The following is a 288,358-nucleotide window of genomic DNA, read 5'->3' as shown; positions in this document are numbered from 1 at the left end:
AGTATGGCTAGGCCACAGCTACAGCTTTACATGGCCAAAATGAGTTCCGAAGGGACAGACCTTTCCCCCAGATATAGGAGTAATTGGTGTCCACACAATCATACCAAAGGGCATATGAAGAGAAAACGAGTAGAGTCAAGAGGTATTTGGAGGAAATGTGCATTTGACAAGCACAGGGAAGCCACACAGGTGCCCTGGCATTTCACCTCACCCCCTCTGAAGGATGTGATAGCAATTTCCCCTCTGCCCTCACCCCTGTCTCCCAATTTAGACTGAAACAATGAAGAGATGGAAAGATCAAACAAACAGATCTTTGTGGAACAACAAAGAGAGGCAGTGGCCTCCCAGGTAGGAGGAGGAGCGGAGCTGGCCTCTGGCTCCTGTGCCTCGCTCAGCGGGTGGAAGTTGCAGGAGACCAGATGCTCAGCTCCCGGGTGCTGGGGAGGGCTGCCCACATCCCCCTCTCCATCCCCTAATTCCAGCCCGAGGTGATGAGCTGCTCTTTGAATACAAGAGGGTTCCCCTTGAAGAATCTTCTGCTGATATTGCAGTTGGTGGTGGTGACACTTTGGGATGGAGGGAACAGTAGGGCAATGAGTAACAGGAAGAAGATCTTGTTAGTTATTTTAAATATTTGGGGTGAGAGAGAGATGCAAATACAGAAATGCTCCCATAACCATGGAGAAGATACCTCTCTAAACAAGAGACAAGAGCCCAGCTATATTTGAGTCATTCATGCCAAACCTTGTCCCATGAAAAGTCACATTCAAAGTGATTAGGAACAAACACTCTGCTACCAGACTGCCCAGTACAAATCCTGCACCCCCCACAACCACTACCTGCCAGCTATGCAATCCCAGGAAAGTTTCTTAACCTCCCTGTGCCTCAGTTTCCTTGTCTTTAAAATGAGGGTGAGGGCTGGCCCATGGCTCACTTGGGAGAGTGTGGTGCTGATAACACCAAGGCCATGGGTTCGGTTCCCATATAGGGATGGCCGGTTAGCTCACTTGGGAGAGCGTGGTACTGACAACACCAAGTCAAGGGTTAAAATGAGGGTGAAATCACACCAATCTCCCAGGGTTGCTTTGAGGAGCTTATGAGTTAAGATAAATATAAAGCACTCAAAAGATGAGGTCTCAATAAGTGTTAGCTATTATTGGGTAAAGCAGGTTACTTAAAGATTCTGTGCCAATCTGTAAAACTGACTATATAGTCCTTAGAAAAATCAGCAGGTTATATTATAAAAAAGCTTAGAAAATATGAGTACCATGTCAACTTGGGAGGTATATTTAGAAAGACTTCATAGTCACCAAAGCATTTAACAAATGAAGAAAAACCCTGTCCACACTTAATCACACTTCTTTCAAACACACCCCTCTAAAGAGATCATTAATGCTGACTGCTCTACACATGAGCAGGCTGAGAAAAAACAGCCATCTGATTTGAGACAATGAAAATGGAGTTTCCACACCAACCTTCCAAGATCCCATGAAAACTAAGTCTGGAAGAGAGGCTGTTTATTTATGTTGTTTTGGGCATATTGCCTGAAAGTTTTAAAAGTTAATAATTAGCTAGAATGTAAGTACATACTATGTGCCAAATAATGTGTTAGATACCTTATGTGCCTACTGAAAGGAACTTATTAGTAAGAACTATTATTATCTCATTTTATAGAAGAGAAGATTAAGGTATACAAAGGTGGAGTCTGACTCCAGGCTCAGCCACTGTATTATGCTGCCTCTTTTGATCTTAAATATATTGAGTAATGTTATTTTTTACCATATACTTGCAACATTTGATATTACTAATTTTGAAGTATTTTTCAGTTGTCAAATCCATATTCTAAGAAATATTACCAGATTTACTAAATGTCTTTTCCTGGAACACCTGTCATTGTGAGATGACATTTTTCCTATTTTGAGGGACTAAAATGCGCTTCTGGAAAATAAAATAATGGTGTTGCTAGATGGTAAATTTTCCTTCTTCTTAAAGAGCAAAACAAAACAAAACAAAAGACAATTTCGTATGGATGTTGCAAATTTTTCTTTAGTTGACGGACTATGAAATTCAAACATCTGAGAACACTGAATCATATTTTGCCCAATCTCAAACTATTGAGGCTGAAGACCCCATGTCTCTCTCATTGCTCTTCTTTCTGGAATCACAGGAACTTGGTCAGCCTTCTTGTTAAAATGTATGCTCATAATTTGGTTTGAACAAACAAAATGAAAAAAGTAATTTTTAAGGCAACTAAAGAAATTAATTATGGGGTGACTCTAATGTGATACCAAGGAATTATTGGTAATTCATTAGATAATGATATTGTTGTTATTTTTTAAAGTTCATATTTTTAATAGGTCAGATAAAGGGCATAAAGAAGTATCACAATATACCACAATTTCTAAGAATGAATATGTTAATGTAAAGAAAAAAATTTAATTAGAAAAGTCCATATATTTAGTATAATTTTTTTTTTTTTTTTTGGTGGCTGTCTGGTGTGGAGATCTGAACCCATGACCTCAGTGTTATAAGGTTGTGCTCTAACAACTTAGCTAACTGGTAAGCCAAAAGTCATGCTCTTAAAAGTTCATATTTTTTAAAGATGGATGCTAACAAGCATAAGCAACATGTCTAGCATTTGCTTTAAAATACTTCAGCAAATTTTAAAAAGTAAAAGAAAAAAGAGAGAGATAAAGCAAATATGTCAATCAATTTTTTAATCTGGGTAATGGAGAGAGATGGATATACTACATTTGAAATTACTTGAAATTTTTCATAATGAAGGTACATATAATCATATGTGATGTTTAAATCCTATCATCAAGTGCTGATATGTTTTTCTCATTATTAACTATTAAGGTTTTATAATAAGTATATTTCATTAATTAATATATTTATGCAACTATAATACAGCTTATATAGCCCTGGCAAAAGCCTATATCACAATTATGTTGCTTAAGTTTCTTCTTAACTTAATACAATCTTATGGAAATCTTTTGAAATTATGAGTGATGCTGAAAGTTCAGCAATTTTTTGGAGCCGAAAAAACTAGGTCTCTATTAGTGTGAATAATTATCAATAATTTTAGTGAAAAGGTATATTTACTCTTTTTTATTAGTATGATATGTTAAGGTTCTTAATAAAATAACAAAGAATTATGTCTAAATTAGAGAAAGAATCCTTGAAGACTTCAGTGAGTCACAGCTGCAAGGGACACTTTAAGAAGAATATGGATCCAGAAGGCATTTTCTTCCCTAGCTTATCTCTCAGATCATTCTATTATTGCTTATTGAGTACAAATGTGGCACTAAAGAAGGTACTCGTTTTCGAAAGTTCTACAAAAGAGCAAATGTGTTTACTATGTTTTGCCACATGAATATTTTAAAACTTCAATTAAGAACTAACATCATTTTCACTAGCATGATCATGTGTCCAGACCCTTTTAAAAGGCAGTAGAACAATTTAATAAGTTAAATCCTGTCAAAAGGAACCCTTGCTTTGAAGCTTTTAAAAAAATTGCATTTCACTGTGAAAAATCGTCTGTCTTTAGAATTTGTTTCATGTTTCTTCAAGCGTTTCATGTCAACCTTTCCCCAGAGTAAAATATGAGATGAAGTTGTGTAATTTATTGCCATGCTTTAAACGTCCTATATCTATTCTTCCCTTTGATAGCTTTTTTCCTTTTAAGTGCTTGGAAATGGTGAGATCCCTACAAATTGAGTCTTTCTGTGGATGCTGGAAAAGGTAGCAGGATGTGCAGAAAGTGAGAAGGGAACAGGAATACAAGGGAGGAGACAGAGAATGGGGAAAGAGGAAGGCGATGTTGTAGCATAAAAGTTATGGTAGTTTTAGAGCTGCAATCTAAAGGATTTGAGCTGGCTGGTTGGCTCAGTTGGATAGAGCATGGTCTTATAACACCAGGGTCAAGGGTTCAGATCCCATACTGGCCAGCTGCAAAAAAACAAAAAACAAATAAAGAAAGAATTTGTATTCTGGGCCTAAAAATAGAAGATCAACCCACAGATATAAACATTACAGATATCAATAGGGATGTGGTGCTTGTGTCTAGTGTAACCACCACATCAAACCAAGTCCAACAGTCTGTTTCATACAAGGGAAGGGAGAAGTCCTATGGATTTGGTATCTCTTTGGTGCCGTGAACTGTGGTGGCTAGGCTCCTTACAGATTTATCTTATGTCATCCTCATGACAACTCCATGAAGTAGATGCCCTTTTCCAATATACAGATCAGGAAACTAAATCTCGAAGAAATGATAAAATAGATCTTAAGAGACCTTCGTGGCAGGAGTTGAGCTCCAGTCTGTTAATTCTAAAGCTTATAATTCTTCCACAACAGAAGTCACGTTGCTTTAATAAAAAAGTTCTGTTTTCTCTATGGCCTACATTTTTCTCATTATTATACCAAATCAAGCAACAGCATGTAAAGGAAATTGATATAAGAACATCCTGTCAATTGAAGTCTTTTAAGACACAAAGTAAAGAAAATCAATGAGGAAATGCATCCAAATGGGACAGGGACAAAAATCATTAACTTTGGTAAGGTGGTTTAAATGGCTCATTGATCATCTGAATTCATGGCTCTTTACCTTTGTTTGGATCGTGGGACCCTTTGACATTCTGATGACAGCTATGAAGCTACACATTCACACAACCTTTCAGAGGGCAGAAGGACAACCACTTAAGTTTATGTGGGTTAATAAACCCTACTGTATATTATTCAAAGTGTAAAATATATTTAAATATGAAAATATGCATGTACATAAATAGAAGACTTTTTTGATACCGTTATGTAGACTGTGAATATCAATCACCTGAAGCTCAACCATTGTGGTGGAATAACTTTTGAACAGGCTAATCCACGTCAAGGGTTACCTGGGACCTTGGATCATAAATCCAGTCATTTTAAGAAAAGCACATTAGAAGGGAGCCATATGAGAAGGATGTTGATGGCATGCAAAACCACTAGCAGTATCCCACCCTTAAAGTTCGAACAGGATAGAACCTAATGAAGCATTTTAACCAGCTTGACAGGCCTTATACATATTATTTGGTTAGAAAAACTGCAAAAAAAAAAAAATTGACACAAAAACGCAACACTTTAAGAAAGTGAAATTGTTGATAAAGTAGTTTACTTTTGCCCATTGATATTACTTAGCTTTCCACATTTTAATGCCAAGTGTTTATTAGTTCATGTTACAGACCCAGCAAGGGGTTTCTGCCCTTGGCTCTGCCGTTAATTTGCTCTGAAAACTCAAGAACTTCTCTCTGGGACATGGTTCACACATAAGGGACCTAACAAGACTCTTCCAGTTTTTCTAATGTTCTAAGAGTCTGTAATGCACTGCTGGTGCATATAGAAATTTGTCTGGTGATATAATAAAAACAGGAAATAGGAAACTTCTGCACCAATTAAGGTGAGGATTATTCTCTGCCCCTTCCTGCCTGAACTAAGAGGATAAGTAGGTTTGTCTGCCTGGGGGGAAAAAATTGGATGTTTGAATTGATAATTTTTTTTCCCCTTCTAAACAAAAAGTTAAAGCCTCTAGACATAGCCAGATATACACAAATTACCAAAGTAGGTAATTTATTCCTGGAACTGCCCTAACTCTCTTTCTGCTCTCCCATCCCAACTTTGGAGTCTCACATGATGTGTCAGTTTCTCCAATCTTCTCTGCCCCCCACGACAGCATGGCTACTCCATTGCAGGCTCAGCATTTCTATTCCTTTGAACTGCTTCACATCTCAAAATTCTTCCATAATCCCAGCAAACTTGGTATCCTTTATTTCTTTTAGGTACTTTAAGAAAAACCATTGTATTGAGTCCATTTACAAGATATGAATGACTAATAAGCCTTGAACATCCCAAGGACATTTGCATTTTTTAATCCTGCAAAGAGAGAGAGAGCCTTTTAATTGGTAGGATGTTGGGGAAAGCTAAATGAAATTTAAAAGAATAAAAAAGCCTTTCGTTTGGGAGATATCTGAGAGCATGGGCAGACCAAATCTGCAGAAGTCAGATTTCTATACCTGTTTTGCAGTTTCTTTCCTTACTTCTTTCCAGAATCCAGAGAAACTCTGCATATTCTTTCCTGAACCCCTCCCCGCCAGCATGACAGCTTTTATGGGAATAGCTGAGGCTCCAGCAGCTGAGATAAGGGATAAACATTTGTAATTGTTTGTTACTTATAAGCCAGGAACTGTTTATATTGATAAGACTTCTAAGATTCTACTACTAAAAATTGTGACAAATAACTCTTTTCTCACATATCAAGTATGTTTAAAAATCAAATCAAGAAATGGAAAGCATTCTTCTTTGAACCATTTTGCTCTTAAGCTGTTTCTGCTCTTCTGAAAGAGTCAAAGGCGGAGGGAAAGAAACACAAAAAGTAAGAGACTCTTAATATTCGCTTACTGAAGAGTGGACCAGCACATGATTTGGGAGATCACCCACATTGCTATGTTTCTATGTCCCTTTGAGCTTTTTAAAGTGTAATTTGGAAGTAATGAAAACAAGGTCTGCAATTTTCTAAAAATTGCTCAATATTGGAAAATTTTATATATACATACATATATGTACACATGCCCATGCATACACACAGATATGGAAGCATATGTGTGTTAATGTATGAAGGTACATGTACATGTGTATACATGTGTATGCATATATACACATACATATGTATATACCTGTACTTATATACATTTGCACACATACATACATAGTTGAATTTTGTTCTAAATCCTTATACTTTATCATCCACTTATCCACTCATATTAATTAAGATCATTTTGTAATCCTTTGCATTAGAATGCTAACATTTTTATACTTCTGGTCACAGGAGATCAAAAACAGCTAATATGGTTACCACTGGGTAAAACTGAATGTTGCAACCTTCATCCTGTACCACACAATTCTATCAACACCAAATCTCTTAAACCGTTAGGGAAATAACTGTCAAAAGAAATAAAACAGGCAGTTGCTATTTTTCATGACCTGATTTGTGATCTGATTCAATCTGTAGTTGAACAGAAGTTATTCCTATTATATCCCATAGTAACAATAACCAAAATACTAATCACATAGTCTTCCAAATATCTAGAATCATTGTAAACTGAACTGTTACAAGGTCCTTCTCTACTAAGACAGCAAAAGGTTAAGTTACTAGACAGGAAACTATTTAGGTGGTAGAGACCTCAGTGAAAACTTGAGAGAAGTTGTATAGTCTTTTCCTGATCTTTTATTTTTTTTTCCTCATTCTCAGTGATGAAAACAACATTAAGGAGTTTTAGGAAATTACTAATAGTAGGCAAAAATGTACAAAAGGGAGAAGGAAAATAGAAAACACTCCAGTGCTTCCCTTCTTCTAGGAAAAGCTGCACTGCTCAAGTGTTGTGACCTTCCCCCTGGCATGGGGCCAGATCACCATCAAGTGAACATACTATCTTCTCTCCAGCAGAACCACATGCTCTGAAACTCACTCTGTCAGCACCTGGAAGACATCTGTTTTCTCTCTGCAATTCAACCAGAGGTTGAATCAAGGGAGGAAGAGTTGGGTAGTGGAAAGAGTCAGGAATCACATAAGCTGAATTCCAATCCCACTTCTGCCACTGATTGGCTGCGTGACCAAGGGCACCTTTCTGAGCCTCAGTTTTCTCATCCGTTTAATGGGAATAATAGAGCCTATCTCATAGGCTGTTGGTGTCTTATTTATGTGATGCACCTAGTATATAGCAGTAAGAGTGGCTGAAGATCTTATTAGAATGGCCATGATATAATGATACAAGAGCTCCAATCTACCCTAGTCCACTCTTTATAATCTGTGAGAATTTTATGGCTTTTGTGCATTAAGACTGTCCTTCTGGGTAAAGTATCATATGATGGAATAACCGAGGTATCCTTTATAAGCTTTTCAGGCAAGTAGTGATCTGAATAGGAATGAGGTAATGTAATATGGAGTTTGAACTTTAACATTTTTAAATGTTAGCAAAATTATTTGGTGAAAGGAGGATGGAATTTGTTTTCTCTTGATTGTCTCCCTTTAGAAGACCTAGCTTTAAGTCCAGTTCCTCCAGTTATTAGCTAGGTGACCTTGAACAAGTTCATTTACATCTTGAAACTTCAGTTTTCTCATATGTAAAAATACCTTACTCATCTTTCAGGGCTGTTATGAGCATTAAAATAAAATAATGTATATAAAAGAGCTGTGTAAAGCATACAGTTCTAGACAAATATGATTGTATTTTGTTACAAAAGTTAAGTAGTCATTCAGCAATGATGTTCAAACCTTGCTATAAAATTACTCCCTAATCACAGAATTTAATACAAGGCAGATCTTTGCTACAGTTCATCAAAGATAATTTATGTAATAACATATCTCATTGACCTTTGCTATGGTTTTGTTTCAATGTCACCTCCAATTCCATGTTGAAATTCAATTGCCATTGTGATGGTATTAGGAGGTGGGAGCTTTAAGAGAGATTAGGCCATGAGGGCCAGCCTCATGAATGGATTGATGCCTTTATCGTGGGAGCGAGTCATCAAGAGTTTGGTCCCTTTGTCTCTCTCTGTCTCACAATGAGATGCCTTCCGCCATGTTAAGACGTGACAAGAAGGCCCTCACAAATGCAGCCTCTTGATTTTGGACTTCCCAGCCTCCAGAACCATGAGCCAAATAAATCTTTCTTCATAAATTACCTAGTTTGTGGTATAGCAACAGAAAATGGACTAAGACAACCTTATTTTTAAGGGGATGTGGAATATGGATAAGGTCCATTATGTACAGAGGCTCCCAGCTTTCGTGTTTACCATGACAAGTGACAGAGGTCTTTTTCATATTTGTATTTTAAAAGTAATTAATACAAGTCCAATAATTTAACCTACTGAATATGATTGTTAGTTAAAATGATTGCTTTTTTAAAAATGCTTTTTATCTTATTTCAAAACATGTGTGCTAGGGGGATGTATGTGAATCTCACTAGTCAGAGGTAACCATTATTAATATTTTAGGCTATGACTTTCCTATATTTCTAAAATATATCAATATTTAGAAAGAAAGATATCAGCTATAGAGTTTATAAAAATGTTATCTGAATTCTGTTTCATTGTAGGGAAAATATAGAAAAATGGTCAGGGCTCCTCAGATGTTCAGAATCGTGCCAAGCATTTGCTGTAAAAGGCCACGTGCACCCAGGTGTTCCTTGGTTACTATTAATGTAATTGCGTATGGGCACCCAGGTGTCCTGGGTTATGGACCTAAGTATAAAGGACTAACGGCTCTGATACACAGCACTTCTTGGGATGCTCCAGGAGGCCTCTAGGGTGGCTGCTCCTAGCTCTGAATAAAGCCTATTAATTTTTTACCCACGGCTCCCAGGATCTTTTCCTATTACATAGCTCATGGACCTGCATGTGAAGTGTTTGTGACCCAGTCTGTATAAAGGGTTTAAGGGGTCTGTGAGCCCTAGCCCTAGTTTGACACTCGTAATGTCTTTTTCATTCAATAATACTCCCAAATATTTCCATGTCTTCACAATAAATTAATGGCTTTGTAATATTCCATTGAGGACTCGTCCCACTATGTATTCAACCTAGTCTTTACTGTGAGATGTTTTGTCTCTATTTCCTTCTGTTTTGAACAGCAATGTCAAGAATGTTCTTGCAGCTACGTCTTTCTACATATCACTAAGTATTTCTTTAGAATGAATTGCTAGAAAGGGAATTACTCAATCAAAAGGTATGTGAAATAATAAGGTTTCTGATAAGCACTGCTTAATTTTGCTTCAGATAATATACCAATTGATGCTTATAACTAGTATTTTATTAGAGAGACTATTTCCTTCTATTATGTTTTTACTGTTACAGTATTATGTAATTTTCTTATTACACATTCATTGAAGAATGATTAACAAGCATAAGCTAACAGAAAAAAATAAATTCCCATAATCTCACTACATGATCAAACATTATTAACACTTTGTTGTATACCTTTACAGTATTTACAAATATTTATGTTTTAATGTGTATATTGTTTTTAGAAATTCTTTGGTGTATTATCTTTCTTCTTAATTTACAAAAGCCCTTTTACAAAATACATGCTGTAAATTTTTCCTTGTTTTTATCCTCTAAATTTTATTCATAGTGTATTTTGATATATACTTAGTTTTTACTTTCATTTCTCAAATCTATCCTTTTTAGACTTTTACCTTTTGTGTCATGCTTGAAAAGGCCTTCTATGTCTGATAAAATTTTCTGTTTTGCTATTTTATTTTTACATTCAGCTCTTTAATCCACCTGCAATCAATTTGGTATCTAGTGTGAGGCTGAGATCCTTTTTTTTTCTTTTTTCTCTTAAATAGCTAATCAATTGTCATAGTACGTTGATTTTTTTAAATTACCCTTTCATGCTCAATGGGAAGGTCTTCATTTTCCTTGGACTTCTATGCAGTCTTAATCTGTTTAGTTTAGCTCTCTGGGTAATAATGTACCAGTACCACACTGATGAAATTATTTTTGCTTTATCAGAACACAGCAAATTTTGCCTTGATATTCCTCCTTGGGAATTTATCTTGGCTTTGCTAGAATGCTTATATTACTAAAACAATGATTTCCTTTAGAGATATTTTGACAGCATGTTTAGACCCTTTTCAGGTTATGCTAAAAGAGAAGGTCTTTTCTATAATTAGAAATAGGTGTGCAATTGCTCCTTTCCCTGTCCTCTCCCAGGTCTTGTGTGTCACCCTATCAAGCACATAAGGCTTTGTTTACAGAAGGTTCTTGGTGCCTGTGTCTCTACCAGACTGACCCTCTTGGGGGCAGAGATTTTGTTCTGTTTCTTGTCATGATTTTCCCACCACCTGGCACTTCTCTCATTGTAGGCACACAAAAAAATGTTTTAAAACTTGTCAAATAAATAAATTAATGTCTAATTATAATACATCACTTTAAATATTTAATGACTCCCTAAGAGATCTAACTTTTTATTGTAAGCTCTGCTTCTATTTTTTTCCTTCTAAAGAATAGCTGTAAACACACACACACTCTCTCTCTCTCTCCCCCACCGCCACAGGATTATACACAAATGTAGAATTGGGAGCTGAAGTGAGCTGGGCACGGGCCACTCCACCTTCCAAAGTGGAAAAAGGTGAGATTCAGAAGCAGAGAGAACTTCCAAAACTACATGGGAAATCAACTGTGTGTGAACAATGAGACGAGTTTCGATTTTTTTGTGTGATAATTTACATTGCTCATTTTCATGAAGATAGAAATAAAAACAAGGGAAAACCCTGGTTCCTTTGCTGTAACCCAGCTGCTGATGACATTTTAATTGCATCAGCTCTGTCCAGCAGGTATTCTACCAACCCAAAGAAACACACTCATTGATTCATGTTGGCACATACAGGGCTTGGCACTATTTGGCTCACATATTTCTTACTCTTCTTCAGTTCTTTTTCTTTCTTTTTTTTTTTTTTTCTAAAGATGACTGGTAAGGGGATCTCAACCCTTGGCTTGGTGTTGTCAGCACCACGCTCAGTCAGTGAACCAACCGGCCATCCCTATATAGGATCCGAACCCATGGCCTTGGTGTTATCAGCACCGCACTCTCCCGAGTGAGCCACGGGCTGGCCCCACTCTTCTTCAGTTCTTATGATTGCTGGTAACTAACTTTCGAAATTATTTTAAAACCATTCTAATCATTTTTCACAAAATAATTTCAAATATTTTTTCTCTACCCCACCCATGGCACATCAAGTGGAGTCCCAAGTAGTAGTAGCACAGAATAATCTAGCATTTCATTTCCTTCTATGACTAATCATTGTACATCTACTATCAAAATAAATTAAAGAATTATGCAATTTATGCATGGATCCTATCCATGGTTTGAAATGCATTAAAATAAGTGACGGATAATATCAAATCAAAATTATCTTTGAAGTATAAAAGGGTTTCAGCAACTCAAAAAGTTTTTAAAAGCTTTGGTATTTAGATTTTTATGTTTGAAATACAAATAATAAATAAAGCCAGCACTTATATAGTATTTACCACATACCAAAAACTGTTATAGGAGTTTTTCTCATTTTATCCTCAAGATCAATGCTGAGAATAAATCCTAAGATTCATGTATTATTATTATTCTCCATCCTATAAATAAGAAAATTGAAGCACAGAGAGGTTAAATGTACTCCTTACACACAGGAGTAAGCGGAGAGCTGGGGTTCAAACGTAGGCAGCCTTGGTCCAGCATCCACACACTTAATCATTACTCTGTCTACTGATCCCAGCCTTAAGAAATGGAAAAATTCTGAGATGATGGAAGCAGTAAATTTTGTTTGAAATTACTGTCATGTTGGCCTGAACATCAGTTGGTGATGAAACATGACTGATATATTTGGAAATTAGAGAACTCGAAGCTTAGAGCCAAAAATATTTTATATTTTAAAATAGTGTTTTACCGTATGTCTTTGTCTGTTTTGTGCTGCTATAAAAAATGCCCGAGACTGGGTAAGTTATGAAGAACAGAAATTTATTTTCTCACAGTTCTGGAGGATGGGAAGTCCAAGATCAAGGTACAGGCCAGCTGCATTGTCTGGCAGGGGCTGCTCTCTGCTTCCAAGACGGCACCTTGTTGCTGCATCTTCTGGAGGGGAGGGACGCCGTGTCCTCACATGGCAGAAGGTGGAGGACAGAAGGGCAAACAAGTCAAACACTGCAAGAAGCTTCTCGTACGGGCCTTAATTAAACCCATTCACGAAAGGAACTCTCATAACTTAATCACCTCTAAAAGTCCCCACCTCTTAATACCATTACATTGGCCATTAAGTTTTAACACCTGAATTTTGGAGGAGACACATTCAAAGCATAGCATTGCAAATAAAAGTTATAGGTTAGAGATTTGAAAATAATCAAGAAAGTGAAAAATATACACATTAAAATGTATAAATTTTGAAATAAAATAATTTGGATAATAAAGATAGAAATGTTGCAGGGCATTGTCAATGAACTCAATGTTTCCAAACTTATTTAAGGAAATGTGATAAGACAATGATAGAGAGATGGAAGAACAGCTGTCAATCTATGTAATACACACTCAGAAAATATTGCAAGCCACATTCGATAAAGCACAGCCATTAGGTGTGACCAGCTTACAGGGTTTTAACTCTTCTACAGCAAATCAGACTTGACTTCGATTATAACATGGCCAGCCTAATGAAGGCAATGCAGGAGAGATTATTTTAAGAGTTAACTACAAGAAGAAAGAGCCAAGAATTTCAAATGAACATTGTCAAGTACATACTTTGGAACTAATGATGACAAGGATTTGTGAGAATATTTTAAAACCTGAAAATACTTTCAATATTACTAATTCTATGTATAATAATATTCACCCATCTGCAAAGAAATTACCAAGTTTCTAATTATATTATATTTCTAATTATATAGATATTCCACATAGAATTAGAAACTTGGTAATATATATACACTTTATATATATAGGTAATATATATATATATATATAGCTATAAAATATACTTTATAAAACCATATTGGACACTACCCATTATGTTTTATTAGCTATGACTGAGAAGTTTCTGGAGATTATTAAAACATTGAGAATTGTATCAGGCAGTTCTTCACACACATGTGCAGTGAATCCAGCAGTTGTCTGATAAGTGCCTTCCAGGTTTGGATTTATTTTTTGTTTCCAAATTTTTATTATGTGCTAAATGTTATAGAAATTTTTTCTAAAGACCTTCAGAGTAAACCTTAAGACATTTTTCTTCGTCTTCTAGACATAAAGCGGTATTTTGATGTTTACCATCTGAGAGAAATCATGATTTTTTTTTTCTAAAACCATTTGGAACAGAACAGATGAATAATGATGCCAAAACAATCTTGAAAAGTTTCAAAGGAAAAAAATCATTTCTTTCAAAAGGAAAAAAAATTCCAAGTAAAATAGATCATGGCTATTTGTGTAAAATATTTTTCCTACTTCCTAAGAAGAATGGAATAAAATTAGTAGTCATAACTAAGAACAGAGTATTATAACATAAAATTTAAATACTTTTAGAAAACAATTATAACAATATGAAATAAGTTATTGGTTTACTATTTAAATGAAATAAGCTGTTAAATATAGTAATAAACAAACGTGTAAAAATTTTATAACCATAAGATAAACATGATCTTAGAACTTCAGTTTGAATGCAGCTACCAAAAGCTCAATTTCATCTCCTACAATATCAACCTAAGCAACCTGGTTATTTGTTGAACATGATCTTTCTACTTGTGCTTTTGTGCCTACTCAGAGCTATTACATATTGTTTTGATCGGGCCAATCATTAAAGCAAGTGCAGGCTGTTTTGTATGCTCTTCTCCCTAAAAGCCTACTTAAAAGCACCACAGTACAGTCAAGGAACTAGAAGCAGTTCAATAAGGCTAGAAGTAGAGGTGGATAGGGGTAGGAAAGTCAATGGCAAGACATAAGGCTGGAAAAGTTCATAGCTGCAGGCCAGAAAGGTTTGGAAAGCTGTCTTCAGGAGTTTTCATTTCATCATGAGACTACTGTAGGGTAGTGATATGGTCAGACTGGCATTTTAGAAAAAACTCTCTGGCAGCTGTCTAAAGAACGTATCAGGAGGGTGAATCCACATCCAACTGGCTGAGCCACCGTGCCTGTGTCTATGGCCTGAGAAACAGCCCAGCAGCCCCACCCTAGTAAGCCAGTAGGGTGACCCATCACATGTACCCATGTGCCTTGGCCTGAGAACCAGCCCAGCAAACCCACCCTAACAAAGACAGGCCACTGCTACCACACACTTCCATAGCCTAGGCCACTGAGGCACTTGCAGACATAGCTAATGTGGATTACAGCTGAAGAAATTGCCTGAGACTATACTACTACGTCCACCCAGAACCAAAGCCAACACACCCTACCTAATTGACACCCTAGGACCTACCTACAGAATTAAGTCTTTCCCTATGAAAGCTACTCCATAAAATTAGAACAGGTGACTGTTCTACTAGATGCACAGATAGCAATGTGAGAGCACAAGAAACATGAGAAAGCAAGAAAAATATAACACCTCTGTATTATTCTGCTTCTGTTGCTTATAATGAAATATCTGTAACTGGGTAATTCATAAGAAAATGATATTTATTCCTTACAGTTTCTGAGGCTGGGAAGTCCAAAGTCTTGGGAACACATCTGTTGAAAGTCTTCTTTGGTGGTGGCTTTACAGCAACACAAGAGTCTCACATGACAGAAAATGGTGGAGCAGAGAGAGAGATAGTTCCTCATGCACTCTACTTTTAAAGCCCTCAGAACCATGCCTCTGACCACCATTATTAATCTATTCACTACAGCGTTGTCCTACAATCTAATCACCTCTTCAAGGCCCCACCTTTCAATTACCATAATAGAATTTCCTACCCTCTTTACATTGTCACAGTGGGGATCAAGTTTAGAGGGGACACTCAATCTAAGGCAACCTCCAAAGGAACACAATAATTCTCCAGCAGCAGACCCCAAAGAAAAGAAAATTTATGAATTGCCATAAAAGGAAATCAAAATAATGATATTAAGGAAACTCAGTGAGATACAAAAGAATACAGATGGACAATTCAGCTATATCAGGAAAACAGTTCACAATCTGAATGAAAATTCAACAAAGAGACAGATATAAAAAAGAACCAAACAAACAGAAATGTTTGAGCTGAAGAATTCAATGAATGAAATAATAATAATAATAATAATAATAATAATAATTTAAAAGAATGAAGAAAGCTTACAGGGTGTAAATACTTGTATTATGGGAGTTCTAAAAGGAGAAGAAGCAGAAGAAGATGTAGAAAACCTAATTTATGGACTAATCATTGAAAAATGTTCAGGTCTTGAGAGAGATATGGACATCCAGATCTAGAAAGCTTGAAGGTCTCCAAAAAGATCTAGCCAAAAAAGGTCCTCCATGAGGCATATTATAGTCAAGCTATCAAAAGTCAAAGACAAAGAGAATTTTACAAACAGCAGGATAAAGTGTTAAGTCACACATAAGGAAATTTCCATTAGACTAGCAGCATATTTCTCAGCAGAAACCTTACCATCCTGGAGAGAATGAGATGACATAATCAAAGTGCTAAAAAAAAAAACCAACCAAGAATATTTTACTCAGCAAAGCTGTCCTTCAGAAATGAAGAAGAAATAAAGTCTTTCCAGACAAGCAAAAACTGAGGGAATATATTGCCACTAGACTGGCCTACCAAAAAGTGCTTAAGAGAATCCAACATCTGGAAGTGAAAGAACAATAACCACCATCATGAAAATACATGAAAGTATAAAACACTGGTAGAGTATATACACAAATGAAATAGAGACAAGAATCAAACTTTATCACTACAGAAAACCACCAAACCATAACACTGAGCAATAAGATAGGAAAAAAGGAACAAAGGATATACAAAACAACTAGAAAACAATTAACAAAATCACAGGAATAAGAGTTCATCTATCAGTAATAACCTTGAATGTAAATGGATTAAATCTCCCAATTAAAATATATAGACTGGCTGAATGGATAAAAAACCAAGACCCAGGTATATGCTTCCTAAAAGAAATTCACTTCACCTGTAAAGACATAGACTTAAAGTGAATGGGTGGAAAATATATTCCCCACAAACAGAGGTCAAAAGTGAGCAGGAGTAGTTCTTCTTATTTCAGATAAAATATACTTTAAGCCAAAAACTGTGAAGAAAGACCAAGAAGATAATTATTTAAGGATAAAGGGATAGATTCAGCAAGAGTATATAGCAATTGTAAATATATATGCACCCAACACCAGAGCACTCAGATATATAAAACAAATACTATCAGATAAAAAGGGAAATATAGATGCCAATACAATAATAGTTCCGGACTTCAACACCCCATTCTCAACATTGGACATATTACCTAGAGAGAAAATCAACAGAGAACATTGTATTTAATGTTTGCACTATAAACATTGGATTGCACTATAGACCTGTATTAGTCTGTTTCTGTTGCTTATAACAAAATACCTCAAACTGGGTAATTTACAAGAAAACTAAATTTATTGCTTACAGTTTAAGAGGCTAGGAAGCCGAAAGTCCAGGGAACACAGCTGGTGAAGCCTTTCTATGGTGATGCCTTCAGTGATGGCAGGGTATCACATTGCTAAAATGGCAGAGCAGAGAGAGCAAGAGAGACAGACTCTCTTCTCTCTTCTTTTAAAGCCCTCTGAACTATTCCCCTGGCCACCATTTTTAACCCATTCACTACAGCATGGTCCTGCAATCCGATCACTTCTTCATAGCTCCACCTTTCAATTACCATAATAGGATTTCCCACCCTCTAAACAGTCACATTAGGGGCCAAGTTTCTAATACATAAAATTTTGGGGACAAAATTCAAGCTTCAGTGAGTTTTGAGGGGACATAATTCAATCCACTATATTCCACCCCTGACCCCCAAAACTCATGTTCTTTTTACATGCAAATACATTCATTTCATCCCCAAAGTCTTAAGTTGTTTCAACTCAAAAGTCCAAGGTTCAAAGTCAAGACCAAATGAGCCAAACATTTACAGAACATTTCATCCAACAGCTGCCAGACACACATTCTTTTCATCAGCATGAAACAGTCTTCAGGATTGACCATATGTTAGGCCACAAAACAAGTCTCAACAAATTTTTAAAAATTGAAATTATACCAACTATCTTTTCTGGCCACAATGGAATAAAGCTAAAAATTGCTAACAAGAATTCCTTTGCAAACTGTACACATACATGGAAATTAAACAACATGCTCCTGAGTGACCAATGGGTCAATAAAAAAATTAAAGAAAATTTAAAAATTTCTTGGAACAAATGAAAATATAAATACAACATACCAAAAATTATGGGATACAGCAAAAGCAGTGTAAGAGGGAAGTTTATAGCAATAAACATCTACATCAAAAAAGTAGAAAGATTTCAAATAAACAACCTAATGATGCACATAAAGGAATTAGAAAAGGAAGAACAAATCAAACCCAAAATAAGTAAAAGTAAAGAAATAATACAAATCAGAAGAGAAATAAACAAAATTAAGACAAAAATAAAAGCAATATGAAAGATCAATACAAGAGAAATTTGGTTTTTGGAAAAGATAAACAAAATGGACCAACCATTAGCTAGATTAATCAAGAATAAAAGAGAAAAAACAGAAATAAATTAAATCAGAAACAAAAAAGGAAACATTACAACTGATGTCACAGAAATACAAATGATCGTTAGAGACTATTATAACCAACTATATGCCAACAAACTGGAAAACCTAGAGGAAGTGGATAAATTCCAGGACACATACAATCTACCAAGAATGAACCAATAAGAAATAGAAAACTTGAACAGATCAATAATAAGTAACAAGATTGAATCAGTAATAAGTCTCCCAACAAAGACGCTCAGGACCAGATGGTTTCATGGCTGAATTCTACCAAACTTTTAACAAAGACGTAATACCAATTCTTCTCAAACTATTCCAAACAATTAAATTGGAGGGAGTTCTTCCAAACTCATTCTGTAAGGCCTGCATTACCTTGATACCAAAACCAGACAAGGACACACACACACAAAAGAAAACTACAGACCAATATCTCTGATGAACATAGATGTAAAAATTCTCCACAAGATACTGGTAAACTGAATCCAATAGCATGTCAAAAAGATTATGCACCATGATCAATTGGGATTTATTCCAGGGATGCAGGGATATATTCCAAAGATGGCTCAACATACACAAATCACCAAACACGATACCTTATATCAATGAAATAAAAAACAAAAGCCATTTGATAATCTCAATGACATGGAAAAAGCATTTGATAAAATTCAACATCCCTTCATGATAAGAACTCTCAACAAATTATATACAGAATGAACATATCTCAACACAATAAAGGCCATACGTGACAGATCCACAGCTAACATTATACTGAAGTGGAACAAGACAAGTTATTCAAAATAGTACTGGGAGTCATAGCCAGAGCAATGAAGCAAGAGAAAGAAATAAAGGACATCCAAATTGGAAAGGAGAAAGTCAAATTTTCCCTGTTTTTAGGTAACATGATGTTATATATAGAAAAAACTAAAGCCTCCACCAAAAATTCTTAGAACTGACAAATTTAATAAAGTTGCAGGATACAAAATCAATGTAGAAAAATCAGTAGCATTTCTATATACCAAGAGCAAACTAGCTGAAAAAGAAATCAAGAAAGCAATTTCATTTACAATAGCTACAAAAAAAACCCCAAAAACAAATGAAAAAAAAAAAAAAAACAAAAAACAAAAAAAACCTTAAGAATAAGTTTAACCAAGGAGGTAAAAAAGCTCTACAATAAAAATTATAAACTCTGAGGAAGGAAATTGAAGAGAACACAAAAAATGGAAGGGCATCCATCCCACGTTCTGGATTAGAGGAATTAATATTGTGAAAATGACTATATTACCCAAAGCGATCTACAGATTTAATGCAATCTCTATCAAAATACCAATGACGTTCTTCACAGAAATGGAAAAAAACAATCCTAAAATTTGTGTGGATACACAAAAGACCCCAAATAGTAAATGCAATCCTGAGCAAAAAGAACGAAGGTGGAGGCATTACACTACCTAACTTCAAAATATACTACCAAGCTGGAGTATATGAAGCAACATGGTACTGGCATAAAAACAGACAAATAGACCAGTGGAACAGAAGAGAGAACCCAGAAATAAATCCATGTACTTAAAGCCAACTTATTTTTGACAAAAGTGCCAACAACATACATTGAGGAAAATTACAGTCTCTTCAATAAATGATACTGGGAAAATTAGATATCCATATACAGAAAAATAAAATGAGATGTCTGTCTTTCAATGTATACAAAAATCAACTCAAAATGGATTAAAAACTGAAATATAAGACCCCAAACCATGAAACTACTAGAAGAAAACAGGGAAAATGCTTCAAGACAATGGTTTGGGCAAAGATTTTAAAGATAAGACCTCAAATGCACAGGCAGCAATAGCAAAAATAGACAAATAGGATTATATCAAACTAAAAAGCTGCTGCACAGTAAAGGAAACATCAACAGAGCAAAAAAACAACCTATGGAATGAGGGAAAAATATTTGCTAATTCTTCATCCAACAAGAGATTAATATCCAGAATACACAAGGAATTCCAACAACTCAACAATTACAACAACAACAAAATTCAATTTAAAATGGGCAAATGATCTCAACAGACATTTCTCAAAAGAAGAGATACAAATAGCAAACAAGTGTATGAAGAAATGCTCAACATCACTAATCGTCGGGGAAATGCAAGTTAAAACTGTAGAGAGATACATCTTGCTTCAGTTAGAACGGCTATTATCAAAAACAGAAAAAATAACAAATGCTGGCGAGGATGCAGAAAAGAGAACTCTTATACACTGTTGGTAGGAATATACATTAGTACAGCCATTATGGAAAATAGTAGGGAGGTTCCTCAAAAAACTACAAGTAGAACTACCCCATGATCCAGAAATCCCACTACAGGGTATGCTCATAATATCCAAGGAAAGGAAATCAGTATGTCAAAGAGATATCTGCACGCCAATGTTTCACATATTAGCTAAGATGGAATCAATGTAAGCATCCATCAACAAATGAACGGATAAAGAAAATGTAGTATATGTACACAATGGAATACTATTCTGCCATAAAAAAAAAAAAATAAGGAAATCCTGTCATTATCAGCAACATGGATTAGGCTAGAGGACATTATATTAAGTAAAATAAGCCAGACACAGAAAGATAAATATCACATGTTCTCACTCATATATGGAAGCTAAAAGAGTTGATCTCATGAAGTAGAGAGCAGAATAGTGGTCACTAGAGACTGGGAAGTATTGGTGGCGGGAGGCAATAAGAAGAGGTTGGTTAACAGATAGGAAATCACAGCTAGATAGGAGGATTAAGTTCCAGTGTTTTACAGCACTGTAGGGTGACTATAGTTAACAATTATTGTATAATTTCAAATAGCTAGAAAAGAGGATTTTGAGTCTTTCCAACATAAAGAAATGATAAATGTTTGAGGTGATGCATATGCTAATTACCCTGCTTTGATCATCACACATTGTATACATGTATTAATATATCACGGCACCCCACGAATATGTAAATTGTGTGTCAATTTAAAAAAATAATAAAATTAATTTTTTTAAATGAATATATTGGGGGAATATAAAGCTGAAGGCAAAGAGACGAATGAGAATTTCAAAATGAACTAAGAAATATGGTGAGGGAGTGGGACGAGAATGCTGAGAGTGGTGTGGCTGTTGAGATCTATTCCCCACTGATTGCAGATAGAGCTGAAGCAGAGACGATTTCTTAGTTTTCAACATGTATTATTGTAAGGAAAAGTGCAAAAAAATTATTGGGTTTTGTGTACCCCAGAACTTTACTTAGATGAATGGCCTTCAGTCAGGAGGTTTCAAAAAACAGCTCCCGTTTTGATTGTTTCTTCGGAATTAGTAAACCTGCAAAGGAGAGTGCAGCCCACCACTCATCAGAAAGAAGGGATGATTTGTGAATCCCACATTCAGAAAGAATTAGTGGGAACGAAATCCTAAGAGCTCAGTATCCATCTCTGAAGGCGTCTCAAAGTCAACATGCCTAAATCCAAACTTATGGTCATTCTTCCCAAACTTGATCTTCTCTAGCTCAGTGATTGGGATCATCCACCAAGAAAGAAACCCAGCAGTCACACTTGATACTTCCCTTGAAAGCTGCTGTTCCCAATATCCTGTCCATCACCAACACCCGCAATCTTACTTCCTATCTCTTGAATCCGTCCAATTCTCTCCACTCCCAGCACCCAAGGGATGCACAATACAACTCCAGGGATCGCCATTCTCGTAAGGGATTGTAGAGTGAATAGAAGAGCCTCCTGGCACTGGGCAAGGTTGTGGTCTTGTCACCATCACCCTCCTAGTGACAAAGTTATTGTCTCTGGCCTGACTACTTCAATGGTCTCCTGACACTTTCCCTGTTTCTCTTCTGGCCTCATTGAATCTTCACATTTCAGATGAATTTTAACCCAAATCTAAGTATGCATCCTTCTGATTGAGTCCTTTGTGTGGGGTCCTCTGGCTCTTAGAAGAAACACTGATGTCTTTAACGTGTTCTACCTGGCTCTGCATAGTACTGTCCCTACCTTCTCAGACCTGCTCACATCATTTCCTGGCTGTTTATGAATCATCCATACAGGTCTTCTTTCAGAAGGTCTTCTTTCAGAAGGTCTTCTTTCAGAAGGTCTTCTTTCAGTCCCAGAAACCTGCCATGCTCTCTCCTCACACAGGATTTGCACATGCAGACCTCTGTCTGTAAAACTCTTTGCCTAGTTAATCCCTGCTCATCTGTATCAGTTAGCTGTTAGCTAATAACGGTTACAAAATTCAGTCTCTGCAAACAACAGACACTGATTATAGCTCACATATCTACAGATCAGCTTGATGGTTCAGCTGCTCTGGACCAGGGTTGGCTGATCTCAGCTGGGCTTGATCATGGCTCTGTGCTCACTTAGTAGGTCAACTATAGCCTGGCTGGTCTTGGATGGCCTCACTCACATGTCTAGCAATTAGGTGGCTGCTAGTTAAGGTGTCAGGAGCAACCAGACCAGCGTTTCATCATTCAGCAGCCTACTTGAGCTTATTTACATGGCAGCATCAGGATTTTCAGGGAGTGAATGGTCATGTACAAAGCCTCTTAATGTCTGCATTCAAAATTGACTCATTGTACTGGCTAAAGTAGAAATCAGCCCAGATATAAAGGGCTATGAAATAGATTCTCCTGATGGGAGGAGTTGCAAAGTCACCTTGTAAAGGGACAGAAATAATTGGGCCAATTTTTTGCAATCTACCACATTATCTTTTAGATATTGGCTCCAGATAATATCCCCAGGGATGCCTCTCACAAGCTTCCTGCCTGGATTAAATCACACTGTTACGGACTCATTTCTATGAACCACTTCTTCATAGCACTTGTCACAGTTGGAATTTCACATGTGTTTGTGTGATTATTTGTTTAAGGTCTGTTTTTTCCCCTCCATACAGCTCTTCCCCCAATACTTAGATGTCAATAAAAATTCAATGTCCATTTGCTCACCAGGGTATTCCTAGCACCCAGCACAGGGTAGATACTCAATAAATATTTGTCTAATGAATGATTTCACTTCCCATAGTGTTATTTTCAGAAAATACCACCTACCTCCTAATAAAATGATTTTTTTAAAAAGTGACCTTTTGCTTCTTTGGTGAAGGTAACCAGAGGATATTGAATCTTGTCCACAGCAGAACCCCGAAGGGATAAAGTGATTATTATTACCTCTTTGGGACCTATGGCAACAAAAAGACTGCAAGAGGCACCACTGGGGGATGAAAACTGGCTTTAGAACTTAAAATATAAAGACTCATGTTGGGCCTTCTCATAAACTGAGATCAAGAAACACACACACACACACACACACACACACACAGAGGAACAGAAGCAGGGTACTGAAAAAAGATAATGGATTTCATTCTACCATAAAATTGTGGAATGTTTGTTGGGTTTGAGGTGCCCAGAGAACATCCATGAATTTAACACTTGGGAGAGAGCTCAAAATTAGAGATGTAGATTCCTAGATTTGGGAGTTAACAGTGTATATACACTGGTACAATTTCAACCGTAGAAATAGATGAGAGTGGGCAGGGTAACAAGGATGGAAAACAAAGGACAATAATATTTAAGAGGCAAGAGGAACAAATGAGGTGAGGAACAGTGAGGAATGTTCAGAGAAATTAAAGCAGAAGTAAGGAAGAGCTAGTCTCAGAAGTTAAGGAGGAAAGAGCTTCCAAAAGGAAAAAGCGGCCCATAGCACCAAAGGCAGCTGAGAGGTCGAGAAAGTAAGGCAAAAGAAAGACTTATTTCAAAACAACATGTGCTACTGATGCTATGAATTATTTTTCCTCAAAGAATTTTTTCCAATGATGTTTATATTCTTAGATTGGTAAACTTAATATTGCACAAGTTGCAAGAAGACAATTTACAAGCACTGCAATCCACATATTGTTCATTTTGGAGATGAACTGCTTTGAATGATTAGGTAAGCCCTGTTCAAATTTGTGTTCCCTTCCCACTGTGCTATTTGGCCTGTTATTTATACATATATGTGAAATTGGTTATTTTGGTAATTTTTCCTGCTACTCATATCAGTAAAAAATACCAGTATAGCTTAACTTTAATTTATTCCCATATTCCACTTAACCTCAATTAAATGTCATTGTGTCAAAATACCTCTAAGAACAAATAAAAACAATTTTTTAAGAGGCTAGAGTATCTAATAAAGCAAACATGATATGTTAGATCCCTATCACCAAGTGAGAATGCACAAATTCATTCATTTGGTAAATAAATGTTGACTATTGAGCTGATCAACTGAGACATCTATAGAATTTTCTCTGGGTTCTGTCTTTTCTGAGAATTATTGTACATAAACACTATCAAAAAGGGAAGAAAAATTACGCAAGAAATACTAAACATACCAAGTGTAAAGGATGCCCGTCTTCCTTTATATCAGTTTTCTCATGTAGAACTAATCATAAGCACAATTGTTTGGCAGTTGTTGCTTTCAAGTCTTCTTAAAAATTATTTTATTAAAAGGCTTTCAGATCCATCATTTTATTTTATATTTTTGAATAAACTTGAGGTATAATAATACAGGATATATAGCAAAAGGGAAATAGTCTGATTTCTGCCTGTAACCAGCTAGCTGCATAGGTAACTTTTCCAATAATTTCAAATAATAGAGAGTCTAGCTAAAGATTTGATATTTCTATTCCTATATATACCTGTTTGGGGCCATAAATGTGTTCCTGAAAAAAGAATCCATGATTTTACTGCTGACATGAAACTTCGAGATTTTTTTCTACTGGCCATATTTCATATTGTACAAATGAAAAAACTGAGCCTTCAAGAGATTAAATTATTTGCCCAAGATTACAGAGAATTAGAGGCAAAGCTAAGACTAGACCCCAAGTGTTTCACCCCATGGTCTCCCTACTATACCACATATGTATTTACAGTAATATGTAAATGAAATTTAACAAATTGAATGTAATCTAACAGTATAATTTATTACATAAGAAGAATCAGTTTCTAAACAAAGAAAGCTTTTATGATGTGAACACTTTTTGTATGTCATTTTGAGGTTGTTATTGTGCTGCTTATTTCTTTTAACAAGGTACTCCCATAAAAGATTATATAGTATTTGTATTTCAGAGAGGCACATTAGAAGACAATTCAGTATTTGTACTCAGAGATTCTGATAACATAATTTAACAACAAAAATGTTACTGAAAGTTTGGTGTTACATTGTGGTAAATAATACTCCATACAACGTAATGTTAGTCTTTTAGGGAATAAATAGATTGTAAAAGTTGTCACAAATGTGTCCCCTCCCAGCATCCACATCCTTGTGAAGTGATTTTGCAACTTCTCCTATTGGAAAGTGGGGTCTATTTCTCCACTCCCAATTTGGGCTTAGCCATGTGACTTGCTTTGTAAAATTAGTAAACATGACACAAATAGACACTTGAAAGGCACTTGTACATTACAACCTGCTCTCCTGCAGCTCCTGGAGACTTCCACCACCATATGGAAAAGCCTAGGATATTCTACTGTAAAATGAGAGGCTAGATGATGTGGTCCCAGCCAAAAGATGAGCTATCCCAGCAGAGCCCCCCATACCAACTAGCTCCCAGTGTAACTGGAAGCTGACCACAGATCCCTGAGTGATCCCAGCCAAGATCAGCAGAACTGCCCAGATTGGCTTAGTCCAAATTGCTGACCCACAGACTTGTGAGCTAAAGAAATGATTGCTTTTTGAAGCCATGAAGTTGTTACACAGTGGTTTATTACAGGGGTGGTTTGTTATACACCAAAAGCTAACTGATGTAGAGAGAGAACAAAAAACTTTCAGGTGTATTAATGTTTGGTAAACAAGGCTAAATTGAAAAGGAAAGAGCATTATCTTCCTTATATGAAATATGAAACTGAAACACATGAAGTTCCACAAATTTCTCAAGGATCACATTTTTAATATAATAAAGATTTGAGGCACACACACACAAAAACCCTAAATATCTTAAGTACCAGCTGTGTCCTAATTACTCCTCTGTAACCGTTCCAAATGACCCAGAATCTGTTCTATCAGAATATCAAAAGCTGATTTTGGTATGCTGACTGCTATTGTAACTGAAAATTCTAGATTATCTAGGCTAAAGTCAATTGGGTTGTGAAGTAGTCAAAGAAAATGTTTCCTTGGTTGAAAGAGGATATATTACTACTTCTAGAGTGGCTAAACTTTGGTGTTCATTGTCCTAAAATTAAAATAGGGATATAAAGGTTTTCTTTATTGCTTTGAGTATTCCAGAATCTCTATACATTCCATTTATTTTTTTATGGGGCTTCCTTTTGAAAGTCTAAATATCACTGATTTTAATTCTTTTAAATAGGGTGAACATTATCAAGGTAGTGAAAAATGTAAATCAGCAAGAATTTAATTGTAGCGTATCTATCTGGAACAATCACACCTTCTATTTGGAATAATTTTGCATATTGAACTCTCAACATCTATTTACACAGAGGGCCATATGTCTGTAAAGTAACAATGCAAAGTTCCTGGCTATTTCTGTAATTTAGTTGAGACATTGTCTAGTTCTTATCCAAAATCGTTACTTAACTGGACAAGCAAGTTTCCCAGTATTTCACCCTCCAAGTTGAGGAAAATTCCACATTTGTAATAAAATGTTTAGAGTGTGGCACTCTTGCCCAGTTTCCTAAAATATTCAATATAGCAATAAAATTTATAGGGATAGGCAAATAGCACTGGATGAATATAAACTTTGAGGCTGGATTAATTTTTTTCTATAGGGTCCTATATTAACAAACAAGGTTCAATGGTTCAATACAGTGGCCACTGGATGAGAAGTCAGATCTTTCAATGTGAGAAGTCACAATGTATTAGTATTCAGCCATAAAAAATAATGAAAAACTGTCATTTGTGGATGGACTTGGAGGCCATTATGTTAAGCTGAAATAAACCAGGCACAGAAAAACATACCACATGACCTCACTCATATGTGGAATCTAAGGGGGAAAAATAGTTGATATTATAGAAGCAGAGAATAGAACAGTGGTTACCAGAGACTGGGGAGGGAAAACAGGAAGAGGTTGGTCAAAGGGTACAAAATTACATTTAGATAGGAGGAATAAGTTCTGATGTTCTATTGCACAGTAGGGTTACTATGGTTAACAGTTAAGTTTTGTGTATTACATAATAGCAAAAGGAGAAGCTTTTGAAAGTTTTCGCCACAAAGAAATGATAAATGCATGAGATGATTGATACATTAACTATCCTGACCCAATCATTATACAACATTCATATGTATAAAAATATAAGATTGTATCCTGAAAGTATGTACAATTACAATGTGTAAGTTAAAATTTAAAAACATTTTTTAAAAAGAAGACATACTGTATTAGATGGGAGTGGTTGCTCTTCTGTAAGCTTGGAGGAAATGAACACAAAGAGCAAATGGATGGGAGTCCTGAAATGACCGGATGGGTAATTAACTGGGGAATTGTGTTAGGAATAGTCCTCACAAATGAGCTCCTCTCTTGTCCTCTTGTTTTGTTTAGCAACAGGCAACGTTGTCTTTAAACTCAGGTTAGAGCAGAGAATGTGTGCATCTGGCCTGGGAAAAAAAGCAGCACCCAAGATAAATGGTAATACTCACAAGGCGCAGCAAAATCCCATGCCCTGTGCGAGCTCCTGGCACACTTCACTCAGCACCATACTGTCCATTCCCACGATCACCAGAGACAGGCTCCTATAATCAGAACTGGCATCTCCAGGTGAACATGAATTATCAATTACAGAGGGAGGGAGCTGGGGAAATCCATGCTCCAACTCCAACTTCATCTCTTCCCTTCTCTGATCTCCAGCTAAGGTTCCTTACTTGCCAAACCCAATCAAAAGTTAGACAGCAAGGGAGCCCACTGATGAAATTCATATAGACCATCCTCTCAGGGAAGAGTAAAATGGATATGGGTGAAGAAAGAATGTAGACAGAGTAAATGGAAGATGTCTGGATCAAATATTTAGGTAACATTTCTAATTATAGCACTATAGAAACAAATAATTTCCAGAGCACTTCAACAACAACAAAAAATAAAACAAAGCACATGCTCGATCAATCCAACATTATGGCAGATTGCCTGTGATGATGGTTTAATAGTTCCTCACATCCCTGTATACACAACCCCTTACAAAGATACTTTGCCATTCCTCTCATTAAATGGTGGTATTTTCTTCTCCACCTTCCAAATCTAGGCTGGCCTTGTGACTTGCTTTGACCAGCAGAATGATGCAGAAGTAATGTCATGGGCCCCTCTTGGAATGTTTCTGTAGGTGAAGAGGCCCAGGCTAGCCTCCTGAGAATGAAAGATCATATGTAGAGAGAGAATCTGAAAGTCAGCACCAATAGCCAGATGCAAGAGTGAGTCCCAGCTGAGCTGCCAGGGGACTGCACTTACATGAATGGTCCCTGGCAGGACCAGCAGAAGAAACTCCCAGCTGAGCCCAGCCCAAAGTGCTGACCCACTGAAATATTAAGCAATAAAATGATGGTTGTTTTAAGCCACTTAGGTTTGGAATTGTTTCTTACACAGCAACATATAACTATAAAACTAAAAAAGTACATTTGAATGGCAAAAACCAAAAAACAAATCAAGCATTTCTGTTTGCAAAAGTTACAGAAAACAAAATGACACAGATAGTTTGAAAAGAAATGGACAAGAAACAACATGCTAACCAGAAAGCTAAGTTAACAGAAAAAATAGAAAATAGAAAAACATTTTAAAAATAAAGGATATTTTATATTAATAAAATGTTTTATCAGAAATTTTACAAGAAGTATACAAAAGTCATGAACCTTTATACAACCAATGATGTAACTTCAAAATATGTAAAAACTGTTTTAATATTAAATTTGATAAAACACCTTAGAAGTAAATAAGTTTTAAAATAAATAAAAATATAGGGGATGAAATATAATTACTAAACTTAATTAAAGAGTTATGTTTTAAGAAAATCTATACCAAACACATGCAAAAATACATGAACTATTCTTATTTATTTTCATTTTTATGGATTATTTCCAACATAAAAAGTACAGAGAATAATATAACAGCACGTACTTGCCACTGAGATTTTTTTAAAGGTTAACATTTTTTGCATATTTGTGTAAATTTTTTTGTTTTTAAGGAATGAAACACTACAGATACAGTAACCCTTTCTTATCCCACGTACTTCTGTCTCTCTCTGGAGGGCACACTATCCTAACTAAAATGGTAAATGTCCCACCTTGTTTTGATAGTTTTATTACATATGTATGTTTCCATAAGTAACATATAGGCTTGTTTTACATATTTTTAAGATTTTCATTATAGGGGAGGAAAAAAACCTTTTCTTCTATCTTTGTAGGTTCTGCATCTAGGCCCCAGGGAATTAAACTGAGAAAAGACAGATTGGCAAAAGGAAAACTAAATTATTAACATGTGCAGCATATATACCCAGGAGAAACTCAGAGATGAGTAACTCAAAGGAACTGTTAGAACTTGAGGTTTATATCTTGTCAACTGAAATCAAGACTGTTGAGAGAGAACTTTTTTTTTTTTTGGTGGCTCTGAATCCTTGACCTTGATTTTATAACACCATGCTGCAAACAACTGAGCTAAGCAGGCAGCCTAGAAATCATTTTGTAAAGTTTATTGGGAGCCAAATGTGAGGATTGACCTGGGAACACCACCCAACAGAGTCAGAGAAGTGGCCCAAAATTTATTACAAATAACAAAGTCTTTATAGACAGAAAAGGCTGAAGAAAGCAGAAACAAAGAACAAAAAGCAGACTGATCATTTCAAAGTTACTTTCCTCCTAAGGTGGCCACAGAACAATAGAAAAATAAGTGATGGGTTAACATCAGGTTACTTCAGGCTATTTCTTTTGCATAAGGATTACAACAGAGGAACTTCATTATCACTGCCTATTGAAGATTTAAACTGGCCTGTTCAGGGAAATTGGCTGTTATCTTTCTTCTGACTTCTTGGAAGGTCAGACCACAGCCTAAGTGACATGGGACTTATCCAGGGTGACTCCATTTTGATTTTTAGTCTGGTCTTTTGGGTCTAGTGCAGGAACTTAGTAGAAAACAATGGCCTCTGTTCATTTGTTTTCAACAATAGCATCTTTTTTATTTTATTTTATTTTATTTTTTTTTAATTTTATTTTGTCGATATACAATGTGGTTGATTATTGTGGCCCATTACCGAAACCTTCCTCCCTCCTCCCTCTCCCCCCTCCCACCCAACAATGTCCTTTCTGTTTGCTTGTTGTATCAACTTCAAGGAATTGTAGTTGTTATGTCTTCTTCCCCCCCCCCTGGTTTTTTTGTGTGTGTGTGAATTTATTTATTTATTTTTAGCTCCCACCAATAAGTGAGAACATGTAGTATTTCTCTTTCTGTGCCTGACTTGTTTCACTTAATATAGTTCTCTCAAGGTCCATCCATGTTGTTGCAAATGGCAGTATTTCATTCGTTTTTAAAGCTGAGTAGTATTCCATTGTGTAGATGTACCACATTTTCCGTATCCACTCATCCAATGATGGACATTTGGGCTGTTTCCAACTCTTGGCTGTTGTAAAGAGTGCTGCAATGAACATTGGGGAACAGGTATACCTTCGACTTGATGGTTTCCATTTCTCTGGGTATATTCCCAGCAGTGGGATAGCTGGGTCATATGGCAGATCTATCTGCAATTGTTTGAGGAACCTCCATACCATTTTTCATGGAGGCTGCACCATTTTGCAGTCCCACCAACAATGTATGAGAGTTCCTTTTTCTCTGCAACCTCGCCAGCATTTATCGTTCAGAGTCTTTTGGATTTTATTCATCCTAACTGGGGTGAGATGGTATCTCAGTGTAGTTTTGATTTGCATTTCCCAGATGCTGAGTGATGTTGACCATTTTTTCATATGTCTGTTGGCCATTTGTATATCTTCCTTAGAGAAATGCCTACTTAGCTCTTTTGCCCATTTTTTAATTGGGTTGCTTGTTTTCTTCTTGTAAAGTTGTTTGAGTTCCTTGTATATTCTGGATATTAATCCTTTGTCAGATGTATATTTTGCAAATATTTTCTCCCACTCTGTTGGTTGTCTTTTAACTCTGTTAATTGATTCTTTTGCTGTGCAGAAGCTCTTTAGTTTGATATAATCCCTCAACAATAGCATCTTAACAAAGAACAATAAATGTGTGGAAAAGTAAAAAGACAAAGGAAAAGGGGTTTAGGTTCTTAGGACTGGCAAGGTAAATATATGGGGAACCAAATGGAAGGTAGGGGTTGCTGCATAAGGTTTGCCATGCAGGTTCCTCTTTGTGCTGATAAGAGTCTAGAGTCATCTCGGATCCTGGTGATTAAGAATTGTTCTCAGACTGGCTGGTTAGCTCAGTTCGTTAGCTCAGTTCGTTAGAGTGTAGTGCTATAATGCCAAGGTCAAGGGTTCTGATCCCTGTACCCTCCTCCTGCCACCCAAAAAGAGAATTCTCCTCTTCTTGGTATAGGAGTGGGAGTGGGAGACACCTTAACAAAAGGAAAATTATGTCCTGCTTCTAGCCAGATAGAGAGAGGGCAGAGAGCTCTTTTTTCTATATCTGCTGTCTCTTAATTGCCCTCAGCTCAAAATAATCCTATGCCAAAGTGGCATATTTTGGGTTGGCATATTCTGATTGCTACAACATAAAATTTTAAATTCACATAACTATGTAAATTTCTGCACTATTTTTAAAATTCACAATGAAGGAGCCAAGCTGTATCCATTTAAATACATAAGATCAAGTTCATTCATTTTAGCTGCTGTGAAGTATTCGATTCAGTGATCCATTCTCTTAAGGATGACTATTTAGGTTGCTTCTAATTTTTTACCATTATGATAATTCTGCATTGTGCACCTTTGTATATACTTTTGTGAATGTATGTAAAAGCATTTCCCAGGGAGTGAGATTGCCGGGTCATAGGTAATGCAATTCTAAAGCTTTGCTAGATATTGCCAAACTGTGCTAAAAAGTTGCACCAGCAGTGGCTAAGAGTTCTCATTTCTCCACATCATGACCACCACTTTGTATTGTTAGACTTTATAAATCTGTACCTATCTGGTGGGAGTAATATGGTACAGTTTAGTTCAAAATAGAATTCTAGGTTGATAGTGACTTTCCCATTGTCCTCTGGTATCTAATCTTGCAAATGCGAAACAGTCTATCAGTTTAACTGTCATTCTTTTTTGGTGACTTATTTCTCTGTTTTTAATATATTGTTCTTTGTCTTTGACATCGTGAAGTTTACTACAACATGGTTAGGTATTGATTTTTTTAATTCATTTTTTAAAAAATTTATCAGTATACAATGTAGTTGATTTTCATGTCCCTTTACCAATTCCTCCTTTCCCCCTCCCTCTCTACCTTCCCCAATTTTTTAGTTCATTCTGTTCAAGACTAGGTATCCTTCTTAAATTAGGGCCTTTATACTTTTCTGGAAAATTCTTAATCATCATCTTTTAGAATACTGTCTCCTGACTTCTGTTTCTAGCAATTTGGTAGATTTGGTGTACCCATCCAAGTTCAGAACCATTTTAAAATGATGAATAAAAATGGAATAAAATACACTTCTCTGGAAAGTAAAGGAAAACACTCAGAGGCTGATTTCATAAGCACTCAAGTCAGCATTCAACCTGAGGGCATCTGCAGTTCTTGATGGCCGAGACTCTGAAGGCCAAGTAGAGTAAAGGGTCAGAGAGAGCACTAAGGATGACATCATAATTGAGTGAACTAGAAAAGATACACACTGGAAAAGACTATTTGCCTGTTTTGGCTTTGCTCTGGGTAAACAGAGAAGAGCAAAAAGTCTCATTGTAGTCACAAGTATGCACTCATCCAGTTTGGGAAGCCCAAATCATAATATTTGTGTGGCACCAAGAGGCTCGAGCTGAGAATTCTCTGTAGAAGAGCATTCTTTAATCATAGGCCTCAAAGAATTCCAAAATATAAGGTTCCAAGGAACATATTCTCACAATCAAAAATCCCTAGATGCATGATGAAATAAACCATGATGAATAAGAGAAAATATGAAATATAGAATCAGACCCATGAGGAGTACAGGAATTATAGTACACAGGAAAACCCTAAAGAGAAGATAACATCTGGGCAAAGATTTGAAGGAGATGAAGGAGTGAGCCATGCAGGTATCTGGGGAGGGGTGACCTTGGCTGAGAAATCACAGTTCAAAGGGTCTGAGGCAGGAACATGACCCAAATGTTTCAGAAACAGCAAGAAGAACACTGGGGCCAGAGCAGAGAGAGGTTAGAAAAATAATGGGGGCCAGTTCATATAGAGATGTGTATACCATTGTAATGAGTTTGGCTTTAATCTAAGAAAAATGGGAAGCCTTGAAGGGTTTTGAGTAAAAGGTGACAAATATGATCTACATCTCAAAAAAGATCTTTCTGGATACTATGTTAAGAATAAGGTACAGAGGTGGACTACAGGGGTAAAAGCAGATAAATCAGATAGATGATTGCAGTCAATTTAGGTGAGATGTGATGATAAATCAGACTAAGGATGTAGGTGGTGAAACTGAGAAATCACCAGTTTCTTGAGGGTAGAGTTAGCAGGATTTGATGATGGATTGAATGTACTTGAGAGAGAGGAGTCAGGGATCACTCCAAGGTTTTTCACCTAAGATGAGAAAGATGAAAGATGAAGCATGTTTGTTGGGAAAGAGTAGGAGTTTAGTACTGATCAGGTTGGGTTGAGATTACCAAATCAAGAAGTTAAGTAGGCAGCTGGATATATGCACATGGACTTCAGAAGAGAGGTCTTATCTAGAAACACCATTTTGGAATTGACACAAAGATGAAGCTGATACAAAAAAATATATCCTTACATTCGAGAAGACCAATGCATCTCCAGGGGAATTAAAAATAGAAACTAGGACTTCAAGTTTCAACTCCAGAATATAAATAAATTGGAACTCATCACTCCCATCCTCACAATAAGAAAAAAGCTGAAGAAACTGAAGATCAAGGGCTTTTCTTAGACCCATCAAAGAGTTGATGTCCCAAGGCAAATGGTCACCCTGAAATCTGGAGAGAGAGGCAAATATAAAAGAGTCACAGCCAAGATCAGCTTGTTGGTGTTTTGAAAAGGTAAATAAAATTTACCAATCTTTAGCTAGACTGAGAGAAAAAGAAAGAGGACTCAAATAAATAAAATTATAAATGAAAGAGAATACATTACAACTAACACCACAGAAATACAAAGGATCACAAGAGACAACAGTAAACAGTGATACACCAAAAACTTGGATAACCTACAAAAAATGGGTAAATTCCTAGAAACATACAACTTATCAATTATGGAGACATAGAAAATCTCAACCGACCAATGTGACATAAGGAGATGGAATCAGTAATTAAAAACCTTCCAAGAAAGAAAAGCCCAGGACCCAATGACTTCACTGGTGAATTCTACAAGTATTTAAAGGATTAATGCCAATCCTTCTCAAACTCTTCCAAAAATTGAAGAGGAGGGAACACCTTCAAACTCATTTTACAAGGCCAGAATTACCCTGATAACAAAGCCAGATGAGGACACTACAAGAAAAGAAATGTTACAGGCCTACATCCCTGATGAACAGAGATACAAAAATACTCAACAAAATACTAGCAAACCAAATTCAATAGCACATTAAAAGGAATGTACACCATGAACAAGTGGAATTTTTCCTGGGATGAAAGGATGGTTCAACATACAGAAATCAATAAATGTGATATACCATATTAATGGAATGAAGAAAAAAATCTTATGATCATCTCAATAGATGCAGAAAAAGCATTTGATAATATTCAACATCCTTTCATGATTGAAAAAAGAAAACACTCTCAACAAATTAGGTAAAGAAGGAATGTACCTCAACACAATAAAGACCATAGATCACAAACCCATAGCTAACACCATTCTCAATGATGAAAAGCTGAAAGCTTTTGCTCTAAGATCAGGAATGAGGCAATGATGGCCACTCTTGCCACTTCTATTCAACAGAATACAGAGCCCAGAAACAAATCCATGTATTTAATGGTCAATTGGTTTTTGACAAAGATGCCAAGAACATGCAATGGGAAAGTCTTAGCCAGAGCAATGAGGCAAGAAAAAGAAATTAAAAGCATCCAAATAGGAAAGGAAGAAGTATAATTGCCTCTCTTTGTAGATGACATAATCTTATATATAGGAAACCCTAAAGAGTCCACCAAGAAACTGTTGTTAATTAAAATAAATGAATTAATAAATTCAGCAAAGTTGAAGGATAAAAAAAATCAACATATAAAAATCAATTGTGTTTCTATACATTAACAACAAAGTATCCAAAAAAGAAGTTAAGAAATAGTCCCATCTACAATAGCATCAAAAAGAATAAAATACCTGGGAAAAAATTTAACCACAGGGGTGAAAGGTTTGTACATTGAAAACTGTAAAACATTGATAAAAGAAACTGAAGAAGCCACTAATAAATGGAAAGATATCCTGTGTTCACAGATTTGAAGAATTAATATTGTTAAAATGTCCATACACAAAGTCATCTACAGAGTCAATGTAATCACTATCAAAATTCCAATGACATTTTTCACAAATAGGAAAAACATTCTTAAAATTTGTCTGGAATCACAAAAGACCCTAAATAGCCAAGCCAATCTTTAGCAGAAAGAACAAGCTGGAGGCATCTCAACACCTGATTTCAAAATATACTACAAAGCTATAATAACCAAAACAAGATGGTAGTGGTATACAAACAGACATACAGACCAATGGAACAGAATTGCGTGCCCAGAATTAAATCCACTTATTTATGGTCAATTGATTTTCAACAAAGATGCCAAGAAAAGCCAATGGGGAAAGAACAGTCTCTTCAATAAATGCTCCTGTGAAAGCAGGATATCCACATACAGAAGAATGAAATTAAACCCTTGTCTCACACCATTTACAAAAATCAACTCAAAATGGATTAAAGACTTAAATATAAGACCTGAAACTATGAAATTACTAGAAGAAAACTTAATGGGAAAACTGCATGACATTTGTCTAGGTAATGTTTTGGGGGGACATGACCCCAAACACTCAGGCAACAAAAACAAAAATAAATAGGATAGTGTCAAGATAAAAGCTTATGTATAACAAAGGAAACAATCAAGAGTGTAAAGAGACAACTTACAGAATGGAAGGACATATTTGCAAACCATACATCTTATAATATCCAGAATACATAGGAAACTCAAACAACTCAATAGTAAGAAAACAAATAACCTGAGTTTAAAATGGGCAAAAGACCTGAGTAGACATTTCTCAACAGAAGACACACAAATGACCAACAGGTATATAAACAAATGTTCAACATCACTAACCATCATGGAAATGCAAGTTAAAACCTCAATGTGATACTTGTTAGAATGGCTATTATCAAAAAGACAAAAGATAACAAGTGCTGGCAAGGTTGCAGTGAAGAAGGAACCCTTGTACCTGCTGGTGAGAATGTATATTTGTTCAGCTATTATGGAAAGTAATATGGAGGTTCCTCAAAACAATAAAAATAGAACTACCATATAATCTAGAAATTACAGTTTTGGGTGTATATCCAAAGGAAATGAAATCAACATCTCAAAAAGATGTTTGTACACCCAGTTTCACTGCAGCATTATTCGTAATGCCCAACGTATGGAATCAACCTAAATGTCCATTGATGGATAAATGAATAAAGACAATATTTTACACACACACACACACACACACACACACAATGGAATATTGTTTAGCCTTAAAAAAAATTAAATTCTGTCATTAGCAACAACATGTATAAAACTAGATGACATTATGCTAAAAAGCCAGGCATAGAAAGACAAATACTGCACAATCTCTCTGATATTTGGAATCTAAAAAAGTCAAACTCATAGAAGCAGAAAGTAGAATGGTGTTAGTCAAGGGCTGGGAAAGGGGGAGGAGAAGTTGTGGTGAAATGGGGTGATGTTGGTCAGAGGGTACAATGTTGCAGTTATGCTGGATGATCTAATGTACAGCACAGTGACCATAGTTAATAATACTGTATTATGTACCTGAAATTTGTTGAGAGTAGTTCATAAATGTTTTCACTACACACACAAAAATAATAGGTGATTATATATGGTCATAAATATGTTAATTAGTTTGATCATGGTAACCATTTCATAATGTATACATATATAGAGATATCACATATTCCTTAAATTGGCATAAATTTTACTTATCAATTGTATCTTAATAAAACTGGAATAAATAAATAAGTGAAATTAAAAAAATAAAAGACAAAGATTGTCAGAGTGGACAAAAATTAATACCCAAGTATATGCTATCTACATGAAACACAGTTTAAATATAAAGACATAGATATATTAAAAGTAAAGCAATGGGAAAATATATACCATGCTAACATTAAGCAAAAGAAAGCTGGACTATCTATGTTAATTTCAGATGAAACAGATTATAGAACAAGGAAGATTATCAGATAAATAAATTCATATAATTTGGATAGGCCTATATCTATTAAAGAAATTGAATCAATAATTAACAACCTTCCTTAAAGAAAGGCACCAGACTAGATGGTTTCATTTGTGAATTCTACCCAACATTTAAGGAAGAAATGATACTAATTCCCTACAAGTTTTTCAGATAATAGAAACAAGAGCATACTGTACTTCTTAGCTCATTCTATGAGGCCAGCGTTACCCTAACATCAAAATCACATGAAGACACTACAAGTAAGAAAATTTACAGACTAATACCTCTCATCAATATAGTTCCAAAATTCTCAAAAAAATTAGAAAATCAAATCCAATAATGTATAAAAAGAATCATACACCATGACCCAATGAGAGTTATTCTAGATAAGCAATACTCATTCAACATTCAAAAATGAATTAACATAATCCACCGTATTGACACGCTAAAGAAAAAAACCATATGATTAAATCAATTGATATAGAAATTTTATCTGACAAAATCCACACCTTTTCATGGTTAAAAAAAAAAAAAAAAAAAAAAAAAAACCTCTCAGCAAACTAGGAACAGAGGGGAACTTCTTCAATTTGATAGAGAACATTTACCAAAAAACATATAGCTGACATTATCAAAGATTTTCTTTCTTATAACTCCTATTCAACATGGTACTGGAAATCCTGGCTGGTGCAATTTAAAAAAAAGAAGAAGAATGAAAGAAAAGGAAATAAGAGGCATACAGACTAGGAAGGAAGAATGTACAACTGTCTTTGTTCACAGGTGGGATTTGTCTAGATAGAGATTCTTAAATACAGAACACTGTAAATAGGTATAACAGATATTAATTTACAGGAGAATACAAGGTAGAAATTCATATCAATGAAATATAAAATCTAAATGGTTAATTTTCTAGCAACATATATTTTTAAAATTGCCTTAAAAAGACAGAAAACTGAAGAGATAACTACCCCAGGATCCCTGAAATGTAAACTATGTCAAAAGAGATATGATTGGGTTCAGCTATACCTTTAATTAAACATGACTCATGTTTTATTTATCTGTTTCTGCAGAGAGAAAAAACATGGTTTCCAAACTTATCTGTGACCAAAACTATGTGTGATTTATTATAAGAATGTCATTGTAAAACAATCTCCTTTATGAACATAGATACAATAAAATGCTAGCAATGAAATCCGACAGATTGTTAAATGCGTAATATATCATATTATAGAGAAAAAAAAGATTCCCTTGACAAAAGGTGGGGTGGTGGGACACAAAACCCTTAGTACTAATCCTCACAAGAAATGTGTAAGGCCTATGTGAAGGAAATTATAAAGTTATGCTGAAGATCATGAAAGAAAACTTCTTTAAAAAAACAGACAACCACATCCTATTCTTAGATAAAAAGTCTCAATGTTGTAAGGTTGTAATATCTCAATTTAGTCTGTAACTTTAATGCAACCCCAATAAGATAGGTTCATTCTTAAGTTCATAAGAAAGAGAAAATGCTTAAATATAACCAAAAAATTTTTGAAAAAACTGAATAATCATGGAAGATTTGACCAACCAGATGCCAAAATATAAAAATACAGTGATTTTTAAAATGAGGTATTAAGAATAGACAATAGATCACTGGAATTGGAAAGTCAAGAAATATCTCCCATCTAAATGAAAATTTAAATTCTGGTAAGTATGGTCTTTTACATCAGTCTGTAGAGAGTAGTCTAGTAAATATATGGTGCTGGGATATTGCCTCATTCCATGAACACAAACTCCAGGGGAATTAAAGAGCCAGAAATAAATAAATAAATAGATAAATAAATAAATAAAAACATAGATGTAGCCAAAAATATATAAAATATTTTTATAATCTTAGAGAAGGGAGTTGGACAAATCTGACTACCTAGAAACATAATAGGTCTTTCAAGTAAATGACTCCCTAACAAAAAAGCCAGCAGTAGACTGAGATAAAATATCAGCAACACATATACAAAGGATTAATATCCAGAATAAAGCCCCACTACAAATCGAATAGGAAACAGAAAAACTATGAACATGCAATTCACAAATTAATAAACATAGTCTGTGTAATGCACATGTGCTGTGCTCCAGTGCTAAAGGATTATTCCCCCAGCTGCAGGGAATGTGGCTTGCTGGCAGCCCTCAGGTGTCGGTTCTCTTTGGGCATTGTTCCTGGTGGAAGAGACTTGCCTTCCCAAGGGCATGCACCTTCCCAGGGCAGTCCTCATGCAACAACTGGGGACACAAGGCTGTGCAGGCCTGGCCACCATGCTCTAATTTAGGGCCATTCTAGCTTCAGAGATCACCAAGAGATCTGCTGAGGCCATAGTGGTGACTGAATTGTAGCTCATCTTCTCCCTCTTCCCAATCCTGCTTCCTTGGGCATTAATCAGGAGAGCATTCCCTAATAACTTCCTGCACCCTAATCTCCATCTCAGCACCTGCTTCCCAGGACCTGACCTGCAGCAGTCAGGGAACATGAAAAGATGCCGTGTCCCAGAGCTAATTAGGGAAATGTAAATTTTTTAAAAATCAAAGGTCCTATTTTGCTCATTAAAGATTGATAATATCCAGGGTTGGTGAGGGTGTGAAAAACAAGCATTTTCATACACTGTTGCAAAGTAAATTGGTAAATCATTTTTGGAAAGCAATTTTCAATAACCTATTAATTCCACCTCTAGGAACCTACCTATCTTAGAGAAATATTTATGTATCTGCATAAAAAGACATACTGCTATGGGTCCATTATGTCCCCCAAAATTCATGTATTGGAAACTTGATCTCCATTGTAACAGTGTTAAGAGGATAGAAATACAATTAAGGGATTTGAAAAGTGGAACCTTTAAGAGGTAATTAGATTGTGAGGACTGTGCATTGGTTGAATGGACTGACCCATTCATAGAGTGATGGGTGTGGTTCTGATGGCTTTAGAACGAGAGCAAGCGAGAAGATTCTCTTACTCAGCCCATTCTTGCCATGTGACACCCTGCATTGCGGTGGAGAGTTCCCACCCAGAAGAAGGCCTTCACTGGATGTTCCCCCTGGACTATGGACTTCTCAGCCTCCAAAACATGTAAGAAATAAGTTTTACTTCTTTATAAATTTCCCAGTTTCAGATATTCTTTTATAAACAACAGAAATGGATTAATACACATAGTTGAAGCAGTTCATTGAAACTTTGTTTTTAATAGTGAAAAACCACCACAAACAACAGAACATATACTGTTTTGTAATCTGCTCAGCATTTCCTCTTTTGCAGAACCATCTCTTTCCATCTCATTTCTAAATGTGCTGTCAGTCACAATAGCTCCTCCCTCGGTCTGGAAGCTCTCTTTGCAGAGTGGTTGTTGAGCTAGGGTTTCTCAGTGGCCATCTTCCCTGGTGTGCGAAGAGAACTTGTCTGTGGAATAAATCCAACACATACAGATGCTCATCAAGAACTGGAAAAATCAATCTTTGAGGCAATCATTCAGTCTCTATATCCAGCTGATATAGAGTGCCCAACTTCCACTTCAATAAGCTAGTAATTTCCTAATTTTTCTCAAACTAGTTAAAAACAAGTTTCTAAAGCTTGCAACCAAAAAAAAAAAAAAAATAGTAATCAGTTGAACATTAGGGGACCAGTTTTAAAAATGATAGTATCTGTATACCGGCCAATTTTTTTCTGTAAAAAACCAGGTAGTAATTATTTTAGACTTTGCAGGTCGTGAGATCTAGATAGCAGCCATTCAACTCTGCTGTTGTGGCATGAAAGCAGCCATAGACAACATGTAAATGTATGAGCATGGCTGCATTCCAATAAAACTTCATTTACAAAAACAGGTGGTGGGCCAGATTTGGCCCTTAGGCAATAGTTTGCTGACCCCTCCTATATCATGGAACAATGAAGCAGTTGAAGAATGATCCTTCTGTAGATGCTAATGCAGTGGGATAATATTTTGCAACATAAAGCCATGGGTTTTCATTCTCTATAATTCTTTTTAAGCTTTCTGCATCAGAGTCTTTGCACCTTCATTACTCTGCCTAGAATGCCCAGTTACCTTCAAGGCCTGCTCCCTTCCTCCTTAAGGCAGTTACTCAGATGTTGTCTTCCCTGGCCGTGCTATCTATACACCTTCCTTCTCTGACTTACGTTTCTCCTTGGTTATTTTCCCCATTAAACATAGTGCTTTTTTTTTTTACTTTGAAAGCTCCATAAGGACAGTATTTTAATCTCTTTTATTCACTATCCTAGTCCTTAAAACAAGGTCTGGCACATAGTAGATGCTCAATAAATATTTGTTAAATGAATGAAGGATAAGAGTTACATTTATTGAGCAAATACTATGTGCCAACCACTATTGAAAGTGCTTTGTGTCTATTAATTATTATATTACTCACAACAAACATTTAAAATAGGCACATTTATTATCTCTATTTTATGTGTACCCAGGCAGTGACAATGCTGATGCCTATTGTCACTAAGAAAGACCAAAGAGCAGAAAACATAAAGATGAAATCCTTGGCTTTTTTTTCCAAAGTGGGTCCTTGAAACCCACAGTGAAGGTGATAGTCTTAAAAGGCTTATTTTTAAATGACGGTTTGTAATGAACACTTGCCTGGCCAGTTGTGCCTTTTATAAAAGGAGGGAAAAGAACACTCTTGGTATAGCTGGGAGATTTTCTCAGAATGGGAGAGCAGCAGCCCTGGTGTGGGTTGGGAGGCATCCTAGATTGGAGAACACCTAGGTCTTGATTACCAGGTGTGTCCCAGGAGGCTGGAAGCTTCACAGAGAAAAACCAGGGCAGGCCCAGAGCATGCAATAGTGCTGCCTGCTTGAGGTTCCAGGTAGAAGGACCTGTGGGCAGCCCAAAGCCCCTGTGATCCTCTCAGGGAGGCAGAAATGGCTGAGGGGGAAGGGCAGACCTGAAGGAAACTGGAGTTGGGCTGAGAAGTTTCCAGAGCACAGAGGCTTGAGCAGAAGAGACAGTGTTGTGATGGAGGTCATCTCGGTGGATCCCAGGATCTCAATAATCCATCAATGGTCTCCATCCCAAAGCCACAAAACATAAGCCTCCTACCCCCATTTAGGTCACATAGCGAGAGGAGAATTGATTTTTACTGAGAATTTCTCTAAAGGAGAATGACAAAACCTCAGAATTTGAGTGAATTTATCTAGAAGAGACTTGATCAAGTTTTGTTCTATTCAGCTAGCAACTGAGCTAAGAGCTAAATGAAGTACAGGATGGATGAAAGAAATTACAATTTGTACAGATGATATTTGTAATAATGAGATTATTCCCTGTTTTTCCAATTTGGAAGGATCTCCAAGGCATAGCGTTAAGTAGAAAGAAAGTAACAGAACAATATGTACAGTATATTCCCGTTTATATAAAAAGCAAATGTATATTAGTACATGCACATATTTCTGTGTGTGTAAATGCATAGAAATGACCTTGGAGAACCAACTCAGACTAGAACCAGAGGGCAGGGGAGTAGAGGGGAAGTGGGAGGGACAAGGGAGAGGAAAGTGTGGGTGGGAGGAGGACTTTCCTTTTCATTTCATGCCCTTCTGTATTGTTTGAACTTTTTATAGGAATGTATTTAACTATGTCTTATGTAAATACAACAATGAAAAAAAAAGATGCTATAATTATGCTGCATAAACTTTTTTTTTTTTTTAACTCGAGTACCATCATTTCAGGGCCACCTTCTCTGGCTGATCTAGTGGTCTTCCTTCCTCTGTGCATCCAGAGAACCATCCCTCTAGTCTTCCTTAGTATGTATCATATAGCACTGAACACAGTTGGCTTATGGGTTTATCTTCCCCACTAAACTATGAGCGTCTCAAGAGAAAGAAATGAGGGCCAGCCGGTGGCTCACTTGGGAGAGCATGGTGCTGACAACACTAAGTCAAGGGTTAAGATCCCCTCCCCCACCAAAAAGAGCAAGGAATGCGTCTTGTTCATCTTCATGCTCAGAATCTTCTAGGACCTGACTGCATATGTGATGAATGAATGAGGAAAAATAATAAAACTGTATGAGACTTCCATTAGTCCTTGAGTTCTATTTCATGAAGTTTTAAAATACCAGTACCACGACCTACTTAAAATTTGCATTTGAAAGTTAAAACAGAAAAAGCCTAAATTAATAAAGGAAAAACCGGATTCTTCATTGAAAGTTAGTTTTATGACATCCACCAACTCTCAAAGGAAGAACCATGTCATGGTTAAGATGAAAGCACCAACACAGGCAATGAATCTTATGAATAATCAACAGTCCCGTATCTTTGAAATTCAGGCCTAGAATTTTATGTAACAGTGATTTCAACTATAGTTTCTTTTCAGTACAACATTTGAATTTAGCTGGCACTAGAAATACATAAGAGAATTAAAAGGTGCCCTTCCGAGTGTAGAAACCCATGAAACCCAACTCCACCCTTTTTGAGTTTTAATGAGACTTGAGAAAGTGACCAGAGCATATCTAGGGGTGACAGAATGGACATCAGATTATGATGACCAAAAATAATCAGCACTTTACACTAAGCACCCAAATCCAAAACTGTGAGAAAATGCAGGGGTAGAATTTTGAGGTCTTCGTACAGAGGAGGGTCAGTGGATTGTACACGCTCTCGGGTAAAAACAGGTGCTGAAATGTAGGGGCATGAGGAACACAGAGGGGCCTAAGCACGCCATCACAGGGCACCTCCCGACTGTGCTGGGGCTGCTTCTGCTTCTGCTTCTGCAGGAGGCTGCGACAGCTCATTTCAGGAACTGAGAGCAGAGAGGAGGAAGTGCAAACAGCAGGGGTAGCAGTGGGAATCTCTCTGGGACCCTCTGTTCCCCTTAGCCACTTCAGTTCTTCCCCCTGGGTCGATGATGGGAACTGCACAGGGTTAACCAACTCAGACCCTCCGTACTAGCGGGATAGGAAGGCCTTTGTCCTTGGCCAGCTCTCAAGGCTATTGCTTTCTGTCTTCCATCTTGTTCTCAGGTGCAGCAGGGACCATTGGAACTGTCCCATGTCTGACTATTGGATACAGCCGAATGGCCATTTGCCTTACATTGATCTCAAGTTACATTTCTTTGGGTGTGATTCAAGTATACACGTCAATTATTCCTCTAGGTTTTCTTTAGTGTAGCATCAGTATAGTATATTTTGGAATTTAAAATACCTCTGTGAAAGCAGACTTTAGGTGAGATTTCACTTTAGGTGCCTTCTCAATAAAAGCAGTAGGTGCTTAAATCAGGGTGACCTTTGATTGCAAGAATGTTAAAAGCCCAGATGAAGGAATGACTGAGATGTCCCACTAGGTGCCCCTTCAGGCAACGAGGCCAGGTTTGTACTTTCTCTACCCCATCCACTTTAAAACACAGCTGCCCCGTTGCTGATGAGTTTGTCTCTTCTTTTTCCTCAGCTTTACAGCCAAGACTTTAGTCCAAGTCGCCATCATCTCTTTCTTGTAACAGTTTCCTTTCTTGTTTCCCTACTTTGAAATATATGCCGATTCAATTTATTCTCCATACAGGAGCCACTGAGATCTTTTTATAAACAAATCCTCAGCTTCCCAAGGGCTCCTGCTGCACCTAGAATAAAATACAAATTCCTTGCCAGGGTCTCAGTGACCAGACCCCTGCCAGCCCTGCCCTGTTAGCGCAGGTCTTCTTTGGGTCCTAGAACAGAAACTCTCACCCTGGATGGCTCCTCTCATGGCCACTCTTCACCCCATTCTTTTTTGTTTTTGCTTTGGTGGCTAGTGGTAAGGGGATCTGAACCCTTGACTTTGGTGTTATCAGCACTGTGCTCTAACCAAGTGAGTAACCTTCCAGCCCTCTTCACCCCATTCTTTACATGGCTGATTGCCTCATACCTTTCAGATTTACACATTTCTTCCTTGGAGAGGATTTCCCTGAACACTCTGCCTATTTTCTATTACTGCACCGACTTTATTACCTTCAGAACCATGCACATAATCTATTAATTATGAGGGTACCGCAAAAGTTCATGGAAAAAATAGAATTACAAGATAATACGAATCTTTCCATGAACTTTTTGAAGTACCCTCATATGTGATTTCTTGCCTATAGTTTATATCCTCTCAGACTGTAAACTATGAAGGAAGAAATCATACATAGTATCCAGCATATCATCTGGTGCATAGTAGGTGCAATCAATAAATATTAATTGCATAATGCATTTTTCATAAGTATAAATGAAAAAATAAATAACTGAGGAAAATGCCAACCTCCTTAATTACAGTCAGACCTAATTCTTGCTGCAGTTATGAGGGATGGGAGCAAAATCACCTTGCAGGACTGCCTCTCTTCCCAGTAGGGGCCTTGCCAGCCTCCACACACCTGGGGTCCCCTGGCTTCCTGCTTCTGGACACCCTGGGCTTTTCCCTTGGCCAGGACAAAAGGCTCAGGCTAAAATCTTCTGATTCTTCTGGTCTTTTCATTCAGTGTTGGCTTCTGATCTGAAGGGCACACCAATTTGTGTGACATTCATCAACAAAGATTAGCCCTCCTTTCCTCCCAGGGTATTTTAAAACTAAAGCTCTGGGTCTTCTTATTTTTGGAGACTCCACCACCTCATTGTATTCAATGTATTAAAGTGCGTTCATATCCTAAGTTTAATACGACATTTTTGCTATAAAATACATTAGAAAAGATTTTTATAATTTTGTTCTTACATTTAATTTTTGATTTACTATTATCTTTTTTATCAATCATTATGCATACTGGTAAAATAAGAAAAGCTAACTCACAAATTGCTTGTAAATGTAAGGACATTTTTGACACTAAATTTAAATTTAATAACCTTGACAGTATTATGTTTTGTAGACATTTAATCAAATGTTTATTATTGATATCAATTTTGCAGTTTTCTTTTGGAATCAAAATTTTTTTCCCATCTCAAACTTTTCTAGGTCCCTGAAGAGCTCATAGGCCCTAAGCATTGGTAACAGGATGCCTAATAGATAAAACAACACTACTTCTGTTTTCTTCATATCTGTAGCCTTCCTTTTTCATAAAGACTTTTGGTAAACTCAGGGGAGCTTCCCCTCCTCCCTCCATATAGGAAAATGACCTGTGCTACTACAGGCTTAGTTCAACATTGCCTAAATCATACAGTAAGTATCATATGTACAAAGGAGTAATTGTTCTCCTATGGGAATTGGGCTAGCATGTTAAATGCCATTACTATGTTACATATTTAACCAGGAAAGATGGTTGCATTTTTAAAAATTATTTGAAAAGTAATGCATATGCATTTTAGAAAATTTGAAAGCTGCAGAAATATATTTAAAAAATCATTTATAATCCAAATTCTACCCCAATATAGCACTCTCAACAATATATTTTTTAGCATTTTACATACACACACATTTTATAATAAAACCATAGCATGTTCACAATTTACATACTATTTTTAAAACTTATATTAATATCATGATTATTTATGATATTACATTTTCTTTGAAAAAACCATTTTAACTGGATATGTTATATTCTGCCATGTGGACCTACTGTAATTCTTTTTTTGTTTGTTTCTTTTTTGCAGTGGGGAGGTGGTGGCTGGCTGGAACAGTGATCAAATCGTGGACCTTGGTGTTACCATGCTGTAACCAACTGAGCTAACCAGCGAGCCCCTGTAATTCATTTAATTGCTGTCCCGGTGTTGAACATTTCTGTTTCTATTATAGGGTATATATGATAAAGGTATAATGCCACTGGAAATTGACTCCTGTCCTCCACAGAGCTTCCTTTCTTACAAATGGGCTAGCTAAACTTCTCATGCTCTGCTTGGGGGAGTGGAGAAGGTGAGGCAGGCTGGGAAATGATTAGCCCACGTGTCAGCCTCTGTCTTCTCCCAGTCCAATCTCTCCACGTCAGGCCAACCAGAGAGGTGTCAACTAACTGGTAGGTTCCTGGAATTGCTGCCACTATCCAGGAAGTCCCAGCCAACTACAGAAGCCAGAAGAATCCCCATCAATACTTAAATTGGAGTGGAAAACCCCAACCAGTTGGTGCCAAACCACAGCCAGTCCAGGAGGGGTTTGGAGAGCACAGCTAGACCCTTGGAACTCCCAAACAGCAAGCTGTGGTGCATTATGTCAGTCACTTGCCCTCCAAAAGTAACTTGCATGCCACAGTTGAATTTTTGGAGCCTTATTGCATTTGGTTCTCACTTATTCCCCTTTGGCTATGTTCAACAGTGTATCTACTTCAATAACGGTCTTCCAAAATAATTTTGGATGGCAAGGCTCTGGATGCCACTGCAGAAGAATGAATGAAATTGTGCCACGTCTTGCTCTGATCTCTTCATAAAGTAATGAAAAGCACAAAAGCTTCCAAATAGCACTAAATCAAGAAAGCATTGATTTCCTGTCTTCAAGGAAGAATTCTAATTGGATTCATTCAATTGAAGAAAGATTTTTTAACAAAAAGGGTAATTGTATTAGTCCATTTTTGTTATTTATAACAAAAATACCTGAAACTGGGTGATTTCTAAAGAAAATGAAATTTATTGCTTACAGTTTCTGAGGCTAAGTCCAAAGTCCATCTGGTGGTGGTGACAGTGACCCAGGGGTCTCACATTGCAGGATGGTGGAAGCAAACAGAGCAGAGCAAGAGCAAGAGAGACAGACTCTCCTCTTTTAAAGCCCTCAGAACCCTGCCCCTGACCACCATTTCTAATCCATTCACTACAGCATGGTCCTACCATCCAACAAGGTATTTTTGAATGAAACCTTGCACAAACATTTTCCGGGTGTGAAAACGACATGTGAATGTGTTGGGAGAGATGAAAATGTGCTTTGCATTTTATTCACCAAAACTTTGCAATAGGTGCTGTGGGGAAGGAAGTATGCTAGGTTTATTTTACTGTGAGGCTCTAGAAGTGAGTACACCATGGACCTTGACTTCAGAGTTTCTTGTCTCCTAACAAGTCAGGAAATCACATTTCTCTAGGTCTCAGTTGTCTAGCTAATGTATACAAATGAGAACTGGATTAGGTACTTTCCGAGGTCATTTCTGTGATTCTAGAACTTCTGCATCGCACAGAGAAAGGTTGTTGGCAAAATAATTTAATGATACATTTGTAAATGGCATTATCTTTAGTGCCATTCAAAGCAAGTTAAATCGACAAAAGTTCTGTCCTTTAGAAGCTGCAAGTCTCCTCATTACTATCTGAAAATACCACCTGGATTTTCTTCTCCATGCCATTGCCTGCATGCCCCTCACAGGGATGCCATAGGCCTTTGCACCCATTAGCTACTGTTTCCCTATGTGACACTTCACCTGACTACGCCCACAGGTATCCACCTCTCTTCCTTTAGGCTCATTCGGCACTTTGCCATCACTAAATTCAGGGTTTTTTTGTTTTGTTTTGTTTTTTTGCATTCGCAGCAAGCCCATTATCTTGCATTATTAATATACAATTAAGTATAACATCTATTATGGAACAAATAGAATGCTATGGAAGCACTGAGGTGGAAGGATTCATTTCAACTAGGAGGATCACAAAAGTACTAGGGAAGAGAGAATATTCACGTAATTGTTTTCAAGGGTAGGAACTGGTAAAGAGGCTTGTGTGGAGTGGTGATGAGCAATAATCGATGATGATGCTTTCAAGCCTGGGTCAATGAAAGTTTGTGAAGTAAATGAACTTCTAACTGGGCAGCTGACAAGCTTTTCCAATTTAATACAAAAAAGTGAAGCAACTTGTGGGATGGGGGAACATGTTGATCTTGGTTTAAGACACTTTTTTAAAGGGGCCCATGGACAATGTAAACATTCAACCAGGTACTTCTCTGAGATCAGGGCAGAGTTTATGGGTTGTCTGCAAGTACCGTACATTTTCTCTAGCGTTGTATGGTTTACAAACGGCTTTCATGGTCATTATCTACTGGTGATGTTGATTCTAACAAATATCCTATAAAGTAGGTAGGGTAGAATTATATTACCAGGTCCAGAGTAGTCCCTAAAATGACATTTGTGTCTGGTTATGGTTGTTGTCAACACAAAGAACCTGAGGCTGAGAGAGATTAAATAATTTGCTTAAGTAAATGGTAGAGCTGGAGCTCAATCTCATGTCTTCTCACTACACCTTTAGGTGGCTTTTTGTCTGCTTTTAACCACTAAAAGTGGTGATGGTTGATGCTGGATGAGCAGATGTCATTTTGGAGGATAGTATGGAGCAAGCAGGAAACAGGAGGACTTTGGGGCAACCTCTAGGTTAAAACAACAAAGGAAGAAGAGGAGCAAATTAAGGTGATTGCGTGACCTACCTACTAAGGACCCAGTAGGTATCCACTATGTTTGAGTGGAGTAATAATGACAACAGTCAACATAACCGTATTTGGCCGGTGGGCTGAGTCAGAGTAAATACAAAGCACAGAGTGACGATTAGTGGGAAAGTTATAGAGGCAGTGGGTTTTTAGACAGGCTTGGAATGGCATCTTCCTGAGATGGGCCAGGCATTCCCAGCATAACGAGGGGCGAGATTTGGGTGTACGTGGATGCAGAGAATGAACAGATGTCCGTGGAAGAAGGTGAGTGTACTGGGTGAAAGGAAGGGATGGCAAGGCACACGGTGGTGGATTTGAAGTAGAAGGTGAAGTTCGGGGCATGGATCTCCCGGCCAAACCTAAGGGTCCTGCTGAGGATCAGGGTAGGCTGGGAATGACAGCCCAGTTGGGAGTCTCCCTTTTGCAGGGCTCGGGAGAGTGAAAAGGCCCAATCCATGGTCAGAAAGTCCCCACGGTTAAAGGCACAAAAGGATCAAGAAGTTAATTTCAGGGCCACTCTGGGAGGCGGCCGACAACGTGCCGAGGTCCTTTCCCTCGGTGCCAAGGCAGCCCCGGTCTCCACGCAGCACCGCAGGTCTCACCAGCTCTCCTGCCTCGGCACCGCTAAGCGGCGGGTCCTGAGCCTCCTTCTTCCGCCTGATCGACGCCTCGGGGGCTCCTCTTCTCCGACCTCCCCACTCTCCCGATCCTTCCCTCTCTTCTCCCCGGGGAGCGGAAGAGGATGCCTCTCCGTAGTGCTCACAGTCCCCGCGCCGCAGGCCCACTCGGGTCGGGAGAGGCCGCCCGAAGCCCACCCGCGCACGCGGGAGGCCAAGCCACGGGAGCCCGAGCGGGAGGGCTCAGCCTAACGGTCCGGCGGCCGCGCCCCGCGCCCCGCCCGCCCCCTGCGTCATGACGCCGGCGCCCAACGCGGAAGCCGCTCGCGGCGCGCCTGGTCCAGCCGCGGGCTGAGCGCGGAGCCGCGGCGGGCGCGGGAGCCGGGCCGGGGCGCGAGCCGAGCGCAGCCTCCCGCCTCAGCTGGGCCGAGCGGGCCGAGCCGGCAGAGCGAGCGGGGCGGGGCCGAGCGCGCCGGCGGCGGCGGCGGCGGGGGAAGCGGGGCACGGCGCGCCGGGGCCGCCGCCGGGGGGATGCGGCTGCCGCCTCGGGCCGGTGTGTAGGGAGGGCGGGTCCCCGGCCTCGGGAGCGCGGCGCTGGAGGGACGGAGCGGCGGCCATGGCGACCCCCGGCAACCTGGGGTCCTCGGTCCTGGCGAGCAAGACCAAGACCAAGAAGAAGCACTTCGTAGCGCAGAAAGTGAAGCTGTTTCGGGCCAGCGACCCGCTGCTCAGCGTCCTGATGTGGGGGGTAAACCACTCGGTAAGGGCTCGGCTGCGGCGCGCGGTAGTCCCCTTCCTCCTCCTCCTCCTCTTCCTCCTCGCTCTCCTCCTCCCCCGGCTGCAGCTGCTGCGGGGCGGGGAGCCCGAGCCGGCCCGGCCCGCGGGGCCCCGGAGCTTCGGCTGCTCGTCCTCCGAGGCTGCCGCCCGCCTCGGCGCCCCCAGCCCCGCGGCGCGCTCCCGCCTCTCCGGGCCGCCCGGGCGCCACTTGCGCCCTCTTTGGACCTAGGGCCGGGTGCTGGACCAGGGGTCCCGTGTGCATCTGAACCCTGCGGCCGGTGCCAGTACCGCCCCCAGTCCGTCCGACTGCCCTCCGGCGGGTCTGTCCCCGCAGCCGGGAAGTGGGAAGTTTGTGCGGGGCACGGCTGCGCCTGGGCTGTCAGCCTCGGCGGGGGCTGCTGCGGGCCGAGCGCGGGCGATCGCTCCCCTTGGGTGGGGGGCGGCGGGAGCGCCCGTGTCCTCCGCCGGCGGGCAGGTGTACCTGTCCCAGGCGGGTAGCGTCCGGAGCCTCCCGCAGGAGGAGAGGGGTGAGGATTCTGGAGAGCGAGAATTGGGGCAGCAGCTTTCGTGCTTAGGACCTTTTTTCCTTTAAAGGCGATATTACGGGACGCAAGGAGGCTTTTTGGCTCAGAAAAAGCCAGTGTGAATATCGCACTGATGTTGAGCATCTTCTCTGCTCCCTTCCCGCATCGCCCTGCCGCTGTGCAGGCTGAAGCGCTCTCGGCGGGGAGTCTTCCTCCCCGTACCTCCTCCCCCACTTTGGGGAGCCAGGCAGAAGTCACCTACTGCGGAAGGGAGGCCAGGGCGGTGACAGCGGGAGGGGTCCCGGCGGGAGCGGAGGGAAGGTGGTCTTGAGTTGACTGCATCTGCTTTGGGGTTTGTTTAAAGGGCTGGAGGAGAACGCTGGGAAAGATTAGCTTAACACGCAGCCAGGGGTGGTAGAAGATGTGCCGCTGCGGGCTATGCGGACTGCGGTTTGAGGGTCTGAAATAGCCTCCTGCTGATCTTACAGCGAGAAACTCCTGCAGTTTTAATCTACTTAGATAGGATCAGGAAACGTGATAGGAGCTGTTGGCTGAGCCATGAAAGTTTAAATAAGCCTGTTAATTTTGACCATGACCTTACACACTGCATTCAGCATCCGAGGAAAAGTGTTAACCTGCTTTCGGTGCTTTTGATTTCGATGGATGTCTGTGTGTCCTTTTCAGCGTAATGCAAATGACAGAAAAAAACCATGTTGGTTTTTAAAAGAACACTGTCAATTTAATGAGTTTGTTTAAAATGGCTCAAAAGTATCGGGTTTTTTTGTTTGTTTGTTTGTTTGTTTTTTTAATTATTGTTTTCCTTCCCTACGGTGAGCTGGGGAAAAGGTGGAACAGTATCAAGATTGTGTTTGCATGGAGTGACTTTTTTAAAAAGTTGAGAAATGCTTATTTCTGTCAGCTTACTGCCTGATCCACTGAAGTTTAACTTCCTGACAACTTCTTTAGCTATTAGGAATGAAAGTTGTTCAAACAGCATACATTACTGCATCAAAAACTCCCCAAAGTTTTATTACAGAAAATGAAATGAAATTTTTCCCATATAAGAAATGTACAATTTAGAGTTATGTGTAATTTTGTTAAGCTCTTTTATTATGTTGTTACTTATGGGTCCCTTATTACTAGAATAGGACCTTACATTAAAAAAAAAAAAAAAAAAAAAAAAAAAGGACACATGTACTGTAGTGCTTACTCATTTTTATGGGTACTTTTATCTCCTTTGGGGTTCTGTTTTGATCAGGAGAGTGTGCCTCAGGGTTTGCTCAAATAAAGTAGTGTCAGCAATATGCTGCTGAAAAAGTGTGCTCTCTGGGAATTAGTCTGAACTCCAGTTTACTTTAGAAAATCTTGTAATTGTGCACGTTTTACTGTAGCCACTTATGTTGCTACCTTATATTTATGAATTGCTACATTTGTTTTAGAGTTTCTTGCTCATTGAAATATTTTGAAACTACTTAAGGCTTATAAAAATAATGCATGATTTGTAGATAGTACATTTAGTGTTATTTTCTTTTGCTCTCAAGAAAAGTTAGCAATTCTAAGTATACATAGCCAGAAGAGTGAGGTTTCCATAATATGTAATGTGAGCATGTCATTCATTCAGCGGATATATATGGGCACATACAATGACAGCTACTTCAGAAAAAATTGCTAAAACATCTCTCATATTTTTTGTCCAAATGTATTTATTTTGAGGGCTCTGAGTTGACATAAGAAAAGTCTATTTCACAGCCATCTTTTTCAAAGTGTCTATTTTCTTTAATATATTATTTTTGAAAAAAGAGTGGAGGTGTATATAAAAATGATATCTGAGCACTTAGATTCCATGTATTGTGATTGTATTCATTTTAGGTGACAGTGTCTGATAGTAGATAAATATTTTATATGACCTATGCACCAAAGTTTACAGTGTAATGTGAGAATAAATGTCATCAATATTAAGAATGAGCAAACATAGTGTGTATATGAATGGGGTGTTTGAAAAAGCATAGCAGAGGAGGAACAGATCATTCAAATCAGTCTTTCCCTGTGTTTCTAATGTGATCAGAATTAATGGGAAGAGATTTTTCATGAATATAGCAAATTCGTGCTTTTAAAATTCATTTGAACTTGTCATAGGGATATTTAGAAATGACCATAAATTTGGAACACTAAAGGGAAACTGCATATTTATTTTATCATGTAGCCATATTATATGGGAATTTGGCATATTCCACATATTACAGTAAAAAACTCATTGGATCTGTGTTCTAATTCTTTCTCTAATTCTAACTGTTGACCTTGGACATATTAGCTAGTTTTTGCATTGATGTTTGCATCTGTGAAGTAAGGTGATTGGACTGTGTGATTTCCAAGTTTTTTTCTGACTTCAAGATTTAACTGTTTTTACAGTCTACTAGGTGCGTAGAGCTATATTAGTATCCATAGAATAGTAAGAGTGTATAATAAAAATCTCATTACTATTATAACCTTGCATATGCAGCAACATTTAGAGAATTTTCAAGGCCTTGACCTAGAGGGGAAGGAAATCTATGATGATTTTAAGAGAGGGCGAACTAACTTTGTCAGATTGATTGTAGTTGAACTACCTTGCATTCTGTTAAGTCAAAGTCTCTTTGATTGAAATGTAAAAACTTGCAATTAAGATGAAAATTCTCAAGTCCATTGTGGTAATGAAAATCTTGATTTGGGCAATGCTCAGTGTAGAGAATAAGCCTGCCATTGTGGTTAATTTGATATGTTACTGCTTTATAACTTAAAATACCCATCAGTGAATGGATCAGTGCCAATTTTTATTTTAAGTATTTTAAGCAGGGAATAAAATTGAACACATGAAGGAAAAGATGACCTAAGAAGGCAGTTTTGTCTTGTTACATTTGGAATTAAACTAAAAATGACCAGGCAGTTAGCTTCTTAAAATGATATTTGAATAGTGTGTGGAGTATGTTGAATGATATGAGCCAAGACTTGTTCTAAATAGATATTCTAAAAGATTTTTATACACAGTGAAATGTGAGTCTTTTAGAAATTGGTATTTAAAAACCTATTTAAATATCCAAAGGAAGACATTTCAGTATCTGTGTAGAACAATTTTAAAGGACATAAAACTTGCTTAAAACAAAGTATTTACAAGTAGGCAAATATTAATGTTAAAGTCTTTTGGTTTCAAGCCATAGAAACCTGAATGAGCCTTAGCAAAAATGTTAAATATTAGGAGTATGTTGGGGAGTCTATCACAGTAGGAAGAAGGATTGGTAACCAAATCATGAGAAAAACCAGGTGTTTGGGTGCTGTTGGGGCTTTCCTGTCCATTTTGGCTTTATTCTTATTCATAGCTGACTGGAGTCTTCCACAGGGCAGGGAACTAATAGTTCCTGAATTGCACATTTTGTTATTTCTGCTCTCCAAAGTGATTTTCTGTCTCTGATTCAGTTGTAAAAATTCCATGGAAGGATTCTGATTAGTCTGGCTTGGCTTCAGTCACTTGTGGCCTTCCCCTGGACTAAGTAGTTTATAAAAACATGGTAGCACCTGCCTGTTGGGGTTGGGGAAAGGACAGTCCCCAGAAGAATGGAGGGCAGGCAAGTATCTGTCCTGGTCATGGAGCTGGGTCTTTATCTTGAAATCTGTGGATCCTACCTGTGGGGATCTGGGAGGGCCAGCCTAAAACGTGTGCCGTGTTGTGTGTAGACTGGAGAAGATGGGGTATTCTTGGTAGGTAGCATCCATAGTTTTTATTGTATTCTCAACAGAGTCTGGGCACTGAAAAAAGACAAAAGAAGGAAGCTAGGTTTGAAAATTATGTGAAGGGGCCGGACTGTTGGCTCAGTTGGTAAGAGCACAGCCTTGTAACACCAAGGTCAAGGGTTCGGATTCCCATACCAGCCAGCCACCAAAAAAAAAAAAAAAAAAAACGTTTTGTGAATTACTATGAAATGATATTGACTGAATAGAATATGATGAAAATTAAAATTAGCTAGACATTAGATGAAACCTCATTGAATGGAACCCAACTAACCATTCATTCAAGAACTAGTCTCCTTAAGATATTTTTATTCTTCCCTTTACTTTTCAGAGGATAGAAGCATACCAAGTAGACATACGCAGAGTTTATTACTGGGGAATTAGTTTTTACTTTTTAAAACTTGGGATTATATCCTGAGATCAGAATACATTTTCCTCTCCACTTATCAACTCCTTTAGAGTGAACTTTAGTATTCAGAATGTTGCCCACAGCAGGACAGTGATTTCTCCTTCCAAGGTAGGATGATTTGCTATACTTTTAGAAAGATTGTCCGCAAGAATTGTAATAAGCCAACAAAATCTACCTTAAGTTGATTAGAAAATGTAGTCAACCAGAGTAATTAATTCTGCCAGCATACTCTTTGAAATACAAATTTTGGAATTGAAGGAAATTGGTGCAATATGACAAAATGGTTTGTGGTCAGGCAGATTAGGTTCAAATCCTGGCTCCATTTATGGGCTCTTTGAGCAAATGATGTGGCCATGTGAGCTTCCATTTACACATTTTAAAAATGGATTTAATAATGATTATGTCACAGGGTTATTTTCAGGGTTAAATGAGATAATGTATTTAAAGCCTAGCACTGTAATTAGCATATAAGAATTCAGTCAGTGATCCCTAAAATCGTAAAATTTGGGTGCACTTAGGCTGGTAGCATGTTAATAAGCACTGGTCCAGCACATCTCAAAGTTTAGCGTGCATATGAATCAATTGGGGATTTTTAAAAAATGCAGACTCTGATGCAGCAGGTCTGGTGGGGTCAGGCCTGAGCCTCTGCATTTTAATGCACTCACAGGTGATGCTGATACTACTGGTCCATCAGCCACACTTTGAGTAGCAAGGCACTAGAAGGAATAACTTTTAGAATAAGGGAAAATGTTCAGAATTTGTCCCCTGAGTGTATGTGGTGAGTCCTTGGAAGAATGGTGACCCCCATGACAGAGTTAGAGAAGTTAGGTTAAGGAATTCTGTGTTGGAAAGGGTTGCAGACAGTTTTGACTTTAGAAATGCTAAATTGCAGGTGGTAGTGTGTGGGTATTCTAGTTACAGTACGCTGTGGGATGTTGGAGAGGTAGGATTAGTGCTCAGGAGCAAGGTTAGGGCTGGGATCAAGAATTGAGAATTGTCCATACAGAACTAGTAGTTGAAGCCATGGGGGTAAATTAGGTCTCTGAGGGAGAACTTGGAACCATGGAGACACTTGGCTTTGAGGGAGGGATGGAAGAAGAAGAAATACGAGACAAGAGAAAACTCAGCAAGGAGGCCAGCAGAATTCCATGCCCCAGAGAGCCTGGCATTCAGGATGTATTTTTCTGGGGGGGGGGGGGGGAGAACACTTAAAGATTTAAAGAGTGAATGAGTGGAAGCAGAGGCTGTTTCTCTTTTTAGAGGTTAGAAGTAGAAGGAAGGTGAAAGATGAGTCTTATTTAGGAATCCCCAGGTGTTTTTCCCTAAGCCATCTCTTCCTTTCCATTCTCACCTCTACTGATCACCCTCTTTCCTAGACTGTTATTAAAACCCCCTAGCTTATTTTCCTGTATGTACTTTTATCCTCATTTCCTTTCCTTTTCTGAGCCACGGATTGCTATGGCAATGCGGTGAAGGCTGTGGACCCCTTTTCAGAATAATGCTTTTAAATGAATAAATGCAAATACAGAGGATACATCCTACCAAGTTCGTGGATCCCTTGAATTCTATCCATGGTCACCTGGGGGTTTGTGGAACCCTGTTAAGAACCCTCGAGAGAATAAGGTAGGAATGGTGTGGGGTGGGAAATGGGGGGAGCCTGCCACAGCTAGGAAGAGCACTGCATGGGAGGAATGTGCAGAGGTTGATTCATTACCTGCTGGGTTCACTTGGTAGGATTCAGACCCGAACTCTTATCCACTGAGCTGTGCTGCGCTGCCTGTGCCAGGCCCAGGAGTTATTTGTTTCTTTGAGATTTTTCTTTTTTTCCCTTAGTCTTAAAAGCTGTTAGATGGACAGAACATTAGCTATTCATATCGGGGAAATCTTTTTGAAAATACTTTTTTCCCTTTACAGAAAGAAAAGTATTGCTTATGTTCCATGCACACGTACACAGAGAGAATAAATATACAATTTATGCATAAAAAGTATCATAGGGAGTTTTAAAATGGTGTCTTACCTATAGATAAGCCTTTTAATTCCAAGTAAGTCTTTATAGTTTTTCACCTGGACTCAATGGTTAAGAGGCTGGGCTGTGAAGCCACAGCATTTGGCTGTGTGACCAAGTTAGTTAGCCTCTCTCAGTTCCTTGTTTATAAAAAGAGGTAACACTAGTACTTATTATGAAGGTTTGTGTATGGATAAGTAAGTACTTTTAAGATGCCTAAATAGTTGCTGGCACATGGTAAGTTCTTAATAAATGTTAGCTGTCATTATTTTTGAAAAAATTTTAAATGATAAAACAGCAAATTATTAGACTGTGTGTTAAATTAGTTTTTATCCTGGTTCATAGTATACTGTCACCATTGCACTTGGCATCCTTGTGTATCTTTGAGTTATGAATTATTTTAGAGCTACCCTTGTGTCCTTGTTTTCCTTTCTGTGTCTGTTTTGTTATCATGTTCTTTCTTGTATTTTTAACACTTCCACTAGTGAGTAGGTTGTTTGAGATGTTGTAGATCTGATTCACATTCATTAGTTACAAGTTATGTCAGCTATTGATTTGGTATTTCACTTTTTTTAAAACATAAGAGAAATAGATGTTTTGGATGCAAAATGGATATATTAAGGTCCCTGCCCTCAAATTGCTCATAACTGAAGGGGAAACAGACATATAGATATATGTACTAGTAAGTAGAATATCAAGAATGCTGGGTGGGGATGGTATTAAATAGGGTGGGCAGAGTATAGGGCTCATTAAGAAGAAGACAGTGTTGAGCAAAGGCATGAAGAAAGCGAAGGGCATTTTGGGCAGGGGGATCAGCTCATGCAAAGGCTCTGAGGCTGGCATGTGCTTGGCATGTTCAGTGAACTGCAAAGAAGCTGCTATGGCTGGAACTGAGTGAGTGGGGTGAAGTGGTAGGAGATGGGGGGGCAAGTTGGTAACGGGGCTGGATTATGATTGCTTCGGCCTGGGGTACTTGGGGAAGGGTTGAGAGGAGGTGACATTGAGGAGGACCTTGAAGGTTAAGTAGAATCTCCCAGCTGCAGAAGGCACAGAAAGGCGAATGTGTCCAAGGGGCCAAAAACGGGCCAAAAGAAAAAAAAAAAAAGCAGAGTGGGAGATGTGAGCAGTTTGCTGTGGCCATGGCCTAGGACCTTGCCACCCACAGTGTAATTCACAGAACACTGGCATCAGTCGTCACCCAGGAACCTTTTAGAAATGCAGAGCCTTGGGCTTCTCTGCAGACCTGCTGGAGCAGAGTGTGCATTTGGACAGGGCAGGTGATTCGTAAGTATGCTAAACTTTGAGATGCACTGGCTAGGGTATATCTTTGGTTTCAAGACCTGGCGTTCCTTGGATGTGCTTCAGAGGCTGGTGGGAGGGAGGCTGAGCTGGTGGGGGAATTTAGCACTCCCCTCAACTTCATCCAAAACAGCTTGTTTTGTCTTTTTTTGTTGTTTTTAATTGGGGCACTGAATATAATATGTACAGGGAAAAATGGGTTCTATAGCCAAGAAGTTTGAAAGCCACAGAGGTAATGGTATGGAATGTTAGGAGATGGTTGAAAGGGTTGAAAAGTTTGAGGTTGGATTTGTAGGGCCAAGTTGTCGGATGTTTGCCAGAAAAAAAACAAAACAATTTTGACAAGGGTCACTTTAAAATTTTCCATAAATCTCAAGTGGTACTCAACCCTGCAATTTTACTGTCTCCTCTTACTGTGTTTTCTACTCTGAAATAATATCTCACCTTTTTTCCTGTCTTTAAGCTTGGTGTCTTGTCCCTTTGTCCCACCACCAGCCCCAGCTGATATCCTCATGTAGAAAGCATTGAACAAATAGAAGCCATCAGCTTCTGCACTTCCCACCACCCAGTCTGCTAACCTTTGGACAGCTGGATCCATTGGTCTGCAAACATGCTGGAGGGCTGCACTGTCTGCTTTGGTAGCTGCTAGCCACAGGTGGCTATTTGCATTTTAATTGAAAAAGCTTAAGATGCAGTTGCTCATATCAAGTGCTCACTAGCCACATGTGGTTAGTGGCTACTGAAATGGACAGTGTGGATACATACTTTTCCATTATCATGACATATTCTTTTGGACAGCGCTGGCTGCCTTAGAAGCTCCCATCTTGAAAACAAAACAGACTGCAAACACCACGAAAGCTCTCCTTTACCCTCAAGTCTCTCACTTTGGCGTCCACTCAGTTTCTCTGTTCCTCTTTAGAGCAGAGGTTGGAAGGTCCTGTCCAAGCTGCTGTCTCCTATTGTCTATGGGTGCTGCTTCCACCATTCCCCCACATGCCATGTTCTCGTTAACGTATTTCAGTCTAGCTGTCATCTCCACCACTGCCAGGAGACTGCTCTTGTTGGGTTAGCTCAGTTGGTAAGAGTGCAGTGTTAACAACACAAAGGTCAAGGGTTTGGATCCCTGGATCCCCTTACCAGCCAGCCAACAAAAACAAACAAACAAACAAAAATCCAGAGGTGGTCCTTTTTTGGGGGAGGGGGGGTTCTTTTCTTGTTTTTGCTTTGCCTCAACAGCCACTCCTTCCTAGTTGCCTCATTGGGCTCCTCCTCTATTCAGTCTTTAGATGTTGGAAGGCCCCAAGACTCTGTCCAGAACCACCTTCTGTAACTGCATGTATTTTACCTTCATGATTTTATTTAGTCCCGTGCTTTTTGATGGCATTTTATGCTCATGATTGAGAAATTTATATCTTCAGCTCCTACTTCCCTTTTGGGCTCTGTGTTCAGGGGTTTTTTTTGTTTGTTTGTTTGTTTGGTTTTTTTACCAGATATATTTGTTCGGTTGTTTGTTTTGGCAGCTAGCAGATATGGGGATCAGAACCCTTTACCTTGGTATTATCAGCACGGCACCAGATATCTTCACTTGAATCCCTAATAGGCATCTCAGATGTCCCAAACTGGACTCCTCATTTCCTCCCCTACTCTCCCCCACCCTGTCATGCCCTAAACCAGGTCTTCCTCATCTCAGTAAATGGGCCACCATCTACCCAGGTGCTCAAGCCAAAAACCTGGGAACTAACCTTGGTGCCTCTTTTCCTCACCACTCCTTGCCTTACATCCCATTTTTGACTCCTGAATCTGCATAATTCTCTTTCCATTTAAATCCTCTTTCTCTAGAGCACTGTAGTCCTCTACTAATTGGTCTCTCTGTCTTTGCCCCTGCCCTGTTTCAATGCCTGTTCTCTACACCAGTGGCAGAATGATCTTTCTGAAATGTAGATGACACCTTGCTACTTTTTCAGTCAGACCTTTCAAAGGCTTCCCATTGCATTTAGAATAAAATGTGAACTCTGTTCTGTGGTTTGCAAGATCTTACTGGCCTGGCCCCTGCTTCCTCTTTCCCCTCATCCCTCAACACCCTCTTCATTACTCCTACGTTGCAGCCACATGAATCTTTTTCTTTTTCTTAAACAAGCCAAGTTCAGAGTAGCTAAAGACCTTCTGCATTTACTTATCTCTTTGTCTGGAATGTTCTTCCCTCAGATCTTTGAATGGTTGGCCCCTATTTGTCATTACAGTCTCACCTAAAGGGTTACCTTCCCAGATGTCCTCTCTGACCTCTTGATCTAAGACGGCCCCTCCACAATCATATTTTCTCTGTGATGCTTAACATTATCTGGACTGAGTAGTTTACGTGTTTATTATTTATCTCTCCCACCTAGAATGTTAAGTTCCACAGCAGTTGAGACATTCTCTTATTTATTGCTGTATCCCCATACTTAGAAGAGTGTTTTTATATCGTAGACACTCTATAAATATCATTGAATGAATGAGTAGAGCTAGGACTCTAAAACTGTAGGCCATTAGCACTCAGTTGGTGCACCATGAGCTCTTCCACATGAAATTTTCATCAAAGTGTAAAGTTTATTTTTGTTATGATTGAGCACAGTGTTTAGAGCATTTTGCTGAGCAGGTTGTGCAATGGTTTAAAGAGTCGGGGGAAACTTGCTGCAAGTTGGAGATAAGAGGTGTGGGTTAACCACAAGCCTGTGCCAAAGGAAGAGCTCATGTTTATAGCAGCCTGCAAGAACTTTGTCTTGTGAACGTAGCAGAGAAGGTTTAGAGTAAACAGCTTCTCTCAAAGAACGTCAGAATGTTGATGGGCCACCAAGTGAATTGTGTGAAACTATGAATGTATTTCTCAACAATCTGAGATGTTCTTATGTAGAAGAGTGCGCTGCAGTGTTATTACTGGCTTACCCCATGCAATATGGGTCTTTTAATGGCTTCAGACATGCCTCTAAAAATTCTAGTTTTGAGAAGTGTGCCATACGTTTAATATTCCACAAATATTATAAGAATAGCAATCATTCCAATATTTCAGATGTTTGTGGGTCTTTTTCTACTACTGTGTATTGTTCCTGCTGGTTCTTTCTCATGATACCTCAGTGGTTCATTTTGGCATTGAGCTGCTCATTTCCCTTGGGCAGTTATATTTGGGGAGGAGTCTTTGAGTCTTAGGGTGAAGGTAAAGGTGTGGCCCCCCCAGAGAGGATTGTTTGTTTTTGCCAGGTGCCTATGGGAGCAAGACCATTTTGAACTTTTTTGAACCTCATAGAGATATAATTTTGGGCTGCAGTCCCCTGAGGGTGGAATGGGTTTATTTTTGGTTCATTCTTACCCTGACGGTGTGACCCTTTGGGATCATATCCTCATGGAGAAAGGGATTCTTATTAGACTCCTCACCTTGGGTGGACCCTAGGCTTTGACCTCTCTTCCTCTCAACCCATGAGACCATCAAAGTTTTCAGAGCCAAAGTGACTTCCATGACTAACTTACTGTTCTTACATCCAGCTTTCACCTAGATTTTGGCATGGTAAATTTCTCCTGCCTCTTCAACTCTTTGATGCCTTTAAGAAGGTGTTTATAAAAATATTTTATCCAAGATGTTTACTTGTTTTCAGTGGCAGAGTTCATCTGAATAACCCTATCAGCAGAAATGGAAATCAGCATTTAAGAGAAGGAATGACACACAGCAAGGGTGTGACAACTCAGCCCTGCAGTGGCTCTGGCCTTCCCAGGGATGGGTCAGTAAGAGGAGTCCATGGGACAGGAGGAAGAAAGTAAGGAAGATGTTTAAAAAAATGTTTAAGAAGGTGTTTAAAAAGGAAGCCATCATCTCGTCTGGGTAAGAGATAGTGGGAACTGAAGCTTGACAGTGCAGTGGTAGCAGAGAAGGGGTGTGCCCGGAGACATTTTAGAATCAGCTGGATTTGGTGACTCTGTGAGGGGATGTATAGGAAGAAGTCGAAAGTGACTCCAGGTTTTCTACTTTGGGTATCTAAATAGTTTTCTTACTATTCATACTCCCCATTACATTAGTGTTATCTTTTGGGCTGTTAGCTAGAAAGAGTCTGTTATCTGCACTTATGTTACTTATATGTGGAAATGACTATATTTCCTATTTCTAAATTTTCACAAATGTTGGTTCATAAACACAGCAGTTGATAGATAATTTGATAGCATTTGTTGTCACCGATCTAGATAGATCCCTGAGATATGGTTTAATGTTCCAGCTTTAAGTAGTACCTCATTTAATAAGAAGTGTTATTTTTAATATATAAAGTTTTACCAATAGTCTATAATTGGTTTGGTTATTTTGGGTATTTTCCAATAGTGTCAGTAGTTCATGATGACCCATATGTAATTTTCAAGTAGCTCTCTACTTCTTTTGTGCTTTTGTACAATGCCTACAGAAATTAGGGATGAAGTTTTTGTGAGAGTTTTGGGGGTTTTTTTTCCTCAAGCTAACTGTGCTGGTGAGGATAAGGTCTCTAGCTTATAACCATTAGTGAAGTTAACTAGATTGCTGGGGGACCCAAAGACCAGAGAGTTTGTCTTAAAAGTATTTTTGTCTTCTGCTAACTCATTTCATTTTTCTATAAAACCGTTACTTTTTTTTTTTTTTTTTTTGTCCTTTTTTGTGACCGGTAAGGGGATTGCAACCCTTGGCATGGTGTCGCCCGCACCGCATTCAGCCAGTGAGCGCACTGGCCATCCCTATATAGGATCCGAACCCGCGGCGGGAGCGCCGCTGAGCTCCCAGTGCCGCACTCACCCGAGTGAGCCACGGGGGCGGCCCAAACCCTTACTTTTTAATGACGGATTCTTAAAATAAAACTTAACATGTCATACTATTAAGACTTTTGTTTTCTCTTGAAGGTATTTAAGAATAATTTTCTCCCCCATCATGTAATAATCCTTCATCTATTAAGAGGGTCATTTAGTCACCTTCCACCTGTCAGTGCTGTAGGTAAAATTAATCTTGGTTTCTCTGGTTATACTGTTTTCTGTTTCCCAGCATTTTATAACTTACTCGTACTTTTTGTGTGCCTTTTAACTGGCAAAATCCAAAATTGCATATAGTATTTTATAAGGCCTGTACCTACCTGAAAAGTCAACTTGTGGCTTATATGTGCTATAGTTTGATCATTAAAAAAATTTTTGACATGTGATGTTATGAGGTTTTTTGTGTGTCTATATGTGTGTTAACATGAAAATTCCTATAAGCAAGTGACTAAATTAAGTCACAATTATTTTAAACTAATAGTTTAAAAGATTGAACTTACTTGAAACCATACCAAAAGATCTGGCGTGTAAGGTCTTTGTACATATATTTCAATTTACATCAGTATGTATTTCCTTACATTGTAAGAGGACTCACTTTCAACCCAAGCTAGCTGTCTTTTGGGTGGGTCGTTTGTTAAAGGGGGAATGTTGAGAGAGTGTGGTTAGGTAAATCCACCACCAATATTGGGCAAACTGCCTCAGGCACAGTTCTTTCCAAAACTGATTTGAAGCTTTATACCCAATATATAAAGAGGAGAATTTTTATTACCTCTCTAAATAATATTTTTAAACAGATCTTCTGAATACGAGTTTTTATTTATTCAGCACAAATTTATTGACCACTTGGTAGATATTAGATACTGATCAAGGCCTTAGAGAAAGAAGCATGAAAAAGACAGTCTTTGCCTATAAGAAGGAGTTCACAGTCTTCTGGGAGGATAGGCAGAAGTGCCTTATTCAAAGTTGTTGCAAATAACAGTCACACAAGTCAGATTAGCTAAAGGAAAAGTAGGGGGAGAGGTAACTGAGTAACTCTTGGAGATTAAAGGCAGGAACCTCAACTGAGCCTTACCTAGACCAGCATCCAGCGTGGCTCCTTCCCTCACTTTCTCTTGGTGTGACATGGTCTCTAATCTTTGCATCACTTGTCATGATTCTTTTCTCTAAGAATATTGGTTTTTCTCAGCTTCTTTGTGCAAGTAGACCCCACATAACTCCTGAGTTTACTTGTCTCTAGATCTGGGTACATTCAGATGGTAATTAACCAATATCAGATTTCTTTAGAGTGAGACGGAGGGAGTTGGTGACCATCCAGGTCCAGCCAACTGTGGCTTCAGGAACAGGATCTCCTGTAGTGCAGGCCTGGCTGCTGGGCAGCACCCAAGCGGAGAGGCAATGGCCATTCTCATGCCTTAGAGTCTTCCTGTGAGGGGCAACCCCCCACCCCTACTAGGATTGTGTGCACAGATACTGTGAGACAGCAGAGCATTAATAAGCTGCCTAGATAGAGCTAGTGATATTTGAGTTGGATCTTAACCTGGTGAAGAAGCTGGAGAAAACTGGTTATAGGCAGAGTTAAGTAGCATATACAAAAGCATAAAGGGCACCTGGCATTTTCATAGAACTGCTTAAACTCTCGTCAGTTGCCATTACACTTCTTATCTTCTATTTCTCTGGTTTTATTCATTTCCATTCTTATGGACATACATGTATTTAAATTAGCACTTCTGTTTGCAGTAATTTCTTGAGGCCTGGTCATTTAGGATTAGAATCATATCTGCAAGTTGCTAAACACCTTAACATTCAGAGCTTAATGTTATTTGTAATTGTAATAAACATACTTGTTTTTGTTTTTTCATCCTGGACACAAAGAAAGTGTTCGATATTAGTCAACCCAAGAATGACTTTATAGCATATCACGTAACCTGCACAAAGGCTCCTGGCTGTGGGGCAGGTGGGGACTGACGTCAGTATTGCCACCAGCACACCGTGGCGAGGGGCTGCATTAGCCAGACAGCTACCCTTTTTGAAATATGCCTGCACACAGGAGGCTCATTTTCTGATGTGCACAGAGATGCCCTGTGTGCTAGCAGCTGCCCTGCTTTGCCCTGCTTTTCTTGAGTCATGTGTCCAGAATTTCTCATGTCAAATTCCTAAGTGTTGGTATCTTTGAGGAAGGTTTCAGATGGTGTTTAGGCTGGACAGAAGAAAAGGAAGTGGGATTCATAAAGTTCCCTTACCGATTTGAATCTGCTTTAGAAAGTACACAGTTGTGCAGTCTTTTCTGCTATGTGCATGTTTCTATCATTCAAATTAGTTTATACAAGATCGTAAATAGGGGATGTGGCTTATGAAGCAAGAATTGATCCATACACAATTTTCCTTGAGCACGTAACTGTTCAGTGCCTCCAAGTAACAGCAGCTGGATGCAAAGTACACTAACCCAGCCAAAGGCGGCAAAGCAGGTTGGAAAACAGGACTTACACCTTGTTCATTCATCTGTGTGCTCCACCTTGGAAATACTAATATTTATTAGAAATTAATCAATTTCGAAAATTGATATTTATATTTTTGGAATTTTTATTTTTAAGCATTCTGGGGGTTAGCGTTCCATAGGTTTTGAGTGGTCTGCCTAAAATCTGGTTTTTAGTGTGTGTGCAAAACTTAAGTTTTTCAGAATTAAATGTATTGCATTACATTAGACACTTCTGTATTTACAATTTATTTTGAACAGTTGTATGCTCAGGCTGGAATCCTCCAAACCAAGCACACAATCAGTGTTGGTTCTTTTGTTTCCAGGTATAACCAGGTATACATGTGGTAGAGACACGGCTTTAAACAAGCAGAAAATTAATTTCTTTATGGTCCTTTGAGTTTCTGTAGTACTCCTCCTCCTGTCTGTGTTGCTTTCTTAGTTTTTCATGCTCCCAGGTGTCTAGTGTGTCCCAGTGTCTTTCATCGGTGTGCCCTGAGCTCTAAATTTCCATGTTCCAAAATTATCTCTGTGTGCTACTAGATGCAAAATTTGCTCTAGCTTGCGTCTGTGCCCAGGAACATGAAAGAAACTTTCTTTTCAACTGGCCCCTTTCTTTCAGAACCAAGACCTCAGGCTTTTAGTACATTAGGATTTGATATACGTTTCCTGTAGAAACAAACAGCCAACTTACAAATGAATGTTTGGAACACAACCTATTCATAAATTAGGTTCTGCTTGCACCTACGTGAAAAGTTCAAATGCTTTGGCATAGAGAGAACTGTTCAGAAACAATTATGATAAACCCATAAGGCACTTTTTTTTTTTTTTTTTTTTTTTTTTTTGGCACATGGTGGCAAAGTAGGAGGACAGGAACAAATTTAAGAGACATTTTAATAGAAAAAAATAGGTTAGTAGAAGCTAATATATCCATTTGTCTTATTCACTTTTCTCTTGCAGTTTGGCATCTGATATTCCCAAATTTAAAACATGCCAATGAATGATTAATCCAGTAATTAGCCAATAGTGAATATTTTTATCATGTGTCATATAAAACTTCTTTTTTTATGTTTATTTAGGTGAACTAGAAGCATTTATGGTTTCAGTGGAATTTAAGTTTTATTAAGTACAGACATATAGCATATTTTCTGAAAAACTTGAAAAGTACACACAACTGTACAGAAAAATTGCCATAACAGTTCTATCCAGAAGCAACCATTGTTAATGTTTTGGTGTATTTCATTCTAATATTATTTTTTTAAAGTCTCACTGAGATCATAACTGTCTGTATATTTCCTCATCTTATTATGTATTCTTGACAATGAAAATCTTTAACTTTCAGTGAATGCCTAATAGTCTAATGAAGTTTCAGTAGTCCATACAAATTTTTAGCTACCATAAATAATGCTCAACATCTCCCTGTATAAAACTTTTTCTTATTTTGGATGATTTCCTTAAGTAAATAAATAATCAATCAATCAATATCTCCCTGTTGGATGATTTCCATAAATAAGTAAAGTCAATCAGTATCTCTCTGTGTAAAACTTTTTCTTATTTTGGATGATTTCCTTAGATTCCCCATTTGGGGAATTACTTGGTCAAAGGGTATGAATATTTGAAGGCTCTTGGTACATGTTGCCAAGTTGCTTTCGAAAAGGGTCATACCAGTCTATAATCTCAGCAGATTATAGAGAGCTTCTTTACCACATCTCCTGTTTGGATTATTCTAAAGTGAATAGCAAAGATTGGAATAAAAAGATATCCCTTTCTTTATATATGCTCGTAACCCATTTAAATCTCTGTTCAGAGAGATTTTTGGCAATTCAGCAAAAAAGGTGCTCCTATGGGCGGTTGGGGGGTGTCAGGACTGGGGGTTGGAGGGCGGGTCCTACAGAAACTGCCTGGCCCAGTACTCTGCCGTCTAAGGAGAGCAGCTGTCAGCTGACCCACTTCTCACAGTTTCTTATTTCATTCTGTGTTAGAATCCTTAGGTTCTCTGAAACGTAAAGCTTGTTTTTGTTTGTTTGTTTAAATAAAAGCAGTGGGGCTAAATATATGCTTTTCTAGAAGTCCAGAGTCTGGGAGTTTGGGGTAGAGACTTTACAAATATCCTGAAGCCCAGCAAGGCCAGGTAGGGGAGGCGAAGCTTTGCCAGGTAACCGTGAGTGACCAGGCTTCTTTCTGTCTAGATACCAGGTATCCAGGAAGGAGAAAGAGATGTAATTTTAATACTTAACTCTTTTACATAATATAAAAAGTAACATTTCTGTTTTGCTGAGGAAAATGAACTCCTGAGAACATTGAAGAAAATTGAAGGAGCAAAAGGCAGAGCTCTGTTAGAAAGAAAGGAAAGGTCATATAATGCTCATTAACCATAGCCATCCAAATAAACTGTTATTTTCACTTTACGTGGATGTGTTTTATTGTGACGGTGGTAACTACAATGCCAATTTTCACGAGGCCTAAATTACTGACTGTTTTAGGTGGATGCAGGCTTTAAAATTAGCCCTTGGATATAATACATTTCTTTTAAAACTGAACCTTAATTCTTATTTTTTAAAGCTTGAATTAAGTAGAAAATTAAAGGCCTTTTATAAAAGATGATATGTATTTAACTTGGAAGATTACCTAATTCCTTATTCTGTTATTATTTTAAAATATTAAGTGTTTGACACAAAACAGACCATTCTGAATAGGCTTTGGGAAGTAGATGACTTTTCAGTATAAATGAACTATATGCAATTTTTCATTAATTTCAAAATAAGAACTTTTAAAATTATGGATATAAATCTTTTATGCCCTTTTTAAGAAAATACTTTGTTTTCTTGTGTGAAAAATTTTTGCAAGAGTTCAAAAAAGCTTCAGTATAGAGTAATATTTTGAATGAGTTGTTTTACATTTAACCAGAATGGCCAAATATTATTTCAACACGAATTTATTCACATTTCAAAACAAGAGACCATTTAAAGAATTCATTTTAATTTTTAATAAAAGAATTCTTTTTTTTGACAGCTGGTACGGGAATCCAATCCCTTGATCCTGGTGTTATAACACTGCACTTTAACCAACTGAGCTAACTGGCCAGCTTTAATGAATTCTTAAAATGGCTGTTTATAAGAAGAAAAGACTGTTCTGATGTCCTAAGTAATGAGTTAAGCTAAAAACATTTACTTCTGGATACACCAACTGAGGAGAAACCCTGTGTTTTCTTCAAAAACCCAAACAGAATAGACTTCTTCTATAATATCAAACAGGTTGGAAATAATGTAAATATCCATTAGTGGGATATTTGGGCCAAAAAAAATATGATGTATTAAAATATTCCATAGTCATTACCCAAATAATGATTCTAAAAGTTGTCACTTTTTTGTGAGCATGGGGAAAACAAAGATAAACTGGAGTGATTACCACTAATTTTCCTACAGGTATCCAATTTGTGTGTGTGTGTGTGCATTTCATCAGTGAAAAAATTTGAGTGTGTGCCCTCAATATAAGAATTTTTATTTTTAAGTTTCATATATGTATTACTGCATTATTTTAGCTTTGTTTTATAATACATAGTAGTTTTAAAAGGAGGTGCTAAAGGTAAATATTACCAATTAAAAACTTGTTAAAAATTATCACTGATACATAGTGGGTTCGTTTTTCTTCAAAAGAAGGCTGTGTGGCTGACCTTGTATTATCATTTTTACAAATGTTGGTGAATACCTTGTAATAAAGTAATTTGAAGGTCTAGTCCTACCTTCAGTTTATTTTGCTATTTGTTTGTTTGTTTTTGCTATTTGGTTTTAAAAGTTATAATAGCTAAAAAAGTTACCTCACAAAGATACACTGATCCAAACGGATGAAGTGTATTATTGACTATACTTATTAACTAGTGAGTCTCATTTCCAAACCATTCACCAGTTATGCAAAAATTTTTGTTAAAATTTGGTAAATTTCTGTTTTTCCCTGATATCATTGAGTCTCACAAAGTGTGTTACAGTTTATATTAAGAAGGATGGGGGGGGCGTTAAAAATAAAAAACTTTTTACATTCATTGAAAATTTTAAAATAGGTTTGAAAAGTGTTTATAAGTTCTCTGTAGATGCAAAAGCACATCTCTTTTCAAAATGCTTTCTCTATAGTGTAAATTTCTTTCCAATAAAAAGCAGTTATTTTCTTGAAATTGTTAAAAATCTCATGTTTATCTTGAAGGGACTGATTTAAGTAAGCTCCTTAAAAAAAAAAAAAGATCCACCAGGTAGCGTATTACTTGTGATCATGGAATAGGTCAGGAAATTTGGAACAAATCGTATTTATGTAAAAGAAAAATGTGCAAATCATCCTTAAAACAATTGTTCTATGTATTTTGCCAAACTAGAGCACCTGAAAATATTTTTGTGGTCACTCCCCACGTCATTACTTAAAGGTTTTATTTTTTATACCACATAGGTAGCATCCTCCCATAAAAAAGCTGAACAGATGACAGAGGGGTTGAATTATGTGACGTGACCACTTGTAAACCTGTAAAATAAGGTGTTGTTAAAGCTGTACTTCTTACCTTTTAAGGTAAAGTTAACTATAAATAGACATTCTGGTCATTTCTTCTTGCACCTTGCAGGTCTGCTTGCTTACTCCTTCCCCATGCACACCCCTTAGGAGGTTTTCAGGCACAGTATGTAAGTGAAGGAGAGAGTGACTCCAGATTTACACCACTTTCATCAGGTTCTCTTTATTTCTTGGATTCCATCTCAAAAATCATAAAATGTTAGAACCAGATGGTCCTTGTGATTTTTTTTTCCCACCTAATCCCTTCATTTTATAGATGAGAAAACTGAGGCAGAGAATAAACAGCGCTCAGTGGTGGATCCAGGGCTAGAAATTAGCTCTCCCTGCTCAGCGCTGGGCTTGTTGTGTGGATTAAGTTCATCTGTGGATACCGTGTAGCTGACCAGCAGCTCCCCAGATGTGAACTAGAGTGGATCTATTGATATCCGACTTCCTAAAGACTAATTTCCTTCTCAAGTCTCTCGGCTCTGTTCTTTTGCTTCCCAAACATATGGCCTTGAAATCATCTTTTGTTTTCTCTTTTTGCTCCCTTCTTATCATAGACACATGCTTCATCTAGCTCTTACTGAAACATGAAGGATCCTCATAAATAGATTCTCATTTCCTGAGAAGTGGCCCTCTAAGTGAATCAAGATGCAGTGGAGAATCACTCTGACTTTTTAGTGATGAAGGTGAAATCCTTATGTGTCTACTCTCTGGAAGCCTTCGAGATTTTTAACAGTGAAAGCATAGGTAAAATAAAGCAAAAAGCTAACAGTAAAACATCAAATTGTAAAGAGGGGGAGGTTACCATAAAATTTTGCGCAGTCCTGGTTAAGGAAACTGACATTTAAACTTGAAGCTTAGGTCTGAATTTCTTAGCAGCCATAACAAAGCTGTGATCTAGCTATCCTTGCCTAAGGGGAGGGCAAATACTGGTTTATTTTCACTCTCTGGTTCTGAGGAAAAGTTGTTATGAAGGGGATTAAACAACAAAATGAAAGATCCCAGTAGATTCAGAGAGGACTAAAATGATAGCATATGCAGAACTATTTATTACTGAGTTCTGTGAAAGCCAAGGTAAAACACGATAGCAGGTATCAGAGTGAGATCGCCCAGGTGTATGGCTTTCTCCCAATCTGGTTTTATACAGAGGTCAAGCTTGAATAAATGATTCTCTTGAGAATCAAGTTTTTCAGTCTGGCCTCGATGACAAATTGAGGACTTTTTTGAGTTCCTAAAGGACATGTTGTCTGCATGGTTGACTGAAAGAAGATTACTGTAGGTACCTTGGTATGTAGGTAGGAAAGACCATGTTTCATTAGGTCGAATGAGAACGTAACTTGTGGACTCCTAATGAGGTGCTGTTTCATCTCTGTCTAGGAGAAGGCCACAGGTATGATCTGGATGTTTCTGAGAAGGCATTCAACAGTAATCCTCAGTTAAAGCTCCCAGATTCTAAGCTGTAGAGCTGGGAAGACAATGTCTAGGAAAAGAGACACCAAGTACCCTTATGATAAAAGAGTCTACATTCACCTTTTATAATACGTTTATTTAGAAGCATATCCTACCCTGTTCCTCAAATAATCTGGTGTGGATTTTAGACCATTTTCTGTTGTCGAAGACATTAACAAGTTTATGATACATGGTTCCAGTTTGACAATGACAAGGAATTTAATCTCAACTCTTGTTCCATGATGCCTTTAGAAGCTCTTCCTATTCAATAATTAGAAATAAGTTCTTGAGAAAGCTTCTTTTTGAGAAGTTAGAGTTGTGCTTCTTTGAGGTGTGTTCCTGAGAGTCATTTGCTAAAGCCCTTGTGGGTCAAGCATCATGCTGAGGGCAGGGTTTCCCTTTTTATCAGGAGCTTACATCCAAAAATGTGGAAAATGACATCCAAACATAGCAATAATGGAAGAGCACCTCACCATTTGTGGAATCAGGTAGGGCATACATAAAGAACGAATGATTTAAAGTGGTAAAGTATTTCTGTTTTACACAAATGATGGTGTAAGGACCTATGTTTTATGATGAAAACTAAGGAGTAAAATTTGAAAAAAAAAAAAAAAACGAGGAACAAAAAGCGAAAACAACTGTCTAATGAATCTTCATTCTCTCATATGAAGATGTACATAGAAAGAAGTATACTGGGCTGGAAATCAATAATCCTGAGAGAAGAAGGAGCGAGAATAAGAATAAATCTGGGGCTGGCTGGTTGGGTTGGTGGGTTGGAGCATGGTGTTATAACACCAGGGTCAAGGCTTCAGATCCCTGTACTGGTCAGCTGCTAAAATAAGTAAATAAATCTGGGACTCAAACATATATAGTCTTGAAGAAAAAACTGATGGTACATGGACAGGCACTCCGGGCTTTTTAACTTGAGGTTCTGGCAGATGGTGCAAGCACTCAGGAGGTAGGATGACAAGGAGAAAGGAAGTCACAAGCCTGGTTTGGGGGGACTGAAGTACAACAGGGAGAGCTCTGGGCTCCTCTGCACCTAAGCCACCATCCTGAATTTTATTAGAGCAAAATGGAGTGTCGTGGCCTGGGTGTGCAGTTGCTTTTATTTGGCAGAGATACCCACGACATTCTTTAAGGCTTCACCCAAACCACTCAGTGTTGTTCTTATTTGTAAAATGGGGATACTGCCACCCCTCCTGTCTCCCTCAGGGTGTTACTTGGGGGACCAAATAAGATAATGTGTGCTCAAGGATGATGACATTTCATCCCTTTTTCTCTCCTGGAGCAAGTGCCAGGACAAGGGGAGTGGTAGAGATGTTTGCTTAGGAACCCCATAGGCCATTTATACCCCACTGCTCTTGTGTTTGTACTGAATCCCTTTATTAATTCTTTTTCTTGTTTAGAGGAAATACATATACTGATTTCACAATCATAGCAGCATTGCATAATAATAATAATAATAATAATAATAAATAATAAAATGGGGCTGGCACTGGAGCCAGACTGTTAAAATTCTGGCCATTCCATTTGCCTTGGACAAGTTATTTAGCTTTTCAAGCTTAGTTCTCTCCTCTGTAAAATGGGTGCTATTTCTTGCCGTGTGTTATGAGGACGAAATGAGGTAAGGAACATCAAAGTGTCTGGCAGTATTAATAGTAGTCACAGTGCACTCAGTGCGTGATAGTTTTCTTTTCTTCTTCTTTGGTATTTGTGCACCTTGAAGAAAAATTCTCTTGAAAGAGGAGATGCTTTAGTTTTGTGTCACTCTCTTCACCAAGGGGAGAGATGAAAATCTTTTGAATTTTACTTAAAATCTTCCAGTTTATAGAAAACAAATTAGGATGATTAATAATCTTAAAGAAATCAGTGGAGTTATGATTTCCAAGAAGGGGTATATTAGTCCATTTCTATTGCTTATAACAAAATACCTGGAATTGGGTAGTTTGTAAGAAAATAAAATTTATCATTTACAGTTTCTGAGGCTAGAAGTCCAAAGTCCAGGGAATACATCTGGTGAGGTGACCCTAAAGCAATGCAGGGTGTCACATGGCAGGAATGGCAGAGCAGAGAGAGAGAGAGAGAGAGAGAGAGAGAGAGAAAGACTTTCATGTACTCTGCTTTTAAAGCCCTCAGAACCACGCCCATGGACTGGGGCATGGTCCTTACCATCTAATCACCTCTTCAAGGCCCCACCTTGAATCATAGTAGGATTTCCCACCCTTAACAGTTATGGTGGGAATTAAGCTTCAGTGACTTTGGGAGGACCATTCAATCCACTGCAAGGGGGAACCCTAAAGATTTAGGTGTGACCCGATGCTTTATTGATTATGGGATGCAGTCCAGTGCAGTGCCTAAGAGTTCAGACTCAGGAGCTGACTGGGCTCAAATCCTGGCCCCAGCACTGTGACCTTGGGCAAGCGATTAACCTCTCTGTGCCTCAATTTTCTCATTTGTACAGTTGGGATAGTATTAGCACCCAGCTCGTAGGATTGTTCCCTCCACCCCCAAAATAAGGTGGTTTTGAGGTTTAAAGGAGTTAATATACATAAAACCCTTAGAATGGTTCCTGGCACTATTAGCTCTGTTTATTATTATTGTTATGCCACCACTGCTGCTGTAATGCTGGTAAGGTCAGGATTAATGCAAGTTTAAAGAAATAATTAGAATAAAATGTCTTCTTGGGATAAGCAATTACAGGACTTTTCTTTCTTTCTGCGGGGCTCAGGTGTTTGAAAGAGTAAGCAAATTCTGGCTTTGTTCAGAGATGTACTTAAACAGCGATCCTGCTTTTGTGCATCAGTGTTTTTTGACATGAAAATGTTGCTAAAGAAAAGCTTGAGCAGTCAGTGAAGATACTGCAGGGTGTTCTAGGAACAAGCACCAGTCTGCAGTGGTTATACTTTGTTAGGTTGCTCTCATATGGTTCCACTTTTTCCAAGGTAATACCTTTGTGCATGGTTTACATTTCCAAATTGAAGCCATACATATATTCCTTTCCTGACGTGCTCATTGAAATGCATGTATGTGTTTCATCTAAGGGATTAGCGACATTGCAGAGCAGTGGGGTTTTTTCGTTTTGTTTTTTTTAAAAATATTTTTAGATGTTCCTTTGTTAACTGAATGCTCAGGAGTAAGCTCATAATGTGTTACAAGCACATAAAAGGGGATTGCTGTCAGGGAGGGTGCGGGGGGGGGGGGGGGGGGGGGCGGCGGCCTGGATAGGGAGGAGGAAAAGAGGAAGAACAGGGAGTGTCAGGGCTTGCCTGGCCTCCAACCCCTGAAGGGTCCCACCAAGCCCACTCTTGTGAAACCTCGAAGAAAAACCTGCTAAGGAAGAAGCATAAGACAGGTCAGTGTTTTTAAAGTTACAGACAAATGAATCTTTAAGTGATTCCTTTCATGAATCCAATTCTTGATGATGGTCGATTATTTTGAGATGTGTGATAAATTATAGAAAGCCCAGATCTTTTTCTGCTCTTGGCTCTCGGTGTGCATATATATGTAAGGAATTTAGTCAGAATAGGAATGCCTCTTTATCCAGTCTAATAATCAACAAACCACTCTATTGTACCAGATAAAAGATATTAACCCTCTGACTGGGGTTAACTGTGAATCGAAGACTTAATACTGTTGCAAATGTCACAATTTCTGTAAGACATTTCATGCTTTTAGAGATGATGTGGTTTTTCCACACTGTGCTGTCACTACTACAACTCCTAAAGAACCATATCAGTAAATTCCATTGGATGATTCTTTGTGCTTGATATCTGAACCTGTGCACAGGTTTATTAGATATAATTCTTCATTTTGAGTCTGTATAGAATCCTGTCCTCTGTTGACACTGTGTGTTAACTACTCAGTGTTCTGTTATCAATTTCAAGTTTTTCTATTCATGCTGCTTTCTTGTATTCAGAAAATTTTCTTCTTTGGAAATGTTTCAAATTATTTTCACTTTGGTGGGCCCTTTACTCATCTCTATTAAAATATGAACTATATTTATTTTTGTTTGCAATCCTGCTGTCTTTGTGAAGATTTGACCTATGGAATAGTTTCTCTTCATTCTTTTTTTCTGATTTTTTTTTAAAAATAAATTTTATTGTGTAAATTTGAGGTTTACAGCATGATGTTATGGGATACATATAGATAGTAAAACGGTTACTATAGTGAAGCAAATTAACATATTTATCATCTCAGTTATCCGCCCCTTTTGTGGGGGGCAAAAGTGACTAAAATCTACTAACAGTAGGAATTACAAATATAGTACAATTTTATTACCTATCATGTTGTACATTTGATCTCTAGACTTGTTCATCCTACATTATCTGCTACTTTGTATCCTCTGACCTGGAACTCCCCATCCCCCACCACCAACCACTGTTTTATTCTCTGTTTCTGTATATTTGACCTTTTTTCTTTTTCTTTTTTTTGTGATCCCACATATAAGTGAGACCATGTAACATTTTTCTTTCCTGTATCTGCCTTATTTCACTAGGCTAATGTCCTTTAGGTTCATCCACAGTGTGGCAAATGATGGGATCTCAAGAAGAGTTTTTAATTTAAAGGAGATTTCTCCTTCATCCTTTTTTCTACAATCTGACTTATCTTGCTTACTTGAACTGTGCATTAGTATAGCATCACGTAAAATGTTATAAGTATATCAGAATATCACATTTACTCTGCAAGAACTTAATCTAGTAAAACAAATACAATTACATTCGCAATTGTACGAGTGAGCACATATGTGCTGGATTAAGGAACCGGATAGGAGACAGAATATGTGCATTCTTCAGCTCTTGAATACCTCTTTAACATACCACCCTACATGTATGTGATTCTAGTGTTTCAAGATGTGTAAAATTGAAATAGATTAATTTAGCTGCGTCAACACAAGAAATTTAAAATATTGATGCTACTAACCTTAACCTACTTTTGGCCATACTGTACTTTATTCATAGATTAAAGCAAAAAATAGGGCTTCCTTTTTTCAGTTATTGACTCTCTGAGCCTAGAATAACTGACAGGAAGAAAATAGTTTCTTTGATACCTACTAATATCACTTTTCAGTACTCTGCAAGGAATCCAGGGGTTTAAATTCCCCTCCCTCAATTTACTTGTGGAGTTTACTTAAGATGTTATTGGTGGAAACTGTTGGGAGATTAGCTTTCCTTCAGCAGATAAGAACAACTATCTAGGAGTTCAAGTTGCCCAAGGATACAGTCATCTGCCTTTGGGAATGATGAGTTTCCTGTTCCTAAAATTAGCCCAGTATGTGCTAATTCAGCATATTTCACAGTTGTCCACCGGGATAGACAAGACAGATAAACATTTGCACTCAGAGCAGACTCCCATGGGCACAGTTGGGCTGTGCAGGATTCTTGACACACAAGCTGGAACTCCATCCCTGTCCCCCTCACTCCAGAATGAGTGTTGGAATGAGAGAGAAGGGGATTCTGTGACATCGAATCTACTTATATTCATATATGAAAAAGAAATGATTAGAAAACTGTAATTATGACTGGAATCAAATTACCAACCACACAGTATACAACTAAGTACCGTACAGTTACCAGTGTATGTGACTGGAGTTGACAGCTATTGACAGTGTAGCCTGCCTGTTGAGGGGTGCCAGCACCAGGAGGGTGACAGCCTTAGGGCTTTTAACTTTCTTAACCCTGGGACTTTGATTTTGTCATGACCAAAATTTCACAAGAAAATTTTCTTTTTAAAGACTAGCATTCTTCTGAAATTTATTACTCTTGATATTAATAGTTTAGAGAAGTTAGAGACTTGATTTTTATGTCCCAGCCCATTCTATTTTTCAGTAAGTACTTCACCTGATTCTAAATATCAAAAATGTCGGTTAAAAAGAAAATCAGTTGAACAGTGTACACTAGTACTTGTTAAACACCTCTTAAAAATTACATGAATATGATCTGTTATACTATGTAATTATGAGTTTTAATTTCCATTTCATAACTTTAAACACTCTTAAAGAAGAACCATTTTCAGAATCAAAATCCTATTGAAAATGTAAACCACAATTCTCGAAAAAATATGTGTACATGGCAAATCTACCATAGTTGAAATTCAATGACAAGATTGTCACCAGTAAGAGGCTTTTCTCGTTGCATCTGTCCCACAAGTGTAAAAACAACCCTTACTAACCCACTGTTTTACTCGGCTGGACACTTGCCGGAATAGCCAGAGATATAAAAGTTAAGCAGCTGTGCATGGTATGCTAACGTGGGACAGCTGTGGGCTAGAGGGACATGTGCAATGCTGTAAGGACACACCAGAGCACGATTTCAGATTGCTTGGAGTGCAGTGAAATGCTGGGGAACAGCAGGAAGAGACTGGTCATTTTCCCAGAAGTTTTCAAAGAACTCAAGGATACTTAACAAATAGTCACTTTGTCCTATGTCTGAGACATTTGAATGACGTTTAGTGGGTGACCCAGCTTATTAAGGAGCACTCCCGGGAGATTCTGGCATCCAGTAGACGAAGGATCCTTTTGACAATAGGAACTTGAGCTGATGTTGTGTAGTGGGAGGAAGCTTCAGATTTTCTGATAGAAATAAATTATGGTGTCACTAATGTAATTTTTTGTTTGAGGTAGGAAATATTCTTAAGGACAAGGTGAGCCAATAGGTACAATTCTAAAAATTATGAACATATATGTATAAGAAAAGAGTATAATGAAACAAAAAGGTACAGTTCAAAGAATAATAGTAAAACATATTAGACATAAGCTTTTTGGGGGGTGGGGGCAGAAAAGCTTAGAAAAAATTTTAAACAACTGTCCTTGGTAAAAGTAGAGGGACTGGCTAGAAGAGAGAGAAATATGACAAAGGGGACTTGTTGAAGAACTGTAATTAACACAGATATTGTGCTAGTTTTTAATTTGAAAAAAAAATCCCAATCAGTAATATTTTTGAGATTGTCTAAATTTATGTTTTGATATGAAGTATTTATAGGTAGCCAAACAGCAAACCAATGGGGAAAATAAACTAAAAATGGTTTGCTGCAGCCCTGCTTCTATATGAGAGTGGGGAAATCAGCACACTAAATTGTGTATAGAAAAATGTGAGCTAATGCATTTAGAAAAAAAAAAAAAGACTCTACTTTATACGTATAAAATATTGGGCCCCAAGCTTCTTGTTCATATTTTACATAGGGATCATTCAGATCGTTTCTAATGGGTGTTTGGATGAGGGTGCTACTTACTGTCGCCATGATGACGTGGAAGTTCTGGGCAGTTCCAGGACAAGTATAAAGCAGATATGTATTTCAAGATCTTACACTTTGAATCATGTGTATGTGTGTGTGTTCACTCTTTGGTGGAAAAGCTACAAGAGAGCTGGAAAGGTTAAGAGAGAGGCAACTAAAACAAGTACCAAACGGTGTGAAGAAGAAAAAAAGTCAAAAGGACCCTTCAGTCTTGAAAGATGAAACTGATTGAAATAGCAAAACATAGGCTAAACAGACTCCTTTATCAAACCCTGCAGAACTGAATGAAAGTCAGCTGTTGATGCTTGAGGAGGAAAGTTTAAGAAAAAAGAAAACTTCTGTTTAGCGATTTACAAGCAGTTTTACCTTTTTATGTCACTTGACCTTTATACAACACCAAGGGGAAGGGAGAAGACACATTATTATTCACATTTGATAGATGAGAAAACAGCACAGAGAGATTAAGTGACTTGGGTGAGTTGACACTGTCTAAGTGGTGAGGTCAGGATCAAACCCAGCCAGCTCTGGCTCAGGTCCCCTGGGCTTCTCCCACCTCTGTGTTGTGCAAACTCAGGGTTTACACTATGGTGTGGAAGACTCAAAATCAATACACACCGTGTGTCAGGTCTGTCTCTGCAGTGTCAAGCTGTATGTCATGAAGTAAAAATGTAAAATGTGAACACCAGTAAGACCTTAAAGGAAAGCCTTGACTGTTTGTGGTATTAGTGTAACTTTGGAGAGTTGAGTCAGAGAAGTCCGTCATCTCATACAGCTTCCCTTGTTAGAGGCTGATGGTTGAATAGTATAAGTTTATTAACTTGATCCAGCATAAAGTTTCTTCTTTTCTGTTTGTACTGTATTATACTGTAAAATAAGTTTTGGGTTTTTTTTTTTTTTTTGTGTGTGTGTGTGTGTGTGTGTGTGTGTCAGAGATGGCCTCTGCTAGGCAAAAAGCAGAAGGATCCAAAAGATCAATCCCAAGTGACAAAAAGGACCACAAATGACATGTTAGATGATTGCACATTGTTCATTTCCTTGGTTGCTGGTAATGCTAGAATTTTCTGATGCAGATGATGCATATTTAAAGATTATTGAACCATCTGTGTCTCTTCAGATGCCTGGTGAGAACACCAAGTGTTCCAAACACGGGTTAATGTGGTATGTTAACCCTAACGTATGTCAGGTTATAGTTACCCTTCCCTGAAGAGAAACTCTAGAAGCAAAATTCAGATCTGGAGGAGTTCAGAAATTAAGCAGGCTTAGTAGAAGAACTTTAGTAAAAGTCTTTGTGTTTTATTTTATTTTTCTTATTGAAACATAATCGATCATACGTATTTGTGGGTTATAGAGTCGGCTATCAGTAATTGTGTACAATGTGTGAGAATCAAATCAGAATGGTTGGCATATTTGTCATTACAAAAGGTACTTATTCTTTGTGTCCATTAACCAACTTCTCCTGAACCACTCTCCCCCTCCCTTTGTCCCCCTCCTAATAAGCACAGTTCCGTTCTCTCTTTCTGAAATTAAAAGTCCCATAGCACTTTATTGCTTACCAACTTGTTCCTGTTTCTGCTCCCTCCACCAGTGTTGTTTGTACCCTTTGTATGTTGTTAGCTAAACTGACAAGTGTCAAGTTGTCAGCACTGATTTTTAGGTTCATGGACTCTGTTAATAACTTAGTAACCAATAATTTGTTTTATTAGTAAAATAAAACACTGTCTTAGGAATGAAATGATTAGAACAGGGTAGTTTTCTAATTTTTAGGTTATTGGCATTGTCTAGTAAATAAAGGCAAGGTGTGCATAGTTGAGTTTGAGAGCTGTTATTGCCTCCTGACAAAGGAAATGAATAGGCCTTACAGTTACTGGTGGACAAACAGGTTTTACAAAACTAATAGTTGAAGTACAGTCAGCCCTCGGTATCCATGAGTTCTGCATCAGTGTATTCAACCAACCACAGATTGAAAATATTCGGAAGAATGAATTACATCTGTACTGACCATATACAGACTTTTTTTCTTGTCAATATTTCCTAAACAATATAGTATAACAACTATTTACATAGCATTTACCTTGTATTAGGTATTAAAAGTAATTTAGAGATGATTTAAAGTATACAGGAGGGTGTGCATAGGTTTTACAACAGGGACTTGAGTATCTCTGGACTTTGGTGTCCGAGGGAGGTCCTGGGACCAGTCCCTGTGGATCCCGAGGGGTGACTGTACTGAGAAAAGTTTAATGAAAGGTAAAATTGGCTCTAAGTAGAATGGTTTGAGAACAGTGATAAATTTAGTAGATAGGGGTTGTGTACTATACACAGGGAGTATATATGGATGTGTGCATAAGGTACTCAGCAGATATTTCCTCTTTTGGCATTTTCATTATATCTTTCCAGTAACTATAGCACAGGAATTGGCTAACTGTGGCCAGTAATTCAGATCTGGCTCACTGCCTCTTCTTGTGTGGCTCATGAGCTAAGAATCATTTTTACATATGTACATAAAAATGGTTAGAAAAAATTCAAAAGAATATTTCATGACACATGAAAATTATATGAAATTTACATTTCACTGTTCATGAATAAGTCTTACTGGCACCCAGCCTCACTCATTTGTTTGCCTATATATAGCTGCTTCTGTGCTACAACAGCAGGGTTGAGTACTGTACATCTCTTTATAGGAAAAGTTTGCGAATCCCTGCTATGGCAAAATACTACAAATATCTGAAATTAGGGGTTTCCCCCTTTTTTTCTGTGATTTTTTTTTAAATAATAAAGTATTAGCAAATGCAATGTGATTTTATCAAATAAAAGGGCCAAATTTTTTTTTAGTAGAGTGAGTCCCTTATTTTATAAGGACAATAGAAAATAGGGGCCATTCAGCAGCCTTTCCCTAAACACAGAATTTTCCTGTAATGTACCTTTTTCAACAACCAAGGGCCCACTCTAGCAGGAATTGTTTTATTCTGTGTATGTTTCTCCAGATTGTCTGCCAGTAGGCTGACCAATGGTTCCCCCATTCTTGTATGCATATGCCGCTTCTTCCCTACCCTGAATCTGGGCTAGCTCTCTGTCTTACTTTGACCAATGGAGTAGGGTGATTGTGATGCTCTGTGACTTCCAAATAGAGAGCCTTTAAAGACCTTGCAGCTTTAGTCTTGCCCTCTTGAAAACCCGCCGTCATGTAAAAGAGGCTTAAGCCAGACTGCCACATGACTTGAAGCCACATGTCTGAGAAGGAGGGTACCCTTGTGCCAGCAGCAAGACCTAGACATATGAGCGGGGTCATCTGGGATCCTCCAGCCCAGGAAAACCTTGTGGCTGAGTCTTACTTGAATTCTTGACCCATGTAATTATGAGCCAATAAAATGGTGGTGGTTTTAAGCCAGAAAATTTTGGGGTCTTTGTTATGCAATATTACCTAACTGAAAATATTTGGGAATGTATAATAGACTTTTTATTACGATAAAGGGAAAAAATATCCTCTGGTGTAGCATGTTAATAAAGAACTGTAGTTAAATCCTACTATAGGTGCATGCTTGAGTTCCTGGTGCATGTGGCTCATCTGAAAAGTTAAATAACTTTTTATAATTATAAAAATAATGCATGCTTATTGGAGAAGATTTAGAAAAGGATAGAAAATTCTAAAGCACTATATTTAAATTATTCTTAATTCTACCAACTAGAGATCATCACTATTAGTTCCAGCCTTTTCCTTAAAAATATATTCTTATAGTATAAAATGATCTTTATAAGTTTTGTATTCTACTTTATTCAGGTAGCATCATCATTATGTATATTTCAGAAACATAATTTTTGATGATTATAGCAGCCTACTTAAGTGGATGACAAAAAACTCCCATAATCCAAAAATATTACATGGTCTTAATTTTCTACTATTTTCAGGTTTGCCAGTTAGAGAATTTTTTTAAAGCAATACTTTTTTCTAGACAGCTTTATTGAAATATAATTCACATATAAAGTGTACAATTTAAATACCATTAAATTGTACCTTTTAAAGCTGTATAACCATTATCACAGTCTAATTTTAGAAAATTTTTATCCCCTGTAAAAGAAACCCAAACCTTATTTCTCTCCCAACCCCACTACTAGTCCTCAGCAACCAACCACTAATCTACTTCCTGTCTCTGTAGGTTTATATGCTGTCTTTTTGTGTCTGGCTTCCTTCACTTAGCATAATGTTTTCAAGGTTCATCCTTGTTGTAGCATGGAGCAGTACTTCATGCCTTTTTATGATCAAATAATAAATATTCCATTGTATGGAAAGACCATATTTTGTTTATTCATTCATTCACTGGTGGACATTTGGGTTGTTTTCACATTTTGGTGATTATGAATAATGCTGCTATGAATATATTTATGCAGGTTTTTGTGTGGACAAGCATTTTCATTTTTCTTGGGTATATAGAAATTGTTGAGTCGTATGGCAACTCTGCGTTTAATTTTCTGAGGAATTGCCAAACTTTTCCAAAGCAACTGTATTATTTTACATTCTTACCAGCAATATATGAGATTTTTAATTTCACTGTATCCTTGTCAGTACCTGGTATTGTCTGTCTTTTTGATTATAGCCGTCCTAGAGGGTATGAAAGCGGTATCTCATTGTGGTTTTGATTCATATTTTCCAAATGACTAATGATGTTATCTTTTTATATGCATATTGGCCATTTTTATGTCTTTGGAAAAATATTCAAATATTTTGCCTATTTTGTCTTTTTATTGTTGAGTTGGAAAAGTTCTTTATATATTTTGGATACAAATTCTTTATCAGATGTGTACTTCACAAATATTTTTTCTCATTTCATTTGTTTTCACTTTCTCAGTAGTATTGTTTGCAGCATTAAAGTTTTAAACTTTGATGTAGTCCAATTTATCTTTTTGTTGTTGTTGTTGCTTCTGCCTTCAGTGTCATAATCTAAGAAATGATTGCCTAACCCAAGGTCACAAAGATTTTAGAGAATTTTAAAAATATGTTACTTTATTCATTATTATTATTAACACATTACTTTACACCTAGTACTGCCAGGTTGTTTATTTGTGTTATTTTTTGGTTTTTAAATGCAGTCTTCAAGGACAATATTCATGAGACGTGTTCTTTTTAATAGGGGCATAATATTCTATGGTATAAATATACCTTAGTGTATTCAACCATTATCTATTGGTGAATATAAAGTCTATTTCCAGTTTTTTTATATTTTGCACACTGCAAAACTCCCTGTACATTTATTATTTTGTTCTGATTCCTTTATTCCTGCAGAATACATTACCTAGGGTTGAATGAGTGGGAAGATTCCTTCAAAATCTAGGTTGTTAAGATTTGTCTGACATTAGAGTTTGAACAGTCTAGTCAACTGGTTAAGAAAAAAGCTTATGAATCTGCTGGAAAATAGTTTTTCATCACAGTAAATTCATTTTATAAAGCTGGGTTGCCTTCACAATCTGTTGCAATTTCAGCAGCTTGTTTACTTTATTTAAGATAGGCAAATAGATTGTTTTCCATAGAGCTACAGAGTGAAAGAAATAAGGAAAGATTTGGGAAATAGGCACTAAGAAAAGTATGCCAGTGTTCCCTGTCTTCCATTTGCATTTATTTTTTGTGTTTTTGGTTTGTTTGTTTGCTTCTAAAATCATGCATTGCTAAAAAAGAATTTAGCAGTGGAGCATGTAGTATGTGGATGTATAACCTGATCATATCACTCAGGGGTAAGCAGGGCCAGTGCTGGCTCTTTGCTGTGATCCCTGGAATTTATTTTCTTATGTATTGTTGAAAGGGTGACTGGCAGGGCTAAAACTGAGACAACTGATGTGTTTCAGACAATTATGACAAAATAAAGACATTTAAGAAATAAAATCCAACAGATAAAATTGAATATAATTTTTATATCATTTATTCCTAATGGTTTAAGAGGGGTGAAAAACTTATAGGAGCTTTAACTGATGCCCTGGCCCTGTAAAGTTTGTGTTAACATAATTTGTGGTCAGCTTTTTATTTAGAAGAACCAAAGTAGCAGATGAGTGTTTTAGTATTTTTAGATTCTTTTAAGAGCCCTTAGTGGCCTATTATATTGACTCTTCATTAGAGCACATTTAGCCTCCTTTTAATAAACCTTCAAATTGTTGCCATTATTTAGACTTCAGCTAGAAAGCTACTTTAGTGTCAGTGACTGTTTGAAATGCTAAGTTACATTTTAGCTTCATTTTTAAAACATTTTCTGATGGATTTAGGATCTGTTATTGCTTGGCATGAACTAAACTAAAATAATTTGTAGGAAACTGACAACTAGGGGTGGTTTTGAGGGCATTTTTTTCCTTTTGCCTTTTTATTAATGGAAACTTTAAAACATTTAAAAAGTAAAGAGAAGTGTGCTAACCACCCCTGCTCCCCCACCGACCCATAAACCTATATTACCCAGCTTCAACATTTATCATCCCAGAGCCTGTTTTGTTTCATCATTCTGCATGGTTCCTATGGTAGCCACTAGCCACATGTGGCTGCCAGATATGCGCATGGTGGCAAGTCCAAACTGAGATGCACCCCAAATGCAGAATGCCCCACTGTTCCTCAGAGCCTGTCCCCACAGCTTCTTCCCCCTCCAGGGGGGCTGCTCAGAGAATTCTTCCCTGACCCTCGTATCTAAACCAACCCTTTCCTCTGTCCCATCTCTGTGTAGACCCCTTGTTTGTTTCCTTTATAACACTTTTACAACTTGTAATTATTTAATTATTTGACATTCCTATGAAGTTTTGGTCTCATTCCCTATGTAGCTACAAACTCTGTGTGGCGTGGGACCTGGTGTGGAATCAGTGCCCAGTGACAACACAGCAGGAATTCTCCACCCAGGCAGACCCATGTCTCCTTTTTTGCAAAACATATATATTGTAATCTCCTTTACTATCTTGATGTGAAACTCACAAATTGTCATTTTTAAAAAATGAGGATAAGGCCCTAATTTTACACATAAAAGAGAACTGTAAGGAAAGTAACTTGTAATAAAATAACGTGCTTCCCCCCTCCCCCATTTCTAATATTGGCAGTGTAGACTGTATCAGATTAACCCACCAGCAGATAATAGTTCTAAACTCTGGCTGATGTCTTTATCACACACACACACACACACACACACACGACTTTATCTCACACACACACACACACACATGACTTTATCACACACACACACACACACACACACACACACACACACACACACACACACACACACACACACACACACACACACACACACACACACACACACACACACACACACACACACCTACCTTACTTCAGGTCTACCAGAGAGGCCTTTCATGACTGAGTCCCTTAGACAAAGCAGCAACCCCTGCCACCTACAGCTCTGAGCCTCTTCCCCCTCAGCACTTATCACCACCTGACATTCTCTGTGTTTTTTATGGTCTGTCCCCTCCACTGAGAAGCTCCACAAGGGCAAGGAACTTTTTCTCTTTTGTTCACCACTGTGTCCTCAGCATTTACTGGAGGATAGAAGGTGCTCGATTGAACAAACAAATCCTTTACTTCTTGCCCTCTTGCTCTCTGATTCTTCAGCAAGAAGAGCCTGTGAATAACTAGATTGTGGGCAACTGGCAAAAAAAGGTCTCCCTTGTCGGCCCAGCATTGAGTGCAGACATGCCCTCTGGTTAGTCTGCAGAGAGGTTTCATCAAGTGAAATGATGTATTAGATGGAGAGACTTATCACCTGTAGCCTTGTGCTGTCGCATTCAGACTTTTAGAATACTCCTCTTGATCTGGCAATATGTACATTAAATGCTATTTTGCTCCAGCAGTGAGGCAGGAAGCTGAGAGACAATCCATTTAAAGATTGAAGTAAAGGGCCGGCCCTGTGGCTCACTCGGGAGAGTGCGGTGTTGGTAGTGCTGAGGCCACAGGTTTGGATCCTATATAGGGATGGCTGGTGCGCTCACTGGTTGAGCGTGGTGCAGACAACACCAAGCCAAGTGTTGCGATCCCCTTACCGGTCCCAAAAAAAAAAAAAAAAAAAAAAGATTGAAGTAAAGATTTTGAGGGAGGGTTAACTGCTGCTTGAAGTCTTCAGCAGTCACATTGTCAGTTGGGAGCAATGCCTCATTACTGTAAATTTCCTTTGATGCTGGTTCCTAAAAGAAGGGAATTCAAATATATTCTGATTAATTTAGATGCAGTCTTAAATTTATTTGCTGTTTAATGCAACTTGGCAAAGAATCTCATCAAGCAGAAGAAACTTTTGTGAAATGAGAGTACCTATTACCTGGACCATGGTTTTGAGCCTCTGCTATCAATGGAATAATAATTTGAAAAATGCTCTATATTGATCCATAGGAAGAGGTGAAAAGAGGAGAGCCTTGAAGAGGAAAAGGAGCTAAACTATACATGGTCATCATACAGCTCAGATGAAGTGGTGGCTGTGAAGTGACAACTGTTTGTCAATTTCCATATTAATAGTGTTTGAGAAATTCTATCCATACTCCCCAAAGTATTTAAGTAATAGATAATGTACAATAAATTACGTTATTTTATCAAAACGTAAATCAGTTTCCTTCTTCCAAGTCGGAAAATGTCAACAAAATAGTGTTCAGGGACGTCACCCAAGGACTAGTAAGGCTTTAACACTCCTTGGCGTTGTTTTTGTACTCTGAACATTAAGTAGAGTGGATGTGACAGTCCATTTGTGAAATGTCGTTCTTGGGTTATAAGAAATGTGTTACACTGATCATTTAAGAGAACCATGCTGTTTGTTCAGGAGAATCTTTTTGTTACTTATGATGGCTTGTTTGTTGACATTTCTTATTTAACTGTTTTTTCTCAACTGTGTTCTAAGAGTTGAAGCAAAGGTGTCGGGTAATACTTCATTGTAATGGCACCTATGACAGAAGAATTTCATTCGCTCACTGCTTTCTCCATTCTTGTATTAATACAAATATTGTTTCCAGTACTCAGTTAATGTGCCAGTCAACCCTGTATGAATAATAAACAATGTAAATTGTAAGAATGAAGGGCCAGAAAGATGTCACATACCTACAATGACCTTTTTGAGTTATGTTCTCTTAAGGCAGTTAAGTAAGTTCTCTTTGGTTAATGGTTATATTGGCTACCTTTTAGCTGCCCATGAAAAGTATAGTTGGGAATTTTTAAAAACAAAACTGGTTAGTAGTCCAAATAGATTTTTTAAATGTTATAAAGAATCTATAATTATAAATTTCCATTTTCAGAATACATTTGCATCTGTTGTCATCTGCGGCCAAGAGTAAAGAACTCTTGCACTATAAGTATTTGTCAAATGCATAACTGGGTGGCTAAGGAACAGACTTTGAATAGTAAAAGCAGCTAGTCTCACTTTTTTTTGCTTTTAGTTCTCTTTTCTTTCTCTCTGATCACTGTAGCATGGTTCTTAGAGAGTCCGGGGGTCTGATAAAGCATGGAAGCAATGCTTTTGAAGGGAATATTCACCAAAAGAAAGTGACATAAGATGAAAGGCATTATTAGAGGAGAATAGTGTTGGTACAGATGTAAAGGCTAGTTAATGCTTTGTAAATACCCACCGTTTGCAAGACAGTGTCTACTAGTTGCTTTCAGTCTAAGACGTTAAGGAAAGTGGAAGTCTGGTCCCCGCGGTTAAATGTTTGGTTGTTAGCATGGACAAAATAGGTATGAAACTAAATTAGAAACAGGAAAAAGCAGTAGAAGAAAAGTGCATAACCAAGAGGGTGGGGTAAAAAAGCCATTCTTGCACAGCAAATTTCTGAAGAAAATAAGTTAGTCTTACAGTTGTTGAAATGACTTTTCATTTGGCTGTAATATTCTTCTGGGATGGCTCTGTGAGTTCAACAAAACAAAGCCACAGAAAAACCTATTCTGTTTGAGGGAATATATAATTAACCCATAGAAATTAGTGCCATCCAGTATATTACTGAGGAAAAAGAATTAAATACTGGTATGAATAAAAATAGTATCAGTTATTGTTCTCCCTGGGCTAAAATTATAAGGACTGTCAATCATCCTGCTTAAGGGTCTTGTTTATTATTGGCTGGGTTGGGAACAGTGCTCTCTATTACATAATAGTCCACAATTACATGAATAGTGGGGTTTTTTTCCCCTCTCTTCTCAGAAGTGTCTGGTGTGAGGGGCTACAGGAACAGAAAAGGAAGTCATGGTTGTTTTGGAATTGCATTTGATACATGTTTAAATTGTGTTAGAATAATGTTTATACTTAATATATTTTTTTCTGGATATTGCATGCTGCTTTGAGTTTAATATGCCCTGGGCTTGAAACAAGAGCCCTGAGCCAGACTAGGGCCTAGCTTTACCTTTGACTGTTGTGGTCATTTTAATTAATTCGATCATAAACATTTATTACATTTTCCTGCATTAAGTTCTGGACATACAAAAATGAATAAAACCCAATTCCTGCCGTAAGGAATCAGTTTAGTTGGAGCATTGTAGAGATAAGCACAGTTATAATGCAGCATACAGATGCATATGTACTATTTTATGACATAAAGGAAGGAACCCAAACCACCTTTGGTGGGGAGCAGTGAAGAAGACTTCCTGGAGGAGGGGATTCCTGAACTCAGTGGAAGTAGTCACCCTGGTGGATCAGGGGCTTTGTAGGGCATTCGGGCCGGAGGCAATCACATAGCCAGTCCAATAGTACCCAGTTGTGTTCAGAGAGCCACTGGTCCAGGAGGTGGCCCTTGACAGAGGCGGGAGATGGGGCTGCAGGAATGAAATCTCTGGATCTGGGTTTCCTTACCTGAAAATGAAGGCTCCTAAGGAACTCACTCATTTTCTTGAAAGCTTTCACATTGCTGCTTCTTAGTGAACAACATGTTAACCTGCCAGCCCACCTTTTTAGGATATTGAGGGCTGAGTATTTAATATCTTGAATTTGGCAACATTTTGAACAAGGATATCTTAAATCAAGGTTGGTATGACTTCGTGTTTGAGTTATCAGACTCTCCTGTTTCCCTTTTTGTATCTGTTGGTCTTTATCTTCATGTCTGTCTTGTTGTCTGGGTCTGTGTGTCTCTTCATGTCCCTTCTTAACCTTCTCTCCTGGAATTTATCTCTGTACCCATCTCCCCTGGACATTGTTCATTTCTATTTTCTCTTGCCCTTCCCCAGTTCCCACCCCCCGATGTGTAGATGTCCCACAGCTTTGGCTGGATTTGTCTCTATCCCTACACATTTTAGTATTTTTAGAAACTAGTACTAGTGAGAAATATGCATATGTAAGAAACTAAAGTAAGCGTGTTTTTAAGGTTGAATCACTATGGTTAAGGAATATCTTTATCCAGTTTTGTAATTCTCTTGGAAGTAGATGTGAAGGTATAAATAGTTCACTCTTACTAACGGCTTAGTAACAGTTAGTCCATCCCTCCCTGTAGAGCTGTTGGGGCAGCCAGAGGTAATTTGTTTCCAGAGTGCCAGTGCTGATATATTATTCATGATGTAATGGCATTGAATGTGGTAGATGGCAAGGATCCTTTTTTTTTTTTCATTTAACAATAACTGCCTGTTGTTGATGGGTCTTTAATAGAATAAGAATTACAAAGAGACTTCTTGGAGAAAGAACCCTTGCTTTAGGTTGAGATATACCTTACATGGTTTTTGTTGTTAGGGAGTATGTATAAAATATAACTGCATATTTTTTGTAATAGTTTTAACTTACATAGAAACATTGGTTGCTGAAAGAAATTATTTCACATTAACAAGTATTATTAGTTACTTTGATAATTTATTCCTCCCAGTGGGTGCTAGTCCAAACATTTTTTATGTTTCTTAATGGTAATGGGTCTGCCTACATTTAGCTAGAAAAATATTTTTGGAGAAGAGTCCTAGTCTGCCAATTTTGGGGTGTGTGTATGTGTGTAGATTCCAACTGAATCTGGAAATTCAGGCAATTAAAAGAGAAAATTTACTCTTCTCAGCAACCTTTTTTTCAAGTCTTAACATAAATGTTATTTCCTCCAGAGGGCCCCTTAGATCTGGTTGCACCCCGGGGCCCCCCGGCACCCTGCGATATCTTACTGTACCTGTAATTACTCAAACTTGGGACCTGGGCATTCTTGTTTATTGCCATCTCCAGTAGTGCCGACACTCAGCTGCTACTTCAGCTACATGCCCTAATGGAGTGGTTGTGAGGATTCAAACCCTCAAAACAGTGACTGACCAGAATAAGTAATCAATAAAAATTGATCAGGTGTACTGTCTCCATTGAGAAGAAAACAGTGGTTAAGTTTCACTAGGTCTTCCCTCTTCTTTCTCTGCATTTTTACTTATTCTTATTTCCTCCTACAATTATTTAGTGCTAAAGGCACTCAGTAGCTTATTGAATTAGCCATTTTGAAAATATCGTAGACTAATATTTTTATTTCATATGTATGCGTGTGTGTATAAGTAAATAAATAAATATATGTTTTCCTCAGCTTGTCTCGAAGACATGACTGCAAGCACTAGTATTCACCACAGTGCCTGTTAGGTACTCAGGAAAAGGAAAATTGTTCACCTAACAGCCATTACCTACTAGATACCCAATGTGAAGACTATTTCTCTGATGTCTCTCACTGAGTCAGTTCATTTCAAGAACTTTGTACTCATTGAAGCTATGACTATTATTGCAATCAGAAGATAGTTTCCAGTGTGACACTTATATTGCCATTTAAAAAAAAAAGTTAATGGCTAGACCTTATATTACTATCCTTAGCCAGAACTTTTAGTGGCAAGAGATAATCGAGCATTTTAAGATTAATGATAAATATCAGTTGGTTGTAATATGTCAAATAGTCAACAGTATTTTTTAAGATTTGTGTGGTGTGCACTGACCTGTTTTTAGACTTTAGGGAGAAATATAAAAGTGAGTTTTTACTAATTTAGCTTTAAAATTACGTAAATAATATGTTCTCATTATGGAAAATGTAGAAAATATGGATGAGAAAAAATTTTTTTAATTACAGTCATTATTAATTGTACCAGTTAGCCCTTAGAATAGATCCTGCTACATAAGCAATAATTAATTATTGAATAAGAGGATAAATAAATGAACCCATGAGCTTTGTAGAGGACACTCTGAAGAAGTAGGGTACAGCTGTTTACGTCTGGGAGAAATTCATCCCTCAGGTAGAACTAGAAGGGGGATGTACGATTGTATTTTTTAGTTGTCAAAATGAGTTTTAAGTTATATGTGTTGTTATGATTACTCTGTTAAAAGATGGCAATTAATGGAAGCACTAAGAAACACTATAGGTCATCATAATGTCGGACAGTAAGTTATATGTGTATCTGGATACGAGCTGAGACCCCACTAAATAACATTGAAATGAAGCGCTCTGCTTCCAGTGGCCAGCACAGCATCCTGTTCTGTAACGGTGGTCAGCATGTCAACTAACAGATCATATTCGTTCCTTTTCACTGCACTTCTGCAGATAAACAAATGTGCAGATGAGAGATCAGAAAACCATTCATATTTTTTGCTAGTAAATATTATTTGGTAAAAATTTTAAAAATGAGTGTGCTGAGCCCTCCCAGCCTACCCTGGCCTAGTGCCTGTACCTGGAACTCGGCAAGCTGAGAACCATCTGGCACTCTTGGTATCCTGTGAGTGTGAGCTGCCTCTGAGTAGGTATAAACCGCTGTGTCCACAGCCTTGCCTTCTCTCCACCCCGGGCCTTACTGTCTCAACTCAGTGGAGAAGAGTTAGGAGGGGATCGTGTTCCTTTCCTCTCTCCTTTCATAGCTTGGCTTTCATTTCAAATGGGGTTGTCGGTTTTTGTTTTTGTTTTTCTTTCCCCATTTATGCATACATATCTTTCCTTGCTTTTTTGATCTTCAACCTCTCCTATTTCCCTTTTTACTCATTCTCTTTGTATACTCCCAAATCTATCCTGATTATAGTTTAAAAACAGTTAGTACTTGTGACACAAAGAATTTCAGAACCATATATTCTGAAATAAAGTAAGGCTTAAGTACAGTGGTTAGTCTCCAGAGATCTTGAAAGTGCCATAGACATGTTCAAATGGTCTTTCTCTCCATTTAAACATACTTTTCTTAAACAAATTTAAACTAGTAATTCTCTATATAATAGTAATTATTATTATCAGTTAACAAAAGAATGGGTATTCAACCAGGAGTGTTTTATTAAAACTGAAACATATTAAAACAGATAATTAAGTTAACAGAAGTGAGACATAAAGAAACAAAAAAGCAGAAATATCCCCAAAGTTTGCTATTAAATTATCTCATTTGGCTTTTTTGGTATTTTTCTTTCTTTTACAAAAAACAGTCCAAACCATGTTTTGCTTCAGGTACCAGGCTTCAAGAAAAGTAAATATTTCTTATATAACTTCCTTTAGTGTTTTGTTTTGTTTACTGTCTAATGTTGCTGATAGAATACATATTTCAAAGAAAATTGTTTTCCATATTGATACACATACATAGTATTTCACTTACATTATGGGTAACAGAATTTCGTGGACTAATTTAGAAAACCAACTTTTATTTATATCATTGAATTTTCAAGAAAATGTATGCTGAGTTCCAAAGAATGAGCTTAGCAATTCACTTTTGAAACACAGCGCAGCTGTATATTAGAAGCTGCCTTCCTTGTAAACCAATGAAGGGCTTTTCTTTAAACCATATTGAAGTGTGATCCAGAAGCATCTAGTTCATCCAGCATAACATGAAAGAAAAGCACTTTGCTAATTAGCCAGGAAAGGTATTAGTTTTGCTTTGAAATCAACCCATTGTCTTTTTTTGGTGACTGGCAAGTATGGGGATCCTAACCCTTGACCTTGGTGTTATAACACTGAGCTCTAACCGACCGAGCTAACCAGCCAGCCTCCATTGTCTTTTTAGTTGATGATAGTCTGTGATGAAAAGGGCTATACCGAGAAACTTTTAGAGAATCTTTTAAAATTTAAATGCAGGGGTTTTTAAGACCAATTTGAAAAATATTACTAGAATGTCCACTGAAAACTTCAGAATTTTCTGTGGCTAAGAGTCATATCAATCATGAAAGTATGACCTACTTCTAAAAATTTTTGGAGGAATTTTAAAACTGCTGTTCAAAGTTTTCTCAAATGCTTTTTACAGGGATTATTAGTCTGAGGAAAGCTGTCTAGAAGATACATATTTTCTAATTAAGAAATAAAGGGAAGGGATTCACTTCCTAAGAAAATTTCAATTTTATAACGTTCCATATTAATATTTTTGTGTGAAAAAAATGTGTGTCCTATGAAATTTGACATAAATATTTCATTTGTTAGGTGTTAGTTTTGTTTTTATGACCACTGATTTTATAAGTAATCCTCAGTTTTTCGAAGAATGAATAAAATCACATAGATGTGATTTTCCGACTTTAATCATTTGGATGAAGACAACACATTCAAAGCCAAGAGACTTACAGTGGAATCTTAAGGTGTTTGCTGCTATAATTATAATTTGGTATTCTATGAAATAATTATGTAATATTTCAGGACTAGTGTGCTGTGTTTGAATACACACATTAAAACTTGCTGGTTATTTTTTTTTTTTCCCATATGAGAAATTAAATTAGGGCTAGTTAATGGAATGTAATTGAACACTAGTTATTTTAATTTCTTTGCTACTTGATTGAGATCATGCTGTTTTAAGCATCATTGAAACCATTAGTACCCACTTTTACCTAGTAGAATAAGATGTTTTACATGATTGTGGAAGATAGTATTCTGAAACTGATGAAGGGTTTCTGTGCTAGTCAACACATTATTAATTTTTGCAAGTCATGGTCTGTGGGTTGGAAACATGAATATTTTTTCTTTTCATTTTATTTGGTATAATTATTGATATTGTCAAAGTATTTACTTAAAAGTAAGTTTTACCAAGGCAAGTAGTGGCCCTTTTTATACATGCCTCATAGAATGGCAGAAGGGCATTTGCCGGTGATTAACTTTTTTATAGAGATGTGAATGTTGGTTATTCTCATGCTGTACTGGCATACTATTCTTACCAGCATTGGGCTAATAAACACTTTTTACCAATGTAATAGGAAAATGTGTGTTGGGGAGCAAGGGAGTAGAGCTTAGATACAAGTGCTTATTTGAAGAGCTCTGTTTCAGATGAGGCTATAGAAAAAACGTAGGTGCCTGGAAACATTGCGGGAAGTACTTGAGAAGAACCAAAGTTGGGTTTGTGTGGGCTGAAGAAAGATTTGATGATAAGCTAGCTGCAAGATGTTGACAGAATGGCTGTGTACCCCTGGGGGTTTGGAATTGCCTTCTGAGTAGAATTTTAGAGCTGCTCCTTGGTTCTGTATTTGATTATACCTTTTTGGACTGATAATTTTTCCAAAGAGGCTTCCTAAATTAATGCCTTCTGCTGCATTAAAAAGCTGGTCTTGTCTTTAGCAAATTGGGGAAAGAGGCATTGAAAGGTTGTGGTTTCTCTTGTGACTTTTATATGTAGGTAGGTTTCCCTCCCTGTAGTTTAGATGACCAACATAAAGCTATGGTTGATAATCAGTAAGTTATTCAGTGTATTTTAAAGTAATTATAGCTCTCACCATTTTCCAGATGTTTATTTTGAAATTCTGGTGGAAAAAAATTGTATAATATATTCTTCTCTGTGTTTCCCTATGTAGTATTGATAATTAGGTAAGAGTGTTATTGGGAAACAAGGAGAGTAATGCTTTGGGTCCCTGTACCGGCCAGCCACCAAAAAATAAAAAGAGTAATTAAAGTAGCACATAGCCTTATCATTGGAATTTTGGGAGAATAATTAAAATGTGTTCAGTGTGTATTTAATTTTTTTTCCTCAAGATGTAGGTGATGGAGTCAACCATTACTTGGTCAAGTTTATTAGAAACCCATCTCAAACATTATGGAGAATGTTATATGTTTACATAGTCTTTCTTGAAAGCCATCTGGAAATAGCTATCAAAATGTTAAAAATATGTATAGCCTTTGATTCTGTAGTCCCACTCCTGATCATCTATTCCATATAAACAAAAGCACTGGTTAGTAAGCATATACATGCACACACACATTGCATCATTGTGTATAGCATGAAAACATTGGAAACAAAGTGAATGATCTTCAGTAGTGGAATAGCCACATAAATTGTAGTGCATTCATGCTCTGGGATAATTAAAAGTGAGTTAGGTCAGTTGAGTAGGAGAGATCTGTATGATGTACTTTAAGAAAAGGAAGGTTCAGAGAAGTATATGTAATAGGATTCCATATTTTAAAAACACAAAACATTTCTCTGTGTTGCTCTCATCATCGTACATACAAACCAAGCTGTCAACATTGGCTTTGAGAAAGTTTGGGAGTGACAGGAAGGTTAGGGGGAAAAAAGTAAAGTGATAAGGACCAGTGTCACAGAGCCAGTTATTTGTTTATGTAAAAGGGTGTGTGTGTGTCTGTAGGTGTATGTGTATGTATTGAATATATGCATAAAGATATATAAAAATGATCAAAATATTAATGGTGATTATCTTAGGTATTGGGATTACAGTAATGTTTTTATGTTTTTCCTCATTTTTCTCTATTTGAATCTTTTTCACGAACTTTATGTTTACATAATGTGAAAGAAAAATAAAACTTTATAGAGTGGGGGACAAAATAACAATGATGTCTAATTTTCTATTTTGTGTTATTAACACTTTGATATAAACCTCAAACTTTTAAGGAAATGTACTATGTACATGTAAATACAGTTCTTGGTTTACAAATGTAATATGCTTTCAGACCTAGAAAATGTTTGTCACTCTGCAATGGTAATTTGTATTAAAATCATAAAGCTAAATGTTTCTTTTGTGTTAAATCTCTAAAACATTATTTATTAGTATTAAAAATTAAAATATTTCAGAACAGTAGAATTTCAGTTTAAAAGCACATAGATACCAAACCGAAAACATAAAGGGAAAGACTGATAGATTTAACCACATAAAATGGAAAACTTCTGCTATCCATGCTTACCGTAAGTAAGATCAAAGGAAAAAAATGGAGAAAAATTGGCAGCCATAAAGGTGTGTGATCAACAAGAAAAAATAATTCTGTAGAAAATGGGTAAAAAATATGAACAGGAAACACCACAGATAAAGCAATATAAATAACCAATAAACATGAAAATATGTTCAACCACAGTAAGTAATCAGTGTAAATTAAAACAGTAGTTACATGTTGCTGATGAGAGTATAATTTGACAAAGTCTTTCTGAACAACAGTTTGGTATATATAGAGAGAGAGCCTTAAAATACGTGTACTCCTGACCCCAGTAATTTCACTTCTAGGAATTTATCATGATTTCACTAATTAGGAACATTCTTTTATAAAATGTATGTACAGTGATGTTTATCATGCCAACTCTGTTTATAATGGGAAAATGAGGGGGAAATTATAAATCCACAACAGTAAAATTAAATTATGGTATAGCTATTCAGTCAAGTCCTGTATTACTGTAAATCATGATATGACTATGTTTATATGGAAAATTAGTGGAGTGAATTTGCAAAATAACATGTATAATTTACATTTTCGTAAAAAATATTTATAGAGCATTGTATAAAAAAAAATCTAGAGGACTATATATCAAAAACATTTATAGTGACTATCCCTGGATAATGAAGTTATCTTTATTTTCTTCTCTTTGCATTCTTTTAGCATTCTGATATAAACCCCAAACCTTTAATAAAATATGCTACTTACATACAAATACGTTTCTCAGTTTACAAATATAATGTGTAATCTGTTCACTTTCTATATAATGAGAATATTAGTTTTATAATTAGAAAAAATTTACTTTGTTCATTTGATATATTAAGAAGAGGCCAAAGAAAAAAGCCACATGGGATTTATACACAAAAGATTTCTTCAAAGTTAGAGGGAATGGCTGGCTGATTAGCTCAGTTGGTTCAAGCACAGCCTTTTAACTCCAAGGTTGCGGGTTCGGATCCCTGTACAGGCCAGCTGCCAAAAAATACATAAATAAATAAAGGAATATTAGAGGGGAAGAGGAAGGTTAAGGCAGTGAACATTTATTAGGCACTAATTGTGTGCCTGTTCTTTTAAGTATTTGTTTACTAATTTAGCAAATATATGTTGGACACCTATTGCTGTGCTACAGATACAACAAACAGTCCTTTTCACAGAAAAGGGCTAGTCTTAGAAATATGTCCTTTGAGATCACACAACTAGTTAAATGGAAAGCCAAGAATTTAAATCCAGCCAGAATTGTCAGGATCCTCTCAATTTACTGCTGACATGAAGCTCAAATGTTTGATTGATCGTAGGTTATCATACTGTGAGTAGGAATAGCAGAACCCCAAGGAATATGCATCCTATTTCCAGGCTGATTCCAGAATTTGAGGTGTATTAACCGTGTCCTCTCTTTCCTCTTCCTGGACCACCATATCCTGATATTGCAAACAGCATGGGGCTACATGGCCTACCCCCAACCTACGGAGATTTGTGCATTGCACCGTAAGCCCAGGCTTGGAGTTCCCAGCTTTCTCCTAGCTTGGTCAGATGGTCAGATTTTATGGGATGGGACAATTTGTGTCATAGAGTGTTCCCACCATTGGCTTTTAGCTATTTCCTCCTGTGTCCAGATACACTTTGCTAATGTAATTTCTCCATTTCCTGGTGAGTGCCTGTGAAGTTTTAAGCTATTCAACTGGTCATCAGGCTAAAGGTTTTTTTATATTACTCGATTTCACAGATGAGCTTTTAAACTCACTCAAGAGAGCCGAACACTGAAGGCAAGAACCCTTAATTATGTGCAGAATGTTTTCAATCGAATCTATTGGCATGCACACAAATATCAAATTGAGATTGCCCTTTGGAAACCTCACAGCACACTATTTCAGAAATCTTCTTTAAATGTTGAACCCAATGAGAGAGAAAAGTCTTTTGATCCTACAAAAGGCTCTTGGTTCTTTGAATTGTTGGTAAATAAGGGGTGGTGCAAAATCCAATATTGAAGATAGAGACAAGATACAGAGCTTTTTTTGTGTGTGTCTCCTGCAGCATACATGGTGGGTACTTATTTTTATTTTCTGTCATTCCTTGCACCCAGCATTTCAGAGTTGGATGTATAATAAACTCTCAAGACTGTTGTTTCTACTGGTTAAGGAATTTTAGTCCTAACAAATTGTGAGATCCATTTTGGTATCTGATTCAATTTTGCAAGATTCTTTCCACATCACATTCCCTTTCCTCATTTTTCAAAGTGTTTGTCTTTGCTTTTCCTACTGAGACTAGTTTTCTGATTTTCAGCCTCTTCTCTCTGGTCCTTCACCCTAGAATCTGTGTTCAGTGCTTGTAACAATGAAAATAATGTATTCGTTTATTGAATCATTCATTCAAACAACATTTGTTGGATACATACTATGTACTAGTTGTCAGGGGAGTAAAAAGCAACTAATTTCCTCACCCTCAAGGAACTTACAGTTTAATTTAAAAGCCTACACCTACTTAGACCACGCCATTAGCATGAGGTCTGAAAAAAGTGCTGCAGAATACAAAGAAGAATCACTGCATGCAGGGAAGCAAGGGCGTATTGGGAGAGGGAAAGGGTTAGAAGGGTCTGGTGGCTAGAGCTATCTGTTCAGTGAGCCTTGGGGCTGCTGTCCAGCAGTCATTTCATTACCCTGGAGGGAGGATTGCCCATATCTGGGTTTCTTCCCTTTGCTGTCCCTTGCACACTGCTCCTCTGCTTCCTCCTTTATATTCCACTATTAGGAAAGATCCTTCCCCCAGTCTCTGTCCCCTCTTGCCTCCTCCTCCTTCAAACTCAGTTTAAAACAGCCCCTCTTTGAAGCCTTCTTGGTTGACCCCACCTGGTTCTATGGCTTGATTTCAGAACAGGTAATGTTTTCCATTTTTGTTCTCCTATATGAAAAGCATTTGTACAGGTACAAATAATTGTACAGCCTAATACTCATGTATACAAGTCGGAATGACAAACAAGATGGACTTGGAAAATAAATATGGATCTTTCATGGGAAAACTCCATCCATCAATTTTTAGGCACTTGCAGATAATAATGATTTTGTCATGTGGTTTGCAGCCATAAGGATGAATGAATAAATGGTTTATGTTAAAACAGTCAGCTATTTAACAGTGTAGATTAACTGAGGTGGCATTCAGGTTCCGTGACACTTTTAAAAAATCAACTTTATTTTTAAGAGCCGTTTTAGGTTCACAGAAATATTGAACAGAAAGTACGGAGAGTTCTCATATACCTCTTGTTCCCACACACACACAACCTGCATCACTGTTGACATCTGGCACCACAGTGGTATATTTGTTGTAATCGGTGAACCCACATTGACACGTCATCACCCAGAGACCATAGTTTACTTTAGGATTCGCTTTTGTTGTTGTACATTCTATGAGTTTTGACAAATGTATAATGATAGGTATTGACCATTGTGGTATTAAACACCCACTTTTTGCTTTAAAAAACTCCTGTAAATTCTTTTGAGTTAAAGAAGTATAGTATATTGAAGTATTTATTGATATCAGGAGATTAGGGGGTTACAGATTATTAAAGACAAATGTAGGAAATGCTATGTTTGAAATTAAGGTAAAATTCTTGGAAGTTGTTGGCAAGATGATTCAATTTATAAATCTCCTTACCTTTCAGGAACATGTCTTCTGTGCAAAATTAAATAAACCTGTACTTGGTATTTGTTTAATGGGATGCTGTGAGTCGTAAGCTAGATTGTTTCCTCCACCTAAACTTTTTCCTCTCCTCTTCTTTCCTGCCTGCCTTTCAAAAAAAGAAAATTCTGGATTCAGTAAACACTTACTGAACACTGATTGTATGCCAGGCATTGTAGCAAGGAGTAGGTGCTGGGGATATAGGAGTCCGTGAGAGGTGTTTATGCCCCCCAGCAGTTCCCATCTAGCAAGGCAGAAAGTCCCAGAAATAATCATCAGAGGGTGTGTGGGGTGTTGGGGACACAATGCCTGTACCTTATAGCCGGAAGGAACTGAGTGTTCTGCTGTGGACAGGAGGTGTGTGGGTTGGTAAGGAAAGCTTCCTAAGACTTGACGTTTAAGCTAAACTAAAGACACCCACCTCCACCTCAGTCTCATCTCACTGAAACCAGCCTCCAGAAAGAGGTCCCTAATAAATCTGTCCTTTATGGCAGTTAAATAGAAGACTTTTGTATGGTTAGTCCTCATGGCGGTTGAATCATTTTGTGTATTATGAGTGTATTGCTGGTATATGCTTAGGAAAAGAAAAAAAAAATCTTTGAACACTGGGTAAAGCTAGTTTTTCATATCAAATCCAACTGTTCTAGCCAGAAGGAGCCAAGCCCTGTCCAGTCCACCCTCCTCACATTATAGGCAGAGAGCTGAGGCCAGAGGGATGGTGGTTTGTCCCAGGTTAGGCAGCAGCTGCCCAGTGGCAGAGGCAGGGCAGACTCCAGATTTCTTGGGTTCTGGTGGGTGTACATTCCACAGCGCTGAGCTGCCCCAGGCAGCCTCGAGGACCGTGGAGATTGCTTAGCGACATTATGGAGCCCTTATCAAAAGGATGTGAAAAGTTATGGGCTTTTTTGTCCAATATTTGTGGGATTAAATATGACCTTGTGACCTTGGGTGAGTTATTTAACTTTTCTGAATTCAGTTTTCTCTTCTTTAAAGTAGAGATAAAAATCCCTATCTAATAGAATTGTTTTGCAGACTTTATGACATAATATATGTAAAATGCCTATGATATTACTGGGCTTAGGATAACTGCTTTGAATTAGTTAAAGAAGGAGAAATGTCCTCATTCTTATTCCTATGGGATCTTTTGCTACATAGCAACTATATAATCCAGTGAATTGATGAGCTAGAGGAAATTTGGTAAAAACCTAGTCAAGGAAACTCATTATTTGGTTTGGTTTGGTTTGGTTTGGTTTGGTTTTTTTTACAAAAAAAGTATGCAATTTCTAATTCCATGTGGTTCTTGAATTTGAGTTCTTATTTTCACTGTCTTCCTCTATTTTGGCCTTTTGGTAGTTTAAACTTATTCTTCCTGTTTTTCTTTTTAATTTATTTGTATCAGTTTAATGTAGTTTTTTTTTTTAAAGTTCTCAGATTGCTATATGCATATAAAACATCAATAGAATTGGTTGTGTAGTTCAAGAGTTAGAGGTGGTATTGTTTTGCAAAGTGTTTCAGTTCTTTCCAGGAATAACCTTACTAGTCAAGTATCTCTTCCATCTCAGTTTATGTCACATTCAACACTTTTAGTTGCTTTTTGTAACTGTTACATTTTCTGATTGGCAGTGTTTTCCAAAAACTATTTATATTGTGGCATGACATTTTGCTGCTGCATATTCTCAACTGGAGCAAAGCTTCAAATGTCTAATTCTGAGAAGATCAACAAAGGAAGTTTTTAGAAAACATTTTCTTTGTGGGGTGAGTAAAGTATTTTTACATTTTATTCATAGCTGATTGCTTAGAAAAAAATTACACGTTTCTTTTCCTGTCTGTACTTCTGGCGCCACATATTTCTGTAATAGTGACCTCAGTAGGGTTTGTAGCTCAAGAAAATAGGGTAGGTCCCATTTTCTACGTAGAGTTGAAAAGTGATTTTGCAATAGCACTAGTTTATCCATCAAAAATAAGATAAGATACTGGATCTGAAATTTAGCATTATTGCATCCATTTTAAAAACTGATAGTGTTAATATCATTATTTTCATCTACTTTCATCCCATGCCTGGGCAAGGTGGGCTTTAGCTTTTCAGGTGGGCAGGCCAGCTGTATTTTCTGCCTTTCCAAGAGTCAGGTGCTAGAAAACTTATTTCCAAAATTCAGGATATGATATCAGGTCCTTGTTTTCTTTGGTGGGTCATATTCTTTTAGAAGATATTTATATTAAGGATAAAGACACTTAATGTTTACCAGTATAGAACCTAAATTGGCTTTACCTACTTTTTTTCTTCTCAAAGCAGTCAGTCTTTTTCTTTGCTTTGGAATAGGGAGATTAAAGGTAACCTTTTGGAGATTCTTCAGGTGAGAAAAAAAATCTGAAATTGCTCTTGGAGGAATTGTTATAGATTTACAAAAGTCAAAATTAAATTTAAGAAGATCCTTGAAAAGGCAAATATTGGTTTCTTGAAATATGGAGGTGCTGATGGGAAACTGGTGCTTCGTTCTTAAACACCATTTATGCCGTAAGTGATTTGGGATTATTCTCAGCTCTTCTCCATGGATGTCTGGAGGAAAATGCATCTTATTGCAGAGGGCAGGAAGTACTGCATTGCCGACAGAGTTGTGTCCAGCAGTAGGCTATGATGTTCCAGTTGGAGGCCTGAGTTCTGTGAATTAACAAACAGATGTTTGATGTGTCAATCACAGTATTAGATGTTGGGACAGATAACAATGCAAAATAAAACTTGGCCCTGGACCCAAGATGTACATTAAACTCTGAGCAATGTTCGTGGTACTCTTGGGAACCCGGACATGCTTCATCAAGCTCAGAGAGTTAAAATCTAATCGGCAAATCATTTGGGATTCTATTTTTTAAATCAGTTTTGCAAGTGACAGAAAATAACTCAAACTTAGAACTTACTCATGTAAGTATATACAGTAATCCAGGTGTAGTTCCATCTAGAGTCTCACATAGCTCACCCTACTACCTGGTTCTTTCTTTTTTCTTTGTTTGCTTTATCTTCACCCTTGTGGTTGCAAGATGGCCTCAACAGCCCCAGCCTCACATTTTGTCATCATTGAATCCAGCAGGACAGTGATTACCCTAATAGTGAGAAGCAGTTGCCATGACCAGGGAACAGAACATGCTTATTTCCTGGGCACAGTTCACATGTTCCACTTCTGGATCTGGGCTGGGAATCAGAGGGGCCAGTGGCCCAGGTGAGAACATGGAAACTGTCACCAGAAGGAGCTGAATAGATGCTAAGTGTCCAGAACAGGTGGCATCCATCTCAGGAAGACAAGGCTAATACAAGAGGAAAAAATAACAAGGCATTTAATAGTTAAGGGTAATTATATGTTATTTTATTAAATGTGCTATAGGAATTGAGAGAAGGCCATAAGCGAGGACTGGAGTCAGTTGAGGCATTAAAACTTCATAGAGCAGATGCATATAAACTTGGCCTTTGAGGATGGGTGGGGTTCTTGGTCTGACTCTCCCAAGATGCTAATGAGGAAGGCCTGTTGTCAGAAATGATGATGTCCACTCCAGCCCTTTGTGACCCTTCAGGGGGAGGATGCAACTCTGTATAGTTGACCCAGCCCTTGAGGCTGATGCAGGAACCCAGCAATGAACAGATCGTGAATATGGACATGCTGAAAAGCTGGGGCGTGATTCAACAACAGTAAATAAATAAGTAAAGAAGTGAATGATGGTGCTGATGCATGTTGGAATGTTTTCTAGCCGTGTAGTCATGCTTATGTTTCGATAGTTATTGAGTCCCTACTCATTACTGGGCTACCGAATTGTTTGCAGTATGAGCTCAGCCATCTTCAAACTACTTGGCACACAAAAGCCTAGAAGGAAATACATCAAAAAGGTACGTGGTTGCCTCTGTTGTTTATACTTAACTGTATTTTCAAAACAAAAAAGACCGCACCACTGTGAACTGGCTAAATGAAGAGAGAACATTTGAAACATAGGGCATCAGGCTTCTGCAGAGACAGAGCATAAGTTTCCCAGTTCTGGAAGTTATGGTAGTGGTCACAAACAAGGGGCCTTTGACTCCTGCAGAGGGCTCCAGCCCAGAAGATACAGTACCTATTGTATTCGTTTAAAAATCTTCAGAACTCTGCCTTTGCACTGTTGGGTCAAATGGTTATATTCTCCCTGGACCTCCATTGACTCACCTGGTGTACATCCCACCTCCTCCCTCCCCCAGAGCGATTTGCCATCCCTCCTTCTAGTGAGGCACTGTTTCCCTGGTGCACTTGTTTCTGTCCCCTGCATGTGCCTCAGACAGAGCCCCAGACTCATTTTCACCATGGCCTTCCTCTTTGACTCTCTTTAATTTGAAATTCCACAGGTATAACATCTCTTATAGTTTTCAAAGCACCCTCTCATATCTCGTTTGATACCTTGTGATATACTGGACCATGTTTTAATCCCTATTTAAAAGTGTGAGGGTAGGGCTCCAAGGTTTCCACTGGCCCAGAATGACATAACCTGGGTCCCCCAACTCCACATCTAGTTTGTTGCACATGTCTGTAAGAACTCTTGACCCTGACCAGCAGTAGGACCAAATCCTTTCTTAGGAATTCCATGCACTACCACCCTTGTATCGCTTTAAAACTTACCTGTCTTTGAAGACTTTCTTCTCAGGGACAACTAAACTAGTACTACTCAGTATAGTTACCCACCTTCCCTCCTACCACCTTTTTAAAATTCTGAAATCTTAGCCCATGTTAAGAACGCCTTTCACAAATGCTGTTAATAGGATTCTCTAAATTTTAATTTTTTATACTTTGCAATTTGGATCATTTGTTTACTCTAAGTATCTATTTTTGCACGTTTTTTTTTTTTTTTCTCACCTGATAAATTTTTAGGACGTGAGAGCTGTGTTTTCCATTTCCTTAATAGTTGATTTTTCTCCTGGGGGGAAGTTCAGTAAGTGCTGACTGACCAACTGACCAACCTTGAGGAAATAAAATAATTCATCCTTGAGGAACATTTTCATAGCATTTTTGGAAATAACTCTGAGATTAAATTTTCCTGAAAAATTTACCAAAACATCTGTTTTTCAAATTAAATTGGAAATATTAATGGCCTTGGGCATCTGTATGCAGCAAAGTCATTTTCTATTCCAGGATCCCTAGCTGCAGGGTTGCCTTGTTGCATGTTATTAAATCTGTGCCCCACAGCAAACAAGGACACTGCTGCCCTTACCAAAAAGCCACCATTTATAAAATGCACGGTCACTTCAGAGACAACAGCTGTTTTGTCTTGACATTAACTCTGACCTACAGATTGTCAGTTGTTCAGAATACAGACCTTTACCAAAGTCTTCTCTAACTTCAGGAGTGGAGGACTGATAGCAATTACGGGAATCCCAGAGCACCCTCTCAGAACAAGAATCTTTGAGGCAACTGAAGAGGAGTGCCTGCTCCCCGCACCTTTGCCCCCCACAGTTCTTCAACTCACCAAGTTCCCGTCCTCTCTCCTGTTTGTCCATACCACAGCATTCACAGGGTGTGTCTGCTGAATGGAATCATCAAGAGGAAAGTGGGTGGTGAGCCTGTTGTTGCTAACAGTTCACTTCTCCCAGTGGAACTGGCCTTTGGAGAGAAGCCAAAGGGATTCAGAGGTTTTAGAGCAAATTTTTGTATTCACTGTGGCCAAGGATCTTAGGGGACCCCTCAGCATGACTAGGTAGAGAGGGACAGGGAGGTCAGAGGAAGGCAGTGGCTTTGCTGTCAGGACATATTCCGCCTCCTGCATTGCCCTATCTCCCACGCCCCCCATATCTGAAGCAAGAAGGGAGGACTTTTCCTCCCTTTCCATACATTCTTCCTTATCTGTTCTTTGAAACTATTTTCCTTCTCAGAATTGACCTTGGAGTGGACCTGAACTTAACTTACAGTATGATTCATACCCCCAGGGATGGGCCTTTCTCATAAACACTTTAAAGCAGTATTGAAGTAGAACAAAGAGCAACCTTTTCAATCGGGAATTATCTGTATATTGTTCATTGAATAAGTATCATTTTCATTTCCCTGTGTTGCACATGTTAAAAATAACCTGAGTTGTATGAATGTGAATTTATCACAGTGGTATATAATTTTTCGATTTTTAGTTTTATGGTTTTTATCGTCACATATTTAAACTTTGTGATTTCAGTTATTTCTTAGATTTACCGTAACCGGTGTTGATCACATTGAAGATATTTCTTTGCAGAGAGAGTCATCCCCCAAAATACTGCAATTCAGTACTAAAGTGGATGGTTCAAAATTGTCATGTGTGTAGTTTATAAATCCATTTATGAATATTGATTAGTGGTTATTCAACATATATTGAGCACTGCATCAGTCAGGGTACCGTTATAGAAAACAATGTCCTGGAGCTGATTTCAATAGTAAGGAATTAAATGTATTCATGGGTATTAATAGCAGCTCAAAGAATCTGCAAATGCTGAAGCAGCATGTCTAGGTGGAGCTGGAGGGTGGGGAATTGTGATTTTAGATCCAAATCACTAGTGGCAAGGAAATTTGAGAAATGTAATTTTCACTCCCCAGCCTGCACAGCACAGGAGGGAGACAAGGAGGGGACTGGAATGGGTAGCGAGCAGCTGCCAGCACACCTGCCCTGGGGGCCACCACAACATCACCAAGCCACCGCCTGGGGACCAGCATGAAACCTGCAGTCATAGGCTCTGCTCCCATAGGGTCCACTGTCCAGGGGAGGTAGATCCCAAACACATCATGCACATAACAATAATGGTGATCATAACAGGCTGAAAAGGACAGGTGCACCATGCTTAGGATTCAATAACAAGGAGACTTATTCTGAACTAGAGATGGTCTGGGGGGCTAGGAAGGCCTCTTGAGGAGGGTATATTCAAACTGAGAGTTTGCCGGGTGAAGCAGAAGTGGGGTGAGAGAATTCCAGGCAGAGGAAACAGGGGGGAGGCCTAAGACTTGTCAGGAGGGTGGAGAGAAGGTCCATGTGTCTCGAATGAGAGACGACAGAGTGCAGAGTTGAGCAGATCAGGTGGGGCTTTGAGGTCACCATAAGGATTTTTCCTGAGAGCAATTAGGAGTCATCTTGAGACAGGAGTGATAGCAGATGAGTGTTTTTAAACTATCACATCAGCTGCAGTTTGGAGAATGGCTTGGAGGAAGATCAGAGTGAAAGTAGGAGAGACTAGGTCTGATGGTGATGGGTTAGACTAGGTGGTGGCAAAGGAGATGGAGAGAGACAGGAAAGAGAGTCATCAGTACTCAGGAATAAGGGTGAAAGATGTGTCAAGAATAAAAGTCCTTTGATATACAGAGGTTGGATAGGAAAGTTAGAAAAAATTCAAGTAAAATCCATGTATTTCCAAAGACAGGAAATTCTCCACCTAGTTTAGCCAGAGAATATTTTTATTTTTGAAAATAGGTCACTTCTAGAAAGCATAGAGTTTGTTTCATGTATCCAATCCTGCTAGAACCTAGGCCATGCCTGGAAAAGTTAATTTGAAATAAGGAGTGAATTTATCTCTGTTAAGACTATTAATAATCTCGAAATACCACAAGTGACACCTAAATGAAAGAGCGTATGTTTTTGGCCAAAATCCAGATTATTAAAAATAAAATTGAGATAAAATAGTCCCCGTGTTTATATGGTGCTATTGTAGTGTGCTCTGGTATTTCATGGTGAGGTATGTAGGGCAAATATTCCTATTTCCATCTTATAGTTGAGAAAACTGAGGCTAGAAAAGAGTAAGTGACATGACAGCAAAATGTCTACACTCACCTGTAAATTCCTCTGATGAATTACCAGTTCAGCTGTCACCTGAGAAGTCGCTAGGGGAGTGAGATACAGAGCAAGACACTTGTGATGGGCGAGTAGCCTAGAAAAGTTTTGGGCAGTCTGGCAGTGTGTTAGTTCAGTTGACCAAACTTATAGAGCCAAATCCCATGAATGGGTTATGGAGTGACATGTGGTCTCTGTCGCCAGGGAGTTTATGGACTGATGGGGGAAGGAAGATAAAACAAAACAGATAACTAACCTTTGAGCAAGGAGACTGTGGGTGTTCCTGACATTCTCCTGCAGGGGATACAGGGGACTTTTTGTGACAGGATGGGAAGGGATGTATGCGAATGGCCATAAGGGAAATTACAGAAAAAAGTAAAGTTGGTTGGTCATTTGCTGAAGAATGAATCTCCTTAAGCACTTTTCCCAGGGCCCGTCTTCCATTTGCACTGTGCATGTCACCAAGGGGACTACTGTGGTTGTGGTTTATTTTGCCTACCGAGTTCATTTGTCTGCTCCATTATGTAGCTGAGTGCCCTATTCCTGGTATTACCACTCATGTAACATGCTCACACCTTGCAGGTGAGCTGGGTCAGTATGTTCAAGTTAACCATTAGCCCACCTGGGCATACTTGTCCAAGTCCTTCCTTCCTTGTGTCTGTAGTCACCTCTAGTCACTTTATTAACTCCTGGAGGATAGGCGACATGTTTCCTTATAATACTGTTGGGCCACCTGCACTGTACTGGGTACTTCCTGACACATACACAGAAAAAAAAAAAAAAAAAAACAAGGGCAGTTTGACACGTATTTTGGTCCAGGATGTTTTCTCAAATTCAGCAGTGACTCTAATCATTTTGCCCTTTTAGTGGAAGATAATTCATTTGACAGCCAAGTTAATATTTTATAAATATGAACTTAAAACAATGAAGAAACTTCTTTTTTGAGAAGAAAAATTATAGTTGAAGGAGAAAGAAACTTAGAGACATTATAGGCCCATCTGATAGTGGAATTCAGGAAAATGTTAAATTATTCATGACTTGCTGATAATTGGTGAATAAATGAATGATGGAACATTTAGAATTTGGCAAAGCCTTCTAGAGAATCCATTAAATAAATGCATGTGACAGCAAGAATTTTTGGACAAATTTTTTTTCTGGTAAATTGGATGACATATAGCTAAATTCAAATTAGAACTATGAATGAAAATATTCCAGTACCCAGATTAGTGAATTGTTTTCAGTAGGACTTTCTGACTTGTAAAAATGATATTTTGAGGGAAATCAGAGGATTAATTCTTGAAAGTAAGATATGGCGTCTTAGAATGTGCTTACTGTCTCCGAGCAAATGTTACTTCTTTGGGCTATGTTCTGATGATCACAAATGTATCTTTGTTGAATTGCTTTCTGTTTCAGGAATGTGTATAATCTCTAGCCTTTATTGGCCAAATTGATCTCTCAAAGACATTGTGGTCTGGCAAAGCCACTCCTTCCTCATTAAGCTGGGAGTATATTTTAAATAGTTACATTCAATTATATTTGTTGCCTTGAAGCATGTGAAGAAAATGTGCCTGTTTCATACCACAAGAGCAAGGGAATTTTTTAAGTTTGATTGTGGTCAATCGGTTTTCTGTTCTTCCTGGAGATAAATTGCATTAAAAAAAGGTCATGCGTTTCAGGATCCCTCCCATAAAATCAGAGATATGTCTGAAATGACAGGAAGGAGTCAAATATTAATGAGTCATTTTCAGTCTGAGGGAAAATACTTGGAAAAGGCAAGATGTTCATTGTCTGTAACGAGTGGTTAAAGCTTTTCAAAGACATTCATAAAAATTTGAGTAAGAGGAATAACAATGAAAAGAAGCTGTCTCATGGAAGAAATTTCCTTCACATTACTTTTCTTCTTCTCTGATACAGTAATAACCTGAAGGCCATTTCATGTCAACTAATAGACTATTAACAGAATGACTGTGCTCTATGCAGAACTGAGGAACTAAGTGCCTCACCCCCCATCTTTTTAACTGAATTCAAGTTTTTTAGTTGTCTGAATATTTTCTAGACATAATATCACTCATTGTTTGGCACTTATTCAGGGCTAGAGTATTCCAGGAAGGCTTTGAGGAGAAAGGAAATCAAATTTGGACAGCCTTGAAGGATGGGTAGTTTTCGAAAAGGATTTAGGGGAGGGTGTTAGATAAGGATGGTTCAACATGAATAAATTTATGGCTGAGATGTTCTCTCTGATAATTTACTTTTTGTATTCTAAATGCTTTTCTCAGAATATAGTTCTTAATTCTTTTCACACCTTCTTTTTGTTTTATTTTTCTCAGCCCTGTTTTTCTCAGGGCTAATGTTGAATTCTCCTACAACTCACTGGACATTTTGTGTAAAATCCCAAAGGGTCACTTGCATATACTTATCGTCAGTAGCTTATCTTCATTGGGTCATTTACTGTGGCTTAATTTGCTAGCTTCCTCAAGAGACCTGATATGCAGAAAGTCCCCACAATCCTGTCCTATGTGACCTTTCAGGGGCATTTCCCTTGTTACTTGGAACAAAGATGAGAGAGCTGATTTGGGAAGAAGTGTTCCAACCACCACACCAGTCACTTCGTTTTTCCCGTGTTGTTGCATGCAGACTGAATTATTGTTGAGGTGTTTTCCCTTTGTTATGGTCTTCCATATCTTGTAGCTCACGTCACTCTTGATGGGGTTTGGAATGGGGTACGTAAACCATCACATCCTAGAACAGCATGTTTGTCTCCAACTCGGGCTTCCTTCTGCACCTTTCATTCTCTTTTCTGTGTCTCTGCCTCCTCCTCTGTCCCAAAAGCCTTTCACAAAATAATGACACATGTACTTAAAGACAAAGCAGGAAAACATACACAGGTTAATATTTAGATACTAGATACTGAGTTATCTGGAAAGACTCAGAATTGGATTCTCCTGCCCTGTGCCGTGCTATTGAAATGGCATGTGCACGCACATACACACTCCTCATAGGTTTCAGAGCCCATGAAATAATGAGAAGAGTAATAATAGTAGTTACAAGGCTTTGTATTTCCTATTCTGCTTTTGCCAGAGAGCAGTAAAGCCTCTTTTAGAAAGCAGGTGTCGTCCTTGTTTGGAAAACTTTGCAGTGTAAGTAAACAAGACTGCTTGTTTATTTTAATGAGAGAGAACACCCAGGGGTCAGCCAGATGACAGCCTGGTCAGCTCGTTCCTGTTTCTTTTTTCTGCTGTTTCTTTTCTGTAAGAAAAGAGTCTGAGTTCTACTTAATCAGTGTACAGTAGAAGGCAGTAATAAAAGGCCGTATCAGCCAACCTATCTCAAGAATGATCTAGCTAGATAACCTTTGTCTTTCTTTAATAAGTGTGTTTAAAACTTTGGGTCAGTCCTGACTCTCCTGTTCTGCAGGTGGGTGGACAAAGAACATGTTCCTCACGGGAGATCTAGGAGGACCACATTGGCTTCTGACCCCTGCTTCTCTTAACAGGGGGAGAAAAAGTGTTCCTTACAAGTGAGAACCGTGGTTTATGTACTGTAGCTTTTACCCTCTGCTAAACAGACTGGCATTCCAAACAATTATTCTCAGCAGAAGTTAGGGTGGTCTCGATTTTTGCCATGCAAACCAGCCTGCTTCCTGTCCCTCAGAGCTTAAGGCTGTTGGTAAGAAAAGTATGTAAACTGAAACCACCACCACCACCTATTAGATGAGTATAGGATAACTAGAAACAAAATACAAAATGAGTTGTTAGAGCTATTGTAAGTTTTTTTGTGGGAAACTAAAAAAAAGCGTAAAAACTCAGTGGAAAGCTATCTGAATTTATTTTTTAAAGTAATAGAATACAGATAAAAGTCCAAGAAATCTTAATCTACCCTTTCCTCCTCATCTTGGCTCATTCTGCAGCCACATTTGGGGACAAGCTCTGTCTTCAGTGAGAGGCATGTCTTGTTCCCAGAGGTGGATGACCAAAGTATAGAAGACAGAGACCATTTTTTCCCTTGTGTCCGTAGGAAAGTTGCTTTCAGATCTAGTTGTCTTTGTCGATCTGTTATTGTGCCAGGTTTGTTGATTTTCTCAGGAAAGTTGATCATGAAATTAAAAGTGGTTTACCTAGGTTATTTATATTAGCAAATATTACACCATATGGGCTCCTTTTTTCTACTTGTTACCTGTAGCAAAGTTTACAGTATTATTGTTTCCTTGTTTGTATTCCTTAAAAACTAATTTATTTTTTAATAGCTCATAAAATACATTTGTGATGTCATAGGCATTAGTATTTTTTATAAGCCTCACTCATTTTCTTTTTTTTCTTTTTTCTTTTTTTTTTTTTGTCTTTTTCGTGACCAGCACTCAGCCAGTGAGTGCACCAGCCATTCCTATATAGGATCCGAACCCGCGGTGGGAGCCTCGCTGCGCTCCCAGCGCCGCACTCTCCCGAGTGCGCCACGGGCTCGGCCCAAGCCTCACCCATTTTCTAAACAAAGTTGTGTTTCCAAAACAAAATTAGTTTCTTCAACCTAGTGTGAAGACTGTGCAATATAAAGTAATTTAACAACTGCCTCTACTTGGGGAATTTGATATTTTAAAAGTACATTCTGACCAGTTGTAGTGACTTTGGTTCCACCTTATAGTTTGATATTTCTTTGCCCTTTTAGTGAGTCCCCAGCAAGGAGGAATGGGTAGGCAGTAAGCCCTAGAAAACAGGGTTGTGTGAAATTTATTGACTATTATAGATTTGGAATTTCTAAGCATATCTGGAAATTAACAGAAACGTTTCTTTTCCTTCTGCAGTTAGGGGAGGCTGCTACTATCTACATAATAGTGACTTGGTGGGTTCATTGAATTCATTCATTTATCAAATACTTATGGCCTGCCTGCTAAGTATCTGGCACTAGTCTTGGTCCTAGGAGGTATACACTGGGGAGAAAACAGACCACCTAAGTCCCCACATCATGCCTTACATTCCAGGAGGGGGAGATAAAAAAAATAAGTAAATAAATGAACAAACTAAATGATAATGTCAGGTGTTAACTAGTACTGTGGAGGAAAGTAAAACTTAGGAAGGAAGCAAAGGTGCTGGGTGCTGGACTGGGTGAGGTGGTTGGGGAGCCCTCTCTGCCAAGATGACATTTGCGCATAGACAAGAGGGCTTAACCCAAAGTAAGGGTTTGGAGCAAGGGAGTAAAATAATCAGATTTCTGTTCAGAAAGAGTGACTTGGGTTGCAAGGTAGAGACTGATTGATAGAGAGCCAAGACCTCCCAGGAGGCTTTGCAGCAGTCTGGGGAAGATGTGTTGACAGGCAGTGGTGGTGAGAAGTAGTTGCTTTGGGGCATGATTTGAATAAAGAACCCACAGATTTGCCAAAGACTTGGATAGAGTATGAGAGAGGAATTAAGGTTGCTTCTAGAGTTTGGGGCCTGAGCCACTATGTGCATGGAGGTGCCACTAAAGAAGTATGATGATATGGATTGAATTGTGTCCCCCATGTTTTATGTGTTGAAGCTTGATCCCCGTTGGAAATGTTGAGGGTGGGAAGTTCTGTTATGGTAATTGAAAGGTGGGCCTTGAAGAGGTGATTAGATTCTGAGGACCATGCCCTAATGAATGGATTAATAATGGTTGTCATGAGCATGGTTCTGAGGACTTTAAAAGAAGAGCACCTGAGAGTCTCTCTCTGCTCTGCCAGTTCTGCCATTTGAGACCCCTGGGTCACTGTTGCCACCACCAAGGCTTTCACTAGATGTTTTCCCTGGACTTTGGACCTCCCAGCTTCCGAAAATGTAAGCAATAAATTTTATTTTTTTTATAAATCACCCAGTTTCAGGTATTTATGTTATAAGCAACCAAAATGGACTAATACATATGAGTAGGAGCTAGCTGGGGGTGAGGGGAGAACAAAACCTCAGATTTGGACAGGTTGTTTATTTTTTGAGATGTTTGTAAATACCTAATTGGGGATGCCGATTAGACAGGCAGAATATTTGAGTTCAGAGTTCAAAGGGGAGATTAGGGCTAGAAATAAGAAGGTGAGAGCCATTGCTCTACAGCTGATGGGGCAGGCTGGGCTCTCTAGGGTGATAAATTCTTCAAGGGAAGGGAAGGGGTGTCCAGGAGCTCTGCAGAAGGCAGAGGTGATGTGGTGTAATCTGACAATAAGTGCTTCAAAGGCAATGGTGACTTTCGGGAGGAGGGAGGAATGGGGGTCTGGAATGGCAAGGAGAAATACAGGGCCTCCTGCCTGGTGATCCTTGGACACAAGAGAAAAACTTGAGCAGGCTGCCAGGGAGGCATGATCCTTGGGGACACTCAGAATTTGGCTGGCATGAAAAGGTAAAAGAAATGTTCAGAGGTGAGGTTAATTTTTGCTAATGACAAATCATGACTTCTGAGAGCCCCATGGAAGGATTTGGGGGCCTGGGATGGGGGTTCAACTGGATCTGGTAAGGAGATCTGAGCTAAGGTGGAATAGGGGCCTGGGATTCTAATAAGAATGGAATTAAACAGGGATGGAAGGACTGATAGGTTTAGTTCCCCTTCCTCAGATAGGTTCATAGGTGAGCAAACTTTTTCTGGAGAAAGATAGTATTTTAGGCATAGCAGGTCATACAGTCTGTTAATTACTCAATGCTGCCACTGTAGCAGGAACACAGCCATAGATAACACAGAAACCAATGGGTATGGCCCTGTTCCAATAAAACTTTATTTACAAAAGCAAGAGGTAAGCGACATGTGCCCAAAGGTCATAGTTTGCCAACCCCTAGGCTAGGCAGTTTGTAGTTGGTGAGAGGGGAAGGATAGTGTGGGTGGGATGAAGAGGCAGCTTGGGACTTGGAGTTAGGAAAAACTACAGCTTAGGATCCAAAACTAGGTTAGGATACAAGTCCTGGGTCTGACGCCATCCTGGTGAGGTGCATATCACCCACAGGGAGAAGTGGGCATTCCCCCTTCTCTTCCCCAGGGCTGGAGCCTTTTGAGAAGTGCTTAATAAAAGAGGCAGGTCATTCCTGGTCTAATATCCAGGACAGTGATGAGCTTTCCTCATCTCCATAGCAACAGACAAGAGGAAATAGACTGAAGATGTAGTAGGAGACATTTAAGTTACACAAAGGAAAACCTTTTGGCAGTGATGATGCAGAAATACACAAATTAACTATTTCGGGAGATGTAGAGCTCACTGGGGGTTCTAATGAATAAGACCAATTTCTTTCTCTCACCTGGGCTACAGAGCCTTTGTTGGTCTATTTCACGCCCTAGGTGTTTTCATGTGAGTGTACTATCTTCTGAACTCTGTCAGAGGCAGATCTGTCACACACTGTTACAAATACTTTAAATTTGAGAATGTAATACTATATATGTTAAATTTCTCAAGTTACAAGTGGTAATTTTTTATGTACCTTAATAAATTGTATACTTATTACAGATCCCTGTACCAGCTAGCCACCCCCCACTCAAAAAATTGTATACTTATTAGTCAGATTTTGAGTTACAAGTTTGATTTTGCCAGCCCATTCTAATATTCTTTTTTATTGGTATAATTTTATTTGTCAAAACAAATTGTTTTACCTCAAACTATATACTAGATATTAAATATCTTCTAATCAAAATTTAGTGAAATTTGGAGGTGCTATAAGACTGTGGTTGTTAGTGACAGAAACCCAATTCGAGCTAAGCAAAAAGAGGCTTTGTCTGCAGGATCCTCAGGCATGTTCTGGAGGCCAGAGCCAGGGATGTGGCTGAGCCCATGGCACAGCTAGAACCAGGGAGGCAGCCGGTGTCAGGACCTCTCTGTGTGTCATCTCTGCTTCTGTCTGCATCTCTGCCTCCTCCAGGCCAAATTGTGGTGGAGGCTGACCACCTTCATTCTTTGTATCTCATTCTTCAGCGGTGGGGAGAGGCTGGAGTATGAATGTCCCAAGTCCAGACCCTGGAAAGAAGACTCATTTTGCCTGCTGGGGTCTGGGGCCAGCACTGGACAGGGCACTTATGGCTTGGGGAGCACCAACCTCTGTGATGGCCATGGAGTAGGGTCACAGTTTCATAGAATCATTACTCCTGTAACCAGGTAGATTTGAGGTTCAGGAACAGGTCGGGTGTGGGTGGTAAGCTGGGCGTTCAAAAGAGGAGGTCAGGTATACATTAAATAAGTTAATATGAAGTCTCTTTGAGAACAGAAATTCACTCCTTATGTCAAAGTCAGTGCTTTAGTTTGGTCTACTGAGGATCCAGTTTCTGTGACAGATTCCACAGTGGCAGAAAGTGGCCTTAGAAAGCTCTGCACTGTTTGATGCAGGCTGAGGGTAAAGCAGAGACTCTTGGCTGGGCAATCCTGGAGTTTCAACCACTTTTCCGTGAATGACCTTGGCCTTCACTCTCTGTAAAGTGAAGGAGTTAGATGAGGTGGTTTCCAGAGTACCCTCCAAGTCTAATACTGCTGTTTTTGTCTACAGCATCATATGTCATAGGATATAATAGAATTTATAGTTAGATTTATGAAGATAAACTTTAGAAACGCTGCTGCTGTGCAAGAATATATCGCCATTTGTCTAGCTGATAAAACTTCTTATAAGATAGAGGCATTAAATTTTTTTTCAATGGAATGTGGATAAAATTACATGTTTTTTTCTAAATTGTTCTCTCAGTTCTTAGAACTATTTATTCCCTTTTTTTCTTCATAATTTTCCCCTAGATTTCATTAGGCTGTACATCCTTGCTGTATGTTTAAAGAGAATATTAAACATCGTTGCCTTTCATCTAACTGCAACTACTGCTCCTCTATGTCAGCCCCACTTTGTTTCCACTTTGCATTAGGGAATACAACTCCAAGCCGTGTTTAAGCAACTCAGTGTCAATCACTGATGCAGATTCCATTTTCCCAGGCCGAGGAGAAGGTAAATAAATTGGATCTAGCAAGAAGCCTGAGTATTAGGATATGCCCATCATTGTCTCTTTCAGTATAACTCCACGAAGAGGGCTGGGAGTCTCCCAGGCTCTGCATGGGTCACTTGATGCAATGCCTTATTGGTCAACATCAGCATAATCCACTCCTGGGGTCCTTTGTGGGGCAATGGGTCTTGGCCAGCCTGCTTTCCTGCTGCAGCTGCTGGCCTTCCAGCCGATTCTGCTGCTCCTTGGAGCTTTTCATGCTTCATTCCCATTAAAAGGACCTGGTGCTGGTAAACAGCTGACACCTCTAGCCCCACCCCACCCCATAGCTGGGAAGTGCCTATCTGTGTGTGTGGAGGGAGCACTTGCTTGCTGCCAGGGTTTCTTTTGGTACCAAAATACCTGGTGCTACTAAGGGAGACACTGAAGGAGGGAATTTCCCAGGTACAATAAGGTCGTCATTCTTCCATGATTTATGAGACCCTGTTAGGTTAAGTCAAACAGACATTCTCTTCCAGTAATTCTAGAATTAAAGAATCCAGCGAGCTTCATGTAAAAGATTGTATTTTAATAAAAGGGACAATTCAAAACACCTGTTTAACTCTTGGTTTTAGTTCTAATCATTCTAATAATTGTTAATCCTTTGCTTGGGCTATCCTGATTTTTCTTAAAAAAAAAAAAAGGAAAGACAACATACCCACTTGATTGGAATTTGCTGCTGCTTAGTAAATGCCAGTTTTAATTAAGTTTGAAAATTGGAATACGGCTGGAAATTGGGTGAAATTCAGCATAGTAATTTCCTTCACATGTTCTGAAGCAGGGACTGTGAGTTTGTGCAGATGAAGACATTACATGACTAATTGTTCCTGATTCTATGAATTAAATTCAGCATTTTAGTTTCGTTGGTGTTCATAAAAATCCTTTTATGCTTACTGAAGGGAAGAAATCACTAAAAAAGATGTTCAGTTTTAAGCTATGGCTGCTGCTTTTTATTAACTACAGCAAATAGTCCATTTGAAGGTTTTCATTAGGGAAATTAGGGACATTTTGTGTTGTGAAAAATTGTGCTCTAGTTTTAAAGAAACTTTAGGGTATTCTGTGAATTGTGCATCCTCTCTTCCTACCATTTGTATTCTTGGGTATATTATCCACTTATCTGTTCATTTCCAAGTCAATTTGGACCTAATAAAAGTTGAGCATGTGCATACCTTTTTTTTTAAAGCTCTTAAATCCTAACGCATGAATGGAGAAATGGAGAAATACATTTGTGCCTAAATTGATTGAAATGTTAATTCTTTTTATTCCTATTAAGTAAAAGGAAATGGATGTTTATGGCAAGTTCAGCTGGCATTTGAGTACTTTTTGGTTTTTGTTACATTTGTAGGGAAGATACAGGAAAATGTTCAGGGTCCCTCAGATGTTCAGAATTTTGCCGCGTAAAAAAAATCCCCGTGTGCCCAGGTGTTCCTTGGTTACCATCTAATGTAATTGAGTATGGGCGCCCAGGTGTCCCGGGCTATGGACCTAAGTAAGTATAAAGGACTAAAGGCTCTGATACACGGCGCTTCTCCGGACGCTGCGAGGCCATTAGGGCGGCTGCTCCTAGCTCTGAGTAAAGCGTATTAATTTTTTTTACCGACGGCTCCCAGGATCTTTTCCTATTACCCTAGCTCGTGGACCTCTATGTGAAGGGTATGTGATCCAGTCTTGTCAAGCCTAGGGCTCACAGACCCCGCTAAGCCCATTGTGCAGACTGGGTCACAAAACCCTTACATGCCAGACTGGGTCATCACACCCTTCACATAGAGGTCCACGAGCTAGGTGATTGGGAAAGATCCCGGGAAGCACCAGCAACGTTGCCGATGCAAGTTCAGTCCTGAGCTTTATCAGGAGCAGCAGCCTTGGCCTCCCCGCTGGCCTCGCGCTGGAGCATCCCGGGGGTGGGGGATAGTGTAGATCAGAGCCGCTCGTCCTTTATACTTAAGTCAATAACCCAGGACACCTGGGTGGAGTAAGACAGCCAAAGGACACCTGGGTGCACATGCGCAATTACATTAGACAGTAACCAAGGAACACCTGGGCACACATGCATATTTATATCAAACGCTTGGCAAGATTCCGAATCCCTGGAGGGATCCTGACCATTTATCTTCGCTTTCCCTACAATTGCCTAATTGACATGCTTTAAACTTTTTCTCTGATGTCTTTGATTTGGTGAATGCTCTGTATTGAGGATTCTCTATCCTCCCTCTCTCCTGACCACACACCTGACCATGAGTAATTTTTATTCCTATCAGTATAATCAAACTAATTTGATTTTGCTGCTACAGTTGAAGGGATGGGATAGTGCTTCTGGCTATGGCCTAGGCAATATACCTTCCAGCTTAACTACCATGGCCCTGTTGGGTGGTGTTAACAAAAAAATACTTTAAAAAAAATTTTTTTTAAGCAAGTGCTGCAGATTTGTGAGGGTTTAAAAAATGTGGATAATTACTAGAATTCTTACATGGGTGTAATAGTTTTAAACTTTTAGAAAAACTATAATAGTCCAAGGCACCATGGTTTTTAGACCTCCTTCATTGAACATCAAGGCTCCATTTACTTCTTGTAGAAAAAAAGCCAAACAAGAGTGTCAGAGTTTCTTTCAATTGAACATACAATAACAATAGAAAAGTGGGGTTTTTTCACTCCCTTTTTAAAATTGATCCGTGTTTACTAGGGGAATGGTGATAGATAATCTCCTCTTAAAATGTTTATTTTGAAATGTTTAGATGGGATCAAGGGAAAGTAGAGAAAAGATGAGGGAAAGGGGAACATTAGTATTTCTGTTGGGCTCTTCCTGACTCTTACCTTTGGGTTTTGTATTTAAGTAGGACTACTTTAAGACATACTTTAAGAGTAACCGAAGACAGGAAGTCAGGAATGGGAGAAGAGTTATTCAGAGAGGCTATAAGTTTAAGTTAGATTAACCAAAGAATATGGCTATACATATATCCAAGTTCTTATTCTGTCTCAGCAGCATGGTTGCTGCGACCTTCCAGCCAGTGTACTTCGATCCTTGGCTTGTTTTTTGTTGCTTCACCATCTGGATGTTTCCTTCCAGCCATTGAGCCACACTGCACAAAAACAGAAAAGACCCATGCCCGCTGTGCACTAAGGCATGAGAAAGGCTGGTTTTCTTGGGGATAGCACATCTGTGCATAGAGCTCATACAGGCTCAATCATGCAGAGTTTGTGGTTATGTCTGGACAGGTTTGTATGGTCCAGAGCATACCAGGCTGAGTGGTAACAGCTCTGGATTCTGGTCTCGACACTAAAAGTAATTGTGTGTTACTTTAGGATTGAGTCACTTTGGTTTTAATTTCCTCATCTTTTGGTCATCGCTAGGTCCTTTCCACTCTTACCTTCTAGAGTCTGTATCTGTAGATTATTATGGATGGACTCAACAGATAAAGATATAACAGTTTAAAAAGAGTCAACTGGAAAAAGTGCTTAGTGCCACAGGGACCAAAACAGGTTTCAAATCATGGGGCCATTTTCAATCTTCTGTGGGTTTTTAAATAATAACCTTTCATTCCAAACCTAAAACTTTTTCCACATTTGCTCTTACTTGCCTCTCTACATATATGTACTTTGCCCCTACCTTTAACATGTTCTGAAGCAGTTATTTATTGCTAAATACTAAATCACCCCAAAACTTAGTGGCTTAAAACAATAACTGTTTGCTGACAATTCTGCAGTTTGGGTTAGGCCCTGCTGGGTCCTTCTTCTGATCTCACTCATATGGCTGCAGTCACAGGGTGAATCCACTGACACTGGATGGCCCATGATGGCCCCCCTCATGTGTCTGGTGATCAGCTGAGACTGTTGGCACACCATCCAGAAGGACACACCAAAGGGCTCAGGTGTTTGTCAGGCTTGTGCTATGGTCTCGTCTGCTGATTTCCAACGAGCCAAAGCAAGCCTCATGGCCAAGACCAGAATGGGTGTGGAAGGGGGCTACATAAAGGAGTGGACAACTGGAGGTGTGATTCATTGGGGACCATTAACAGGTGATCAACCACATAGTTACACCTTAAAATTGTGTGTTTTGGAAATCTGTACTTCAGACTTGAAATAAATGTCTATATTCCCTGTCCTAGGTTTTAACCTTTCAGAATGTAACAGTGTGGTTTTCGCTGCACAGTTTCTATGTCCCTGCAGTGAAAGAGGGCAGTGCGTAATAATCATTTGTGGTGACAGAGGTAGGTGTCTGCACTTCTCTGAGTGTAGCCAGGAGAGAATGTTTCCTATTCCCTCTGGTTCTTCTTTCCCTGAGAACTCCTTTTCAGGCTCTGTTGTGAATCCTTTTCCTGAAGATTGTGGCCATTTTCATTTTTCACTCTGAAGCCCTTTGTGACATTATCAATTCCTATAGCTGCAGCTCTTCCTGAAGCCTTAATTAACATGTCTGAAGATTACTCCTAAATATTTTTAGCCTCAGAACCACATTTGTAACTGCATGTTAGACATCTCCACATGAATAATCTGTGCACACTCCAAAATAAAGCATCTTCTACATACCCTCAGCTGACTTCTCTTTCCACATATCCTATTTTAGGTAATGGCCTCACTGTGCTGGTCTCAAAGGCTTGAAACCTCCAAAGTATTCTCAGCCCCTCCCTTCCCCTTCCCCTCTTATGCCCCACCTCCCCCACCCCGCCACATCCTGTGCCCAGCAGCTGCTGGGGCTCACACCATGATTCCTGGCTCGGGTCTTCATCTTTGCTCCAAACTCCATTCCCCACAGAGCTCAGCTCCTTAGAGGGTCCTCATCACCTAACCCCCCAGCTCAAAAGCTCCCACACCTCCTCGCTGCCCACAGAACAGAAACCAGCCTTCTTAGCCTGGCACTTAAAAGTCCCATTTTGGCCCCTTGAAGTCCTTCACTGTCATTTCCCGTGGTTAATGACATATTCTCTTATCCAAACCCAAGTTCTTCCCCTCCTTCAAAGTCTGGCTCCAACATCTCCTCCTCAGACAGACTCAAGGAATAACAGTCTCTTCCTGCTCGGTACTGTTACAGCATTTCATGCTGGTGGTACTTTTTCTTTTTAATGAATAGACTTTATTTGTTAGAGAAGTTTTAGGTTCACAACAGAATTGAGTGAAATGGACAGAGAGTTCCCACATACCCTTCTGGACACACACGCTCTGCCTGCCCCTCATCGACCTCCCAGGCCACACCAGAGTGGGACATTTGTGACAGGGTCATTGTCAACCAAAGTCCACAGTTGATGTCAGGGTTCACGCTGTGTTGTACATTCTGTGCATTTTGACAAATGTATAATGGCAAATATCTACATTACGGCCTCATACAGAACAGTTTCACTGCCCTAAAATCCCTTACATTCTGCCTGTTCATCCCACCTTACCCCAAAAGTCCTCTCCTTCATCTTTAATCTCACTGTTCCTGTCCCTCGGTTAAGACCCCCCTCATCTTAGTCTCCCCTCACAACATACACCTCTAAAAAATATGGATACGTAGGTGACATTTTTAAAATCCCAATTAAGGAAGACCTGAATTTTACACAAATTGGAAATTTTCTTTGGGGACACAAACCACCAAGTTTTGAGATTGCTTTTAGAAGAGAAAGATGAAACTTAGTTAAGGAACACATTTTTCAGCTTAGGAAAGGTCAATAGTATTTGGTGAAATTAGAGATGATTTTTGCTTTATTTAATAGTTGTGTGTGCTCCCTCCTAAATTTTTTTTCTCCATAGATTAAAAAAAAAAAAAAATCTGTGCTTGCTAAAACACCTTTTGTCTCTGCTAGAGAGAAAGAGAGAGAATGCACACTTGAGAGAATTGGACCTTGGAAAGGAATACTTGAGTAAATCTTTCTTTAAAGCAGTTTCCTTTTATAATGTGAATAATCATCTCTTAACTGGTTTTCTAAATTCGGACTTTTAAAAGATGCTATTTAGTTATAATAAACAAATGAGTAAATGCCCAACAGGTTAGCAGTAATATATGCAAAATAGGGTATAAAATTGCTGCAAAGAGCTAAACAAAAAAGGATACAGACTTCTAAAGTTGTTTGAACAGTATTGTCAGCAAGTGTCTAAATGTTCCCTCAAATCTGCAACCACTAAGAAAATGAAGTTGAAAAATAAACAAGAGGAGGTACTGTAGGAAAGGGAGGTGATATACCAGAGAAAGCTATTACAGTTTCCTATAGCAGAAGGTGTGATGCATAGTAACCTTAGGTTTGCTGATGGTACTGAAAGGACACAGGTGAAGCCACTTCTGGAACAGTCTCCTGCTGCCCCTCCTCTTCTTGGGCTGGGCTTTGGTCTGTGCTGCAGTTTGAGGATGTGCATTTTTACAGGTGTTCAGGGTAGCACTGACTCAGCTACACTGCATCTGCTCTGGGGAGTATCAGCTTCAGTTTCTCAGTTTAGTTGCATGCTCATAATGACTCTAAGTCAAATAATCACATTTTGATTTAACCACACTTTGTTTTCAATAAAAGTCAGCAAAGATTTTGTAAGTGTCTACTCCAGAGCAGCACTCTGGGACAATGATGACAGTGACAGCAAAGTATGCTCAGCATGTGCCAGGCACTGCTATAGACTCAGTTCATCCTCAACCACAACCATCCAGCAACCACAAGCATGCGGGCTTGAGAGACTGTGTTCCTAAACCTGCATGTGAGGTGCCTTGAAAAGACTTACACTAACTTTTCTATGTCTGGACTCCCACTTGCTTACACCCAGCTGTGCCCATGCTGGGGCAAAGATTTGAGGGAAAAAAACTACACCAAAGTGTTCAGCGTTTGTTGTCTCCTTTGGTGACTAGTTGTGTGAAGTGTTTTTAGAGCATATTTATGAACAGCTTTTGGGTGTGGCATCAAGGAATGAGAGTCTTCTTGAATAGGACCCAGCTCCCACTGAGTCTCTGCCCCGCATTCCCCTCCTGGCTTTCTCTCCCCACGTCCCTTGCCCCCTGCCCATGTCTGGCACCTTCTCCCCACGGGAGGACAAACATGACACCGTTCACACCCAGCTCCAAGGAGCACCCTGAACACTGAGGATGTTATTTTTTCCCCTCTCTTTACCAGCAGCTGGGGCAAAGCTGGGATTTTTTTTCATGAAGGAATTTTTACCGTGGGTTAGCAGAGCAGAGCCTTGCATAGATTTACAGAAAGTGGAGAAGTGTGTTTTCCATAGAGGCTTTGTGTTTCTTATCTAGTTGCCATCTACCCCTTAAGCAGTTTTCCTCTGGCTACTTTAAGTAGTTGAGCAGGTTTTTGGTTTTGGGGAGGTTTTTTTGTTTTCTTTTTAAAATTTATGTCCTTTTTATTGATTTCTGTGTATATGAAACAAGAGGCGGTTGAGAGCTGTGGCTGAGAGCCCAGGTTCTGGAGTCAGCTGACCGGACTGCACCACATAGAGGTCTTCACGACCTTCAACCAGTCACTTAACCACTCTCAGCCCCAGTTTTCCTCCCTTAGAAGGAGTGGGGTGGATAATAGTGTGCCTATTTCACAGGTTGTACAATGATTACGTAGGAGAGACTGTATACCTGACATATAGTAAACTCTAAATAAACATTAGCCTTGGTGATCCGTTACTATTGTCAATTTTTAGAAATGATGAATGCTGAGGATGAAATGGTGCTGTACACATAGAAAACCAAAGAATACAAAACAAGTATAAAATTAAACTACTTTCCAAAAGTAAGGTTTTTTTTTTTTTTCTCTTGACTGGAAATTATTCAGAAAACTTGATAATGTAACAGAGTCTAGAATATTTTATGTCTTATTCCCTTTGCCTTTTTTCCATATTTTTTTTTTCAAAATAAGCCTTAATGATTCATTTATTCATTTATTCAGCACTGAGCTAGGTAAGTGTAAGTGTATCTTACATCTGAGGTGCCTGCTTCTTGCTCATGGAACGGGACAGATGATATTGCTTATACCAGTGGAGCATGACAAAATATTCCAGTTAATTGTAAGTAAGATGCATTATATGGCATGAAAACTGCAAACTGAGCTAACACCAAGTTAACTTTATTAAGCATGGTGTGGTTTATTAGGGAGAGAAACAGTGGTGTACATACTATACTAAAAATACCATTTTAATGTTTGTTTACTTTTCATTTTGAAATAATGTCAGACATAAAAATGTTGCAAAAAATAACAAAGAACTTTCATATATGCTTTATCCAGATGTTAACATCTTGCATAACCAATAGTACAGTTAGGAAAATCAGGAAATTAACACTGATACAATATTATTATGTAACTGGTAGCTCTTATTTACATTTCCACAGTTATCCCAGTTTTGTTTCCTTTCTGGTCTGGGATCACATGGTGCATTTGGCTGTCACATCTCCTTAGTCTCCTTAGTCTCCTTTGCTTTGGAACATTTCCTGCCTTTATTTGTCTCTCATGACCTTTACACTTTTAATGAAGAATACTGACTAGTTATTTTGTAGAATGGCTTTCAACTAGGGTTTGCTTCTTCATGATTGCATTCAGATTATGCATTTTTCCTAAAGAATACCAAAGTGCCAATGTTGTGTCCCTCTCAGTCCATCACATCAGAAGACACAGATGTCCACTGATCCCATTACTGATGCTGTCAACTTTGGTCACTTGGTTATGGTGATGTCAGCATTCTCCACTGTAAAGTTACTATTTTTCCCTTTGTTCTTGAGTGTCTCATGGAGAGATACTTAGAGATTAAATAAATATCCTATTTCTCATCATACTTCTGCTCATTGATTTTAGTGGTCCATTGCTGATTCTTAACCTAAAACAGTTATTACTGTGGTATTTGCCAATTGCTGATTTTTTTTATTTTCATCATTCCTTCTACATGTATTAGTTGGAATTCTACTATAAGGAAGAGCTTCCCCTAATTGCTTATTTATTATTTGTATCTTTTTAAGTCAACATGAATTTACAGATTCTTATTCTATGGGTTACCATATTTTTCTGCTCAGGCTGCCATAGTAAAATACCAAAAATGGGTGGTTTAAGCAACAGGTATTGTTTCTCTCACAGTTCTGGAGGCTGGGAAGTCTAAGATTAAGGCTCTGGCAGGGTTTGGTCTCTGGTGTGGGCTGTCTTCCTGGCTTGCAGATGACCACCTTTTCCATATGTCCTCATATGGCCTCACATGGGGGGCAGGTGGAGAGTGAGCTCCTGGTGCTCTGGTGCCTCTTCTTATAAGAATACTAATCCCATCAGATCAGGGACCATATTTATGACCTCATTTAACCTTAATTACCTCCTAAATGCCCCATCTCCAAATATAGTAGCAATGGGGGTTAGGGCTTCAATGTATGAACTTGGGGGAAGAGGACACAAACATTGAGCCTATATCAGTTACAATCCACTATCATCATTATTTACAAAAGGTTATTTAAAAAAAATTTTTGGAAGAAGGATTATTGCTAAAGCGAAGGAACTTTTTATCAACTGTCAATACAAAGTAAAACTGAGCATCATGTCATATGGTGTGTTAGTGTACTGTGGTCTCTTATGCTGCTTTCTGTGCAGTGTATGTGACTTGGCTTCTGATCTTTGAGAAGTTCCTGCCTACCTCCCTTACCCTGTTTCCATGGGTGTATCCATTAGTATTTACTCTTGTAAGAAGAATAAGAGAATTAATGTGTCAAAACTTGCTTGAGTCTGCTAGCGTAACTGGGATAGATGACAGTGGAAGGTGAGAGGACTCAGAACTCAGGTGCCTTGCGGTAGTCGATAGGTGATGTCATCCCTCAAATCTACATATCCTGTCTGAGCTTTGGGTGGATGTTGGGTTCCTGAAACCAAGACTTAAGAGAACATAAGTTTTTTTGTTGTCGTTTTCAAGTTTTGTTGTTGTTTTTTGTTATCCTTTGTGGCTCAGTCTAGTGTGTTGCTGGTAATCATCTATTTGCTAATGTCTAAAAACAGAACAGTAGGGTCTTGCCATAAAGTGAACAAACAACAGTTCTAGAAGCTGCTGACTTAGTGGGTTCACATCGGCAGAGGAAAGCAATTTTCATTGCCAAATGTCCATTTCATATGTTCTGAACATGATTTCTACCCAGTTGTATTTTTAACAGTTATTTAGTAATTCTATATATCTTAATATCTGAGTAGCTACTTATAATATATTTCTGAAAAGTTACAAAGTAGGGCATCTGAAACAGTCTTTAGAACTTCACAATATACAATTGTGTGTACTGTGCCATAGGGTTAGAGGAAAGAGTATACGCCATGTATTTAAACTGTTATTGTGACAATTGGGCAGTGTAAGTCACTATTAAAATTAGAAATTGGGTAGAGGAGATGGCTTGGTGTCATTAGCAGTTTTATGTAAAGCCAGAAGGCTGTCTGTCCTGTACACTGCCTGCACTCTGCAACCTGTGGTTGGTAGCCCACACTAGTGGGAATGCTATGTAGTCAGCTGGAGCCTGCTTACCAACTACAAAGAGCATCATGGAGATGATACAGTCACCTGAAGGGTCAGACTTTTTGGGAGAACAACTAATACCTCTTCCTTTTCCAGCATCTAGTGAAAGTAAATTATCTTTTTTCTTAATCTTATTTTGAAAGAAGCTTTTAGGAAGGGAGTTAACTTCCCTCCCCTCTTTAGAATTAAACACGTTTACTGTCATAAGTAACTACAGATTCTGTTGTCTTTGGTTACTTCTGAATTAGAATTATATTCCCTCTAGAGTGCTAAAAAAAGATAGGAGAAAATAGGTGAGACTGAGTTAACTAATTAACATATTAGGAAAATAACATTTCCTAAAGCTCTGGTGGGGTTAGCCCTATCTCCTCAGCAACAGTGGTAAACCACCTGAAATTTTATTTGGGGTGTATGCTGTTATTTGTATTTTAAATTGATCTTCAGTGTTGTTTATATATTTCACTCTTGGTTTTTGAAATATAATATAGAGTTTTATTATTTTAAAAAATGACAATCTCTTATACTTAAGTCAGTCAATAGATGGCTTTCCTTGAAATAGAAATTGTCATTCCATTCTAGCATACTGTGCCAGTTGAGATATTACTGCACCTGTCTTAGAATATTCATAGGGCTAGTGAGCTCTTTATGCATCCACATTTTTGAAGAGTGTAAGTAGGTAAACATTGAATCACATATAAGTAAATATTAAGTAAAGCGTGCTTTTAATAGCTGGGTTCCCCCCCCCACTTTTAAGGTTTTAATAGTATCTGTTTAGAGATGGTGAATTTAAAGGTGCTGCATATTAAAGCTGAATACATCCTGAAATCTTATTAACCTACATCTCTGATAAGTGTTCTGTACTATTTAATTGGCTATCAAATTGTGTGGGAGTAAAAGAAGTTGTTTTCTGTTGTTGTTTTGGTGTATTAGTATGGAGAGTTACTATTTCCTTAGTGTACAGTAACACTTTAAAGCTTTTAGATACCATTTTTTTTGTGATTTCTGGGCCTTTGGATGATGACAGATGTTCATAATATTAAATAGATGATTTAAATAATGGATATGAACATTCTTTTTAAATTTAAAATATATAAATGTATAAACACAAACATTATTTTCCTCAAGAATTGCTTAGCTGGTGGAATTAGTGTTTAGAGAATATTTTATTTCTTTTATGCCAGTAGAATAATCTTTTAGTAAGTCGTCTTCTGTTTAATCAGTCCAAATTTTGGAAACTTGGTAAATAGGAATTTAATCATCAGCATTGTGACTTTTGGTTTCCTGAGAGATAATATGAATATCATGATTTGTCTTTGCTAGCTATATTAGTAAAGTCACTTTTAAAGTTTATAAGTGAAGGAATAAGTTTAAATTTTGTTCAACAACTATGTCTTGCAGTTGGTCCTTGGGGATGGGCAGGGTTGTACAAAGATGAAGAGATCTGGACCGCACCCTGTAAGTGCTTATAATCTTGCAGAGAAAAAAAGACAACTATAGGCCAACTGTTTTCTTGTTATGAAAAATTTTGTTTTATCCTGCTGTTACAGCTAATGCTTATATTCTTACATTCTCCTTAGACTGTTACATAAGGAATCATTAAGAGTCCTCCAATAATTGCTGTCACTAAATAAAATGGGGATTCTTAAATTCTACAATAAAAGTCCTTGCACAGAGCCCTTGTACAGTTAGATGGCAGCAATGAAAAGCATGATTTGTTATGTAACACAGCAAGTTTTTACAAAGCCACAGCAAGTGGCTTTTTGAATCTTTCTTAATTAGATTTTGGTTGAACAAACGCAGGTTTGTTTCAAGTATTTCTTAGATTTTACATCCTGACGAGCAGGAAAAGGTAATGCAGTACTTTTTGGTTGTCTAGAGGTTATGTAAGAGATGTTCATGAGAAAATATTAAAGTAATGTGCTATTTAAGCTCTGCCTTGTTTACCTCATAACCTTTGAGAGACCACTTAGTGCTGGCTGGGAGGCGTTGGATTCAATGACCATGGCCTGCTTGTGTCTTGGTAAAAACTTTTAGCCTCAAGTGATTCAGAAAAAGCACTGAAAGATGATTGAAATATAATGACAAAAGAAAAAGTTGTATTTTTTTTTTACAGCTAAGAGTACAGTTCTCTCTCCAAACTTTTAGAGGTTTCCAGGTTTAAAATCCATTGAGAATGGACTGGATTAAATCTGGGTGTATTGTATTTTTAATTCATGCTCATAGCATACGGAAAATAAGAAGTTAATGTTAGTTTTTCTAATTACGAATTGAGTCATCTAATTTTCTGATTTATTCTGCTCATCCTTTTTTTTTTTTTTTTTTTTTGTGGGTGGCCAGTACAGGATCCAGACCCTTGACGTGGTGTTATAACACTATGCTCTAAGCAGCTGCGCCAACTGGACAGCCCTCATCTACTTTTATAGTTGATAGAACACATAGAATGTTGTGGGAGGAGGTGGGGAGAGGGATTATTTATGCAAAGCTTATGTGATGGCAAGTGCTCTTTTTCCTAAAATAGTGAAAACAAACAGCATTTTTTGTTTTTTTGACAGTTTATGATAGGAGTATTTGTGGATAGGAGACATGTTTTTGAAAATTAATGAATCATGAAGCTAAGACAGTTATTTTTTACCAGGTTGAAAAAAAAGTGCTTGTTATTTTTGTTATTTGTAAAGCACTTAAGTACGTTCATTTGTGAGTATACGTTTATCTGAGTGAACAGTTAAAAATATCCTGTTTTCAGCCATGAAAAGGAAATTGGCTGAGCTAACGATTATTTTTAAACCACACCCTGGTGCTTTGCATAAAAATATAAAGTAAATTTGTGTCTGTACAAAAAAAGTGATTTTCTGCAGTTCAGTGTGATGATGGAGGTGTAGGTATGCTGAAACCTAAACTGAAAAATCTTTATAATGACTTGCTGAACTGGGTAGCTTAGCCTCAATTTTTGGAAACATTTTTCGGTGACAAAAGAAAATTATGTAAGAAATGTAGTGTGGTATGTCTTATAAACAATATTCTCTTGTTCTGAATGCAATAGTTTTGAAATACTGTTTCCTAAACAATTATTTCTTTTTCAGACCAAACTTGAGTTGCCTCTTGGCTTTCATTTCTTAAAAAATGCATTGACACATGCTTGAAATAGTCTTAGGCTAAAGAATGTAACTCATCAGGAAAACATGGCTAATTCAACCTATCAGATAAAAAAGCTCTTCAGTGCAGAAGCAAATTATTCTAAAACTTTTCAACAGAATATATTTTAGAAATTGGGGGAGGAATTAATGTAGAAGGATGAGATCTAGACACCAAAAGTGCTGTTAGTTCCATGCAATTATTTGATATCAATTTATATCCCAAACTTCTTTAGCTTTTGCAAGCTCCTGGAATGCAGCCTTCCACAAACCCACTGAAGAAAACTCACCTGGACCCTTCCTTTTAAGGTTCCTTGGGGACCACTGAGCCACAGCAGTGGCTGTAAAGTCATCTCTGTCCATGTGGCACCCACTGCAGGACTTTAGGGTCCAGGTAGAAAAGACTTTAGAGTCCAACGTCAGACTGTACAGTTTGGTGCAAGCATAGGGATTATCAGAAAGGAATCTGATTCTACCTTTACCCTTTACCCTCTCTGCTGATGTATTTAGCTCTATTTCTCATGTGTTCTGTGAGCATAGTCTTACTTCAGTGTTATGTGGGGAAAAAACAGGTCTATGTGAGAGTTTTTTGACAGTTGTTAAAACTGTGATGTTGCTATGACTAAGTGTGAATGCTGTGTAATATGGCCCATGTGAATTTAATGGGATTGCTTTTTTTCTCAGGAGTGCTTACTAAATGCCCAGGCCATGCAGAGGGCCTGCTGGCTGGCTCGATGGCAGGAGCAGAGGAGAAGAGAATTGTATCAGAAATACCTGCGGGATCCCAAAGCCCATAGCCAAATATCCTGCTCCTTACCTCAGAGTAGTAGATGAGTAAAAATGTGTACATTTTGAAAAATCTCTCCTTATAGCAATAAGACTACAAATTTTTTTTGATCACACAGCTGTGTGTGTGAAATATGAGCATGTATTGTGAAGTATACATTACATTCATATATAAATATTGATATTGTGTACATTTTACAGCATATCTAAAAAGTCAGAAAGATTAAATATCAAAAAATAACTTTAGCACCACAAAAATCTAATTAATTCAATTTAATTAAAGATTAATTTTTTTTAGTGAGAGCAATGTAATTAACTTCTTAATTTTTAAAAAATTTCATTTTAATAGTTTTTTGTTTGTTTTCTTTAAACCTAGCTCTGAGTTCTGCATGTTTTGATTCTTGATTTTAATGACTTTCATTGCTGAAAAATACTGTTAAATTCAAATGAAGAACTGTATCACTGGCCATTTTTACTAAACCATCATATTCCTTTTCTCAGCCCATCCCACCAGTTATACAAAAGTTTTAGTTGACTTTCAGATAGTAAAATTTCATTTTTCCCGAAAACTCTGAAACTTCGTGGAAGGTTATTGCATTTTTAAACTTTTAATAAATGGGTTCAAAACCCATTAACAAGTGGGTTCAAAACTCTCCGTCAAGATTTCTGATAGGCTAGTATATTCTATTTTCAACTTTTTGAGTGTGCTGATGTAAGAGTTTTCGTGGGTGACACAGTTACTTTGCTTTTGGCAACAAGATCACAAAAGCAGTGGAAACATTTCTAAACATCTGTTTTTAGAATACTCTTTTTTCAAAGCTTTGATTTCTCTTGAGAAGCAGTTACTTTCTTCAATGTTAAGTCTCACCTTAACTTTGAAAGGAAGCTTAAAATATGCTGATATTTTTTGCTGTTAAGTAGCATAGTCCTGAGAGACACATCTGACCCCTGCGAAGGTCCATGAATTTGGAACAGTTGTGTTTTGTAAAGGAAAAGCACATTACTCATGTCTTTAATTCCACAACTTTAAGTACTTCTGTTCCTTTTCCCTCTCAGCCACACACAGTAGTTCTTTGAATATCAAAAACAAGTTAGAAAGTATCAGAAGCAGAGAAATGTTAGAATCATCTGTACGTTGATGCAACTATATGGCAGACTTGTCAGGCTGTGTACTTTATTCTAATCCACAAGTCTTCAAATATTGACCAGTGTTTTCTATGCATCTGCCAATGGTTTTTGCTAACAAAGGAATTCATTTGAATTTGATGTTGTATTGATTTTCATGAACTTTCAGCCATTTTTGCCTTGATAAGAAATAAGTGTTTCCTCAGTGGTACGTGGTTTTTAGTCTTTTGCTATTAAAAGAACCTAGAAAGAAGCTTCTATATGTTAATCATTAAATTAACCAAATTTTGTGAAGTATTAAAATTGATTGTTTAGTGCTGCGTGATGTTAAACATTTAAAAAGTATATATGTTTGTCTTCAGGTTGTGAGTGCTGAGTTTTTAAACGACTAACCCATTTCTATAGCTCCATGCTATCATTAGCTAATATCTTAGGGCACAATGTACACTTAGGGAAGATTTATCGTTAGCAAAAACACGTGGAATCCCACATTTTAAATAAAGTTTTCCCAATCATTTCTGTTGTTTTTGAGTTATTCTTTTATCTGCTGAAATCATCGATGCTTTTTTTTTTTTTTTTTTTTTTTTTGTCGTTTTCGTGACCGGCACTCAGCCAGTGAGTGCACCTGTCATTCCTATATAGGATCCGAACCCGCGGCGGGAGCGTCGCCGCGCTCCCAGAGCAGCACTCTACCAAGTGCGCCACGGGCTCGGCCCATCATCGATGCTTTGACTTCATGTAAAGCTACACGACTACGCCAGTTGTCAAGAAAGGCAAATCATAACTAAAGCCAAAATGTTTCATTACTTTGGTTATAGTTTCCATTTATATTGTCAGAGCTAGGGATCAGACTCTTCAAACCCATTGTACAGACTGGGTCCCGAGACCCCTCACATGCAGGTCCACACTAGGTAATTGGGAAAGATCCCGGGAGCCATTGGCAGATGACAGGAGCTCAGTCCTCAGCAATGGCAGCAGCAGCTTACAGGTCTGGCGGTGGCGGAGGTGTCACGGAGGGTCCCGGGGCCCCCAGCAGCAACAACCTCCAGCAGCAGTAGCAACCTTCCCATAGCCTATCCAGGGGCATCCCCTGTGGGGGGGCCACATGGATTAGAGCCACTCATCCTTTATACTTAAGGACACCTGGGTGCACATGCACAATTACATTAGTCAATAGCCAAGGAACACCTCGGCGCACATGCATTTACGTCAAATGCTCGGCAAGATTCCGAACATCTGAGGGTACTGACCATTTTCCTGTATTTTCCCAATACTTCATAATGTGACTGATAAGCCACACTAAGAGCTCAGCTCTATGTTAGCTCTGTCATGTTATTTTTTTGTTTTTTTAAGTGGCTGGCCAGTATGGGGATATGAACCTTTGACCTTGGTGTTATCAGCACCACGATGTAACCAAGTGAGCTAACTGGCCAGCCCTTGCCACGTTCTTGTTAACTAGTGCTTGTGTTTTCATCATTAGCTTCAATCAGTGGTTTCTTTTCAGGTGTTCTTTTAAGCACTTGTCTATTTTGTAAGGGTTAATTTAGCTTCATTAAAACCCAACGATATGATCCGTAAATCCCACTTACCTGGGCACATGTAAACTACAACTGTTTGCAATAGATTGGACATCCACTGTCAACCCCTCCAAGTCCCTTCTGTTTCCTCACGTTATCTCCCTTACAATATACTATTAAGCTTCAGGAAGTTTATTCTTTTAGATATGAAGTAAATAGAAATAGGAATTCTGCTGTCCTCTCCCCAGGCCACATGCACCCTTGTTGGAGACCATTGCCTCAGAGTTTTGTTGTGCCTCTGAGTTAGATGAGTGCTTTGGGTTTTTTTCTTTCCATCATTATTATGAAAGTAACGTGATAAAGAACTTAAACAGTACAGAACTACCCAATTACAGGTGACCTTCACCCCACCCCATACCCCAAACCCACTGCTCCAGCTTTTCATGTGCTTTCTGTAAGTTTCATAGACAAATTCATGAATGTATAACCTTTGTTTAAATATATATATATATAAATGGTTGCATATTAAACATGTTTATATCCTGCTTTTTTCACTTTACGCTGTTTCTTAGACAACTTTCCATATTAGTTGACACAGATATACATAATTATTTGCCCTGGTGTTTACATCTTTATTTCTAGGTAGTAAGCTTATGCTGTTATTTATGAATTTTTCAATATTATGCATCATCTATTGACTTGACAATGACGGATGATGCTATAGCTCTCCTACACTTCCTCTTTTCACCTTTTTTGTTAAAATAATAGGACTCACCCTACAGTGACTCAGTTACTTTTAGTACTATGTGAAGTACTAAATTTGGTGATTTAGTATTACATGATGTTAAATATCACTGAAAACATAGATTTGTTTTAGTCTCTCCCTTTCATGCTGGAGCCCTTCCTCGGATGTCAGGTGGCTTGCTGCTACCCATTCAGATTTCAGAATGAGGCTCTAATGGTAAATCCTGGGTCCATGAATGGCAATACTTGTTGACCAGTGGCCTTTATGTGAAGATGGTTGGGAGAGGGCCAGCTTTGTATTATTGCCCATGGTGGAGCTTTCTCTGGGGCCTTTCCTCCGAAGAGTGGTCTTCCAGTGTACCCTGCAGGAGTGACCCAGGCCAAGAAACATGGGGTAGAGGCTGAAATCCCAGGAGTTAAAGCACAGGTTCTCGGTCACTTCTCCTGTGCATAGCCGCTATTCCAGCCCTGCCCCGCTCTGTGCCTGGCCTTCTGAAACTTGCAGCTTCCTGGGTCCCAGTCTCTGAGAAATCAATCCCCTGTCGCCTGTGGGGTGGGCAGGGGCGAATGGCAACAGTCTTTCTGGTTCCTGAACTCCAGCTGTGGAGTCTCTCCAGAACAAAGCAGCCAGGGGCAGTTAGGTGGCACCTTACTGGCCTCTTCTATTATTTTCTGTCTTTTAAAATTCTTTGAAATTTCTCCTCTTCTGTTGTCTGATTTTCAATTTTCTTTGTCATAGTCCCCCCACCCCCATCTCTAACTTCCTCTATGGTCATTTTAGCAGGGTTTCTGGAAGGGAAAGAGATAAAAATGCATGGTCAATTCATCACTTAAAACGGGAATCCGGGAAAGCTATATAAACTGCATAATTGTAGCCTTCCTGATATTGTTCTCTCAGGATAGATCTTGGGCAGTAAAATAGGCTGCTCCTCTGTGCTGCTCATGGAAAGAAAAACAAGTCCAACCCTAAACCGAATCAGGAATTCAGGGCTTCCCTTCTGGAATCTTAATATAGGTTCCAACTATGAAGTGCGCTGAAGAAATCCTTTAAAAAAAAAAAAATGCTGACGCAGATGTTCCCATCCCCTTCTCCGTAGTCTTGTAGGTTTCATTAATGATGTGTGTGAGTGGCTGATTCTCTAAATGCATGGCCGTCTCTCATCTCATACTGTTTCAGCAGATGTGGTCCTCTGGAGATTCCCCGGGGACAGTGTCTTACATACCAAACCCCTCCCCATCACCTCCACAGCCAGCCAGACACTCTCCCTGAGGCATGTGAGGGGAAGGGCCTCCTGCCAGAATTGCTATCAGCGTTATATCATCTCACGCCTCAAGGAAGCTTCTTCATAGTCCACGTGGGGCATTGCAGTTGCAGGGCATCCTCACCGCAGGATGATTATACAGAAAGACATCAGGAAGTATTTCATTATTATGGCCTATTAAATATCTGACTAACAGGTAATATGTTCACTTGAAACTTTCAAGATGCGTTTCTCAGTGTTGTGTAATTGCTAATATTCATGCTACCTAGGTGAATGAAGTTCCTATTCATTCAACATCTACTGAGGATTAGAGTGCTCATGGAAGTTAGGTTTCTGCCGCTTAAGATTGAAGACATCCCAGCCTCAAGTGGCAGGAACCTAACTTCCACGAGCTTAAAGGGCTGATTGGTTTCTGTATCTGGGGAAGATGGTGGGGTAGGCTGGCCTCAAGACCCACTATGTCCAGGGACTCAAATGATTTCATTTCCACAAGGCTCTTGTCTCTCCTGTTCCCATCTCTTCTGTGTCATCCCCTGAAGACATGGTCACAGGCAGCTGCAGGCGTCTTAGCTTAGCATCCCTTTCATGTCTTTGTATCAATTTCAGAGAAGAACCAGGAACGTACAGTGTCCTTGATTAGGATACAGAGCAGTGGTTTCTCTTCCTACCTCTGTCCCTGCCCTCCCACGTCTATATAAACGAAACACTTAAAGAGGTCATCTGTGTCTTCGAGGAATTAAGGGGTCTCTGTGGAAAGTTGTTTTGTGACTCATTTGTATCAGTGGGTCTGCCTCCTGACGGCCAGTCACTGGAGTCCAGGGGTGGCTGAGACCCTGGAGTGAAAGAAGTCATCCAGGCAGAAGGCTATTCGGAGAGGTGGGAACCCAGCTGAAGGAGAGTCCCCACAGCTACTCAGCTCCAGATGAGGGATACCAGGCGGGAGTCCAGATCTGCCTTTCCCTTTTTAAAATGAAGCCAGAAATCCAAATTTTTATGTAAATTTTCTCAAGTACGAAAAGATTGGTAATTAACTCAAGCATTTTCTAAATCACTGTCTGGGCCAAACAGCACATCATTTGCCATCTCTTCTCAAACTCATTTTTAAGCACTTTGCTCAAGGTTAGGCAGTGATGAGGTGGCAGACCTGGGCTCAGTTGCTTTTGCAAGCCCAGAGTCCTTTTGAAAGGACCACATTGTAAGCTCTTGTTTTCATTGGCAATGTCTTTTTTGGGTTTTTTTAAAGCCAGTTTTACCTCTGTAATAGCTTATACGTTTTTGGCCCTCGTTCAGTAGTTCATGTCAGATTCTGTGGTTCATGGGAGGTAAAGTTTTAACATGACTACATTCTTTTGCACGGAGTTGGCAGTGGGTCAACCAGCAAAGCACATCAATCAGAAGCCTCCGACTGAGGCTGCAGATACCAAGTTGATGATAGAGTTTGTGTCTGTGTTATAAAGTCTAAGCAAGAGTTTAAATATTTCTGATGACATTTTAATTTTTGTCAAGTAGCTATTAATCAAAAGTTTTACTCAATGATTCTTGTTCAACAGAAAAATCCCCTTAGGTGTCATCATTTAGGCTTCTGAGTTCACAGACGCTGGAAGGGCAGACATTTGTGCCTTCATTCACATCTTTACTCTGCTCTGCTAGCAGAACAATTTCATTTGGCTTGTCAAAATAAAGCATTTATTTTCTAGATATTGGAATGTAGCTCACATTTCAGAGGAAGGTTTTAATTAAACTATACTTGGATCTTTGATTTTGTCTTATCTACAAATACAAAGAGATTCACTTTTTAAAAAAATGGTCTTAGAAAATAAATATTGATGGAGCAGCTGTAGAAAATTGACCTCTTGCCCCAAGGCAAATAAAAATACATTTCACAAACATTTTCAGCTGCCTGTTTTTTCCTACCTCTGTAATTGACTCTAATTTGCTCAGCCTGTCTCTCTGAAACCTCAGAACTTTCAAATTGCTATTCAGTCTGCAGTGTAAGTTGTAATGACAGCCTCACCATTCTGAGTGCAGGCTACACCCTTGAGTCATATTGAGACTTCGTTTTTAAAGTTAATTACTTCAACCCATATTCATTACAAAATTATAACAATTATTTCCAAATGAGAAATAATGCTCAAGTAACTTTTCGGTTTTTTTGTTTTCCTAATATGGAATTAGAAATTACGAATAGTATCAAGTAGCTAGTAAAATCAGATAAAACTTTTGGGGTAATTCTGCTCTCTTCCCCCTGCAAACTTGCTAAGAAAGTTTTTAGAAAAAAACAAGAGAAAATAGTGCCTTTATGATGGTCTTTGTTCTAAGGATGTTATGATTGCTACCACTGCACATCAAAAATAAACTTTGGCACATAAATGATGGTCTTTTCCTCATTTTACAAACAAATGAGTCACAAGGATTTTTTAGAAGTCTACTCCCAGGTATTTGGAAGGCAGTTGTAGGTATGGCACCTAATGTGGATAATTTTATGTTAACCAGGCAGCCTATCTCATTTGTTAATGCTTATGATTATAACCCTCAAAGCTGTGATGTCTCCTTGCTTCTATGCTCCCCACACCAAGCTGTCCCCTCCCTCTCCAGAAACAGTGAGTGCAGATGGCCCTTCCTAGGTTCCCACTGTGGAAAATATTTTGTTAAAAAAATGCCTGAGGTCTTTTTCTAGATTCCTTTGGGGAGAACCAGTGAAAGTTTTGATTTCTGTGTGTGGGGCCCTGCTGTTAGTGGGACTGGAAGAGAACAAGTTAGAACTTCCAACCGTGATTCATTCCAAGAGCTCGGGGATTACCCTCAAGTCTTATCTCCTAGTGTTCGTAATTTTAGTTTTCTACTCATTCACTTCCTAAAGCAAATGAACCCCAGGGCAGATAAATGTTCAAAGTAAATTATTTAGTGGGAAGAATCATTGCATGCTTGATCAACCATAGAGTCACAAAGGAATTCTGTTTTTGTCAGATGAGTCCAGTAAGTGGAAGGTATCTATTTTCAGACACTGATATGAAGGAATAGGAAAAGGGGGAAGAGATTTTTAACAGTAATGGTGAATTTGTATCATATGTTTGATTGTGCAGTCAGGATCCTTTCGTAGAAGCCAGAAGCAATTGAAAAGCTTGTAAAGTCTACAGAATCTGGTATGATGTACTTATTTGATTTCTCTAAGAAATTAATTAAAGTTAAAATAGTATCCAAAATAATAGTCATGTCAAATACTGCATTACAATTATTATTATTTTTTTTATTTTTTATTTTTGGTGGCTGGCCAGTACGGAGATTTGAATCCTTGACCTTGGTATTACCAACACCACACTCTACCCACGTGAGTTAACAGGCCAGCCCGTAAATTGCAGTTCTTTTTCCCTTTGGGTCCTTACTGATCTTGAATCCTCTGTGCTTATCTTGCTCCAGTTGATCCCCCTGCTGTCTCTCACTTTATTTTTATTATTGAATTATACTTTAAAATATGCACTCATATTTAAGTGGTAGGAATATTGTTTGAGAGATAAATCTGTGTCTTGAGATTTTGAGGAGGGATGAATGACCTTTGAAGAGAATTCCCACTCCACTCTTGCAATCTCTCAGCCTGTGCCCATCTGAGATGGGCACATTGCCATGAAAACAGCTCTGCCCCCCAGACCCCACCCCCAGCCTTTACATCCAAGGCTGTGGCCTGGGGCTTCCAATGCCTCGTGCATCTTATTTCATCTAAATATATCATAACTTGCAGAGAATTCAGATTAAGTGTCTCCGTGTCCCATCTACATGTGAAAGTTTTTTGTTTTGGTTCTTTTTGCGTATTCTTGGCTGGATGAAAACCAATTGCTGATTATGTGTTAGTGTGAGAATATAGCATTTAGGGTGAATATATCTGAATAATTAAGTGTCTTTAGTAGTGCCTCACAATTTATGAACATATTTTTTGGTTGACTTAAAAATCACATAGATTAATGAGGTTTATTTTTTTAAATATCACGGTGTGAAATGGATTTGTGGGGACACCTCTGTATGCCTTAATTTCAGAACCATTACCAGCTGTGTCTCACTTATTTATTCCTTGTCCAGTAGCTATTTATTATTCTCATTTTCGCAGTTTAATTGCAACCTTTGTTTTCTTGCCAGTGTGAATTCAGTCTTACGTCAACAGGAGTGATACTCATTGCAATCAGCAGATCTAACCCACAAAAAAACAAACCTGTGTTTTACAGTGTTGGAGGTAACTTGCATGTGATGTAAAGTTGAATGTCTTGCTGAGGAGAGGGATTGAGATACCTTTTCTGAGTTGGATACTCTGGTTTCTCTTCAGATCGTATAAATCTTTCGCCTTTTACTGAGTTGGGCTACATAGTATTTTAAAAGGAAAGCCCCACATAAATTTTAGTGTGCTTTATGTTAATCATATTTTTCAGAAAGGAAAACTCAGACAGTTGGCTTTAATAATTAATTGCCTTGGAAATCAATTTTGGATCTTCCAAGGATACTGTTTATGACTCATTAAGATTTAAAGGAGCTTTGAGGAATATTTATTTTCCCTTTTTTTGAAATGACAACTTTTTAGTGACACAGCCTTTCCAAATTTAGATTTTGCTGTTGAAACCGCAGCTAGTATAATTGTGGTGGGCCCTGGCACATATTCAGTTAAACATGCGTATAATCGGTTATTCTAAACCTCTCTTTTATTATTATTATTTTTTTTTTTTTAAGGGAATCCTTTGGAAGTTTTTAACCTGATGAAGACTTAAATTTCAGGTGGATGTCTTATGAAAGTTACTGTTAATCTTATCTAATAGGCTGTCAGGAATTTGAAAGGACCTTAGGCCCAGCCAGTTCAGCTACCTGAATTTTATACCTGAGGTGACTCAAGTGAATTGCCTTGACTGAGGAAGACTTAAGCTTAGGCTGGTTTCCAGATACAGCTCTACCATTTAGTAGCTAGTAGCTTACCTAATCTCACTAAGCCTCAGTTTCTTTATCAGTAAAATGGGGATGATAATAGTACCTACTCCACTGGGTTGTAAAGATCAGATAAGATACTGTCTGAAGTGTTTAACAGGTTCACTAAGTATTAGCAGTAAAGTGAATTCCAAATATTAAAGTTAGTGAAAGCAGAGCTGAGTCGAGACCTCAGTAGCTCTCCACACCCCCTCAGTAGCCCTCCACCACCCCCCCATGCCAACTTCCTTCTGCCCTCTCCCCATTCCCCCACTCTTGAATTATAATACAATCAGGAACGTTTTGACGCTTTGAACTAAACCTTTGTACTAACCCTCCCTGCCCCCCTTCGGCTTTGTTTTCTATTGATGTTGATAACAAAGCTTCTTTATTTTATATCCCACGTTGGGCCCCAGCATTGTCAGTGGTGATGCATAGTGGCTAGGCAGAGAAGCAGCACTGATCCACACCTGCGTTTTGGGGCGACTGGCACAGCATAAACAGGAACAAGAGGTCCTTCCCGGGTACCGGAGACCTAGCTTGAGGCCTCTCTGCATGGGGGTATTTCTAATAAACTTACACGATCATGAGCTTTAGAGGACTCCGTGTATATTACCATCAAGTACTTTAAAGTGTTAATGCCCTTTTGTTGTGAGAGTTTAGTAAATATTTGCAACCTAAAGGAATCTTAAGTGTGGCCTTAATAGTATAACTGGTGCTTTCGGGTTTTTTGGCTAATCTAATAAAATTTTAATAAACTCCAAAAGCACTTTTATCTCCATAAATTAAAAACTATTTTGATTTCATAATATGTTTATTCCTAAGGGCAAAGGATGTATTATTGTTTCCTTCAAAATAGTAATGGTTAACACAAATCTTTTTGTTTCCTTTTATGAATATTATGTAACATATATAAATATAGCTATATAGGAGTATATGTGTTCCCAGTGTAAGTATCTATAAAGAAAGACAGAAAGAAAAGCATAAATACTTTGTTAAAAATATATTGATAATAAATATAAATTAATGATGATAAACCACTGTTAGTTTTGCTACCAATTTTGGGGTAGATATAGGATGGTTGGGCTAGGTAGAATGTCAAACTAACAAAATAAAATTTTCTCAAACTGAAGACTTTGAAACCCAAGAATTTTGTCCTGACATCTGAAAGTTCACAAGCAAGAGCTCTGCGTGAAATATACAAGTTAATAAATAGAATTAACTCAACCTTATTGAAGATTATAGTTCATTGTCATCATCTGCATCAGCTCATGAATTCGAACTAGAGACAAGCAATGTATTTTAGTTTGGGTGATGGTAAGGTAATGGCTAAAGAAGAGAGCTATCTAGGAAGTTAAATGGCTTTTTAATCATCAGGCAGTGCTATAATTAATACATTTCAGTAAAACTGATTAATGACTGCTGAGCCTCATGTACAACAAAATAAAACCTGCTTATAGGAAAAAATAACATATGGGTCATGGGTACACTATTAAAAAAATACTGTTTACTAACTGAAAGTTTCTTTTAAGTGGCAGGTCCTTTGGTTTGTGAAGGGATTGTTCACAAACACAACTAGCTGCTCACCTGACCAAGAAGTTTGGGGGAGAATTTGGGGGGGGGGGACGTGAAAGCTATTGTGAATGAAAGGCAAGCTGGAAGAAAGATAAGTAGCCATGAGGTAGTCTAATATAACTCAGTATCGAGCTACTACTCAGTTTTAAAAGTGTAGATATAGCTATACCAGGATATACAGTAAAATCTGCAAAATGAGAGATTAGACCATAGGATCTCTGAGATTCTCTTTCATTTTCAGCATCTTATAATTCTAGGTAAACCAAGGTGTAATTATCTTTTCTCTTCTCATCTCTTTTGTCTTCTTTAATAACGAAGAGCAAACATTCCTTACCTCTTTGGGTAGTCTGATTTATGAATTTGGAACTTGTAGAAATAACTGCGAGTTTGTACCTTCCAGACTTTTAAGTGACACACTGGTCATATCTCTCTATCCCCCAAGAGCCATGTGGGGCTTCACTCCCACTAAGAAGCCCTTCATCCACACCTGTGACAGTGGCCTCCCTCCTCTGAGTTCCTGGGGCACTATTGTCTAGACTTCAGCATTTCTTCTATGCTGCTTTGTATTTTATTGTTTGTAAATATCCTGCCCCATCAACTACAGTGGAAAACTCCTTATGGTCAGGGATTGGATTTGTACTGATTTTCCATTTCCAAGTGATTGTCCTGGAGCTCCATTGCTCCTTTATTTTGATGTCATACTCCACTAGCAAAAACCTCAAACCTGAAGGACCCCCACCATGCTCTGTCTCCGCACCTGCACACTGAGGCCGAGCTCTGCCGGAATGTCACTCCACAAGTTTGCTTGGCTCCCGATAAATCAGCCATCAGGGACTGCAATGGACTCTGTACTCTGCCCCAAAGCCCAGCCCCATTTCTCTCTTTCAACTTGTTCTTCCACATTCTGTGATCATTTTTTCCACCTTTGTGTTCTCTTTCAGCCAGCCTCTCACTCTCAGGGCATGGACAGGGCTCCTACTTCCCAAAGAAGATAGAAGCAGGTGCATGGAACTGCCTGTCTTCCCTCTGCCAGGTTCTGCCACTTGTGTACAACTCCTGTCCTCTTTCCCTCCTGTTAATACAGGAGCTACCTCCCAAAGCCTTCTCCTTCATGCCTTCTTAGGAAGTGCTGTGGAGCGTCCCTTCTCTTTCAGGCCCTTCCTCCATACTTCACTCCTGCCCATCTCCCTCTCCTTCCCTTCCCGACTTCTCAGGACCTAGCCACGTCCAGTGTCTGCATCTTCTTATCCCCACTTACTCCACTCTGGTTTCCACTGCTGTGCTCCATCAAAATGCCCCACACTAAGGGCTCCCGTGCTGCTGAATCCAGCTCTGTCCCAGTCATCGCCCTCCCTGGCGTCTCAGAGGGCTTGACGCTGCCCCTCCCATCTCTTCCCTGGGCTCCTGCGAGCTGACCCTGTGCACTTCTTTTCGTCCCTTGCAGGCAGCTCTTCTTTCTCCTTCATGGGCTCATCCTCCTCTTCCAGGCTGAGAAGCCTGGATATGCTTCAAGACAGCCTCAGCCCTCCTGCCTTCTCATTCTGTCGCCAACCAGTGACCCCATCTGCACCTGGCAGATACACATATTTTTAGCTCCCACCCCTGCCTCCCCGGGAGCTTCAGGTCCACACATCCACCTGCCTACCTGAGATCGGCAATAGGTGTTTCATGAACACAACACATTTAACAAGCTCAAAACCGAAGTCTTCTCTTAAAATGCGCTCTCAGGAAATAGAATCTCCATCTGTCCTGGCACACAAGCCAGAAATCTAGGCATCGTTTTCGGGTTTCTCTCTACCTTTCCTTACGCTTCTGGTCCAGTCCTGATGATTTTACCAGCTCAGCATCGTGGGAACCTGTCTGCTTCCGTCGCCTCTGCTGCCTCTGCCCTGTGCCAGCCTCTCTGCCTACTCTGGAGTTCCCCGGTAGCCTCTGTCCCGTACCCTTGACCTTGCCGTTCAGCCTCATCATGTCACGTGCCTTCTCCATGTCTGCACTCCAACCACACTGACCTTTCATTTCTCCAATTAACTGTGCTCCCTCCTGCTCCAGGGCCTGCCTTCTTTTTGGAACGCTCCTCCGGCCATCACTGCGCAGGGAAGCCTTGCTTTTCCCCTCGACCTGGTCTGTGCCTCTTTCATACTTGCTCCTAGCCTAATGTACTTCTGCCTCCTGACGCTTGTCACTGTTACGATTTTACATTTGGGCAATTCTTCAATTAATGTGGCTGCCTCTCTGGGGTATAATCACCGTGAGGGCAAAAACTGATGATGTTTGAGCCCAGCACAGAGAGGACTCTCAGAAATTGTACTTCTCCAGAATGGCTGGAGAAGGAATATCGATGAGGGAAATTCTGTTTACACATTCTATTTTGGCTGAAAAGTGTTCATATTTTTTCCACATAACATTTTCCAGAGCAGGGACTGTAAAGCAAAAAAGGATTCTAAAAGTTTCTCTTTCTATGCTTTTCTTTTGGGGGGCTGGGGGGGCTGGCCAGAACTGTACAGGATTTGAACCCTTGGTCTTGGTGTTATAACGCCGCACACTAACCAATTGAACTATCAGCTGGCCCATGCAGTACTGATTTTAGTAGCATGAGGGAAGAGCCATTAATTACTTTTAAGTAATTAATGTTTGATTCTGCTTCCACATCAGGTTTTGCTTTCTCAGGTACCTCCAAGAAGTGCAGATGTGGTAGCGAGAAATCGTTTGTTATATTCTCTTCAACCTTTTTCTGTATGAAAGTGAGATGTGGTGGATTTTTCTTTAACTTTTTCTTGCCATCCTGCATTTTTCTTTGTTCTTATTTAAACTTTTTTCTATTTCCACAAGATATTGACACACTGAGTTGGCATCCAGCTTCATTCTATTTGTGCTTACTTTCTCAGGATTCGGATTTCCTTTCTTTTTTTTTTTTTTTTTTTTTTTTTTTTGGTATTTTTCAGACTTTGATATTCCATTGCTAACATCAAGGTATGTAAACTTTAATTTTTCACAAATATACTCTGAGAATTATTTAGTATTGTAAGATAGTTCGATAAATTGGAAAGAAATTGTATGATTTTAGATGACTTTTTGTTAAATGGCAGTTTCATTCATGTTTGAGAAACTAGCCATCAATCTGATTATTTTTTTGTTGTGTTCTACCTTTTCTCTCAGGCTATCTTTCTTCTCTTTGCTTTGGCATTCTTTAATTTGACTACAGTATATCTGGGTGTGCTTTGAATATTCTTATTTACATTGCTTAGAATATTTTGTATGCAGAGATAAATAACTTTCTCAATCATTATATCTTCAAATATTTACTCATCTTGGTTAAACTGTCTTCTGTTTCTTTGTACATTTCACACACAGTTTTGGTTTTTTATTCTGTATCTGATCGTTCTAATAGTTGAAATCTTGAAAATATTAACCGATTCTTGTGACCTATGTTAACAGAGATCTTGGTTGATCTTAATCTGCGGGAACCATCCTGAGGCCTGGGCTGGGAATGCTTTCCTCCAGAGACCATTTGCAATTATTCTGTCATGTATTGGGACTATTTTTGAAGGCTCCGTTCAAGGATTTCAGTTTAACATTGAAGCTTTTGGTTGAACTCCCAGCTTTCCAAATAAGTGTTGGAAATGGTATTTGTCTTCAGAGAAACCCCTCCTTTCAGGCGTGCTTAGTGATCAATGTACTCTGTATGGATTAAACTCACTTTGGGGGAAGGAAGGTATCTTGGAGATTTCCTCTGCTTTCTGTGAACCCAGCAGTTTGTTCAAAACTCTACTCTATGAAGGACTTCATTTGTTTGTTTGTTTGTTTGCTTGTTTTGTTTTTTAACTGAGAATCGTTCAGAGTACCTTCCATTTTACTGGAAGGATAAATCTTTAAAGTGATTTTTATTGCTAGGGAGGTATAGCTTGGGAAACAAGATGCAAAAATAATTAACCAAGAGAAATTTCAAGTTTTTCAAGGGCATGTGTCAAAAGTTGCCTGTACCATTCACCAGAATGTAAACAGAACTCAGCTGTACCCTTTGTCCTCTGGAACCACATCTTTGCTTTTGTTCTTGACCACTGTTCAAACAGTCTCCCTCTCATTCACGTGCCTTCCTCCTTCCTTCAGTGAAAGTTCTTCTTTTGGTAAATTCGTGCCCCACCCCAATGTTTGTTTTTAAAGTTAGTTCCTATAAGAAAAGTAAAGACCACATGAATAACAGTGTTGTTCCCTGAGTACCCAAAAGTATAAATCATGTCCATTAATCAACAAATCATGTTCATTGATTCAACAAATATTTACATCAGAAATTTAAAAGCCCTCTTTCTCAGATGACATTTTCTTTACAGAGGAAAGTCATCCCGGACAGGTGATCAGAAGGACTCTGGGTTGAGGTTCTAGAGGGAAAGTGGGGAGAGTCAATAGGAGAGAAGCAGATACAGGTGGTCATGAGGGCTGACCCGCCAGTATTCCTCCCTTGCCACCACCATCTGGTGGCTACCACAGGCCCAGACTCAAGACTGAGATAAGAAGTAAGACTTGGAGCTGGATGGGAGATGGGAGGCATGGTGAAGTCTGATGAGGGAGTGAGGAAGGTGGGAAGAGAGAGACCTTAGGACAGGAGCAGGGAGGAAGGTGGGTGAGCAGGCAGGGAAGTTCCTCTCTCCACCAGGTTTTCTCTGCAAGGTACACGTTCGAGTCTAGCCCCTCCACCTTGAAAGTAATAACCTGTGCCATTCATTTTATATTTTTCTAGATCAATGAACTGAGCCATGTTCAAATCCCTGTTATGTTGATGCCAGATGACTTCAAAGCCTATTCAAAGATAAAGGTGGACAATCACCTTTTTAACAAGTAAGTACAAGTTCTGCCTTTCATAGGACTGATGTGGCTGCCAGGAGTATGATTTTTAGTGAATTTCTGTAATCACATAATTTTTCAATGGGTGGGAGTAAAGTTTTGCTGATGAAGTTAATCCTGTGATAAACATAACCATCTGTCATTTCAGAGAAGCAACAGTAGGCCCTCTGGGATAATATCATTTTGCCATATGGCATATTGTTCTCTATGAATATCTTAAACGTTGAAAGTGGTATTCTCATTACAGTTTGAATTTTTGAAGCTGTAAATTGCTTGAATTGTTGAACAGTTATGAACCTCTGCTCTCCTACACAAAACTTTGAAAATGATGATTTTATGAATAGATATGACTACATCATAGAACAATAAAGAATTAATGTACATTTGTTTAAAACATAATTGGATGCCGGGTTGGGCATTGAGAATATTTCTCCTTCATCTCAATGTTTTAGATGTTGTTATGGAGCATCTATTATATTTTAGGTAGTCCATCAAGAGCTGAAATACAGTAATATGTAAGACATGACCCTGCCCACATGGGATTCACAGTCAGGCCAGTGGGCAAAGTACAACATTAGAGGGGTGTGTGTGTGTGAAAGATTTATATATAGCTTCAGTATCCCTTATCTGAAATGCTTGGGACCAGAAGCATTTCGGATTTCGGGTTTTTTTTGGATTTTTGAGGTATTTGCAGATACAGTCATGCACTGCAGAATGGAGTTTCAGTCAGTGATGGACCACATATATGACGGTGGTCCCATAAGAATATAATGGCTATACATAGCCATTATACATGGCTAGGTGTGTAGTAGGCTATACCATTTAGGTTTCACTACCGTCTAAGTTTATGACATTCGTACAATGAGGAGATTGCATACACATCTCTCAGAGCATATCCCTATTGTTTAAGTAATGCATGACTGTACTTAAATGCTCCCATGAACATTTCCTTCGAGCATCATGTTGGCACTCCAAAACTTTCTGATTTTAGAGCATTTCAGATTTTTGGATGCTAAACCTATATGTGTTTCCATGGGAACACAAAGGAAACAGCCATTCTGAATGAGTGTAGTGAGCCTCCAAGAAATCCCTCCCACATGAAGATCAATTATGGGATTTCTTAATGGGGCCATAGTTCTCATGTGAAGCTGATATGTTAATTTTTCTCATACTACTATTTAGAGGTTGACTTTTTGAGGGAATTTTCTTTATGCACATTTAGAATATGGTATTTATATAAAACAAGGCCGTTTGGGGAGTGAGGGAACAGCTGTGTGTTTTCAGCTTTATTTGGCAGTGACCGAGGACAGACAAGGGGACCACTGTTCAAGGCTTGCTCTGCTCCCTTTCCTAATGCTCCCCCTTCTGTGCTTTTCCTTTATGGCTTCCCTCTGCCTGGCCCCTTGTCTTCCCACCTCTTTTTCCTTGGGGAATGGCTGTGACATGTGGCTAGGATTAAAGGGGTCACATAGTCCCAGTGTGCCTATGACAAACGTGACAAATAGGCCTTTCTCCCTCTGTCTCCTGGATTTTACTGTGGTTGTACCTGGTACTGTGAAACACACCTGTGCCTTCTGTGGACAGGAAACTCCAAATGCTTCTTTGGCCACACATAGAACTAAATGGTGGCAGATTCAAGTCTGGTTAACTCTTTGTCTACCTGAGTTTATTCTGTAATGTGATTGTTTCAGAGAAAACATGCCGAGCCATTTCAAGTTTAAGGAATACTGCCCAATGGTTTTTCGTAATCTGCGGGAGAGGTTTGGAATCGATGATCAAGATTTCCAGGTGAGTTGCTTTTGTAATACTTGCTTCAAATGAGAAGTGGGTTTCATCGTGCCTTTTGCTCTATAAAATAGGATTTATGTTTTTGTCATTACAAGTAATTACATAATAGTAATTTTCATTTTTTATAAGTTTTCAATGTTCTTTGTGAAGTAAAGGGTTCTCTCGGTCAGAGATCTCTGTATGATATGATTTCAGTATAGAAGTCAGTAGGAAAAGAAATTATTTTTTGTAAGGAGCCAGCCTATGTACATGATTTAAAGAACATTCTCATTTCCAGGTGGACGTGTTCTACCAGCAGAGCCGTCTTTTCATTTCTGCAGTCAGATGTGTCTGTGCTGTGCTGTGTGTTGAATTTGCATTTCCTGTCTTTGTAGAGGCTGCTTAGGAATCTCAAATTTGTTTTCTTGCTGGCTTGCTTTTTTTGCTTTTTTTTGGCCGGCTGGTTGGTAGAGGGATCGAATCCTGGATCTTAGTGTTATCATCAACACACTTTCACCGCCTGAGCTAACTGGCCAGCCTCCTGGTTTGCTGCTTTCTAAGTTTGCAAACTCTGACCCTTGCTGAAGCACTTTTGTCAAAGGCCATACTTTGTGCCTTATGGTACTGGACTGCAGAATGGCCACAGCCTGGTTATTGCCCAGAACCCACCGATCCTGGCACAACTCTGAGGAGCATCTTCCTCCTGCTCTTGGTTCCTGCCACCTAACAGTATGCATGGTTGATTTTCTCCCATACTTGACTGGTTCTCAATTTTAACTTTTAAATCTGTTTTAACTTTTTTCATACCTGTTGATCCATGATCATTTTTGCGAAAAAAGGACCTGACCTTGGTTGTCTGAGTTTCATACAGCCAGCCAGATTTGTAAATGCTAAAGAATTTTTTTTTAGAGCAGAATTCCAAGTACTGATGTATTTTAAATTTCTTCACATCTGTAAACACTTTCTCTAATTTGCCCTAAATTTAAAATCTAATTTATCCTGCAGTAAGTGCCATATTACCATTCTGGGTGACACTACAAGTTGAATACTGGCACAGCTGACCCTGTCTTTTCCCTTAAAGAACAGGGTTCCTGAGGCAAATCAGGCTTAGTCAGTTAGTATACTTCCTAGAGATTTGTGCTCCCGCTCCCCAGCCTGCCCCATTGCTGAAGGTCTCCAAGAATTGCTCACCTGCTTATTCAGGTGGGAGAAGCTGCCATGTTTTGAAAAAGCATTGCTGGCCGGGTTGCTGGTGGTGTTCCCTCATTGTGGACCAGGTGCGTGTTCCCTCATTGTGGTTTCCACGGAGGTCTAGGTTCGCCATGCACCCCCGAGAGGGCTGAGGGGTGGGGGTACAGGCAGGATGTGGGCACTCAGGTTGTTCCTAAAGCTGCGCTAGAGCCACACTCATGTTGGGGCTTAATTTCTAAGCAAGAACTTAGATCACAGTTATGGACTTGAAATTTACCATTGAAAAAATAACTTCTAAAGAATTATTGCTGGAGGGGCTGGCCAGTTAGTTGAGTTGGTTAGAGCATGGTGTTACAAGACCAAGGTCAAGGGTGTAACACCAAGGTCAAGTGTATAACACCAAGGTAAAAAGTTTGGATCCCCTCACTGGCCAGCTGCCAAAAAAAAAAAATTGTTGAGATGACTTTTTAACCTAATATGTATAAATTTCTTTTGTAAAAGTTCCATAGATACTTGAAAAGAATGTACCGTGTTTTCTTTATTTGTGTGATTCAGAGTATTATATGTAATTGATATATTTATTAAATTTAAAAAATAATAATATTGATTATATGTAATCAATATATTTATTACATTTAAAAAGACAAATTTAAAAAGTAATTGGAATAGTAAAAGGGGTGTGTATGAAATAAAAAGGAATAAATTTTTTATTATTTAAGAACTGTTATTACATTTATAAAGGCCATGTGAAAATGAAGTAGGTGCTTTAAAAGGAATTAGCAGCAGATAACTTTGATGTCTTGAGAAAATTTCATCTGCCAGACTATGGTGCTAAACACAAGTGTGTCCCTTCTGTCCCCATCCTTTTTTTTTAAACAACACAGCTGTACTGGCATTTCACAGAAGCTGACCTTTGAGGGCCCAAGAAACAGTATCTTGTTAGTTCCTTGATTCATTACCAAAATGAAGTCTATATTTCTTCTCATTATCAATTCTGTTAAATGAGATTACATTCTGAATTCTGCACTGCTGTAGATAAGAGCAGTTTTTAAAACTTCCTAGGATGACCAATTTAGTTGCTGTAATACTAAGACCTGAGCTGGTTTTCCTTCCTTCTTTTTCCCCTACAAACAAAACCATAGAAGTTGATATTTAAGTAAGTGCAGATTGCTGAGTACAAACTTTGAAGGGAAATTAGGCAAGTGGAGGATGATTCACAAGTAACTAATTGGCAAGCCTGTTATACTCCTAGCATGAGAGCTCAGTATTGAGGTATCTCGGTTCGGTGTAATTAATCATTTGAACACCCCTCCTTTCCTCAGCTCTGCCTGGGGCTTTTGGCATTTAAATTGCTGCTTTTTCTTTGGCATCTATATTTCTGTATTTAAAACTGTATTTTTTTTTTTAAAGGTGGGTGTTCAAAGTAACTTTAGTAAACCAGAGGTATACATACTCTTCTTCCCTCCCCAATCCTATGTTCCTTTCCCAGTGTCTGTACCTTTTGAAAAATCTTCAGCAAGGCCAGTGCCCCTGAGGTTCAACTGAAGACAAGATCATAAATGTGGGGCTGAAGCCAGTCTGTCAGCTACTGGGTTTGGAGCAATGGAGGGCAGTGTGACAGCTCTGGCTCTGGGGTTGTGTCTGGCGGGCCCCTGTGCAGTGCAGGGGTGAAGGCAGAATGTGGGCATGGGCCAGGACCAGCGGGGTTGTCACCTCAACTCCTTGGCACATTGACTCTTCACTGCCCAGGCAGTTCATTCATCATGGCCAGTCCAAGTAGCAGATGACACACGAGCACCAAATAGCTAAAAGCAGTCCCATCTTCTCCTGGAGCTTGCTATCGTACATCTGTTGAGCAGAGTCTCCTACCGGCGGCCTCTGCTACTCCTGGATACCAGCACTGAACACTGTGTGTTTAAAAGCTGAAACCCTTTTCTGAGCCTGTCAGTGTGAGCTGCTTCGAATACTCCTTCCCAACTTGATTCAAAAAGTAGGATCAGTGACCTCTAGGCTCTCATCATTTGGAGGCACTGGATTACTAAGGGGGACCAGGCATGCTGTGTTTATTTTTCTGAAGTGCTTGCATTTTGGACAAGCGGCTTTCAATCAATGTGGCGATAAGGAACACATCGTCTGGTTCATTTCATTTTCAGACCTTTCCATTAAGTCAAATAGATAAATGGTCTTGTCTTGTCTTGTGTGAATGCCTTTTTGCTGCACATGAAAGAAGTCAGTATTGATTTGTGGAGACCACTCTGATAAAAGGAGAACATAGTAATTAGCCTCCCTAATTGACCTCTATCCCTGAACTTAAATTTCTTAAAAGGAAGTGAAAGCCTTCCTGCTGTTCTAGTAAACATTGGTATGTTTCCTCTGGTTTTGACTTCTTGAATGTCTTATCAAAATAAAACTTCTTTTCCTTGATCTTAAGGACAAATTCAAACAACATTTCCAGAATATTCATCGTCAATAAGAGGACCACCCAACATACATACGTAAACCTGTGTGTGCATGTACACTGTGGTACTAGATTCAGAACTTTCATAATCACGTAATTGGTCTATAATATGCCCAGAGCTGAATTATGTTCTTCTGGTTGTCTGTCCACTGTGACCCCCCCACTGCCATACTTGTGAGATGTGTTTAAAATGAATGCTGCCTTGTGTGGGAGGGGGTGGGGGGGGCTCCACTGTTAAGTTCCTGCAGTTCAGTTTCTGCCGTTACCACTGCCCTCACAAGGACTGGGCCCCGTAGGTCCGTGATTTCATGCGCTATTATCAAGTCAATGTGTGTTTATTTACACCTACTGTGATTTAGGCTCTGTGCTAGACATTCTGGGGAATGCAGAAGAGAAGAAAGGGTGAAGCATCACTTTTTTTTTTTTTTTTTTTAACCATTACATGACAGGTTCTGTATTAGATGCCAATGAGATTTACAGAAACCCACACATCCTGATTTTTAAGGGTCTTCAAGAAAATCTGCACCTCTCTGTCTCTCAGGGTCTTAGGACCTCTTATAACAGTACTGGAAGTCAAATGGAGGCTTCAGATCAAGTTTCTGAACTGCCAGAGAGGGCTGCCCACCAGAAACCAACGAGTTATGCAGGGTGGAGCCAATGCTGTTAAACCTGAACATGCCACATAATTGAAACTGAGCCCTCTTGTTCATTGTGGAGGATAATATCAGGTTTACTTTCCCCTACTGTGTCTCCTGAATTAGAATCCCTCATTACTCACATTTGATGCACTTTCTTCTTTGTATTTGTAACAGAGAATTCTAATTTTAAAATAAATAATTTTAAAAGCTAACATTTTAAACTTCTGATGTTCTTGTTTCAGGTTTAAAAATAAAATTCAAAAGTGTTGAGACCTTCAGAGTACTGTATACAACTAAACTTTTGTTGGGGGGAATTCTTCCAATATCTGTAGAGTAGCAAGTCTATCAGATGAAAACATTTTTCAAATGTAGATTTGTTAAATGCACTTTAAACTGCCTGAGGTCAGGCACTGTGTCTGTCTGATTTCTAGCTTGCCTGGTCAGTGTTGAACACAACGTCTGGCTGGGAGGGCAGGCCGGGGATGTACCTAGAGAAGTGGACCTTCTGGGCCAAAGCATAGAGGCAGGAGAGAGCTCGTGTAACGTGAAGCAATGGGATGCTGGCTGAATAGTGGACAGTCGAGGTGGGAAAATAGCAAGAGACACATGGAGAACATGGAAACAGGGCAGAAGACCTCAGCCTGAATCTGCAGCCAGCCAGGAGCCCTGCGGGTTTTGCACAGGGGTGTAATGATGCCATGAGGTCTGTATTTTCTAAAGATAGTTAAATGGTTATGTAGAGAATGCATAAAAGGGAGCTCAGGAAATTAGGAGGCTCTGAAATATTCCAGTGACTGAAGAGGAGGCATGAGCCAGAGCATACTGGTCACTACAGCATACAGCAGAGAGCAGCTTCACTAGGTGCTGAGAGATGTAGACTGACAGTTCTGGTGGCTGGTGGCTCATGGGAGCGAAGGACAGGAGCCAAAGAGGTGTTGGGGCCCCAGAGGCTGAGAGAACAGGGATGCCCATTATGGAGGCGAGGAAGTTGGGGTTGGGGGTTGGATAAAGAGGAAGGTGAGATCAAGTTTTTGACCTGTTGCCTGTGGAGGTGACCGTTAAATGCCCACGTGTGTCTGGAGACACGCAGTCACGATACTCAGGGTGGAGTTCGGGTTTGGGGTCAGGAGCAGAGGCCCAGTGCTGGGAGGGATTGTCCCCAACATGCTTGTGGGATTCCTCCCAAGTCCTGCCTCCTGACAGTCACAGTTGCACTGGCCCTGTGCACATGCTCACTCTGCACACCATCTAAGCAATTTCATTCCCTTGTAACTGGTTGCTGTCTGTTGGATTCAGTTTTCCTCACTGGTCAGCTACTGGGCACTTCCCAGTGAACCCTGGAAAGAAACCCCCCCCTGTGCAAAGATGCACCTGGGCTGTGGCCCAGAGCAGCTCCCTGTCAGGTTGCGCAGCCTCTCGATAGACTTGGGGAAGCTCCCTCCCAACCCATCAGCAGCATCAGCTTTTTCTTGTGCTTTTTCCATTCCTTATGAGCTGAGCAAATGACTGTCCCCACCACAATCTGTCCCCACCTTAGACCCTAGACTTCCTATTTGCCTCGATTTCCCGCCCTGAACCTGCTTTGAGTTGTACCTTGTGATTTTCAGCAGAGAGCTGACAGTCAGTCGTCCTTGCCACAGGGCGCTTCTATCCAGTTTGTTTATCATGAGCCTTGGGGACAGATCTCTGGTGTTTTAATCTCCATAGTCAAGTACCAGCCTGAGATTTTAAAAGCAATCTCATGGCACTCTGTGAAGTTCCCGCAAATCTGCTGCTCTCTCTGTTGATCATTACCTTTCATTTTTGTGTTCTTCTCTTCTAATAAGTTGTTTCATTATTGATAAGCATTAAATCGCACAGTTTCTTGCTCCCCTCTGTAATGAAAGCCATTCTGTGCCTGGGATCACAGTTCAGACTTTCTTTGAAATTCCCCAGGAGCTTAACACAGGGCTTTGAGCACAGTAGGCATTTAATAAGTCTTTGATGACGAGGTTCAAGTGAGCACATTGGTCTTTACCTCTCTGATGAGGTCAGATGGGGCAAATGCAGACCAGAAAGCAGCCTTCTCTTGGCAATCACTCCTGTCTCCTGAGCTGCATGACATGGTGCATGTCATCATAGTCTTGAGTTGTTAGCAGGGCAGTGATTGGTTTTCAGGTTTCAAGTCTATGAAACAGGTAACCAGGGTTGTGGAAAAGGACATTTCCTGGGAGGTAGGAGGCCTGGTTTGAGTCTTGGATCTTCAGTGACTGATGCTGTGGCCATAGCTATTCACTTGACCGTGGTGGGTCTCAGTTTACTTAGCTGTGAAATGAGGGAAATGGACAGGATGCTCCCTGAGGCCCTCCCAGCTGTCAGATCTCCAAATTTCTTATGTAGTCACCGTGGAATCTCTTATCTAGTCACCATGTGTAGATAACTGTCACCTAGGTCCTTCTACACAGTATTTGGTAAGATGGTGGTATTCACACATTTGGGCATGGTAGAATTGATTTTAAGCAGCCTTTCCATTGACTAAAAATAAAAACTTTTCATATGTGATTTTTAGCAGAATGTACAAACCGGTATCGAAATGCAAAAAACAAATGTATGCAAGACTATATGGTTAGTTCAAGGCAATTAAATGTGCAAATGCTTGGTTATTAAAAAAATAGTATAGGGGAATGTAACAGTTACTAAATCAGGGCATTTTTATGAGAGGTATAAAAGATTGGTGGTAAGAATGAGCTAATTAAATTGACCTTTATATTTCCTCCACCCTTCCTCTGGAGGCTCCACTAATCCTGGACCTCCCACTGCGGAAATAAACATCTTCAACAGCAGACTTGTAGAGGAGTAGGGGGGAAGGACAGTGCCATTAATCCTTTTCTTAAGGGAAAGGACAATACATTTCCAATTATAAATATAAAAAGGCCATTGAAGAGTGAGTTTCATCATTCATTATCTTATTTTATTTCCTGTTGAGGGCAGTCATGGCACCAGAGCTTCAAACATAAGCTGTTGAGGTTTGAGATAAGAGATCATAAGATCAGAAATGCATTTGGACATGGAAAAATAAGTTTACTTGCTAAGTTGCAAGATAGGCAAAAATGGACTAAAATGTCATATTCTTACCTGCCCTGCATCTAACAGCTTTGCCCTAGAATTTGAATTTTTGTCCAACATTTTATTTTATCTCTAGCACCCCAACAAGCCCAGGAGTATTCATAGAAGCAACATTTACTAGCTGTAATGTGTCCACTGCAATCACATGTAGGCACAGGACTGAGAGCACCCACAATGTCACCTTGCTCACCCAGAGACATCCCAGGATCTGCAGCTGGCGCAGTAGGTCACTTCATAGTGGATGAGTTTGTTTAGGGGACTTGCAAGAAGCATGTTTGGACAATCGCAAACACCTGCATACTGTATGATTACGTTTATATAACATATACAGATAGGTGAATCTATGGAGACAGAAAGTAGACAGTGGCTTCCTAGGTTAGGAGGTAGAGGGAAGAATGATAATGTCCGCAAATGGGTGCGAAGTTTCTTTTTGGAGTGATGAAAATGTTCTAAAAGTCGTTGTGGTCATGGTTGCAAAACTTGGTGCATATACTAAAAACCAATGAATTGTATGAGAGCACTTCAAAAAGACCCCTTGCATACTTTAAATAGGTGAATTGTAAGGCATGTGAATTATGTCTCAATATGTCCACTAAGGAAGAAGAATGCTTGGAGTTTGAAATTAGTTTATACTTAATAGCAGGCCTTTATTCCCAACATTGATTTTGGCTGCCTTTTTCTTGGAGCAGTTTATGAGAACAGTATTTCTATTTAGAACAAGTGAGTTTAAGGAAATACATGGTTTATAATATGAAACTATCAGATGTATAGAAGACAAGGAGTAGCCAATGAATAGAGCCTGGTTTTTGCAGTTTGTGTACATTTATCACTAGATTTTTTCCCATAAGCTAATAGTAAATCACTGTCCATTTTCTATCTACAAACTGACAGCTGGACCTAATACTGAATAATAGTAACTAGCAGAGTAGGTGGGAGACTTGGAGGCTATTTAATCCAGCTGTCTTTCTGTGCAGATGAGATAACAGAGTAAGGGGTGTGGGGAGGGGGAGTTGGTGGGGGCACCCGAAGCCCCTGATTTCCAGCCCATTGCTGTTGGGATGGGCCACCATAGCTCTCTGCAGCGGCCCCCCCTCTGCATTTTATTTCATTGCTTCCTGTACTCAGCCCCTCCTATCCACTGTCTCTGCATCTGCAGAGTCAACCAGAAGACTGTCAAAAATATTTGGGGGGGGGGCAGGGGAAAACAATAAAAAAGATACAGATAAAACAATACAGTGTAATGACTATTTACTTAGTATTTACATCACATTAGGTACTATAAGTAATCTGCAGATGATCTAAAGTGTAGGAGAGGATGTGTGTAGGTTATGTGCAAGTACTGTGCTGTTTAATATCAGGGACTTGAGCATCCGCGGATTTTGATGTCTGCAGGAGTCCTGGAACCAGTCCGAGGGACTGCTGTACTTCTTTGCCCACCCTTCTGAAATCCTTCTTTTCCTGTTGGTTTGAGAGGATGCTGGGAAGTGAGTAGAGGCCAAGGATAGAAGGAAGACCTTGTGGGATGAGAATTTTCAACTTGAAACTTATTTGTAAAATGGTTTAAATTCTGTTTTAAAAATATGTTATTATTGAGGGCTATAGAGAATAACCTGATATCACTTTTGAACTGAAAGGTTCAGAATCCCAGATTATAAATTTAAATAATGTCACCTTATTACAGAACATATAACTTTCTAAGCTTTGTCCATGACGAGGAATTTTTTTTTTTTAATGAAAGTATATCTCTCCAAACCCTGGGTCGATTTCATTGGGTTTTATCTGGCAGCAGCTTCCTCATAAAGTCAGACAGGCAGATAAGGGTAAATGTTTCCAAAAGTGAATATTTTACTTTGGAAATGGGAATTATCTTGAAGGTGACCAAAGCAACCCTACGGATTGCGCCTTTTAGGCCTTAGGTTGGATCAGGTCTACATCTCAGACTTGACCTTTTAAATTAGGTGATTTAAGATGAGAAAGAATTTTTTTTAAATAGTACCTTCTGCTAGGCCTTTTTTCCTTCCATGCAGATTTTGTCCTAGCTCTCAAATTTCATCTAAACTTCTTCCCCACCCCAGCCCCCCAGCTTAGTATCGTAGAGAGTAATGCAGAATTCAGTATTCCCAGTGTAAAAGATTACTCCACTCAGTTTTGGCATCAAGTGCCAAAGCTTGCACTTTTAAGCACAGAAAGGATGAGACAGTCTTCTAAAGATGGAAGCCTGCAATGGAAGGAGAATGGAAGCCTCCAGAAACTCTCAAGACCGTGTGAACTAATTAAAATAGACATGAAGAAATATGCCCCCTGGTCAGAAATACAGAGAATTCTTAGGGTTGATATTGTCACTACAGTCTACAGGATTTGTAGGAAATAGAAAATGGAGGGCATCTTTCAGCCCTGTCTTTATGCTGCATGAATTGTCTGCCTCTAAGCCTGGGGCTGGACAACACATAGTTTTCCTGTCCTAACCCTCACTCTTCTCTTTGCCGGAGAGAAGACAGCTCTTGGAGTGAGTCAAGATAGCTCTCTGTACACATGCTAATAAAAGTGGAAATAAAGGACTCTCGACCGCCCTACCTCTGTGGCTGTTATTGATGATATCTTCTACATGCTTTAGTTGGCAAAACTGAAAACGTAAAGATGGGTTTGGTTTTGTGCCAGCTAGTTTACTCTCTAAACTGGTATCAGAAGGTGTTTGTTACCGTAGAGGAATCACTATCAACTATCCCTTCGTAATGCCCACCAGACTCTGGAGCCCAGACAGGGGAGCAGCTCGAGGGTGTGAGATGGAGACGCTGGGCGAAGCCCCTGTAAGGGCCTCCCCACACACATCATCCCATCCAGATGGTGGTGAGCTGAGACAGGCAAGTCATTTCCACTCTGGTCTCTTTTTATCCTACCCATAAATTGAGTGGTTTGGAGTAATCTCCCAGGTTGTTTCCAACTCTAATGCTCTTTGATTATGAGATTTCTTTACACATTTCTTTACCCCTTGGGGGCACCTGAAGGTCACTCCCAAGCTCTGTTTCCCTCAGCCTTTCCCTTCTTGGCCTCCCCAATGTGTCCAAGCATCCTGTATAATGCTGTGGTTCACTTTTCCTTTGTGCCAGAACAGAGCACACTGAGCCATTTCATATTCAATTTTGCTAGACTGCAAATTGTTTTTAGGCAGCACAGTGACTACTTTGAATATATAAGACTTCCTTCCCTTAGCTCGTTTGCTTGTTCTTGCTGAAGTCGTCCTGAATACATCTGGAATCTCTGCACTGTTATTTTCATGTGGCTCTAAGAACTATTGTCATCTTCTCTTTAATCTTGGCCCAGATGTCCAAAACCATCATTAGGTCCCTGCTGAGATGACGGTTGTACCATCTTCTGACCGGACTCTTTTGGGAGACATGTACTGAGTCACCTCCTGAGGTCTGTGCTCTCCAGCAGTTCCTAGAGCAATGAGCCACATCTTTGAGCAAGTGCAGATGGTCGATGGCTTACGATGGTTCCACTTAGGATTTTTCGACATTGCAATGGTGCGAAAGTGATCCTCATTCAGTAGAAACCACACTTCAAGTGACCATACGACTTGTGTTTTTCACTTTCAGTACAGTATTCAGTAAATTCCATGAGATATTTAACACTTTATTATAAAATAGGCTTTGTGTTAGATGATTTTGCCCAGATGTACGCTAATGTAAGTGTTCTGAGCATGTTTAAGATAGGCTGGGCTAAGGTATGATATTCAGTCAGTTAGGCATACTAAATACATTTTCAACTTATGATGGGTTTATTGGGATATAACGCTATCGCAAGTCAGGAAGCATCTATACATTTTTTGAGTTATAAAAGTTCTGAGGTAGAGGTCTAATTCAGTCCGCTCTTTCCCCTGGATTTATTCTTCTCACTATATAGAACCAGACACAGAGGCTCAATGAGGCTAAATAGCATATGTAAGGAATGATGAATGGCACATAGAATGTGCTAGATGGCTGCCAGCGCCCTAACCATTATACATACTGCCTTTAAATCACACTATTTTACATTATTTCAAAGGCTACAAAAGACTATGATTATGATGTTATATAATGGCAAAATTTTAGTCTTTTCTTTGTTAATTGCACTTTTTGGTTAACTCAGAGGAAACTTTAGTTAGAAATCTTAGACATATTACTCGGCGCCTTTGTACACCAGCTTCTTTAATCTTCAAGTGGGAAAATGCAGTTGGCTTTCTCTACTGCACAGGAATGTTGTGAAAATAAATGTGAAATAAAGAGCTGGATACTTCCAGCCTTAGAATCATTTCGAGGATCAGGCATTTTGTGTAAAATTGTATTAATTCTTCTGATTTTTCTGCTTGTCTGTTAGATAAGGCTTTTAATAAATTTGATTAATATATTTTTATGGTCATAGCAATATGACGGGTACATTCTAAATTTTGACAAAGTATTCCTAATGTCACTAATTATTTGAAGAACCAAGAGCCTTAAAAAATCCTTTCACATACGAGAAGTAGGTATTATAGGGTGGGACTACTCATGTGACTATTAAAAAAGTGAGTTGAGACAGAGTCAAGATTAGAATTTGTAAGGTTTTATATCCCAGAATTAAGACATGGCCAATATCCTAATGCAGAGTCCATAAAAAGTGATTATAATGATGATTTTAACATTAAAGGGAAAGGCAGAGAACTTGGGAGGAGGTAACATCTGAGCTGAGTTATTATATAAATTGTGCGTTTCTAGCCCTTCATAAACCCATACATTGCTTTGTGCATAGTCAGTATCATTAAACATTTCTTTAATCAATTCATACAGTGAATGCCATAAATTATCATTTTTAACTATGAAGTTTCCCATTTTAACCAAAGTAGAGTTGGAGAGACTATAGCAGGAAGAGCATTAATGCAAATAAGTCTGTAATTATAATACATTTAATACAATAGGCTATGCATTATGTGCCAGACAAAACATGTTATATCCACAATTCAGTAGACTCTCAGTTCTCACATTTGGTCTGCAGACCAGCTCTACCGGTATCATCTACTTCTTAAAATGCCCCACTCCAGACCTACAGGATCAGAATCTGCATTTTAACACTATCCCTGGCCCTTTGGTTGCTCATTAAGTCTGGAACACACTGACAATGCAGCTTTCCATTTTATTCTACCCCACTGGCCCGAGAGAGGATATACTTTCCTTTCTAATACACATGAGAAAATGATTTAGGCAATTGGTGCTGCTGTAATTCAGTCCTTTGCTGAATACAATTATCCTTTACTGTTCCCCACCCCCCAAAAAGTTATTTTGCATGTATTGTCAGTTTGACAGAATTTACAGTCTGTTCCACCTGATTTCATAAAATTGATTGTTCCTGCTTTCATTTTGTGCCCAAAGATAATTTGCAATCTTACAATTCCTACAGTTCCTGTTTTATTTGGAATAAATACCCTTTTGCACATTAATATTTTGAAGGAAAAAGTAAGACCATTAACAAAGAACAATAATTGCTTCTTTTGTTTGCATTTAAAAACCTCAAAAGGGGATGTCGACTTTTATTTCCCTCCTTTTTATTCTAAGTAGGAAGTAATGTAAAGGAGTTTTTTATTTTTCATTTTTTGAGAAGAAAAAATGTGTGAATTAAACTCTTGTTAATATAGCCATTTTCATCCTGAAAATCACTTTCATGATTCTCGATCTATCTAATGAACCTCAGTTGTCTTAAGAATAATTTAACATTGCCAAACTCTGCTATTTAGAGTCATTGGGAGTTACATTGACTTTTTTTTTTTTTTTCTTCTCTCAAGTTCTCTAATAAGCCAAGGAAAGCAAATGCAGGTAATTGGCAGTCTTGGCTTTGCACGTGGCAGGTGTGCTGCTCACATGCGGATCAAGATGTGCTGTCTCACAATGTAAAGATCCGCTGCAGCTGCGCCAGGTCCATCCTGGGAAAAGAGGATGAGCTCAGGTTTGCTCCGTCTTTAAGCACGGGGCCTCCATGAGCTATTGAACCACTGTGGTTTGATTTTTGCCTTGTGTGGTTCAGTCCTTTTGGATTTCATCTAGAAAAGAAGAAAAGAATATGAAGACTTCAATATATGTGCTAGAAAGGGACTCATTGAAAATCCATGTGGCAGAGATGTCACCCTGCCTCTCAAGACATCTGTGTTCCCTTAACTAGAGAGGGCTTGTTTGGTCCGTTGGGGCTTTGAGTGCCCAGTTTGAGATAGGAAGCTGAAGACAGAAAGCATTTTTGCCTTTGAATGCCACACACACGGCAGGGAGCACTCAGTTCTCAGGAGCACAGTTAGCAGGAAAGAAGGCCACACTTCCTCAGGTGCCAGGGGTTTGCTAATCTCGTGAGTCTGGATGACCAGTATCAGAAGATTTGGGAAGGGACAGAGGCTTCCTGGAGGCTCTAAGGAGGGAAGAGTCACATGTGAGAGGAGAGGGTCGGCTTACCAAGCTAGGCTGTTGATAGCATGAACCAGATACAGGAATGCAATGATGCCTGAAGAGCCCGACTCAGAGCCCCTCCTGTCAACCCGCTGGAAGGTCCATCATTCTCAAAAACGGCTGAAGAAGGGTGGAGAATGAACCCCATCAGAATTCAAGGAGCTGTTCCAGAATACACTTTCCCCGGCCCCCATCTCCTCCTCCCATGGTGTACCATGGACAGCATAGTTTACTAGTTGAGGAGTTTACTAGTTGAGTACCTTACTAGTTGAGAACTCAGGTTCTGGGCTAGCCACATAGAATTGGAATTCTAACTCTTCCCCTACTAGCTTGGTGGCCTCTGCCCAGTTACTAAACTTCTCTTATCCCCATCTCATCTATAACATGATGGTGACAGTGATAGTAATCATTGCATGGGGATATTATCAGAATTGGGGAAAATACTCTGTGTGAAATGCTGGGCACCATACCTGTTATGTAAGGGTGTACTCAGTGAATATAAAATTTTCTCTCGTGATTGGAGCCTAATTTTATTGAGAAGAGAATTCGAGCTCTCGTTCAGCTCTGAAAAGAGCAAGGTGAGTAAAGTAACTTTGCTTATAATCCTAGACATTAGCCTACTTTAAGGACATTGGAACCACAGTACCTACCCAAGCTGTTTTCATTTCATTTGAAAGACTTGCAGTTTGAGTTACGATGAATATAAAACGTTGTCATCCTACTTATCAATTTATTCCAAACACAAATGTTTTTGAAGATTTATGATGACAACAAATTATGTGGGAATCAGGAAGCTACACATTTACCCAGTTCTCTTTTCTCCTCCCCTCTTACTCCATCCGGGAAGAATTCCTTGACCAGAAGCGCGCCCCTTCCCAACGACTCCCAGGCACGCAGTGGAGCTCGCTTTCACACTTCCTATGACAAGAGATACGTCATCAAGACCATCACCAGTGAAGATGTGGCTGAAATGCACAACATCCTGAAGAAATACCACCAGGTAAGTTTTTTTTTGTCTTTATTTGAAACTCTGAGAAGTTTAACATTCGTGACTAATTATCATCAAGACCAGAGGTATAAATATGTAGTTAGGAAACCATGAGAACACATTTGACATAAAAATCTCCTCTAGCCTGGTTGTCCAGAACTACTGTGGCCAGATTACTGACAGTTCACATTTAGGAATGCTTATACTGTAAAGATCATTAGTTGTTTATGTAGCAGTTCTAATATAAATACCTTGCTGTATAATAGTTTCAGTGATCACTACTCTGATTTTAAAATCACTTTGCTTAAGATTTGGCAACTTTTCGGAAGATTTTGCCTGTGCCAGAAGTGAGGTGCGACCTCTGCGTATTTAACCATTTATACCTCCAAATCCCCACCCTGCTCTTAGTGTTCTCTTTCTGTCCTGCTCCAGAAAAACTCACTCCCACTCACATTCCACTGCAAGAAAATTCTCTGGTTTTAGAAGGTGAGTGTTGGTCTATTTCCTCCCGCCTTTTCATCCCTAAGCATGGTCCCTGAGTAGTTGCCTGGGGATGAAATGAACCATCTTTGGAAACAGCTGTCCGTCTCTCACGGAAAAAAGCCCAGCACAAGTTTGCCTGGTAGAGCACATGTTCATGGTCCTATCTCAAGTTGTTTAAGAGGCTTCCCTCACTGTGGAGCAGTAAGAGCACCAGGTTCTATATCAGATAGTCCTGGGTTCAAATCCCAGCCCTGTCACTTACCAACCATGTGACTTCTGGACTTGGAAGCCTCAATGGGGGTAATAACAATACCAAGCTATGGAGTCCTAGAAATTAAGTGGGAAAATGTATATCTGATACTTAGCACAGTGTCTGCACACACTAGGCACTCAATATGTGGTGGAGGTGGTGGTGCTGATGGCATAATTATCATCAAGATATAATATCTGTTATATGATGGTAACCGACAACTAAGTCATCCTGAGAAATTGCAGTCTTATGGCATGAGTATGACTGTTGCAACATCACAGAAATCATCTTCAGAACTGGTGTTTGAAACACACACACACACACACACACACACACACACACACACTGTTGCTTTTACTGGCTGTCTTAGTCTGCTTGGACTGTCATAACAAAACACAATAGACTGGATGGCTTAAACAACAGAAATTGTTTCTCACTGTAACAGAGGCTGAAAGTCCAAGATGAGGATGCCAGCCTGCTCGGGAGCTGGTGAGGGCTCTCTTCCTGGTCTGCAGATGGCTAGTCACCTTCTTGCTAGGGTGGGCAAAGCTCTCACGAGTCCCATCATGAGGGCTCCACTCTAATTATCTCTTGGGAGATAATTAATCTCCCAAAGGCCCCATCTTTAATTGGGGCTTTTGGAAGATAGGGTTTTGACTTATGAATTTTGGGGTACACAAACATTCAGGCTATAGCAGAGCCATTCTTTATTTTTCACCTAACTAGCTCCAGATCCCTCTCAAAGGTTAGGATTGGTTATCACTGAGGATATTGAAAATAAAGTGCTGTGGGCCCTGGCTACATTAATAAAAGGATTCTCAAAGAGTTTAATTAATCACATTTATTAAAGTGTTTATAAACTTGTTTATATAGAGTCTGTTTTGAAGGCAGCACTCTTTGGATTTGTGAGTTCTGAGATGTCTGTTTAAAAGCATTACTTTGTGGTCGTGCTGTAGTATCATGGAGTATCTCTTGGCAGTTGCTTAATCTTCCAATCTTTGCAAATGTGATCAATTGCATTTTGCTTGCAGTGAAGTCTATAAAAATCTTTGAGCTACATTTTGTTTCTAGAAACTTGGTGCTGCCTCTAATTTGTTTTCTAAAACCATTAGTCAGCCTCTAAATTCATTTAACATCTAATAAATATTTTATAACATCTATTCCTTTTGAAATTTGTTCTGCAGTGCTTATGGTATTGCCTATTATAAAGGAAATTTTAAAGTGCCAAGATAGTGCCTGTGAGGGTGAAGACACTAAGGCTCTAGCTTCTGAATAAATTGAATTACAGGTTGCAGCTTTTAACTCTTCACCTTTTAAACTGTCTACTTTTTCATTTTTCCCCCTTTGGAATTTGATGTTGTACTTAGGCATTCTTTTTGTACTTCCTTTCAGTTGTCTCAGAACATTCGAAACAAAGTGATGTCTCATGACTGATGAGAACATATTATTTTAATAAATGGCTATGACACCATTCTAATAAAATGTGATACACAATTCAAGTATCAACTTCTTGGTGACAACTTTGAGTTCAGAATCCTTTTACTTTACAGAAATCACAATTTGAAACCTTTTCTCTGGGGTTGTTACTGTAACCTAACGTGAATTTGACATATCCTCAGTGTTACATAAAATACATTTGGGATCAAAATAAGTCTATTGACACACTCCAGGAGCTTTAACAGTGCTAAAGATTTCCTTTCATCCCACTCTTACAAAATTATTTCCTTGGCGTGTTCTTTATTCACAAAAGCCTCATTTATCCAACATCTGTATTTTTCTTTCTTCTTAGGAACAGAGTATAATTTAAAGGGTCTTAATGACTGAGAATCACCATTATTAATACAATGTATTTGAAGAACACTAAGCTAAAGTCAAGAGAAAAAGATCCTAGCCTGTTATGCACCCGTTACTTAGGCAATCTCTGAACTCAGTTTCCCCATCTATGTTTCACTTATTTATTCATTTATTCATGTATTTACTCTTGACCTTACTCCAGAAGAGATTTAAAGTGGCTTTCAAGGAAGTTCAAAGTACAGTGTAGAATAAATGAAAAAAGAAAAGGAAGATAGAAAAGGCAGGGAAAAGATTAAGGCATAAAAGGAACCTGGAATGAACCTAAAAATTCAAGCCATAATGACCAGTATGCTTGTGTTGGGAAAATAGAATAATTTAGTCAGGCTCCCCTCGCCTTGGAGCCAGTTCAGGGTGGTTCCGTAAACATTGTGTGTGGGTAGAGTAAGTGCACCTCCAAGGTGGCGCCACTTTGACTGGTTTTTACTGCCTCGGGCACCCACCCTGTACAGCCATGTTTTTCCAGACCTGCAGCTTCCAAGGACCGTGAGGCCAGTTACCTAGCTTATAGACCTCTGTGAAGAGGTCTGGTGACTCAGCCTGGCATGTGTGGGGTCTGGTGACCCAGCATGGCATTTGAAGGGTTTGTGACCCAGTCTGTGAATGGGCTTGAGGAGCCTGGGAGCTCCAGACCCAGCCCTAGCTCAACAATCGGCCCAGTCGGTGCAAGATTACTAGCAGGTAAAAGAGCCCAACAACTGGCATGGTCCTAGCTTTACAACTGGCATCACGAACAGGACTAAGAGCTAGACAGTTGGCACTGTGAGGATTCCAGGCCTTATCCATAGCTTTGTCATAGCCAGACAGCTTGCTACTTTGACCCTAGCTTCCTAGCAGCCAAAATGAAAAGGGCAATCTAGGTCAGTCAGTTGCACAGCTGCTGTGCCTGAAGATACAAATGAATCTGTCGCTACGGAGAAATGTAACTGTTCTTGGTACTAAGATTTGACAGGGTTGTCTCTGTAGTTTCCCACAGAGAGGACACAGGACACCTGACCCAATCAACAGCATCCTTGCAACAAGCCACGGAACACCCAAGAGTGTCATAGAACTTTTTAAAAAAATCATCAGTATAGGCTACTGAAACCACACCTGTGTACAATTTACATTTAGTAAATGCAGTCCTACAGAGAGAGGACTACAGGACACGCTGTAGTCCTTGCCCTCTGCCAGCCTGGTTTTGATTTGAATGTCCTTGAGGCTGCTCTTGTCATACACCACTTTCAGACAAGGTTTTGGTGACTATTACATGGTGGTGAGCACAGCCTGCTATGTCCTCATGTGATTCCATGTGACCAGACACAGGCCTCCCATCTGCACTCTCGGGGAGGTCCTCTCAAGCTTTGACACCCTCTCATTCTGTGCTGAGATGCCCAGAGGCATTTGAGCTGTATGTCTAGCCTTTATTCCTACTTAAGTAGGCCTGGACTACTTTCAGGTTTATGTCTAGCTTTACAAATTTTCTCTCTCCTGCTTCAGTGGTGACTGCCAATTCTTCAGTTTCTTCTCACTTTTTGTTGCTTTTTCCTTCCAATTTGCCACGCTTCTGAACTGCCCAAGCCTGGATAAGTAATTAAGCTTGTTCAATTGCACTTCAATAGATGAGACAGGCTCTCAAAGAGGCCTGTTCTGTGGAAGGAGCTGGATGGACTTTCTGGCAGCTTTGGTTACTCGATAACCCTTGTCTTCTCTTTTCTTTTCCTTTGTTGTTTCTTGTTTTAATGAAATACATCCACAGTTGCAGCTATATTCTAGAGGGTTAAAATTACCACAAGACCAGCCTCTGGAGAAGTGGATCATTGCTAGCGATTTGAATAAGTTCTTCCTAGGATTAATTCTCTGACAAATCAACCTTACCAGCAATGTAGTGTGGCAAGGGGTTTGGAGCAGGGACTCAGAGCCAGCCAGCTGCCTTCAAATCCCAGCTCTGCCCCCAACCTTGGGCAAGGTACCTAACCTCTTGACACTTACTTCTTGGTCTATAAAATTTGGGTAATAGTACCTCCTTCCTTCAGTTATTATGCTAATTAGAGGTGAATTAATATTATAACATGCTCAGAACATTGGCTGGTATGTATAAGAAGTGCCATATGAGTGATTGAACAAGATAATTAAATACCAGTGCATTCAGTTTCCTACATCCCAGTGTTGAAATCATTCTGATGTGTTGTTCAGTCTTTTAACTCTCCAGTCCTCTAGGGGGCCTGGTTTCTGGTAAAGTGTGGCACTGATGCAGAATTAACGAAGATTTGAACAATAAGGAGTTAGATTTTTTTCTCTAAGTTCCAGTATCTTGCCCTATCCTTCCTTTGCTGCCCAAATCCTGCCCTAATTTCCACTTTGTGCTAGGAAAGGACAGCATCATCTCTCAGACCAATGGAAAATTCTTATTAATCATAGTGAACTTTTATACGTCTCTCTTTCTTCATTTAGTTTTTCTCTTATAGTTGGGAAAATAATGTTTTGGTATAAATATTCTTTTCTTAGTTTCTGTTAGCATATAAGAAACTTGGGTCTTATAAATGATTAGCTAAAAATGTCAAAAGAAAACAATGTCAAAAAGGAAAAAAAAAAACAGTTAAGAACCTACTTGACTGATGTTTTTTCTCACTGACCTGAATTCATTGGGAGTTTTGGTATTTTGTAGCTTCAGCTTTAATTAAAATTAAGTGGCATTGTCAGTAAAATTTTACAAGTTTTACTGAACTGACAGTGTAACTTTAGGGAAGTTACAGTGTAGATAATCAAGAAATACCTCATGAAAATATCATTAAGAATATCTTATTTTAAGCTTTTGAAATATAGGGTTTATATTTGTTTGGTTTTTATTTCAAAGTGACTAAATTGACAGTAACTTTAGCTGAATCCAGAAGTTATGCCCTGTAAAGTAGGGCAAATCATAACTAAAGTCAAAATGTCTCATTATTTTAGTTATACTAGGTTTCCATTTATATTGTCAGAGCTAGGGCTCAGACCCTTCAAACCCCTTGTACAGACTGGGTCACCAGACCCCTCACATGCGGGTCCATGCCACGTAATTGGGAAAGATTCCAGGAGCTGTCAGGAGACGACATGAGCTCAGTCAGCAGCAGCAGCAGTGGTGGCCTCTCGGAGGGTCCTGAGGACACTGGTAGCTGCAACAGCCTCCAGCAGCAGTAGTAGCCTCCCCTTGGTGCCCCCCAGGGGTGGGGGGCCCCCGTGGATCAGAGCCACTCATCCTTTATACTTATGTCAATAACCCAGGACACCCTGGTGCACTTGCACAATTACATTAGACAATAACCAATGAAAACCTGGGCACACGTGCATATTTACATCAGATGCTCGGCAAGATTCTGAACATTTGAGGGGCCCTGACCATTTTCCTATATTTTCCCAACATGCCCCCAAATCCAAACTCCCTGTTAAGTAAGCTTGTTAGTTCCTCAATTTCAGTAAAGGATTTCAGGATGAACACTTGACTTTTTTAGAGCCTGCTTAGGTAGAGCACATGTGTTTATCCTTCCTAAAGGACAGTGGCGTAGGTGTTACTGTTCAAAGGATGGGGCATAAGCAGATTTACCTGACAAAGAAGGCACCATAAAAGAAAAGAAAAAATAAAAAAGAGGAGGGAGGGTTATGGTGCTGAAAGAGAAAACGTATGTTACATCAGTGCTTCTCGGACCTTCCTTGTAGACAGGCCTGAGAATCCCATGGAAATGAAGGTTCTGACTTGGTGGATCTTTTGGGGACTGAGATGACACATTTCTAACAGGCTCCCAGGCGATGCCAATGAGCCTTTGTGTAAGTGACAGGGCAGTGCCTGTGTTCTAGAACATCTGAGCACTCTTCTGAATCTGCTGTTTGGCTTTTTTGTTCATTTCCTGGAGGGATGGTCAATTGAAATTTGAAAAGTAGTTTAAATTTTACGTCCCGTGAGTAGCACCATGAGACTATGAGATGAAAAGCAAGCTCCCGTCAGACCTCTGCTGCCAGCAGAAGCTGCAGACACACTTCTTGCTTACGTCAGGAAGGAGTTTGCCATCTCTGGGTTGCTGAGGCCCAAGGAGTGCCCTGTAGCTTGCCGATGGGATCATCTGTGGCCCTCTGTCCCCAAGTGTCCTCAGCCATTTGTCCCTGGGATTAGATGGAGCTGCCCAGTGCACTCATCAGCAGGCTTTTCATGCAGCAGTTTTTCTCCAGTTTCTGGAAATTCTGTAGCCCTTTCCTCTTTAACCATCACCCACTCCTCTTTTCTCTCTAACAGCTAGCTATTTATTTAGGTGCGCATCCTGGCCTCCCTGTCTTTAACTTCTCTTTCCTATTTTCCATCTCCAAACACTCTGCTCAGTTCTGGGTAAACTCCTTAGCTATATCATCCATCTTGATTATGATAAAGTAGTTTATCATATTTTCTACAAAATTATTTTGTTGGTAATGGTGGTGTTATTTACAAGTCTTTATTACAGGGTGTAACAAATGGAATCAGGAACATCGGTGTTTGCATTTGCATGTGTTCTGTGTTATCTCAGTACTAAGAATTTTTGTAAACAAGACAGAATTGTTTGGTCCTTTTAAACCTGATTTTATTAAGCTTAAAAGCAGTAAAGTTGTGTTTTTATATTAGCTTAAATGTGGTCATCCTTATGTTCTTTTTTAACTTCGAATCTATTTGAAACCAAAATAAATTATATTAACACTTATAGACCATTATCCCAAAACATACCAAGACATTATTTCAAGGAAAGTTGGATTGTTTATTTATTTGTTCATTCTAAAACAAAGCAATCCATAATTTCAGGCTGATTTGTCTTTCTCTCTCTTTCTTTTATGTAAAGGATGTTGTTGGAGTGATCTATAAACATAGCCAGAGGTACAATGAGGATTACAGATAATTTAACCTTTCAAAAACATTAAATGAAACAAGACTTTACATTGAAGTATTAATTTGATGCTATATTAAATTGTCACTTCAAGCCTCTAAAAAAATGAGTGAAACATGTTAATAACAGCAATTTCCGAAAGCTAGAGCCCAGGTTCACACTATCATGGGGAAATATAAATATTTATCGGTGCAGTACCTCACTTAGAACCCTCTCTGGTGAAACCTTCAGTCAGCTGTGAATCTTTTAATGGCATTTCATTTTGCATGAGAAGAGCAACAAATCGAGGATTCATAATACTTGTTATTCTTGGTGAGTGCCTAAGAGCAAAGGAAACTGAGGTCTTGTGGCTGTTGACATTTTATGTTTCTGAAAGCCTGATTCCACGACGTCAGTTCATCGTTGCATTACAGTTCTAACAAGCTCACAGTTATTTAGGAAAAAGTTCTAAGGGAGACTTAGACAAGATTGGGGGCTTTCAAGGTGGTATGGCCAGAGACCTAATGGAGACTTGGGAAGAGGGAGTATTTGCCTGTCTTGATGATACCCCTGACATCATTTATAAGTAGATTTTTTAAAAAGAAGACAGAAAAAAGTAAAAATGTTAGTGTTGGAAACGCACGTTACAGACAAAACATTACTGGCAAATATAAATGTTTCTGAGAGCACTCTTAGAAAAAACAGAAGCCACTCCATGATAAATAACAGGAGGAGGTGACATGAAGTGCCCAGCCGTGAAAATGCAAAAGTGAACAGGTCTTAATAAAGACAGTATTTTAAAATGCAAATGTGGGTACTGTAGCAAGTTTGACACTGAGAATATGGATGCTGGCCTAAAGAATAACCATGATTGATCCAGCCACTGATAGTAAGTATAATACAAATAGATGATAATCAAGTTCCCTTTTCAAAAATTTGGGAGTAAATATTCAGCACCTATTGAGATGAAAACTCAATGTCTTTGCATCTGAAGCCGCCCGCACACCCACAACGGGCCAGATAGCTTCGCATTTGATGTGAGAGAGGAGCTTGGCTGCAGGGGTCCCGGACAGCCCAGAAAGGTGGAAACAACAGGCCGGCATTGTGTCTCGGAGAGGAGGGCCTGGGGAAGAGGCCACGTCCCAGGCGCCGCTGAAAAGAACTCTCTCCAGTATTGTCCGGATGCTGCTTTGTGCACTCATGAAAGAATAGTCTCCCTTGTCAGCTGTGGGCTCGCCATTTCTGAGCCAAGCACAGAATGGCCAGGATCACTAAATGTTTGGTGCATTTGCGGCATTGCCTCCCTTGGGACCTCAGAATGGCCACGGACAGGAGTCAGCACGCTCAGCTGGCTTCTGAAAGGAGCCTGCCAGGCCGCATTAGGGCCAGCACCTGTTGTGTCTGTAAACTGAGACGTTCATTTAGCAGACAGGGAACACCTGTATGGATCAGGGCCTCTGCCAGCGAGCCAGGATTGCCTCATAGCTGCATCAAGACAGTGGTGGAAGGTGAAAGAAGTATCTGGACCTCTCTTGAAGTGTGTCCCTAAGGATTAAATTGTTATTTTTCCATTTTTTATTGTCTGGAAATGAAGAGGATAAAAGAGAGGAAGTAAAAATTCCTTAGATTCTCTTGTAATTGAATCAACAATGTTAAAAAGAAGTTAATAGACGCTGAGTGTAGTTTTAACTATTAAAAGAAGTGGGTGCTCACACCAAATAGTTGGTTATTAAAGAAAAGTATGACATTGCGGTGCTCCTAGTGCCCCTCTTGTTATTTTTAAAGCATTCATTCACAAGTTGTTGTGTTAATTTGTCTGTGTAAGTTCTTGAAGGGAAAGTGCTCACAGTTGTGATCCTAAGAGAAACTTAAGGTAGAAACAATTTTTTAATGTTTCTTTTATATTCACAAAAATATTACCTTACTTTGTAAACAAATACACAGAGAGACATATGCAGCATTATTCATTTTTGGAAAATATTTTACAGTGATTCTGTGAAATTGGGAGTTCCCGTCATGCATTTGTAATGCACTCCTCAGGGAGCTCTTATGAGCACAGCAGGTGCTCCAGGAAGCCTCCCTCCCTCACCCCCTCCCTCTGTCACCTCTTCCTCCCTCACCCCTTCCTCCCTCACCCCCTTCTCCCTCCCTCCATCCCTCTCCCCAGGGTCTTGGTTTCATCTTTCTCCTGCTTGAGTCCCTCCTCCCTCATTTTCATATTCTTCACAACGGGGCATCTTAAAAGCAGCAAATTTCTCCCTTTTCATGTGACCCCTGTGACATCACATCTAAGCAGCATTATGCCCAAGGACCCCACCCATTCAGGGATGAGGATAGGGATGGGGTGAGGCAGATGAGAGGCAGATACCCTCCAATTGCGGTGCTCATGATCCTGTGGTTTAAAGAGATTGTCATTTATCAGTTTTGTAAGTTTGCCTGAACTTTGGGAATTTGGAAGAATTTTAAGTGTGAATTCTGTATAAATCATCCAACGTAAGCCTTGACACTAAGCCTTGACTCCTGTTTAGTGGCACATCGATACTACTATGGTCACGAGTCTTCTCTACCTCTTTTTCCACCTAACGTGCAGAAAATGAGAAAGCAAACAGTGCTGCAGTTTACATAATGCAGGAAGAGCTCTAAAACACGTAAGCTGTGGCTCATTCCAAATTCGCCCCCAAGTTAACCCCATGTGACAGCGGCTTTTATAAGATTAACATCCTTAGACAATTATTTTGCGGTACCCCCTTTTTCTCCTTTCATGGCTGACATTTACCATCCTTTGTCCTGCTTTTTTCTTGTGTAATGTTCTTCGTTTATCATGGCCATCATGAGAAAAATCTTGGGCTTCTCTTTCATCATAAATCATGCTGGATCTTTTTCTGCTTTGAAAATCCACAATTTTCATATTTTGAACACCTGGGGGTGTCAGAATCATGGTATTAATTATAAAGATAGCAGAGAAAGTAAGCATCTATAAGAAGTATCTTGGGTTGTATCTTTCATTTGCTCCATTCATTTATTTATTCAACAGTTATTTATTAAGTTCTTTTTACATGCTAGTCCTGCTAAGTGCCAGCAATTTTACACTGAACAAAGTAGACACAGTGCTACCTTGGTGGAGATTACATTTGGCAGAGAAGCCACATTAAACTAATTGAATCCTATGTGGATGTGAAACTCAAAAGAAAGGTTGTTGACTGGGAATAATCAGGTTGGGAGTTACTGGGATACAGATAGAAATGGAAACCAAAGGGGTGGATGAGGTAGCCTACAAACAGTGTAGAAAGAGAAAATCAGAGGGCCTTCCCAGGTGAAGGCCATGAGCAAATCCCATCAGTATTGGGCCCACAGATGAGGAAGACTTGGCCAAAGAGTAGAAAAAGCAAGGACAGAGTGGAAGGATGAAAAACAGGAGAACATGGCATTTCAGAAACCAAGAGAAGAGCATCGGTCAGGAAAAACCCTGGACCATAGTGTCCTGTGCACAGAGGGTTCAACTGAGAGAAAGGCTGAGAAGCATCTGTCAGATTTAAGCACTCAGGGGTCATGGATGATCTTAGAACAGTTTCATGGAAGAGTTAGGAGGGCAAAATTCAGAGTGGCATGAGTTACAGAATGGATGAGTGGTAAGGAGGAACTAAAGACAAGGGTGGACAGCTCTTTCAAGAAGTTAGTCGAGAGAGAGAGACTATAGATGGGGAAAGATGTGGGGTGAAAGAAGGGATTGTGTTTATTTTTACTTTTTACTTTAAAATTTTTCAAACATACAGAAAATTCATAGTATATACCCATCACTTAGATTTAACAATTTTTAACATTTTACCATGTTTGCATCTTTTATCTTTTTACTGAAGTATTGTAAAGTAAATTATAGACACATTTCCTCTCTAAACGCTTTATTGATTGATTGTTTGGCAGCTGGCCAGTAAGGGGATCTGAACCTTTGACCTTGGTTTTATCAACACTGTGCTCTAACCAACTAAGCTAACCGGCCAGCCCACCATAAATACTTTAATATGCTTCTCTGAAATATAAGGGCTTCTCATGCTAACAAAATTGAAAATTCCTTTTTTTTCCTCTTTTTTTTCTTAAAACATAATTGATTTTACATATTTGTGGGGTACAGAGTTGACTATCACTACTTTTCTATAATATGTGATGATTGAATCAGGATAGTCATCATATTCATCATTATAAAACATAATCATTCTTAGCAATTTCTTGCTAACTCTCCTCACTTTCCCACCTCTAGTAACCAGAGCTCTGTTCTCTCCTCCTGAAAGGTAAACGTGTTATTGTGATTGTTCGTTCTTTTCTTTCTTTATTTTTTTAGCTCCTACTTATGAGTGAGGACATGCGGTATTTCTCTTCCTGTGCCTGCCTTATTTCACTTAACATAATTTTCTCCAAGCTCATCCATGTTGCTGAAAATGGCAGAATTTTATTCTTTTTTATGGCTGAATAGCATTCCATTGTGTATATATACCACAATATTCTTATCCAGTCATCTATTGATGGACATTTAGCTTGGTTCTGTAACTTGGCTATTGTAAATAGAGCTGTGATAAACATGGGAATATAGATATCCCTTTGACATGATGATTTCCATTCCTTTAGGTAGATACCCAGAGTGGAATTGATGAATCAGAAGGCAGTTCTATCTGTAGTTGTTTGAGAAACCCGCATACTGTTTTCCATAATGGCTTTACTAACTTATAGTCCCACCAACAGTGTAGTAGGGTTCCCCTTTCTCCACATCCTCATTAGCATTTATTATTCTGTGTCTTTTTAGTAATAGCCAGTTTAACTCTAGGCAAGATAGAGGTGCCTAGTTTTATTCTACTGCACATGGATACCCAGTTTTCCCAGTGCCATTTGCTGAAGAGACTGTTCTTTCTCCAATGTATGTCCTTGGTGCCTTTGTTGAAGATCAGTTGGCTATTTCTGGGTTCTCTATTGTGTTCCATCAGTCTGTGTGTCTGTTTTTATGCCAGGACCAAGCTGTTTTGGTTACTATGGCTTTGTAGTATAATTTAAAGTCAGGTAATGTAATGCCTCTGGCTTTATTTATTTTTTTTGCTCCGAATTGCTTTGGCTCTTTGGGGTCTTTTGTTACATGAATGTTAGGATTTTTTTTCCATTTCTGTGAAGAATGTCATTGGTACTTTGGCGGGGATTGCATTAAATCTGTAGATTGCTTTGGGCACTATGGACATTTTCACATTAATTCGTCCAATCCATGAATACGAAATGTCTTTCCATCTTTTGGTGTCCTCTTTAATTTCTTTCAGCAGTGTTTTGCAGTTCTCATTGTAGAGATCTTTTACCCCTTTGGTTTAATTTGTTCCTAGGTATTTTATATTTTTGGTAGCTATTGTAAATAGGCTTGCTTTCTTGATTTCTTTTTCTGCTAGTTTGTTGTTGGTGTATAAAAATGCTACTGATTTTGTGTATTGATTTTGTATTGTGGAACTTTACTGAATTTGTTTATCATGTCTAAGAGTTTTTTGATAGAGTCATTAGGTTTTTCTATATGTAGGGTCATGGCATCTCCAAACAGGGACACTCTGACTTTGTCTTTTCCAGTTTGGATGCCCTTTATTCATTCTCTTGCCTGATTGCTCTGGCTAGTACTTCCAATACTTGTGTGTTAAAGAGGAGTGGTAATAGTGGGTATCCTTGTTCCTGTTCTTAAGGGAAAAGCTTTCAGCTTTTTCCCATTCAGGATGGTGTTGGTGGTGGGTTTTTCATATATGGCTTTTATTGTTTTGAGATATTTTCCTTCTACAACTAATTTGCTGAGAGTCTTTATCATAAAGGGATGTCGAATTTTGTCAAATGCTTTTTCTACTTCTATTCAGATGATCATATGGCTTTTGTCCTTGATTTTGTTGATGTGTGGTGAATTACATTTATCAATTTGCATATGTTGAACCATCCTTGCATCCCTGGGATGAATCTCACTTGATCATGATGTATAATCTTTTTGATCTTCTATTATATTCTGTTTGCTAATATTTTGTTGAGGATTTTTACATCCATGTTTATCAAGGATATTGTCCTGTAGTTTTATTTTTTTGTTGTATTTTTGTCTGATTTTGGTATCAGGGTGATGCATAGAATGAGTTTGGAACAATGGCCTCTGTTTCAATTTTTTGGAGTAGTTTGGATAGAATTGGTACTAATTCCTCTTTAAATGTTGGGTAGAATTCAGCAGTAAAGCCATCCACTCCTGGGCTTTTCTTTGTTGGGAGACTGTTGATTACTGCTTCAATCTCATTGTTCACTATTGCTTTGTTCAGGTTTTCTGTTTCTTCTTGGTTCTGTCTTGGTAGTTTGTATGTATCCAGAAATTTATCCATTTCCTTCAGGTTTTCAAATTTCTTGGCATATAGTTGTTCATGATAGTCTCTAATGATTTTTTGTAATTTCTGTGGTATGAGTTATAATGTCTCCTCTCCTTTTTTTAGTTAATCTGGCTAATGGTTTATGTGGTCTCTGTTTCATTTAGTTCTGCTCTGATCTTAATTATTTCTTTCTGTCTTCTGATTTGGGGGTTGGATTGTTCTTGTTTTTCTAGTTCTTTGAAGTGTATTGTTAGGTGGTTTATTTTGATTTTTTCTGTTCTTTTGATATAAGCATTTATTGTAATAAACTTCCCTTTTAGTGCTGCTTTTGCAGTGTCCCATAGGTTTTGGTATGATGTATCTATTCCATTAGTTTCAAGAAATTTTTTGATTTCCTGTTTAATTTCTTCTTTGATACATAGGTTTCTCAGGAGCATGTTGTTTAATTTCCACATATTTGTATAGTTTTCACAATTTTGCTTGTTAGTAATTTTTAATTTTAATCCATTGCAGTCTGAAAAGATACTTGAAATGATTTCAGTTTTTTAAAATTTGTTGGACTTAATTAGTGACCTTTCATGTTGTCTGTCCTGGAGAATGTTCAATGAGTTGATAAGAAGAATGTATATTCTGTAGTTATTGGATGAAATGATCTGTAGATGTCTGCCAAGTCCGGCTGGTCTAAGGTATAGTTTAAATCCTGTGTTTTTCTGTTGATTTGTTGCCTAAGTGATCTGTCCAATGCTGAGAGAGCCATTTTGTGGTCCCCTATCTCTCTCTGTAGTCTAGTAGTGTTTGCTTTATATATCTGGGTGCTCTGATGATGGGTCTGTATATATTTATGATTGTTATATCCTCTTGCTGTATAGATCTTTTATCATTACATAATGACCTTCCTTGTCTCTTTTTATAGTTTTTGATTTAAAGTCTATTTTATCTGATATTAGAATAGCTATTCCTGCTCATTTTGGTCTCCATTTGTATGGTATATCTTTTTCCATCTCTTTACTATTAGTCTGTGTGAGTCTTTATAGGTGAGGTGAGTTTCTTGTAGACAGCATATAGTTGGGTCTACTTTATTAATCCATTCAGCCAGTCTATGTTTTTTCAGTGGGGAATTCAGTCCATTTACATTTACAGACATATTGACAGGTATTGTCTTACTCCTGGCATTTTATTGATTTTTGTATGGTTATTTTAAATATCTTTTGTTCCTTTCTTCCCCTTTTATTTTTTGTCTTTGGTGTTTCCTGGTTTCTTTGAGGTGGTGAAATATAGTCTCTTTCTCTTTTTCATTTGCATATTTGCTCTACCAGTAGATTTTATTCTTTCTCATGTATTCATGGTGGTGATCATCATTTTGGGGGTTCCAGATGCAGAAGTCCCTTGAGGATTTCTTATAGGGCTGGTCATGTGGGGGAACTCCTGCAGTTTTTTTTGTCCATCTATTTCTCCTTCATTTCTAAAGGATAGCTTTACTGGGTATAGTATTCTTGGCTGGCAGTTTTTTTCTTTTAGCATTTTAACTATATCATCTTCTTCTCTCCTGGCCTGTAAGGTTTCTGCTGAAAAAAAAATCTGCTGTTACTCTGATGGGGCCTCCCTTATTGGTGACTTGAAGCTTTTCCCTTGCTGTTTTTAGGGTTCTCTACCTGTCTTTGACTTTTGAGAGTTTGACAACAGTGTGTCTCGGCAAGGACCTTTTTGTATTGAATCTGACTGGTGATCTTTGAGTCTCTTGTATCTGGAGCTCCATCCATATCTCTCCCAATACCTGGGCTATTATTTCGTTGGATAGGTTCTCAATGCCTTTTCCTTTCTCTTTCTCTCCGGAAAACCATAATTTGGATGTTTGGATGCTTAAGGTAGTCTGACAGCTCTCGTAAGTTTTCCTTATATTTAATTTTTTTTTTTTTTTTTTTTTTTTTGGTCCACCTGGGTTATTTCAAAAAGCCTGTATTCAAAGTCAGAAGTCCATCTGCTTGCTCTAGTCTGTTGCTTAAGCTCTCAGTGGTATTTATTAATTCGTTGAATGAATACTTCACTTCCATGAATTTTGCTATGTTCTTTTTTAAGGTATTTATCTCTTCATAAAGTACCTCCTTCAGATCCTGGATTCTTTTTTTTTTTTTAATTTCATTGTGTCATCTATCAGGGTTTCCTTGCATCTCATTGAATTTCCTTAAGATTGTTGCTTGAAATTCCTTTTAAGTCATTTCATAGGTTTCTTGTCATTTGGGGTCTGGTACTAGAGAATCATTTTATTCCTTTAGGGGTGGTTTGTGGGTTTGTTGTTGTTGTTGTTTTGTATTTCTAGTATCCCTACATTGTTTGGGCATCTGATTAAGCATTTGCTTCTAATACTCAGGAATGGCTTTTGAGGAGAGAGACTCCCTCCCATAGATGTGTTTTATATTGATCATTGGGTAGGGTGTTTTAGTTTTGTTTCCGAGTAGACACAGCTGTGTAGTCTCTGTGTGGTTACTTCAACTATATTCAACACTGGAGTTGTCTACGAGTGCCTCCATGGCCTAGGTGCTGGGGTACTCAGTAGTTCCTTGCTGAAGTGATAGGCAGTGGGTTGGGTCATCAAATTCAGGGGTGAGATCTTGGGTTCTTGGGAGAAGTGCCTGAATTCCCTGTCACTCCTTGGCTGAGGTGGATGACCCTAAGTGGCCTCCCAGGCATCCCAGCTAGTGTCCCTTGACCCTGATAGGTCCTCCGTTTAAATGGATGATTCTGGGTGGGGTTCCTGGGGGTTGGAATTAGGAACTTAGGCTTTGAGGGGTTAATGGGGTGCTCAGCAGCCCCTCAGCTGGAGTGCGTAACTCAGTGTTTTCACTGGGGCTCTGGGAAGAGCACTGTACTCCCACGGGAGGCATTGAGGTATTCTGTAGCTTCACTGTTGAAGGAGGCAAAACTAAGTGGGGTCACTGGATTTGTGTGTGGGGCCATGTACTGTCAGAAGGGACACTGGGATGGTCTGCAGCACCACTATTGAAGTTTTGGGTGGGAACCTTTGCCCCCGAGGAGGATGCTGGGTCCCTCTAGCTGTTCAGCTGGAGTGGCCACTATAGGTGAGACTGCTGCAGTTGTGGACAGGCCCATGTCACCCTAAAATCATTATTGGAGCACTCTGGATCGCCTCAGCTTGGGTGGGTTGTCCTCTATGAGGTCACTAGGGCTGTGGGTGGGCTGCTATCCCACCAAGAGAGATGCCAGATCCCTCTGAAGCTCCCTTGCTGGGGCGGGCACCCCAGGGTGAGCTCACTGGTGCTGTACGCCTGTGTCTGTACCCAAGTGAGGCATATGAGTCCTCCAGTACCTCTTTGTGGCTGCACGAATTACAAAGCTACCTCACTAAAGAAGGTGAGGTTGCCAGCAGTGGCTCAGTGGCCCTGTTAGGCAGTTTTCTGACTCTGTAGTGTGCACACTGACCCCCACCATCCTGAGGTTGGCACCCTTGCTGTACTTACTGGGCCACCTATTCCCAGGGTGCAGGAAACCATGTGGACATACGTATGGGCAACCCAGTGCAATGATGTGGCCACAGCGGAGTGAACCACCACAGGGGCCAGAGAGAAATGGTCTGGGGTTTTGGGGATGATCTCAAATCTATGCTACAGAAGCCTGCGGCCCCGGGGGTGGGGGAGGTTTAGCATGTGCCCCTCCCTGAGTCAGTTCAGTCAAGTGTGTGGCCAAGAGTTCCCAGCACCAGGGCATGGCTACAGAGGCAACCCCAGAGAGAGGCATGTGGGGTTCTCCCCCTCCTCACGGTTATAAGTATTGTACATACATCCCACCAGTGTAGGCAAGGTCGCCAGGCATGGGCACCAGACCTGAACAAGGTGCTTTCTAGTTCTGGAGGGTCCATGTACTGACCCCTTCCATCCTGAGGGTGGCACCCTCGCTGCACTAGACTGTTCCCAGGGCACAGGGCCATAGCCAAGGGTCAATCCCAGTCCTAAGCTCACCGCAGCAGTCAGGGTCCCAAGGGTGGGAGCAGCTCCACATTGAGTCCCTCCCCAGGCCAGCACAGCCACATGTGATCACAACAGTTCCCAGTACCGAGCGCATGACATCAAGGGGCAGCACAGACCTCACTTTCCCGCAGGCAAAAACTCATCCTGAATCCCCACCACTACAGGTTAGGGAATGGGCGATGATGGCCGAGAATTTTTCCATTCTCTTTGTGGCTGTCCTGAGTTTCTACACTCACCAGCATCTCCGCGGTTCCCTTGCTGTGTTCCAGCTCCCTCCTTTCATTTTTCTCCTTCAGGGGTCACTGCGTATTGGATTCATTCTCCGTCCTTGCGAGACAGTCAAGCAATGTCTCCTTCTAGTCTGCCATCTTGCTCCACTCCTTAGAAAATTAATTATTTAATATCACAAGACATCTAGCGAGTGGCATATTCCATGCCCCCAATTACCTCAAAATGTTTGTTCAGGCCAAGATCCAGTCACTTCCAGAAAATGTGTCTGATTGTTGTGTCTCTGCAGTTGAGGGAGTGTTTTGTTTTTTGTTTTTGTTTGTTTCATGAGAGAAACTTCAGCACATTTAAACATTGTTGAGATGCTGCCAGTGGAGAGAGAGAGATCGAGAATCCTGGACTGAGAGGGGATGATGGCTGAGAACCCAGCAAGATAGGTTCCAGGAGGAATGGAGAGCTGGGTCTTAGAAGGAGCCCCATCTTCTCCCCTCACCCTGACCATGGGGCAGTTTGGGGGAACTTCCATGCAAGTGCTGGGAGATTTGGCAGAGGAAGTCGAGGCCATTCCCTTCCAGATGGTTCCTCTTTTTCCCTGTGCTGTTGAATGTGTTGCATGTGGACGAGAACCAAGTCTCTTTTTCCCTGCTGTACAGTCAGCACCCCTCACAGTATAATGGATGCTCAATAAGTATCTTTTAAGTGAATCCGTGAATGAATATTGAGAGTGATGAGGGTTTTGAGGTTTAAGGGAAGTGGAGAAGGTTCAAATTATTGAGAACACTGCTGTACTACTCCTTTTTATGAATCAAGCTCTGCTCTAAGAACTTTATAATTAATTTAATCATCACAAAACCACCATGTATTAAGTGTTATTATTATTTCTATTTTCCAAATGCAGATACAGAGAGGTTGAGTAACTCTCACAACATTACACAGTTAGTGAATGTAGAGCCTGACCCTGAAGGTTCTAGCACCTGAATAGTCTGAATCATTCCAAGAGCCCAGCTAAAGCTGTGGCCATGAATTTACACCTGGTTCAGGGATTAGCTCTAGCAGTGTGTGTGTAGGAGTTCTTGTAGATGTGCCTGCTGGTGTTAAGAGTTTGGGCACAGGCTTTCCTGGGTCAGCTGGTGAAGAATCTAAGAAGATTGACATTCAGGCATCTTTGTGTCACACCTACATACCGCAGCACATCATGCTAGAGTCCAGTGGTCCCAGCCCTGTTGTTCACAGACCCAGTTAAAAGTTCCTCTACTGAAATGCAACAGAGTGTCCTTTCCCCATGTCCCCAGCCAAAGGTTTGTTTAATGCATAGAATTTTCTCTTCTGTGAAATTTTAACCCATAAATGCTTTCTAAACATTTGGCACCAACTGCAGCTTGGCAATACTGAAATCTAGTAGATATGCTCTAATATGATTTGTGGTTTTGTACATCCTTATATACTCAGGAGTTTGAAGTTTATTAATCTCTGTTTTTCAAGATGTTTATCAAAGAGCCCCGTAGATGAGCCGTACCTTTGAGAATGGCTGCACATAGGCACTTGCTGCTGGAGAAGATCAAACTTGGGCAATTTTTTCTGTGTGGTAACTTATCTAATCTTAAAGGGAGGGGAGATGTAAAATGTAATCTGTATAGGTGTTTTTCCCTGGGGGAGAAAAAAAAAAAAAGCTTGTCAGTGATTTCCCATTTAATATCCAAAAGGTTTCTTTAACATATTCATCAACATGGGCAATGATTGGTATCCTCTATGAGCCATGGCTCTCTGTGGCTTTGCACAAAGATTTTGATCAAAGAGACATTTTCTAATGACAGGACTTCTTAAAGACAGTCCATGATGAGAATAATCTGAGCAGAACAGCACGGAGAGGGGCTGAGACAAACTGAACCTGGTGTGTGTCCCAGGGCAGTAATCATGTCTTCTGTGGCTCATAAATAACCACCGCAGAGTATCCTCAAAGTAGACCCCAGTACATGTAACCCCAGTACATGTCAAGTCAGTTGGGAACACAAAACAGATAGACGTAACATGACAGTTTCTTAACAGAGATTGGAATGAAAATTATGATTAATTATCATTCTCAACTGCAGTTGGAGGAAGAGTACAGTGCAGGACACGGCATTATGTGAAGTATTTTGACATATTATCTGTAATCCTCACAACCACCTTTGAGGTAGGAATTATGATGCCTGTTTTCTGGAAAAATGAAAGTAAAATGCAGGGTGAGTTAGTAACTTGTCCAAAATCCCATAGCTAGTAAGTGGAGGCACCAGGAAGCTTAGGCACATTTTTCTGGCTCTCAAAGCTACACTTAGACAAGACAGACCTGCTGTCTCCATGTTTTAAGGCCTATCCACCACCTTTCTTTAGTGGTGAGAAACAACAACCCTTTTTATTTCTGTAGATCAGAAGTAAGAAATTTTCTTTGCAACCAAGGGCTGTGTACCACCTGTTTTGCATTAGCCGAACTCATTAATTTATTTTAGTTTGTAAGGACAGAAATAAAAAATGTTCCACTCATCTGATTTCACATAACAAGTTTAGGTAAAACTCTATTCAGAAATTATATCAAATTAAAATATATAGCTCAATTATTGTCAGTTGGAAAAAAAGGGCAGAAGCATCTTTAAAATTTGCCAAAACTTTGGGTGGAAAAAATCAAACTCAGATACTGAAGCTGTTCACCTTTTCTTCAGTGATAAAAGCAAATGGCATTAAAATTCCTAACATGGTTAAATAGTACTAGTTGATTATTAACAGTGTTTGCCGTTAAAAAGTTTGAAAGGACATTCTAATTACTTTCTTGTGTTTATAACATGCTCATTGTAAACGAAAGAAAAATTGAGCAGTATAGTTTTTTTTAAAAAAAAAGAAAAATCAAAATTACCCAAAATTCCACCGTTATCATTTGGTGTGCATCCTCCAGACATTTCTGTGCGAATATGCACAATGTGTACAGTGTTTACAATATTGGAATCATACTAGTCATGCTGTTTATTATCCTAGAGATTTCACACATGTGTCATAGAATAAGAGAGCTTTTCGAGATCTTCTTTCCCCTTCATTTTAAAGAAAGGAAGGAAAACCTACATTTCCTTTGGGAAGTGCAGTGGGACCCCTGTTTTATAAAGGTCTGCTTTCAGGGAAAAGTAGCTCCATCTTGTGGCCCTTTGGAGTATGGTCATTAAGACTTCAGAAGTCACGTGTTTTTGCAGCTCTCATTGGAAATGGTGTAAGCCCTGGGATTTGTCCAGTGGACTTGATGGAAACCAGCACGGGGCCAGAGAATCCCTGTCTGTCTGTAGAGAAGGGGCAAGTGCTCTGTAGTCACAGGGGCCCCCCTTCATGTCCCTGCTCTTGTGTGAGTAGCTTAGATCTAGACAAAGTCTCAACTAGAAACAGAAAAACTAGGACCAGAGCCCAACCCTCCCAGCTTCTAACATGGGCTGTCTCCTCAATTTCCTCTTTAATCTCGACTTTAACACTGTTAAAGAAGCTGCTCTTACTGGCTAAGTTGCTCTGCCTCAGTCTCATAAATTCATCCTCTGGGCTTCCAGAGTGGAAGGTGGAGACCCGAGGTAGGTGTAATTTCACAAGGAATTTCAGAAAGGATCATTCACCTGTCCTCTTGTCCTGCACTATTACATCCAAGTTTTAACTTTACAAAATAGTTTGCAATCTTAGAAAAAATATCTCTTTGGAGATAAAATTGAATTTTCTTATCTGTGTATACATGGTGAGCCCATATCTGATTGGTAATCCATACGAACGTGTCATTTTCTGTAAGTAGGACCTTTTGTGGGTAAAGGTTTTCACTTCATATAAACACCATAAGCAGAAAAGTTGTATTTTCCATCTAAACAAGCACCTTTTGATTGGATTTTTTTCCCCTTTTTCTTTCTCTCTTATGCAGTATATAGTGGAATGTCACGGGATCACCCTTCTCCCCCAATTCTTGGGCATGTACCGGCTTAATGTCGACGGAGTTGAAATATATGTGATTGTTACAAGGAATGTGTTCAGCCACCGTTTGTCTGTATATAGGAAATATGACTTAAAGGTAAGATTGACTTAATTAATTTTTTTGTTACATAACTCAAGCTTACTCATCCACATTATAAAATACAATTAATCATACAAAATGCTTAGGAGGCACTCAGAGCTTAAAGCTACCTAAGGCAACTAGCCGTGTATTCGTTCATGTTGAGCAATCAGGGCTTGCTGGCTTTTCCAAAAGACACTTGTTCATATTAGAAATATCATGTATATTTCTATACACCAGCTACATACCAAGCACTGTTCTAGGTGCTAGGAATAATTTTATGAACAAAACAAACCAAACCTGCACCAAGGAGCTGACGTTCTGGTGGGTAAAGACAGACAATAAGTAAAAGTAATAAGTAAGTGATATAGTATATTAGGAAGTGATAAGTGCTATACTTAGAAATAAAAACAGAGAGGGGTACAGTTTTAAATATGGTGTCAAGGAAGATTTCCCTGAGAAGATGACATTGGAGGAGACCTGAAGGAGATGAGGAAATGAGCTGAGGGAAGAATGATCCAGGAAAAGGGAACACTAAGTACAGAGCCCCTGAGACAGGAGGGAGAAGGGGACCCTGGAAATTCTGAGAGTGGAGTGACATGATCTGACTTCTAGCATCAATGACTCAGGGGAAGAATGTCCAAGATAGGAGCTGGCAAACTATGACCTCCCTGCATTCCAAATGCAACTTGGGGTCCATTCTTGTAAATAAAGCTTTATTTGGAATACTGCTATGCCGATTGTTTCTGCATTGTCTGTGGCTGCTTTTGCACTATTAACAGTAGAGTTCAGTAATTACCGCAGAGACCATTATGGGCCACAAGCCTGAAACATTTATGCTGTGACCCTTTCAGAAAAAATCTGGTCTACATCAGTTGGTTTCAAGTTTTTGGGTCTCAGAACCCTTTTCCACTCTTAAAAGATGACCCCAAAAAGGTTTTGCTTATATAGGTTGTATCCGTGGATATTTATAATATTAGAAATTAATATGATAAATATTAAAATACTTACTTTAATTTATTTACAATAATGATAAAACCATACTTTAACATATTTCTATGAAAATGACTATATTTTCCAAAAGCAAAAATTAGACAAGTGGCATTGTTTTACATTTTTGCAAAACTCTGCCATGTCTGACTTAATGGAGACAGTTGGAACATCACATCTGATTCTTCTGTCAGTCTCTTACAGTGTTATTTGATTGAAGTACATGAAGAAAATCTGACTTCACACAAATAAGTAGTTAGAAAGGAGGAGGAGGATGTTTTAATAACTTTTTCAGATAATCGTAGATATTCTTCTTTGATACTACACCAAAACTTGACAAGAGGTCATTTCTCAAAGCTTTGTTACATTGTGGAATCTGAAATCACATCAGTGAACTTTTTGTACTCTTTTCATTAAAGTCCATTGGTCTGTTTGCATGATTTTATGAAGTCATTTGGGACATATTGGTTTACCGACTTACGTGACTCTTCCAAATATCGATACTTTTCATTATACAGCATCAAAAAGTCACATTTACATCACTACCAACCTCATCAGAAAAGTCTTTTATGTAGTAGAAAGCTGTCACACTCAAAGTAGTGGATATAAGTGTTTTAGAATTCTGATTTTCCCTTAAAATCTCAAATTTTATCATCAGCAACAAGTCAGTTCTGTGTGAAATGACAGCACACAGCCTCCCTGCACACAGCTGAGCCCAGCAGCTTTGTACCTTTTTGAGCAAATACCTGCCACATGCCTAGATCTAAATAAACATATTGTCAGTTGTTCATTCAAGTAAAAATGTTGTTTCATGATTCAGCCCATAACTCAAAACATCGCAGAAGTGGTTCTTAAGAAACCATGCCTTCTTCGTAAACAGAAGAGGTTTAGGTGTACTTCCTACACAGGATTTGGAAAAGGTGTGAAGATGTGTGCTCTGGGGTCAAGATTTGATCAAATTAATTTTATTGCTTCATCAAGCAATAAACAAAGCATTTATTGCTTTGGTTGTTTACTAGTTGCCTGCTTGTACGAGGCACTGTCTCAGGCTTCAGCAACTTGCACTCAGTTAACAAGTCACAACAGCAGGCTCTCTGGCTTCAGAGGCCACTCTGAAATGATGCTCAGTCTCTTAAATGATGCTAGGATTTAGGGGGTTTACTTTTATTTGTAACCACAAATACTACAAAGACCCTTTGGTGCCACTGCTTGATTTGTGCTGAGCCGCCAACAATATTCCCCACCATTGTTTTTGCAATAGGCATGTGAATATCAAGATTGTGGAAAAGGCAAATATCGTCTCAGTATTATTATAAAAATAGTTTTGAGTTTGCAGACCTCCACAAGGGCCCTAGGACCCTAGGGTTCTGAACCACACTTTGAGAAATGCCCAGGCTTGTCTCCTAACTTATGAAGTCCAGAGACACTGGATCAGTTTCTCAAACATAGCATCACTGTGTCCTCCTCCAAGTCCCAGCTCAAGCCATTGTGTTCCTCTGGAATTGTCCCCAGGGAAATCCTCACCACCCTCTGGGCTCTCACCAGCACCGGCTCTTCCTGGAGCCTCTGCTGTGCTGCTGCTCAGTGCACTCTGTTGTGTATTTCAGGACTCTGTGTGCTGGTCTGACTCTCCCATGTGAGAAAGCCAGAGTAACCTGTGAAGACACATGTCTGGGTTTTGTGGCTTGTTAGCCATGTACAAATTGCTGAATCTCTGAGCCTCAGTTGCTTCATCTGTTAAAACAGGAATAATTTTACCTATGATTGCAGGGTTTTTGTGAGGATTAAATGAGATACAAATTGTCATATGCAGCATAAGACATAGCATGTGGGAGGTGGTCTGTGAACTTTGATTGTCTCATCTGTTCTGCTAGTGTGCCGGTGCCTTATGGGCAAGTATTTTGTTCTATTTACTTTTTTTGTCTCCCAGAAATGCCCAAGATCGTACCTCATATAAGTAGGCATCTGGTAAATATATCTTGATGTAAATTAGAATCTTTTATTTTTTGGCGGCTTGGCCAGTATGGGGATCTGAGCCCTTGACCTTGGTGGTAATCAGCACCATGCTGTAACCAAGTGAGCTAACTAGCCAGCCCTTGATGTAAATTACATTTGTAGATAGAATATTATTGTTTTAATTTGGGTTGCATTTCATAATTTCATCTCCCTTTTTAGTTCGTAGAATAAATAAGTTCTGTTCTTGTTAGTGCTTTCAGTTGTGATAGAATCTGTACATTTGGCATCATTTCACGGCTCAAACTCTTGGCCTAAACTTACTAACTTTACTTTTCTATTTTTGTTTTAAATTTTTATTCTGAATTAATTTAAATTTGGAAGAGTTTTTTCCTCCAGATTAATGATCTGCATTACACAGAGATGTAGCTTCCCTGAGAATCAGAAGCAGGGTGAATTACATTGTAGGTGGGAAAGTGCACACACAAACCAACAGCTTGATTCAGGATACAAAGTAGAATAAATAAATAAATAGCTTCTTCCTCTGCTCAATAGCATAAGCAGTGCTCATGTATTACAAATGGCCTATTTTTGTTTTTGTTTTTGTAATTTGGGAACATTCTTTGTTAGGAATCAGTGTGTAGAGGAAGGTGTTTGTGGCCCATATTCAGGAATCCCTAAAGGAAGGAAAGTAGACCACTACAAGTGACAGTTGCTGGGCTCAGCTGTGCAGAATAGGACACGCTGCCCTCGTGCAGTGGGTCCTCAGGGTTTCCTGCACGAATGATGCCCATGGTTCATCTTCTTTTGGTGTGTCACCTTTGTGCTCCTCCAACTTGGTCCCCAAGAAACATTGAGCATTTTCCCAGGGCCAGAGTAGGGTCTCTCACACTCTCCAATTCTGGGGTTGCTAGCACCAGAGGAATGGAAAACTGACCCTGGCAGGACTCACAGCCTGGTCTTGGCTCCCTTCCCACCACCAGGAGTCTCTTCAGTCTGAGTTTCTGCATCCAAGAATTCCAAGCAGCACACATCCTATTCAGTGCCTGAGGTGCTTGAATGAAAGCTGGTAGTAATGTAAAAATTTTGATTTCTCTGTGAATGGTCAGTCTAGAAGCTGCTTTCACTTTTCCCACATGAAATAAAAGGTTTTTTTTGTTGATTGACTAACTCAGGTATTCTAGGGCAATAAATGTCTCTTTGAGAGGCAGTCAAGTAAGCAGATAGCTCTGCTGACCTAGTAGTGGTTTTAGTATCCAGTGCTGGAGGGGAAGGGACATCCGTAAATTCATCTGTGATCCTTTTCCAACCATTTATTCAGTAAACACCAAGCATCTGCTGCGAATAAGACACCATGATCGTGATTGTCACTGAGGAGCACAAAGAAGAGTCATTGTTGCATTAACATATTTAGGAATTCCCCGGATCATTTGTTTCCCAGCTTTTCTTTTGAATTAAAATCTTCCACAAACAAAGGAAAGTTTCTCTGCTTGAACTCTACCCCAAAGCCTCCCTGTCAGCATCTGAGGGTGGTCTCAGGTCATCTTGGACAACCCAGAGCTCTGAGGCACAGTTTTGAAAATCTTTGGGTAGAGTAGGAACTGCTGAGATCAAGGACTGGGTTTTCCTCCACTTTGTACATTTGTGCTCAGCATAGGGCCTGGCACAAAAGAGGTGCGAGTCCATGTGTGTCTTTGAAGGAATCTCTAAAGTAAAAGGGTCAGGAAGTGCCCACACGGGACTGGTGTGTTCATCGGTAACTGTAAAATGGGGAAGAAACAATAAGTGTTGCAGAAAAGGCACTCAGAGGGCCAGGACCTGCCCGCCTCTGGAAGCCACAACATGGGAAAAGAGGCATTTAGTGCCTGATGGTCACTGTGGCCATTCGATGGCCCACTTCCCCTTTGAAGGTAACAAGACCAACAACTTCTGGCAGTTGATACAGGAAGGTGTGGTTTTGACCCAGTGTTTAATAAGTCAAGTCAGGTTTACTGATTTCTGGCAGGTGAACAAGAACCAGAAAGACAGGACAGGTGAGCAGGTGGAGAGGAGTGGACAAGAACACCTGGGGGGTGGACACCACCCGGGCAAAGGGCCGTGTTCAGGAGGGCTCCAGCAGACACTCTATTTCTATGCTCTACCCAGGACCACTTTCAGATTTTATGCATGTGAAACCGATGCCTCGCGTATGCACGTTTTTATTATTTCTTTGTGTTTCAGGGCTCTACAGTGGCTAGAGAAGCTAGTGACAAAGAAAAGGTAAGTACCTCGACGTGTTCCCCGCCGTTACCCGGCACACGCTTGATCAGCACCTCTCATGTTTTTCTTTCTCTCTCGTCTCCCACCGCTGAGATTCTTCCCGTTTCCCCTTCCTCTGCCCCCACGAGAAACACAGGACTGAACGGAGGAGTGTTCTATTTCCCTCCTCTTCTTCAGGTTGCTGAATAACGAAGTAGTTATTAGTTGTAAGCGTGGTTGAAAGAAACATTTCACAGGCAAAATGCTCCTGAAAGCACAGCTGCCTGTGCAGTAAACTTCTGATCCCAAATGGCAGTGACAGCTCAGAATGCTCAACTGCGGGTCAGGGAACAGGGTCCTAACACTACTTTACCACTGACTAGCCAGATGTGACCTTCAACAAGTTTGTTTGCCCCTCTAAGTCTGTCGTCTCATCTGTGACATGTTGGCTTGGATGAGCTTCAACTCCTTTCAAACTATGAAATATTAAGATATGATTATTTTTTGCTTAAAAAATTAGGGATGAAGAGACCACATCTTTTTATCTCTTCCTGACTCGTTGGATGTTAGGAAATACTTGTATCACATATAGTTTATTTTACAAGATTATAGACAGAGTCAATTTGAAGGATGTTTGAATAAGAATTTGGGAAGTAGTCTCCTGTATGTAAATCTAAATCGATCTGTGCTTGTGTGAAAAGTACCTCCATACTCTCAGTTGTTTCTACCCGCCACCTTGGTAAGTGCCCTTTGTTGACTACAGTAGTCCTTTTCAACTGCAGGAATAAGACAGCCAGTGAATGCCTGAAAGTGCAGATAGTACCAAACCCTAGCCAGTGAACGCCAGGGTCGTCTCCATTTAAAAGAAGCACTTTGCAGCTTCTCTTTGGCATATCCAAATTGCCAGCATCACTACTCTTGCACATTGGGGTCATCATGAAGTAAAATAAGGGTGACTTGAACACAAGCACTGTGACACTGTGGCAGTCTATCTGATAACTGGGACCACTGCGGAGCCACTAACAGCGACAGCATGGGACAGCGGGACAGAGGGAGGATTCATGTCCCCCTGGTGGGAGGGAGCTGCACCATGCAGGATTTCATCCTGCTACTCAGAATGGTGCACAATTTGAAACTTATGAGTTATTTATTTCTGGACTTTTCATTGAATATTTTTGGACCATGATTAACCACAGATAACTGAAACCGCAGAAAACAAAACTGCAGATAAGGGGAGACTACTGTATTCCATTTGAAAGCTGGGCTCAAGGTTGTTTTTGTTTTTTTAAGTTCAGTTCTTTTAGGATGTTATTGCCTTTTGATTTGAATTTTACAAATATGTAAATCTACTTTATTCTTTCAGAATATTTGTGAATATCTTTATGGGTACTGTCCTAGCTTCAGGGGCTAAAATAATGAGCCACATGGACACAGGTAGCAGGAGATGCAGACATGACAGAGGAAATGACAGTGTCATGTGCTAAGTGCTTTGATGGGATGTTCAGAAGCAAGCGCCTCTGACTGAGGCTGGGCGGGGTCAGGAAGGGCTTCCTGGAGGTGGTGTTGTTTAGAAACTTGAAGGGTCGTAGCAGTTAGAGGAAGAGCAGTGGGTGCAGGGTCGCGGAGGAGCACTTGGAGCTTTGGCTGGAGGGAGACAGGAGGCCACAGAGGAGGGTCACACAGATGGAGAGGCTGAGGAAGTAGCTCAGAGAGGATGGGAGCCTGAGCTGGGACAGTGGTAGTGGACAGGTGACAGGGAGGGTTAGGAAGGAGAATCAACAGAACTCAGAGATGGAATATGGAGGTGAATGGGGCTGGGGTGTGTGTGGAGGGAGGGGGGTAAGGATGACCCCCGAGTTTCTGCTTTGGACAGGTGGGTGGTGGTAATTCCATGCACCAAAATAGGAAACAGTGGGGGGAGGAGTTTGAGATGTCAGCATGCTGCCACAACGGAGATGTCCAGCAGGTGTGAGGGGTTGCGTGGAGGGCCTCGGCTGGAAAGGGAGCTTAGGAATCCTCCCCAGAAGGATGGTCAGCAAAGACGGAGATGTAGATGAAGTCACCAGGCAGAATATATGGAGTAGAAGCAGGTTCAGATCCAGCCCAGAAGAAAATCTTCATTTCAGGGAACGTCAACAAGGACAGTGCTGCAAAGGATCAGCCAGAGACGAGACATGAGCTAGGAAAGTCTGGATCATTCACACAAATACAAGCAAACATTTAGCCAAGCATTGTAAGAAATGCCTCAGGGAACAAGGTAGATGCAGTCCCTGCCCTCATGCAACGTACACTCTAGTAATGTAACCAAAAACAGAGGAAGAGAACTTTCCAGTGTCACATGCTTCCACCAGGCCAGGTAGGGTGAGGACTGGGAATTATTCATAGGATTCATCAACCGGCAAGTCTCTGGGGACCTGGTTGTTGAGGAGGCAGGAGCAGAAGCCAGACTGCGGTGGGTGAAGAAAGGAGGAGAAAAGGAAGTGGTGGATCCTTCTTTGGCTATTTGTATTACTCCTGCACATTAGTGAATGTAGGTTTTTAAATGTCGACCCCATGTAAAACACCTTGAAGGCACCAGCTTTGGCCAAAAGAAGCAGTATCAATGACTGTCGACCTCAATGCCACTCTGAGTGAACATCTTCTGGGTGCCAGAGACCCAAGTTTAGGCTGTGAGAAGCTCAGAGGTTTCATTTTTGGGGGACTTGCTCCTAGGAGGAAATAATCTGGCTGTTGAAGGAGCCACACGTACTCTCCAGCATTGTAACAACAGGCCAGCCCCTGAGTCAGAACTGTGGACAGGGTGACATCACATGCCACATTGGTGTCTCTGTTTTTACTTCATCCCAGGTCCCTGGAGAATACCACTAGCAGCATTTTTTTCCTCTGTTCATTTTGATTTCTTCAAGTTCAGTGAACAAAGGTTTGGTCTGCTCTGATAATAACCAGTGCCAGAAGGACAGTTACAGCTAATGACATGGTTGCTGCTGAAGCCTAGATCCTAAAACAAGGACATGTTTGAAGGAAAGCCACAAGGATTTGACCTCCATGTGTCTGTTACACTTCCATTCAGTGACCTATCGTTCTCTCCACTGTTCTGCCTATACAACTTTCCAGAAACCTGTGGCATGAACTGCATTTCCCCTGCCCTCCTCCCAAAAATGTTTTGATTTGAATTTTACAAATTTGAAAATCCTTGTGGTGTACCTTCATACGTGTCCTACACCTCTTCACTGGTGTAGGTTTCTGTGAAAAGAAAGGAGAACATGGAATTTGTTTAAACAGAAACTCACTTTTCTGAGGACTCTGCCAGGATGCTTTTTCCTGTATCTAGTATGAATACGTGGCAATCATTCCTCAAAACATCTCCCATGAAGGTGGGCTCAGAAGAAGGTCAGGGATGAGAGGGACCTTGAAAGATCAGTCCCTCTGCCCCACCTTACATGGGACAGATTTGAGAGCCAGAAGTTGACGTCCCGTGCAGCATTCCACAGTTAATAGCAGAGACGGACACCTTACCTTCATCTGCGATTTTTTTTAATGCTATCTTCAATATATTTGGAATTATGAAGGTACATAATAATAACTGACATTTGTTGAGTACAAACTATATGCCAGACACTTAAATTTTGTATGAATTTGGTCTTGTAACCCTTACAACCACCAGATGAGATATAGGAGCTCTTATTACTTCCTTTGAGAAGATGAAGTTACTTAACAGACAGGTACAGTAACTTGTCCCAGTCTCACGGTTATGAAGTGACAGAGCAGCGTTTGAGCCCAGTGCTCCAGCACCCAATCGCACCTCTCTAACCACTACACCATACTGCTTTCTAAATGTTAGGGAGTTCTCTCTCCTGTCTCTTAAGGACATATTATCAGATATTCATGTTAATCCTATTAATCATGAAAATGAATAGGAAAAATTCACTACCTTGACAAAAATATGGTTTTAGAGTTAAATATGGTGCTAAAACATTTCATTCTTTTTTTAAGTAGTAAAATAACTTACTTGGTTTTATATTATGTTAGCAAAACAACTAATCTATATTTCCTCCATTTTCGAGGAGTTTGAGCATTTTTGTACATAATTTCAAATGTATGTTTTTGTACATTTTCTACTACAGTCTTTGTCACTATACCTCACTTGCATTGTGTAAACCTTAAAATTGTCTACACAGTTGCCCTGAGGAAGAATTCAGTTCCCTAGATCTCTCTCTGGGCTTGGGGTTTATGATAGCTCTACTAGAAGGGAGAGACTCCAAAAGGCTACCCTCCCTACCCTTCTATACTACAGATGCTCACTGGGAAGGGGAAATAGCTTAAGGATAAAGAATGTAAAGGTAATAAGAATCGGTAATTGAGAAGGAGAGCATACCTGCCTTGGTGATAGGGCACCTTCTCTGTCTGATACCATACTTTGTTTATAATCTGGAAACATTTATTAAGTCGTTATAAATTAAACAAAATATATTAATAGAGCAGAACTCTTAAAAACACTGGATTTTTAAGTCCTGAAAATTTGCTTTCTTTTTTCCCCTACTTTTGGGTGTTCTTTTTATGATCAGTTAGTATTTTTGACTCTTCCAAAAAGCGTGCCATTCTTTGTCTTCACAAATAAAACTATAAATGCTTTCAAAACAATCACTGGTACCTCTGGCTCAAAATCCTTGGGGAAGGCTAAAAATATTTATTTTCTACATTTTAGCATTTTATAAATGAAATCAAATGATTTACAAGAATATTATTTTCATTGCTATCATTGTATAATTATATTCCCTTCAAAATGATTTTACGGTGCAAAGAACAATTTTCATAGAGAATCTCCATTGACACGGCTTAATTAGTAATCTCAGTTCTTACTCTTCTTGGGTTTTCTTTCATTTGAGTCATTATAACTGTTTTAATTTCCCTACTTTTAACTTGTTGATGACAAGTTTTGAAACTGTCATTTCAAATATTTAGTGGTATAGGTGCAGACAAGTCCTATCCCTTAGATTTCAGCCTGACACATAATTAGTGTGATCTTCATTAGCATAATAATGAAGGCAGAACTGGAGGAAATAAGGAAGTTATATTCCAACAATAATGGAATCACTTTCATGGCAACAAGTATCAGAACATGCATGTATAGATGTCTTGAATTTTTTTTAAAAAGAGCAGAACAGGGCCTTTAAAAAAAAAAAACGTCAAATTCTGACAGCTGCTATGACTTGTTTTATTCTTTAATTCTTTCCGTTTTAATAGAAGGGCATCCATTCATGGCTCCAGCAGTTTTGCCTCCTCTAAATGAGACAGTGAAATGCGAATCTCCCTGGTGGTCGATCTTTTCACAGCTGCACTGCAATTCCAGTGTGACATCAAATTAGTAATTATAGCTGAGCGGACTGCTTTTTACAAATGACAGTCCTAGCATGCTGCCAGTGAGCAAGCGACTCAGCAGGGAATCTGGGGAAGTAAAAGAAAACATAACTGGACTCACTTGATTTCTGGGGGATTTGACCTGACTCATTTAAAAGCCCATGTTCTTGAGAGAGAGAGAGTCCTGGGGATTTATACAAATATGCGATTTTGTTCATCGTCCTGCACCGTTCTTCTCAAAATTCATGTCTGATTTTATTAGGTGAAGTAAAGCCTGTGTAATGGAGTCATAGGGTCACAATAAGAAGATTCCTTTTAACATAACCTTCTCCCTGGAACCCATTTGAAAGAAAACAGCTGCCCTGCAATTGGCATTTGTGTAACTATATTGGCAATAATCATTGTTGACACTTTGATAATGGGTTACGAAAAGCCTCCTTGTTGATTTTTACACATTGTGAATTGCGCTGGCAATTAAGTGACTGTCACCGTCTCTGACATTTTACCTATTACTGACTGAAGGTTCAGGGGAATTAATCATTAATACCTCTACATCTAAAAATACTTTCCTAAACCAGTTTCCAGCATTTCTTTTGTGATCTTTAAAATGTAACAAATTATAATTAATAACTACCTCTATCTGGTCCGTCAGGCTGCAGTTAAAGGTAGAAGGTACAAAAGCACAGCAGTGTGTCCTTCTGGAAATCTTTCTTTGCCTCTTGGTTAAAAAAGTGCTTCCTTTTCCACTGTGGGTGGATAATCAGTTAAAGGGAGATGGCAAGGTTTTTAGGCCCTCATTTCAACTAATGCTTAAACCTTCTGTAAAATTCCTTTTTCCACCAAGATGGAAGGGAATCATTTCCAATTGCCAGCCAGGGTTAAGAACTCCTATCCCGCCACCCAATGTGTAGGGAGAAGTTTCCCATCAGGGCAGAAACAGGGCTTGTTTCTCAGACTTTAAATGAAAGGCAGCACCAGCAACATCTGCTTTGTGGACCAGAGATATTTTATAAAAGGGACTTTGGGGAAAGGGCACCCGACAAGGTTAGGGAATGAGTCCCAGCCCTAGGGACACTGCCATTAATGGAAGTTTGGGGTTTGGGGATAGGTCATTTGACTTTGTCCTCAGTTGTAAGGTTAAAGGATTTGATTGTATCATGGGTCCTTACTCTTTAGTGTTTGTGAGAATCTCTTGTTTTCAATGCAGCTTTCCTGGACCCCACCCCTCCACAGATATGGTTCAGCAATATATCTCACTTGGAGAAATCCTGGGCTTGACATTTGCTAAGCTAAAATCCTGTCTGTTTTAGGTACAGGTTAAGGTGATTGTTATTACTGATGGAAAAAAACATTGTGAACCATTATATTCTATCAGCAGATGTCTAAGCAAGCCTCAAGAGCCCTACATGTAAACCATGAGGGGCGTTCTGAGAAGTGGAGTTTTTAAGCTTCAATTCATTTGAAATTTTTCCTGACTGATAAGTCTGCCATGTGAAAAAGAGAGGATCACATATAGTGTGACTTTTGTGAGCATCTTCCAGATTTTCACTCAGATGACAGCATTAAAGTCTTCAAGCTTTTTTGACTTAATTGGCTTATGGTAGTGTATAAACTCTCAATTGTCTTAGATTAATTTTTATTTCACTAAATGAACTTAGCTCAGAGCATTACAAGCACACACAGAGCAGTGCTATTAGATATAACTTTTTTAAGATAACAACTCATTTAGTTTGGTTCTAGAAAGAGTTTGGGTGGAAAGAAGGCTTCTAAAATTTAGTATGTGGCCTGAATTTAATCCAAGCAGCTGTAGCTGTATAATCCTCAAAATAATAAAGTAATGATTTAGCAAACTTCTTGAGTTTTTAACCCCTTGACATTTCTTAGATTACCACCGTAGACATCTGCGCAATGGATGATCAGACTGGAACACCTATTTCGTAGCTGTGGAAGAAGACCAAACTCTCCAGCTTTGATATCGCCACTTAGAGTTATGTTCATAAAAGTATGACAGTCTTAGAAAAGAAATAAATTCTTTTTTTACATATTAGCTTGAGAATTTTAGGGAAAATAGCCAACAGCTGGGTCTTACCAGGCTTCACAGTTCTAAATTGCAAAATAACAGTAAAGCTTATCCAATTCTGTGCTTCTTAATTATAAGCACTATTTCACAAGTATGTTGAGGTATATTCTCTTTTCACATTTATAGATAGACGAACAGATTCAAAATAAAAATTATGAAAGTTTTACATGTAGATGCTGGTCGCGTTCTCATTGTTTTCATCATGGAAATTAGAAGTGATTAAGGACCTGTTGGACCATTTCCCAAGCCATGAACTTGTGTAGACATTTTGCTTGTGTTGAATAAAGAAGGTTCCTATATGTTCTTTCTGAGAGAAAACAACTGTTTTCTTTGCTACTTTTATCCATATTCACTAATTTGTCTTTTCGTGTATCAGATTTATGGCTTAGATGTTTTGAGAAGCAGAACTGATTTTTTTATAAATCTCTAGCATCTCTCTTATTACCCCATAATTGATAACACATATATGATGTTATTCCATCAAATTATCTTTATTCTAGCTCCAGTGTAAGGATTACCTAAAATTCTCTCCCTTATAAAAATAATTCTGGAGTATATTTTCAGCTCGATAGACTTTTATTTTTATGAAGTTTTTTGGCAAGCACTGTGAAAGGGGTTTTATTCTTTTTTTGCAAGTTCATTTAGGTGAGCTTGGAATAGCAAATAAATCAGGAACATAAACAAGCCCCTAACATATGACAATAATCAGTACATATTTTTTATGTTGTGCATTCAGCTCAAGTGTCACAGGAACAGCCCATCAGAGGGACACCAGACACAATATTTGACATTGAGGCTTACAATTACTTTTTTTTAATGAGTTGCCAAACGAGTGCATCAAACAAAAATGTATTTCATTCTGAAATACAAGTGCTTTAACCACAGAGTACTATGATATGTATTATCCTTTGCATTGAGACCTTCTGGTGCCAAAATCCTGTTTGCATTAACAGCTCAAGTGTGACCAGGAGCATTTCATCTTCCCTGTAAGGTTTTCATCCAGATTAAAATAAAAACTTGGCTCTGTATTATATAGATTTTGATTCTGTGCATTTTAAGTACATGTATTTTTTTATTTTCCTGTTGTTAATAGCAATTTCAATACAGTTGGCTCTTTTTATATAAGTGAAGTGTAGAATGATAAAATCCGGTGTTATTTTAGTTTGAATTCTGTTTAAAGTTATGTTTCTGACTGTAAATACAGATTTAAATTTTTTGTGACTTTTTTAAGAAAATGTTTTTTGTCACCTAAAAGATAATTAGGGTTTTTTAAAATCTCATTAAAACAAAATTTTTATATCATTTCTGGCTTTACTAAACCTTAAAATATTCACTATTTCTAAACTTCATACAAATGACAGCAGCCACACATCAAATCACAGAATCTAATGAAATAAGCATATGTATATACATACATAAACAGGCTACTCCAATTTGAAACAAGTAATCCTTCTGGTAAACACATTTATTTTCTTATTTTGGTTTTTAGAGATTTTGCAAAAGTTCTTAGTAATTTGGAATTTTTAAGTGTAAAGGTGCTAAGTAATAAGTTCTATATTAAACAAATTTTTAAGGCCTTGCTTTTTATCTCCTTTTCACCAATTCTGCTGGGAAGCAAACAGAGTCCTGTCTGCTTTGCCCCCACAGGATTCTGTAATTTCTGTCTGGTGTGTCTTCGTTCAAAGGGGCTCTCTCGGCTGAGCCAGCCACGGAGGCATATGTTCATTTCTGAAAAATGAGTGGTCAAAACTTTGTATCTGTTCCGAATATTTTTTTTCTTTCTTAATCTCAAATCTCTGGCCAAATCTGTCCTTAGAGATCATTTCTGTCTTTTACTGAACCCTAAGGAATAAGTAATTATTTATAGCGAGAGGCTTTTATACGTTTAAAAAAATCATCCCTGTGCTGGTTATCTTCAGGCACTGACAGCTGAGCATGTGTATTGACTCTCATGTTCATGTTTGTTTGTGTCTTAGTTACACATACACCATTTTTGACTATGACCAATATTGTTACCTAGCGTGTTTCTTACTATTGAAGAATACACACTTGCTGAGGGACAGCTTATAATAGTGAGCTTTAAAAGAAGCCAAAAACTTTTTACATAAGGGGGAAATTTTATAATGAAATAATTTTCTTTTTACAGCTCATAGCAAGTTGAATGTTCCCAGTGAGTTCACTACTCCTTGGTATTTTGGCCATATTTTCTGGCTCCTAAGATTTCAGTTAGTGGATATCTTGCTTTAAGTCAGCAAATAGCATTCACTAAATTTCCCACTATTATAATGTGCTCACTGTTAGTTAACCCCTGGAAAGTTAAGGTAAGACAATAGTCAACAAATTTCTGTCTTTGGCCATATATAAAAAATCATTAAATTTTATTCCATATATTTAATAAATACAAGAGGTCTTGAAAAAGTTCATATCTTTTAATTCTGTTTTTCCATGAACTTTTTGAAGTACTCTTGTATCATAAATCTTAGATACTTTATTACTCCAAGAAGTTAACTTGCCCAATTTTTATTATCATATAGCAACGTTTTATTCTCATTTGGATTTCAGTTAAAAAAAAAAAAAAAAGTATTTTCAGTGAGGTTTTCCTAGAAGGAATGCTTTTGCAGATGATCTCAGGTTTTTCTAGCCAGGAGAATTCACAAGTGAGGCTTAGAGAGCAGGATATGGAGCTAGAGCTGCCCAGGCAGGAAATAAGAGCCTCTGCCAGTGTCACCTTTGATGTACTTTATATAATAGATCCTCTGTGTCCCCCATGTGTCCTATATAGCAAAATGAAATAGGAACCCTGAATTTGTATACACTAGGTTTGTGTGCAGTAATGAAAAGGTCTTCAAAATGTAAAGGCAATGTATGGAGAATTTATGTGAGATATTTGTGACTAGCAGACAAAACCTGAAAACAAAGGAAATTTTAAGCATGGTTTAGATTATGAATATCCTGAGTTTAAAGAACCTATTTAAATAATCAGGAAGGAAGAAAGAAAAAAAGAAACAAACTTAAAGCAAGTTCTTACCAAGCATTGTGTGTTTTGTGTCAAACACTAACCCTGTTACATAGATATTATTAATTTCCCATTATATAGATGAGGAAACTGAGGTTTGAACAGCTGGTTCAGAATATCACAGCTAGTACACAAATGTTAAATATGCCAACATATTTTTAAAAAGAAAAATCTTGCTCGGCATTTATCAGCAATGAGCTTGTCTCTAGATACCTAAGTCATATTTGAGAACATTACGAGCAAATCACAGTAACGATGTTTGTATATAATGCTCCGTGTGGCTAGCACTGCTTTAAGCCTTTTACATGTGTGAACTCATGTCATCCTCACAACCCTCCTATGTATGCTAATCCCCTTTTAAAGATAGGAAACCAAGATTCAGAGAGGTTAAGTAACTTGCACAAAGTCACACAGCTAATCATTACAAGAGCTAGGAGACAATGCGGGCAGCCTAGATCCAGTCTGCTCATAACCACGTGCTTCAGTGTATCTCCTAAGTGGAAACCTGGGCTGTACCAAACAGACCTGGGGTCAAGCATCAGCCAGCATGAGAGTGGGAATTACTCCTCCTGTTCATTTTCTCCAAACACCGGAAGCAGGGAAGCTAGGTTGCATGGGGAACAGTGTCACTCTGCTTATCTTTTTAGCTGTTTTGGTGCATTTACATGTCACATTAGTGGGAGTGAATGCTATTTTGTGTACAACCCACTGTAGCAGAATGACCTCATATGAGAGAGAAAATAGCCTTCCCTGTGCTGAACTGGGTCTGAATTTGGTTGGTTGCACTTGAGGAGGCTCAGCTGGTCAAGGTCTTGGAGTGGCTCTGGAGGCCCCCAGACCAGAGTCAGGGTCCAGCACTGGGCACACTAGAAAGGATGGGGGAGGAAGAACAGGTCCCTGCAAAGCCTCGCCCCCTCGGCGTGTTCTCCCAACAAGTACAGCGTGTGATACCACAATTGCCCCACCATGCTTAGAGGCTCCTGACCTCCACAAAACTGGCCAGGAGAACTGAATTTACAGCAAATAATGACATGGCCCACTCCCGCTTCCGAAAGGTTGCTGAGCTCCAGCTGGAAGCCAGCCTCGAGAGTTCACAGGCAACAAGTTTCCTGAGCTGTCTGTAGTTAGCTCTGGTGGTTTCTTTCGCTCTCTGGCAGTTTCTGCTCTGAACTTGAAAGGATACTGAAGAATCAGACCCAGTGACTATGAGCAGGAAAACTCTCCTAAGTGCAAAGAGTCCAGTGTTTAAGAGCAGAGGGCAAGCTTGCCAGTTAATTTACTTCGTTACTGATAACACCAAGGTCAAAGGTTCGGATCCCAGTACCAGCCAGCTGCCAAAAATAAATAAATAAATAAAATAAAGCAAAGGGTAGAATACATTGCTACATTAAGATATTGCTGCTACCCATAATTAATTCTGTGCTGTTCTGCAGACATCGCCTTTGTGGGCAATTTGACACCAAGAGTTTATTAAGTTTATTAATTCATAGTACAGTATAATAGTTTTCCTCGCTTAAAATAAAAACTTGACATGTTTCTAATGTAAACGTTGCTCATTATGAAAGGGATATATTGAATTTCTTTTTTTTTTTTAAAGCTAAGCAATAAGATTTTCTTGAGAGTGAATCATTGTCAGATTACTTAGTCATCTAGTTCTTTGTAAAAAGGAATAGTTTTTTTAAAGCAAATATTTTGTATGCAGTCCTTCAACTCGTAACACCGGTTTTAAATTTGTATAGTTTATTGAGTGCCCACAGTGATGATGGTAGTGGTGGTAATGGTGATGACAACTACCAGCCACCATTTGAACGTGTCCCACAGTTTCGGTTGAATTCTCAGCACAACTCTAACTCAGCAGACTGATTAAGGGTCAGGTTGCCTGGGTTCCTATCTCAGCTCATCCCTCACCAGGATCTGAGACCTCAGGTAACTTGCATAACCTCTTTCCTCATCTGTAAAATGTGGATAAGAATAATAGTTAAGGTTGTTGCAAAGAGTAAATGCGATGATGCACAGAAAGTGCTCAGTACAGGACCTCAGGCTGCTGCAGGTGGTGTTGTTTGCCCCATTCTGCACTTAAGGAAACAGCTCCTGGTCCCAGGCAAGTGAGGGGTGGAGCCAGGATAGGGACCTCTGGATTCATGGCTCCCAGACCCTGCTGTTTCTAAGCACTCCGCCTTGCAGCAGACATTGGGAGGTGGGTATTTGTCAACTGGTGTTGGATTCTGCTTTTGCAGCTGCCCTGCCAAGGACCCGCCTTCGCCTCTTGATCCTTTCAGTAAGCCCTTAAATCTTTTAACCAATCTGGTTGCCCTTTTTTGAACTTGATCCAATCTAAATACGTCCCTAGTGCCTGTGAAATTCATAAGTAAGCTTAGTAATATAGTACAGGGTGTCCAGGGTTTTATGAGGTATGATTATACTTTCCCTGTCACATGAGGTAATTCTGCTGGGGTGAACCTGAAGTGACATTCATTTTCATTAATGCGACTTGTATTACAAACACATATCTGATGTGTAATTTACTGCCTTCCGTAGTCTGTCATCTCTGCCTTCAGGTTTCTCACATTCACACAAAAACAACAAAAAAGACCTCTTCCCTTCTTTTCTTACACATATAAAACGAGTCATGGAATTGAGGCAGATATCTTAATCCTGAACCCCCCTCACCCACATACACCCCCTTCCCCAAAACGTAGTTACCCAGAAACACCCCCAGTGTGTGCTTGGAGAATCATGACCCTTCTCCATCTCCTTTGGTTTTGTGTGTAAGTCTGGTTTCAACCCTTTCTTCTAAAGCACTCCCAATTTTCTTTTTTGGCTGGGCTTCTCTTCTCATCACCCCCGGAGTGAGTTTTGTTAAACTTCATAGCCTTGCATGTCATTCACCATGAAACTTCATTGCATTTTCAGTTCTAACGGGAGAAGAGAAACACTTATGTCTAGTGTGCTTGACTCTAACATTTAACATTAATGTACTATCTCCTGAATGAAGGCATTCAAGGTTTTTATTTTTATTTTATGATTATGTTAAAATTATTAGTAACATTTAGGGGGTCAGTCTACCAGGCCTATCCTGAATTTCTATGAAGAACGACATTGCATTTTTATTTTCTCAAGACTCTGTGACTTAGCATAAAAGTGTTTGAAAGTAGATCAGTCTCCCCTCAGAATCTTATTATTTATCTGTGCATCTTACATATGCATGTTGCCTGAATTTTCTGCCTACTTGCTATCATGTGTTTCTCCCATATATTACAAACCCCATTAGAATAGAAATTTTGACTTGTTCATTTTTGCATCCCTGCACATGACAGTAATTCAATAACTGCCTATTGAATTAAATCTTTGGATTTCTGAGCTTCACCCTACCTTCTTTGTAAGGATAATTATTTTGGAAGTAGTAGTTGTACTAGTAGTACAACTAGTAGTACTAACTGTATCTAGTTGCAAAATTGTTCAAATGTTCGCTTCTCAAAGTTAAAATGAGTAGCCATAGTACTAACCTAGAAATGCATAATACATGTGCATGTATATGTGTGTATAGATAGATGTGAATATGTTTATATACTTCATAAAATGAGAGGGGATAGAGAACGGTTCGAGCGCTTTGGAAGATGGTTCAGTTAAATATACCCAGGGAGTTTCTTTTTATTGCTCTGATTAAGTGGGGGAGGGGCAGTGAGGGGGCGAGGAAGGAGACTATGTTTTTTCCTTGGATTAGTTTTTTTTATTTGGTTCACACTTACAGAAAAGAGGACCATTCAGAGTTCATTAATATACAAAGAAAGGCAGTATATTATGCTGCATTCCTTTCAACTGGAAGAAATACACTATGGCTAGCTGAAATAGGGGGAGGGTGTGGAGGGGGTTAATCGGTTTTGAACGCTCCCAGAATGCAGGTTGCATGAAATTAAATAGAATAATCCACATGATTGTAAAACTATACACCTGTATTAGCCTATATGCTGCAGCACACGTGAAAGTTGTTCTGCTCATGACCCACGTGTGGACAGTTGCCCATTACTTGGTGTTGGTTGGAGTAAGTAGTTTACTTGCCAGCTCACCCTCTTGTTTATTTTCAAAGGGTAGAGCTTCTCATCTTAATGCATTTTATGCTAACAAGACAACAAGACATTTTTTCTTTCACGTTGTCCAAATGAGAGGAGGAATTCCTTCCTGGTGGAGTGGTGAGCAGGAGGGTTTGAAAGGGCAGATGGCCAGCCTCTGGCTGTATGTTCTCTCTGACTCAGGCAGTAGATATGATTATGAACGGGGCTTTTGTGAGACAACATGACATGTTACTTTCAATGTGATAGCAAAGGCTACCCAGAAGTGAGGGGAGGGGTCGAGTTGGGTTACACCAGTTAGAAAATGGAGGATTTCTGACAGAATTCCAAGAATACAAATTCTATACTTAGAAGACTTCTTATAAGAAAGTGAGTCTAAGAAAGCAATCAGGTTCATGCCTATAAAAAGCATGAAATATGTTACAGAAAACCTTGTAGTAAGTACGGAGTACTTCCAACCTCCATTCCTAGTGGGAGTGCGTCCCGCAGTCACCGCTCACTGGCGCCCCCTTGGTATTTCATTCTTCCTCACACGTCATTCCCTTGGGTAAGACCCTGCAGTGAACGGGGCACACTTTAATATCCAGGGTTGGAAGGTGTACATGTGGTTTAGATTTTATTCAAGCTTTCTCTTTATTTTTCTCATTTATTTTAGGCCAAAGAACTGCCAACTTTAAAGGATAATGATTTCATTAATGAGGGCCAAAAGATCTATATTGATGACAACAAGAAGAAGGTATTCCTGGAAAAACTGAAAAAGGATGTTGAGGTAAGAAAAGTAAACTTAAGGACAGCCCCCTTGTATAAATGTCAACACTGTTGGTGTTTAGGAGCTTTTAAAACAATCTATTTAAATCTGCAACCCAAGCAAAAAAAGCCATATTCTACATTATCAAAATCAGCTCTACACAAGTATATCTCATATCATGTGACCTGGTTTGAAAAAGAAGTGTGCCATTCAGCAGCCCCCTCCTTTAGATGAAAACACAAGAAAGCACCTGGTGCCTCTGTAAGGTGTCCCCACCCTCAGGTTCTGCCTTCTTTGTTGGTGGGGGTGGTCTGTGGTCACAGCCATGATGGCTGGCCTGCCACTGCAGCCAGTCTTTGGGAGGGGTAGGGGAGTGCTGGATTCTGACAAACAGCAGAGCAGTTCAAAAACTACCAGAGTATTGGCATTTTTCCCTCCAAACCACATCTCAGTGTTGGTAAACAGTCTTGGTCACTTAATGCTTTAACGTCTCCACTGGCTACCACAAACAGTGTCATGCAGCCCAGTGAGCCAGCCTTGCCACATCATGGGACCAGCACAGTGGCAGCTTTGGGCACTAGAGTCATGAGGGAGGGCAGTGAGAAATAAAACACAGTGTTCTGATAGGCTTCTGGCCTACAATGAAGTATGCCATTACAGAGATTGAACCCTGACCTTGGTGTTATCAACAACTTGCTCTAACCAGTTGAGCTAACTGGCCAGCCCGAAGTTTTCTTTTTAAACACCATTTTAAGAATTTCCCATCATTTTTCCTTGTAAAGGCATTACAGCTTTCCCATTGTATTTCCTCATTTAATTCTTTTAGAAATAGTGCAGAGAGAATTCTAATTTAGACAATTACCAAACTAAGTTTTTGTTAGGTGTTACTTTCGTTCATCTGTCTATACTTTTTTTTTTCCATTTGAAGTACTCTAACCTGCATACCAGTACAGATCTGCTACTTAGAATCTTGTGGAAAGATTTTCCTTCTCATGTCATTAAACAAAAACAGTTAAAATGGCTAGAGCCAAAGAATGAATATCATGCATCTGATTATATTTGCCACAAAGGCAAAAACAGTATTATAACTTCCTTTTTAATCTTCTAACAGCTCTTTTCCTTGCAAGACAGTCAGACTGACCAAGTTAGTGCCTAATGATTTTTAGATCATAAATTATTTTAGTAAATTTTTTTTACTTTATTTCAACCTTCATGGTATACTCACTTAGATTAGAACCTAAATATTGGTTATTTGTGAATGGTACAAGTATCTACTTTAAACAGCAGCTACAAAAAAAGTAGATACAAGGGTTTGCTTTTATCGCGTAACATTTTTTCCTTTCGTCTTTCATTAAGGAACATTTATTTTTCCTTAGTTGCCAGTGGTTATTATCAAAATGCGTATCAGTTAAGCTTTTTTCCCTTACTTTGGGGTCAACTTGATCTAACTGATAATGACCATAGATGAATCTCTTTTGGATTTTTATTGATTAACAAATCTTTGATTCTGAGAATAATATTGTTTTAGCAATTATGGGAAGTAGCCCTTAGAATTATCTGTGATCTGTCAAAAAATATTGTTTTCATTTTTTCTGTTGGCTGTATATCACTGTGACATTTAGACTCCAGAAATAATGTAACTCAAGCAGTTCAGATTTACAGTTGAATTATACAAGGATCCGCTTAGCCCTTTTGTTGTCTGTAATAATGTTGTTGACTAGAGGACTGGATGGTTTAATCCCAGGCCTGGCTCTAGCATTTGGCCGTTTTGTTGAAATGGAGGCAGGGCATAAAGTGTTCTTTCATTTGAAAATATCTTCAGTGGCTGATAACAGTGTCTTTAGCTTTGAATTCATAGCGAAGCATCATTAAATTTTTAAGTAGGTAATTATGGTGAAGTAGCTTGACATTTGATCTTGATAATGAGGCTAGAATTTAATCTAGTTTTCTTTTTTCCTTGGTTCCATGCTTTCTAATTTAGCTGACTGGCCTGTTAGAGTTTACATGCAGATTTTTGCTGTTATTGTTTTTCTTTAATGCTTAAAGTAGGAGATCTGAGTTTATTACAGTGCAATAAATCTTTTTCTTTCTTTTTTAGGGAAAAAAGAAAGGAATTTTCATTTGAGAATCTACTTGCCTTTTTTTTTTATACTTGAAATTCTGTTCTACAATTTTTATGCTGAGTTGGGTACTTTAGTCCAGATAGCTTAGCACCTAACTAAACATACATGAATGCTTTTCTTGGGGGGTGGGAGGAGTGCTCTATGGAAAATAAAAGTCACTTTTGCCTTCTGACCTTGTTGTCACCTCTGACCCCAACCCTGGAGAGAGTCACCTTGATCTCTCATGGCTCACACTGAGATCTGTGCACCCCACAGTGCAAAACTGTGCTTTCTCTGCAGTGCCCAGGAGCGCCCCCAGCACAGGGCATCTCATGTTCATTGTCCCAACCATGGACACATGTGAGAGGGGCTAAGGCAGTGGCAGTAGTGGGGTTGTGGCAGCCAACATTTGTGGAGCACAAAGAGCCCAAATCCTTGCCTGCAGTCATTGTATCTTCATTCTTAAATCAGCTCCTCAAGGGTAGCTACTGTTACCATCCCATTCTGATGGACGAGGAAGCCCAGTCCAGAGACGCTGTGGAATCTGCTCAGAGGCACACAGCTACTGCCTTCAGAGTGGAACCTGAGGCCGCACAGGCCACGCTCCTACTGGCTCTGACATCAAACGCAAGTTAAAAACGTTTGTGAGAGCACCATGGAGACTGTTTTCTGATAAATGCTCCATAGGAAGATTGTTATCATTTTTTAACAAGAAAAGTATAACTGTTAAACGGGGCTGACAGGAGTTTTCATTCTACATCACCAATGTGTTAGGAGGTGGTAATTCAGTACAACAGAGGTGTTAATAAAGTTAGCAAATAAAGTTAATTTAAAACTATGGTGAGGGATAGTTTATTAATTGCTCCTTTGCCACCTAGTTTTCTGGAAGAATTTGTGACAGGATTCTTGACTTAGCGAGGAATTCGTTATTCAGGAATTAGATTAGATGGCATATTCTGAGGGAAAAAGAGGTGGGTCACAGCTCTGGCAGGTAATTATTAGGAAGTTGGAAAGAAAGAAAAGCAGGGGACCTGAAAACTTAAAACTCTTTATGCTTCGAAATCTTATGTTCTTAAAAAATTAATACATTTGAGTTAGAAGCTTCAAGGGATAAACAAAAAAGCAGCAAATATATACTGAGTTCCTAACATTAGCTGGGTGCAGACCCCATAGCAGAGGCTTGGTCCCCTCTCTGTCGTCTCTACATGTCAGGCACCGTGTTCTTTAGGCCTCGGCCATATTGTCTCTTTTTATCCTTTCCACCTGCCCGTGAGGTGAGTGGTATTGTCCCATTTTGAAGTTAGAAAAACCGAGGTGCAGAGAGGTGAATGAATCAGGGCATAGAGCCAGAAAGTGAGACAAACAAGACTCCATCTCCCAGCTGACTCCAAAACCTATACTTTTTGTTTTTAAGATTATCTGAAATTTTAAAGAAGAATAGACAGGGTGCCTTCGTCAGTAAAACCTGCATTCTTAACTGTGCTGTGCTTCATCTTTTCCGTCTCCATGTCAGGCTCACAGATGTGTGAACGTGTATCATGCCCATCAGGCTGCAGTTGGTTTCCTCCATCTTCTTGGGCATGTCAGAACAGCTTCTCACCTAGAAATACGTTTTTCATTTCACTGATGGGTTGGTGGGTCGCACTAGGAGTTAAGTGCACCTTTATTTCTTCCTCGCTGGAAGACAAGCCCAGGCAGTGGTCTGACCACAGGCCTGAGGCGGCCCAGACGGGGAGGACGTGGGCCTGGAGACCCACCTGGTTTGTGCCGCTGACCAGCCCCCCATCAGCCCTTCCCTGCCTGACCTTCAGCAAATTAATCACAGGCAGCCCCTGCTTTTTGTGCATAAGGCACACTTGAAAGTGTATTTGAGGGTCAACCATCTGAAGGTCAAACAGTAGACTTCCCTGCTAAAGGAGGATTCCCTTCCCGCGAGTGCAGAGAGGCTGCACATGGTCTCATTGTGCTTCCCTGAGGTGCTGCCTCTTGTAGCCTCGAACACAGGTTTTCGATGTCACTTTGTTCTTTGCTTTTATTTGGTATTGGTGGTTATTTCCTGGAGGAAGTGGGTTGGGGAGAATTGGGGAGAGTTGGGGGGGGTGGGGAAGATGTAGCAGGTGTCCCATTCTCTAGTTCAGCAAATGCCGAGTACCTGGGAGCCCACCACAGCCACAGCCCTGGTGGCGCTGCTGCGTCGGGAAAGAGAAGTTACTCAGAAACTCTACCAGAATGAGTGTGTGGCCAGCCCAGTGTCACTGAGGAGGAGCACACAGTGCTGTAAGTGCCCGTACTCTGGGGCTGTGCTGCCCTGAGCAGGTGCCTCTACAGCTGAGCAGGTTCAGGAGGAGGTACCTGGGCACAGGTGGGATGGGTGTGGGGCCAAGCTATCCAGGCCTCCTGGGCCATGTGAGAGTTCTATTTCTGCCCTGTGAGAAATGGGACACCATCAAAAGGTTTTAGCAGGGTCATGTCATGATCAAATTTGCATTTTGAAAACATCTTTCCTTTCCAGAGGATTAGAGGGGCATGTTCAGGCAGCACCCAGTCTTCACCTCTGAGCAGGGCCCACCTAGCTAAGTCCCCACCCACCAACCACCCACCAGCACCCCTGGACTTGGGGCAGATGTTGGCCACCTGGCAACTTGGTGCCTCCAACAGTGCCCCCACCACCAACCCCTGACTCCTGGAGTGGCTTTCGGGAAGCAGGGGAGGCCACAGAGACTTTAAATAAAGGGACCAGGGCCAGGTATCATTCTAGGTGTGGGAAGGGACAGTGGAGGAGACAAAAGATACCCTACCCCGCTTCTCCAGGAGCTGAGAGGCTGAGCCCAGCCGCAGGCACGGCCCCTGGAGGCCTTGGAACAGCACCTGGGACAGAGGTAGGGCGCAGCGAGCACCCACTGGCCCTGCCTCCCGAGCGGCCCTTCTCATGCAGCGTGTTCCCTGCAGGCCTCCAGAACACAAGGCCCAGGCCGCTCCAGAGGGGGAGCAGGGCCCTTGTCACATGGTGTGAGGCATGCTGGCGGGCCCTAGACCCCTCTGGAGACACAGAGCTTGTTAACATGGGAGGCCCTCCTCCTCCTTGGAAACCTGTTGACTTTGTTTTACTCATTGTCTTCCTTCTGGGGTTGTTAGTGACATGATTTGGGAAGAGCTGCTTTCACGTAGCCCGAGGGGCAGCATGGTCCAGTGCAGAGAGCTCAGGCTCTGTGCAGGCTCTCAAGTTCACCCCTTACCTCTGAGGCTTTGTGTTCTCTTCCCTCCTCTGATCTGAGCCTGCTCGCTGTCTCCCAGGGACATCCCAGACCCTGTCCTGTGCCGGGTCAGCTGTCCCCGTGGTGCTTAGTTAGTCCTCTTCCACAGGCAGGGCCCATGTAAAGCAGAGCAGGTTGCCCAGCTCCAGGCTGGGTGGCGGGCACCATGTTGGTAAAGATTCGAGCAGCATTTCACCACGGTGCTTCCTCTCGCAGCCACAGTTGGGGTGCAGAGGCCACCAGTGTGGACATATCCCCGGCCAGGCGCAGCCTGCAGCCCAGTGGCTGCCTGGCCCCTGAAGAGCAGCAGCCTTTGCCCACTGGAAAGACAGTCTGGTGAGGGAGGTGGAAAGTGGAGTTGGTTGCTGTGACTGTTGTAATGGGGGGTGGGGGGAAGCCACGAGAGCAGGCGGCTTCCTGTCCCTCTGGGGCCAGAACACTGATTCGAGGTGTGTGGGTGAGCTCTGCACTCTGTTTAAGTGAGGGGTTTACTTCTATATATTTTTAAATAAACAGGTTTCTCCTGCCTTGCTTAAATACCTGAATATAAGATTTGTGTCATTTCTGCTTTCTGATCTCAAAACAAATGGGATTTAGCCCGGCCACGGGGGACTCATGGTGGGAAAGCAACTAAATGGGAGCTACGGAGGGATAAAGAGCAGAGCAGGCCCCGTGCTGGGGGGGGGGGGTTGACGGTGTCAGGGAAACAGCTGGAGGGCGGGACACTGTGTGCCCAGAGGTCCCCTCCTCCTCCTCCATAACAGAAAGTGGCTTCTCGCTTCTTTTCCAGCTCTAAGACAGAGCTGCTTCCCCACAGGCTCAGGAAAAAGAAATGGCTCTGCAGGTCTCAGCAAATTGACCTCAATTCATTTTCTGCCAGAACTTCAAGACCTATAATTGCATACGCTTGCCCTTAGCGTAAGGAAGTTCACTTCCTAAGTTCTATCAGAGTAGTCCGGGGGCCATCAGCTGCTCCGCATCTCTGAGCGAGGGTGCACCGAGTTCTCCAGGAGTCAGGGCCACGCGCCTTCTCGGACCCAAGCCCGGGGTCAGAATGAACTGGACCCTGTGCAGAGCCGGGGGGCTGAGGGAGCCGTTTACTTCCAGCCAGCAGATGGGCTGCTGCGGTTTGCACTTAGTCGCACCATGCACATTTTGAGGATCAATTAGAACATTGTGCTTAAGGCCATATGTTTGGGTGCATCTACTTAAAAGGAAAGGAAAGGAAAGGACAAAAAATAAATCCCGACCTGAAAAATCAAAAAAGAACTTGGCAGACAGGAGTAGCCAAACGCATAGAGCCAGGTCTTGTCCCACATTACAGTGTAGCCGTGGCTGGACCAAGAGAGGGAGAGAGGACAGGAATCCTGGGTCGGCGGTCCTCCTGGGGAGCAGAGCCCCTTCGGCAGCATTGTCCCCTGCTTCAATGGGGGAAACTGGACTGGGACAGAAGGACCACATTGCTCACCAGAGCGCTGACACAGTGCATTTGCTCGTTGATGGGACATTTGGGCTTTCACGTATTCGTGATGGACAGCATAATAATCTCCTCCTCAGAGTGTGCTGAATTTCCAAGGACTTTCACAAACTGTTCTAAGAGACTCTGCTGGAAGCTACATGGGAGGTCCCTGGTTTTTCCCATTAGCCAGTCTTAATTGTTGGGAGAAACCTCTTCCCTCCCTCCAGGTGGGTCTCTTTCTTGCCAGTCATGTTTCCTGCTCCATGGTGTCATCCAGCCTCCATGTGATAAATGCACACCTCTCAGCCTCCAGCTTCGTGTTCCAGGGAACATAATACCAGCTCTGAACCAGCCCCAAGTGTGAGGCTGTGCATGTAGTGACAGAAACTGCCTGGGAGCGTGAGAGCATCATCAGACGGGCTCCCATGCACCTCTCTCCTGCAGTCTTCCCCAATGTGTGTTCTCCTGAGCTTGCATTCTTCAAATCTTGGTTTTTGTGTCACTCCCTCCCCTCCCCCGCAGTTTCTTGCCCAGCTCAAGCTCATGGACTACAGCCTGTTGGTGGGAATTCATGATGTGGAGAGGGCCGAGCAGGACGAGGTGGAGTGTGAAGAGCACGACGGGGAGGAGGAGGGGGAGAGTGACGGCACCCATCCCGTGGGCACCCCTCCCGACAGTCCCGGGAACACGCTCAACAGCTCGCCACCTTTGGCTCCGGGGGAGTTCGACCCGAACATTGATGTTTATGGAATTAAATGCCATGAAAGTAAGCACAGTCACCATCGCTGCACTTTCCATACAAAATGGTTTGGTTTTTGCATAGTTCTCTACAGTAATCGTAACCCCAGTTGCGAGTGTGCCGCCCTGCACAACTCATTCTCCAGGGTCCAAATAAATTGATTTGGGGACAAGAGCATGTTAAAGGAACTGTGATCTCTGGTTTTGAAGTATAATGTGATGAGGTCCTTGAGTTTTGTGATGGAATAGAGTGAAACCACAAATTATTTTATATATACAACACACATATACATATACACACATACACACATGTAAATATAGGTAATACATATAAGAAATGTTTTGAAATATATTTTTTTCTTAGCTGTTTTCTCTTTTATCTAAGTCAGAAGTATCATAAATCTGTCCTGAGCTAGGCACATGTATGTGGTCCACTGTGACCCTCATGTGGCCATCTTGTAGGGCGGGTGCATCGTCACCAACAGCCCTTTCCGTCTCAGGGGCACTGAGGCTGGGCCCTCTTGTGCAGATGAGAATCTCTGACCTGCTGCTTTGTCTGTCCCCTGCCATCCCCCCCCCCACTATGTGGTCTGTGCCCTCTTCTCTAGAGTCAGACCAATCTTAATGTAGAATATCTAGGTTACTAGATATTTGAAGGACTATTACATTCTGTCTTAGCTGCTTTTCCATGAAGAAAACAAAATATATTAGTGACATGATAAAAGCAGCCTCTTGGTTTTTGAATAATAAAGTGTAGGTAATCATTGTGGGGTTTTTTTGTTTTTTAAAATCTCAGATGGCCTAGCAAACAAATGAGTTTAAATTATGTTTTGTTCTATTTTTATTTTGCTCACCAAAATTGTTTCTTCAACACAGAAAATTAGATGTAGTCAAATGTACTTTTCTTACTGTTTGTAGTAGAAACAGCATCACATTTTTGGAAACATATAGAAAATAGATATGTGATGTGATGATATGTGCCTTTATCCAGTTTGATACTATATCCAGTGGGAATTAACTATGAACAGTATATCTAATGGTAGAAAAGGATTAATGGAGCATGATTAGTTCTACTTGTTTTATGGAGTATTTTACAAATAGTGTTTTTCTTTGTACCAAAGCCATACACAATCATTAAAGAAAAAGCAGATTAACTAAAAATAAAAACACGTGATCCTTGGACATCCACTGTTAATATCCTGGGGTTATGATGTTCTTTTTTTTTTAACTTTTTGTTTGTTTAACTTTCTAAATTGAAAGAGGATGGGGTAGGGAGTCAGCTGTCTGTTTAGCAGGGAAACGCAGGAATTACGTGGTATCTGTCCTTGGACCCCTTCCATGTACTGGCCCAGCCTCTCCCTCCCTCTGCAGCCCTCGTGCTTCCAGCTGTTGTCGTGTGTCCCACAGTCACTGCTCTCGTGCCTTTGCAGACTCTCCTAGGAAAGAGGTGTATTTCATGGCGATTATTGACATTCTTACTCATTATGATGCAAAAAAGAAAGCTGCCCACGCTGCAAAAACTGTTAAACATGGCGTAAGTATCTCAGGTTTGTTTCCTTCTCTCTCTACTGGGTCCTTGACGTTGTCTGTAATGCAGGGACCACTCCTTTCTACTAAGCCATTCAAAGTCCGTTAGTGATTCTTCTTCCCTGTGGGGAGTCATGCTCTGAGTGCAAGACGCAGCACCAACAGACGCCACTGCTCGTACCATGACTCCCTGTGGCTTCTGGCGAGTCGCTTTAACGGGGCTGCGCCTCATCTTTTTACCCACTGCTGATATTAATAGCCAGGGCATCCCTAGAATACTGTACGCATTCATTTTTGTTTGAAAAATGTTCCAAATGTTAATTAAAATGCTGATGGTAAAGTGTTTTAATGTTCAGATAATGAAAAGTTATTAGTGAAATGTTCAGAGCTCTCTGCTTAAGCTCCTTCCCAAATATACAGGATTATATTGCTTTTCTCACAGTGAATTATATTTTTTTTCTATCACAGAAATCTTTTATGTGCAAGAGCAAAGTTTAGTAATATTAATTTCTCACGTTTTTCATGATTGCTCAGAATTATCACTATTCTAGGCGTATGTTGACTTGTTGGATCTCTATGACAAGCCTGTGAGGGAAATAGTAGTGTATCCCCTTTTGTCAGTTGGAGAAACTGAGGAAGACAGCTTCAGGAGTAACCTGCCGGGGCCCCATAACTAGGAAGTGCTAAAGATGGGATGCCTGCCCAGGCCCGGCCTGGCACCCAGCCCTGCCAGTACACCCCACCTGCCTGGCTGAGCTTCACAACTCGCTGGGTATCCATGTTGCACTTGTATTGCAAGGATCTGTTTTGGCTTTGCAGGTGTACCAGAAGTCATAGAGCCGGTCCCCCACAGGTGAACTGGGCCCTGGTTTGTCAGGGCTGAAGGGAGAGGCTCCTCCCATAGACTATGTAGCGCTAACCAAGATACACCAGAGCCAACCAACTCAATAAAGGCTCTTTTTCTCTATTTTAAAGTCAAACAGGCTGTCATTCCAGAAATGGAACCAGCCTAAAGCCATATTCCTTTGCCAGTGAGACACTTCAGTCACGTTGTCAACAGCTGTGCTGTACCTGCCGTGTGCAGAGCACAGACCAAGTGCTCCCCCGACAGCTGGCCTCGGAACTTTGGAGCACCATTTTCAGGCTACGTACCGCCCTTTCCCTGGCTCTGAGTCCACTTCAGGAGGCTGAGGGCAGGGTCTTCAGAAGGCCCTATGATAATTCGGTTGCTCGTCTCTGGTTGAAAGCCATGGGTATACTGGAAATACATATCTCAGGCATAATCCCTGTTTCACCTTTTCTGCTTGTATGGCCTTAAGGAAACACTTTTGGAGCTTCTGTTCCCTCAGCCAATCAAGGGGTCCTAATGCCTTGCTGATGGGGTTTTATGGGGGGGATACACGAGGTGATTAGGCCAGACACCGGGCACATGGCTCTGTACATGGTTCTTCCCATATTATACAAGATATGAAACTAGAGGGGGCCATAACAAGCATGGCTTCCTGTTAGTCTCCCCGGTGTTGCCAGTTCAGCTCCATGATATACCACATGGCCTAAAATCGTGGTCAAGACCAAGACATTACTCTTAGCAAAGGAATGTTGTGTTGACCTGCTGTCAGGGACCGTTCTCTGCCTTCAAGGCCTGGGCTCTTCCATGGAGACCCCAGCAGCCCAGGCATGGCAATTACGAGTTCCTCTGTAACACGGGTGTCTAAAAATAGCACCTGGTGACTTAGTAACACTCTGGTCTCACCCTTGGCAGCTCAGGAAGCTGGTTAGTAACTACCTTGAGTGTGTGGCCAGCACTGTGCATTTAATAATAGCAGACCCCCCCCCCACCCCCACTGCACTTCTGCAGGGGGCCAGGCTTCCTTGCTCAGCACAGGTTTCTGTGAAGGGGGGACAGTGGCACCTCTGTACTGCTGCCAAGGAACCAGCCCTTCCCTCTGGGGGAGATGCAGCCAGCAGTGTTGTGTCTACCTGGTGAAGTGCCAGGAAAGAGCCTGGAGCAGCTGCCCCAGAACCTGTTCAAGCTATTGTCACCCTTTGTTTTTGAGGACTAAAGCACTTATTTCTGTCGTAGAGTAAGAGGGTCCTGAAAAATTAACACAATCCTGAAGTCATTGTCATCAGGGTTTCCCTTTCTCCACCTGTTTATGTTTATGTCACTCTGCAGGAGTCTCCAGTCTGCCTTGTACAGTAAAAGAATTGTCCCTGTGGCTTCTTAATGCAGGGCACTCAGATGCCACTGTTTGGTACGAGCATCCCTTGTGGCTAAGGTGATTATTTTTAAGTTGCAGCAGTCACAGCACTTGTGACAACAGCATCTGGTGCTCCTGCCGCCCTTCCCTCCTTTTCAGACACAGATTCATCAGAACCTTGATTATTCTGCCCCAACAGCCAAGAGTTGGGTTTTAAGAGCAGAGGCTGCATCGATTTGAAAATTGTTAGCTTAATATTTAGCTGCAATAGAAATAGCTGTAGATAATGAACAGTCATTTGGGGAAATTATAAACATTATGTCAATATTCCTTTCCTTTCAAACTGCCCAGGCTGGAGCAGAGATCTCGACCGTGAACCCTGAACAGTATTCAAAGCGCTTTTTGGACTTTATTGGCCACATTTTGACGTAACCTCCCGCACAGCCTTGGACGGACAGGAGCATGGGAAGGACAGAGGTGGCTTTGGTGTAGGAAAAGTGAAAACCAAACTCAATGCAGCACTCATCTTGCAGGAAGCAAACCTCCTTGTTTACATCTTCAGGCCAAGATGACTGATTTGGGGGCTACGCGCTTTTAACAGCTACCTGATATTTCCCAGCATCGTTCTAGCTATTTCTGACGTGTGTGTATGTGAGCGTGTGCGCGTGCGTGCACATTTTAAAATAATTAATAGTTAATTAAAACTGATCAGCTTCGGTCAGAATGTGTTATGACAGGAACCCTCTGATTCCAGCTGTGGCCGAATGAATGAATGAATGAGTGAGCATATGTTGGGGTGGGGGAGGAGGAGTTGCATGTCAGAGCGGCCACTAGGCATCACACGATAAACTGTGGATCAGTTTATTTTTTTGAGTTGAAAGATGTGAGACAGTATTCATAATAATAATGAAGATAATAATAATGAAGATAATAATAATGATGATGATTAAAAGGAAAAAACTTAACTGCGAATGTCACACTTCCACCCTGCACGCAGACACTCCTTCGTACTTGTAACCGAGCCCCCGGCAATGGACGGAAGAATGCTGGCGTCTGGGTGTGCACTGGTTCAGGCTTCTGTCGCCACACAGTGTCAGGATCCTAGGTGTCCCCGAATAGCCACCCCTCCTCCAACAAGGAGTTGAAGCCCCAGTGACTCTGTCTGTACATTTTCACCTCAGTAAATATGTCCAGGAAAACTGCTTACTTCTCTTTTCTTGCCTGGAGCCTCTTCATTGTCACCCTTACATTGCAGTATAGGAATTAATGCTACAAAATAAAAATAAAGCTTACCTGAAAAGTGCATAGTTTGGGGCAATGGTCTCTACATCTCCCACTGTGGGACAAAGCGTTAAAACTCAATTCTGTTACTGAATGCAAATCTGAGTTATAAGATGTTTATGTTTGACCACTGTTTCAACAGTGGTGTTTTCTTAGAATTGTCCCTTTAACTGAAACTTTCAGTTTTACTGTTTACATTATTAGGAAAACAGGGATATTTTTGAATCTAAAAATTTAATGTACAGCATGTGATTTTTGAAGTTTACATGTAAAGTCATTTTACAGTATAGGTAAAATAATGTTTGTCATATTTTGAGATGTATCCTGCAGTCATGTTTTCAAATGAAAATGTTTTATTCAAAGTATATGATAGACAGTCTGTTACAATAAAGGGGAAAGGATTGTTCAGTTTCCTCTAGATGTACATTTATCAACCTAATGATTTTTTTAAAAAGAGATTTAACCCAAATCTAGTTATGTAAGTTCATTGCCCTAAACTGTGCTGATTGTGTTTAATCAGGTTATAAATTTCAAACATCGATCATGTATTTACCCACCTTCCTGCATTTTCTGAAAGGCGTCAAGCTAAAATATTAGACATGCTTAGAGTAGATTATCAACTTACACGCTGCGCTGAAGCTGTGCCTTTGAAGTACTTTGTTTAAAACATGAGATGATTTTTGTAGGCAGTCTTAGTAAAGGAAAAAAAAAAAACCCACCCTTCGGTAACTACTTAGAACTCAACAAATCCCCCTGCCATACTGCCTTTTCCAGTAACTTTACTTCAGGGCTACCCAGATTGCAATTGTGCCCAAGGTGTGTGGGTTCACTTCTCGGTATCTTTGTAAATCAGGAGCACCGCCATCCCTACTACTATCCACTGACTTTACATGGATTTGTTATCTTCAACAGATGATATTAACACCTCTGTAACATAGCTGTACAAATCTGTATTCGATGTGTTAAAATTAACCAACACTGTGATTTGGTTCCCCACCACCACCACCACTAACTCTGGCAGTAGGTCAGTTTCAGTCTTCTGAAGTTTACTATGGTTCCTTCCATTCAAGACTGCAGACTAGAGACCCTGAAGTGAAAACAAGGTACACATACATTATTTTAGTAACTCTTTCCTTTGTGGCCAATCTGTGTATGCTTTTAGAAGTTTACAAACTGCTTTATTTTTGTCTGTAACAGTCTGTCACTCATTTCTGTTGATAAACTCTGGACAGAACGAGGAAGTTTGCCTTGTATCTTCTAGTGCTAACAATACACTCCAGTCGTGAGCCGGGCTTTACAAAATAAAGCACTTTGGTGACTCACAAAGTGAATCCTTGGTTCCTGTGTCTCAGTTGTGTTTCTCTTTGTCACAAACAAATTTTAAATACTCGGTACTGAGAGTATCTTTAGCTAATCCTTGAAGAAGTGAAAGAGGAATGGAATCTTTTTGGTTTCTAGAGCCTTGCCTTTGATCTGTGAACTATTTTATCGGTAAGTAATAGAAACTTCGAAGACAAAATTGACCTGATGAAAGAAGGACAGGTAGAGAAAAAACATTTTATTTTTAGTTTTGGTCAACCTTAGTTCTGTGTGGCAGCAGTTTTTGAAACTTCATCAGGACGGCATTGATGGACAGAAGGCTTTTTTGTGACATTCTACTGTCACTGGTGCCAGGTTAGCAAACACAGTTCTGCTATAGCAACAAGTTCACACTTGTTTTGAAAATGTATATTTATTCCATGCAATTGACATATGAGGGAATAGTTTGAGCATAATGCACATTTCACATTGCTTCTGTGCAATGTGATCTGCAAGGATTATTAGAAAATGGCACCCAACTGAACTGGGCCATGAGGAATACACAAGATATTCCTCCAACATCTCCCAGCACCTCTGTTCACTGCGTATGTGATAAGTCACACTCACCCAAATCTGGACTTACAACTTTCCACCTGACATCAGATCACCTTCCTTCTTCCCCTTTACAGTAACCCAAGAGTTCTGACCCTTCTAACACCCACTACCACAGGCACTTTTTGGGTCTTTTTCATAAGTTGCCCAATTTATTGTGGTATTCATGTATTCCCTAACCATTTAGTATGTTTAAATTGCACTACTGTTTTTATTGGGTTTCTTTTTTTTCTTTTTTTTTTTTTCCCTAATGTGTAACTGATGAAGTTTTTGGGTATTGTGTCCCTCATCCCATTTTTCTCAAAAGTTCTATAGTTTCTTTTGCATGATTTTGCCTAGAGCAATGATTTCTAGGAACATACATGTCAGATCATTACAGAGCTGACTGTGATCGCAGGGAGCTTTAATTCCATTTCTTTTATGGATGCTTTATGTGGACATTCATTTTTCCTTCACTTCGGTTATTTAATTTTCCTGGGTTGAATTCACAGTGGTCCCAGAAAGTTAGTTATTTTTAATTCATAGAAGGACAAAAGTGGGTATGAAGCAATCCTTGGTGTGACACTTTCGGAAAAAGTGGCTAAGAGTTAAAAGCAAGAGATTAGGAACCATATACAATGAAGTGGTGATGTACATAGTGTGTATGTGTATATCACAGGGCAGAGAGGTTGAACACAGAATTAAACTCTTTGAAACTGTTAACATCAGTGAAATTAGAAGGCTCCCAGCACCACTGCACACAACCTTTCTAAGAATTTGTAGCTTCATTGCACAGAGCCTTTCTAGGAGTTTATTAGCACAAAATCAATGGTTATAGTGACTAATGTACGTGTACATCCTTCTAGCTCTCAAAATAGCTGGCCCATCTCTTCCTCCATCCCCGTCTTAAATAACATTTTATTCAGCCTCAATCACATCATGCAGATTGCTCTATTAAAAACATAAAAATCATTCTCCCTTATGCTGTGCCTTTAGAATCCTTTGCCCAGGAGTCACCTGGGTGGCCTTGTTCCGCCTCTGGCCAGCCTTGCCTTTGGTCTCCCTTTCCATTGTTCTGAACCAGCATCATTAAACAGGTGGCATATGGAAGAGACACTCATAGTAAAGTGGCCCAGAAGACCAATGAAGTACCCTGGGAAACTTAGAGCTGATAACCTAGCGTGATTATCGAAAGTTCCTGCATAAAAGAAAACCCTGAAGAGTAGAGTCGTGTACCTTTTTATCTAAACTGAATGCCCTTCAAAAGTTTGTGCTAGTTTTGTTTTTGCGATTCTGTAAAAATCCTGTCAAAGGGCAGTGAGATGCCATAGTCTCTCACTCTTAAACACTTTAATTTATTAGCAAGGGGACAAAAGATTAGAATTTTCCAGAATCTACTGTGATAGGTCTGTGTTTTATAGAATCCCGCATTTGTTGCTGGAAATGGTGTTACAGATAAAACCTGGGCCCAGACAAGCTAAGTGACTTGTCTAAGGTCACATGGTAGCTAGTGGCAAAGCCATGGTTAGAACTCGGCCCTCTGCTCCAACTCAAGAGTGAAAGTGGACTGTAGGAGCAATGGACTTTGGATCCTCCAGAGACTCCAAGACCTCACTGTCACCCTAGTGAATGAGAGTTAATCTATATCGTTCTATTTTCCTACCCTTTTCGCTGAGTCCAACAGTTGTGTTTCTTTGTTTTACTGTCACTTGATTTTTTAAATCAGGGAGTCTCTCTAGGGAATATAAAAATATTCCTCAACCTATTGAATGGCAGTCTCTGGAGGTGGAACTTGGAAAACTATCATTTGACTATGCTTCCGAGGTGCTTCTGCTGAATGACCAGGTATGGAAATCACTGTCCTGAAGTGGTTGGCCCCTCCTGCTGATCACAAACTTGAAATTCTTTTTGTAGTCTCTCCCCCACCCGTCCCCTTTTTCTGTACTCTCTCCTAATATGTGAACAAGGTAGCTTCTTACTGATCAGAGCAGTCAGCAAATCACAACCTGAGAGCCAAATCCAGACTACCACATGATTTTTATTATGAATAAAGTTCTATTGGAACACAGCCATGCCCATGCATTTAGAATTTTCTATGGCTGCTTTCAAGCAACACTGGCAGAGTTAGTAGTTGTGACAGAAACCTTATGGCCCACAAAGCCTAAAACATTTACTACCTAGCCCTTTACAGAAAGTTTGCCGATCCCTGAAGTAGAGCTTCATTTTAGTATTACAAAATACTTTCTGCAAGACCATGCATAGGCTTTAGCTATAATTCCTTCACGTTTTTCCTCATCCATAATATGATATAAAGCAAAGCTTGAAAAACACTTCAAGACTTGCCAACAAAATTGTATATGAGAAACTTGGCGTGTTTTAGGGTTGAATAAACTATGCTTTTTAATACCACTGTCTTGAATATCCACAGTGATTGACTAATCAGTGATTAGTTCTAGGGTTCCTTGGTTTTCAAGTCAGTATGATAGGTTTCGGGGGTTTGTTTGCTTTTTAAGAAAAGAAAAAAAAAAAAAAACCCTAGAGTTTAGAAAGCCGATAGGTCAAATCATCTTTCTTTGCCTCTCAACAGTGGCTCAGTAATTCTTTGCATATATTTTACTAGCCCATATAGTTACTCTAATTAGATTCCCCATCTTCAGAACAGGGATAATAAAATTCTACATCGTGTGATTATCTCATGCATATGTGAAGTCCAGGATTCTCTGCTCATGTAAAAATAAGTTGTACTGCTATTTTGTCATGTCTGTTCCTGGAGACCTGTATTGTCCACAGAAAACTTTGACCTTCCATCTGGAGGCAAGGTTTCTTTCATTCTTTCCCAAGAAGTGTTGCAACTCCATGATTTCTCTTGATTTTTAGTGAAGTTATACTGCCTTTTGAATGTTTTTCTTAGTAAATTGCTGTAGTTATCCTAAATTAACGTCACAGTTACCAGTAAAGTTGACTATCCAAGAAACCCATTTAAAAAGGTCATAACTTTAAGTCCTTTGGTCAGTTTGTTAAAATCCTGTAAAACCAGATGGTTGAGTTCAACATGTCACATCTTTTTTTCTCAAGAAACAACTTTGATATCTTTATACACAGTTTTAATTTTTTGGCCTCAGGTAGTATTCGTTAAGGATTCTGTGACAGCTAATCCTCATATGTGCAGTTTGTACTTAATTTTACCAGGATGATAGTGCTAAAATACAGGAATTTGGCTGGATCATGTTCATGTAACCTTTCTTCCCCTCGTCTTCCCTCGTAGTCTGGGAGTCAGTAGCTAACTAGCCTGTGGATTCAGTGCTTTTGATAGCCACGGATTTTTTTTCTCCCTAATTCCAGAAGAGAGCTTGCTCCTGCTTTGGTTGTACGTATACCTCTTCCAACAGGTATTGATCAGGCAAAAGGCGGGAGTTTTCTGTTTAACTTCTGTACACAGAACCCATCCTTCTCTCACCCCCTCCCCTTTTTTCTCCAGACTGTGGAGTTGATTTAATGAAAATCAGCAGGTCTAAGTTTCTATGACTGAGTAAATAACTGCAGAGTAAATAGAGCATGTTGTTGCGATGAATGCTGATGCACTTCAGGGCACTGCTAACAGAACAGCTTCAAATTGTCAAGCACGAGGTTCCAACCAAACACTGACCATTTAACTATGAAGCCATTTATTTTTTCTTTTAATATTTTCCCACGTGTACTGAGTTTCAAATTTTAAAAAATGCCCAGAAACAGCGATAAGAAGCAAAGATGCTACAATATACAAATGAGTTGTGTGTGCTGGTCACAGCTCTGATGGACCAGACTCAGGGCATTTAAGATTTGCTGAATAGACACAATTCCATTCTTCACATGTGGACATGGGATACACATGCCACAGGTGTGTAGATTATGTGTGGATCCTCCTGGCTTCTTCCAAATGATGTTAAGTAAAACGGTTTTAAAATCATCAGTGTGATAAAATTTAGTTTTGACGAAGTCCTTACATTAACTCACACGTCTGCATTGTGCTTTACATTTTGCAAAGTATTTTCCTTCACATTCTCTCATTTAAATATCATACCCTTGTTTTTATTTTTTTTATTCTCCTTTCACAAGAGAAGACTGAGGTAGTAAGTCGCACAGCCAGATCTTCAGCTGCCTCCTCTAACACCAAGAGCTCTTTGCACTATGTCACACCACCTCTACTTTCAAGTCTCCTAACATATTAGATGGTCTGTTCCATTTTCTTCCATTTAATGCATGTGGAGTCAAACTGCTTAATGTAAGTTTGTATTTCATCTGATTTGGACAGTCATATTTGGCTTGCCTTGTGTATAGCTTTTTTTGAAACTTGTTACCTTCTGAGACTCACCCCCATGTCTTCCCCAGAGACCAGATGAATTGATTCTGAAGGTGTTTTGTAGATGCATTTTAAGTCTATAATCAAGTTAAGGAAGATTATTGTAGATAATCTGGGTGGGCTTAGTTCAATCAGTTGAAAGGCCTTAAGAGCAAAACTGAAGCTTTATAGAAGAAGAAAAAATTCTGCCTGTGCACAGCAGCTTCAACTCATGCCTGAAAGTTCCAGCCTGTCCTATGGATTCAGACTTGTCTAATCAGCCCCCACCCATGATCATATAGGCCAACTCCTTGCAATAAATCTAATATACTACTTGTGTTTCTCTGGTGGAACCCTTCCAGATATTCCAGCTTCCCAGATGTTCCAGAGATTTTATAATAGCATGGGAAAAAGCACTTCTGGTGGAGTCAACACCGCTGAGTTCTTCCATAAGAGGTCGACATTCCACTGCTGCTGCCACCATTGTGTCTCTAGTGATCCCTGAAAAGGTCCAGCACATTTTGTGAGTACTCAACACCAACATCAATGAGCAATAGAAAATTGCCTTTGCCATCATTGCCATTAAGAGTGTGGGTCAAAGATATGCTCACGCAGACTGGAGAAAGCAGACATCAGCCACACCAGGAGAGCAGGAGGGCTTGCTGGTGGTGGTACATGTGATCACTGTTACGCAGAATCTACACCAGTACAAGTTTCCAGACTGGTTCTAGGACAGACAGCAAAATGTGAAGCATAGAAAATACAGTCGGTTTCTGGCCAGTGGTCAAGACAGCAAGCTCTATAAAGCCCTGAAGCAACTGAAGAAGTTTCGGGCCTACAGGGGGATGCACCACTTTGGGAGTCATTGTGTCCAAGGCTGGCACACCAAGATCATCGGCCTTAATGGCTGCACCATACGTATGTTGAAGAAGAAATAAGTCTGTAGGCCTTGTCTATTAATAAATAGTTTATATACCTTAAAAAAAAAAAAAAAAAAAAAAAAACCTCTGAAAATCCACTTGTCCATGACGGCACTGAGAACACTAACAAAATTTGTCATGATCAACTTTTTCAGAACTCTGGACATTAGCCAAAGGCTTGCAGCAATCTGAGGAAACTTTATTCAAAAAAAACAATTGAATCTCAGAACAGAACAGTGAGCTTTTTATGTTTTATCTTACCTTATTCCTATTCCCCTCTCCACAGCTCTACATTATCCTTGAAAACCAACAGCCTCACAACAACACTTGAATAAGAGGCTAAAAAATGTAAATGGAAAATCTTAGAGGTGAGACTCTATAGAGGGCCTTGAAAAGCTCCAGCTTATTCCTGGGTACCTAGAAGGCCAAGAACAAATGCAAGGATGTGCTCATGCCCAAGAAATTCCTGAGAAGCCTCTAATCTCTCACCTTGGCTGCCTGAGGATCTCCGTAAGCAGGATGAGAGGCTAAGGCAGAGTTACAAACTGATGGAGCATTGAAGGTGTGCCCCAACAAACATACAGAGCCCTGCAGCAAAGGAGAGATGAAGTGGTTCAAGGCATTTAAGAAAATCTCTATCCAACCGATAAGTGACCACTAAGCCGAGCGAGCAGAGTCTTCAGTAGCTGCACACAACAAAGAATACAGACTAATACAGACTTAATGAATTAGTCCAGGAAAGTCACTAAAGAAATGAGCAACAACAAATGGGAACAGCAAGACCCTGCGTGAGTGGCAGGGGAAAAGGGAATCTTATTTCCAGAGTCCCACATTATACTGTTTAAAACATCCCAGTTTTCCACAAAAAACTGTGAGACTCTCAGAGGAAGAGGAGATATGGACCATACATGGGGGAACCTGTCCTTGAGGAAGCCTAGATGTTGGACTTCCTAAACAATAACTTTAAATCAGCTATTATAAATATATTCAAAGAACTAAAGGAAACCATGTCTAAAGAGTTAAAGTATGAGAATTATGTCTCAAGAAATAGAAAATGTAAATAAAGAAATAGAAATTATTAAAAAGATTCCATAGCTCCGTCTCCCGGCTGTGCACGGAGTGGGAGGGATCTCCTCACACAAACGCTTCCTTGCAGAGAGGTTGGAGCTGCAGCACCACAGGCCTGGGCCACCCCTTCTCTGCCATCTCTTTCTCTTCCTCAGGGCTCCCCATCCACACACCCTCCGACACTGCTCAGCAAAGAACATCTTTGTTGCTCCCAAGTTTGGGCAATTTTGAATATATCTGCTGTTATCATAAGGACATAAGTTTTCAACTCATCTGGGTTAATACCAAAGAGCATAATTTCTGGATTATATGTGTTGAGATCAGCATTTCTGAAATTGGGAAACTGAGGAAGGATGGAGCATAACTTCTTCTGAGCAGCTGTTCTTTGGTTCAGTCTGACTGGGGCACTTTGTTTTCCATATTATTTTATTTAATCCTCACAATTATCCTACAAGGGCCAAGTGCATGCTGACCAGAGAGGTGCCTCCCTGGAGAGGCCCGAGATCTGCAGAGACCACAATGCCCAAGGCACCAGTGGGTGACCAAGCAGACACTGAGGCAGCCATGCCAAATTGGCAGCCCCGGCAGGATACTAGCCAGACAATAGTGTCAAACCAGTGTACCGTGAAATCCCTTGCCACAATGGCAAAACATCAAAGGAAAGATACCAGAAATATGAAAAATCAAGAAAGTACACAACCAAAGGGTAATAACTCTCAAGCTCTAGATCCTGTAGAAAAAGAAGCCCTTGAAATGTCTGACAAGGAATTTCAAGTGATAATTCTAAGGAAACTAAATGCGATACAAGAAAACTCAGCTAGACAACATGATGAAATGAGGAAAAGTATACAGGACCTGAAAGAAGAAATGTACAAGGAAATCAATGCCCTGAAAAAGAATGTAGCAGAGCTTGCCGAGCTGAAGAATTCATTCAATGAAATAAAAAACACAACAGAGAGTTTAACCAGCAGGCTTGCAGAAGTACAAGAGAGAACTTCTGACCTTGAAGATGGGCTGTTTGAAATAACACAGGCAGACAAAAACCAAAAAAAAAAGAAAAAAGAATTAAAAACACTGAAGAAAACCTAAGAGAGATATCAGACAACCTTAAGCACTCAAATATCAGAGTCACACGTATTTCAGAAGGGGAGAAAAAAGGAGATTGCATTCAAAACATAGTCAACAAAATAGTGGCAGAAAACTTCCCAGGTATAGGAAAAGACATAGATCTTCAGATTCAGGAAGCTCAAAGATCCACAAATGTATTCAACCCAAAAAGGTCTTCTCCAAGACATGTTATAGTCAAATTGGCAAAATTCAAAGACAAAGAGAGAATCTTAAAAGCTGCAAGAGAGAAGCATCAAATTACCTATAAGGGAGCCCCAATCAAACTAACATGAGACTTTTCATCACAAACCCTAAAAGCCAGAAAGGAATGGGATGATATATTCAACATACTAAAAGACACAGATTGCCAGCTAAGAGTACTCTACCTTGCAAGGCTATCCTTCTGAAATGAAGGGCAAATAGTATATTTCTCAGACAAACAAAAACTGAGGGAGTTCACTACCACATGACCACCCTTACAAGAAATTCTCAAGGGAGTACTGGATTTGTTACCTGAAAAATAACTACCACTGCCATAAAAACTCAAGAAAAGTCAAAACCCACTAGTAAAATAAAAATGCCAACAGTGAAGAGAAAAAAAAGTTTATCTACAACCCAAGGAACCAACAAATACAGAAGACAAATAGTAAATCAGAAAGAGAGGAACAAAAGACACTTAAGTCAACCAAAGAAAAATCAATAAAATGCTAGGAGTAAATTAACACTTTGCAAGAACACCTATTAATGTAAAAGGATTAAATTCCCTACTCAAAAGACACAGACTGACTGATAGGATTAAAAAGGAGGACCTAACTATACGCTGCCTTCAAGAGACCCACCTCGCCCATAAAGACTCACATAAACTAACTGTGAAAGGATGGAAAAAGATTTACCATGCAAACAGAAATGAAAAACAAGCTGGAGTAGCTATTCTTATATCTGATAAAATAGACTTTAAACTAAAAGCCATAAAGAGATAATGAGGGCCACTACATAATGATAAAAGGATTCATCCATCAAGAAGACATGACAATCATAAATATATACACACACAATGTCGGAGCAGCTAGATTTATAAAGCAAACTCTATTAGACCTAAAAAAGGAAATAGACACTAATACCATAAGAGCAGGGGACCTGAACACTCCACTATCAATATTGGACAGATCATCTAGGCAAAGAATCAGCAGAGAAACACAAGATCTAAACAAAACTTTAGACCAATTGGACTTGGCAGATATCTACAGAACATTCCATCCAACAACCTCAGAATATTCATTCTTCTCATCAGCACATGGATCATTCTCCAGGATAGATCACATGTTAGGTCACAAATCAAGTCTCAACAAATTAGGAAAAATTGGAATTATCCCATGTATTTTTTCAGACAACAATGGATTAAAATTAGAAATCAATAACAAATGAAATTCTGGAAAATATACAAACACATGGAAATTAAACAGCATTCTACTCAATGACATATGGGTCCAAGAAGAAATCAAACAGGAAATCAAAAAATTTCTTGAAACTAGTGAAAACAATAATACATCATACCAAAACCTGTGGGATACCGCAAAAGCAGTACTAAGGGGGAAATTTATCGCATTAAATGCTTACTTCAGAAGAATGGAAAGATGGCAAGTGAACAACCTAATACTTTACCTTAAAGAACTAGAAAAACAAGAACAATCCAAACCCAAAGTTAGCAGACAGAAAGAAATCATTAAGATCATAGCAGAGCTTAATCAAATTGAAACCCCAAAAATGATACAAAAGATCAATGAAACAAAAAGTTGGTTTTTTGAAAAGATAAATAAAATTGACAAACTATTAGCAGAGCTAACTAAAAAAAAGAAGAGAGAAGACCCAAATAACAAAAATTAGAAATGAAAAAGGTGATATTACAACTGATACCTCTGAAATATAAGGAATCATTAGGGACTACTTTATACAACTTTATGCCAACAAATTTGAAAATCTGGAGGAAATGGATAAATTTCTGGACACACACAAACTACCAAAACTGAGCCAAGAAGATGTAGAAAATCTGAACAGACCAATAACAATAAAGGAGATTGAAGATGTTATCAGAATACTCCCAACAAAGAAAAGCACAGGACCAGATGGATTCACAGCATAATTCTACCAAACATTCAAAGAGGAATTGACACCAATTCTCTACAAACTATTCCAAAAGATTGAAACAGAGGCAATTCTGCCAAACTCATTTTATGAAGCAAACATCATCCTGATACCAAAACCAGATAAAGATACAACTTAGAAAGAAAACTACAGGCCACTATCCTTGATGAATATAGATGCAAACATCCTCAATAAAATACTAGCTAACAGAATACAGCAACACATACGCAAAATTATGCACCATGATCAAGTGGGATTCATCTCATGAATGCGAGGTTGGTTCAACATATGCAAATCAATAAATGTGATACACCATATCAATAAAATCAAACACAAGGACCATATGATCATCTCTATAGATGCTGAAAAAGCATTTGATAAAATTCAACACTCATTCATGATAAAGACTCTCTACAAGTTAGGTATAGATGGAAAGTATCTCAACATAATTAAATCCATATATGATAAACCCACTGCCAATATCATCCTGAATTGGGAAAAGCTGAAAGCTTTTCCTTTAAGAACAGGAATCAGACAAGGATGCCTACTCTCACCCCTCCTATTCAACATAGTTTTGGAAGTACTAACCAGAGCAATCAGAGAAGAGAAGGAAATAAAGGGCATCCAGATTGGAAAAGATGAAGTCAAACTGTCCCTGTTTGCAGATGACATGATCCTATATATCGAACAGCCAAAAGCCTCTACAAAAAAACTCTTGGAGTTGATAAATGATTTCAGCACAGTAGCAGGATACAAAATCAACACACAAAAATCAGTAGCATTTTTATTTCCCAATAGTGAACATGCAGAAAGAGAAATCAAGAAAGCTTGCCCATTTACAATAGCCACCAAAAAAATAAAATACTTTGGAATTGAGTTAACCAAGGATGTGAAAAATCTCTATAATGAGAACTACAAACCACTGCTGAGAGAAATTAGAGAGGATACAGAAGATGGAAAGATATCCCATGCTCTTGGATTAGAAGAATCAACATTGTAAAAATGTCCATACTACCCAAAGTGATATACAAATTCAATGTAATCCCCATCAAAATTCCAATTACATTTTTCTCAGAAACGGAAAAATCTATCCAGACATTTATATGGAAAAACAAAAAACCATGCATAGCCAAAGCAATTCTGAGCAAAAAAAATAAAGCTGGAGGCATAACACTACCTGGCTTTAAACTATACTACCAAGCTATAATAACCAAAACAGCACGGTACTGGCATAAAAACAAACACACTGATCAATGGAATAGAATAGAGAATCCAGAAATCAACCCACACACCTACAACCATCTGATCTTTGACAAAGGCACCAAGCCTATACACTGGGTAAGAGACTGCCTCTTCAGAAATGGTGCTGGGATAACTGGATGTCCATATGCAGGAGAATTCAACTAGACCCATACCTCTCACCATATACTAAAATCAACTCAAAATGGATTAAAGAATTAAATGTACACCCTGAAACAATAAAACTTCTTAAAGAAAACATAGGAGAAACACTTCAGGAAGTAGGACTGGGCACAGACTTCATGAATATGACCCCAAAGGCATGGGCAACCAAAGGAAAAATAAACAAATGGGATTATATCAAACTAAAAAGCTTCTGCACAGCAAAAGAAACAATTAACAGAGTTAAAAGACAACCAACAGAGTGGGAGAAAATACTTGCAAAATATACATCTGACAAAGGATTAATATCCAGAATATACAAGGAACTGAAACAACTTTACAACAAAAAAACAAGTAGCCATTTTAAAAAATGGGCAAAAGAGCTAATTAGGCATTTCTCAAAGGAAGATTTACGAATGGCCAACAGACATATGAAAAAATGTTCAACCTCACTCAGCATTCGGGAAATGCAAATCAAAACCACACTGAAATACCATCTCATCCCAGTTAGGATGGCTAAAATCCAAAAGACTCTGAACGATAAATGCTGGTGAGGTTGTGGAGAAAAAGGAACTCTCATACATTGGTGGTGGGACTGCAAAATGGTGCAGCCTCTATGGAAAATGGTATGGAGGTTCCTCAAACAATTGCAGATAGATCTATCATATGACCCAGCTATCCCACTGCTGGGAATATACCCAGAGGAATGGAAATCATCAAGTCGAAGGTATACCTGTTCCCCAATGTTCATTGCAGCACTCTTTACAATAGCCAAGAGCTGGAACCAGCCCAAATGTCCATCATCAGATGAGTGGATACGGAAAATGTGGTACATCTACACAATGGAATACTACTCTGCTATAAAAAGAATGAAATACTGCCATTTGCAACAACATGGATGGACCTACAGAGAAGTATATTAAGTGAAACAAGTCAGGCACAGAAAGTGAAATATCACATGTTCTCACTTATTTATGGGAGCTTAAAATAAATAAATAAATACACAAATAAACTGGTGGGAGGAGGGAAGAAGACACAACAATTACAATTCCTTGAAGTTGATACAACAAGCAAACAGATATGAGGTTGTTGGTAATGCACCACAATAATCAACCACAGTGTATATTGACAAAATTTAAATTTAAAGAAATGGATGCATTACTCTCAAAAAAAAAATTCCATAGAAATTCAGGAGTATGAAAACATTTTAAAAAAATGAAAAGTATGAAAACAAATGAAAAATGTACTACAGTGGTACAACAGCAGACTTGAACTGGCAGAGGAAAGAAAGCAAACTTAAAGATAGGTCAGTTGAGATTATCCTGTCTAAGGAAAAGAAGAAGGGGGTGGGGGGTAGAAGGAAAATGAACAGAACATTAGAGACCAGTGGGACACCATCAAATATACCAATATGCAAATAATAGAAGTCCCAGAAGAAGAAGGGAGAGAAAAAGGAGCAGAAGGAATACTTGAAAAAATAATGGCCAAAAACTTCCAAAACTTGACAAAAATAATCTACGCATCTAAGAAACTAAACTCCAAGTGGGATAAATTCAAAGACATCCACATCTAAATGCATCACAGTCAAATTATCAGAAGACAAAAGGGAATCCTGAAAGCTGCAAGAGAAAATTTACACATCATGTACAAGGGATAGTCTTGCAGCTGACTTCTCACCAGAAACCAAGAAGACCAGAAGGCAGTGGGATGATATAGTCAAAGTGCTGAAAGAAATGACTATCAACCAAGAACTCTATATCCAGCAAAACTATCTTACAAAAACAAATGAGATATTAAGTCATCCCCAGGTAAACAAAATTTGAGAGAATTTGTCACTGGTAGTACTGCCCTATATAAATACTAAATGAGGTCCTTAAAGCTGAAATGAAAGGGTACTACACAGTAACTCAATGAACATTAAAAAATAAATAGCACCAATAAAGTTAACTGCATATATAAATTAAAAAGACAGTATAAATGTTATTTTGTACTTTTTTCCTATATGATTTAAAAGAAAATTCCATAAAGCAATATTATGAAACTGTTGATGAGCTTATAATGTATAAACACATAATATGTAAGGCAATAATAGCATAAAGGAGGCAAAAAGGAATGGAGTTATATTGGAGAAAAGTTTTTATATACTATTAAAATTAAGTGGGTATAATCTGAACTACACAGTTAAAGTATTAGTTGTAATCTCCAGGGCAATTGGTAAGAAAATACCTCAAAAATACAGTAAAAGAAACAACAAGGAAATTAAAATGGTGTACTCAAAAATATCCATTGGACACAAAAGAAGGCTGTAACAGAAGAATAGAGACACAAAAAATACATGACATACATAAAACAACAAACAGCAGATGTAAATTTTACTTTATCAGTAATTACATAAACCTAAATGAATTAAACACTCTAACTAAAAGGCAGAACTTGGCAAAATGAATTTTAAGAATACATAGTTCGACTATGTGCTATCTATAGGAGATATGCTTTAGAATGAAAGACACAAATGGGTTGAAAGGATAGGGACAGAAAGGATATACCATGAAAACTCCAACCAAAAGAGCTGGAGTGGCTGTATTAATTACCAGACAAAATAGACCTTAAGATAAAAATTATTACTGGAGACAAAGAAGGACATTGCATAATGTTAAAAGGGCAGGCAATCCATCAGGAATATATAACCATTATAAACCTATGTACCTTACAACAGAGCCCCAAAATACCTGAAGCAAAACTGACAGGATTGAAGGAAGAAATAGACAATTCAACAGTAGTAGTTGGAAACATCAATACCCCACTTTCAATAATGACTGGAACAACTAGGCAGAACATAAGTAAATAGAAGATTTGAACATCACTATAAATGACGTACAACTAACAGACGTCTATAGAACACTCCACCCAGTGACAGTAGTATACATATTCTTCTCAAGTATCCATGGAACATTTTCTAGGATAGACTGTATCTTAGGCCATACATAAGCCTTCATTAGTTTTTTTAATTGATTTTTAAAAGATTAAAATCATGCAAAATATATTCTTTGGCCAAAATGAATTAGAATTAGAAATCAGTGACAGAGGGAATTTTGGGAAATTCACAGGTGAAAATATGTGAAAATTAAACACCATGTTTCTGAATAACCAGTGGGTCAAAAAGGAAATCACAACAGATATTAGAAAATGTTTTGAAATGAATGGAAACAACACAACATGACAAAGCATATTGGATGCAGCTAAAGCAATACTTAGAAGGAAATTTTTAGCTATAAATACCTATATCGGCGTGCAGCTATGGGAAGCCAAACCCAGCCACAACTAGGCAGGCTGCCACTACCACCCCAGGGCCCCACCAGGAGCCTGAGGCATGGAGTTGGGGGAAGCCAAACCCAGCCACAACCAGATGGCATGCCAGAATCTCAACTTTATTGACACAAGGAGAGGCACCAGCAGAGACCAAAAAAAGAAGAGGTCCTGTCTCTCCGTAAAGCACACTCCAAAGTAATAGAAGAAGCATCTGATTTACAATAATAGGGGAGGACTTGATCACACCTATCTCAGTACTGGACAGATAATCTAGGCAACATTCCAACAGAGGAAAAGTTTATCAGATGGAGAGAACAAATCTATTGTTATTGGAAGGGGAAGGGGGAGGGAAAGGGGAAGGGAAGGGGTGGGGAGGGGAGGGGGAGGGGGAGGTGAGAGGAAGGGGAGGGGAAGGGGAGGGGAAGGGGAGGGGAAGGGGTGGGGGAGGAGAAAAGGGAGGGAAGGGGGAAGGGTGGAGGTGGAGGGGGAAAGGAAGAGATTGCCTAAGGGGCATAAAGAATAAGTATGATTTGTAACAATGAATATGCTAACAAAAAATACCTATATTAAAAAGAAAGATCTCAAATCGACCTATTTGTCCTTTCTTCTATTAATATGGAGTATCACATTAACTGATTTATTAGTAGGTTCATAAACAACCTGATGGTCTTAATAGATGCAGGAAAAGCATTTGAAAAAATCCAATACCTTTTCATAATAAAAGCATTCAACAAACTAGGAATAGAAAGGAAATACCTTAACCTCTATGGATGTCTACAAAAAACCCACACTTAGCATCACAAAGAAATGAGTTCAGCAAGGTTGCAAGATATAAGTACATTATACAAAAAGCAATTTTATTTCTATACACTAGCAATGAACAATCTGAAAATGAAATAAAGACAAAAATTTCATTTACAATAGCATCAAAAAGAATTAAAAACTCAGTAATAAATTTAACCAAAAAAGTGCAACACTTGTACATTGGAAACTATTAAACACTATTGAAAGAAATTAAAGATCTAGATAAATGGGAAGACATCCTATATTCATGGAAGGTATAACATCATCAAAATGGTAACACTCTCTTCTAATTTATGTACAGATTTAATCCAGTTCCTTTATTAATCCATTTCTGTTGCTTATAACAAAATATTTGAAACTGGGTAATTTGTAGAAAAACAATATTTATTGCTTATAGTTTCATAGGCTAGGAAGTCCAGGGACTGCATCTGGTGAGGTGACTCTGCAGCAATGCAGGGTGTCACATGGTGAGAATGATGGAGCAGAGAGAGCTAACTCTTCACTCCTTCTTTTATTAAAGCCCTCAGAACCATGCGCATGACCACCATTAACCCATCAATGGATTAATCAGTTTACTTGGGCGTGGTCTAATCACCTCTTTAAGGCCCCTCCTTTCAATGATCTTAGCGGGGTTTCCCACCATCAACAGTTACAGTAGGGGTTAAGTTTCTAATACACGGACTTTGGAGGACACAATTCAATCCAAGGCAGTTCCTATCAAAATCCCTGCTGGCTTCTTTGCAAAAATTGACAAACTGGTCCTAAAATTCAGAAATCCAAAGGACCCAAAATAGCCAAAACAATCTTGAAAAAGAACAAAGAGAATTCACAATTTTAGATTTTGGAACTAACTACAGAGCTACAGTCATCAAAGTAGTGTAGATAGAGATAGATATGCAAGGGGTCTTCAAAAAGTTCATTGAAAAATATATATTATCTTTAAATTTTATTTTTCCATGAACTTTTCAAAGTGCCCTTCCTTAGGGTTCAAAGAAATAGAATTCATATTTCAGAAATAAATAAATTTATGGTCAATTAATTTGTCACCAGGGTGCCAAGGCAATTTAATGGCAGAAAGAATATTCTTTTCCACAAATATTGCTATGACTACTGAATATTCACCTGCAGAAGAATGAAATTGGACCCCTGCCTCACATCATGTATAGAAATTAATTCACAATGCATCAAAGACTTAAATGTAATAACTAAAACTGTAAAATCTTAGAAGAAGACATAGGTATAAATCATCATGATCTTGGATTAGGCAATGGTTTCTTAGATATGACACCTAAAGCACAAGCAAAAATAGAAAAAAAAAATAGATAAATTGGACTTCATCAAAATTAAAAACTTTTGTGTTTTAAAAGACACCACCAAGAAAGAGATGGTGACACACACCCCACAGAATGGGAGAAAAAATTTGCAAATTGCATATCTGATATGGGGCTTATATCCAGAATATATAAAAACTTTTACAACTCAACAATAAAAAAATTTTATTTTAAATGAAGGGATTTGAAAAGGTATTTCTCCAAAGAAGATATACAAGTGAAACAATGCTCAACGTCATTAGGGATAATTCAGCATTATAGTAATTAGGTAAATTCAAATCAAAACCACCAGATACCACTTCATACCCACTAGGATGGCTATAATCAGAAAGACAGACAATAGCAAGTGTTGTTGAAGATGTGGAAGAATTGGGATCCTCATACTACACTGGTGGGAATGTACAATGGTGCAACCACTTTGAAAAACAGTCTGGCAGTTCCTCAAATGGTTAAACATAGGTTATAATATGACTGAGAAATTTCACTCCTAGGGATATATCCAAGAGGAGGGTTGCTTTCCTTTTGGAAGCCTAGGGGAGAGTCTGTACCCTTGTCTTTTCCAGGTATACAGGATACTTGCATTGTAAGCTTGTGGCCACTTCCCTCATCTTCAAAGCCAGCAGTGTAACATCCTCAGTCTCTCTATCTGACTCTGCTTCTGTTATCATTATCTCCTCTTGATTGTATTAGCTAGTGGTCTGTGTAGTTTGCATATTTTTTCCAAACAATCAGAATTTTGACTAATGGATTTGATCTACTATTTTTCTGTTTTCAATCTCATTCATCTCTGCACTTGTCTTTATTATTACCTTTTTTGTGCTTTCTTTTGGCTTCTTCTGTTGCTCTTTTTCTAGATTTTTGTATTGGGAATGTATTTCATGTATTTTCATTTTTAATGATACTTGACATGGTTATTTAGGGCTATAAATTTTTTCTGATTATTTCATTTTATATAGAGGCTCTGATTTATGGCCTTTCAGACATTCTATAATTTTGGTTTATTTTTCTCTTTTAACTTGAGTTGTTTAGCAGAAGCTTTTTTAAAAATTCCTAGATGAAATGCCTTTTTGTTCCCTGGTTTTGTTAATATCTAGCTTTATCATATTGTGTTCAGAAACTGTTAGTAATATTTCAACTTTATAGAACCTACCAAAGTTTTGTGTCCTAATATATAATCACTTTTTAGAAATATTCTTGTATACTTAAAAACAGATGACATATTGTCTATTATCAGGGAGTGGTGTGTGATATATATCCAAAAGATCTACCTTTTTGTGTGTGTGTGTGTGTGTGTGTGTGTGTGTGTGTGTGTGTGTGTGTGTGTGACCAGTAAAGGGACCATAACCCTTGGCTTGGTGTTGCCCTCACCACCCTCAGCCAATGAGCGCACCGGCCATTCCTATATAGGATCCGAACCTGCGGCCTCAGCACTCCCAGCACCGCTGTGCTTCCGAGTGAGCCACAGGGTCGGCCCAAGATCTACCTTATTGATCATGCTGCAGATCTTTTATCCCTTTACTTAATTTTGTCCACCTGACCTGCCATTTTGATCATTTTTAACTGTACACTTAGGTGCAACCAATCTCCAGAACTCTTTTCATCTTGCAAAACTGAATCTTTATGCCCATTAAACAATTCTCATTTCCCCTTTCCCCACAGCCCCTGGCAACTACTGTTCTACTTTCTGTCTCTATGAACTTGACTACTCTGGGTATTTCACATAAATAGAATCATACAGTAGGTCATTTTATGATTGACTTATTTCATTTAGCCGAATGTCTTTACGGTTCATCTATGTTGCAGCAGGTGTCAGATATATATACTTATATGTATATATACACATCACATTTTATTTATCTATTCATTCGTTGATGGCTTTGGGTCGCTTTGACATTTTGGCTATTGTGAATAATGCTGCTGTGAACATGGGTGTGCTTGATCCTTTTAACAGGTAGATTTAGGAGGGGGTTTTCCAGAAAAAAATTTTGGATTATAGTTTTTAATATTAGTTCAGTTCCTTTGTTTTGATCTTCTCCAGGGTCTCCAAGTACAAGAATTTTGAACCTACTTCACCTGTCTTCCATTTCAACCACTTTTTCTAAGATCCTTTTTACATCTTTTTTTTACCTTATTTCCTGTCTCTTGATTTTTTTCCCTCTTTTTCTTCAATATCCTTTATAAATTTTCACTTGAGTCTATTTCCCCTTGGGCACCTTGAAATTGAGCCTTTATTTCTGATAACATTTTAAAATTTTTCTTTAGTTTTCCTGAGTTTAATATTTCCATGTTTCATTTCTTACTTTTTTTTTTTTCTTTTCATTTTTGTTCTTAGTTTTTGTATTTCTGGTTCAAGACATTTCATCAAATCTCAAAATGCTGTTTGAAAATATTTAATAAAGCTTAAAGTATTGCAACATAATTTTCTTTAGCTTAATGGTTGTTTTTCTGGAGAGAATTTTTACTAGCTAAAATATTTTTATTTATGTTTTCTAACTTTTAAAATAGTTTTGTATGGATATGGTCTGCTGTTTTCTATTTTCGGTTATTTCCTCAATATGGTGGGGAGAGGCATTGGTATACTTTTTGTTTCTGCAAGATTCTTAAAATTCCCTCTTATTTCTTCTTTCTCTTTACTGCCACATTTCCAAGAGGTTCCTTCCCATTCCTATTGTACTGGATTGAATCATGTCACCCCAAAACTCACTGAAGATTGAATTGTGTCCCCCAATTTTTAAGTATTAGAAACTTAGACCCCACTGTGACTGTTAAGAGGGTGGGAAATCCTATTATGATAATTGAAAGGTGGAGGCTTGAAGAGGTGATTGGATTGTAGGACCGTGCAGTTGTGAATGGATTAATAATGGTGGTCAGGGGTGTGGTTCTGAGGGCTTTACAAGGAGAGTGCATGAGGAACTCACTCTCTGTTCTACCATTTTTGCCATGTGAGATCCCTGGGTCACTGTCACCACGACGAAGTCCCTCAGCAGATGTGTTCCCTGGACTTTGGACTTCCTAGCCTCTCGAACTGTAAGCAAATAAATTTCATTTTGTTATAAATTACCCAATTCCATGTATTTTTGTTAAGCAACAGAAACAGACTAATACACCTAGATAGATGAGTCTCCCCCAGAGGCAATGCTTTTCCAAAAGACAACTTCCTTTTCTGCACACTTTCAAGCCACTTCCTATGGCCAATGCTATGAATTACCAAGCCCTGACTTTTATTCAGTATTTTGTATTAAACTTTCTTTTTCTAGGCGTAACTGTTTTCTGTCTTCTGCACCCCTCTACTCTTTTTTTATTGAGTCTATTAGCTTCCTCTCCTCTGCTATGTGCACCAACAGGCTTGTAGCAGAGAGTGGGCAGCGGAAACTGTTGGAATTTGATTTGTTTTTCTACTTACAGGCTATGTGAGTGTTACGGTATTCTCTGTCTTCTAATACTGCTGAAAGTGTGGGTTATGCATGGTTTTCTTTGCTCTTCTTATTGGGTTTATGGGTATTTGGTGTGTAAGGAGGAAGATTCAGAATGAGGGGGCCACCATTGTCCTTCATGTGAAAGTTCCTACTGAGCTGTAAATCTCGTAGTTCCTCGGGGTTTGGACTTGTGTCCTCTGCTCACTGTATGAAACTGTTTTTAGTCAATCTCAAACCACTTTCAAGACTTCATTTATCAATTATACATCATTAACTTCTCCATATATATCTCCTGCCTATAACTCTCCTTTGAAATCCAAAACTTTAGCCAATTGCCTGTTCAACCTCTTCACTTGGATGTTTCGAAGGACGTTAATCCCATCTTACCCCCATTCATTTCGGTATATAAGCCAAACTCTTGGGAATCATTTCTCCTCAGCCTCAATTCCATCACATTTTCCCCACATCCAATAATATCACATCCTCCTAATCCTCCCTCCTAAATGTCCCTCAAATCCAGCCACTTCTCTCCATGTCCACCACCTTATTTAAGCACCCAGAGTCCATGCAGCTGCTCAAGCCAGAAACCAGGAAGCATCTGTTACTCGTTCACTTCCCTCTCACCCCATCAGGACATCAGCAAATCCTGCTGGCTCTTCTTTTGAAATATCTCATTCCATCGACTTCTCCCTGTTTCCACTGCTACAGGCTGGTCCAGGCCACCATCATCTCTCACTGAGCTCCGTCTTGCTAACAGGTATATTCTCCTCTTCCTGAAAGGTAAATAAAAACATGTCACTTACGTATTTAAAACCCTTCATGGCTTCCCATTGAACTTAGAATAGAATCCACACTCTCTGTATGGACTGCCAGGCCTTAAATCATCTTGCCCCTGCCTGTTTCTTAGATTTTATTTACTCTTCTCCCAGACTCCCTCTGTGCTCCAGCTGTACCTGATTTATTTCTGTCTCTCAAAAAAGCCAAGTTCTTCCCAGCTTCGGGTCTTTGTCCTTGCTCTTCCCACATCCTGGAATATCTTTCCCTAAGACGGTCACATGACTCATTCCTTCTGCTGAATATCCTGTGAAATGAGGGTTCTTTCTATCATAACACTCTGTTTAGTTCCGTTATAATCCATCTCATGGTCTGTAATTTTTTTCATGCGTGTTGATTTGCTTATTTATTCTCGGTTCTCTGTATGTTTCCTGCTATAAGGCGGAAGTGTAGGTTCTGTGGGTGCACAGAGGAAAGGCCCTTCTGTTGTCTCCTGAAGACAGAGAAAACTGCCAAGGGGAAGAGATGCTACCTGGGTTGATATCCAAAGGACTGTGTGCCAAAAGACGGGGTGGGACGGCTATAAGAAGGGACTGTTTTGGCAGAGAGAACAGTAGATAGAGAGGTTTGAGACAAAACGCCATTTTCAAGTGGTGTCCTGTGGCTAAAGTTGGAGACCAAGAGCATCAGGAGGCTGGACGAGATGGGGCGACACACACTGCATACGTGTATCTGCAAACAGCACTTAGAACTTACTCTTTTGACATAGCAATTCCTCTGATAGGAATTTGCTCTACCTGTATACTCAGATGTGTGAAATACTTTCTGCACATTCATTGAAGCACTGTTTTTATTGGCAAAATGGAAAACAACTTCAATGTCCGGTAGAAGGGAACTGTTAAATGAGAGTTTAAATAAAAAAGAGAATACCATGCAGCCCTTAAAAAGGAGGATGTTCTAAATGTATTAATGTTGTAATGATCTGCCCAAGATAAACTGACAAATTAAAAAACAAACAAACAACAACAAAAAGCATGGTGCCAGTGTCTCAAGAATAACTGCATTTGTGTTTTAAATGTATATGTGAAGGTACTTCAAAAAGTTCATGCAAAGATTTTTATTATTTTTTAACTCTATTTTTACATGAACCTTTTGAAGTACCTTCATACATGCTGTAGATACATAGAGTATCTCTGGGGAAAAAGCACAAGAAGCCAGTTTCAGCGATTGCCTCTGGGGAGGGGAAAGAATTGTGTGACTGGAAAACAGAGATGGGAAAGACAGTCCTCCACATTAAATATCCTTTTGTACCTTTTGCATATTCAAAATACAAAGTAAATCATAACTCTGTAAAAGAGTGGTGGTATTGAAATTAAGGGAAAGACTTTGGACTTTCAGAATGTTCTTTATCATCACTGGATGCACCCATTATCTCCCTTCCAGGAATTTATTTTTATTAAAATAAAGAAGCCAGAGTGAGGCTCGAAGGTCTGGGGAGCCAGGAAGTTACCGGGACTGCCTGCTTCTATCTACATTCACTGCAACCCCCTCCAAGAGGGGAAGTCACAGACAGAGCTGTCCTCAGACTGAGTAAAGGCTTGATTTCTCAGCCTGCTCTGCAGTGGTCAAGTTGGCTCTTCAAAGGGCGCTCAAAGGAAGCAGAGAGCAGGGAGGTGTCTGCCAAGTGGTCCCAGCACGAGGTTAATTCTCCTTTCTCGTGGTGGTTGTGCTCCTGGAAATCACTGCCTGATACTAAGCAGACAGAATGACGTAGGGCAGCTTTTCAAGCCCTTGAATTTACAGAAGACATCGTAGGTTCACCTTGAGTTAAATTCTCACTTCCACATTCTCAGCACCCAGGAGCAGATTTCACCAATCTGGTAGCACCTAGGTGTTGATAGCTTGATTAGCTGGGCATTCTTGTGGCTGACTTGAATCACAGCCATGGTAGCAGATGTAGATTCACTTCCTCATTATTCTTTGAGTGAATGTCCATTCAGCACTTATAACTTGACTTGTAAGAAATAGGAGGTTGAAGCTTTTTTGCCCCCTCCTCTCCTTTCTCATTTTTATTTCCTCACTTATTTTCATTTATTTGTTATTCTCCAACCATAAATCTCACAAGGGCAAAAGCAATTGAGACGTGTGAATACCATGTCAACAGCAGCTCTGGTGTTTGTGCAGGGAGCAGCCATAACAGTCACCGACGGGGGAGAGGGCTGCATGGGCGGGCTGTGTCGGCTGCCAGAGAAGGTGTCCCAGATGCCGATAAAACCAGACCTGACACGGAGTAAATGCTGCCAAGAAACAGGATCTCTAGATGAGCTGGAAAGACAGACCTCCAGGACTTGATTATACAGAGTTTACATCATAATTTCATTGAACAAACTTTTATTGGGTTCCTACGATGTGTTAAGCCTTGTACAAGCCACTGACAATGGAAAAGTAATGAACTAAGGGAATTTACAGGCTGGCATGGAAGACAGCTGTACCATCATGCCAGAACTGTAGGGCTGACAGCACCACATTGCCCAGGGTCTGAACCCCGGTCCTCTGCTTGCTGCCTGTGGATAGATAAGTGTCTTCCTAGTGGAAAGTCTTAAGGCTCTTCTTCTTTCATATCCCATAATACGAAGAGCATTGACTTTAAAATCATTTAAATCTGAGGTTGAATCCCAGCTCTGTAGTGTGACCCTGGGCAGGCTTTAGAGCTTCGTTTTCCACATTTATAGAAAGGGGGTAATGTTGTGCAGCTCACATGGTTGTTTCACTGATGAAGTGAGATAACGTATGTCACACACTAGTTTTAGGACTTAGCATATGGTAGGTGCTTGTGTCCCCCAGATCATTCAGGACTGTGAGTTTTCAACTGATATTCTGGACCGATGGAACTGTCTCAGGAAGCCCAGGCTCTGGGGGAAAGAAGGGAGAAGAAGGGCGGGTAAGGAGTTCTAGTGTAGTGTTTGCCCCGTGTACTGACCTTCCAGTGGGAAGTTTCTCCCAGACAGATGACATTAGAGACTGTCACCTCCAGACAGAAAAACAACTTTCTAGTACTTGGTATACACATACCTCTGTTTGACTTTTCTGTTGGGACGAGAATCTTATCTGAAGGTGTCTTCACAGCACCTGAGATATATCTTTCTTCCTCTTCTTGTCACCTCATCAATCTAACATCTAGCCACTTGCTCACCATCTTTCTGGAAACTTCTGTTTTAGCTAATGGCTTCCACCCTCATTTTTTCCCTAAAGATAAAATGTGTGCAGACCCTCTGCTGGAGTGTTCTGTAGAGGACCTATGCTACAACTCTGGGAGAAAATGAGCTGTATTTGAATAGAATTCAAGGAAAGCATGTGGAGAAGTGTGTTCTCTGTCTTGGGGAGATAGAGGGACGGGGTGTAGGAAGAGTTTGCGGACAAATTCCTAGCTTTTTAGATGCTGTGAATAAGTGAATTCTTAGATGTTTTACTAAATTAAGAGAGTTAAATAATGAAAACTTCCTGAAAATATTTTTGAAGAGCAATTAGGAAATTTTAAAACTATAAGAAGAAAAAGGTGTAGTTGCCATTCAACTCTAATTAGAGTTAAGGTCACAAAGAGAAAACAAAACAACACAAATTCCAAAATTCAGTTTTTTTTGCGTGTGGCTTCCATCAGCCGATTCTTCTCACTGCCAGAGGGCCCCTCACAGAGCCAGGCAGCCCACTGAGGAGAATCCCACTTAGCAAAGGTCAAACCCATCAGCAAAGGTCAGCCACGGTGACCCTCCACTGCAAGATTCTCCTGTCATAGTTGCAAGTGTAGTTTAGACAGGAGAGCACGTTTCATAATCTAAAAATAAAAATTAAAGTGTAAATAAAAGAAATTCCTACTCATCAGGAATCAAAGTTCGCCGAAAACAAGAGTTCACAGAATGCTTTTGCTGAACTATGTGATAAATGATGCTCAGGCAGCGCAATGTCCTAAAGGGCTTTGTGACTCACCAAAGTACCACATAAATCATGGTTGGGTTGGTCTGTGCGGTGGGAATGTTATTAAGGCCTTTGAATACCTTTTCGAAATTAAGTGGTTCGCTTAGGGCATATTAATTCACCTAATCAGCATTCACCATTTCCCAGTCATTTGCGGGGGGCAGGGAGAAGGTGTCTACAAGAAAAAGCATTGACTTACCATTCTTTGTGATCACAAAAACCTCTCACTCGGTCTATTTGGTCAACCTTCCAAGCAACAAATCTTTATTGACGTCCACCCTAGGTAGGGGGAGCTATGTGATACTTGGAATTCCTCTATTCAGTCCAACACCTCCCCTGACCCATCTGTCTTTTCTTCCCCTCTGCTTCTAATCACCTTCTTGTCTGGTAGTTTGTGACCAAAACTGCGAAATAAAGACGTGCCCTGTTTCCCCAAACTTCTCATAGACGTGCATATTTACTATTACATGCTTAGGACTGAGACAGTTGCTCAAACGCACAACTTCCTATGAGAAATATCAGAGGCTTTAATGAAACACAGTATTCACTTATTCCCTGCTTCTAAAAAGTCATGTTTTTATGGTGATTTCATGCTTGAAACCAAAGGCAGACATCACCTCATTTGACTGTCACGTGGTTTTCACACATTTACGCTCCATCTAGTACAGGATCCTTGATCTGCTTCTAAGAACCTCTTCCTGACCAGGGCTGCCTAGATGTTACAACATCAATTAAATGCTCTTTCAAAAACACACTTACCAGGGAACTCACTTTCCCTTCTTAATTCTTCAAATTAGGAAAAAGAATTCATTATGCATGAAATCTGAAATAATAGGATTACTTCCTAAGCAATTAAATACTTAACTATTTTAACCCTAAATATGGGAAATCCAGCCAAATGACTCTTTCACATAAAAGAATATTACAACAAGGTGATGTCTTGACTTCTATTGATGGATACACTTTAGGTGACCTTTAAAATGACTCTTTATTTGCAAATAGTAAGTGTAACCTGTGTAAATGTTCACATAGTTGCAAACCTTGTCTTTACCTCTGCTTTTACTTGTTCTTATTTTTTTAACTAAAAATGTCTGGAGTCTCCTCTTTCTAACAGCAGCTGGTGGTTTTTTTTTTTTTTTTTTTTTTCTTCAAATGATATTACTACTTTTAATTTTTTTTCCTTTGAAATCCAGCCTCACTAAAAAAATGTACCCACATTCATCTTAGCTTGCTTTGGCTGTGACTGCAAGTTACTTGTCACTACATGCTAACTTTCTTTTGTGTCTTTTAAGTTAGTCTATCATTTTTTGCCCTGATTTTTAAATATATGTTGACTTGGAAAGTTATTTTAAGGCATTTAAAAAATGTAAGGTGTTATCACAGGGCAAATAAATCACCACGATGAGTAGGAAAACAGAGATTAAATTGCAATTAAACCCATTGCCCCCGACCTCACAGTGCTGGCTTGGGGGGTTAGCTAGGGGTGAGCCATTTGCTTGTAAGGCAATACCACTCCTCCAGGAAAATCACCTTCTCGTGTTTTCTGTATTTAGTTGGAATGACTGTTTCGCCAATAAACAATACCTGTTAATAACTTCATTTAATAATCGTATTTATTGACACGCATTTCTCTGAATCTGGCCTCCTCTATGGCACCAGAACTTAAGATAATCTGAAAAGTGTCCTCTGTGGGGGATCTGATCTATCGTGATATGATTAGCAATCTCTCCTGACTTTATGTGAAACTCTCAATAAAGGTTTGTCACATTCCTTGGGGAGAAGGTTTCTCCTGATTTCCAAACAGAGCAAATAAGGCAGACAAAGTAAAGGGTTTCTCTAGTGTAGCACGAGAATCCTCCGGCTATGGTGAAGGTTAGAATTTTACATCTCATTCCCAGTTTTTAAATCTTGCCAGGAGAACATGCTCCCTCCCTTTCAGCCAAAAAGTCATATTAACCCAGGAATTGATGTTGCTATTCCAATCTAATCATAAAGGTCACTTCCAGTAATGCGAAAAGGATACATTTGCATATATCACTCGATGCCCATTGTCCTGCAAACAGTGCCACGAGCTAAACAAAGGCTTCCTCATGCAGCGTAACCACAGGGGGACTTCAAAATTCTTATCTCGATGATCCTGAATATATGGCCCATGTCACAGTGTAAAGATACGACTGTCAGCTCAAGACAGGTTTGTGTTACTCTAAAGGCGTATGTGTATGTGTGTTTCATCAAAACCATTATTTACTATAGACAATAACTTTTTTCCTCTGACCATCTCTGTCATTCCTCATTTTAAAAGGGGGAGGGGAAACAGGATGACGTGTGTTGGCATAAACATGTGTAAAAGTGCGAACGTTAAGTATTGATTATTGTGTACTGCAGGGTTGGTTTGGTTTGGTTCTTTAGCAGCTTATCCACATTGGCAGAAAGCCACTCCTGACAGATGAGAACATAAACGTTACTGAAAAACACCACAAACTTCTGTCTCTTTTCAGCTTTAGCTGTAATGAATTAAGGCGTCTGCAGCCTCCCCCGGAAGCTTGGGAATGCTGGACACTAAACGCATTCATCTTCCCTTGCAGTTTTCCTCACTCAGCGTCTTTCCCAGCATCTACTTCCTACCAGTCTCCAGGCCCCGTGCTAAACCTCAGACCTGGGAAAGACTGGACTGGCTGCTGGCACTGGAAACTTTTCTCCATGAATGCTTTTTATATGGTCTTGGCAGGCACATACAATATCAGTGGAGAGAGAAATCCCGTGGGTGAGAGAAAATAAAACCTTAACATAACTGTAATGGCCCTGAGTGCTGTTTTACATGTTATGCTTGCTCAAGATTTATGTTAAAATCAACCTTGCAAAAGAGGTTTTTAGGAAAGTCTATCAAGCTGCCAGAATTTAAACAGCTCTGTCTTTAGTGTCCAATGACGGTAGATTTTAACAACTTATACGACCTGGTACAAACTGGCCTTTCCCAGCATTCAAAGATCTTTTGGGCCTGGTATAATTTCACCCAGTGATTTTTCATTTACTTTACCAGCATCTGAGTCCCTTCAACCCTCTCTCCTCTTCTCTCCTCTTTTCACTCTTATTCTATATTCTTTCTGTCCAAAACTTGGGAGGGACCCAAGGGAAGTGATACTAATTGATCCAAAAGTCACTGGAGTTAATTTTTTAATTTAGGGACCACATTTGGAAGTGCTCTTTCCTCACCTCAAAGTCCCTCCCAGACATCTCTGCCACACCAGAATGCTGTCTTTGGTCACTCCCACACCACTAATTGCCAGGCGGTGTCTTCCTGAGTTAGCTAGTCATCACTGTCCCATGCACACCGCCACCCCAGGTCACCACTGCCAGGCCAGTTCCACACCACAGGATGGGTCTCTTCGTGCAGCTCTTTGCACTCTGACCTCACGCCCCAGAGCCAAGCTCCACCATGTGGGACTTCTTGCATGCCTGGGAGGGGACACACCGCTGCATGTCCAGAACTCAGCAATATTTCTATCTCCTGAGCTGGCTTACTAATTCACCTCGCAACTTCCACTTTTTCAATCGCCGCCTCTGACAATTGTTGAAGAAAAATTCTTTGCACTCATGAAGCTCCTGCATGGGATTTAGAATATCCACAACTAGGGTGAGGGTCATGTCTCTAATAAGAAGCCGATCTAACAACACTCCAGGAGGGTTTTCTTTCTTTCTCTTTCCTTTTAAATGTATTCATCGTGTAGAGGCCACCTGCTTCCAAGAAGGAGCTGGGGCAGTGGAACCTGGTGGCCAGGTAATGAGTTTTCATGCTGACACGGAGCCTCGGGTGCCCGGTGAGTGACGAAGGGCAGCGTGCACAGAGGCAAAATGGAAAAGTCCGAACGCAATACTGTCCTCCAGGAGGAAGGAGGCTGGCCAGCTGTTTTCCAGCTGAGTGAGGACAGGAGAGAAAGAAATGTGCTGAGGCAGTGAAGTTGAGAGAGAAGAAAGACTTTCCAGTAATCATGGGGCCAGGTCTGAGGCTGCACCTCCACACTTGGGAGCCCCAGCAGGGGACTGACCAGAAGGAGCAGACTGGGGCCCCTCCAGGCGCAGGATTCTAGGCAGGGACTCTGGATCCTTTCAAGTTTATTTGAATTTATAGTGTTTGTATTTACTCCGACAGTTTATAAGCAAAGGGCGATGGAGATGAACATCAGAGGAAGAGAAAGACTGAGCCGTCCAGGCCGCCAGCCCTGCTGTCCCCACTCGCAGCAGCTGCGTGCTGTGTCCAGCTGTCTGAGCAGCAGCGAAGCCCACCTTGCCTCACTGGGGGTCTCCACAGAATGTTCCACACAGGGGCCCCTCGGTTTCCTAGTGTGAGATGTAGAAATGGTTTCTCTGGGAGCATGGCGGGTACTGAGAGGAAGCTTGTGTCTCCTGAGGACAAATAAAAAATGTGATGGTGCAGAAGGAGCCATTTTTCTTCTCAGAATGATCCACCTCTGGCTCCCTCTAACCCCGGTGCCTAGCCCTGGGGCGCTTGCCCCACTTCTACTGAGGAATCTAGGAGCCACTGAGCAGAACTTTGCACAAATTCTCCCCTCAAGGGCCCAGTGGCCTGCACACAGAGAGTGGTCTTGGGTGGTCATGCTCGTACTTTTACAAGACGCCCACTGAGAGTCATGGCTCGGGTATCTAGGAATTCCCAGGTGTCCAGTAAACTCTAAGTCACTGTGCCAGTGTTCGTTTTTCTTATGTGATGTATTTCTAGTATGGTTGAATAAGACTAGACTTGCTACACGATGGCTTTGCTCCACTGGTGGTGGGGCCAGCAGAGAGAAAGCCATCCGATCCGTGAAGACTCTCAGAAATAGACTTAGGGTCTCAGTGAATGTCCTGAGGAAACATTCTGGGGGAGTGAAGGACAGGTCTGCTGCTAAAGGTGTGAAACATTTCTGGGAGGTCTGGGGACACAGAAATCTGACCCTGGTTAGTCCAAATGTTTAAGATGGCTTCTGAGCCAGCTCAGTCTCCCTGCCCTTTCCCCCACTTGGTTATCAGTATCTTTTCCTAAAATATTGACTTTGTCACTTTTACTACCTTGCTATAAATAAATAAATAAATAACTCTGCCCCCACCTTCCCCTCCAGCCCCTTGCCCATGAAACAAAATTGAATCTCTCCCACCAGGCATTCTGGGCCCCTCTGACTGGTGTGCTGTAGTTCTCCAACAGGGACCCTCTGCTCTAAACAAGGCCTGCTGAACAGGCCAGACTTACATCCACCCTTCAGCTTTGTGAGCTCGACCTCTACACCAACAGCACATTTTCCCCCGTCTCTCCACCCATCCACCTGCCGCCATTCCCTCAGCAGCCTCACACAGTGAGGATGATGTGCACAGGATACTGGGGGTGCCTGCACAAGGACGCCCTGAGAAGGGCGGAGGCCTCCCACAGGAAAGTGGGTCACCTGAGGGAGCAGCATGAGAATAGCTGAGTCCAGAACTGAGAGAGTGAATCCGTGGGACTGGAGCAGGAGGAGACCACCAGGAGAAAGGGCCAACAGGCTCGTAGGGCAGGCTTCAAAGCCTCCTGTAACCCACTAGAAAGGCTACAACTAAAAAGATGGACAACACCAAACGTTGGTGATGCTATGGAAAACTGGAACTCTCAAACACTAGTGGAAGTAACATAAAGTGGTACAGTCACTGCAAAAACCAGTTTACAAGATTCTTATAAAGTTAAACACATGCTTCCATACAATGCAGCAATCCCACTGCTCACACACAGAGACATTCGTTCCTAGCAGCTTTATTCGGAATAGTGAAAATGGTAAATAACCAAATAACCCAAATGTCCATCAGCTGGTGAATGGATAAACGAATTGTGCTATGTCCACACAATGGAACACTACTCAGCCAGAAACAGAACAAACTTCTGGTACACATATGAATAAATATCAAAAGCTTTATGGTAAGTGAAAAGAAGCCAGACACAAAAGATCACATACTTTATAACTCTTATTTATATAAAATTCTGAAAGAAAGAAAGAGAGAAAGGGAGGGAAAGAAAGAAGGAAAGAAAGAAAGAAAAAAGAAAAGAAAAAGAAAAAAAGAAAAACCACAAGGACACAAGGGAGATCAGTAGTTTCCAGGTGCCAGAGACAAGGAAATGGGTGGAAATCAAAGGGATCCAAGCAAATTGTTCTGCATCCTGATAATAGGTTACATGGATAAATATATTTATCAAAACTAATAGGACTATACGTGGAAATCAATGCATTTCGCTGCATGTAAATAATGCCTCAATAAAGCTGATTACAAGAAAGAAAGAAAAAAAAAAGGCTTGTGTATCTGCTCAGGAGATGGACTTTACCCAGAAGGCACAGGAAGTCAGGGGTAAGCAACGTAAGCAGTGGAGTGACCAATGAGATCTGTGCTCTAGACAGCTGCTCTAACAGCAGCAGCGAGGGCGATTATGAAAACGCTGCCACTGCCCCTCACTGGGATGCCATCTGACCTCCAAGGGCACAGGGGGAGAACTGGCATGTATGGCTTCCCCAAAACTAAATGGTGCTCTCCCCCACCCAGCTTCCTTCCAGGGAATGTACCTGAGCTCATGACCAAGATGTATGCCAGGCCCCAAGCATCTGGGGTGCTGATACTAACGTTGTGGGGACATGTTCATTTACCTTTATGGCCCTCACTTGATGCCAGGCACTCCAGGCCCATGCACAAGCACAGAAGCCTGAAGGCATGGTCTGTTTGGAAAGCAGTTGTCAAAGCCAGTAGACTGGGGGGGGGGGGCATGGTTTGGTAGGCCTTGTGGCCAGTGTCTCCTCCTCTATCTCCTCCTCGGAATCTCCAAGAAGCACAGAGTAGGTCCAGCTACATACTGATCAATGTTTTCAGCCATGGGGATACTATGTTCCAGAAACTATCTCCAAGCTTTGGTGTAGGATACAACTGAAACACACGGGCACGTGCCCTTACCTGGGAAAGGGAAAATACCAGCACATCCCTTGCTCCTGTTTTCTTGGGTAATTCCTACTAATTAAATACTCAGTAGAAATGTCAGCTAGATCTTTTTCATGATGATAATCGCATTGTTTGATGAAAATCTAGTGGGTATTTAGGGTGATTACAATATACACTCCTCTTTCTGCTGGTGGGAGTCAAGGCATACAGGGGGTGGGACACAAACCTCCACCAGCTGTGATGGCAGAGGTGGTACCAGTGGGCATAGCACTGCAGAGTGCAATGCTTTGGGTGGAGCAGGTACACAATACGTCCTGGCTCTTTTGCACCCAGTTGAGTAAATCTGCTTTCCCTTAATGCAAATACATGGGCATCTGAGGGGCACTGAGAATTTGTGATTTTAAAATTCAGCAAGAACACACTAAGATTTCTGCATTCATTGGTCATCACAGTTTTGTAAATAAATGGGCTTCCCAGAATTTGCAACCAAACCTAGCGGGCTTTTTAGAATATTGTAGCCAAACTGAATACATTTTGCAGAATTTATAGCATTAGTTACAGGCAGGGACTTTGCTCTAGGAGTATTGTAATAAAGAATAGTACTTAATGCCCTCATCTCTGGAATATTTATTTGAGAAGATTGAGCTATCTACAGTCCTTGACGGCTCTACCTGTCTTCCTGGGCTCATTGTCTCAATGGCTTTTGCCCATCTGAATGGCCCTGGCCTTCTTAATGCCAGTTATGGTTTGCATATTTCTATTTCATTCTCCAGGAAGCAATTTGCATAAGATTTTAAAGTATGAAATATCACTCCATGCATAGAGGATTGAAATGAGTTGATTTTCTAGTAGCAAACTTAATGAACATCTTAAAAACACCAAGGCACAGACCTATCATTGTTCATCTCACAAGACATATTTGAATTTGTCTTTCCTGCCCAACCCCTGTAAAGAAACTTCAATATGGTGGCAGAATATTGCCTGCTTTGATCTCAGTAGCTTCGTTCATTCATTCATTCACTCACTCACTAGACATCTGGGAGGACTATAGTAGTTAAGGTAACTGTATTAGTCTGTTTTCTGTGACTTATAACAGAATGTCTGAAACTAGATAATTTGTAAGAAAATGAAATTTATTTCTCACAGTTTTGAAGGCTGCTAAGCCCACAGCCCAGGAAGCACATCTGGTGAGGGCCGCTTTCTGGGTGGGAACTCTTTACAAGGTCCTGTGGTGATCAGGGTGTCACATGGCAAGAATCAAAAGAGCAAGGGAAAGCTAAGCTTCTCACTCACTCTCCTTATAAAGCCATCAGAACCATGCCCATTAAACCATCGACCCATTACTCCATGAATGGAGTGAGCCCCACTGTTCAAATACCATAATCGGATCTCCCACCCTCTTATCACTATTACAATGGAGATCAAGTTTCCAAGAGATGAAAATTTGGGGGACACATTTGACCCATAGCAGTAACCTAGGCTCCAGTAACAAATAGGTCCAAAATGTATGATGGCTCAAGCACCCCAGAACTTAGTTCTCACTCCAGTAGCAGTCCCAGGTAAGTGTTACTAGCTGCAAGGGGGTTTTCCCCCGACTGATGGTTAGGGGCCCAGGCTGCTTTCATGTGTGGCTCCCTCATCTTCTAGGGACTCTCTCCTAGTTGTTTGCATCAGCTGGTAGAAGGGGAAGGGAGCATGGTGGAGGCACACCCACTTCATAAAGGCCTTGGCCCAGAGATGCCACTCACCACTCCTGCTCACGTTGTCTTGCAGAGGACAAGTCACATGAGGACTTTGCATCTCACTGCAAAGGGGGCCAGGAAGTGTAGCTATGTTTGGGCAGCTGCCTCCTAGCTGCAGGTACGTTCTGTGGGAGAGGAGATTGGGTTGTGGTAGGCAGCTAACCATCTCTGTCACAGGGCCGACTGCTTTATTGACTTACGCAGCTTTATTCAAAAATGGATTGCAGGGGCCTGAATGCTACCGTGAGCCTGGTGCTGTGTTAGCTGCTGGAAAGCATTGCTGTAATGGGATCACGATGCCCAGCACTGGGGTTGTATGAAGGAGAGAAGGTGGGCAGTCCCCTTAATTAGGAAGGAATGGTCTCTGGGGCCTATATGACACATATGTCATAAGGCATGGCTCCTACCTCGTGGCCTCTAAACAGAGTCTAAGTGTTAACAGTGTTAACTGAGTGTTAACTATGTCTAGATAGTAAGTCATGGATCATGTGCCTTTCCTAAGACACCTTATGTTTTCCAAATTATAATGGTTATAATCAAAGAAAAAATCTCTGTTTTGGGGGGGGACAGGGGGTTGGTGTTTTTTTGTTTGTTTGTTTGTTTTAAAGCAAAAGCATTACTAAAAAATGAAACTAGCATCTAACTTACAAAAGAAGTTTAGGAAATGGAACTATCCACTTCACTGTGCATCTAGACAATGTAGTTCTGGAAAATCACTCCTTGGGCATCTATGACGGTACCACACAGCAGCACCTATGATGCTGGTGGTTGCCTCACAGATCTCAGGCAACTCGCCCATGTGCTGTTTCAGCCTGAGAGCCTTCTGCTGGCATGCTGCCCCTCATACGCTGCAAGTCTGATAACTTACATGGTACTTAACGTGAGTAATGGGCAGAGGGTGTCAGATCAGACAGACGGAAAGATCCAAGAAACAGAAAGCAGAATCTCTGCAAACTGAGTATCAGGGCAAACCAGAAAGAAGGTGGGTTTGAGGGCACATCAGGGTGGTGATTGAGAGATAGGTCAATGCTGGACAACAGCCCCCACCTAAGCACAGAGAACCCAAAGGCCACTACAGAGTTGAAGGTCAAAGCCACGTGGGCAGTCAGGGCAACAGTACATCCCAGATACAGGAGGACCTTGACTGGGCAAATCCTGTTTCAGGAATGAAACCCTTCCTACTCTTCCTGCTGTTGGAAGATGAAATGTTTGCTACAGCAACCTGATGTAGGAGGCAGATCCTGACATCCAACCAATCATTTAGATGGATTCATTCATTCAACAAACACTTAGCACCTACCATGCGATGGAGACAATGCTGGGTGCTGCAGATACAGAACAGGACGGCCAAGTTCCTGTCTTCATGTAACTTGAATTATTGGAATTCGTATGATACCTTGGAAAAAGTAGTTCATTGTTTGCAAAAAGCTGGAGCATATTTAAATTGTCTATTTAGCAACTGAGGTTACCATTATTTGTACAGTAATCTGAGTTGTACCATATTTTACAGATGAAAAATGACTCAATCAATGGGAGGTCCTGTTGTGACACTGGATAAGCAACATGAGTGTTGCTGGTTGAACTTTCCTTTCCAGTCCCCCTTCTCTGCAGTTCTGCATTTCTGTCTGCACATGAGCTGGAATTCCCTGGAGTTAACTTGTCAATGCAAGTTAACACAGCACAAGATAACAACACAACTGTAAGAAATCTCTCCAGATCCTGATATATCTTCAGCTCTTGTTATTCTGCTCCACCACAATGGCTGTCTATCAGGGGTGGTGGTGGTCTGAGACTGATCTTAGAAATAGATGAGAATCAATATCATCATCAGTGTGTCTAGATAAATCCAGAAGTTTTAGAGAGGTGAACCTTTAATCACCGAGTTCCAGGTGTTTTTATAGATGGATAAAACACTCCTTCTGTGCATTCTCTAACGTACCACATATCCTCTCCTTCATGGCACCAACCATGGTTGCAATTTTAATTTTAGGTGTATGGTGATTTTATTAATGCCTCTCCCACACACTAGACTGTAAGCACCATGAGGGTAGGCACCATGTCTGTTCTGCCTCACAATTTCATTCCCTGAACCTAATACAGTGTCTGAACGTAGTAAGTACATTATAAAACCTTGTGAAAGTATGAAGTGGCAGAGCAAGGAGGAACAGGAAATTCTGGAGAAAGGAGTAAGATCCTTCACAGCAGTGGAGGTATCCCATCTGTAGCAGTTCGGACTATGTTAACTTAGCTAACCTGGAGACTGCTTCCTAGAGTTGCCTTTCTCAGCATGGTCCCAGGTGAGATTTGGTCAGGAGAAATTTACACTGATTTAGAAGGAAGAAGTGAAGCGGCTGCCATGACACTGTGAAGGTCAATGAAGCACAGGCCTGTGATCTGCGGCTCACCTTGACCATGCGAGCCACAGCCTGGCCTCCAGTTCCTTTCGCTCCCACTGGATCTCCTTCCTCAAGTTCTCTGAGTCCTCGACTAGGTGTGCATGCAGCTCCAAGACAGAGGGTGCCAGCTCCTTCTGCAGGTCTCCCGTGACTCAAGGTTGGTTAGTGAGAAAAAATGCAGGTTCCAGATTGTCCCTGTGGCTTCCAGTTTGTTCTCACTCTTCCCCCACTGGGTCCAGATTTTCTCCCCAACTGCTGACCCTGCCAGCCTACAGGGACTCTGGGATCGCCCCAGGCTCAGAGGCAGCAGCAGGGTACAATTATCTAATCCCTATAATGAATCCCTTATTCCACATCTTTCCTGGTGTGCTCCTTCCCTGAAAGCTCCCTCGTAGATTATCAGAGCATTCAAGTCTCTTCCTCTTGGGGGACAGTTGCTGTTATGAATTAAGAACTTCCATTATTGATATTATAGTCTTTAATACCATTAGCTGCTAATTATGATGTGCCAAGCCTCATGGTGGTCACTTAACATGCATTATTTTTATTCCTCACCTCATTTCTGAAGGTATGCATTATAATCCCTGTATTAAAGGAAAATCTGAAGCTCAGAAAGGCTGAGAAATTTACCATAAATCATACAACAGAAACAAGAATTTCTGCCTCTAATATCTATATCCTTTTTATTATGTTGCTTTCTTTTTTATTGGTAAGGTTTTAAGTTGGATTTTTGTCCCACTTAATGTTTCTGTACCATGAACCATGGTAACTCAATGTTTCATTTGAGCAAGAAAAACAAAATTTAGGGCTGTGTTTCGTAAATATGGCTCAGGGATACTAGATGTCTTTCATCAGCCACAGAAGGATCAATATCCTTTTGGTGTATGATTTCTAAGTGTGAGATGTCATGAATTGACAACTCCATGAAGCAGATTTTCTGGAAGTGAATTCAATGAACTTGCAAGGACTGTGGACATCCAACGCCATCAGAGCAACCGCTCCACTGCAATCTCTGTGAAAACAGCACCTAACACAGTAGCTGTCAAACAGTAAGGGCCCAGTAAATGTTTGTTGTTGTATGAACGGCCATGAATGAGTTCATGTATTCCACTCCGCCTCTCCTTTTATGAGGATACTGCTTTCCTTAGCTCATCACTGCTCTATCAACCTCTCAGAATATTTCAACATATTTTTACTCAGTCAATTCGTACTTCCCCCTTACACTGATCAAACAGTGATATACTTAGCAGCCAGGGCCAGATTCGGGGAGTCTTTATGACAAAGAAAGGAGTTGGGTCTGCCCTATCTGACTCATAAGGTGTCTCCCAAAAGCAAAACCCTACATTCCATGAAATGATGTAATCAGGGTAGATTTTCAAGTGTACTTTACTTCCCATAAAAAACTCCCATGACAAGCACTACTTTTCATAGGTGGAAATCTACACAGCTTAAAAATACCCTCAGAACTGAAGGGAAAGTACAGTCATTGCCACATGATTTTTTGAGATCTCATGGTCCCAGCCATCTTCCGGTCTCATGATGGGCCCAGGAATGAATGCTGTATGTCAGAAAGCCACCTGTTTCCAAAGTGGCTCATGATTTCTCTGACAGGCTCTGTCATCTGGCCATCAGTGTCAGGTTTGTTAGGGAAGTTAAACTGTGACTTTCCATGCTTCCTTGGCATTTGGAATTTGACAGTGCATTTGCTAATTTATTTACCATATAAAATATTTACCTGGTCTTTATGAACCGTAGACTTTATTTCACGCTGGCCGGTTTTAGGGATGAATAAACTGAAAGTAATTTCTGGTGGAGCCTTTCCTCCTGCCAAGGTCTTTGTGGGGAAAATAGGATAATTTAGTCAGGATCCCTGGCTTAGGTCCGGGTGGGGGTCGAACAGCACATTTCTTTGTAAACAAATTGTGTGTGGGTGGAGTTAGTGCACATGTGTGCCAATGTATCTTCCTAGTTAATACTACTGTGTGTTCTTCAGTTTGTGAAGCAGGAGCTGGCTGGCAGAGCTCGCATCTAAAAATAGAGCATGTTTACTCTGCTGGCAGCTGTTCAGTTTTTCTTTGGACTTTGCCAGTAGCAGTAGTCGGAGTTTCTCTTTGTACTGCTTAGCTCCTAGATGTGTGTGTGCTGAAGACTATTCTTTCTTAAATCAAGTCTCCAAGGACCTTTTTGCTGGTTACCTAGCTCGTAGACCTGCATGTGAAGGGTTTGTGAATGGGCTTGAGGGGTCTGTGAGCTCCAGACCCAGCCCTGGCTCTACCGTCTTGCTATTTGCAGAGAACTCAACACTTCCTGAAACTATTCGCCCCTTTTCACCTCTGTGATTGATTGAAAGCAATAAGTGGTGTTTCTACATTTAGCAAATATTTATTAGAAAGGTACCAGGTGAAAAGCACCGAAGACGACACAAAAGAAGTGTGAAGGAGAGGCTCTGCCCCCATTGTCAAAAGGAAAGAGTAGGGAGAGACATGCAGGGAAAGGTGTCAGTGGTTGTGCTTAGCAGGCAAGAAGGGAGAGAGCAGCGTGGCCTGAGTGATCAGGGAGGACTTCTTGGAGGAGGGGGTCAGAGTTACCTGAGCCTCTGGGAAGCTGCAAGGTATTATAGACTAGTCAGAACCGATAACTAGAGGCCTAGAACAATAAATGTACTACAATTTTAAATTAAGGAGTAATGGCTTTGTAAATAAACAGGTAACAACAGAGTATCAATAATACTATCTATAAAATAGATCAGCAGCCACAATGAAACTGATAATAAAATCCATACAGTGGCTTCAGGTCACACCTTTCATCATTTCCCCAGATTTGACCCTCTTATCTTTATTCCATACTTAGTATTATTTCAAAGGAGAACTTGTCAGGGACCTAAAGTGATTCCAGGCCCAAATTTGGAGTTAGGCCAACAGAGGCCAACCCTAGCTCCACTGTTACCAGTTTGGGAGAGAGAAACCACTCAGCTTCCTGATGTTTAAAATGAGGATGACAATACCTACCTGGACAGATTGTTCAGAAGATTAAATAAAATTATGTGTGAAGAGTCCTTAGCACAGAGCTTGGCATGTGGTACAACCCATTACTGCATGGTTTGATTCCTCTGGTTGAGCAAGCACAGAGTGACAGGCAGATGTCTCTACCAGGGCTCATGTGACAGGCACATAATAAATATTTGCTGAATGAATGACTAAGTTAATTAAACAAAGGCCCTTTCACTTCATTTAAGAGCTACTATCTATTAAATCAACATGGCATTCATTTTATAGCCCAGTGACACTTGTGCTTTATTATTTTGGAGCAAATCTGTGACATAAAATGTTCTTATCTACTTGATCTCAAAGGTGAATGAACAGTTCTGATCTTTTACAAAAATTGCAAAGAACTACTAATGAGGTCTTCTATTAAGTGTGAGAAGCTAAAATGTAATCAAGAGAATGCAAGAACTATTTTAATACAATAAATAGTGGCTGCTAAATTCAAACTTGAAGAGTTATGAGTTACCTCCATTTTTGCTACAATAGGGTTTTTTTCTGGGTCTTTACAACAAGCAACTCTCTCCCACCCCCACCTCCACCCTTCAGGTTGGAAAGCGACCAGGCGAATCTTTAAAAATGTAAACAATAAGTTTGTTTAAAGTGCATCTGCTTTCTTAGAAAGGAATATCCACAATCCAGCAGGGAACACAGTTTCCTAACTCCTCTTTCTCAAAAACAGGCTTTGTACACTGGTTTTATACATGAATGTCGATATTTTAAAGAGAAATTTCAAGCCCTGGGCACACAATCTGCTTGTTGGCATATTTCAGAAAGAAACGTATCTGGAAAGATGTCAAAATTGGAGAAGGAAGGCCAAAGGATAGATTATATAGTGCAACGTATCAGAATATGCCAGAGAGAGAGAGAACACGTTGGCAGGAAACCTGACTCAGGACTGATTTCTTGGTATTCTGGACACCACATGGATCAAATTAACTTCGTGGTTCAAAGATATCCTGTTTTCTGAAGCTACTGTGCTTTGAAAAACTTTGTAGCATCTGTTGGAAGCAAAATATAACCTGTAGCAATTCACATATTTTTGGAAGCTTGCCTCTAAAGTCACCAGGAAGCTGCTCAGATGTTCTACGAGTACATAACCCATTTTTGGTAGCAGAGCTTTGGTAAAAGTTGATGGCTCCCGGTCACTTTTCTGAGAAGGAAGAATGACAAGGCCAACACTAACGTGGCCATAGACAATGGAGCTGTAATTGCTGGGCCCCTCACAAAGAGCAGGCACTGCTCTGTCAACATTTTATTGTCTTCATTTCTTTTTATATTTTTATTTTTCCACTGCATATTTGCAGCAAAGAAACTTTCAAAATAGCCAAGGACACACATGTCTGACTCACCTACGGTACCAGCTCCAGCTCCAGCCCAGCTGCTTGTGTTGCTCTTGGGCTTCTGGAAAACCAAGAACAATCCAGGTCTTGACTCTTTACAGAACAGGGATATGTGTGTATGTATGTGTGGCAGGGAGTGGGAACTTGACAGGTGAGAGTGGCACTTTCTAATCATGCCACTTTTTAAAATTATTGGGTGTGTTCCTGGGCCTTGGTAGCTACTCGTGGGCAGCTTAAAACAAAAACAAAAGCAAAAAACCTTTGTGAATGAGTTTTAAAAGATTCAGAGTGTGTGCATGTGTGTGTATGTGTGTGCACTAGAATGCACCAGTTTAGGGTATATGATCAGAGATCATACCTTAAATTAGGAAAAAATAACTGATGTAAATGCTATTTCCACCTCAGAAAACTTTTATAATTAGAGTAGAACAATCATGTGCAGTCCTCAGAGGCTGTCTGGCAGACGACCTCTCGAGATCACAGTAAACATTTTCTTTTCCATTTTGGAGAAGTACAGGAAGAGGAAGGAGAAGACTAAATTTGCATTAATGAGATGTATCCTTTTAGGCTACTCATATTGACCTGAATGAAATATTATTTCTGTTCTTTTATTTAACATGTTTTTACAACTAAGAACATAAAAATCAAAGATGCCCATACCAGATTCTGTCAAAATAAATGTAAGTTATTTTTAAAGGAAGATAAAGGCTACATAAGCTTACTTTAGTTACATGATTCTATTTAAGAATCTGACTTCAGTGATAGAAAATAGAAATATGTTCCCTGCTCCAACCAACCTTGAACTGAGATAGTTTACCCCCCAATTAATGTCATAATTATCAACTTTCAATTAGCTTTGATAAATAATACTATATAATCTAATTACCAGAGTTATCCGGCAATACTGTGTAATTGATCATTTAAATTGTGAAACTATTTTTTAAATGTAGTTTACAAAAAATTGCAAGGGCAACCACAGACTGGAACTAAAAACGCTTTCTATCAGACATGAGAGACAAGGATTATTATGTATAAAATATAAAGAGATCATTCAAAATCATGAGAAAAACAGTCAGTAGATAAATGGGAAAAGTATATTAACCATGATTCAGCCTTAAGGGAAAAGAGAAATTAGCAAACATCTAACAAATATATCTATCTTCATTTGTAAGCAAAGAGATATGCATTCACAACAACTCCAAAATGCAATTTTATACCTGACCAGTTAGCTTTTTTTTGAAGTAATAACAACATCCAATGTGATGTTGTTATTACTTCAAAGGTAAGACTGGTTTTCTTCTTCCCTGCTAGAAGAATTATATACACTAGTGCAATTCCTGCAGAAAGCAATATGGCAGGACATAGACTAGACGTACTTTGAAAAGAAAAAAAAAAACTGAATCACTTTCTTTATCAATCATTTACATCTACTTAATTCAAAATATTTCTACCTTGAGACCCTCAACTTCTATCAAACTAACACTTTAGAGGTTGACTCATTCTAGCATAGACACGTAGTAGACTATTCAGAAGAAGCAAAGAGGATCTCTTGGAGTTATTTTGACCAGATATGAAGTCATAGAACATTTTTTGGTGTAATATAACTCTGTAGTCTAACTGGCTTTTTAAAAAAGAAGTTCTACTAACAACCAAAAGCACTAAAACAAGATTACAAATACACACACTTTTGAGGAAATAAATATTCAGAGAATACCACTTATTAACCAGTCCCCTTGTATTTCAATTTCTTCACATGTAAAAAGAAGCTGATCATATCCATAACTCGGGGTTATCTGGGAAATAAATAAGAAAACATATGCAAAGCACCAAGCTCAGTGCCTAGCACTCAAAAAATGATTTTTCCTTTTCTTTTGCAATCCCATCTGCACATTGTCTGAGAAAGGATAATATGCCCTGTCTAACACGTTAGATAGGATAAGAATAAATGAAATTATATACACAAAAAGAGCTTTGAAAAATAAAGAAATACACTAAAAACACAGAATATTATTACTAAAAAATGTTTGGAAGACTAAGGGAAATACTCACACATATGTGCCTAAAAATGCTTTGAACTATCACAAGGTTTTTCATAATTGCTTAAAACATGATGATAGCTTGAAAGTCAAACCGTTCCCTATGAAAATCTTCAAATTGCTATTAATAAAACACTATTTATGTATTAATCTAGTCACTCATTCTCATTCTTTTTCTTATTTCCGATGCTTTATTTTACTTTTGGTTTGATTTGTTCACATCTACTTTCTCTTGTTTATTATATGAATTTCAGTTAGCTTTATCCATGCTCATTTCCTCAGATTTGGGAGAAAAATAAGTGAGAAAGCAGTGCCATGACAAGCCATATTGAAGCTTGAGGCAAAAGGAAATATCAGTAATAAACTTATTTAAAATTTTGACTATTTCTCAATCATGGATTTTTTGGTGTTAATTTTGTTTTTTAAAAAATATTGCATTAGAATATTTATCTTGATTACTGAGGTTATTTGGCACACCCTTAAATTTTGTGACCAAAGCAGACAACTTGTTCACTTACCCTAGTGAGATACCACTAGGAAAGTGACTGTCCCACTTTCTGTCTTGTCAAAGACAGAAAGAAAGGAAAAAGAGAAAACCTCTGCCTGAAATTCCTTCAACACACACACATCCCCTTTCTGGAGAAACTACTCTGACAACCTGGATTCAGTCTCTTGCCCAGCCTAGGTTGTGATGTTTTTAACAAGGGAGGTGCCCTTTCATTCCACAATTAGAGATAAGGCCCAAAGTGCAAAGAGGAAACATCTAAAATGAGAGCCATGAATGAATATGCTTTATAGGCTGTAAATACTTAATTTGTGTAAAATTGACCTAAGACAGTTCGGGTGTCAGATGACTCGCAGCAGGTATTTTCTGCTTGTGGGTCGGCCCTGCCGGATTCTGCCTGTGGCACTGCTGCTTGGGAGCTGTGTGGGACATAGGTTACAAGAGAAACTAATGGCAACAAATCATCCCATTTTCAATACTTGCCCCTTTCCTCCAGGCACAACCACAGGAATCTCAGCTATAATATGCATGGAAAGGAGAGGAGAAGAAAATAACTTGAAATGTGTTCTTGTTAAGGTAGTAAAGACCTGTGTTCCAAATGAAGCCACTTGGCATTAATGATCACAGCTTTGGTGAAACCAGCTTCACCTATTTGACTGATGGCTTGTGCTAATTCACAGGTGAACAAAATTTAGTCAAAGCCTGACTCTGCTACTTACCAGCACTGTTCCAGATCATTTCCATGCCTCAGTTCTCACCTGTAAGATGGGTACAGTCATAGTACTTACCCTGTGGGGTTGCCATGAAGACGAAATGAGGCAATACATGGGAACCGCTCAGCACAGCACCTCATACATTGTACATGCTCATAGATGTCAGCTACTATTACCAATCAGACGCAGTGCTTTGGCGAACGGCAGTTGAGCAGTAATTTTAATACACTTATAAGTAGTTTACAAAAATCTTCAAATCCCCAAATGCTTATTAGGCCCAGTCTTACTCTTTAAAGAATGCCATCTTCTCCCTTCTGATACACCTACCTACTTCTCTTCAATACATCCCATGACGCCAGTATGAGGACATGAGCAACTCTAGCAAATATGAAAGAGTATATTCAATTCTCTTACATCCCAGTCTCATTTTCTCAAGCCCTAACCAGGGGTGAGGTGTAGATTAGTGTTGGTTCTCATGACCATGAATGGCAGGTGTGTCTGGGTGTCCACGCTCTATAAAATCCAGTAGGTATTACAGGTCTGAGATTGTTGAATGTCTAGGGCTCATAAACGTCACACCCCACAACTTCTGAGAGAAAACAAAACTGTCCCAGCCCATGGCCTGCATTGCTAATCAAGGCCAGTTGTCTGGGCCTGTGTCCAGTCAGTCAGGTGAGGTGGAGGGGAGGGGGGGAAGAGGGGAAACAGGGGACGCATCACTACCACAGGGGAGGCGGTGGGGGGATTCCCCATCCTGCAGCTGTCTTTGTAAAAAGAGGCTTCCTGCTTATGTGTGAAACATCCTCCGGCTGGAAGTCTTTGTCCTGGGGAAAGATCTGGCTCCCACTTGTGTCTTTAGCTATGTTCCTTGGACTGCACCGGTTTCTTGTTCAGTTCCCTCTAGTTCCCCTGCTGCTGAGTGCTGTGTTGTGCACATCTCCAGCCCAACAGAGTGGAGATGCAATGTGAATTCCAGGGCACAGCCATCACTCTCAAACCTGACTATAATTCACAGTGTCTCCTGCTGACTTCACAGTGACTGGTATGGTAGCAAGAGCCCAAGGACAGATGCACAAGACCCTCATTCTCTCCATGAGGCCTATGCCTGATCACCTTTCTAGGCATCAGATTCTATACCGTAATGCAGATAATAAGGAGCTGTCATAAGGAACTAGCAAGAATTTTGCCAGATCTAAAGTCCTATAACAATGGAAAGTGTTATGTTGCGATTCCTGTAGCGGCTCCAGTGGTCATGGGAAGATCACTCAACAGAGTTCTTGTTTGGTCCAGTTCTCCAGGGCACCTTGAGGCCAGACTCAGCCAGCTGGTGACAGACACAGAAGCTTTCTGGGCTCTGTTTTAGTATTGCATCATTTGGGGAGGGGTGGGGTGAGGCTGAGCTAGCAGGATTCAAAAACAGCTTTCAGACTTTTACTGCCAGGGAAGACTAGGAGTTGTGAACAGGGTTTCAGAGACAAGCTGGTACGTGACTTTGATCTTTATCAAGATACAAAGTTTAATACAAAATACCAAAAGGGTAGATCTGCAAGTGTGGTATGTGTGGGTGAGAGTAAGAGAGGGGAGAGAGAGAGAGAGAGAGATCTCAAATTGTCAATAGCAGAGAACAATTTCTAAACGCCTATCTCAGCCTTGTGCAATCCTTCTTGGTTGAGATGAAAGAGGTTCTGAGACAATCCGAGGAATACTCCCAGTATTCCTAGTAGATTTCCAAATGCCTTTCTGTGTTCTTAAGGGATAGGAGGTCTTTGTGGCTGCCCAGCTCCCGCCACTGCCTGCCTCCTCCCACCACTGCAGAAAGAAAAGTGAGACTTCCCTCCAGGCAGACTCTAGGACTGGTTCTAAAGGAGGCAGCCCAAGCTAAATGTCCCTTTAGAGAAGGCCAACCCCACACTGTCTTCATGTAGCTCTGGGTCCTTTAACATTTACTGATCACTTGCTGGGTGCAGGGATAAGAAATGAAACCCATGCCTGCCCAAATGCCCACCACGGCCATCCCCCTTTGTCTGGCTGCTCAACCCCCATCTCCTCCCAGGCCTCTGACACATGCCCATTGGCCTACCTACTTCCTCACCCAGGTGACCTGCATGCAGGATGGTGGGAACAGAGACAGAAAGATGCAAAACCAGAGTGGTTTCATGGTGGTTACACTGACCTCCTGCTTGACCACCAAAATGGGTCCCCCCAGCTGTGGGCCTCAGTTAACTGTTTGCTGCCAGAGCCTCAAGCCTATGTTAATTATACAAAAAACTTTGACTTGGTCAGCGAAAAAGCTGATCTTGCCCTAGGAGTGACCTGCAGTCTTGAAGTGTCCGAGGTGGATTTCTTTTCTGTCATTTCAGTGGACGCTGAGCATTCTTGAAACACAGTGACCACCGTGGTCCGATCCTCTGGAGGCAGATTTTCAGGCCTGGGCACCCGCCAGAGTCTGCTGGAGCCGGGGGCTTTGCAATGCCCCGGGAGGAGGATGCTGACATCACAGGTTGCTGAGCACATGGTTTCTTTTAATTGGGCCTCCTGATGAGTCCGCTTTTTAAGCTGAAGTATAATGGGTGCTAATTTAACTGGTGCGGGGCTAAATCCTTACTTAACATTTTGAACTTCTCTCTTGGTGCAATTTAAATAGAAATGTACCCAGTAAGTGGACAGTTACATTTTTAAATGACTGAAACAACCCGTAGGGATTAGACAGCACCTTTCTGTCTTGAGCAGCTGTTTGCGGGTACACAACGCTTCGAATTGAAATAAGTAGGCAGGAAATAATTCCACAGTTCTTCTTAGCCTTAGAACTCTGAGCGACCAGGCATGCGCGCAGAAAGCCGGTCCTTCTGTGGCGCCGGCAGGCATGTCCTCCGAAAGGTGGACTGTCCCAAGTTGAGTGCAGCTGGGCTCCCGCGCGCCTGGGTTCTGCAGGGCCTCCTCCCCCCTTCGCTGCCACCCGCGCCTGGGGAGCCAGGAGGGGCCTCTGTGGGCGCCGATTGCCCCCGGGATCCGCAGCGAGTCACGGGCGGGAGTAGACCCGCAGGCAGGAGTCCGCACCGGGGACCTTTGCAGGCCACTCCAGCGCCTGCCCGTACGGCGGGGCAAGGCCTGCCAATGTCCCCAGCGTCGTGCCGAGACCCTTGCTCTCAGCTTTGGCGACGCGTCGCGAGAGAGGGATGTGGCGGGCAGGAAATTGCAGCAGTCCACTACCCCCGTCCCTACCCACGACCCTGGGGACAGTGCGCTGAATCCCTGAGCAGCTTGCACTCAGCCTTTCAGGGGCACGGGGAGCCCCTCTCGGGGAGGGAGCAAGCTGGAAGGAGTGGGGACGGGCCGGGGCTGCGGACGGGAGCGACCCCGGCCGCGGGGGAGCCGCTAGGGCTGCTCTCTCCGGAGCAGCGACGCCGAGGACCTTCCGGCAGCCCGCAGGCCTCGTCCAGGGCCGGGGCCAGTGCAGGTGCCTTCGGGTCACACCCGCGGCGAGTCCCACCCTCTCCAGGGGCCGCCCCTATTTGCAAACGCCTCAGGCTATTGCTTTCGCCACGTGGGGTCCGGGGGGAGAGACAGAGGCGGGGTGCGCTGGCTGCGGGGACGCGGGCGACCGAATGCAAGGCGGAGGGGCGTCCGCTCACTCAGGGTGACTGAACCCGCGGAGACGCGCGGCATATGGTTTCCAGGCTCGGCGGCACAACACAAAGAGCGACTTTGAGCCGAGGGAGCCTTCTGACCCCCAAACCAAACGACCCCGACTTCGGGGGGCCTGAGTGGCAGGAGGCTGGATTTGGGGCTGGGTTACAATTCAAGGGCGATAATTAAGCCCGCAGCCGCGCAGCTTATTAATATTTATAGCCCAGAGCGCCAGGGCTTTCGCTCGCCGGAGGCGGGTTCGCAGGCCCAGGCTCCGGCCGCTGTGGCGGGGACAGGGGCTCCGCCATGCCGCGGGAGGACGACGCTTGACGGGAAGAACGCGGAGCGTCCGCCTCCTGCTCGTCCGCATCGCGCGGCGGGTCGGCCCGGGCCGCGGGCGTTTCGGAAGCCCCGTCACCGTCTATCAATCCCCCCAGCACCGCCTTCCTGCCCTGTTTCTGGCTCCCGGGACAGACGCGGGTGAAGAAAAAGGCCCAATAACTAGGACTCGGGTATTTGTCTTTTTTCCCCCCACCCCCCTAAGAGCATGCGGGGCAAGGGACAGAGATGACAGGCGGCCCTGGCTTCGGGGCGGTTCACAGCGGCGCCCCTGGCCTCCGACTTTCTCCGCCGACGTCTGCGGGGCGCCGCGCTGCGGTTCCTCCCCCGGGCGGGGTCCCAGGGCATCGGCGAAGCCCGGGGCGCGCCGGAGGGAGGGAAGCAGGGTCTGCGCGCGCCGGTCCCCACCGGCCTCCCCCGCGGCGTGGCGCCGGACTCGGGCTTCCAAGCAGTGGGCTCCCGGCCCGCGGCCCGCAGTCGGCGCCAGAAAACGCGTGTAACGCGTTTGTGATTTGCTCTCGATGCCGTTCGCGCCTTTCTGCATTGCCCGCAAGGCTGGTGGGGGCGGGGAGGAAGCGCGGTGGGGGCGGGGCGGGGCCCGCGGCCCGCTGTGCATCGAGTCTTCGGTGACAGACGCGGGTTCCACCCGGGCGCCGCCGCCGTTCCCATGGCAACGCGGCGCCGCGCGGCAGCCCGGGAGTTGCGGGAGGCTGGGCTGTGGATGGAGACGGTCGCCGTGGCCGCCTCGGCAGCCCGTCTCTTTCTGCTGCTGGTCTCCCTCATCTTCATCTCGGTCTACGTCGGCTCCCGGCCTCTCCATCAGCCTCTGGCCGAGAAATGCTAACTGAAAAAAAAGAGGGATTTGTCGTCGCCAGGGGAGCTCCCGAGGGAGCCGCGAGCCACAAAGGCAGGTTCCTGCTACATCCAGTGGGCACCACGGCTGCCCCTGCCTCTGGCATCCAGGCCCAGATGTGGAGACACCAGACATCGCTTCATAGTTGTGCCCGGCTCGTCCAGGCCGCTCCGAGGGCTGGTTAGCAGCGACACCAATAAATGAGAGGAAGCCTCCCTGTGTGTGAAAACGGGATCAACGGGGTTTAGTTATAATGATCATGGGTTATAGCATAACAGAGACGTAGATGGCATCGTAAGCGAGTTTTCTTTACACATCCCTTTCTCTGCACACTCACACCTGAAAAGACAACGTTTGGGCTGGCACAAAATGGATTTTTCGTTTATGAAGAATGTGTGTAACTCATGGTGGTGGAGTTATGCAGGACGGAATGGTGGCATTAGATAATTTACAACGAGGATTATACTTATGCCGAAAATAGAAACTATACTGTTTAGTCTACTGTCATGTGCATGTGTACAATACAATAACGTTAGCCCAGCTAAAAAATAACGTAGTAATACTGACAATCTAAACTGTTTTATTATGGGAAGGTAAATCTGATAGGAGGGTAATCTATTCAGTGCCAATGCTCAGTAGATAAAAAACACTTGCCATTATGGCTAATTTACACTTATTGCTTTACATACTCATAGATAATATACACTGATATTTTAATGTTCCTTTTCTTGACCTTCTTGCAGTGTCTTGGGTAACTGACACATTATTCATTTTCCCTCTTATTTTGCTTGTTTCTGGTTTTTTTAAAATACGCTTTTAAAAATGTTTAGAATAGTTTCAGACATAGAGAAGTTGCAAAGAGTTCTCCTATACTCCACCCCGAGGTTCTCCTATTAGCATCAGTGGGGTACATTTGTCACAACTAATGAACCAATATTAATACATTAACTAAACTTCATACTTCATTTGGATTTTATTAATTTTTCACTTTCCTTTTTCTGTTCTTGGGTTCCATCCAGGAGATAACATTACATTTTGTCCTCATGTCTCCTTAGGCAGCTTTTCAGACTTTCCTTGTTATGACCTTGAGAGTTTTGAGGATATTTTATTTTGAGGTATAATTTGCATATAATGAAATACAAAGGTCTCAAGTTATAGTTGTAGGAATTTTGACCACTGCATACACTTGGTATATTCACTTTTGCATAGAAAATATCCAATCTGATATTTAAAATATTGTCACACAAATGTGGGCAGATGTATTTGTATAGTTTCTCTCACATATATACACATTTTACTAAAAATTTTCCCGCGACCTTTCAATTTCAACTTAATATTTAAAATTTTACAATTCCATAGATTGTTAAAGAGCTATTAACCTAATGTTTGCTTAATGAGTTGTGGATCATTTACTTTCAATAATCTTTTGGATACAATTTAAGATACCTACTGTTCTCTGGAACATTTTCTTCTCTGTAGAGAGCATATTTAGGCACACTCCTTAAGAAACCAGACAAACTGGGGAATGAGTCAGTCTGGGAAGATTCATGGCATAACTTGGCAATTTTTAAAACAGTTTGTTTTTTAGTTCTTAATATTGAAGCAATAATTAATACATATATTTATGTACAGCTCTGGGGGAATTGTTTTTACATACCAGATTAGTGATTCTCCTCATTGTAAAAATGTGTTCTACATTTCTTTAAATCCTTGAGAACTTGACATGTGGTAAAACCCCCAAACATGTATTTTTAAGTGAGGTTAACAAACTTGGAACTGGTGCAATGAGGAAAATGGAAGCAAATGTCTTAACACCATTGTGAACACTGATTCTATTACCTAGAACTTGAGGCAGACACATTTTAACAGGTGATTAAAGCACTAAATTAGTAGATTCTAATTTCTTCTTCATTTCTGTGGTGTTTCATGCTAGCTGAGTGGATCACATTTTTCATGTTTGGTAGTACAGAGTAGTATACATCAGAAAGGGGAAAATTTAAGGCTGTATTTCTCACCATTCAGGCACAACTACTTTTAAGAAACTCACAAACTTGCCCAGTGGGTGTGGAGACCTTCTGGCCACGTTTAGTTGCAGCCGATCAAGTCAGAGGACACTTCTGTTGGTAATTTCAGGAGCTGCCTTTTAGAAGTTTTTGGCTAACAGCTTTTAGAGTCAGGCTATATTCATGCCAAAATAATTCTGGCTCACATGATAACTTTCCCAATCCACAAGTAAAAACCAAGCCAATTAGGGTAAAAGACTGTTCAGAAGGTGTGGATAGCAGCAACCACATGGTTTTCATTCTTTTGCCATGACAAAAGAAGAATTAAAAAATCTTTGTAATTTAACAGTAAATATATTTTCCATTCATTCTAAAAATATCTCAATTTCTATTTAAATCAAGTAATATGAGCAAATATCTTCTAGAATAATAATTTTGGGAGGAGATAAAAATAAATTTTTTGAGGAGTAATGCTTGTAAATGAAGTCTATCTTTAATTATAGCTAAGAAAAGGCATAATGTTTAACTTAGTATGTGTGATTTTTTAAATTATTTGCCTGAATTTGAGTGAGCTAACTGTGACTGTCAGAAGGGATGGTTTTTCTCTGCACGCTTACAAATCATATTTTAGCAGCTGTCACTCACTGGCTGAGAGTTCAGCTGAGTAGAACACGACATGGATTTAGTCACATGTGCACTGATTCAAGCAGCAGTAATTAACGAATGTGGGCTCTGAAATTAGATAGCCAGGTCCATTTCTGGTGCCACAATTGGCTTGTGGGTGACTTTAAGCATGTCATTTAACTCGTGTCACTTAACTCCTCCTGGGCCCCAATGCCCTCCGCTGTAAAATGGAGATAATACTAACTTTATAAAATCGTGTAAGGACACAACACATAGGCACTCAGTAAATGTAATTACTTTTGTCTTAATTGTTTATTGTTTTAAAATACCTACTACAGCCAGGTAGCATATTATATGCTGGGTTTTCAGTAATACAGAAAATCAGGTGTTTTACTGCATAAGGCCTAAAAAGTAAATCCCTAGGTTTACCTTGTCCATTTTAATTTAACAAGCTCATTTCTGGCCTATAATACTTATAACATTGTGCTAAATGCTGTTGATTTTGCCCTGTTCTCATTCATTATTGCAAAAGGCACACAAAGGAAAAGTAAATGGAACTCCTGGAGAAAGAGTGCATACTCAGATCCTGACAAGTTTACCCCAGGAACACAGAACACGGGACCAACTGCAAATTATCCTCCATTTACTCACCAGACAATGAGTACTGACCATGTGTCAGGCACTGTTCAAAGCTGGCCATTCATAGATAAAACTCAGTTCAAGAAGTTTCCAGTGCACTAGGGGAAGATACAAAAGTAAATAATATATACTTAGCATATACAGGACAAGATGCGGTGGGCACATATAGGTCATCTAACCCAGACTGAGGGGTGCAGGTGGGCAAGAAGAGCCTCCCAAAGAAGATACCTAATGTGGGTGTTGAGGAAAACCTGTGACATTGATCCAGGCAAGAAATAAGCAGAGCCTGAGCTGAGAATGAGCTGTGGATGGAGAGAAGGGGTTAGGTTCCAGAGGCAGAAGAGGTCAATCCTGGCCACCCATTTGATGTAGGGAATAAGGGAGAGGAGAGAGTGAAGGAAGGGCCCAAGTTTCTGTTTGGGGGACGAGATGGATGGTAGAGCTCTTGACTGAGGGAGAATCCTGAAGAAAGAGCAGGTTTAGGGGGAGGAAGATGTGTTTTTTTGATCTCAGAGACAAGCATTTAAGGTGTCCAAGCAACATGCCAGTGGAGATGTCCAGTCCATAGAGGGATGCAAAGTTCTAAAGATGGGAAGGTAAATGGGAGGGGAGGTAACATTTATGTACAGGGCTGCTAAGAGCCCACCCCTGTGGCCACATGAAGGAGGGGTAAAGCAGACATGCTAATGGGTGTCCACTGTGGCCCTAGGCAATTACCAGCTCTAGACGGTATGATAAATACTTAATCCAGAGGAGAGAGCCAGAAATTTTGTGTGAACCCAACCTATCTCCTGGGAAATATCCCTGCATTCTTGGAAGACATAATAGTAGGAAAATTGGAGTTGACTTGGACACATGATTAAAGCCTGCTACAAGGTTTTCTAGGGTATCCTATATGATCGTTTTCATCACCTTAATGCTTTTAGGTCAGGATAATTTCCCGTAAAAAATAAACTCATGGTTTTAGTCAGTGCGAAAACTCAGAGGGAAAATAGCATTCACTCTGTAGAAAGTCACTTTAGAGCCAAATGTGACACATATTTCAATCCTAAAATAAAGGATGTACAGAATTACGGTTCCCTCATTTAGCTTAAAATGCTTAACCACTATAAAATTTCTCAAGGAGTTCTAAGGCTTGTGAAATGTATTATTATAAGTACATTTTATATTATATATAAATTATATAAATAATTTATATATAATATATATAATATAATATAAATAATAAAAAATATATTATATAAAATTATATATATATGTAATTATATATAATTAATATAAATTATATTAAATTAAATTAAATATAAATATTATATATAAATACATTATAAATACCCCATAGCTTAGACAAGGCAGTGTGGCTGGAAGAGGAGAGAGTGGGCAGAAGAGTGAGATGGGGGACATGAACCCTGCTGGGCTTTAACATTTGTCAGCTGTATGGCCTTGGGCAAGTTCATATGTCCAAGGCTCAGTTTTCACTTCTAGAAATAGAACACAATGGTAGTACTTATCTTACTTGTTCTGAAGATTAAGTAATTACTATGCTCTGAATGTTTGTGTACCCCCAAAATTCATATGTTAAAACTTAATCCCCAATGCAGTAGTATTAAGAGGTGGGTGGAGCCTTTGGGAAGTGATTAGATCATGAGGGCAGAACCCTCATGAATGGGATTGGTGCCTTTATAAAAGAGGTCAGAGGCTTGTTTGTCTCCTCAACCATGTGAGGACACAGGGAGAAGGTGCTGCCATCTATGAAGCATAAATGAACCCTCACCAGACACTGAATCAGCTGGTGACTCGACCTTGAACTTCCCAGCCTCTAAAACTGTGAGCAGTAAATTTCTGTTGTTTATAAATTACCCGGTCTGAGGTATTTTGCTATAGCAGCCTGAAGACTAAGACAGTAATCCGTGTAATATCTTTAGCACAGTACCTGCAATGAAGTATCAATAAGTTTATCTATTATTGATAACCCACTTAACTGACTTATTCATGTTGAGTTGTTATCTCTTATTTACTTCTCAAAGTGTGTTCTTCCAACAAGATTTGCTATTGTCCATAGAATTATGCCTGCATTTAAAACGAATGATACCAGAAGGAATGGCCTTACCTATTTCTTTCTTTCTTTTTTTGTCTTTTTCGTGACCGGTACTCAGCCAGTGAGTGCACCGGCCATTCCTATATAGGATCCGAACTCGTGGTGGAAGCATCGCTGCGCTCCCAGCACCGCACTCTCCCGAGTGCGCCACGGGCTCGGCCCGGCCTTACCTATTTCAAGGACCATAATTTTTACGCCAATAAAAACAAATGTAAAGTTTGGGTGTCATTTCCTAGGTAAATATGAGACCTTGCTCTAAGCTTCTCTTGAATTATAATGGCAGCAACAACAAAAAGCTTTTTTCTTCTCAGATGAAGGCAACGCCTTCTGACTTTAGGTTTAGTTGACTCTTGAAAAATTTCTGTCGGCCTCACAAACATTTCTGAAAGAGGCCTGCAGGATGAACTCGCGTGACTGGAAGAGCAAGGCTGGCCTTTGTGTCAGTGACTTGTCCTAGTATCAGGTACTTCCCTTAAGCACGTGTAAATGCTGCTCTTCTGAATGCTTGGGAACTCGCACACTCAAACTCAACTTCAAAAGGAAGCAGTTTTCAATTTTGTATCTAACAAGGATTCACGTCTCATTTAGCAGGAAGTTTGCATCTGGCAATAACGGCATTTGGCAAACACCTACACCTGCTCCAGGCCCAGCACAGAAGAGATCAGGGGACAAATGCCTGTGAGGGGTTATGCCTTGTGGGAGGGCCACCATTCTTGCCTGACTCCCCACTGAGAGTCAGAGGGTAGGAGTGAGCAGGACTGAAGCCATGATGGGACCTAAAACCACATGGGCTGTAGACAAATTTTAAAAGGACACAGTTTTTGTTTTGGCATGCGTTTCTCTGAGTTCCCTCTTTTCCCATGGTTGTTTAATATTTTGAACCTTGGTTATGGGGTGAGATGACATTATTTACATGCACGTAACGTTGTTTTCCAGCCAGCCAGAAGCTGCAAACTTGAAGACCCTAGGAAACCAAGGAAGACATCAATAAAGCTATGCTGATTCTACCGCTCCAGCAGGATTTTGAGATAACAGGAAAGATGAGAGCAGAAGTCAGTCTCGGCGAGTCCTCACAGAACTCCCACAGCTCACGTCCCCCTCCCTTCTGCTTTTCATTTCCCATGTTCCTTCCCTCAGCCCCCTCTTTAAAAACCCCTCAGTAAAATCTGAGTCTTTGAGATGACTTTAGTCTGGCCACTCTCCTTCAGGTTTATCCAAGGATGGGTTAGCCTAATAGCTCTCCTCGGGGCACCAGTATTCCTGAATAAAGGCTGACTTCCATTTCACCAACATTTGACTTTTGCATGGTTTGCTTTTGAAAGGCAGCAGGCAGCCAGACCTGTGTGCCCTGTAACAAGAGCCTTTGCAGCAGGTGCTGGCTCGGGAGAGCACAGGAGTGCAGGGATCCCAGGAGGGATGGCGTGTCTTGTCTTAAGTTCTTGGGCATGGACACATCAGGCAGAGCCTGTGAGAGGGCCACAGACAAGCTTGCCCTCTCACTCACTCCTGAGGCCTTCGCTGTGACATCTGCAGTTCCAAACCTGTCTTGTGCTCTCAGTGTACATATTTTTCAGTTCTTGAGTTAAAATAGAACTCCAGGGTGAATGGCCTCACCTAACCCCACAATGGGGGTGGGGTTAGGAAATGAAGGATCCAAGAACCTGGAATAACACCCATGACTATTTTTGATGCAGAAGTGTAAACATTTATGAAATAAATATTTGTTGAATGCTCCGTCACTGCAAGACATATGTCTGTATTTCCTAACACAGTGATGTATCTTTCACAAAAACCCTGTGAGGAAGACTTCTATATTATACTATTTTGGGCAGGATAAAGCAAACATCACCAACTTAAGCAATTTATAAATGGTGGCAAGGAGGTCGGTCAGCTGAACCAAAATTTCAGATTCCTTCCTTATGAGCTGTACCAATACACTCATCTTTCGATATCAAAAATAACATTTTTAGAATCTTTGTGACAAAAATACAGAAAACAGGTGATGGGTAACTTATATGTATTAAATGTTAAATGTCTCCTATATTTTTACATTAAGGAAAAAGGGCAGAGCAAATTACCAGAGTCTTGATTTTTTTACATAGCGCTTGCCTAGAATTATTTGTACTTCTCTGGAAACATGGTTTGAACTATATAGGCTACATATTTACATTTTTAAATAAATCACTTTCCATATAATCTTAGCACAAATAGTGTGAGATAATTTCAGTATTTCCTGTCACGTGGAATAAAATACAGAACGAAGTACAAGTTCATCAAAGGAAAAGGGTCAAGTCAATGTACAAGTTTAATTTTGTTATTTGCCTATTATGTACAGTAATTATATTTTCTAAACAAAAACCTGGCATATGATCTGGTAAATATATGTGGGAAAATAGGGCAAATATTTAAAATCAGAATAGTTGCACAAAATTTGGATGATCTTCTCACTGTACTATTAAGTGTGAGGAAAGTATTTTAGAATGACTTGGAAATACTCGAACACTGTATTAATATTGACATTTAAGTTCTTGTCCTGTATATTTGCCTATATCTTACAAGCCTAAAATTACTTCTAGTAATGAAAATTCAACTTAAGAGTCTTAACTATTAAAATATAGGGCTGGCCGGTTAGCTTAGTTGGTTAGAGCATGGTGCTGATAACACCATGGTCCAGGGTTTGATCCCTGTACTGGCCATCTCCCCCTACACACACACACAAGTAAAATATTAAATATTAAACTTTGGATAATATAGCACTAACTTTTTCCTAGATAAACTCCAAAGACTGTCTATAACATCACTAGAAATTAGCACATTGAAAAATGGCAGTGTGGCGGACATACTGGAATCAGAGACACCTTTTCTCTTAATTTGAAAACGTGTATTTTCCCTGAATTATGCAGTTGCCTTTATCTGTTCTGTATTTTAGCCACTGCCAGATAAAGTCATTATTTATTTGATTTGAAAGGAAAATAAAAAGAACTCAGAGAATCGTATCTGGAAAAATTTATTTACCAGGTCTTTTCTACATGCCAGTTTCAGTGCCGAGATACAGAAAAGAACAAATAGCCACACCAACAAATGGCAAGTTGACTCCTGGCCTCAAGGAGCCTCTAAGGAGACAGACCAGTAAGCAGACAATGGCGATACTACATGGCAAGGTTGTGATGGGGATAGCTAGCTACTTGCCCTTGTCACAGAGCCAGTAAATGGTTGAGAGACTCAGCAGCCTGGCGTATGCCTCACAGAATTGCCTCGCAGAGATCAGACCTTCCAAAAGTTTCCACTGAAGGATACTGCTCAGGGTTCAATAGGATATGTGTAACAGTTGAAGACAGGCTTTGTGGGCATAAGGTAGGTTTTGAGGGTAAGTCTTGAGGATAAGCTTTAAATCACCCAACATGCTTCTTACTGGGATCTGTGTCTGCTCAATACGATTTCAGTGTCAAGTCTGAAGAGTGGGAAAGAGAATGCAAAACACAGGAAAGCATGCACTGCTTGAGAAGATGCAAATTGTAAGCTAAATATGTTGCTCTTTCAATGGTCAGATTAGCCCTGATCAGGAACTGAAAACGATGTAGTTGCTCTTTTACATATTCTAAGTGTTCTGCATTGGTCAAGTTGCTAACATCCCTGTGCCTCATTGTTTTCATCTGTGAAATGATAATATTAGGGTCGTTGTTAAAATTAAAGCGTTGTGTTGTTGTGAGGATTAAACGAGATAATCCATATAAACTTGGAACTTCGCCTGCTACATACTGCTATTATATTTTAAGCCAAAATATGTCTGAAACAGAGACATTAATAAAAGTAAACAGATGCAGCTTGAATAGTTTATTTGGGGAGAAAGGCAGAATTTGTATTCTGAAATCTTCATTTTTATCTTTTATTTATTATTCACGTCAAATCATTTGTTAAAAATAGAGTCCCTATCCTTTAGAGATTTGTACTGAAGTATTTGTGGATGAAATGATATGACATTTACTTAAATATCATATCAGGATCTGTTTAAAAATAATATAATGTGAGGGGCTGGAGAACGAGGGACTATATAAGTGAAACAACACCGGCCATATGCTGATAATTGTCGAAGCTGGGTTATAGGCACATGCAGATTCCTTGTAGTATTCTCTCCACTTTTGTAAATATTTGAACCCATACTAAAAAGTTAAAAAATAATAATAAAGTCAGAATTCGTAGCTACTATCTGCTCCTATGTGTATATAAATTATCTGGTGGGGATTGAATGTCCAATTTTTCTTTTCAAAACAGGAGAGTATGAATTTCTGTCAACCTGATGCAGAAATCATGTTGCTACGGCAACTCTTCACCATATTAAATGGTTGTAGATTCAAAATGGAAGCAAGATTTTTTTTCCAGGAGATGATCTGTGTATCAGAGAGAGAAGACCATCCCCAAAACCCCTGCCAGCTATCCCCACACCCTAAAAGAGCCTTTACCCTCTCCCTACCATGAGGGACTGAGGGGTATAGACTCCCACAGAGCTTTGAGCCAGGAAGATTAGGGGATGAGGAGGCTATGGGGCAAACCTCTAGAGAAAGCCACCTACATTCAAGGCTCTCACTCTGTTGACTGGATTTCATAGCCCAGATAGGGCAGCTGGGAGACAAGTAATGAAATCCCCTTATCAGGAAGACAGACCATCAGGGAACATCTGTTTCTTTCCTTTTATGCCCTTTCCCAACATATGCATCTGATCGATGACAAGAAACGGGGCCCGATCCCCACTTCCTGCACATGGGACTCTGTTTCCACAGAGGCCCACTATGTGTTTTTAAAATCACAAGGAAACCGTCATGTGGCAGGGGATCTCTGAACATCATGAAGTCCTCCCCCTCGAACCCCCACCCCCGGCCTTCAGAGAGACTTTCTCTAAATCATTCCATATGGTGACTTCGACAGCAACATGATGCCAGAAGGACCCTGAGCAAGAATCATAGGTTAATCCCACAACACAAAGCAGGCCCTCCTGGCGTGGCTCCTTAGAGGGTTTGGCCGTGGTCCCCGCTCTCTGACCTGCTGCACTATCACCCTGGGCAAGTCGTCTAACCTCTGTGTGTTCATGCTCTTTTAAAAATGGTTCCGTCAAGGTTGTGGTGAGCATGAAACATGAAACAGGTGAAATATGTGGAAATGTCTGGATGAATGTATGGGTGATTGCTATTTATGTGAATGGGGGAAAATTACAAAGCCACCTATGTCACTACTTTTTTCTTCCCATTTACTTCCCTGCCTTCCTTCCTCTCTCCCTTCGTCCTTTCTCTTTCTTTCCTTCTTCCTTCCTTCCTTCTTACATTCTTTCTCTTTTTTTTTTTTTTTTTTAAATTTTATTTTGTCGATATACATTGTAGCTGATTAATGCTCCCCATCACCAAAACCTCCCTCCCTTCTCCCTCCCCCCCTCCCCCCCAACCATGTCCTTTCTGTTTGTTTGTTGTATCAACTTCAAATAATTGTGGTTGTTATATCTTCTTACCCCCCCCCGTTTGTGTGTGTATGTGTGTATGTGTGTGTGTGAATTTATATATTAATTGTTAGCTCCCACCAATAAGTGAGAACATGTGGTATTTCTCTTTCTGTGCCTGACTTGTTTCACTTAATATAATTCTCTCGAGGTCCATCCATGTTGTTGCAAATGGCAGTATTTCATTCGTTTTTATAGCTGAGTAGTATTCCATTGTGTAGATGTACCACATTTTCCGTATCCACTCATCTGATGATGGGCATTTGGGCTGGTTCCAACTCTTGGCTATTGTAAAGAGTGCTGCGATGAACATTGGGGAACAGGTATACCTTCGACTTGATGATTTCCATTCCTCTGGGTATATTCCCAACAGTGGGATGGCTGGGTCGTATGGTAGATCTATTTGCAATTGTTTAAGGAACCTCCATACCATTTTCCATAGAGGCTGCACCATTTTGCAGTCCCACCAACAATGTATGAGAGTTCCTTTTTCTCCGCAGCCTCGCCAGCATTTATCGTTCATAGTCTTTTGGATTTTAGCCATCCTAACTGGGGTTAGATGGTATCTCAATGTGGTTTTGATTTGCATTTCCCGGATGCTGAGTGATGTTGAGCATTTTTTCATATGTCTGTTGGCCATTTGTATATCTTCCTTAGAGAAATGCCTACTTAGCTCTTTTGCCCATTTTTTAATTGGGTTGCTTGTTTTCTTCTTGTAAAGTTGTTTGAGTTCCTTATATATTCTGGATATTAATCCTTTGTCAGATGTATATTTTGCAAATATTTTCTCCCACTCTGTTGGTTGTCTTTTAACTCTTTTAATTGTTTCTTTTGCTGTGCAGAAGCTTTTTAGTTTGATATAATCCCATTTGTTTATTTTTCCTTTGGTTGCCCGTGCTTTTGGGGTCGTATTCATGAAGTCTGTGCCCAGTCCTATTTCCTAAAGTGTTTCCCCTATGTTTTCTTTAAGAAGTTTTATTGTCTCAGGGTGTATATTTAAATCCTTAATCCATTTTGAGTTGATTTTAGTATATGGTGAGAGGTATGGATCTAGTTTCATTCTCCTGCATAACGATATCCAGTTATCCCAGCACCACTTGCTGAAGAGGCAGTCCCTTCCCCAGTGAATAGGCTTGGTGCCTTTGTCAAAGATCAGATGGCAGTAAGTGTGAGGGTTGATTTCTGGATTCTCTATTCTATTCCATTGGTCAGTGTGTCTGTTTTTATGCCAGTACCATACTGTTTTGGTTATTATAGCTTTGTAGTATAGCTTAAAGTCAGGTAGTGTTATGCCTCCAGCTTTATTTTTTTTGCTGAGCATTGCTTTGGCTATTCGTGGTCTTTTATTGTTCCATATAAATGTCTGAATAGTTTTTTCCATTTCTGAGAGAAATGTCTTTGGAATTTTGATGGGGATTGCATTGAATTTGTATATCACTTTGGGTAGTATGGACATTTTCACTATGTTGATTCTTCCAATCCAAGAGCATGGGATATCTTTCCATCTTCTTGTATCCTCTCTAATTTCTCTCAGCAGTGGTTTGTAGTTCTCATTATAGAGATTTTTCACCTCCTTGGTTAACTCAATTCCTAAGTATTTTATTTTTTTGGTGGCTATTGTAAATGGGCAGGCTTTCTTGATTTCTCCTTCTGCATGTTCACTATTGGAGAAAAGAAATGCTACTGATTTTTGTGTGTTGATTTTGTATCCTGCTACTGTGCTGAAATCATTTATCAATTCCAACAGTTTTTTTGTAGAGGTTTTAGGCTGTTCGATATATAGGATCATGTCATCTGCAAACAGGGACAGTTTGACTTCATCTTTTCCAATCTGGATGCCCTTTATTTCCTTCTCTTCTCTGATTGCTCTGGCTAGTACTTCCAACACTATGTTGAATAGGAGTGGTGAGAGTGGGTATCCTTGTCTAGCTCCTGTTCTTAAAGGAAAAGCTTTCAGCTTTTCCCCATTCAGGATGATATTGGCAGTGGGTTTGGCATATATGGCTTTAATTATGTTGAGATACTTTCCCTCTATACCTAACTTATAGAGGGTCTTTGTCATGAATGAGTGCTGAACTTTATCAAATGCTTTTTCAGCATCTATAGAGATGATCATATGGTCCTTGTGTTTGAGTTTATTAATATGGTGTATCACATTTATTGATTTGCGTATGTTGAACCAACCTTGCATCCCTGGGATGAATCCCACTTGATCGTGATGAATAATTTTTCGTATGTGTTGCTGTATTCTGTTTGCTAGTATTTTCGTGAGGATTTTTGCATCTATATTCATCAAGGATATCGGCCTGTAGTTTTCTTTTTTGGTTATATCTTTACCTGGTTTTGGTATCAGGATGATGTTTGCTTCATAGAATGAGTTTGGGAGATTTGCGTCCGTTTCAATCTTTTGGAATAGTTTGTAAAGAATCGGTGTCAATTCCTCTTTGAATGTTTGGTAAAATTCTGCTGTGAATCCATCTGGTCCTGGGCTTTTCTTTGTTGGGAGCCTTCTGATAACAGCTTCAATCTCCTTTATTGTTATTGGTCTGTTCAAATTTTCTACGTCTTCACGGTTCAGTTTTGGGAGCTTGTGTGTGTCCAGAAATTTATCCATTTCCTCCAGATTTTGAAATTTGTTGGCGTATAGTTGTTTATAGTAGTCTCGAATGATTCCTTGTATTTCAGATGAATCAGTTGTAATATCGCCTTTTTCATTTCTAATTTTTGTTATTTGAGTCTTCTCTCTTCTTTTTTTTGTTAGCCATGCTAATGGTTTGTCAATTTTATTTATCTTTTCAAAAAACCAACTTTTTGATTCGTTGATCTTTTGAATTGTTTTTTGGTTTTCAATTTCATTCAGTTCTGCTCTGATCTTAATGATTTCTTTCCGTCTGCTAACTTTAGGATTGGATTGTTCTTGTTTTTCTAGTTCTTTAAGGTGAAGTGTTAGGTTGTTCACTTGCCATCTTTCCATTCTTCTGAAGTGAGCATTTAATGCAATAAATTTTCCCCTCAATACTGCTTTTGCAGTATCCCACAGGTTTTGGTATGATGTATCATTGTTTTCATTAGTTTCAATAAACTTTTTGATTTCCTGCTTGATTTCTTCTTGGACCCATATGTCATTAAGTAGAATGCTGTTTAATTTCCATGTGTTTGTATAGTTTCCAGAGTTTTGTTTGTTATTAATTTCTAGTTTTAATCCGTTGTGGTCTGAGAAGATACATGGGATAATTCCAATTTTTTTGAATTTATTGAGACTTGATTTGTGACCTAATATGTGATCTATCTTGGAGAATGATCCATGTGCTGATGAGAAGAATGAATATTCTGAGGTTGTTGGGTGGAATGTTCTGTAGATATCTGCCAATTCCAATTGGTCTAGAGTCTTGTTTAGATCTTGTGTTTCTCTACTGATTCTTTGCCTAGATGATCTGTCTAATATTGACAGTGGAGTGTTCAGGTCCCCTGCTATTATGGTATTAGTGTCTATTTCCTTCTTTAGGTCTAATAGAGTTTGTTTTACAAATCTGGCTGCTCCAACATTGGGTGCGTACATATTTATGATTGTTATGTCTTCTTGATGGATCAGTCCTTTTATCATTAAGTAGTGTCCCTCATTGTCTCTTTTTATGGTTTTTAGTTTAAAGTCTATTTTGTCAGATATAAGAATAGCCACTCCAGCTCGTTTTTCTTTTCTGTTTGCATGGTAAATCTTTTTCCATCCTTTTACTCTTAGTCTGTGTGAATCTTTATGGGTGAGGTGGGTCTCTTGTAGGCAGCATATAGTTGGGTCCTGCTTTTTGATCCAGTCAGCCAGTCTGTGTCTTTTAATTGGGGAATTTAAGCCTTTAACATTAAGAGTTGTTATTGAAAGGTGTTGATTTATTCCTAGCATTTTATTGGTTGTTTGGTTGTCTTAGGTGTCTTTTGTTCCTTGCTTTCTGATTTACTGTTTGGTTTCTTTGTTTGTTGGTTCCTTAGGTTGTAGATAGTGTTTTTGTTAGCTTGTTTTCTCTTCATGAATGCCATTTTTATTGTACTAGCAGGTTTAGATTTTTCTTAGGTTTTTATGGCAGTGGTAGTTATTTTTCAGGAACCAAACCCAGTACTCCCTTGAGGATTTCTTGTAAGGGTGGTCTTGTGGTAGTGAACTCCCGCAGTTTTTGTTTGTCTGAGAAATATACTATTTGCCCCTCATTTCGGAAGGATAGCCTTGCAGGGTAGAGTATTCTTGGCTGGCAATCTTTGTCTTTTAGTATTTTGAAAATATCATCCCATTCCTTTCTAGCTTTTAGGGTTTTTGATGAAAAGTCTGATGTTAGCCTGATTGGGGCTCCCTTATAGGTGATTTGACGCTTCTCTCTTGCAGCTTTTAAGATTCTCTCTTTGTCTCTGAGTTTTGCCAATTTGACTATGACATGTCTTGGAGAAGGCCTTTTTGGGTTGAATACGTTTGGAGATCGTTGAGCTTCCTGGATCTGAAGATCTGTGATTTTTCCTATACCTGGGAAGTTTTCTGCCACTATTTTGTTGAATATGTTTTCAATGGAATCTCCATTTTCCTCCCCTTCTGGAATACCCATGACTCGGATATTTGAGCGCTTGAGGTTGTCTGATATCTCTCTCAGATTTTCTTCCATGTCCTTGATTCTTTTTTCTTTCTTTTTGTCTGCTTGTGTTATTTCAAACAGCCCATCTTCAAGTTCAGAGGTTCTCTCTTCAACTTCGACAAGCCTGCTGGTTAAACTCTCCGTTGTGTTTTTTATTTCGCTGAATAACTTCTTCAGTTCAGCAAGTTCTGCTACATTTTTTTTCAGGACATTGATTTCCTTGTATATTTCCTCTTTCAGATCCTGTATACTTTTCCTCATTTCATCATGATGTCTAGCTGAGTTTTCTTGTATCTCATTCAGTTTCCTTAGAATTATCACTCGAAATTCCTTATCAGTTATTTCAAGGGCTTCTTGTTCTATAGGATCTAGAGTATGAGATTTATTAACTTTTGGTGGTGTACTTTCTTGATTTTTTGTATTTCTGGTGTCTTTTTTTTGGTGTTTATTCATTGTGGCAGGGGGTTTCACAGTCCACCGGTTTAAGACTAATGACTAACTAGGATGTTGCTGTGGTTGCCAATTTGGTATGGCTCCCGCCGTGGCTGCTCTGTTGGCCTCTAGTGTCTTGTGTGTGTGGTTGCCTCGGGTCTTGGGCTTCTCCGGGGATCCACCTTTCTGGTCAGCTTGTACTCTGCTGGGCTGGTGGATCACGTACCACAGGGTGTGTGATCTCTGTTGAGCTTTCACTTTCTGTACAGGACTTCTCCCCGTTCAGTGTGCTCTGGCCCAGGCTGTTAGATCGTGCAGTGGCGACCCCACCGGGTGTGTGGTTTCTGTCCAGTCTCCGCCTCCCTGGCCGCACGTCTCCCCCCTCTGTGCACACTGTGCTGGGTTGGGGCGTGTCTTCTGCACCCCTCCTCTATCAGCTGGGCCTTCCAGATCCTGCTCAGCACCGCCTCGCCCAGGAAGTCTACCAGGTTTCTGCTAGGCACAGACGACCAGTCTCTCTGGGTGCCTTTGTAGCACTGTGTAGATCTTTCTCGGGTCTTGTTCACCTTTGTATCCCCCCGGTATAAACCGAGTCTAGTGCCCGCCTGCAGCCTGCTCTCCGGCAGGTTCAAGCAGACCTGGGAACTCTCCTACCACACTATTCCCAACCAGAAATTCGTTAGGCTTTTTTCCAAACTGGTGGTCGCAGAGATGGTATCTGCCTCCCAGTAACAGGAAGTTTACCGGGGCCGGAGTCCAGGGTGTGGTGGAGTGACAGTCGGCCCGCCCGTACTTCCTAGCCCTCCCAAAACTGGTCGGGACGCCCCACACCCCCAGCCCTGCCAGAGAACCGTGGAGGGAGTGGGAGAGGAGGTCGGCCCGCAGGGTCCGGAAAGCCCCGCGCCAGGCCAAGCAAATGGGCTCAGTGATGGCCGAGCAGGGCGGAGCTGCCCGCACCTGGGAAAATGGAGGCAGCACCGGGGCAATGAGTGGCCTGGTGGTGCAGGCGGGGAGCCGCGTGGGCATCCACCCCCCGAACAGAGCTTTGCCAGGGATCACTCACAGTGCTGTGCCAGGTCGGGAGCTCGCTCTGTCTCTGGTTTGTTGCCTTCCGTGTTCTCGGCGCTGCCGCCTCGGGCTGTTCAGTCGCGGCGCCGCTTGGGCGCTCCCAGGAGTCTTCTTTAATGCCGGCCTGAAACCTCGAATCCTGAATAGGGCAGCTGGCCGCCTTCAGTGCGGCCCCAGCCTCCGGGATCCTGGCTGCATCCACAGCAGCCCTGGCGCCGTGTTCCCTGTTTCAAGACTCGCTTTTGCAGCTAAGAATCAGTTCTTTTCCTGCTCCACACTTCAAAGCTGTTGCCTGTAAATGAGGCAGCCTCTCCTGCCGGGGGCAAAGTGGCGTTGAGCCCCCACGACCGGCCAGCAGCAGCAGTCCTCCCTTAAGAGATGGCCAGAGAAAGGTCCACAAGTTTCCCGGCTGCCTGAGGCCCAGTGGCCACCTTTTCCACCTCAGCTACTCCGCGCCAGCCGCCGCAGCCGCCGCCATCTTGAAACTCCTTACATTCTTTCTCTCTCTCATTCTCTCTTTTTCTTTCTTCTGCAGACCAGCCTGACGTGTTTTCTGGCAACTCCCATGGAGACCGTCTCCTCACATTTTCAACAATTAGTTTGCTTTTGAGTTCTGGGCACTGTCAGGGAGCACCTAGTCCTGTGTGTGCCAGTCCGTGGGTTCAATCATTCGTCACCTCCCTGAACAGCACCTATTACACTAACTCAGTCTGTCTTTCTCCTTTAATATCCGTCCAGCCAATCGAATTTAATACTTTATCATTCACACTGTTTCTACAGTCTGCCTACAGAGTCCACCCCAGAAAATTAGCTAACTAGAATTTCATCTATTCAGTCAAGAAGTTGTTTTTATTATGGGAGTAACGAAAGGTTTATTTTGACTGAGTCAACATGTAGGGTTCTTTGTTTGCTTTTGTTTTGTTGTTTTTATGTTTTCCAGACCCTGGGTGATGACTACAAGAAGCCCCTAGCATCCTGGTTGGCATCAGGGATTCAAAAACTTTTTAAAGTGAAAGAAAGAGTGTGCTGGTGTGTATGTTAATATTTTTCAGTGGTTGTGGACAGGCCATTTTTCATAAAGATGCTTTTGTTCTCTGGTTTTTATTATTTTAGGTAGAAAT

General features: G+C 39.9%; 1 protein-coding gene and 1 non-coding gene across 2 annotated transcripts; both read left to right on the top strand.

The window, feature by feature from the left end:
- Positions 1-51,194: 51,194 nt before the first annotated feature.
- On the top strand, positions 51,195-221,573 carry PIP4K2A (phosphatidylinositol-5-phosphate 4-kinase type 2 alpha). The gene is made up of 10 exons (XM_063099403.1): positions 51,195-51,437; positions 148,550-148,647; positions 150,345-150,441; positions 165,103-165,255; positions 187,143-187,289; positions 192,435-192,473; positions 207,632-207,745; positions 215,062-215,305; positions 216,708-216,811; positions 219,357-221,573. Exons 1-10 carry the CDS (start codon positions 51,294-51,296, stop codon positions 219,435-219,437), a joined length of 1,221 nt encoding a protein of 406 aa, XP_062955473.1. The 5' UTR covers positions 51,195-51,293; the 3' UTR covers positions 219,438-221,573.
- A 34,158-nt stretch (positions 221,574-255,731) lies between these two features.
- LOC134381414 (U6atac minor spliceosomal RNA) lies at positions 255,732-255,861 on the top strand. Its single transcript, XR_010024002.1, has one exon. It is a non-coding gene; the product is annotated as a U6atac minor spliceosomal RNA (small nuclear RNA).
- The last annotated feature ends 32,497 nt before the right edge of the window (positions 255,862-288,358 follow it).

This window comes from Cynocephalus volans, chromosome 6, assembly GCF_027409185.1.
Source record: "Cynocephalus volans isolate mCynVol1 chromosome 6, mCynVol1.pri, whole genome shotgun sequence".
Classification (NCBI taxonomy): domain Eukaryota; kingdom Metazoa; phylum Chordata; class Mammalia; order Dermoptera; family Cynocephalidae; genus Cynocephalus; species Cynocephalus volans.
The sequence above is the reverse complement of the archived record's forward strand: the minus strand, read 5'-3'. Positions and strand labels throughout refer to the sequence as shown.

Coding starts and splice junctions, on each gene's coding strand:
- PIP4K2A (XM_063099403.1), top strand. CDS start 51,294: ATGGCGACCCCCGGCAACCTGGGGTCCTCGGTCCTGGCGAGCAAGACC. Junction 192,474..207,631: donor AAGCTAGTGACAAAGAAAAG/GTAAGTACCTCG, acceptor CATTTATTTTAG/GCCAAAGAACTGCCAACTTT. Junction 215,306..216,707: donor TGGAATTAAATGCCATGAAA/GTAAGCACAGTC, acceptor GTGCCTTTGCAG/ACTCTCCTAGGAAAGAGGTG.